The following is a 288358-nucleotide window of genomic DNA, read 5'->3' on the forward strand; positions in this document are numbered from 1 at the left end:
TCGACGAGACACCGGGGTGATACTGGCACAGAGGAGCTGGGTCCTCATCGCTGACAGAGCCGGTTTCCTCAGTAGTTTGAAAGCCCTGTGCCAGGCTAGCCTGAGGAGTGAATGTAATGGAGAAGGCAGACAATCAATGCTTGGTGGGCCCAGCAGGCACTGGGAACGAAGTGCTTGGGATATTGCTAGGCAAAGAATATGAAGTGATGTGTGACAGTCCCCATGGGCTGCAGATGCCTTGTTAACAGCGTGTCCCCCTGGCACGCGGCTCAGGTTGGTGAGATTCCCCAAAATTAACTTTAATTGTTTACTTGTTGGAAGTGATAAGAAATAAATTCCTGCCCCACTGTTTAATTTCAAGCTAGTGGGTTTTGATCCCAGTTGCTATCACTAAGTTTGATGGAAACGGCCAGATATGATCTGGTGCTCTCCCCTGTCTTGAAATGGCTTTGAAACAGGGTAATAGTTTTTCAGTGATCATTCAAATGGCACCATCCCTGAGTTCTTAGAGAAGCACTTTATATAAAAGAACCCTTCCACAGCATTTTCTTGTGTACTTCAAGTCTGTTAAAAAAGCATCAAAAAGAACTTTTTTTTTTTTCCTTTCTTTAAGTTCTAGGTCTAGTTGCTTGAGATTATTGGGGGGGGGGGGGGGGGGGGGAGGGAATGACTTGCATAGAAACAGGAATGTTTTCCAGTGAGAAATGTCCATTTTAATTTTGAACATGTATGAGAGAATAATCTCTTTTTCTCCACTTTGAAATGTCTTGAGATATTTACTACAGCTCAGCCAGTATAGTTCTGTGTGTATTTATAAACCTACATCCAGCTTTCAGCTTTTCAAGAAATGCAACAAAAGTCTGGAAGTAAGAAGTGGCTTATCGCCTCACCTTGAGCAGAGAAATGAACATCTCAGACACACTTGCAGTATCAAATATGTGACTGTGTAACTTGTTCTGTTACATGGAATAGCTACACAAACCTTGGTAAATAATGAGGTGTGTTTATGGCTGAAGCCAATACTGTCGAGAAAACTGAAATAACTGTTTTGCTGAACCCACCTGGAAACATTCGGTGTCATCTATTCTTGCTATTTAGGAATTGTGCTTTCAGCACCATGTTCCAATTCATTGCTGGTTCTTTAAAGGTGGGAAGATAACAGCCCCCAATTACAGTTCCTAGTAAGGACATGTTATGTTTGCACGTATATAACTTGCAAACTGCTGGAGATGCAGGAGAGGTAGGTAGCCTCTGACTGCAAAGAGTTGACCCAGACCTGGGCCCAGTACAATAGGGAGGAGGAACTATTGTTTATCAGCGCATGTAGAGCAAGCAGCCACCATTTCTCCTGGTCACATCCCTTATTGTTTTCAGGCAGCATTATGCTGATGATGTAATGTAACTGATCTGTGTCATGCTAAGTCAGTAGTAGAGGAATGAAGGCAGTGGGTTGATTAGCATTGATAACATGCAGCTGTGGCCTTGCCTCGAAGGCAGTGGGTTGATTGACATGGATGATGTGCAGCTGTAGCCCGTTCCTGCTAAGTGGTTAAATAGCCCTGAGGATTGTGGGAGAGGTGCTCAGTTGGAGGAGGAGTAGTGTGGTCTGACCTCTGGAGGAAGGGGAAATGCCATCAACAGTAGAATTTGACCAAAGGTAAAAAAAGCCTTGCTGCAGTCTACTAGTTTGTGCTGCAACAAGTAGAAATGTCTTTTTGCCAAGATTAATGCTCTGATTGCATTCTGGTGTCTGCAGGAAAAAAATTGGAACATCTTGTGGCAAAAAAAAAAAAAGTATTTTCTGGTTCTGTGTAGAAGTCTTGGGAGGTGTAACAGCTGCAATCTTGTTTTGAGGTAACATTATTTTAAAACATCTACTGTGTTACCTGAGCTTAGATGTATTGACTTACTGGGGGAGACTTCTTACAGTGCCTTGCAGTTTTATTTTGTTGCCTGGTATTTGGAGCAAACAAAGTTTGCTTTGATGCCTGTACCTTTATTTGTTTTGCTGGAATTACTTGTGTATGTTTTAGGCACACTGAGTGTAGGATGAGATGAGAATAAGTGCAGAAGGAGCTCTCTGCATCCTGCTATTTGGGGACATAGCAGCCAAAATCAGCACAAAAGGCAGCTGCAACTCTGCGCTTGGAGCCAAATCAGGGCCTGGATACAATGCAGAGTGCTGCCAACAGTGTCTTTGGTGTCTGTTGGCAAAGCATGAGAAGTTGGGAGTTTACCAGAACTGAATAAAAGAAAACCTATGCCCTTACCTGGTAGGTAAAGCCATGCTGTTTGTCCAGCTCTTTGACTGTGAGGTAGCTGGCACTGAGATAGGTGGTAGCGTGTGAAGAAGTGTCGAAGTAAAGGTCCAGAGACAGTACTCAGAAGTCTGGGCTGGTCTGTGAAAGAGCTCTATTGCTGCCGGCCGTGGCAGGGCACCTCGATGCTTTAGTTAGCTTGAAAATATTTGAACAGGTGTATCTTCATTAGGTGGTTTCTCTGCCTTACTTACCACTTAACTAGCAGCAGATGAGTTTTTGAGAAAGGAGTATTTTAAATTATGAAGGTGAAATTACTTTTACTTGTGTAGACTTCTAACAGTACCAGAAAAAGTCCAGGGGCCTGTACTGGGCCCTGGTATGCAAAACCAAGACTACTGAGGAAACTGCCTTGTATCTTTTATTTTTCCAAAAGAGAAGGAGAAGCTCTCTGAAGTTTCAGTCTTTCTAGTAGGAGAGTCACTCACAGCAGAGATTTGAAGCCGCCCTTGCTATGATCATGTGAAGATGAGGAACAGCCCACAGACACCCTTCTGTGCCAGGAGAATGATAGCCAGGAACAGCCTAGCATCTAAAAGGAGACCTCACCACATCAGGCTGAGGTTGTGCAGGTACATCTCTTCCTGTTTCAGCTGATGGGCTACCGGCCTGATGAAGGTTGCAAATGCGGGGTCTTGGTTGTAAATGCTACAGCTTCTAGCACTGAAAGTCTCACCTGTGCTTATTTTCTGGCTATGTTCAGGAGGCTCTGAAGCAGTCATGCAGCAGCTGTACTCTGCCCTGATCAGCCTGGCTTGTGTCTGGCTGGGGGAAAATAATAGAAGCAGTTGGAAGAAAGTTAAGTAACAGTAGAATAGACCAGTTCCAGCTATGATGACAGTATGTGAGGCTTACAGGGCATGAGTAGCCCACTCCAATTTAATGAAAGTACAAGCTGTGAAAAATACGGGGAGATAAGTGTGATGAGTCAGTGGCTGAAGGACCTGTTCTAGGCTGCCTGTGACAATCTTACTCCTCAGCAGACTGTACTGAAAAAAAACCCCAGGAAAACAGAACTTGTTCTTTAACAATGCTAAATTAATTAATCATTTTCCAGCAGTAGATTTAATTAGGGAAACTTACAGTTTTATTCTCTTAAGTCTATACAGGAAGATTTTCTAGGGGGAGGGAAGTTCTTACACTGTTAGAATACTTATTTTATCAGTCCCTAATACTGTATATATTATCTACCACAAACAATACCTTATAGAACAGGAGCTGAAACTCGACTGTTTCTTAAAAAGTGGCCACAAGTAAAATGATTCTTAAAACAGAGGGCCTCATGGCCACAGGAAAATAAAAAGATCAAACTAGGGATGACAACAGGGTAGTGTGTTGCCTGCAACAGGCTCGTTACTTGATACTGTTGCTCATGCTTCCATAAAAGCTGGAGATAATTGCTTCAAAAGGTTCCTCAAACCTCACTCTCTAGGTATTATTTCTGTCTCTGGAGTCTATAGTGATTCTTTCCAGATAAATGACTCTGATGTTTGCTTCATTGGTAAAAGCTATCATACCACTCTGCTATATTCTGTAAGATTACATAGTAAAAATTGCTATTTGCTGGAGCATCTCTGGTACAGGAGTATCCTGGTGTGGTTTTGGTTAGTAGTTCCATACAAATGGGCTGAACATGCTGAGCCATGCAAACACCAGCAGATGACAACCAAACATTTCTATAGCGGGAACCATGGATCACCAGCTGACAGGAGAACATTATTGCTGGAAAGGGGTAGCACCATCTCATGGATAGGCTGACCTGACAACATGCTGGTAGAGTAGCTTTTTGGTTTTTCTGTGTTCTGTGGGTCTCCCTGCAAATTGGTTCAGCTGTCTCTGCTAGTGAGTGAGGACTTGATTAGCAAGCTAGCAGTCGTAAAAATTCCCAGACTTATTGCTAAGAGGGGTCTGGCATTTGTATTAGGATTGGCCTTGGTACCAAGGCACTGAAGGAGGGTACCTTATGTGGCATGTGAAATGGGTCCTGCATAGATACCCTAATGCTGGTTTTCAAATATAGGTCCAGGACCTTGTTTCTAACTCTTGTATCCCAGCACTGGAGGCAAAACCTAGATGTTATTCACCAATTCCTTGAATGTAAGAGCATGCTGGAAGAACAGATCCAATGTCCTGCCAGACCATCACCTGGTCCATCCTCAAGCAGAGAGCGCCTCCCATACCAAGGAGTGGTGCTCACTCATGCAGCTAGCCACAACACTACTTTGAAGCCAAGCTACAAGCAGGTAGCAGCATGGGGGATTCATGCAAAAGGAAGAAGTTTGGCTAAAGGGCACAGCCCTGATTGACCCTCAGTGGTGCAGTGTGCTTTTCTGTGGCCTCAGGTGGGGCACTGATGGGCTGCAAGTAGAGCTAGGGGTTCAGGGGCTACCTGCAGCGCTGCTGTCGCTGCCAGATGGGGCTTCTGCAGGCTTGCTTGTTCCTCTGCCACGTGTAATCGAGGAAGTCCATGGGTGCAGCCTTCTGTTGGTGACTGTACTGATGTCAGAAAAAAACTGGAGCTGTAAATAATTGACCCATGGATGCTACATTTGTTGTTCTGGTATTCTTTCCTTGTAGAGCCTGTTTATTGTCTGGTTTGACTTGCAGATAGGTGATGTGCACTAGGTAGAAGACAAAGTGCAAGTAGTGACCAATGGAAACAGTGCTTTGTGCATATCAGCTGTTATACCAGTATCCAGGGAGGATGGCGCAACTGGTTATCCCAGTGGGCTGCGGAAAGGAGTGAGAATGTAGAAGCAGTGCCGTGACGGTGATAGCAAATGGCGCTGCGTGTGCTGCTCAATGGCTATCCCAAAGCAATGCCTCAAGTACCATTTAAGGTTTCAGCAGCCAAACCTCCTATTGGGTACTACATGGGAAGAAACGGTTACACCCAGAGTGACTGAATTTTAACTAGCAGTAGACAGCCTACACGAAACCTTGTGGCAAGAGCACAGAGCGCCATCTCGGGTGCCTCCTCTGTCCCAACAGACTGTGGATGTTGCCATTACTTGGGAAAACTCATTGGCGAGCTGGCAGGGGACATCTTTGGGTGATTATCAATGACTCATTGATGCTCCATAGTGCCTGATTGTTGTGCTGTTGATTGTAATCAGTTTGTTGTTTTGTATTTGGTTGCATCTATTTAGGTATCTCTGGTGAAGAGTCTGCCACCAGGCATGCTTGGTAGTGCAAGTTCTTCACTACTAGACCTCAGCATTGAGAGCAGGGGGCGTGACAACGCAGCCCTTCTAGTATCCCTTATGCTGAGGGACATGGGGCACCTGTGGTACAGCTACTACAGTCTGTCACCTGCAGTGTTTGGCATGGGGTAAGGAAGGGGCTGTGGCAAAAACCTACAAAGTCTGTTATATCCTGATTGACCAGGTGGTCCTAAAGCTTCCTAGCTAGCCTCTGTTTAGGTGAAATGATGAACTAACGCAGTATGATGTGATTAACAAAAAATGTTTTATAAGGACCAAGATTTTCAGGCCCTGGTGATGAGTGGTTAACTGTCTGTACCTTATTAACTTTTACTGTTCATTTTGTGCTCAGTGGGTGGATACACCTGTGAAAGTTTAGGCTATTTGTAAACTAATGATGTATGGTCTGAGTGGGAGTACTATGGCTTCGCCTTGGCCAGGAGCTGAGTTGGGTATGAATTAGCTGAGTGTGGCGAGCTGTGGCAAACAAGAACTGAGTATTTCCATTGCGTGGGCTGTGGATCAACAGCTGACAGAAAAGCATGTGAGACTGCTGGAAGGCATACAGCAATCTTATTGTGGGCTGATCTGATTAGTGCTCTGTGTTGGCATCTGGCTGTAATCAGCAGTAGGGATTGGTGCAGGGGAAGATGTGGTGACGTGGATGTCTGTCTGAGAGCATAGTAGCAGAGTGGCCAAGGTGTGACCTAATGGGTGGGCAGTGAGCTCTACTCAAGAGCCTGATGCTCACATTTGGCTGTGCCATCTCCCTGCAGTAGTAATCTGGGATGGTCAGTCGTGTGTGTGAGAAGTTTTTCCTGACACTGCCTATCCCTCACTCAGTCCGTTTAATAAACTGAATGTAACAGTGTCAAATCCTTTTCCAACTGTAAACTCAATTTCCTAAATTGATTTTTAGACTAGTAAAAGTATTAAAGGCTGGAAAATCAAAAAATTAATTTGTAACTATGGAGCTACACTCAGAAATTTTCCAAAAAGGATAGTGGGTCAGACACCTCAGATTTGTCTGCTCACTATAACTCATTTTTCTGCAATTTTAGACCCACAGGGACCTATGTCAAGAACCTATGCATAAAGATACAAACCACTTCAAATTACATGCGTTAATCTTCCACTGTAGTTAATTTGTCTTTCTCCAATATCCTTTTTAGGCAAAAATTTTCTTTTTGTATTTTCTTTTAATTTTTCCTCATCAAATCAGCTTACAATTAGAAAAATGACTTTTCTAAACCAAATGCCCTCTCAATGGAGTTTCAATTTACAGACATCTAATCCACGATATGGGGAATAGAGAAGTGTAAATGCAGCTCTATCTTTTATGTACTGGTTAATACCTGCATTATGAACAAGGTTCCTCTTTGTGTGATGCTTAACACAGGCAAAAAAAATAATTCTGCCTTTTTGTAACATCTTATATTGGCTTTAAAATGGTACAGCATATGCTGCAGAGTGTATTTGGCAGCTCCAGGTTCTGCTGTGTCTCCTTGGCTGTATGTGGTCAGCCAGGAAAAGCAGCAGTGTGGGCAGCCTGACGTGGGCACTGCTCCACCTGCTACCCCTCCATGTGGCAGCTCTGTTCCTGCACGCTGGGGTGCAGGAGGAGGCTCCTAAAATGGAGAAACAGTAGCCAGAAAGCAATGAAAGGAGAAAAGGGGTTTGTTGTCTGTGGTGGATTAGGATGGAAAACGGCACCTGAGAGTCCTAGTGAAGGGCAGGGGGGAAATGACATGAGGGTTTGAGTGTAGATGAGAAGTAGTGAATGAGGAGGGTACTGGGTTGTGGGAGACATCTGAATAGTGTGATAGGGAGATTCTTAATAAACACTCTGCTTTCTTCCACCTTCTGTCCTGCATACCACTGGTATAATCCAAATTTACTGCAGCACCTCCCAACTAATAGGCATATTAGTTCTGGTAATCCTACAGCACATTTCTTCTATGAGAAGTAGAAGAGTCCTTAGCACATCATTTTGCATTTTTTACTCTACATCTACCATTCTGAAGTGACTCAGGGTGCATTCAGTAGTTCACAGGTGTCAGATAAAAGATTATCGAGTATTGAGTAAGGAACTTTCAAATAAAGACACTGAATCTTTTTTAAGGTCCACAGTAGGTAGCTCTCCAGGAAGTATCTGGCAATGTGAAAACACCAGCTGTCCAATCTCGGGCCACAATGTTTACCCTTCACCTGCCAGAATGTGCTGAGTGCTGTGCCAGAAGAAAGCTTGATGATCTGTTCATGAAAAAAAAATAAAAAATAACCAGGGAACACAGAGCCACAAACGTGGAAGAACACTTCAGATTTTGACCTTTCACTCTTTGTATCTTGACATCTCTCTCAAAAAAAATAATCTGCCTTGGTGCTAAAGGCTGTGGTGTCATGGGTCCAAAACATTGCTTCTGCCTCAGGCTGCAGAGTAGGTTGTGGTAACTTAGCTTTAAAAATGCACATTGTAGTCAACTACATCTGAGCTATTCAGGTGGCTTCCACTTTATACTGAGATGAAATCAACCATATCCCAGCAGTACCTGCCCCTCCTGACTGAAGAGACTATGACTGAGTTAAACACTTATGGTATGGGCATAATTTGGACAAGTGACTTGTATTCTCTGATTATATATGAAGTTTAACGTAAGAAGAATCTTGACTCTTCAAGATGCTGAACAGAAACACCACCTTGACTTCCTCCTGATATTCAAATAGAGGGTTTAACATGGTTTGAAATTTAGTGACTTTTTTTTTATGGAATGAAGGGCTTCATCATTGCAGGTACAGGACCAATTTTTTTCTCTTGCCTACTTGTTATTCTTTATGTCAATTACAAATTCCGTTTTATCTTGTACGTTCCCCCCCTGCTATTTATCTGTAGCAATTTGATTTTATTTCCTTTTTTTTAAATATATAATTCCAGACTGGGCCAAGCTGACTGATTAGTACAAGTTATATCCTTTGTTTGCAGTAGGATAGCCCTGGCTGTGATCTTAGAACAACCAACTATACTAAAGAAAATGTCAACACTCCTAGATAACTTTTTCTTTACATTTGATTCCTACAAGATCTTACCTATGATTTCCATCAATTTACTGAATATATTTTATCATCTTTTCTCTCTCTTTTCAGAATAATGAATGTTGTTGCTTCATGATTGTTTTCCTCTAAACTGACTTTCAATCATAATCGAATCTAGTAAGGCCACCTTTTAGTTACTTTCTCTACTTCATATGACATTATTTTAAATATATTCCAAGAACTTACCAAGCAGCCTCTCTCCTATCACAAATTCAGTTGTTTGGACAACTTTGTTAAAAAAAAGTGGCATATTTCTTTGCAAGTCTAATGCAAGCCCTGTGTGTGACAATCTTTGTCTCTGTCTGCAACCACTCTCATCCCTCACATTCATTGCATCACAGAATCCTTTAGGTTGGAAAAGACCTTTGAGATCATTGAGTCCAACCATTAACCTTAGCACTGCCAAGTTTGCCACTAAACCATGTCCCTAAGTGCTATAGCTACAAGTCTTTTAAATACCCTCAGGGATGGTGACCCCGCCACTTCCCTGGGCAGCCTGTTCTAGTGCTCGATGACCTTTCCTGTGACTAAATTTTTTCTAACACCTATTTAAACTTCCTCTGGTACAAATTGAGGCAGTTTTCTCCCAAGTAAGCAATAGGACAAGAGGAGAAACTGACACCCACCTCGCTACAACCACCTTTCAGGTAGCTGTAGAGAGGGGTAAGATCTCCCCTGAGCCTCCCTTTTTCCCAGGCTAAACAATGCCAGTTCCCTCAGCTGCTCCTCATAAGACTTGTGCTCCAGACCCCTCACCAGCTTCGTTGCCCTTCTCTGGACACGCTCCAGCACCTCAACATCTCTCTTGTAGTGAGAGGCCCAAAACTGACCACAGTATTCAAGGTGTGCCCCCACCAGTGTGGACTGCAGAGGGATGATCACTGCTGTTGTCCTGCTGGCCGCACTGTTTCTGACACAAGCCAGGATGCTGTTGGCCTTCTTGGCTACCTGCATGCACTGCTGGCTCATGTTCAGCCATCTGTTGACCAGCACCCCCAGGCCCTCTTCTGCCAGGCAGCTTCCCAGCCGCTCTGCCCCAAGCCCGTAGTGCTGCATGGGGCTGTTGTGACACAAGCACAGGACCTGGCACTTTTGCTTATTGAACCTCATACAATTGCCCTCAGCCCATTAGTCCAGCCTGTCCCAATCCCTCTGCAGAGCTACTGTAAGATACATTGTACTTCAGAGGTGTGTGTTTTTTTCTCCAGGTATTCTAAATTACAGATGTCTGAAGTTAGGTTAGATTGATGTTGTTTGACATGGATGCCATCCACCAATATCTTCAATGTAAGAGCACTTGTTCATGTTCACCAGTAACACACATTTCATCAACTTCAAGACAGAAATACTAGAAAAGGTGTTGAACATATATAACAGAGAATCTGAAGAAAAAAACATACAGTAAAAAGCCTTTATGTGAAGTTATATTTTGTTTTCACTATAAAGGAGCAGAGGAATTGGAACTCCATTACATCAACATTTTGTGATTCATGGCAAAAAGCTATTTGTCCTAAAAGTAGGGGTAACTAAGACTTCAGTAAAACATAACTGATAAAAAAATCTTCTTCTGTGTTTTAAAACATTATTACAATACTTCATATGAATGCTAGCGCATTTATCCAGCTTTTCTGTTGGAAGATTTGAGCAGTGCTTTATATATCTTAAGTACTTCCATAACCACCAGTTCAACCAATAAACTTCCTTACTTTTTTAAAAAGCCTGCTCTATATGACGCTTCCCACCACCATTTAAAAAAAAATTCTGAAAATGGAGGCTTACACATTAATTAGACTTTCACTGTATAAAAATGTACAGTGGCTTTATTGACATGTACATTCCATTATGTTTACAGCTGCAAGATATGAGGCACACTCAGTATTGCACTTCATTAAAATTTCAGGCTCAAACATAACCCAGAAGTTTAAATGAAACTGCTGTTGTAATTTAATAATCCTTATACAGGACAAACATTGATACCTTTATATACAGCATGATACTTGTTACATTTATGCCTTCCTAACACAATTTTTTTTTATAACAGTCTAGGAAATAAACCAGAATATTCCTCTTTCCCATCCCCACTTGTGATGCGTTACAATTGTACAAGATTACAAAAAGTCAGTATACAATAATTAATATTTTTTCTTTCTCCTGAAAGCCAGCATCATTCATAGTCCACAGACACACAGATCCTTTAATAGCAATTATTTATTTGTAAATGTCCAATGTTTCCTAGCCAATGACTGTAATGGCCACATGCAAACACCTCACAAGTTTTGATGTCTCAGTTCAAAAAATGTCAATATCTCACAGCAAGAATTATATACATGGTATTTGGCATCCTTCTTGCACTGTAAATTGTTCCTTTTACCTGGGTTATGAAATGGTCCCGTCTTCATCCCAGCTGGACTTTATTTTCATGACATTTCAGGGATGAGGGCACCTGTTTTGCTCTGGTAAAAAAAAAAATGCTAGTCTAAAAAGTGTGAGCATTTCTGCAAACCCCGCAACCCAGAGCAAATTCTTCACCAGTGGGTGGATGGACAACATGAAGTGGACATTCTGTTCCTTCAAGTTGTTTACCTTTGGGACCTACAGCAAATTTAATTGTGAGGGGGAGGGAAGGGAAAAAAAGAAGAAGAAAAAAAAAAAGGTTAATGCTTGCAGACAGTATCAATAAACATCTATCACATTTTCTCAGAAACCATGCTAAGTGAAGGCAATACATCTATAATATGGATTTATAAGGCATCAAAAATAAAGGCTTAATAGGCCAAGAGAAAAAACATAAATTAGATCTGACAAAACAGGATGAAAAACTCTTAGCTCCTTAAAACAGTCAAATGTTGAATTGGTATTTGAAGAAAAAGAGTGATAAACCTTGGAATTTAAAATCAATCAAACTCAAAGTAAAAAAAGCAAAAAGATTTTAGAATCACTGAAGTTTTGTTTCATTAATACTGTAGAAGAAATTTCTACAATCTAAAAGCAAAATTGATAATTATGAACAAAAATTACACTCTGCAGTAAACAATAATTCTAAGGTTAAACAAAAAGAAATTGCAATTCCTGGCATGTTTACTTCTTCACTTAAATATCTTAAAGCCTCACTTTTTCAACAGCAAGGGAAATGATATGATTTATTGAGATCAGGGTTAATTTTTTTGATATAATTTTAACACATCATGTCACCATGAACTGGCGTAGGGAAATTGAAACGTCTTTCTGTATCAAAGCACCTAATGTTTAAAGGATCAGTGTGATGACATCACCTGTATTATTGCCAGAAAAAAAATAAATCAAAAGCACACATAGAACAAATCCATTCTAATATCATTCAAGACACTGAATTTAAAATTTGTGTGACTGACCCTGGGGTTTTCCTAAAAATTATCAGTAAGAAAATATAAGAATATCAATTAGTACTAATTACTTATCTGAGAATTCAGTGTGGTAAATTTGCTTTGCAAAAATACTACCTGCAGGACAGTGTGGGAGTTCTTCTTTAGGGATGCTTGTCATTCTTTGGAAATCGTCATGGCAAGCATTGCAAAAATGCGTCGTCCCAAAACAAAAAAAAACAGCAACTGAACAGCAGTAGCGGCATTTGTACTCTAAGAAATCTGTACCGTGTTTGGGACACATCTAAACAAAAGAAAACAAACACTGATAAATGAAGTACCCATGCTGTAACAATCTGAACAACAGATTTCTACATTCTGTAGTATATATTAATATATGCAATATTATACAACACATACAGTTACATATTACTGTGAATTATTGTACAGCTTAGGTACTTGGCGATTCAGAATGAACTAAGAACATGAATACAAGTTCTTTACTTACCTGAGCCCTTGAAACATCAGAGCATGCGCCACAGATTAGCTCTCTTGGATCATAGTCATCTCCTTGTCCAGCCTCAGCATCACAACGAGCTTCGCCACCAAAATATGCCTTAATTTTATATAGAAACAATTGGACATTAAACCAGAGTCAACTACTATTTTAACAGATTAACTTTGTAAGGGAAAACTGATGAGCAAAAGCAGTTCCAGTAGTCTCCACTGATCTGATCTCTCTTGACTGTCTCTATCTAGATGTTTTTGAGGCACTAAGACAATGTCTTTCAATCTCAGGATAAATGAGACCAAAAATTGTGCAACATACTGTGCTCTATGCAAGTGATTGGAAGGCTTTTGAAACAGTATTTGGATGCTCTATGACCTGTATGTAAGAAAGACAGCACTGAGGCTGAAGACAGCGGAGAAAGAGTCTACCAGGAGGGCTTTTTACTAGCTGAAGGGAGTATTGGTTTTTATGCTCATGTGGGATCCCTTATAATTAGAATTTTGCTATTTTCTACAAATTCATTCTACTTTCTCATCTTATTTTACCAGGACACACTAGGCACAAAAATGCACCAAAACCGTCAGCTCTGATGAATTTCCTCATATACTACAGCGTTTTCACATGGAGTAGCGAGATGCGGCAATGAGTAACTTCCTTTATCACCATCTTATTAACTAATTAGACAATGCACAAAATTCTTGCTCTCAGCAATTCTCGCCTTTTTGCTGTGATTGTGAAAGGATAGGGAAAGTAGTCTCAAAGCAACTATGAGGAAGGAAAAATTTAAGCAGCCCACCTTCCCCCAAACTCCGCAGACTAAAAGGAAAAGGGAGAGTCCTATGGAATGTCTGTCAGGGAATTCTGTAGTAGTTTGGGGTGAAGAGGTGCTGAAGGAAGGAGAGAAGTCAGAAATTAGATAGTTGAATTAGCTGCTCAGACATATGGACATAGTGCAAAAGGGAGTAACGAGGTACAAGGGACAGAAAAAGAGGGCAATAAAACCCCCTGAATCACTGAGTATTAAATGCTGGGAAAAGTGTAATGAAAAATGGGGACTGGACTAAAAACTGGAGAAAGTAAGATTAAAAGAAGAATTATTTTTGTAGGGAACAAAAAAGGCAGTAGGCAAGTTGCTAAAGGATGAGGAGTGAAAATTGATTGTGAGAGGCAGGAACAAAAGTGAACTGAGTAACTGCATGGTAATGAGTTAAAGGGATTCATTACTGCTCTTCTCTAGCAAATGGATGTTAATTCTTTCTCCTCTTATTTCAAAATTTTGCATTTCCATTTAACAAAAAAGTTATTAGAGTGTCCCCTGAAAATGTTGTTATGAAATTGTCTTATTTCATTCATTCCTAAGGGAAAAAGGAAGAAGATGAGATCAAGATGGGCACTAAAACTGGCTTCAGATGAAAGAATCCATGGGAGGGGGGCCAGTGCTTATGGGGAAACTATGGCTGTTTGTATATGATTTTTGTCTTCTGGATAAATTTCATATTCTCTACTTGAAGAAAACTGTACTTATATGTACTTATATGACCAGTCCATCAGGCTAGACCACATATTTCCTTTTCCTACTTTTTTTTCATTCTTCTAATACTTCTGCCCCGAAGTCAGTTTCCTGCAGTTGCAATGAACTTCAACTTGGGTAAAAGTAGTATTTAGGTTGAATCTTAGTGGGGAGCTTTCCATATCGAAGAGTTAGAATGAAACCTATGTTTCTACTGTTTTAACGTTCACATGAAGTATGAGCTGGAAGTGGGACAAAGGGATTGCTGGTGGTTTAACCACAGTATCATCTCCACATTCTTCTAAGAAGGGCATCACTTCAACATGTGTTTGGTTTCTGAACTGCTTTGTATATACTTTCAAGCTTTACAAGATAAGACACTATGTACATCTAATTTACTCAACACTTTATGATTTAACAATGATTTATTTTTCTGCTTTCCTATTCCATATACAATATATTAAATATGTTCCATTCTTTAAGAAATTACTTTTGAAACTATAACGTATATTTAATTTGAGAAAATACTAGTTGTCATACCTTTTTGCACTTGTAGCAAACATAATAAGCATATCTGTTCATAGCATAGCCAGCTGGGTCATTATAAAATCTAACACCTGGTGTTGTGATGGCCTCACTCTTGTGCAACCCTTCATACTCCAATCTCATTAGAGCTTTTCTCCTTACATCTTCATAGAGTTCTTTGATTGGATCAAGCAAGTCTTTTAATACTGTATGATTGATTTTGTTCTGAAATAAAAAAACTGATTAAAATATCTTGCATCTTTATAACAACAGCTGTGATTATTTGTATTATGGTCAAACACAAATAGTGTAATGGATGTCATAAAACCCTAAAAGCTCAGGCAACGGACATTTCAAAAAATGGCTGCTACTTTATTTGCTGCAAAAGCAGTAACCAGGAATTCTTTTTGTATGGTCTTTTGTTATAAGAAGCCACCAGCCCTTACAACAGACTGTAACAACCAGAGGGATGGTAAAGGGTACATGAAATACTCATCACAGCACCGGAATATTCTGATTGTATGTCTTCTCTAATTTTGGTCCCTTTTGACTTACTGCTCAGCAATCAAGAATGACTGACAGCCTTCTTTGCCAGCTCTTCATCATTTAATGATCACAAGCTATTGCCATAAGTTACCAAAACATGGCATGCAGAATGGCTGGCTATTCATAAGTTTCATGTTCCTAGGGTGTTAATGTGCTCTCCTTCCCAGCAGCTATCATATGCTTTTCCTTACAGCAATTATGAGTTTGTAGAGTACAAGAGGATTTTTTAGTAATTTAAGCTGAACTTTGTACATACATTCTTCAGCTCTGTCCTCATACTGAAAAGCAAAGCAGCTTTAAAAGGGGTTAGTAAAATAAGAGAAGCCAAGTTTCCTGCTTCAGATAATGTGCATTAAGATTACTTTTTCCTCTCCCTGCTGTCCCCAAACTGGGAATTCACAAGCAGACGGCGCTAAGAATAAACTAGCATTAAGATGTCTGCATTATGCTTTTTTTTTTTTAAGAGGACTCTTCGGGGAACAGTAGGGGAAGGTAAAAAGATGCATCAATGATACCCTTTTCTTTAGTGACATGAGAAAATAAGGGAAGTGACATATAACTAATTTATATTGTAAGAGAAGTATTATTAAAAAAAAAAAAAGGAAGAGCAAAGACAGTATTCGGTAACCTGTTTGATCTAGGCAGTAAACACGTAGTTCATTTACCTTGCAAATAGGACAGGACATAAACCCAAAAGTTATCCTTGGCCCAAGCCATCTGTTTTCTAGTACTCGTTGACAGCATTGCAAATGGAAAACGTGGCTGCAGTCCAGCTTTGGAAAAGAATACATGTATGTGAACACTGAGGTTACATTGACCACTAAAACAGAAGTAGTTATTTGCTTTTAAGAGGCAATATATATCAATTCCAAAATTAATTTATTAAAAATCCTAGAAGATCCCTGTTTTCTTAACAAAGAGAAAGAAAAAAGTTGGGTTTTTTTTTTGTTAAAATCATAACCTTTCCATTCCAAAATGACCAGTGGATATATGAAATATATTCTTTAATTACTTCAGCTGTTTTTCTCATTTATAAAATACCATATATTTTAATAAAGTAGACACAGCAAACTCAACTGATACAATCTGCTTTGTTGAACTAGCAGTAATGCCAGACAAAAAGAAAGCTTTTTAAATAGCTTCCGTGTTGTTATGGTGCCTATTTTGGAATTTTTAAGAGTGTCATCTGAAGGATTTTTCTGGGAAAAAAAATCAATCAAGGATAAACCTGGATAGCTGGTGCTGCTGAAAGTGCTTCAGTAAAGCAGATCATGCACATGTCATCAGCATCTTGTTTCAGAGTTGTAGCATTCTTATCACAGCCATGCAAGCATGGCAAGCAGTGCTCTTCATTCTTAACGCCTCCACAGGGATGTCCGCAGGGGTGTGTCTTGCTGCAGGCAATTTTAGCATACTCCTATGAAAAGTAAATAAATAATCTCTTTTCCCCCGCCACTGAATGGTTTGATGTAGTCTTGCTTTTTGAAGGACTGCTGGTTCAGGCAATAAACTAAGATGAAAGAATCGTGATTCATTTGTCTACTGCTACAGCAGGTACTTGGGAAAAACTGCCCATTTTGTGTACTTGAAGTAAAAGTGATACTTTCATTTACTTATGTTACTCCCGAATAGCAATGGCATAATGAAACCATTAATATAAAGTGAAATATTCTTTAATCCTCCATGTGTATTTTGTATATTAAGTGCTTCCTGCATAAACATTGCTTGCCCTGTATTAATAGCTTTTACGATATCTACAGATTTTGGTGTTTCAGGAAGGATAGGAAGTAACCCACTCTTCAGAACACAGTATGAGCTAATCATTAATCAGCATAAAAGCACTTTTGTATGGAAATGGCATTTCAATCACCTCTAACAGAAAACTATAAAAGTTACCCAGAAGCTAACAACAGACTGAATGGAATTAATATAACAATAATATATTATTATAGGCTGAGAGAGAAAAAAAGACGACAAATTTGCTACATGTAAAGAGAAGTATATAGGGCGGGATAAGAAATTAGTTAGGATTTGGCCCTCTGCCAATTGTACCTGTACCGTAGGGCACAAAAACGCTCAGGATATGTGGATACAGCTAACAAACCTGGCCAAGTCCTGCATGTTCCACGCTCACACAGCAAACAGGCTGTTACACAAACTACTTTTATCAAGCTTTCCAGTACACTACACTTTATGCTGACAGTGGATATTTTACTTTGTAATTGGAACGCTTTTGTGAAAACTTGAGATACTTTTGAAGATAATGATGAAACTGCCCTGTATTTTGGTTGACTGTTGGTGTTTGTAGCCTGTAATTAAACGGAACATTTACAAACTCGGAAGTATTTGAATTATAATAATCAGTCTTCAGACATTTTCATAGAAGAGATCTGATTTACTATCAACCACAAAGATGAGAGCAAGGTTTACACAAAATAAGAAATCAATTTAATCCTACAGTCCTTTCTATTTACATAATTAACAATGACTGACGTGTTAATACGTACCTGGCAATCTGTATCAGAACAAACGCTTCCCACTGCTGATAATTCTGTTCCACTCCTACATCCACAGAAACGACATGCTTCAGAACTGCTGGTGGTCGGCTTGCCTGGGTCCACAAGAGTAAAGAAAACCAAAAATTGTTGTAATGAAACATAAGGGACTGATATTCTAACAGACATCTAAACAACAATCACAGAAAACAACCAGAAAAACAGCAATACTTACGTTATTGTATTTTTATTAACAAACAATTAAAAGCATTGCCACAAAGCAGGTGAAAACCTCAACTGCTCGTTATTTTTTTCCCCTCAACAAATGCTCGTTTAAAAGGTAAAAATAATCAGGATAAAGAGCAAGTAATAACAGTTGTGTTTTACCTGTCTGTTCTCTAAACTCCACCATCGCTTTCATAGTTTTAGAATCTGCTAATGCCATCAGCCAGAAAAGTTTGGTCCTACCACAACCCTCGTGGAGATCAACTTTGATAGCTTCTTCTTCTTCTTTGAAAACCTGTCAGATTAACCAAACAGATATTAAATAGCATGTCTATGTTATTTTTGTCACTGTCTCTCAGGATTTTCATCAGATGTTTTATAGATTCTGAGGAGTTTGTCTACTGCAAGCTATTTTTCTTTTATGCATTCCATAATTTGTATATATTGCAGAATGGATAAAGGATTTGTGTTTCTAGAAGTAAAAATACGTAACGTTAATGCTTGAGCTAACATGGCTGGGAAAGAATAGCGCAGCAATGCTAAGAAGAAAGCTGCACACCATTTTTCTAATTTAAAAAATATGGAGCTTGGACTTACACAGCTCATCCAGTAGGCCACAGTATATTAAAAGCACAAGATAACATTAGAAATAGCTTCACATAACCCTGCTGGCAGTTTATTAAAGCAACATTGGTAATTATGGTCTTAATAATATGTACTATACAATACCAATTATATAAGCATGGAATAGTAATATTTTTTGACTTTCACATAAATACACAATTGATACTTTTGGCTACAATGAGGAAAATACAAAATTTTTGCAAAATCAAAAAACTGCATGAGATTCTTAGTGAACTTTATACAGTCTCTTCTTTTTCTCCTTTCCTAAGTTTTGAAGGCAGTTCTGTTTTCATTCATTTCACCTGCAGGGCAATAAAAGTTAGAGTTTTCCTGGGTATAGATATATGCACTCAATTTGAACTTTTAAAAAAATCTTATTAGTATCAGGGAAAAAAAACCCCAAACTAACTGTTTCACAAAGGAATCAGATAAGCAGGTCATAGTAACTTACAGACTGTCCTTTCTTGCAGGGAGAAAAAATACATTAAAGAGGTACGTATGACAGAAGGTGGACAAAGAACAGGAAGCCAAGAGAAACAGGACACAGGGAACACGAAAGAATTTAAAATTTAAATTGAGGGGCTTAACATGAGAGATGTAAAGGTGAAGTTGGTGAATAAAGAGTAACAGTTTCAACATGCTTTCAGAAGTAAATAGGAAAATCTGATAAGTAGCCATTTTGGACAGATTAAAGGAGAGATGAGAGGACTTCTATGAGATAAGAACTTACTTTTTATCAACTGTAATCTGAACAGGCTATATAGGAGAAATGAGAAAAGTAAATGAGACTAGACTGTGCTGTGCCATGACAGGAGAGTAGACATACAAAATCACCTTCTTAGGATGACAAACCAGGAAAATTTCAAAGGGGATTGCAAAGATTCTGGCTAAGAAAAACAGAAGTTAACAGATCCGCATGGAACTCCCAGGCTGAGTCTGAACTGTGAATACTGAGGCACCAAGGAGGTCTGTGGAGCAAAACTCAGTGCCAATGATCTGATGTTTACATCACACATGCTCTAGACCAGCCGATGCTTTGCATGAATGGCCACTAGCAGTGTGTCCCTGCATCCATCTTTTTTTGTTGTTTTTAGTTCCAGCTGAAAGGAATCGAGTTCATGCCCTCCAAGGCTACTCTACAGCACAAATCAAAATGCGTTGAGGGGAAATGATCGTATCTGTTTCAAAAGCCTATTCCTGACCTTAACTAAAAAGCTAATGTAGGTGCACTCTAGGAAAGGAAGAAGAGAAATTACTTCCACTGAATTAACTTATTAATGAGGTTTATTACTTTAAGCTTTATGCAAATATAAGTAGTCAGAGGGAAAGGGGGAATAAAGGACCACAAAAAACACAAACGAGAAATAATGTCAAGAAAGAGGAAAGGTTCAGTAGTTTCAGAAGTAAAGGCATCTTCAACATCAGTTTCCATGAGAAAAATAAATATTCCAAGGAGAATGTAGTTTCAAGTTTAGTAATGAAAAGGATAAAAGAATAACACAAAACACTAATTAGCAGAGTACACAGCAATTTGTAAAAAAACCTCATTAAGTCAAAGAAGAAAGATGTTTCAATCCTAAAAACAAAAGTAAAAGAAGCTGGGAAATTTTCAGGCTTATGGATTTGACAACATATTTATCTGTGAAAGTGAGAGCTGGAGGAATGCTGAAAAATAAGAGAAGACTGACATAAGAAAACCAGCAGGAATATTTGCTGTCAAGTGGTTTTCTTGGATATTAAAAAATGTATATACATTAAAAACGAAGGGATTGACAAGCATTGAATCACATGATAGAAGTAGTACAGGAGATACGATTAAGAAAATCTATGCAGTTCCTAGGTTCTCCTAAAAAATGTTCTAATCAATGTTAGAATGAGAGAGAAAAAAGCTGATGTAGCATGAGAGTTAGAATTAGGGACTGCTACACGATTTTCTAATGTTCTTCGAAAGATAAAGGACAAAAGAATTTAACTAAAACCAACTAAAAAGTGTTAAACGGAAACTTATCTATCTCATCTCCAAAATAAAAGAAAACACCACTTTCAGCTTTGATACTTACTACTGCCTTTTTCTTATGTATTAATTGGGGAAATGCACACAATGTATGCAGTGCATACAACGCGATGTCACGTATACTCTACCTGTCTCTGATGAGTCTTTGTTCGCCGATGGAGATGAAGGAATCTGTCACAATCTGTACATAAATTCCCACAGACATTACATAAAATGATTGCAGCAGTTTCACCATCATCATGGTTATCACACATTGGCTGGAAAAAAAATAATAATTCTTTCTTTCTTAAATCCCTCATTTCCTTTCAGCATTTCTCCCCCCAGTCCTTCACCTCAAATGAATAAAGGGGGATAAAGTGCTTGTTTATATCATTAATTGTATCTTTAGAATAATCAGTATCTAAACAATTACTCCTGGACACAAAAAGTCCCCATTTACTACATCAGCTCTTCGGCTATTCTTCATCTCATATTTTGCGTGATGTAGCAAAAATGTGTTTTTCAACAACATAGCTGACACATCGTTTTCAACTAGTCTGGGAAAAGATTTATGTGGCTGCAATGGCTTGTGGGCGCGTTAACAGAAAAGTTCAGAGATAAGAATGCTCAGGTCAGTCAATAGGCACGATGTTTACCCTTCATTCCTTTGATATGGTATGTTTACTCTGTTCAAACAACTAATCAAGGCTGTAGTCATCTATAACTCAGAATACAGCTGGAGCAACAAACTTCAAAACTCCATCATAAAATTAAGTTGCTCTATTGATACAATTTTTTGAAATTTAACACAGTTCTGCTTTGCAGTTCAAAAGACCTGTACAAATAAAGTTCACCGACTGACTTTGATTATGCCTATGCATATGTCAGAAAAAGTTTCCATTGTACTCCCAGACCATGTTGTTTCCATGCGACTTAGAACAGAATCCTTTCGACAGAAGTCCTGTTGGAGGGACACACAGCTCACCTCAACATTTAAATATTCTGGTATAAAATAGGACCGGGGAATTTGGGGCTGGGTTTAGCAGCTTGTATTCCTGCTTGACGGTGTCTTGGCTGCTCCTCTGACATTTCCAAAGCTCTGCAGAAGTCCTTTGACTTTCTTAATCACCTCAGAAACCTTTGTGTCTGGTTCCTTCTCAGCAGTTTTAGTCTTTGCTGCTGCTGCAGCCCTGCGTCTACTGTATTCCTTCCTACCTGTGCTAAACTGCTTTGGAGGCTTTGCTCTAAGCATCCTCAGTCTCTAGCGGGAAGGCACAATCTTCCCTTGCCTCCCACTGGGATCCACCTAACCAAGTTATAAAGAAAGCAGCTTCATTATTTAGCTCTTTCCAGGTTGGTGTTAAAGAAATCATAAGCGTTTTATGATACTGAAAAATACAAACTCCATAAATCCATCACATTCCATATTAAATTTATAAATCCTCTGGGTAAATGGTGGCTTTGCTAAATTCAGTTAGAAAGAGTTTCTTTCTCTTTGGGGTAATCATTCTCTGCTGAGATGGGGAAGAGGAAGCTAAATTACAGAGAAGAAGTTACTGAGGAACACAAAATAATTGACTTTATTTTATAACAGAGATCCAGACAGAAAGAAAAAAAGCTCTGATAGAGGGTGTCATACTAACTGAGTCAATCTACCTTCGAAAAGCTGTTCTACAGGTGTTAGGAAGGCCTTGCTCCATCCCAAATACCAGCAGATTTGCTACCTTATTGTTTAAAGTTGGAATTTTTGTTTTCTGAGCAGTGCTTGTCTAGAACACAGATACTACAAACACGTACATACAATATCCACTGGGGACAAAAGGGAGGAATAAGGTTAGGCCAAGTCTGCCTTCCCCTACCATTATTCTAAATTCTTTGACTACTGCATAAATCACAATAAACACAAAAAGATACCATTTTCTGTCTCACCATCTGTTTCTGTTGTCCGTCCTTTCCCATCCACCTTCCTGAGGACAGTCTATCAACATGGTCCTGATCAAGTACACAGAGGGATGCTAAGGCCAGCCATAACTATTGAAAGGCAAGGTAGAATTAAATGTTTTAGATGAAAAATATTTTTTTAAAAAAATAATCACAAATACTAGAAATATAAACTTTGGCAGATAAGACTGCCACCTAGAAACCGTGTCATCATTCGCTGAAGCCTGCTTATACAAAGCAAGTTTTTATTTTCCAGAAGAAGTCAAGCACACAATAAAACTTATTGAACTTTGGCTTCTGTCAGGTATGTCACTTTATGATCATCAATACAAGTAGTTAGCACACAAGAGAGAAACAGTAAAGAAAGGTCAACCAGCGTACATTTTAGAGAAATATGGCAAATACAGACTTGCATATCACTCCCAAACATTGCAGGCTTTGGGGGAGAAGAAGAAATTCAAGGACACAGACTAATGAAAAAAACCTAAAAACCCAACAAAAAAGCCACCACCCAAACCAACAAAACTTTAGCTCAATGAGATTGGTTTCCCAATGTTCTCTCCTCACTGCAGGGGGCATTTGAGATTACCTAGAAAAGGGTTCTGAGCTAACTGTTCTTCTGAGGAAGCTTTTCTCTCTTCCTCTCCATTGACTACAGTGAAATCCTGAAGAGATGAGCTACATGAGGAGAATTTGTCAGTGAGCCTGCAAGCCAAACTGAATCGCACTTGGCAGCTGCATTTTGCAATAGTTTTTGATCAGAGGTTTGGTTTGAACAGAATGGCTTTTGTTGAAAAAACTCTATTGGACTCCCCCCAGAAGAGCACAGCTCCCTGACAGAGCTAGGTGCGTTCACGAGGAGAGCTAGGCTGACCGTCAGCGCTCCCGCAGGACCTGATTAAACTAACACAGGGACAGCAGGAGCTGGTGGTGCTCTGAGACCATGTCTTCCAAACAGCAGAGAGTATGTAAGTGACAGGATGAAAAGGACAACTGGCACAGCCTTCTAGGATGCAAAACAACGTGAGTGTCAACGGCTTGTAACCATTGCAAATCTCTTCTTTCACATGTAATTATTATGCTTCAAAGCCAAAATCTGAACTCCCTAAGCAACAGCAATGTCATTATTTACAAGTATGCCTTTTATGGTATTTCAAGCAATATATTAAGGTTAAGTTAGTTCCAGTTTCTATAAAAGATTCATGGAAGAAATAAAGACAAGATAAAAAACCCACCCCAGGTAATTAATGAAGGGTTCAGCAAATGACTTTTCATTTTGAGACTAAACCACAAGTGAAGCTTAGCTTAATTGTTCTACAGAATGCTTGTTACTGAGTGTTTTCATAATAGCCTTGAGATGTGGCAGCTGATGACCTAGAAGTCAAACCACTTAATCGTGTAGAGAGCTGGAAAAAGACAGCTGATACATATTGTGCCATTTTCCACACAGATGATTTCATAGATTTAGTAAAAGGCAAGTATCATAAACAAAGCAGAATCACCTGAAGGATAAAACCCCAAATGTATAAGCCTAACATGTATTCTTCATTATTTGGGAGGTGCCCAAGATGCATATTTAATCACAATTCAGCTTTTCCTGGTGTATTTCTGCCGCAAAGAAGAAAACTCAAACTGCTGTGACACAGAGATCCAAGACTTTTAATAGGACAGCGATTGCCTTAGTTAGGATACCTGTCCATTATGCACACAGCTAGATTTGGAGAATATAAACTGTGTACTGTAGGCATTGTTTCCTGAAGCAACCTGTACAAGGACGTTTCTTCTAAAATATAGGAAGGCTCTTGGATGGGCTCCTACTGCACATTTACAAAGAACTAATGTTAAGTTTAGTAAAGTTCTTACTCTGGTTGTTGCAATGCACCGCACTGGTGATCTGTATTCTTCTTCCATTTTGGTCAGAGCTATGATGGTTTCAGCAATAGCGTTCTTCGTCACACGGGACCAAGCTTCCGACAGATGACCCTGTTAAAGAGGAAACTCAGTTTATTACAGCTTTTATTAAGAACAACTAAAACTGTAATTTGAGCTGCTACAAGCTGTATCACGTTAGGATCTCAAGTTAGAATAGAAAAAGAGGAAGTCAGGGAAGACTTTGAGAAATCCAGTGTTTTTAAATCAGAGAGATCTGGTGAAAGTCAGCCCTCAAATACTCAGGTGACTGACTGAGGTAGTCTCTAAGCAGCTACTGGAATAACTAACTTGGAATAGGTAGAAGGAATATGATTTGAAGAATGAAAGAACATATTCCTGAAGCTCCCTCCGCCCGACTCTGAGAAAGAAGCTGGAGCACAAATAAGCGACTACGAACAACACAAAGATTACAGTGGATCCCTAGAGAAATCAGCTTCACTCGCCTCTAGCTTGGCCTTCCTGAATACTCTCCACAGTTTCTGTATTTGAAGGAAACATCAGCACCATAGCATACTTTCCAAACCAACCTCAATGATTCTGAGCCTGCAGCACTGACTCATACCCTAAATTCCTGACTCAGAGACTGCTGAATTCTTAAGTCCTTAATGTAATCTCCAGATTTCTGAACTTGATGCTAAAGGTGACAGAAATAATTGAGACTCACTGGACTCTAAAAAGGAAGGTATAGTGACTAGCCGGGATGCAGGTACCTACATACCGCAAATGTTGAAAAAGTGAATCACATCTGTAACTCTTAGGAAGTGGCTAGTATGACTGATGTCACCCTGCTGATAATTAGCAGCTCTAAAGAGCCTCAAAGAAAGGTTTTTAAACCAGGACCCCTCTGTTCCTCCATCCTCCTTTGGGTAACAGGGCTCAACCCCCGAAGAGGTTTTGAGCATGCCTAAAGCACAGAAGCTTCCTACAAAATGTATTCAAGAAAAACTCAAGAAACTACTCCTCTCTTGAATGGCCTCAGTCCAGTCTCCGTGATCTCGAATGAAAGGGAAAAAGTTCAGGTCTCTTCCTCATACAAGAGAGGGGGGTCCTTACTGTTTGCCTACTGAATACATTAGAGTAAAATCAGTCCCAATCATGCCTTTAGGAGCTGCTACAGTTCAAGTAAGCAATTCAGTATCTACTGAAAGAGGGATTTATGTCCACATTTGAGAGGACTACACTTTATCTGACTGACTTGATCCCTTTATTTTTTTTGTAATAAATAGTTATATATTCATTCCAAGTAGAATGGTTTAAACAAGAGAATTCAAGACCCCACCAGTGTGCCCAACAGCCAGCACTAGTGGAAAACTATCAGGTACGTGGGAGGTGGAGCCTAGCATACTCGGACGTACATGCAAGTTGACTTATCTAACGCCAGAGCTTTAAGAACTTTCCTACTGATTTCTGCAATGATTTTGGAGAACCAGATATTAGCAAATGCAAGTTTCATGGGCGAAGGTCTTGAATGGGTAGAGTTGCTGCTTAGACGAAAATATAAACATCTGATTCCAGTCAGCCAGCCATTTTCTATTTCTACTAATCTCTTTATTCCAGGCGAAGGTCTCTGATCAGCTTAGTTTTAATCAGCTGTCCATTTAGGGACAGGCTTTCCCATCATCATGGGAGCCACAATCTCATAAAACAAGGACCACCGAGTTGCTTCAAAAGGCTTGACCAGTACTATTTAAAAATGCTGCAGAAGAAAATCCACTATTTCCCTAATGTTTTCCCACTTACTCAAAGCATACCTACCAACAATGGCTACAAATGATACTGGCAACAACGGTTAAAAAAAAATATATCTTGAACAAATTACCCCCCACCTCTCCAATTCATTCCCAATATATGTTGCATCTTATACACTGAAAGAAGTGGGGTGCCCGAGGAAAACATACAGACATATACGTAACAAGGGGCACCATGTTAATCATTCTGGCATTTGCTATCTTGTGAGTACTTGTCTTTCCAACTGCTATTTTTTTTTGGTCCTAGTATTTATATGCAATTTCCTAAAACGTTGATAAAGTAAGCAAAACCAAAAATCCATCATGTGGAATCACAGACCTTTCCCTCTAGCCAGTGGAACAACGGAAGCAAAGACAAAGTGATCATTTTATGCATGGACCAGTACTGCTGAGGGACAAGACACACTTTAATTGTAACTCTTAGCTAAAGATAATTGTGAGATTCTGAAATCTTGTGCATAGAATTCCCATCCAGCTTCAGCCACTTTGAGAATGGATCTCCTTAATCTAAGTGTAGTGAATGGTTTAGAAAATAGGACTCCAAAGCTGAATATACTGAAACAGCTTTCAAAGGGTAATCACAGAGGAAAATCCATGTCATTTAGAGCATCTTGCTGAAATAGGTACAGAATTAAGGAAAACAAACAGAAACCTCCCAGCTGAACTCCTCTCCCCTAAAGATATACAAACCCTATTTATTTTTTGCCAATATTGTTTCTGGGAAATACCTGAATAACTTTTCATCAAATTCTTCTGCCAAAAAGCTTGCCTGAAGCAGATACAACTATGGAAAATTCCAGCCCAGATGTAATAAGTAATAAACAACTATAAATGTAGATTTCAGCAAAACTGAAAGAAGTCAGTCTTAACATGCAGTCTTAACCAGAAACTCCACATATAAGATCTACCTACAACACTATTATCTTACTCCACAGATACTTTTTACTTTTCAAGTGGAGTTCTGAGTGCTCAAGACTTTAAAAAATTAGGCCTCCATGTTAATAATGTAGAAAATGGCACACAATTATTGTTTACTACTTAAATTTCTGGTACAAGCGACTTATTTAAAAGCTCATTTCAAAACTGGATTTCTGTTTAGTGGAATCAGAACTCAGCTCCTCCGGCTCCTAGGCCTAGACTCTACCCAGAAGACTCTTATCTTTTTGTTCTTGAGACCAACTCACATTTAACAGCTCAACCCAATACTAACTGTAATAGAAAGTAATGAAAAAATGTACTTTTCATTATCAGAAATATTTGAATACCCTCCACACATATAAAGGATAGAAACTTACTGCTGCCATGTCTTTAATGAGTTTAATAATGATCTCTGAAATCTGTGTAGGTGTTGAACCCTTCATCCACCAGTGGCTTTCACCTCGCCGAATATAGCTGCCAAGGACATACGGTAATACGTGAAATAAAAATCAAGTAATTGAGAGAAATCACTATTTGTCAAAATCCAGCACAAAGAAACACTGCACATATTCAGCATATGGTAGGTTGTGGGTTTCTTTTATTTTATTTATTTTATTTTTTTTTAAATCAAACTCACTAATAACATGACTCATACTGTAAATGTTACACAATTTTTTCAATTCATAAACAAAGATTGTAAGAGACAACATGCTAACTTCAAAGACTGTAATTATTTTGTGCTTTTAGCTTGAGAATATATAGGTGGTTTTAAACAAACCTGGAATTGAAGATCATTGGAAGTGTGACTGTAGTAACTCCTTTGCCTGCAGTAGTGCCAGCTGTCCCTGTTATAGTAGTTCCTTTGGCTTTTAGCTGTACAGTGAGAGCTTTGGCAATGCATCCCAAAAACATGTCTAAGATACCTAGTTTATTCCAATCTCCTTTTTCTGTTGAGTGAATGATATCACTTATATCCGCTGGTGGAAGAGACTTCACTCCTATGATACTAGCCAGACGACTAGGGGTTACCTCGGGCAAAACACGTCTTAGTAATGATGTTACCTGGAGAAAAAATGAGAACATCACAATTCTTACCAAGACAGCTGGAGTTTTCAAGCAAAATCAAATAAAGTCTTTCTTCTTCTTCACAAGTTATTTCAGTAAGAAGGACTGAATCTACTTTCTGTACTTGAGTCACACCTAGAAGAAATTCTGTGAAGGTTTCTGTCTTGTTTTGAAGTGTTTATTAATATACCCAGTGAGACAAGGCTGAAGGGTCCAGAACCAATCTCACTCGAACAATACGTAGCCTTCATATCATAACAAAAATATACTTAGTGCTGGACTTACAATAATAGCGATAGAGATGTTTGTACAACTCTGATTTGGTTGCACGTTGCATGTTACAGACATGTTACCCACTTTGCATATAATCTTTAGATGCCAGAAACTCTATGGTAGAACTGTTAGAGACACTTTAGACTTTTGAAAATAAAGTACTTGAAATTACATGCTTCAACCTCAACACTTGGTGGAACTGGGGTTGAAATTGGCTCTGTCATGCAAAGTTTGGTCCAAATCAGGATGTTTGAAAGCTTAAGGAGTTAACATTTCATATCTGGTTTCTTAAGCCTTCAATGTTCTTTTGAAAAACCGTTTATATTTAAGAAAAAAAAGCAGTATTTTGCATATCTGCAATATATCGATACTACTATGAGGGGCATTGCCTGCCTCCAGGCAAGTTGAGATGTGATGTTGTAACAGTTTAGAAAACTGGAAAAAGGAAGAGTAGCGAGTATGAGACATTAAAAATTCTGAAACAGGAACTAAAAATCCACCTAGAGAAGGCATACCAGCTAGCAACAACAAGCTAGCACATTAACCGTACAAAACCAAATCTTTTATATCTATGTTTATGTTATATTATGTGCATATAACTACACATATACTCAGACAGACAACATTCAAGTTCAGAAAAAGAGGTATTAAAGCTCTACCTGAGGATAGCAAAAGTAGAAAGGAACTGTCTAGTTCCACACTACTTTTAGCCTGGAGTATGTGACAAACATGCTAAGGACTCATCAGATCAGTAACAGACACCGCTAATTTAAAAACCTCTCATCTTCCTTATACAGGCATTATATATGCAGAATATATATACCCCAAACAACACTGGATTTTACAGATCCTATTTGACAGACATTTCAACCATGCCCTACTCATTCAATGTCTTATCTCAACCAGAGAAACCTCTGCGTCATCTGTTACAATGTTTTCGCAAGACAGTCATTAGTTATCCCATAATTCTAGCTGTCACTATGCCTTGAGGTCAAATATGATACTAAAAGGGCAAGAATTAACTACAGCCTCCTGAAATTATACAAATATTTACCAACATTTGGAGCATATACAGCACATATAAATGGGGGTACCTGTAGCTCCCAAACCCCTTCCCCACAGTAAAGTGGCATGAGTTCTTACTAAAAAAATAAGCAGCAGTCACCTTGCTGGCTTCCTTCCACATGTGAGAACTTAACTGCTTTTTATACAAAATTCTTATTTTAATAAATAAACCAGCTTTCAAACTTCATACATTTGAGAAATGGGAAATTAAGGACAAGAAAGGTGAAGAACGGTATTACTCAAAGGCATTTCAGAACGGTTTAGGTCATGATGTCTTAAGCGTTAATTAAGCAATTTTGGGTTCCTACACCTGTTCTACCTCCTGGAGACAAAACATTACAAACATTCAAAAGTGAGTTTGTTCTAATTTTGCAACTCAAAAGCTGGGGGAAAAAAAACCCCCAAACCTAACACTTCAATTTCAAAAAGAGGTTCTGTAGTTGGTTTTTAAATGTTCGTATATTTCTATTTGCCCCTCCTCATGACTGCAATAACAAAATGAATTGCTTTATTTACAGTTATTCCCTAGGTGGAATATAGGGATGATCTGAGTAAGATTGAGAAAACAGTTTTGAAGAGAACACATGAAATTACATTTCACAAAAAAGTAAGTTAAAATACATATTCTATTATCATGCACACAATTATAGGATTCTAAAGACTTTTTTCTAGGAATACCAAGACAGAGGAGTAGTAACTAGTTAGCACTCACCTGTCTCTGCACTCTGGGCGAAGCAGTATGTAGTAATGAGAAGAGATCCTGCAGCAGAGTCAGCTGCTGAGCCAGGTACTGCCGGCCTACATTGGAACCGCTCAGCGCCAGCACCATTGAGAGCAGCTCAAAGCAATAAGCATCAGAAGAAGCATCTTCATCGTTCGGCTGCGAGTTGGCATTCTCTTTGCTAGAGATAGCATGCTCCCATTCTTCACGCACACGGGTTGCTTCCATTCGTATGGCCTGGACTATATGAGCACACACCTATCCAGAAAGAATACAAGTACATAACAGCTCTTCAAAACTTTTAGAAAATGAAGACGACTGTGGTTTATGTACCTTCACAACTATGACTAAAAAGGAAAGCCTGTGAAATTTGGCCTGTGCTTGACTTACTTTCCAACATAAATTCAAATGAAGAATAAAACTCGGATTTAAATCTAAGAGTAAAGATCAGATAAAATTCTTTAGAATGAAGATTTAGATTTAATACTGGATTTGTTTATCTCCATTCTGGAAAATTTCATTGGAATAAATCTTTTTTTTACTGTAGTTCCTGCCTTTTAATTTGCTTTTTATGTAGAATGCAGGTTTAAAAAACCACACACAAAATAACCCCCCAAAGAAATACATTTACTCAACACCCACAAAAGGACTTATTAACATACTTAGTCTCTTGTTTAGTTTACCATTCAGAAAGCTTAAAAATTTTTAGAACCATGTTTTTGTCTTACTGATAGCATGTTAAAAAGCATTTTTAGGAGATTTTAAAGTTTGCTGAGATGGGTGACAAAAAAGTAGATCCTGCATGATTTAGTATTCTAACAAACTTCAGAACTTATCTAATAGTTCTTGTATTACCGTGAAAATCTTTACAGCAATGTTTGTCTCATGATAGTTGTAATAAAGATAATATAAAGGATGCTTTAATTGGTCTATTTTTTAAAAAATAAGTATTCAAAACAAAAAGTAAAAACATACTCTACTGCTTTATGCTAAGAAAAACAAAGATAAGGAAGAAAACCACAAACCCAAACATTCATTGACTGCAGGAAAAAATAATTATAGAATCTATGCACTGATTACCTTTTTAGGATTAAATTTTGTTGAACCCAAATATTTTTTGATAACACAAATGGGGAAAAACTGTGCAAACTAAAATCTAAACTCTGTCGCTGAACCTCTCCTAGAAACTTGAGAGGCTCTACTATTACGCTATTATTACCATCAAACACGAATAAGTACCATTTAGAACTCAATTCTAAAACTTTTTAAATTGAGTCTAATAGGATAGAGGTTTTTATCCTATCAAAGTGAATCTTTTCAGTGTCAGTTTCAGCAGATTTTTCATATCACACACACACACACTATTTAAAATGTAAGCCAAAATTTGATTATACAGAACAACAGAAGAACTGCAAGTGTCAAATAAAAAGTTCTATAGTCACTGAAAATGAGCATATTTATTACAACACACAAATATTTATTCCTCAAAGCATTTCAGAATGAACAAACCTGCTTCTGCAAATTTGTCAGTTTGCTCCGGCTGAATATGATCCCTACCATGTGCTCCTTCAGGTCTGCATCTGATGTTGCCTTCGTAAAAAGCATATTAAATATTAGGTCAAGACTTTCAATTACATTTCCTAATTACTGTAGCAATTAACATGGAATATATCAATGAACTTTGTTTTAGAAGTTTGTAGCTTTTTGTTACAGAGAAATAAGATATATAGGCAAGATCAATTTAACTATGGTTAATGCCTCTTAGCTGGATTTACTTTTTCTTTATAAGAGGCAATTTGAGCATGAAACAAAATAACATAAGCAAACCAAAGTACAATTACCTGAGTCTGAGATTTAGCATCTTTTCGTAGCTTAATACAATGACTGATTTAAGTCTTTGTAAAGCAGTGCATGGAATATACTATTCAGTTTATATATTTCACAGTAGAAGAAACAGGGAACATACAATTGAGTTACCACACAGCAGGTGTGAGAAAAATACACTTCTATAAATGCATAATTCAGTCACGAAACTTATTGCCCTTAGGTACTGGGTAGAGCAGAACTATATATGTCACCTGAAAAATGAAATTACTTTCATTGAGGACAGTCCTATTTTGGCTATTAAACATGACAGTCCAGATACAGTGACCTTTTCAGGAAAACTTGAACAAATCCTTGCTAGAAAACAGGACAGTATACTAGGTAAAAGGATACTAGTGTAGTTTCTTAATGATATTATTTTAAAAATAACAATTGTGACATTTTACTTCTGTTTTGATCTGAAGATTACATATCATAAGACATAGGATAAATATTGAAAATCATCCTGGATCATTTTTTCAGCAAAGTATTATTGATAGAATACAAATAAATACATTGTGTACTTTTTCTTCTCCTTCTGGGGAAGACAACAGCGCTTTTTCTTCTTGTTCTGGGGTTGGCTCAGCATCTCCAGAGATGAGTTTTCCAAATACCTGGAAGGAAGAAAGTGACAATTATCTTATCTCAGAGATTTTGTGCAGATGTGACATTTCACGTTAAAAGATGAAGCACCAAAAGTCTACAACTTGTATTAACTTTCACTGTATAACACATTAAAATCCCACCTGGGATGTAATAAGTCGGAACACTCGCAGCGTCTCAGATTCACAGTTTCTTTGTTGAGCTACACTTGCAGAAATCTGGCCTGCTATCTTAATGCTTTCACCATCTTTCCATCCAAGAATTTTCACTTGTCGAACTCTTAGTGTGTTCTCTGGACCCTTCAATTCAATTTTGATGATGTGATTGTCACCCCCAGGAAGTTCACTGGTTACCCAGCCAATATGTCTTGAATCCAAGTCTACCTATTAAACAGGAATATAAAGAGAGGAACTGACATTATTACATCAAACAAAAAGTCACCTACTTCTAAACCAAACCTGTCATATACTGCAGGAACCAAAACACTGTTTGCTATGAAATTTTCATCCTGAGCAGTAAGACTAAGATGTTTAATTATAAAAACATTCAACATCATTAATTCTGATTAAAAAAATTCTCAAACTTAAAAAGAATTAAATATAGATATTTATTTTTGGTCTTTAAAGCCTATTAGAAATAGTGGCTTATCTATTCCTTTCATCCTCTAAGCAACAGTTCACATATTCAAAAAAACACTTTGATCTAATATTTGCTCACTACTTTTAACAAACAACAAAAAAAAGCAGCCTGAAAATTAACTGAAAACGTAACACACAATTATCAGTAGTTATTTCATCCCTATGCACATAAACACCTGTCAAAGAAATTGTAACTGTGTGGAAGTCAATGTCTGATAGTCTTATCAAGAGATGCAGGACTTAACAGTTGTAAAAAAGACAGATGAACTGTATCAAATGATTTTAAAACAAATATATATTTTTTTTAAAGAATGTGAATAATGTTTTAAGATTTAAACTGTGATGTCACTACTGGAAGCCAAAACCCGCTAGGGTGCCGTGCCTCACATCACAGCTCCGAGCAGCCCAAGCAGCCTAAACTGCACTTGGCCCTGAGCCAAGCCAGCCCTCTCTCATATCCATAGGCTCAATTATAACCAAGCTAATATTTGTTCTTTCCCATTTCTATGCTAATTCTCAGTGTCTGCATTGAACTGTGCTGCAGCAGACAAGACTGGCTTTTTTTTTGTTTTAATACCATGAGACAGGGTATGCATGAGTTAGGGTGTAGTATGTGCGTTTGAAGATGAAAAGCTGTTGATGAAGTGTCAGAGGACTGTTCAGCAGAGGGAGCAAAGCTGAATCAAGTCCTGCCTGTCTCCTGGGACTGAACCATCCCTGAAGAAATGCCAGGGCACTGTTTCAGCAGACACAAACAAGGCCAGGCACCAAGCTAACAAGCTGTGTCAATGATAGCAAGTCCAGCACCTGAGCTGTGCTGTAGCATTCTTTTATTTAGCTGGACAGCCAGGCATACCAAGTCAGTCTTCTCACAAAAAAAGAATTATCCAAGAGGGGTGCGTGTGTTTCCATCTATATTTTCTATCTACATATATAGACTCACAGAGGAATATACACACACACACACACTTTATATCTCTCTACATATATACACACGCTCACACTTCACCATTTAGTATGAGCCCACTGTACCAAAGTTTTTTTTCTTCAGGTTTGTAACAACTTTTGGAGCTGTATCTTTGCTGTAAATGCTCTCTGAGGATAACAGGTAGAGAAAAGCAAGCCATCTCTTTGCAGTAAGACAATGCTGCTTCTTGAAGAATTTTACCACTGATTGTCAATAATCCAAATAAAGTTTTGAGCCCAAAATGGTAACTGCCTGCTTGAAACCTTAAATATCTTTGTCGGGTCACACCAATGTCAAAATAAAAAACATTATTCTCTGTAAAAAACACACGTGTCTATCATTTGGCTTCGCAACAGAAGTATAAAGACTGAATACCATTCTGAACTCGAGTCTCTGGACAGAAGTCTTCAGCCACCTGAAGCTGAGAACTAAAATAGCAGGGTAAAATGCATGCTATAAATGTATATTAGACCATGTAACTAGAAAAACTTGTCTTAAGGGTAAACGATTTATTTTCTCCTTTCTCATGGTGTTCTACTTCTGCTAACTCTTAAGCTGCATTTCTTTAATGAAAAATGATTCCATGAAGCAGGTAAAGGTGCAACACCAAGAAGACAGGCATCGGAATATGTAACAATGTGTTATACTAATTAATGCAATTATTTCAGGTATATTCAGATGTAAGTACTGTAAAAGAAATCAATCAGCTTGTTGGACCTTATAAAACACAACCTAAACACTCTTTTTTGGAAACTTCCTACATGGACACTTACACTTTCAGCTTCAGCAATTAAAAACCAAAAAAAAAAAAATATCTAAGGAACATTTCATATTACCCTGTTCTGTTTCAGTAAAAGAGTAAAAGCTTGATCAATATTCAGTTTATATAACTGAATTCTGTCATTAATAATACAGTATTTTCCAATAATATTATGATACCTGATGTTTGTAAAATAATTTATCTACTATAAAAAATTGAAACTATTTGCTTAGAAAATCTCTGCTCTATGCAGGCAAAATGACATCAATTTTTCAATGTCAGCTGTTAAAATGTTTACCTGCTTTATTCTGCAGAGATCTTCTACCGCCTTGCCAGTTAGGAAGGTCATTGAAGTCACTTTATTCTGCAAAAGACAAGCAAAGTAAGAACACAACACTTCAACTGAGGACCATTCTATTCCTTCTCTGTTAAGAGAGAATGTACATAAAAGAGTGGCAATTTGTTTCATTAAAAAAAAAAAATTAAAAAGTGATCAAAACCAAGGACAAAGGATTCCAAAGCACAGCTCTCAAAAAAAAAAAAAGAAAAAAATTGCTCCTTGTATTAAAAGTTGGAGTTGAAATAAAGATATATTTCTAATATTACTGTACAGAATAAACCTGAATGCAGTAAGTCTAGAAGACAGTCTGGATTTTATGAAAACTCCTTACTTGAATGCTTCGACAGAAATCATGAGACGGAAAAGTAACTTAGGAAATAATCAAATGCTTCAAAATGCATCTGAAATTGAACACGTTAGTTCATGCAAACTGCACATTTAATTGGATTGGTCTGATCACATCAGCTACTGCTTTCAAAACCACAAGAATCAGAAACTTTACTTTGAAATGTGAGCTTCAGAATTAGAACTGAACTGGACAAAGAAAACTGTGTTCTTGACTGATAAATACAATCAACTTTGATATGCAACTGCAATGAGAGACATTTAATTTCGTTTTCCTCTTACCCCAAGATCTCTGGAATTGTCTACGTGAACACACACATAACGTGCATTGATTCCTTTTACACAGTTAATTGTGATGTTTTTAGTTTTGTTTTTATCTTCATCTCCTGACTCCCAGAACGTTTCTGTAGATCCATCTGTTAAACTACCAATCATAGCCGGTCGGCTTGATGTTTTAATGTCAACAATGCTGGTTAGGTCTTTTAGACAAACCACTATACACAGTTCCTGTGAAAACAAATGAGAATATTTAATAATATCTGAAAATAACCCCAAATACAGGCATTATTTACATTTTTTTAAACCATACAGGCTTTTTTGTTCTGAAGAATCTGCACTCTGAATTAAAGAAGAAATTTGTCATTTATTGGTTCAAATTACTTCTAGCTAACAGCTGAATATATTAGGAAATGCCTAAATTTATTAATAAATGGAAGAAAGCACTTTAAAGATATTCATCAGGAGTACTAATTTCTAATCCTCAGAATAACAGAAATAAAAAAAAGATATAAGCAAGTAATAACTGGAGTATAAAGCATTTAAAAAATGGACTAAATAAAGGAAATGAATTAACTGAATGAACTACAAGAGACCCCCAAACACTTTACTTGCAAAGAGGCACTTACAGGCACTGCTCCAAAATTTAGGATAGATGAGCTAAGGCTCAATACTTGTACCTTTGAAGTTAAATATGAGAACCTGAATATCAGCAACAAGATCCCAAACTGAGATATATTAAAGGAAATACGATATTGCAATAAAAAATGTTTTAATTCAAACAGAATGATCGTAGAAAGTACAGGCTGTTCACAATCAATCTCTGCTTCTGAGAGAGAAATGTAATACTTGCCTGATTCATCACTTCAAAACCAGACTGAACGCTGATACTAAAACTCTCTTCACTATCTCCATCATCAGATTTAGACAAAATATTGTTGATATGATGAAAAACATTGCTCTGGTGCAGGAACTGGTGATCAGATTGTTTGAATTTGAGACTCCAGCACCTGAAAACACATTTAGTGGACTTCGAAATTTTGAATATTGTTTAAAAGACATAACCTATCAGTGAAACTTAATTACATTTTTGCTTCTCAAAGTATTTTCTATAAAACTTTAACTTCAAATTATTGCAGGATCTTAAGTGTTTCTATGCATCATTTTGAGGAAGGCAAGAATAAACGTTTCTTAGAATTTTAACAGTGAGTAGTATCATTATTATTCAAATTGTATATTTGAGACAGATACACAGGAAAAATTTCAAACCGTTTAAGGACACTATTCAGATGATGGATTTCTGAGTAAAAGGTATCATGCTACCATGCACATACACACACAGATACCACCGTATTATTTGATGATATGGTTTTTTTCCATAGTGGATATAGTACAGAATTTACAAGCAAATATATTTTTCTCTATAAAGTCTTTTATACTGTTATTTATATGTAGAAACACATAAATGCATCTTTTACATGTATCTTTCCTATGCATAAGGATAGATATGTTCCTTTTCACATGGGCACATAAAGTCATTTCAGACTTCCTATCTACGTTGCAAAATCTTTTCATGTATAATGTTACAACATTTCCAGCCTTTTAAGAATTGTCTTAATTTGTGCTTACCTTAAGGCCATTTGCTGTAATGCACTACCACTGGGAAGAGACATCATGAGATCAGAGATTGTCTGGAGAAGGCGATGAAAAGTGTGGGGTAATGGGTGAGCTGCTTCACCAGCAATCACTATATCTGACAGAGGATGTTCGCACACTCTTGTGTCTTTTTCCTAAGATGCAAAGCAATTTGTATGTTGTTAACAGACTTTCAGAGAAAAAAAAAAATAAATAGAAACAAAAACATTAATGATACTTGGTTTAAGAATAACTACAACAATCCTGTAATGAATGTGAACTTCAAAGCAGTTACTTCCAGAGAATTTTTACAGTAACAAGTTATACATGAACACTAAACAAGGAATTTGGGAAGTATACTGTATACTACCACATGTTTCTCATGATTTACATAGGCAAAAGATAACATTGCAATAATTTGAAAACAAAGAAACAAACTAGGAAAAATGACATATTCTAGCTGTTAATAACAACTTTTATGAGCAGCAAAAACCAGCCATAACAAACTTGCTAATTAAGCTAGGGTTATCAGCTGCTTTATTTCATTAGAGCTGTGAAAATAATGATTCTTAGTAATGGTGTGCTAGTATCGGAATGGCTGTGCATTGGGAGCCACGTTCCACTGGGCAGTGGGTATGAAGACAGCAGCAGAGGGCCAAAGAGGGTGGGGGCCAGCAAGGTTTGTTATGGGGAGGAGTAGCAGAGAAAGAGAAGGAGGTTCTGATCATGATACCCTATGTCAGAAGGCAGAGAAAGACTCATTTACGAAGGATACAGACTCTTTGCTTCTTAAGAGAGAATCTGATACTGCTTGAACCATGGAACCCAGCTGCATGCCCCCAACCTACTGACATCCAAATCCAGATTAAAACTTACTATTTTAAAACCCATTAAATTGTCTATGTATATTCTTGCAAGTACATTTCCCACACATCTCAATTGCTTGAATGCCTAGAAATGCTATGGTATTACTCGAAATAAATTTTAGGCACATGCTTACCTAGCCAAGAACCATCAAACCAGACATTTCTCTCTGTTTTCCTGGAGGGCCTAATGTGGTAAAGTGTGCTCAGCGTACCAAGTAAGAAGCATGAGATTGAACTCTACACTAAATAAAACCAATTATTCAGAAAAAGTTCAAAGCCTAAGCATTCACCTTATAACATCTTGCTCCCCCTGCCTCCTCTGGAGCTTGGTAATTCTGGCATTTTGTTTTGCTTTAGGAAGGACATTGACCTTGAACCTACATTTTATGTGTTAAATCATTTATGGTTTTAGATCTCCATCTCCTATTTTTACAGAATTCATCCCTGGGCTTTCTCACCCTCTCCCTGTATGTTAAAAGAATAAGTAAAAATATTTCACATAAGGAAGTGAATCCCATTTGTGGAAAAGCACCAAACTGCCTTGGATTAATTACATTAGGTACATAGATTACATGGGTATTTTTTATCATATGATCAGACTACTAAAGGAAGATCTGATTTGAATATACATCACCTGAACAATATTTAACAATTAGCTGAAAACTGTTGCCAGTTTCTGTATGCCATTAAATTATTCATCCTACCCAAGTGATCAAGGAGAATTTTTTAAGTCCCCCCTCTTCATTGTATCAAGGAGAAGCAGCATTCCCACCAGAGCAGAAATGGCATATTTTAACATTCCTTTCTAATGTCCTTTAACTTTCAATTATTAATTATCCAAACTACAGCTAAGACAATATTTGTTTATTCTTTTATATAGTAAAGGTTCTTATTCTGTAGGCTGACCAGCAAGAACACATTTCCCTCACTCTAGCAGTGCTTTTGATGTGCAGTTACTATTGGAAGGCAGAAAGTTGGAGCCGTGCACAGAAACAATATTCACAATATAATGCAGAGAGCTACTGCCTACCTTTTGGAAGAGTGCTATGTTAGACTATACCATTTTACATGCTACATTTTCAGAACTGTAAATTTTTTTAAAATCACTAAATTAACTACATTTAGTGTACATATAATTTGTTTTAATATATACTTCTCTCTATACTTAGAATTACTTAAATTAACTACAGATTTTCAGAATTATCTACAGACTTTTCTTAAAGCACTGAAAGACACAGCAGACCAAACAACAAAGCTTCTCTAAAAAATATTTTCTCTTTTCTTTCTTCTTATTGGGGGGCAAAGGAAGAATAAAAAGCAAACAGTTCATTTTTTTTGTTACTAGATTAGCAATGTGCTTATGCTTTTTTTTTTCTCCTTCCTTCCTCTGAATACTCACAAAAATAATGCATCAGCACACAAAATCTGGTGATTTGAGAAGAAAAAATAATTTATCTATGACTACCAAAGGAGATCAAATACAATTTAAGACTAAGAATTTTTATTCCATCATTAAGATACTGTTTTTACTGAGAGGATTAAGGGTCTATTTATTTTTGTTCTGTTTTGTTTTTTACATACAATAAAAATATTTCTAAACTGACTACTAAATCAACAGAGATGCTGCATTTATGAAGGGAACACTAAACCTTACCTACCTGTTCTGCATTTTCTTTATTTGATTTATTTTCTTCATCCTCCTCTTCTTCAGGCTCTACAGGTGCAGGGGTCAGGGAAGCCACAAAATGCCACAAAATATCATGAAGAGAAGTTGTTTGAATGACATTACAAAGCAGCCAGTTGAAAGCCTAAAATAACACACACGCATGGAGTTACTATAATTGCTTAATCAAACCTGCAGTAAAAACCATTCCTTAAACCATGTATTTAAGGAGGTGCACTGATGCTTTTGGACAGACAAACAATAATGCAAAGGTCTTCAAGTAAGACACATTGTTCTGTAGCTACAACAGTTTATTAAAATGACAACTATATTACACAGGATATAGCAAAGTAATTCACAAACACCGTACACCAAAATAAGTTCTTTGAAAAAAGCTTTTAGGATGAAAAAGCAAAGTTCTGAAGTATATTCAGAGATTATTACAGGATAAGGTGGCAGCACTCCTTACTATTTAAATCGGTTAAACAAGTAAAGATCCTTCTTAATTTAGAACTCTGTAGGCTGAGATGTGGTTTCCCTGTTTGGTCTCTGCCATTGACTGAATTAATCAAAACAATTAAGCCACTTCCAAAAAGTCAACATAATGGGGAAAAAAAGTTTTTTAAAACTATAATATTCTTAAATTCTTCTAAAAGCTGCAACACTTTTCACACTGATGTTTGGAAATTTGACAGTTGCTTAACAGTAGAGGTGTGGTTTTTACTTCATCTGAGAAAATCCATCTATATTTTCACACATTAAAAATATTTGGAAAATACCCATGCTGTATACAAGTTCAGAAGAAACATTATTAAAGCTTAGCTAAAATAAATACAAAACAACAACAAAAAAAGCCCTCAATGAGGCTGTCTCTTGTAGCTTTTATTGAAGCAACTGATCTTTAATGGATCTTTTGGTCGCTCATTCATTATCTACATAACAGGGGTAGCATTCGTCCATCTCAGAAGGAAGTTGTGAAATATCTAGCTATTACCAGCACCAAAACAATTCTAAAGAAAGAATACTCAGTCTCAGATTTGAAAAAGGAATGGCAAATAAGACCTGGAAGATGCTGGGCAAATGAGGAGAAAGCAGTCTTTTTATAGTTGATTTTTGCAGCCTTAATAATATTCTTTTGTCAGAGATTTTCTACACAACAGATATAATATTGAGGAAGGTTTACAAACAATACTTCTGTATTCATAACTTTTAGAGTTAATAATACAGGTAACTGAACTTTTAATATAGGTTTACTGCACATCGCTTTTTTGTAAAAAAAATATTTAAAAATTCTGAAAGAAAAATTAAGATAGAATTTAAAAATGTCTTATTTTAATCATACAAGATCTATTAGTACATTAATACCTCCATGGCAAAGACTCGGCAAGCAGATTTCCGTAAGGCTTGTTTCATTGCTATTTCAAGTCCTTCCAGATCATGATGCTGGATTACAAATGCCAATACTGGCCACTGGAAATTTCTCTCTCCTTTGGAAAGAGAGCTGTGGGCGGAGATTAACCGAGAAAGTTCAGGAGATGGATGTCTCAGGAGGGAGGACCCCACTTCTATTCAAAAGCATAAAAATATGCATACATCAGGTTATTTGTGCATTTTAATTTTATAGCCACAGTAAAAATAAAAAGCAATGGAGCCATTTTAGAATTAATATTTTTTTTCATTTCTTCTACACGAAAAATGCATTTAAAAAAAGCACTATGGAAAAATGATGCTTCAACAGAGAAAGAAAATACCACTTTAACTTTGAAATCAAGCACAAAAGATGCATCACAAATTTCAGAACCTCAGTAATTCCTGAGCTGTTCTTAGACTAACCCTGTGCAGATTAAGAAACAGCTAATGTTTATTAAAAACCAGAAATGAAAGCCATTACATCTATTTATACATAATTATATTTGTCTACAGTTTCCAAGAACTGCAAACCCAGTGCCATATATCTTTGAATACTTTTTCCACTGCTTCTCATGTCTGTGCTCTTACCTGCATCTCCACTGTTGACTCGTCTCCTAGGGATTGCCTTTACACGGGCTGGCAAAATCGAGTGCTGCTTGTCATATTCTGATGCAACAACTGAATATGACCTTTGAAAGACTGTACGCTTTGCAAGATCTGTATCTGTTATTGGACTGGTTTCCAAACTACAAAGAAAACAGTGAAGTTACAGACTCATTAATGAATATATAGAATATACTTGAATTATACATAAATATTAAATAAAGACACATGCGTTTCGTAATAATGAAAATGCTGCTACTGCATGAAACTTTGTCTTATGTACCTAATAACTGTTTAAAGGCTGGAAAAGAAGGAACATGTTTTAGAATTACACATGGTGAAAAAGCATGCAAGTGCTTTATAAACAAGTGTAATGGTGTACATGGCAAGTCCCAAGAATTTAGGTATTTTTTTAGAGAGACTACAAACGTTCAGATTGTGCCTGAATTGAAGTTTCAGACCAAATTTTCCCTGAGAATGCTCGTGAAAACACCTATGGAGTGAACTTTTAATTGCAAGCAAACTGAAATTTAGAACTTTACATGAAGTAAAAGTTTCTAGTATCATTAGCTTTAAAGCCAATTTTCAATTGCTATGGCTACGCCTCTGACATGTTTTACCCCTTACCTTCAGTGGACTTCTTACAGTCTGCAGAAGAATTCCCAGTTTATGCTGTCCCTATAGGCCTCAGGAGACCATGGTGTCCACAGTTTTAATAAAGGAATATAGCAATACGATGCACTCCTAAGGAGTTTTGTTACAAAAGTTCTATTTCTGAAAAGACTACATTGTAGATTGCAGTATTGCAATGAGCTGTTTTTGCTGTCAGTATAAAATATAACAGATTGAAATAAATACAGACTAAAAGCAAGTTTTGTCTTCATTACATCCTCATTGTAATATGAGGAATCACTGTTTAACATCTCAAAATACCAAGCATCTAAGTTGATTCTGGACTATTATTAAGTAACAGTAAAAGCCTTTTTTTTCCCTGGCAAAACAAAAAATTCTGTTATTGCCTGAATTAGATCACAGTAAACTTAATAAGGTAAGAAACTGGCTTAACTTGACAGAAACCATCTAGCACTCTTGGTCTTAGATAGCATTAAGCTGTCATTCAGTGACATTCTAACTTTCCACAGAAAGAAGCAGCAACACTTGCTTTGAAAAATGTAAGGCAATGAAATTCCCTCCTGTTCAAACTTCCCTTCAGAATGAAATCCTGAAAGGAGAATAATAGGCACTGCCTTTCAAAAAGGCCACTAATCTGCGCTATAGTCAGAGGCGTTAAAGAATAGAAATACAGGGGAAAAAGACCTGCTACATTTTCAAGGAGTTCGCAACAGCTGGTTGATTGGTCCTTGGACCCTTTCTTCAGTTCTGGAGATTCTTGAGAAATTGTATTTGTCTCTATGGGGAAATAAAAATTTCCCTGAGGTATACTAAGAGTCATTATCAATTACTGAAGAACATTTTTTCATATTTATGTTGTAAACCCAAGATCTTTCTAGAGGGAAGCAACTGGTTTGCATTACAGGTAAAAGTTTCAAATCCAATTTGCAAACTTGCATTGCTAATGGTTGAAAATATACCTGATATGCTATGATTCACTGAAGATCCTTTTCTAACTACAGCTTCATATGTTTTTGGCGTTTTTGCTAACATTCCAGAGACTGATCTGGGCTGATCTGATCCTTTAGTTACTTAACTACAGCAATGTTTTCCTCTTTTTTTTTTTTTTTTTTTTCCCCTTAATTGGTGTTATGCTAATGCTTTACTATTTGTATGTAGTACCTAGAATTACAAGGAAGTACCTTGGGGGCATAGATTTCATGTTACTCTCTGGCTCTTCAAAGACATTAGGACTTGCATCAGGAGTAACTGAGATGTACGGTGCAGGTACTGAAGTTGAGCGCAGGTATCTCATCTCATCCTGGAAAAGGTTGTCATCCTGGTACCCAACAAAATTTTCATGATGATGCCTACATCAAAATAGATTTTAAAATTAGGATTAAGGATTACAAATTCCTGAAACACACACACACATACACAAAAGTCGTTTGCCAATCTATTTAGCCAGCCAGTGCTATTCATTTACCCCTCACCTAATGCATTTATGCTGGTTGTGACTTACAAGTGTTAGTGGAAAATATAATGGCATTTTCAACATACAGGGAGAGGGGATCACCCTTTGCTATCTTTCAGTATTTTCACTAGGTATTTCCATTATGTACTTTAGGTCCAAATGTCTATCCTTCATAAACATGAGACACTACAGTGAAATCTACATAGCAATACCAAGTAAACACAAATCTTCTGGTTTCCTTCCTAGTATTTTTAACTGTGAAGAGAGGGAAGTAGCACATATGTCTGCTACTAACATATTAAGTTAAATTCTTCAGGAAATTCTAGATTTTTTGGACAGAAACTAAGCTGTCATTAAAAAATATTTAGCATCCAAAAGCTACTCAGGGTATATTTAACTCTTGGAGCAAATACAATCTAAGAAATTGAGCAAGATCATTGAAATGTAAAAGAAGAACAAAAAATAATTAAGAACTAGGAAAATATGTATTTTTCTATGGATGTTCTACATTTGTGTTTCTACACAAATATTTATCCAACTCCATAAATAGATATGAGTGTTGAAATCAATATTCATAAACTTCCTTTAATTACCTTGCTAAAGTCTGTAGATAGAGACATGGCATTTTAATGGGAAAGTCTTCAGAAATTCCTTCTTTGAGACTGGGAAGTTGAGATTGGAATGCTTTTGCAGGGTGGTAGCAGAGGATACTGGGCTCAGCAGCACTACTCAGTGACAGTAAATACAGTGCATTGGCTTTAATCACTTGATGAGCTTCCATAGTTGGCAAGGCACGAGGAGTCTTAACTTGCATTGGTTTTCTCCTAGATTGTTTAATCTAGAGAAATTTAAAACTGGTATGTTTATACTTCATCACAGGAAAAGCTGACAATGTCAGTTATAATAAAGTTGCTTGATCCTTCCTGTTCTAAAATGTTTCTATTACTTCATATATATATTTCTATTACTATATTTCTATTACTATTATGTATTTCTATTATTCTATTAATGACACTTTATCATTTTCATAACTGTGCAAACTTTTAATAAACAGCTGAAAATTTTGATGTTTTCCTTAAGACGAATTTTGTGTGCAAAAAGTTTCAACAAATTTAGTTTAAAAAGAAAGTTAAATTAGCATTGTTCTGCTTATCTTAAAACCTCAAAGTATATTTGTATACTTTAAGCAAGAATTTGAAATTGGTTGTGGAAAACCATGTAAGAACAACAGTTTTTGTACTTTTCCCATTAAAAATTGCTCAGTATTTGGCATCTGTATCCAATGATTTGGATGAATAAGATCATTAAAGAAACTACAAACATAAAGTTAAAACAGTACTCATTTCAGTTAACAAATAAAACAGAATTCAAAGTTAAGTAACATGACACGTACTTTTAAAAAATTAGGCACTACATTCAGTGCTGTAGTTCTATTGGGATAAAAAAATAAAATTACAAATTTGAAAGCACTACTATCTGAAGGGAAGAAATTTGGTCACAAGTAACCAACAAAGGTTCTACCTTATTATTTTAAGCCATCAATGACATAAGTGAATATTCTAAAACCTTCCAGAATTCTGAATTACCTTTTTTTTTTAAATGGCCCTACCTTATTTTCAAGTTGTGAACAAGTACTATTAAACAGATAGAGAGCTAAACATGTAAGAAACAGATGCAAATACCTTCTCTCTTGCTGCTGCTTGCTTTTCACGGAGATATTTTTCTCTGCATCGATCACAAACCAAATACCAAGTGCTTCCTCCAATACCACCATCACCACAATTACCAGCCCATCCTCCACAAAAGTGCCCAATGCTATTATAACCTTGGCCACCTGCATAACGGCCACAACCTACATTGGAGAAAAAGATTTAAAAACCCCATTATATCAAAAGAATGATTATTATTACATTATTTATTACTGTAAAAGAGGAACGGAGAGAGGGAAAGAAGACACTTGTCTTCTCTTGGCCTAATTTTCTCCTTTTCCATATATCTGAAGTAACTGACAAACAAGGTGCATGACCATGTGTCCCACTGGTATCCAAAGAATCCAAACCCATTGTAGTTTTCCAGTTGTTATTACGAACTTGTCCAAAGCATCGACAGATCCCTAATTCAGACAGCTGAGTGATGGTAAGGTCAGTACTGTATGTTAGCCAACATTATTTATGATTTAACAAACATAAAACCCCTACCCCCTGTCTAAGAAAGCTTAAAAGGAAACAAAGTGCATTCCTTTGCCAATTACTGTTTCTTGGAAAGATTCAAGGCACCGATAATTGCTGAATAATAAGGCTCCTTAATTTTGCTTTAACTTTGCATACAGTGCTAAAATAAGCACATACATCAGCCTGAACTTCTCTTAACTGCCAAAATAATTAGTGATATTTACAAGCTAGAAAAGACAGAAGTATTTTTGTCTTTAATAAGGCTACTTTTTACTAGCTAAATTGTAGAAAATGATTTAGAAGGGATTAGCTAACAAAAGTACAACTTACGTACCTTTTGAGCTCAGTTGACTAGCTAAGGTAATGCTTAGCTAGCACTGATTTACCTTGTTTTCCTAAAATAAACTAACTCCTGAAAAAAATTCAGACACCCATAGAAAGAGACAAAATAGCAGACTCAGGTTGTATTTTGCAAGTACATATTGACTAGAGACTTGAACTGGATTGTACGGTTTCTTTTAAAAGATACATTTTAAACCAAAAAAAAATAAGTCACTGATACCCAGTGCTGACACAGTGGATACATGAAAGTTTTCTACTATTCACAGTAGAATACTAACAGAAAACTTTTGGCAACATTGAAACTCAAATTAACCAATCTCATATTTTTTATTTTATTTCCAGTTTTCTCAGCACACTTTCCAGTCGTAAAGCGTAACAAATGGCATGCTTCTGAAGGTCTACTGTAAAGTCAGCTCATTATTTTGGCCTTCTTTCAAACAACTTTATTCAGCATCTTTGAAAGCCTAGACCGTAAGTACCTAAAATTACATACAAAACCATGTAATTTATAAGTTAGCATGTATAAGTTTTGATTTATCTTACATACTGAACCGTGTTAAAATGTTAGACAAGACAGCCTGACACACTTTCATAACAATAATTAGTACCAAAACGTGTGTGTGCAATATATTTTACAGATAGACATGGGAATTACGTAGGTAAATGTGTAATCTTACCTGGATGAGCTTGTCTCATGTGGTAAGTCACTGGATATGGATGGGATTCTCCACACAACTCACAGATGGTATCTTTTTCAGGTCCTCCCACTGCAAGCTGGGCCATCTCACCGAAAAGATTTCCCCTTGGCCTAGTTTCAACCTTTTCTTTTTTCTTTTTCTCTTTTTTGGTTTTCTTGTTATCTTTGTCACTTTCCTTCTTCTTTAACACTGCACAAGAACCAGGACTTGGAAAAATCATGTTTTGGGAAGCTGCTTTAATAGTCGCTAAAGAAATATCTTCCCAAAAAGCTACCAAGTGCTGCAGTGTTAATGGAAGAGGAGACTTGGATTTCGTTGTGTGATGACTTGACGTTTCAAAGGAGGTAGTTTCAGTTTTTCCATCCTCACACTTTTCATGCAGAGGTGGTTCTTTTAACATTGAGAGGACTTTGTTTTTATTTATGCTACCCATTTTAGATATATCTGGTCCATGAGGTGAGATGTTGAACATGTTAAGAGCAGATGATATTTCCAACGAATGTCTATTTTTCAACTTGTTTTCTTTTTCCTCTGCAGGTTGTTGAGTAAGACTGCTTCGTATTGGTGCGTGCTCTTTGGACAGTTCTGGATTGAACTTCAAAAAAGATGAACAAGCCATAGCATCATGAACTATTCCTTCATGCCAGAGAAACGCAGCAAATACAGCTCTAGCACATTCTGCAACGGAAGGTGACATTGCTTGCTTGGCAGGCTCTACGGGCTTGGAGCCATCGCCTTTGAAAAGAAAGCTGGATTTTTCCTTTTTGGGTCTTGTGTGCCTACCAGCACATTTACGGCTCACTTTTGGAGATGCTCTCATGTCTTGCTCATCTTTCAGCGGTGCTTTTCCTATGCTGAAATGAACTTTATTAGAACCATCATCCAGACTTCTGAATTCTGTGTTGTCTTCACAGGTGCTATCTGTAATGCTGTCAGTCTTTAAAGTACTTGAAGTACATACTTCAACTACCTCACTGTGAAGATTTTCTTGTACCACATGAGGGGAAGGAGCTCTATTTTCAGTTTCTGTAACAGGTTTTCCATCTTTTGCAATGATTTTTGGTTTGGGTGAAGTGGACCTCCCCCTTAAGGGTTCTGTTAGTGGTACTTTCTTTTTACGAAGGGTGTCTGGATCTAATGTGTAAGAATCTGATTTGGAGCGTTCTCGAGGAGGATCAAGCTTTGTTTTTACAGGGGAAGGAGCTTTCTGAGGTAGAGTTTTGTCATGGGGTGATGAGGATCGTGGAGAACTAGCACCAGATCTAACAGCTGTAAGTGTCTTTGTCTTTGGAGAAGATGACCGGTTTCCTGGCCCTGGTGATTCAGCTCTCAGACCAGTAGTTGTTCTTCCATCAGATTTTAGTGTTTGCAAAGTGTTATGATTTGGAGACAAAGATCTGCTGTGAGAGTCTGACCGCAATTTTGCAGCATCTGATTTCAGCATAAGAGACTCACTGGCAGACAAGCCTTCTGTATTCCTAGGTTTCTTCTGGTCAGCAGCAGCTCTATTCATTCGCACATCGAGCTTGGGTGACCTGCTGTCAGCTCTGTGTTTTGATGACATGTCTGATTTTCCTGCTGGAGAAATCGGTCTAGCAGCTCCTGTGAAATTCATTCGGTCACCTGTTTAGTGTATTTTATAATTAAATTACTATATTTTGACAGTGATACCTTTAATAGTACAAAACAAGGATTAAAGACCCGAACACAAGACAAAAATCAAACACATGCTTCTGTTCACATCAAAATGAATGGAAATATAATGGGATTTTTTTCCCCCTAGATTATTTTCAACACATTTCTTCTCCCAAAGGTACATACAAACAAGTGTTAGGAAATATTCACAGAGAAAACACTACTGTGGCGGTACCAAAAGGCACAGTTAACTATTTCCACAAAACACTAGTAAAGGAAGCACAATTTACATCCTTGGGCAAAATGCCAGGAGTTAACTAAGTTTACCACAGTTGCAACAGAAACCAGGGATTACTTATTTATTATCTCTATGTGTGTCAGTCTGAGTGCAAAAAAAGACTTGCAGAAAGATCAAGCCTGTTACCGGATCTATTTTCATTAATGCTCAACAGTCAGGAAACGTAGGAAGTAAATACAGCTATAAGACAAATTGGGTAAGAGGCTTACAAACATGCTTAAAATGATTCATGTTAATATTCTGAGGTATCTACCTTTTTAAAACCACAGACTGTCAATGTTCTCCTACCAGAACACAACCTACTAAAAAAAACATCCACCTTTTTCAGTCACTAAGACCAGAGTTGATGATTTAGCTATGATGTCCTTTTATTTTGATGCACTAATTTATTGTTCCTGTGCACAGTGACTTTGTACATATATTAATCTACAGAACTATAAAAACTATGGGTAGTTTAATATAAATGCATACAAAACAAGTATATGCAAATAAGTAGCTTAGTAAAGCAATCTGATCCTAACAATTCTGTGAACGCTCATTCTCTCTTGAAGAATTCTATTTTGAAAAATAAGATAAGCAATGCAGCCGTTGTTGCAAATTAAATATAACTCTCTCCACAAAGCATTGCAAAGCACTGCAAAGTCTTGAACGTATTAGTTACGTCCTGATATGAATGGGTGTTCATTAGTGAAACATGGTAGAGTTTCTCTAGTAAAGCTTGTAGAATTAGGTCACAGTACTTTGGATTATTTTACTTTTCTAGATACGAAAAGGTTATTTTTACTATCTGGGCACATTTTTTGGGAAACACTTATTTGTTAAAAAATAAGGTTTAGGTTAATCAAAGAATATCTTCAAATTTGGACCTTGATGTCTAATGGGAACAGAGAGGACAGGCAGTCATCTTTTATTCAAGACCTTCTGTATTTACTTAGAAGGTAGGAAATCTGTGTTTACTTCCTCCTGCATGAATGGATCTGAACCAATTTCTTCCAGTTCTCAATCATAAAGCCTTATCCCTATGCTAGAAAATATATACAAGCACTTTTTCCTACTGTTACCTCTCACAACACACAGACAAATAAAAAATTAAGCAAAGTCTAGCAACCCAGATGCTTCTTCAGGTTACAAACAATTCTTACTTTTTTGCTACCTCCATATTTAAGTAGCTTATAATAAAACAAACAGGAAAAAGTGAAGGGTACCTATATCAGAATATTTAACAAGCTTGAAGTTTAGGGTACTCTCCTGGCTTCCCAGGACATAAAACATGGTAGGAGTTCATACCTCTCCAGGCAGAGAAATATTTTGTCTTTATTCAGGAACAGTATGCCAAATGTAAACAGCAGAATATAATGAGAACATCTCAAACATCATTATAGTAAATTCTGACAGTCTAATCTGTCTTTATTTTTTCTTGTAAGTTCTATAGTAATTTTTTGGGGGGGGAAGAGTGGGGGAAGAGGAAAGTTAAGAAATAGCATGGTACATCATGGTTTATAAAATGATTGTTCTTGCTGAAAGAAAAAACCAAACATTTTCTTAAATATCAGACCAAGCATTTTGCTCATGCCCGCTCAGTTATTCACCAGTTCTACTGATGATCTATTTTGAGATCTCTAATTTGTGATATATGAATTCAGAAATGTAAATCATGATTACTTTATACACACTTTTCCCAGAAACAAATAAAAAGATGAATTTAAGGTCTGCCAGATGAGAAAATGCTCTAGATAGAACCTTTTCCAGAATTACTCATAATGGAAAAAAAAGCAAAAAGACAACAATAGTCTGCTTAGAGGACAGAAGATGCTGCAAGCCGTTCAGCAATGTATCAAATTCAAGTATATGCGTGAATATCAAACAGGAAAACATTCTAGGACAAAACTGCTTATGAAAGGCATGGCTTAACAGTAGCTTCCAGCAATAAAAGATATTTTATATTTTTTAAAAACAAAGGTTTGGATTTGTACGTATACAGGTAAACAATCCTAATTAGCATTCTAGACTATATCAGCACAAAAACATTTCCCCAAAATTAAAAACTGCATAATCATATAGCAAACTGCTTTATTTTTAAAACCACACCCCCCTGCATTTTTTCTCCTTTCTTCTATATTTCATTTGCCTAGTTGGTTGAAAACAAGGGTTATGAGATTAGATTAAGTCACCTTTGTCTTTACGAAGCAGAAAGAGATAGCTAGATCGCATACCATGAAGTTGCTGCAACTCAGGAAGGCAACACTGAATTGGCTATATTAAGCTCCCAACAAATACCAAACTTGAATGTTTAATTTCAAAACATTATTTTATTAAGCGAATGAAATGAAAATGAATGGAAGGAGGAAAAAAAGCCCCCCCCACATTTTGAATGTAAAAATCTGAATAACCTTGCTATGTTGGCATGCATACCCACCCTTCAGTTTGTGAGAGAGAGATGAAATAGCAGAGGCAGGCCCAGCTACATCACTAGTTTTGTAAATACGCTCACGAGAAGCAAGGCAGCAGGATGGAGTTTCTACAGTGGAAAACAGTTGCACAGAAGCAGCACAGATTCAATGGAAAAAGCAGCAGAAATAAAAACAAGCATTTCAAATGATAGGTTATCTCCTTTGTTAAGTATTCTGAATTAATTGTTTAGACTCCTACATTAGTTTTAAATGAGAAAGTTACTTCCAAATGTTTTCCCTGATCTAAATTTTAAAAGAATAAAAAAGTTCTGTGATTTCAGTATTAGTTTCTAGGATCTAAGAATGTAATATGTGTAGACTAGCCAATGAGATTTATGGTATAAACCTCAGCAGTATCTAGTTTTGAACTGAAATGTTCAAATGTTAACTTTTAATCTGTAAATTCAGAGATGAATTATTTAAACCTGCAATATGGTCTTCTAGATGACCAATTTTCACGTTCTTTTGACAAAAATAGAGAACATCTAGATGTTTGTGTTGGAAAGTCTCACTGATCACTGGGAAGAATGAAGAAAAATGTATTAAACACATCAAAATATCTATTTTCAAATCTGAATGCAGCTCAACAATGAAATGTTTCGAAAGACTTATATATGTAATGTGAACTGTAGTTTCTCAATATTATCAAGAGACATAACCAGCAGTAGAAGAGTTTCTATCAAACAGTATAGACATGAAAACAAATGTGTATCAACCCTTCAAAAAATTTTGCCTTAAGAAAAAAACCACAAGAAGTTAAATTCTGATGTAATCCAAGATAGTTTCAGTAGAGTCTAATGAGATAAAATCTGTTAGAGGTACAGCTCCAAATGAAACTTGGAGTGATGTAACAGCAGAGACTTTAAGTTTCAAATCTATCATTTTCCTTTCCTGTAATGTTGCTTTTACTTCTAATTCAATTTCCTATTCCTTCCTTTAGAAGAAAACCCAAACAAACCTCAAATTAGTACTGCATTAACAATTTAAAAGAGAATTTTTATGTTAGAAGATACTCTGTTTTAGAGAGATGCTTTCACACAAATGGGATAAGGTAAGTGTATGGAAAATAAGTGATTTCAATTCCTACACTTTTAAAGACATCTTTTTGTCTGGTACTACATTTACTAACTTGTAGACATAAATATACTAAACCCCCAACCTTATGCAATGACCTACAGTTCTATAGACTGTACAATGAAAAGGCGTTCACATGTTTGAATTAATTCTTGAAAACAAGAAAATAAGCTATTATTTTCTCAATCCAGTATTAGCACAGATTTAAGAACAGTATTACCTACTCTGATGCCTACAAATGTAGAGATCCAATACTAACTATACAGCTTCTGAGTAACAGGATGTCACTTCACTGATTTTCAAATGTAAAATGCAGAAAGACATGTCAGGAGCACAAAGTAGCAGTAGAGGCAATACTAAAAACATCAATTTGATACACTAGCATTCCACTCTATGAATAATTAATTAAAATATTTTCTAAGCTCACTTTCATGAATGCACGTTTACACTTCATTCTTTCATTCTATGTCTAAGAATACTTATATTTTATAATGTTGTAATATAGTTTATGTTGAACAATTTACTACTACTCAATCATTCCAAGGGGACTGTGGGTCGAAGAGAATACATTTCCCACATAATCTCCTTGCTGCCTTGGAAAACAGTGTATGCCTATCCAGGATAACTGGTCAGCCATAGGGACCAGCTTTTTTGTCAGGATTCCTTCTCTTTGAATCACCCTCAAAGGCTACAAAGACCTGAAATACAAGGTAGGCAAGGTCTGTCTCACATAACATTCGAATGTGACAGCGTATCTTTAGTCACACTCTTTCCTTCAATAGCTCCAGCTTGAAAAGCTACACAATATGGAGACATAAGAAGTGGTTCAATTCTTATGGCAGGATGTAGTCTTCTAACAGCTATGCCTGCTTCCTCTGCGGAAACCCTGGTAAACTGATCCAGGAGGCATGACATGCCACCAACTGGTCCACATCAGTCTTTTTTAAACAAACTCTACAACAAACTGGTAAAATGTCTCTGGAGAGTGGAGATAAGTTGACGTTTCTTCTGAAATGCCACTGCTTTTTTGCATGATGATGAAGGAAATCACTGCCCTGCTTTTGCCCCTTCACCTAAGCAATGGATGACTCTTCAAAAATTTAGCTCCCTGTTACTGACGTGGAAGCTATGATATGGCTGTTAGCCGAATTTCCTGAAACACTGCAATCAATGTATCTTTTTTCAATCCTGAAAATGCCAAATGTCATAGTGACAGTTGGACAAGGACTCTTTCTTTTTTCATGAGTAAAAGAATATACTGAAGTCAACAAATGTTTGAATATTAAATATAAAAAAGGGAGAAAAGTACTAGGTACTGTTATAGGAGGGGAATGAGTCAGCAAATGGAAGTAAAAGCTGGAACACAGTATCATTAGAAAAATATTAGCAGTGTACTTGACCAACAGGTAGCGTTTGGAGCACTAACACTTGAGCCACTAAGTTTATTAACTGAAAAAAGCATTCCTGTGCTAGAAAGGTGAATAAAAATGAATCTATAATCTTATAATCTGTAACTATGATTTTTGAAGATATGATACACTGAATATATTTCTTAAATAAAGCTTGACACTACTTGTGCTCTACCTCCAAACTTTACTATACCAGTCCCCCAGGGATGGCTTTAGATTGATCTAGACAAATGTATGCTTCATATAGCTCTTTGATTAACAAATCTGTAAAGCCTAGGGTATGAAACTGTTTAACTTATTAGCTCAGGTTTTCAGGAACAAAGCTTTGGCAATACTCAGCATCTGAAAAAGCAGTTAAACCAAACTCTCTGGCTGCTTCACATGAAAATTAAGTCATTTCAGCATGATACAGAAAAGATCAGTGTGCTTGGCTCATTTTACTCAAACACTACCAAGACGAGTTATGTGCTCCATATGTGTGCTGGTCTTTTGCATCCCCTCTACAGTTTAGGAAACATGGACAGAAGCACTGCAGGCAAAGCCAGTGGTTCTAAATGCATTGTAACTAGCACCTAGAAAGGAAGAGACCAAAACCAAAAAGGAAGTGGTAGCACAGCACTGAAGGGATGTATCAAGAAACTCCTAACATGAATGGTAGGGGTTGATCAGATATGGTGGGACCACATGCTGGACTGGCGAGGAAGCTGCCCGTCAGGACACTGTGAAGGTACGGAGCAGCAGCCCACCACTGCAGCTTCTGCTGGACTGAGATGAGTCAGGAAGCAGTAGCCGTGCTGCGCAGCAGCTCAGTGAGCTGCCGGGGCTGCCGTGGAAGAGGAAGAATGTGACAGATGAGGCAGGGTCCACAGCCTCTTCAGCCTATAAATCCACTCCTCATTTGCAGTAACAACTCAGATGTGAGGAGACATGGCATAAAGGTCTAACACTGGTGACCGCAAGGTCTCACATTTCCTTCCCCAAGTTGAGAGTTCAACAGCCAATTGAAATTCTGATAATTGATGCTGGACAGCATGGCAAAATCCTATTTCCCTGACTTGTCGCCTCTGAGGAGTTTTATGACCCCATACACACTGCTGAAGGAAACAAGATCTTCCTTGACCCTCTAGGCCTCCACACTTCACCTATAGCCAGATTTCCAGAAGGAATCTGAGTCACTGGTGCTCTTCACAAAGTTCAGAGCCAAATCAATCCAGTAACCACTAATAATCTTGCAGCTATGGGAGGTTGCAGTCCTGAGCAAATTGTTACTGATGATTTTGCAAACTTCTCAGAAGCTGGCATAGACAGGCTGGAGCAATTACAGATTGATTTGTTGAAATAATCAAAGAAGAAATATATATAAACTTGTGCTCTTTCTGGAAAAAAATCCTTGCTAAGATTCCAGGTCAATACAGCTGTTCCTGAACTCCAGTTAGGTTATGCCATATCTTCTAGTTTTTTTGACTTTTAGCTGCATAAAGAACTGACAAGGAATTAAAACACATCACAAGAGCATCTTAAGCTTGTTTGTTTTTTTCCCTTGTGTGACCATGTGTGTAAATTAGCAAAGGAATGAAGCAGAACAGAACAAGCAGCCCTTCATGGAGTTCTACCAAATAACACAAAACTGAATAACACAGTTCCTCTCTCTTTATAATAACCCTTCTATAAAAACTTCTTTGACAAAACACACAAGACTCTTGTTAGTTTACCTGTTTATGATGTGAAAAGAAAAACAGAGACATTACTTATTATTTCATGCACTGTATCTGAGGAAGTGGTTGTCCAAAACTGTAGTATTTCCACAAAAAAAATAACCAGACACTGTACTGGAAGATAAAAGGTTGTGACAAGCCCTTTACCTCTTCCTTAAATGTATTGGGAAACCAAACCAAACCCCAAGCACAGAAACCATTCTTCAGAAAGAACAGCAAGCTACAAACTCTTCTAAAGGAAAACTACAAACGGTCACTGGCACAGAGTATGTTTTATACTCAGACCAACATTTTTCTTTCTACTGTAAAAATCTGAATTAAGGAAATAATTCTAGAGGACATTCAAATGATCCTAACTTTCCTCACAATCATGCTTACAAATAAAATTTCTCCTCAGGAGGAAAGGTATCTGTCCTTAGGAAGAACAGAAAATTTAAGTGGTAGGCTAAACTATGCAGGCAGACTTTCAGTCAAGACCAGTATTTGGTATATAACTTCTGAGGCCATGGAAATCTAGGCTGGCACAACTTCTTTCAACTATTAGACTATCATTAGTCCCTTTAATATAGCAGTTATTGACTATAAACATTTATTTTAATATTTAGATCTAACTTCAAGAAGCACTTAAGGACAGAACACAATTTGAAACTAAAAGTAAACTTGCCTAGGGCAAAAAATCCAAGTGACTTCACACAAAGCCTTGGGATATGTTGTTTAAAATGTTTAACTTTGAATTACATGTTTGATAACAGAAGGCTATGAAGTTCTTTGGAAATAACAAATGAAAATCGCACACTTAAAAAGCATTTCTGTTACAGTTCTATTATAGCTGCATCAGTATTGAACGCATTAAAAGTCACACAGCAGAATCTGACCCAAATAAAACTTTTCTGTCTAAATAATTTTATTGCATATATGCTCGCTATTCTAATTATTATTATATTGCAAAGTCATCCATTACTTTCTAATATTTAAAGTTTCAAGAAATACAGTAATAATAGAATAACTGCTCAAAACAAAATGTTTAATCTAAAGTCATATATCCTTCATAATTTCCTTGACTATTAAATGAACAAGTATGTGAATATAGTCTTACAGGCCTCCCTGACAATATTTGGAATTTGGATGAACTTGTAAATGGAGAATTAACAAATTTGCAAAAAACTAAGGAAGTTCAAACAGGAAACTTTCCTCCATATTATTCTAAAACTTTGGCAGTGAAAACAAAAATCTTATTATTTCTATCCTTTATGCATAATTTATATTATCTGCATCAAATCCTGTATTAGATAATAAACAATTTGGAAGAAAGTCTTTGTATCAAACCACAGTTAGTGCAACAGTTCTGGCTGATGATTTTTGCCCTGCTGGAAGGCCAAAAGAACATATCGTTTGAGATCTTGTACTAAGCTAAGATCCCAAATGAGACACAAACTTAAAAAATTTTCCTAGTTTCATTATTACTTTATTTGGTAGACTACTCATGCCCCCCCCTATCTGACAAAAAAGGCTTGCTATTAAATCAGGGATATATATCAGGTTTGTGTTATAAAACACAAACTATGGATGCAGCTTACTGAATACAGTTATCTATATCCATTGGATAGGCAAATCCATTGAGCAACATCTTCCTGGGCAGCCAACAAAAAATGCTGACAGCTTTTCTTTTCATACAATATACGTCTAAACACTAAAAGACAAATAATCTGAAATTTGAAATAAAACAATTAGCGTTATTTTTGATGCAAAATTGGATAAGAAACTGACTTTACTGCTCTGAACAAGAGAAGAAAACTGAAAGCGATGGGAAAGGATATACAATTGACAAGTTCTCACTGACAGTCCACTGATACCACTGGCAATCACCTCTCTTCTGAGTAGGTTTTAGAATATTCTGCATTCAGGGTGTTGTTTTAAATCCAGCATAAGTACAGAAGATCACTGTCAGAATATTTCTGATAGTCTTTACAAAAGTGAATTAGAGATTTTAATCTAGTTCTCACATGAAGCATTGCAATGTCACGTCAATAAGCTGAGCTGGATAGATCCAGGACTGCACAGACATAGAGGCTGAACTGACTGACAGGGTCCCAACAAGAAAGAACTGAGGCACTTCTGAAGGACAGTATGGGAGACAAAAGAAGACTATTCCTGTGACCCATGCCATACCTGTTCTGTATATAAGGAAGAATTTACTGCAATATCTGCTATCCATCATAAATACTGAGCTTTGATTTCTCACTAGTGAAAAACAGTTTCCTGTCCTCCCATCAGTAACCAGGTTAACTGCTATTCACCTCAAGGTGCAAACATTCACATCCATGCCAAACCTACGAGTACCCAACAAAACACTGGTACCAAAGCCTTTCTTATGAGCAGTGCCAAGTTGTTCCCACCTTCCAGCTACATCCCTGAAGTTAGGAGAGATGAACCAGGAATTCAGGAGGTCAGAAATTGTAATACCTATGAATTTACTGCAGTCTATTTTTGATGTTAAAAGAATTATCAACATTTTGTACCATACAAAATATTTATCTTAATTATAAACCTAGAGTTGCACACAGTATTGGAAATGCACTTTAATAACTTCTCTACACTGCAGAACACATACGAAAGCAAAATATTTTCAATATAGCAATTAAAGTTGAACAAGTATACTTCTTGAGGACCATTATCTCACATGCTTCTGAATCATGGAAAACTTAAAAAAAACAAAACCAGTGAGGTGCACTGAGGGATGATTAGTAGCTGGTAAGCAACTGAGAACAGCAATGTTGAAGCTGGAAAAATGGACTGATGAGGCAGGTAAGGCTGACAAACTTACTCTGAAGCTGTGGCTGAGGCTGCTGGAAGGAAAGGGGCTGTCCGAACACAAATGGACTGTGGACTAGGGAAGAGGGAGGTTTTGCAGCTTGATCAAAGATGGAAGGAGCTGGGAGATTTGGCCGTGACTGAATGGAATTCAGTATGGCACTCAGTTGGTCACCTGTAGTGGGCAAAACAGTCAAAACTACAACCTGTCATTCTCCAGAAAGGCAGAGTAAAATGGTGCTCAAAGTTTAAATGGTGGTAACAGAAAAAGGTCATAAATCTTATTTAGCCACATACAACCCTGGTTGTGGCTAAACATAAAAATCTCACTGCATGCATGGCAATAAAATCACTAAAAAGTACAAGCAGGGTTTTTAAGGATCATGGATATTTTATTGCAATTTTTAAAAACATTTCAAAACAGAGATTTATATTCGCCTTGCTAAAAAATGAAGAGCAGCCAAAGAAAACAGAAATCCCTAGCATTTACAATAATCCACACATGCAACAGAACATGCAAAAAAAGACTAGAAAAACTGATGAGAAGGGAAAGATAACATGTAATTAGGCTTTGGCAAGTGTATTTCTGTGCCAAGGCTTTGGTAAATATTTGCTCGTTTTTGCAAATATCTTCAAAAATATTCTGTCATGCTGTTTTTAAAGATCAGATTTAAGTTAATTTTTTTAAAAAATAAGTACCACTTTGGAACTGGAACTGGTTTTCTGAAGAACTACATTAATTTGTTGTGAGGCAAACGAAGGCCTTCAAAAAACTAGCAAGTTAAAAATAATTTTAATTTCTCAATGCCAATTCTCAAAAAATTCTGTGTGAGCATTAGAAATACATGAAGCCTACAGGAAGAAGGCAGTTTATCACACCATGTCATAATTTGAAGTATACTTAGTAATATCAGCTGGGAGACACAAAGAGTTTGAGTCTCAGATTTGAACCATCACCACACAAATCCTACAGCAACACTTTATTCTGCAAATTCGTATCATTGACAGCGTTCTAGAAACCCTCAGAAACTAATATGGTATTTACAACTCACTGAATTTACAACATTTTTGGATGATTATCAATCATCTTTTCATGGAATTACAGAAAGACTAGTGGGTGTATGGAACCCTGTATTACCTAAGAATTCTAAAATTTAAATTTGCACCTATTTTCTTGATATTTTGATTTCAAAATTCAGAAAACAAAAATACCTAAAACCACCTGGAACACCTTTCTAAATAATCATCTACACATATCAAAAAGACCAATTTTATTCCACTGTTTTGGAAGTAGTATAACTAAAAAATACTAGAATCAGTACTTGGACAGCAATCATTCCTACCTTAATAACCCAGAAGTGATTGACATGTTTGACAACAACTATTATTCTCAAATATGACAGGCCTATTTCCTAAACCAAATAATTATTTTAAATGGAAGAACATCCGAGAAGAGGTTGAAAGTCATCTGCCCACAATAATTAAATATGGAGGTGGGTAGGGTTATTCATGAGGAATATTAAAGACTTGCCTGCAACGCAGACAGCTGGAATAGAAAAGACATAGATAAATCAAACAGAAGGATTGTGGGAGTTATGTCTTCTTCCTCACAGGTCATACTGTAAACACAGACCTATTACATAGAGGTCTTTATATTTGACCAGCAGTTTGAAACATTCATATACAGTGACTGAATTTTCATTGAAGCTAGTGCATCTCTACAGAATTTCTTTTAACAAACAAGCACCTCCAAAAGAACTGCTTCATTCAGAAATTTCCCTAAGAGATCATGGTTATGCCTTCAGTTTTTTATTTTCCACAAAACTCAATGTTTCTTAGACCTGAGAATGCAAAAAGACTACATATGAAGTAACGATACAGCTGAAGAATTCTGTTTTTGGGAAAGTAATATCATTATTATTTCAGTATAGTTGCCAACAACTCTACTCTTGGGCAGTTCTGAAGGAATTACAGTACACACAAGGAATAAAGTCAGCTAGATGAGCTGCTCGCTCACACTAAACATCACAGTTTGAGGGTATTGTCAAGACAATAATGGATATAAAATGATACAGAATTCAATGCCAGGACTAGCTTCCAAACTTTCTGTAACTGTAATATACAAAATAACACCTCAGAAAATATTTAAGATAGAATACAGTAAAAAGAATCACAATATCTTCGAAAAATTAGAATGCTTGTTAATATAGCATACTGAACTCCAAGATTTTATCTTTGGACAACACAGGAAAAAAATAAATCCTTTCCTAATATGCTTCTGCAGAAAAAAAAAAGATAATACTTTTGCACTATTACACAGTTGACAAGAGACAAGCTTTAATACTGCCTCAGACACCAAACATCTTAAACACTTCCACTTTTGTAATTCAACCATTACTTTGAAATGAGTATGACTAAACTGGGAAAAACAGTTCTGTATAAAAGGCCCTATTAAAACAAAAGGAAAACACTTCAACTTTTCCAGTCTTTGTCCAAAAAAAGGGTTTCCCGTAGCAATGCACGGACAAGTATGAACTGCTTCTTTCTGCAGTAAAACACTATGAAATGATATAAAACTATTTCATGTTATGAAAATAACAGAGTAGAACATTTAGGAATATTTTTTCCCCCTATGTCTTCTCCTGTAAAACAAGATATTTTATTTAGGAGACCACTAAGAATATATGCTGGTGTCAAAAACACACAGCACACCTTAGACCCAAGTTTATAGTGACATGGACACAGTATAGTGATGTCAGAGCAGAATCACAGAGCTCCTTGCTTCAGTAATATTTCTCAAGGACATCTGCCTCAGCAAAAGTCCCTTCTTTATTATTAAATCTTCTAGATCTATTCAACCCAGTTTGAGTTTATTGTGATGGCTTATATATATTTACATCTGGCCAATGAAATAAACCATGGTTGTAATTATTATGTCAGTAAAATTAAACAGATTTTATTTATTTCCCAGCATTTGTAACTGGTATCTATGTGATTTAAAGGTAACTTCAGTTTTACACCTTAAAAATCTCAAATGGTATCTTTTACCTTGTTATTCCATTGAAGGCACTTTAAAAATGTCAAGATAGGTCAGAAGTGTTTACAAATGTTTCTGATAATTTTGAAGCACATGCTTTCTAAATCCAGTAATTTTCATACCTTATTTTACAAGTACGTATTTTTCATTCCTGCGTTATAATTTTGTGCCTACCGCTATAGAAAGCCTCAGCTGTAATTTACAAAACTCTAATGATCCTTTTTATACAGTGTACTTAGACTGAGTGAAATTAAAGTTATAACATTAACTACATGTAAAACACCTTGCAATTCATTGCACTACTGCTTATACCTTTTGGAGAACGTCTGATGGTGCCTGAAAGAGTAGGAAATGAGTAATAAAAATTTAAGCAAAGTTAAGAAAAATATCAGTTTCTAAAACGTGAGTGTAAAAACATACCTTTGTTATTTCCAAGGCCATAATCAAACCCTTGTCCGTTACTACAGCTTGACCCCTTACTGAAAGCTTGTATTGAAAAAGGACTTGGAGGAGGAGTCTGAACGTTTTGATCTAGAAGGACTTGCTCTGTAAAAAAGACACATCACTTCAGAATTAGACCACCTCAGTAACCAATTTACATTGGAAAGATGAGTCACATGGCAAAAGAACGATATTCTTTTTCCAGAGAGCACTCTTCCACTCCACTCAATTCTCTTCAAAAAGAAAAGCACGTCTCTCTTCTTTAGACCTCATGCTCTAAAAATATAAAGATGGAGGACTTAATACCATGCAGACTGTTTTTATGTCTGACTGAGTTGCTGCCTGCTTTGCCGTCATATGCCACTTAGGAACAGGCTTAACATTTCATTTTTCAGTTAGCATCGCACCATTCAGTATTTATTCTTTGGACAGCTATTGTTACATTCATTTGACAAAGCGTGGTAGAGAAAGGATAGTTTTCTGTGGCAAACTCAGACCCAATAAACTTTTAACCCTGGCTACCCGCTAATAGTTCACAGGACATAAGATATTTTTTCACCTGACAGATTTATTCATATCTGTTACTGAGTACTACAGTTTTGCTTTCTGTATGATACTAAAAAAATCTCCAACAAAACTCAACCTGGGGTCTTTCAGAACATCCATAGCAACACAAGAGCCAAGACAAATGAGAGACAGACTTAATGTGGTCAGAAATAGTTTGAAGTGATTATCTATAACAAAATATTCACAAGAAATCTCCCAAATGCAGGTTAAACGCTCAAGTTGGCACCTCAGACAACTTTTTGTCCTGTAAACATGCTAAACTTAATGTGGATTCAAGTAAAAAAAACAAAACCCCCAACTGTTCTAAGAGACATTTTTTTAAAAAATTGCATTTCAGACCAAAACCACATAGTACAAACTTTTACATAACACACATATTCAACTTTAAAAAAAATATATATATCGGGGAGAAGGCTGGTAATTTAAACTTGGTTTAAAAAAGGAAGGATCTAGAATTTTCTCAATTAGAGGCAATTCTAGATCTTGCTATAGCGTTTCAGCTAAAGTATCTGGATACCTGTCTACAGACTTGAGCATTCAGTATGACTTTTGTCTCTGACAGAAATCCTACTTCTTTTTTAAAATTTCATTATCATTTTATTAAATAATGAAATTACAAAAGTAATCTGGAAGATGGTATTATTTATGGATAAAAACCTATTATTTCAGCGAAATTATTTTCTACTGAAAAAGCAAATAGCCTCATATTAGGATAGAAAATGATGAAGTTAACAACCCTATTATCAAATCCGCCTGTTTTTAAAAGTAAGGTACTGTTCCAAAGCACAAATACTTGGTTTCTAGAAGCTACTTGGGCTCTTCAAGCACCTCAGAATTTGACATTATCAGAAATAACTAAAAATGGAGGATCTATGACAAAAAAAAATATTAATACTGTGCTAAGTATTAAATAAACTTTTCTTCCCCCACAATTTATGCATTTTATGAAAAACCATTAGTTATTCCCATTCTTCACAGAACGTTTTATACCTCAAAGCCAAAAACCAACAGGCTGTAAGAGATACTTATGTATTAGCAAGGAATTACTTTGTTTTAATATGGTAACATGATGCTAATTATGTGTGTCTAGGTGTGGAACAGTTTTCAGAAATAAAATGCCAAAACCAGAAAAAGGGCAAAGAGTCTGTTATGATGAGCAAATAAGAGGCTGCCAATAAGTATCACCTAAGAACACAAGCAGAATTTGACTGCTGAGGCAGAAGTTTTTCATGAAGAGATCTTTGGAAGATGGAAGCATTAGATCCCATAAATGGAGTGGGAAGATTATAAATTGAAAATGTCCCGTTTTATTCAGAAAACAGAGATATATATGTTGGGGAAAAAAAAAAAAAAAAAAAAAAAAAAGAAGGCTTGAAGAAACTAAATCTTCAAGTGAGTTAACCACCCTCTAGGAAAGTCTACCAAAATGTTACTATCAACAGATGGACCTTAAATGTTTCTCTCTGAGCACACTCGTAACAAAATCATGCTAATGAAGATCCATAGTAATTTTTACTGAACATTGGAAAGACAAGAGGGACACACTGGACAGCTGGGATGCTGAGTCTACTTTCAGACTCCCCCCACCAGAAGACAGACTGAAATGAGTTCAGCAGAGGCCACCATGACTGTCAGGGCAGCAGGGCACACATCATCTAAAGAGAGGCTGAGAGATCTGGGTTTGTTTAGTATTAAAAAGAGAACGCTGAAACCTTATTGCTCCCTTTGACTACTTAATTGAAGGGTTCAGGAAAGAGGCAACAAACAAGTTGCAGCATCGGAAACTGTGATTAGGTATTAGGAAAATTTTTCACCATGAAGGTGAGTCAAATACTGGTACAGGTTGTCCAGAAAGGCTGGAGATAGAAGACAAAGGGCCTGAGCAACCTGATCTAGCTGAATCTGCACCGACAGGGAGGCTGGGTAGATGATCCCCTCCAGAAATATAAATACCGACAGATTATTCCCTGCCTCATCTTTTAAGGAAATATAAGTAGCCCATAATCATGCATAGGAGAATTCATCTAGATTGGCTGTGACTGTTAAGGAAAAAACAATTAGTAGACCAAAGAAAGTTAACAAAACCACACAATTTCTTATTTAAAAATGATCCCCATAGCTAAAAGGAGGATGGTTAAAATTGTGATCTGTAACTGGTACAAAAGCAAACACAAGGAAATATTTCAATTGTTCTTCTAAAAACCTCTGAAGTCCAACTGTGTAAAGAAACTCAAATGAAAAAGCATAAATTAATGTTACACCTGTTTAAAACTCAGTTTCTTCTTTATTTGTCTTGCTCAGATTGCTTAATTTTTTCTAAGTTAATTTGAAAAACAAACAAAACAACAACTTGCCATCTTCATGTCGGAGGTACTGGTTTCCACCTCTGTCTCTAGCTAATGACCATGCCTCGCCTTCATCACTTTCACAGAACTCTACCATGCTGTTCTTATCCATCTGCACCCACGTACCTTCTGAATTAGTCACCTGATGCACACACACAAAAAAGCACAATTTGTTAACTCTTCAGATAATTCAGTAGCATGATTCAGCAACTTATTATAGTACCTGAAAAACACACTCATTCCAATCTCTACATATCGCAAAGCAAATGTGAAAAAAACCCAGTTTCTTAAATTAAGGCCACAGGCTGAGGCAGACTGAAGTACCAAATCTATTTATGGCACATTTTCAGTTAGGACTGTTTCCAAAAATTTTACACCTGTTTATGTTTAGAAGAAGCAAAACACCGACACCACAACTTTAGAACATCCAAACAAGCCTAGATAAAAATGTGGAGATATTCACCAAAATATGCCTTTTTATTGATGGCTGCAACAGTAGATTTATAATACCATGTTATATGTGAAAAGTTTGTATGAATACTAATTTTGTTCCTGTCATTATATTTAGGAAATAGCATGACACACTTCATCCTTAAGCCCTTCTTAACCATAAAACACCACAGCTGGACAAGTGGGAACAGTAACAACAGTTCAGCAACTAAACAAATGAATACAATCAATACAGAGAAACAGAATAATTCGTTAATTGGTTAGGTCCTAGAAAAACATTTTTTCAATGAAACCATTTTTTTTTCAAAGAATATGACAAAAATGTAAAACAAGAAACAATTTCCTAAGGAAGTAAGGAATACTGTAACAGAAACATATAAGCAAGCATAGGTAACTGCAGTACAATTTTAACATTATTTCAATCAATGCACACATCTAAAAGGCAAAAGACATAATTGCATTGGTATTTATAACATAAACCATGTTCAAATGTTAGTATTTATCATGAGGGTTGGAAAAGCAAACCTGTAAAGGGGCAGATTCTTTTGCTGTGTTTACTACTGTTATATACTGGTATCTATGAAGACATTAACTGAAGCTACAAGGATCCATACCTCGCCCACTGCCTTGACTTTGTTTCCCAGAACTAACATTCCAATTGGGATACCTCTAAGGTTAGGGCAGCTTCTGATGTTGTGACCTGACGGGCCAGTCTTCACTACCTTGTACACTCCAGGTCCACCTCGAAGGAATGGCATATCTTGTTCTTGCATCACTGCTTCCTGTGGGCAGTGTGAATTTAGGTCTTTGAAAAAATCATCAGTATTAGACCTAGATTCCTGAGAAATTAAAAAAAAAAAAAAAAAGGCAAAACAAAACAGAACAGAATAAAACCTATTAATAATACCTTTGAACTTTTAGATAAGAAATACTTATTTCAAGACAATAGCTAAATTTCAAAGCTAAAAGAGACACTAGTTACATTGCTAATTTTAGTGTGCAATGATAAACCACTATTAGTAAATTGCACATTAATTGAAAAGTCACCATATTACTCTTGAAACAACAGTGGTATAAATGAAACCATTTATGTAAAAGGAGTATCTCATATCTACCATTGGAGACAAATTATCTACTCTAACCGCTTTCACTAAACCTTGCTTCATGCTGACATTTAGCAGGAGACACACTCATTCCTCCTGCTGTACTTGTGAAATTTTCTGAAAAGCCTGGGGCTATGTAAAGGGATTTTGAATATTCTCTCTTTCCAAATGATAAGCTGCTTTTTTGATTTCATATTTAGAATACTTGTTAATTTAAAGGTAAAGTTCTGACTAAGTAAAAGCAACACCATACATTCCAAAACGCACATGTAAGTGAAAATAATAAATGTGCACTAATACTATGACAATAAAAATGGCCCGCAAATTTATTTCCCCTGGCACCAATTACAGATGATATATATACTTGAATCTGACATGAGAAAACACTTTTTGAATCTCCTAACAAGAAAAATTGGTAACTACTAAAAGAAGAGAAATATTAGCATAGATTTTTCAGCTAGCCATAGCTTAATAAAAAGGCTATTGTACAGAAAAATATGAGGGACGGGAGTAACGTAATGCATATTTATATCAGAAGAAAGCAAGTGAGAAGCAGGAACAAGCTCTATTATGCTTATGGTGCAAGTCATAGGTGCTTTTAAAAGAACACCTGAAAGTAAAGAACTAAGCAATGCCCTACGGGATGAAGCCAATGGTTCACCTAATCCGGTATACTGTTTTCAGCAATGGCAACAAGAGATGCTCTTTTAGAAGTAGCATACAAGTCTTTGTTAGTGGTCTGTCCCTTATATAGCAACAGCATTTAAAATATTTTTATTATGAATGTTAGAGAGTATACCCATTTTCTTTAGTGTTTATTTATGAATCTGATTTCTGTAAATATGTTTAATTTCATCTGAATGTGCTGATAGTTTCTGCCACCACGATCTCCTGTAACAACACCTTCTAGGAGTTCACTTCTTGCTGTGTAAAAGAATACTTCCTTTTATCAGTTTTAAACCAAACTTCTCCTTATGTTATTTCCTTTTTAATTAATATAATTTCCTCTGATCTCTTTAATTATCATATTTTCAGCTTTTTGGTATGGAAGTCTGTGCACTATGTCCAGACTAATTCAAAGAAGCCCTTATACAAAAATGAATCCTGTTCTGTAAACACAACTTTAGAAGCAGGTTTATGCAACCTGAGGTAAACTGGTTCAAGGAAAAAAATAATCATATGTTTTAAAGACAGTTTAAACAGTGCCTAGATCTTGATATAATAATAAAAAGGGTTGCTATTTAGGGGAAAAAGATTCAATGGAAAACCAAGTCTTTAAAACTCTAAACCAGTATGTACAACACTGAGTATCATCTTCATTACAAAGTTCCTATGAAAAAACCTCAATCTCAAAATCACTACAGGGCTGTAAAGAGATTTAGACAAGCACTTCTATAGATAACTTAAACTGCTTAACTGTACATAACATGTTGTTCCAGTAGTTGTATAATTAAAAAAAATTCGATTAAGAATGGGCTGAGTATTGATTAAATATTTGTGTCTTTACTCATACAAATACCATTTTATTAGATGCTGCAACTTCATGTGTATCCTCCAATAACACAAAAAAATTACTAGTACATTCTGCATCAAAAGAGAATGAAAGCCTTTATTATGTTACTAGGCCATCTCTGAATTTCTAATGCAGTTCATAAAAAAAGGAGAGTGCTGCTTATGAATTAATGAAAATTCAATAATCTGCTCTGGTATTTTTTTTCCTCATCCTAAAGGAAGAGACACAGATACAGCATTCTGTGCGAATTTGCTATTTCCTGTAAAAATCAAAGAATATTTAGCATAAAGTTGAGTCACAAGGTACAATCTGAAAACATGAGATACACAGCATGACTGCACCTGTCATTTAACTCACCTTAGGGGGTAAAGCTTTGGAAGTCCATGAAAAAAAGTCCAAATCCCTTACTCCTTGGCTAGCATTAAAGACATTCTGAGCAACAAAGTTTAAAAAAAAAAGACATATATCAACAAAGAAATGGGAACAAAGAAACATTGGAGGAAGAAGCTCAAGGTTCTGTTAATGCAAACTTTCCCCACAAGTAAATTTACTGGTAGAATGTTTTGCAAAAGGGAAAGTTTTGTTTTCCTAATCAAGTCACCTGAGTCCATTGCTCACCATGGCAAATCATCCATTAAACAAGAACAGTTTAGTATGTCAAAAGCTCAAAATGGATGTAGTGTGTCATGCCATTTACTGAAATTAAGAGCCAGACATTTCTCATAAAGCTTGAGACTTTCGTGCACAGAAAATCCCACACTTTGTTACAACGAAACAGTAGCTGGTCCTACCACAAATCACAGTTTTACAGCAAGACAGTCTGCTGTTCTGAAAGATAATTTCAACTATTGCAAGACAAGTGCAATATGGACTTCTAGTCACCAAGTCAGAACTAAAAAGATGCAGGAAGGCTAAACTCACTGTTGAAAGCAATTCACTTGCACAGAATGATTTCACCAGTTTGCACACCAAAATCGCACTCTTTACCAGTGCCAAAAATTTCACAGAGTGCTGCAGGAAAAACAATTGCTATGATTTAATTAGTTTTATAAAATATACAATGCATTTACTAGTTTATTATGAATTATCATCAACCAAATAGAGCTGCCAGAGAGACTTCACTAATTTTATAACCAATTGCCTGTACTACATAAATAAGCACTGCTGTTCTGCATACTTTTTTCTCCCACAGAACAGCTAGGATAGTGTTTTTTAATCACTGAAAAATATGAAAAAGAAGTTATCCTTTCACCATTAATTGGTTTCTACTAATTTCTTTGAAAATTTTCACTGTTCCTGTCAAATGAAAGAATTAATAGTATATATATCAGTACTAATAATTGGTATTTATGACAAAATCTTTTTGGCAAAGCAATCATTTTATCTATATGAACAGAGGTGTGAAAATCTTATTTACCATCCCCATCCTGATTAGGGGAACCAAGCGAAATCCCTGGACAGCAGTCACATTAAAATTTAATAGTAAAGGCAATGAATCCCTTTAAGCAGAAACAAGTACAATAAACTCTTAGCATGCCTTCTCTCCATTCCTTGAAAAAACATTGACACATTAAAAGTAACTAAACCCATGCTTTTGTCTCATGGTAATAGCTATATACTGTTGACAAAACTGCTTACATCAAGTTTCAGTAATACAAACAATTTGCAATTTTTACAAAAACAGTGAAAGTACCTCTATCTACTCAAAAGTGAAAGAGGTACCAATGCACTAGTGAGATAAATTTTGGAGCATTAGGGAAGGTGGGGAGGGTTTCAGACAGGGTGATTAGCAGAATATAGTCTTATCAATTTGGCATAAAACTATGGCAACTATAAAAAGCCTATATTAGTCTAGTGAGACTGTACTTCATAGGCATCCAACACAGTTTAACTGACTCATTGTGCTACTTGGCAGAGTATCTCAGTTTGTGATGGACCTCTACTGTAAGAGAAACATGGAATAATTATACCTAAAATATGCAAGTGTAATTTCAAAGATATGTTTTGTACATTATAAAGCTACATGTGTAAAACATACAAAAGAAATGAACAGCAGTGAAGTGGGACCATGTTGGCTTAGCAACAATGAGACAATGAAACCAGAAGCTGCCCTTCGCTGTGGGAGCTTCAGGGCTTCCAGGCTGTTAGCATAGTCTATGCTAGTTTAGGTTAACTGGCATGTATTTCAGAATTAAGTTTTCATTCTGAAGAAACTACTAGCTAGAAGCTTTATTTTTAGTCCTTATGCTACTTTCTGTAGATTTTGTTCATTTTTTCCTTACAAGCTTTCCCCTACTAAAACTACAAATAATTTGAGGAATTCATTCTTTTTTCCAATGAAGTGTAAGTTTCAGAAATAAAAAAAATTAAATATAAATGACTTTGTTTCACCACCAAAAATTAGATCTTTTAAAAATATTTAAAATGTCAATTGATATTACTTTTCAAAGCTAAGGGTTTATCTTAAACAACCATTTTGTTATTTTACCCAACATAGTCCTACTCCCCAGTTGCCTTCCATTGTGCCTAGAACAACAGCAGTTGTCTCTTGTGAAAGTCCTTCAACATTTCCACAGAACATTCAGCTTTCTGAGGTCCTGTGATTCAACACTGCAGCCTACATACTAATTTTGGTTCTTCGCTTCCACTGCGATAATGGTTTCAAAAACTTGCAGTTTCTCAATCCTGCTTGTCTATGGTGGTTGGGGAATGTAATAATATAACTGGGCAGCAGGGTACAATATTCCTAATAATAAATTTTTACATGTAATAAATACATATTTAGAATAAGATTTTTAAAATAAAGTTCCAAAGCTTAACCAAGGTAAAATTCTATTTCTTCCTAGTGTGTACTGTTTTACATTGTATGCACCTTTCTTCTAAGTACTGTGCATAAGCATATATAATAAATCACTGTCCGTGTAAGGAACTTAAGTATTTTCTCAAAAACAGTTAACTGGATGTCAAACAAACAGAAGGAAAAACAACTACTGGGATTGGATTCAGCTTCTCCAAAATTGCAATCAGTTAAGACTTATACTCCTATCCAAAATCACCTCTATTAAATTCATAGTCTTATAATCATATTACCTACAATGGATTGCATGTGCAGTTTTAAATCAATGGCTACATAGCAGTTCCTTGTGAAAGGACATGAGCAACATAAGGAAGATTTGACGACACAGATTTTCTAAGAAGGTAAATGACCACAGCTCCAATAAATAAGTCTCATAACTACAATGGATCTCTGCCTTCCTATGATCATTTACCTTTAAATATAGTAATTTTGATCAAAATATATAGAAACAGTCTGTTTAGGAGTTCTAAGATATTCAGTGTTTGCTTTCTCATAAATATCTAGTTAATGTCCATAAAAAACTTAAAATGTAGATACAATATAGATGTCAAGATGATAAAAGGCCAAAATTAGCACTGCTGAAAAACTCTACTGCTTTTTCTTTGTTCACTGTTCAATTAATACAGTGATGAAACAGAATAACTAAAGCTTTTTTTTTAAATTATATTTTTTACATATTTTACAAAAGGTAGTAAGAGATTTTATTTACATATGAGATGATTACAAAAAGCCTGTATATTTAAATGTGACAAAGTAACGTAACTGGAGTTACAAGTCTGCATAAACTCCTGAGCTGAATAAAAATGGAGCCTAATAAAAGTAATGTGACATTAATTTGAACAGGGAATACAATGACTAATTCAGCCACTTGATATTCCAGTTGTATATTTAGTCACAAGAGACTTTTTCCAGTCTATTTCCTTCTTCTGAAACCAATACTGGTAGAACAGCTTTGGATTCCAAACCCCTTGTATAAACCAGGATAAGCAGATATGGATTATTTCAAAATTTAATCTAAAGAACCTTTAGCATGTATTACTTAATTGAATATCTTTTGTCATGAGCCATTCACCTCTAGAGGACTGCACTGATCAAGTTTGACAACTTACAAATACAGTTCTTTTCTTGGACAATTCAGAGAAATAAAGATTTTTGAATATTCTCAACTTAGTAATCACTAATAAAAAGAGATTTTAAAACTTCCTATCAAGAAAGCATTATCACTTAATGTGATCAAGATTTAGCAGGAAAAAAAAAGGTTTTAAGCTGAGCTACAAAATCAGGAGCTTACAAAAGAGTTTATTGAATTTCATCAAGTTATGTGGTGCATAATGCTAAAATGGCATGCACTGAAGACTAAAGCATTCAAAAGCAAGTCACTGAATCGTGACTTCTGTTTCGTGGCCTTTAAGAAAGAAAGAGAAAATGTTAGGTAATATTTTTTCCTTCTTCCTCTTATTATTATGAATCAAACCAACAAATCTTTATGCCTAAATACTGTCATAATGAAATTAAATAGTTTCAGGACACACTGACTCCTTTTAAAATTTGAAAATATGAGAGAGATGCAAAGAAACCTTCCATTTGAAACTAGTTCAAAAGACATTTCTTATTATACATAACTACATTGCTATAATAGTTGCTTTTGTAAGACTTCTGCTATGTTGGCCAGGGCCTGCTTACTGATCAGAAGCCAAGAAAGCATGTGGCTTTAACCTCACGACATTAAAAATGCAACGTAACTGGTTACATAAAAGATAATTAGACATATCTACCAGCTTCTAACAGTCTAAATGGTATCAGAACCGATACTGTTTAAAAAAAATAGACAGTATTTTATCTGAACTTTACAGAAGCAGAGTGAAACGTATGATAATAAAATGCCGTTTTTCACATGTGATTGTGCCTGACCTACTTATTCAAATGTCATTTGAATTCTCAAGATTAGATTGTCAAGATTGAATGTTCAGTTATTTATTAATGACAGCCATTTCCTTTCAGGCTTTTCTCAGGAAGCGCAGGTTATGTTCTAGAGCCATCTGAAATACACCAGCCAGTAAGTTCTTGCTAATCACCTATGTGACTGCTGAGCTCAAAACTATTCCCTTCAGCAAGTAAAAAAGTATTAGAAATAGTTAAACTTAAAAACCAAAAGAAACAAAACCCCCAAACACCTCCCCCCCCCCCCCCATAACAGACTATAATACCCATTCAGAAAATATTTCCTGAAGTTAACTAGTTAGTCAAGGTCAATTCACTTTTATCACGTGTGAACAAGTAAAATTCAACTGCTGTATACAAATTTTAATATTTTGTAAAAGTATAATATAGCAATTTTCTAATGAGTATCCATTTATAAGGCCAAAAATACAAGCAAGATTTTAAGCAACGCTTAAATTTTTCCCATGTTTTCACGTATCTCACATAAACTAGTCTATCATCACAGTGTTTCAATGACTGATGTTTGAATACAGAAATTATTCCCATTACAGAAATGTTTCCCAAAGGCAATATTAATTTCCAAAATAAGAATTTTATTGAGAGAAATCTCCAATAGAATTATATCAACAAATAGTTTATAAACAAGAAGGTGAACAGAAAGATCTACTCACATCATGTAACAGTGCTTGTCAAAACACAGGCTGCAGGGGTTTATTAATTGCCAGATGTGGCTACTAGCAAACAGCCCAGTTTCACTGAAACTGGGAATAACTCCGTTCTTCCATGATTGGAAAACATGACCAGGATGACATTGCTGGCTGCAGGTATTTAATGTGGCCAGATATTTGTTAACTATCTTCAACTGCAGCAGCAGCTCACTCATATAAGATGACAAATAAAATCTAAATAACAGTATTTATGATTAGATCTGGTTCTTACATTCTGCACTGAAGAAACCAAGGTACTGCCCACTCTGGGGAATGCACAAAACCAGATGAGCCAGAATGGCCTGCACTTTCATAATTTTTTTGAGAAACATTGGTTTGGCTAAAATACGTTCTTGCCTTTTACATTTTTTTTCAAACTGTATCTTGTTCCAGAAAAGGTGTAACCTTTGAACTCCAGTGATGACCACCATTAAAGTTATGCAGATAAATCATGCTTACTCTTACTGTAAATTCAATTTTGTACTCAGTCTTGAAGCTCTGCGATTCTATGATTAGCTAATAAATTGATAACTCAAGGATTGAGGTGTAGAACTCACAAAAAATATACACAAAACCCAACAGAGCCTAAAGAACTTTCAGGTTTTTTTCAAAAAGCCTCAATTACATTGCTTCACTGCAGGCTGCAAGCCTCTTCTGAAATCGTAACGTCAGTGGATCACTTTATACACATCTTGCAACAGAAACACCTGGTGCAGACCACAACCTAGTATGAGTATACTTTTGTACCCTGTTACAACAGTCCTTGCACTTTTGTTTCTCTTCTAGGGGAAGAGGATTTAACATAAAAAGCCTTGTACCTTTCTACACTCCACCCTCATTACACAATAGCCCTCAAAAATGCACACACATATAAGATAGCATTTGGTAATTAAAATATTGTTTACCTCAGGACTCATTTGCAGCCTTAATTAAAGAAAGTCTTGTAATGAGGATAGAGTGTACTTTTGGATATTTTTCAAAGGCACCTTTTACTTACGTCAACAGGTACCAGAAGGCTCTTGCCAAGATGTTGGTTAAAAGAGAGACACCAGGCTTCAGTGTAACCATTCATGTTAGGAACATACTTCTTTATTGTCTCATCATTCAGCCTCAGCCAAACACCATCATCATTGTGGATCTATGGGAAACAAGCAACAAAAACGAGCCATGCCCTCCTGTAACTGTTCCATACCTTGGTAGGATTAACAGACTTCAGACAAACAGACAATAGTAGCAAGAAAGTAATGATCTTCACTAAGCTGATAGAATGTAAGAAGAGGTGAAGAGGAATATCAACAAAATCAGAATTTCAAAGGAGTGGGAGGCGTATCTTTTTAGAAGGCAAGGTACGAAGATTAAATTTAAATTGGATCATGCAATAATAAGAGTTGCTCTGAGAAAAAAAGAGGAAAGCAAGCCAAGCCTTCATAAGCTTCATAAATTCCCCACTTTCCATTTTTACACTGCGGATATAACTTAGTAAATTGCAAAAATATTCCTTGTATATGAAGTTTATTGTAAGAATTATACGTGCATAGTAGTCTAACACACTAATGATCTTTAAGAAGTGTAAGTGAAAGATGTAATGAAAATTACACCTACATCTGAATTTTTGTGTAGAGTTGAAATAATAAGTCATGAACAGCTAATTCCTTAGAGATATTATTGTGAGATGAAGTCTAGGAATTTTGTTTCCACATACCAGTCTCAAAAGTTTGTTACACAGTTTTTCAATTAAGCAAATTAAAAGGAAATGACAGCTTGAAAAACTAAATTAGTAAATATTTAGATTTTTGCAATTTATACTTTTACGTTCTTAAGCTGTATATGTCAACATCTAAACATAAAAAACCCATTATTTGCATGAATTAACTTTACATCTTAGCCCAATTTTCAACAGAAATGTCTTATGAATTACCTCGTCAATGAAAGTGATGGATCCATTGACTTTCACTATGCCTATTTGCTCACTCTGAAGGGAAGGGTGGCTACGGATACGAAGCCCTGCACTGTCCTTGGCCACAAATTTGCGAACCTAAGAGAAGCAAAGGAAGACAGTAAGGAAGAAAAAATCAGAACAGAGTTCTCAAGAGTAAAAAGAAATAGGCTTAACAGATTCTGAAATGCTAGTGATGAGATGGCAGTCTTAGAGTTACAGTTTGTTGCTAGTTTCCCATGGCTGCTGTGTATAAGTTTTTTTACTACAACCAATCGTAACGTTCAAAAAGACCTAAAAGTACATTGACTCAGTCTTGGAAAGATCTGTTGTACCACACAATATCCAATATTCAATACAAGCTTCCAGGTCTTTCAACTGCCCTGCTACTCCCCATTTTATTAATTCTTGCAAGTTTCAAGGCTTTTGCCCTTTCAAACTTAGTATTTCCAGTAACTGATCAACCTGGGATTACCAGTTCTCATTCGTGCTACTGTAAGATACTGTTTAGTCAACTTTTTGGCCAAAATTTGGATATTTTCCTTAGCTAAAGAGTTGAAATAGCCATTTAAAATAGAAAAAGAACAGATCTTTCTACTTCTTTATTTTATCTTTCAATAATAGCTATTTCAATAGTTTCTCCCTTTTTCACAGGAAGATCAGATGCTCCTTGTTACAATTTTGATTTACTACGGTCCCCAAAATCTCACAGTTGTTATTCACTATCATTATTTCACCATTCAAAGACCTTATCAGGCACCTGTCCCATAAAAAACAAATGTAAGCCATCCTTTTGGTCTCTGGTTTTGAGAAGTGCATGTATTCTATGCATGTGGTATAAAACCTTTATTTTCAAACTCCACATGTAAAGCAAAAAAAACCCTATCAACTGAAGTATGGACTCAATCTTTAACTTAACATAAAGCACAGAATGATATGGAAAAAGTAAACTCAGGAAAAGGTAATGAAAGGTAACAACTAAGTGCATTAATTCATTTCTTCCCCCCTAAAGAAATTGTTTTAAGAAATGGTATTTATTTAAGGCTAATTAAAAAAAACCCAACAACAACCCAGAAGCATGTGAAGAATTTCAAATATAGCTTACTCCAAATTGTGCAAGGTTTTGTTTACTAACAATCCTGTACTCCAAGGATTTAGATTTCTCTCAACAGACAAGACTAAGACTTCCAAGGTCCTTATGAAAATGTAAGGCTGAATCACTGCTGACAGCGTTCTCAACAGAGACAAGCCTATAAACAAAGCCGTGCAAATTAAAGGTCGCTGCATTGTTATGCCAAAATGTTACTTTAGAAAACCATATGATGGGTTGGCTAGAAATTGGATTTAAAAACCTTGAATTTAGAGGAAGAAAACTCACAAAAATCACAAGATTTGGATATGCACAGGCCTGGAAAGAGCATTTTTCCCCTTTGCAGGAGCTAACTAAGTTGAAGAAAGTTCAAGCTGTAACTGCAAACTGTTCAGGGATCAGATCCACTGACAGACAATACAACAAAAAACAGACTAGAAGTTCTCTTATGCTCATTTCTGACCATCATGAAAAACTTAATTGTCTGAGTCTTCTTTCTGACTTAGCCCCTCTTTACTTGGAATATTTCTCTATGGCACAATGGTTCAGTATCTGTCCTGTAACACCCCAATAGTCAGTTCTTCCATGGAGTACACACAAACTGATTCTTACTGAAAGAAGGGGCTAATGCAGAAAGGCTTAGCAATTAAGATGAACTTGTCCCTTACAGTGGACAGCAGTTTTTAAGAGCTTTGTTGCTGTGTCTTCTTATTTAGTTAATCTGAAAATGTGGTACACCTTGCAGCACAGACAGGTGTGTTGCATAGGATAAAGCAAACTTAACAAGGGACTTAACATTCTATGAAGGGATGCAAAACACCACCTCTTGCCCAGAGTTTTTGGGTTTGGTAGTTTTTTTGCAATTGATGCTAGCTACTTGTTCAGTCATGTGAGGACAGTCAAAACAGTCAAAACATATTAGTGACCAATCATTCTGACACCAGTCTTGCCCATTCCAACTCAGCTAAATTCAGACTGCTTTCTTCTAGTTGGTTCCAACTACCCTGAATTACATTACATAGCTTGAAAAATGATGTTTCCCTCAATAGGATGTAGAATGGAATTTCCTGCAAATTAGTTAATCTAAGGTTCACAGTCAATGAATGAGGAGGCAGCAGTTCTTATGGGTCATATACTCCAGGCTAAATACAGATCGCTGGGATAATCTTTACCAACTTGGATGGACAGGAAAACCAGATCTTCATTTGATTTCAAATAACAGAGCATGAAGACATCAATAATAAAATCATAATATAGTATCCATTTTCAACTTGTGATTCAAGTAAGGTATGACTACTAAACTGGAATGTTTCACTGCCTCGATGAAAATAATTTGGTGATTCTACCTGAGAACAGATCACCACTGAGAATGCAGTGTTAGTGTCCTCTGGTTATAACTATCTGAAATTTCAGGCTGACAAAGAAGAGGAAGAAGCTTCTAGAGCTCAGCTAAGCCCTTTTTCTCAGGGAAACATGATTTGGTAGATTGGACTGTCTCTGACTGACACATATCTAATCTGCATTCTTGACTTCAGAAGCTTGGAGTACAGTGCAATAATTACCTTTCTGTATCATTTATAATACTGCTGTTCATACACAAAGAATTATTCTAACCTGGTTTGTTGTGTGATTTGTTACAACACAGAAGAAAGAAGACTGACAAAATTATTTACCATAAAAGGTAGTGTATTTTTGCAGCAGGCTCTACTGACACTATATACAGGACAGAAAGTCTTCTCTTTCAAAGAGACTACAAATTGGAACAACAAACAAGACATGCAAACAGAACACCCCAGGGAGATGATTAAACACTAGGCAATGCCTCAGAACACCAGAGGCCTAACTTCTGTATAGTATTTTTAACCATGAAAAAAATGTAGCTGTTACATATGAACCAGTCAACTCCATTTCCACTGCAATAACTAAAAAGACAGACATCACTTTCATTCAGCAATTTATCTCGTCTTAGATCAGATGTCTTTAGTGATAACAAACAACACGTATGATGATCAGCTTGGATGGAGATAATTAAGTTCTGTGAGATGAATCTCACCCAGTAGGAATTGGGAATTTTAATTAAGATAATGAAGTAACCAGGAAGTCTTCCTTCCAAGAGGAAGGAGAAAGCCTAGAAGTATTTCTCAGGGCAAAAAAAATATTACGCAATGAAAGATAAAAAATTGTGTGGAAACGAAAGCTAATTTATTATTTCTATTTTGAAGTGTGGGTGCAGGGAAAAGAATCTTGTTAGTGACGCTGGATGCATTTACAGACTGGGAAACTACACAATAAAGTTACTGTCTCTAGATTATTCAGAAAGTTGGAAAACAACTAGGTCAGGACACACTGTATAGGTAAGAAGCTGGCTAACACTTGATTATTTTTGTAACCACCTATTTCTTAGCCACCTTTGCAGTTGTAATAAGACAGGAAAGGATAACGTTGTAGTAGTTCAGAATTCTGCATCTTTTAATACATGTTTATTTCATGAAAAAAAATATTCAGTGGCTCATTTAATATCCCTTCGTTTGCATATAAGGGGAAGTGGAAGATGATTCCTTCATCTGGGCATATTCCTTATATCACTGCCACACCAGCTTTCAGAGGAAAGCTCTGTTATTTGCATCTACTTTAGTCCTTCAGGGTGGAAAGGTAAGGTGAAATGGGGAAGTCAAAAGCTTCAGAAAGGATAACTTTTAAAAATAAAATAATGATATTCTAAGGAAGATATTAATAAACTAATTTTGGTTTTTATATTGACTGAAGAAGATCCTTTTCACAAAAAAAACCACCATAACCTTTTTGAAGACCTTTGCACAATTAATTTCATAGTACAATATCAAAGAAAAAGAAATAATAGTGCAGAATGCAGTCTGTGGCTTTCACAATAGTCCCACAACGTTTGTGTGACAAGCCAAGACTAAGGCCATTTCTGCAGAGCTTCTAACTGTTTTATTAATGGATAGACTGAAAGGAAACAGACTTTCATCCTTCATTTTACCCCATATATTAATTTCATTGCATTCAGCACACTAAAGACATTTGCAAATATCCTTAAGTCCTGCACCAATATAACATGATAAAGTACGTATTAAAGAACACTAGAATCCCACCCAAATATTACTGTATGGTTGGGGTTTTTCTCCCATTCTCCAAACCTTGTTTGGCTGAGGCTCTGCTTTTGGTTTAATAAGTTGTGTTCCTGGAGGTATCATTCCTTTTGGAGGATCTTTTACTTTCACTTCTAGCCCAGCATCTGTAAGCAAACAAGACTAAGTTTTAAAAAAAACAATAAAATATTACAGGATATATCAGTCAAACAGGAATTACAGTTTATCTGTGCTACAATTCAGAGTAGGCAAAATAACCATTTGCTTATCTGTCTGCCATAAACAACACTTGCAGTTGCTTCATGGTGCAAAGTATTACTTTCTCAATACCTGTATCTTCATATGTGGAAATTTACAGGTCTATAATTTCATACTATTATTAGGTACCTGTCACACCTCGTGCACACAACACTATTAGGAATTTTGTATCATAATAGTGGCTTAAGGGGTATGTTTCAAGGACTAGCAAACACAGAAGAGATTAATGTTTGAAGGGTGCAAGTGAAAGCTTCTGGAGAAGCAATAGCTTATGCATGCTGTACTGCTGCAGATGTTAATTGCAAAATGTGAAAAACAGATAAGCGCCTTAAAATCCAAGTTGCACAACCAGAAAAGGCCAGTAATGTAAACTGCCAGCATCTTTAATTACCAACATTGTTGTAAGACCAGAAGGTACTGGAAAATATCTCAACACAGTAACATTCTCAGATTGTGAAGAAAAATAAATGTAAAGAAACAGTTCAAACTTAAGTAACCTTGAGTAATAATCTTAAAAGAAATTGTCTCAGCAATCACTGTTAAAGCCAAACTGCAAATTAATGGCCTCAGTAGATCTTTCCAGGGTTTTTTTGTTGTTTCATTGTAGAAGGTGATCCTTTGAAGAGCAACAACTTGAAAAGAAGCAGCCAGACCTAGCAATAAAACTGTTAGTTTCAGTAATTCTTTTAACCAAGCATGGAAGTAACGGAGGGAATCCAGAAGTATCAAGAACACTGAAGTTTGAGACAGAGAAGAAACTAAGTGCTACCTTAAGAGACTTAACTAAAGCAGTGAAAAATTGACAGAACTATGGGGTCAAGCATGAGTACATGAAAACTTGAGAGGGGATAGTAAGATACTATGATTGAACCAAGACTGAAGTTACACTGAAGAAAAATGGCATAGGTATAGAAGTATACTCACACCTGTTTAATAACCAAGGTTAACAACTGTATTCTAGCATTTCTAAAAATTAACACTACACAAATTGAGGATGGTAGAATACACGAAAAAGTGTAACAACAGCTGATTTAAACTACAGTATAAAGTTTGTCTCCAGGAATAGCAGACTGGAAAAATACAATTGAGTGCACTGGAGACTCCTATGAAGGAAAATGTTCCTGTTTGAGGAACAAAGATAAACATTAATAATGATAGCGTACAAATCTTATCTTCTCTAGTTAACATATCCCATTCCAATTCTATGTGAATTATGTGCATTCATATTTATGAGTATCACTGTATGTATTTACAAAAGCTGCTGCGCAGCATTAGGAAAAAGGAATTGCTGGTGCTGGTGAACTCACGGAAACCCTATCAGATCTGGGCCTAACTACAATGCCTTCAATATCCATCTTCACCATAGCACCAGTAAGACTAACAAGAGAGTATTCAAGATACCAACTTTTTTTTGGAGCGGCAATCTTTCCACTGCATGCTATAGTATCACATAGTGTAGTCCCTAGGCCTAACAAGAGAACTAAAAGATTTTCAGCAAGGAAGAAACCTAAGGCATTTAAAAATTACTACAAATGATTGAGACTTAAGGTGGAGTCTCAGTTAAGACCAAGACCACACTTTCTCAATTTTCCACAGAAGAAATGGCATTATTTACTCCTACATGGTCAGAAACAATTTCCCCTTTCCTTAGGTTCTTCAGTGTTGGTTTTTGGTTGTTGTTTTTTATTTTTCTCCTTTAAGTGTACATGTCTGTCATTCTCAGCTGAAACAAGACATTTCTCTTGGAACATTGAGACTGTAAAGTAAGATACTCTATTAATCTGGCAGTTATATAACCACATTATAAATACATGATATGCCACATACATCCCTTTTCTATGAGAGAATAGCTGTGGTATTTTTTTCCTTTTCAGAAGGAAGAAGGAATTAGATAGAACACTTCTAAACAAAAACTTGGGTGCTACGTTTTGCTGTCAACTGTAATAATAAATCTTGTGAGCAAGCACCAAGACATACATTTATCGGTATACAAAACGGATAGAATATAAATTTATGCTGAAGTATAGTGAAAATTGAGTACCTATTTCAATGCCATCTATAGTAACATGAATGGTATAGAGACCAACAGCTCCTGGAGTCCAGTTTGCACAGTATGTACCATCATTATTGACTCTGATCAACATGTTTTCACTGGGTCTAGGCATAAACAAAACAATGGAAATCATTAAACAATTACTGTCTTCTTGGAATTAACCTGTAACAGTTTGAAACTATTCTACTTTTTTTCTAACAGATCATCTAAATACCGTTTTTCCCTGTCCAATGTATTAACCTCATATTATTTATTATCAACATATAACCCTCTATGCCACATTTAATAGCAAATGATGAAACAACACATTCAGAGAGTAGATAACACAAATAAGGAATCAACATTAGAACAATTAAGAATTAAGGAGCAAAATCTCTAAATCTAAGAAAAAAATATAATAATACATGATTTTTGTGTTTCTACCCTTAGACAAAGATTACCTGGCAGTCAAAGCTTGTGAGTCTGGGTGTAAGCAGAAGTGACAAGACATGTTAATTTAAGCCCCTACTAAAAAGTAATTTTTTATGTTTACCTCTTTGGTGTTGGTGAAGCAAAGCGTAGTTCTTCAAAAGAATAATTTTCATATGCCTATAAACAGGTTAAATTCAACAAACATAAAATCAACAGTTATCAGTTATACTATGGTCAAGAATAAATAAAAGCAAGGGTATGTTCTCAAAGATCACACTAATCTAACTTTACACTCACCACAAGTATGGATCAGGAAACCAGAAACAAATTCCAAAACACAGAAACACAGCTATATTATAAATACATACGTGAAAAAAGTATCTTCACTTTAAATAACCATTATTTAGGTAACAAAGATACCTATTGCTAACAAAAACATTTGTTCACAGTCAAGTCTTCTAATCTCACTTGTACAAAAAGCCATTGAACACAGGTAGTGCATTGAAGACCATGTGAAGATAAGAAAGCAAGCATGCTGCAGGTCAAAAACTGCAAACCAGACCAGTGGGTTTATCAATGGAATTTCGGATCCTCTCTCTTTCTACTCACAGTGAAGAAATTCCCTCTATACTGAGGTGATATTTCCACTGATTCTCACTACAAAAAAGAGCTGATTCACTTTCACAGTTTCTTGTGAAACAACTGCACTGAAAAGCCCCATAATAAGTAAATAATGGTAGTCCCAGAACTGCACAAAGTCCCTCAGCAAGAATCTCTAGGCTGCAGTGGTTGCCAAGTTATCAGATTCCCATGTTAAATCAAAAACAACAGGCAGGGAAGAGGTAGATAAGAATGTTTGAAAACACATGCAGATCAGCCATTTCAGATCTCTATACAAGGAGAGTTTAGGCTATCAGTCCCCCAAACATGTAATAATTTATTGTCATGAAGTAAGAAGTTAGAGTTTCTAATCATATTTGGATGTTTCTATTGAGTACTGATATAACATGCAGGCTGGTATAAAATTAAAAAGTCAGGGGACATTGGCATTCTGCACCGAAATGAGTGTACTCAGTAACATGGGGAGGAAAGTAGAAGACAATTATTTACACTTTCTTGAATCAGTAAAGTTGTTAATAAGCTAATCAAGTACAGCAGGCAACATATTTGCATTTCCCAGTATGTCAAGACAGTCCTTAATTTAAGCAGCAAAATATCAGCTCTCTTCTGAACAAAACAAAAAAATGTTAAGGTGTTGGACAGAAAAGACTTAACCTAAAAGGAATTTCTGGAAGATTCCCCAGCAAGGTGTTAAATATGGAAGTCAAGCATGTTTCAACAAGAAGAGAGAAACACTTTTTGTATTTTACCTTGGTGTGTACTTGTACTGTTTTACTTTTATCTTTACCAAGACTTCTACTGCTATTATCTACTAAGATAACTTTAACCAAATACTTTTATTTTCATTTTATCTTAGCCTGACTCAGTTAAAAAAAGACGACAAGTTAACAAGCTAACATCAAGCATTCCTCACTCAAAGGGTCCATCAGATCTAGAAATTAATTTCTAGACACCCTACACTCATTCCACTATCATTTACTCCACAGTATCTAACACATTGCTAGATGTGCCACCATAACAGTTGTGGGACCAGATTTGCCACCTGGTACTGGAAAAGAAGCAGCAGGTACCTGTGGAAAATGGCTATCAGAAATCCCATCTGGGTTCCAACATTGAATAAATAATGTATTTTTTTCCCCACCTCAAGTCACTGATAAAATTACCAAGTAGCATCAAGCCAAGAAGTGATCTTTGCAGTACTCCAAATAAAAAAACCCAAACAAGCCAAACACACTTGTCTCCTTGATATACACTCCCTGATGCAAATATCTTTTCAGACATTTGATTTAACAAGTTTTTAAAACATTTGTTGTACTCCATATTGATTTTTTAGTCCTTTCACTGATCCATTAAGACATGATTTAGTAGCCAGTTGCACTATTTACACATAGCAACTGTAGCGCTATGCAGAAAACAACTTGTGCCCTCTAAAAGATGCTACTTTGCTGATTTTTCCCCTCCATAAATCCATACTGATTATACTAAGTATTATCCTTCTCTGATTCCTGATTAATCATGTCTTGTAAAGATGTCCAACTGCTAATTATACTCATCATGTCACATCTCTTAACTGAGTCAATGTGACTTACATGTAAATTTATCGCAGGTGTTAAAATACACTTATTCAATACTAACTCTTCCATTTGTACCTTTTTAAAAACTGTTCCTGGCAAAGTCTCTGAGCTGATCCATTTGACAATGGCTAATTTCAACAAATTGTGTTTAATATTTATGAATCATTTGCATAATTGAACTCAATTTAAATTTTTTTGCTTTTTTTGCAAACTTTTTTTGCGATTTTGTAATTTTGCAAAAATTTGAATTATTTATGTGACCTTTCTATTATGCTGAGCTCAGATTTTTTTCCTATGTTCACCACTTACAGTTTTAATACAGATCCACTGCAACACTCCAACTCTATACGGATACATTGGTTTGACTTCCCCTCCACCATTTCAATAGCTGTTTTAATTTCTCCTGAGTAACTCGGACTAGTTTGTTAATAAGTGTAATCACAATGAAACAGAACTTTTCTTTTTAAATGCTAATCCAGTCTGTAACTGCTTTACAGTTCAGGAAATTGGCCTTTTTGATGCATCTAGTTTTACACTGACCAAAATGAAATACAGTTTTTTCCTTCTCTTTTGCATACTTTAAGCACTTTGAATACTGAATTTTATAGTTATATTGCTTAAATGACAGTCATTTACCTTCATCATTGTAATTGCAATATATCGAGCTTCTTTTACTATCATTGGCTCATAGGAAGAATCAAGCTTTGGTGAAGGAAGTCCTCCAAAGGTCATATCACTGCTAGGGGAAGCAGCTGTTGCAGGACTCCCTGGTATTCGTTGCACCTTTTTAACTTGTTCTTGTTGCAAAGATGTTTTTTTCTGAGAAACAGGAATAGCTTTGACTTCTACCTACAATAAGACATGGGAAACATAAGATGATTTAGAGAGAGAAAACACACACACACACACATAATCTTTTAGATGTGGTAAGGTACAGTGACAAAGTGCTTAGAGTGCTTACTATGAATCCAGCTGTAGCAAAAACCTGTGTCTACACTTAGCAACAATTTGGAAAGCCAAGCACTGCATCTCTGAAAAATGTAAATGTACAGGAGAGACGCACCCAACTGACTTGGCACATGATCAGTAAGGGCCAGTGTCGACTCTGCCAGTCCCAGAGCACTCACTGGGGAGCAGCACATAGCCCGGTATGCCTAGCTAAGTTTTCCCACAACAGAAAATGCTACGAAGTAGGAAGAGAGCCTTCCAAATGAGCACACAGGTTTCAGAGTGAATCATCAGGGCTTGCTAGATCTGCATCAGTGGTGGCCAGATTGGATCCTGGCTGGCTCTGCCATCCTACTACATCAGTACTGTTACGTTTATACTGTGTTCTTTAATGCATATTTTAATTGACTTTTTTTTTTCCCCAGAGGTACCACATCTCCATCAATGCAGGCAATATAGTCAGCAGTACAGTTTTCTGAGGCAGAACAGACAATCTGGAAAATAAGTTTATACATTATTCATCCTAAATCTGCAATAAAGTACATTAAATATTGCAGATTTCACACAACATTTTATCAAAATTTGACTTAATTTATGGAAGTTGTACCACTGCATTGCACACTGAATGAATCCAACAGAATGATTAAATTGAATCAAGATTTATTACTTTAATACATATGTGGAAAAAAATATCCAGCCATAATTTGTAATTTTGATGATATTTTGACATACCCTTTTCCTGATTGATAGATAAAATCACTACCTTCAAGACTTTTCCACTTCCTCTGTCACAGATTTAAGTCAGTAACCACATGTATAAATGTCACTCAAGCTGTGTTTGTGACTAAGCTGATTCTTGTGTTACTGTTGTAGACTCACTGTTCATTAATGAGTTTACAGCTCACTGTAAGGTAACTTTCAATTATTACATCCTAGACAAAGAATAGATATGAGAGCTCTTATCGCAGGAACCATGCCTCTGTAAAAGGTATTTCATCTACTTTTGGGTTTGAACAAAACCAACTACCCCACAATAACAGTGGGATTTAAAACATCGATATAACCTGATTTATTAGAGCTACATGAAAACCATTTTGTGTTCAATTTGTTTTGTTTGTGTTCTTCGCCACTTCAAGCAGCCAACTTTTACACATATCACATAGGTTTTCTCTGAAGTGTGCAAAGATTTTCTAATTCTACCTGAGGCTGTCATAAACACTTCCTTTCCAGTACTTCAACAACTGAAAAAAGAACCATTAAAAAAAATGAACAGTGATTAACTGAAGAGGCTGAAGCAAAACCCAAGAATCTCAGACCTTGCCACTTATTTTATTAATTTCAATAGCTACAGAACTTCCAGATATTAGAAACAGAAAAGGGGGAAGTGCTGTTCTGGTCTAAAATAAAGTGACTATAAAATGGTCCATCAATGTGCTTCTGATTCTTTTTTTCCATCACATTTATTCAGTCTATGATTTATACTGTTTCCTGGCTTACAAGTTAAAAAAAATGGATTCTGTCACCATACAGATCATTACTATCAAACATCACCTACAACTGGTTATTTCCAGAACTATGCATGTGTAGCTCATTACAGAAAAAATATAAACTGCATGAAATGGTGTTTGCGTAATACAGATTCTGATAATTTTGTGGATTTATAGGTAAGAAAGTGTGACTACATTGAACTTATGAATGCCACTTTCTGTCCAATAAAAGAGTATTCTGTGGAACATTTAAAACAAATACTAAGAGATGACACAACGAATTATAGGAACAACCAAGATTCAAATAATTACCTTCATATTAGGAACATGAACAACATCCCCATACTGGTCTTTTGTTTGTACTGTAATAACAGTTGGCCAGCCACACCGAATGTCATCCTTATTCAAAATCAATGAAGTTTTTTGAGGATCAGCATATGAATCTGGCTGAAGCCACCTACAAAAAAGAAAAAACCCTACCATTAATATCTTTTATAGCCCCCCAAATATAAATCCTTACTCTGTATAAACATGACTTCCAGATAAGAAAGGGTGCAGAAGCTCTATAATACACAATACTTTGAACTAATATATTAACAGAAACAATACGGCCAAGTAATTTTATTTAACTAATATTTGATATAACTATTAAAGATCTATAGCTATTTGTATAGACAAGCAACAGCGCACAGGTGTTAAAGTTTAGCAGATAACTAAACATTTTCTACTTTGCCTCAAAACTTAGACATTAAACTATGAAGTAATGGGTTTATTCATGCAGCATACAAACTTTTACCTTGCAAGTCGTCCACCACTGGATCCTGGTACACAAGCAATGAAATCCTCCAGAAATGACTGCTCATTGCTCTGTACCTGCAGTGGAAGATTTCCTTCGAGAGCTTCCAAAATGGTTGGTGAGTGAGATAGTGCCAAGCCTTTCCCAAGAATGCCGGAGTGAGATTTGCAGACCTTTTTTTTTTGGCAGAGGTTGAGGTGAAAGGTTGGAGACATAAAAGTGCTTTTCAGTATCTTACATGCAGACACTTTCCCATGATATGACACAATTGGTATAGGCAGTTTGGGTACTGAAAACCATTCATGGAGGAGAATAAATGGAATAAAAACTGGATAAACTTTACTTTGATTAAAGTTTAAGAAAAAGTCAGCTCAGTCTATAAAACAACAATGTATGTCAAAAGAAATTAAATGAGCTTGAGTTGAGGGAGAATTTCTGGAGGAAAGAATAAGGTAACATGGACTTTCATGTTAGAGTATTCTAAACTGCTGACAGGAGAAGAAAGAAAATGCATTCTTAAAATTCTGAAAAACTGAAAAATCTGAAAATCCATTCTGAAAATGTGATCAATGAGCATGTTCCAAAAGAAAATAAAAGGCTAGAGGTACAACTTGTAGAAAGGCAGATCTCTTAAGAAAGATATTTTTGGGGTGAGACAAAGTAAAAGAAATCCCTTCTTTGCAAGGAAGGAAGATGGAAAGATGCATAAACCACTGAAGAGACAGGACTAAAAGCAAAGGGGAATCCATAACTTGCATGCACACTCCTAGCTCACATTTTGAATTAGAACACAGTGGGTCCAAGAACAGATTGCTGAAAAAATATTTCTTCCAAGGAACATCTGATTCCTCCTAGACGGTTTCTGTTTACTGTTCTGTCACCTAAGACCTATGCATTGGTGTCATACTGTAGCACTGATGAGTTTTTTCAGCAAGTACTGTGACAACTGAATTTCAAAACAGTTGCCCTTAAGATAATTAGGAAAGAGAAAGAACATTGAAAATTTTTCCACTGTTCATCATCAGCTAGGGGCTATAAATAGGGACTTACTGACCACCGTTAGCTACCATCACAACAAACAACATAGCACCATCAAACCAGAACAACTGCAATCATATTATTTAGGACTTGATAAATGTTAGTGCTCAACTGAAAAGATTATTTTATTTCTGCAATTACAAAGACATGTAAGGATTAATTTTGGTAACTTTTAAAATTTGCTGAATAGTACAACTTAAGCCAAACAGATATTTTGAATTATACTTGGTCATCTAACCTTCTATGTGATATTTTATGCATTTTTAATAAGATTTATTATTAGAAGATATAATATAAATACTAAACTTCCACAATACTTTCTTAAACTGTTTTATAACAAGCCGGATTCCCTTCTACTATAAAAACCTTACATGTGATTTTCTTCTGTAGCAGTCAAAAAGTTGAAATGCAATTATGTGCTTAAGTACGCTGATATGGATAAAAAGCCACAGTATACCTGTAAGGCAGCCTCTTCAAGTATCTCAAGATCTTCTTCAAATTCATTACCTGCTGTAAAAATATAATCATATATTTCTCATAACAATAGTATTGACATTTATCTACATATTATAGAATGTGAAATTCAATTCTGTTTAGTGAAGCTTTGTATATTACAAAATTACAAAATGATGTGTAATATTGTTTAACCAGCAGTTGAAAGATTAGTATTCTCAAGTAACGTAGTAAACATGCAGTATAGTGTAGTTCAGTGCACAAGCAAATACACAATATCCATTACACAAAACAAAATTTGGTACTTTTCTTATCTCCAAGACAGTATGTATGGCAAATCTTTGGATGTGACTAGGTATTTTCAGAAAAACATTTTAGGAGGTCAAGATGGTTTCTGGGAAGCAGTACTTGTGAGTATGCACCAGCTGCTCCCTTTCAAGAGCTTACTACCCTAGTACCAGTATTCAAAAACCTGATAAACTCTGCACAATTTTGCAAATTACCATTCCCCCTAAAACATAAAACTTGAATACATTCTATTACACAATATTTCTTTCTTACAAATACAACTCAAAAAAGTCTGATTTCCAGGGTGACCAGAATTGCCAAACACAGTCTTTTAACAGAAAAGTAAAACAGGTAAGGTTACCATATTTCTACCTTCTCTCAAAAACATGTCAGGCAATTCTACTAGTCAGAAGAGAGAAAGAGAAGTGAGAAGAATGAAGTCCTAAGGCATTTTTAAAATCCAAAGAAATAAAGATATATAAAAAATCTGCTCTCAGAAATAACTTCTATCAAATCAAACAAGTAAGTAACAATGTTAAAAACATCAATCAATTCCACATTGCTGTATAAGTTAGTCCTTGTCACAGACCAGATCTCTCTCTTGGGAGGAAGTATCTTAAAGTCTTGGAGAACTGGCAAGGAGGAATTGTGACCTTTTGAACACGGGAACTCAAATAGTATTTGCATGTATCTCAAAGATAAAGTTTTCCTAATACAGGAAGGAATCACTGTCTGGTTCATCTTCCTCTAGAGCGAGGATGCTAGACCTTCTTAATGTTCTTTCAAAACACTTTTTTCCCTAATGGTTCTAGAGGAATACTTGACAGGTATTTGGTTACTTGTATACAGAATATAGCCACTTACAGCAATTACTAAAAAGCCAAGTACGTCTTTGTGAAGGACAACCTCCTTAAAGTCAATACATCAAGATAAATCATGCAAATAAAGCTGAAGATAGAAAGGTCCTACAAGGATACCAGTAAAAACTGATTTCAAGTCAGTTCAATCATCCTATTTTCACTGAGAGAAAGTTCATGAAGTTTCTTATTGTCTTCATTAATATTACCAGGTTTTAAGAACACTTAGTTTCCGGGAAATGGAACAGGATTACTTTACCTAGTTTTGGGCAGCGAAGCATGAAATAAGCTCAGACTTAGGTATAGATACAGGCTTGAAAGATACCTTTAAAATAAATGAAGGAGAAACAGGCTCCTCCTTTGGGTGATTAGTTTAATTTTTCTTACATCTTCATCTAAGGATGACATGAACCATCCTCTGAAGATATCTAAATTAAGTCTAATAGAAGGTCAGAGCTACTACCTTAGATATAGATGCCTAACTTCTAAATCCCAAAGTTCAGGAATTTTAAGTTAAGTTGCTAATTACTTTGTGGAGTAAGCCTTTTAGGTTACTTCGTTTAGCCTATACATCCACACACAAAACAGAGGTAAAATTGTAGAAATTATAAAGTATGGGAAGTCTAACAAAAAGGGCTTTCCTGTATGTATGCATTACAAGACAGTCTTTTATATGATTATATAGGTTTTTCTTAAAGGACACTTCATTCCACAAATACAACACTGCTCTGCCGGTGAGCAATGGCACTAATACAGTATTTTTAAAAACACTATTTCACTTGCAGCCAAAGGTAGAAGATACATAATTTAGAACACAGAAAAAGAAAAAAACTACCAGTCTAATACTAAGACATTTAAATGTTGCTCTAGAAAATCCCATTTTAACCTCTTTTTCTGCCATAGTGTTTTTCTGAGACACCAAGCAAAACACTTAGAGCAAAATTACAGACAACTGAAAACATCTTAAAAAGGTTGCACAGTAGTTTCCATTCACAAGTTACTACCACTGCTGCGTATACTTCATCAGTTTTGTTTATTTTGTTTATCACAGGGTACAGTGATCTTGTAGAGAAATAATACAACCGTGTGTAATTTGCATTGTAATATTGTCAGCAACACTAACAGACTTGGCTAAAGTCCTTAAGTTGGTGTTAGGTAAAGAGTGAGCTGATTAAATTGCAATTACATCAGTAATCAGGAGGCCTCTTTACAGGCAATGCACTTATCCCTCCTCTCTTGCAGATCATAGACAACCACTTTTATAGGTGGCTGAGACTGCATACGTATCATAAAAGCATGTTTTATTTCAAATTGCTTCTCTCTGAAAGCATTTAAAGCTGGTCTATGTACCACCTACTCTCCCTTCTTGTTTAGACATTCAAAATCAGAACAAAACAAAAAAAAAATTATGGAGAAGTAGAAAATATTAGAAAACCTAGGAAATTAAGTTAGAAGCTTTCAATGTTAGCTTTTTTTTTTTTTTTTTGCATAGGACAACAACAGGATAAATGAGTGCTAGGGAAGTCAATACAACTAAGGATTTAATGAGGCTGTTTGAAGGATAAGAGGGCACTATTTAAACTATAGAATTGCCTGTACTTTTGAGAGAGAAGTGAGATCTACCAGTGCAATTGAGGTGCCTATTTAAAACAAAGTAAGAAATTTGAACATCTAATACTCAAGCAAAATACCAGGTTAAAAATTCCAAATTAGGTTTTGTGGTTATAACTGCACACTATTCAATGCCCTCCTGCTCATTAATACACATTTCCAGTCTCATTAACAATATTTGAGCTCTCATTTTTGCTCCTAAATTAAAATGATCAAAAAGATATCCTATTATATATTATAAGTCTGTTTTTCCTATACACTAATGTTAATTAGGAGAAATTCTATTACACAGAACATGGTTGCATCATTAGAAGTTCTAATTCAATCTCCATATCCATTGATTTTCATAAACTCATAGTTTTCCTTACATTATAAATTGCAACATTTTAAATTGCATTTGGGTTACTGTAAACTTTTATGTACTTCATCTGCTCTAAAAGTATGTAGCTATTTTTGCAATTGTAAAAAACCCCAAACCCTACAGTAGATATTTTAGGGTATAAGGTCTACATACGTAATAGTCATTTTCAATTTTGAACAACTAATTTTACATTTCGCAATTCAAAGCTGCAGGTATTTTTCATTCAGAAAGGTGTGGAGTGCAGGGAGAAGAAACAGTGAAAGAGAAACACAAATAAGATACCTGCACATTTGTGAAGTACCACGAGGAAACTGTAGGACATAGCTCATACACTGATACACTACCTGTGGATGGGGTGAGTTCATTCAGATTTAAATGACCACATTTCCCTCCCCCCATACACACATGAAGGGAACAGTGTAGGCAGAAAACTTCACTACTTTATTATCTTGTTTGATTAATTCAGTTTTAAGAATCAGTTTGGTGTGATTATCTCTAAGAGTAACATTAAGATTTAAAGATAGTATTAATTCAGAAAACCTCAAATGATGAAATAACAAAGTATGTTCTTTGAGTAGGACTTACCAATAGGAAGAGCTAGATCTTTCTTCATCAAAGCTGCTGCACATGATCCTCCTAAATTTGCCAGTTCTTTCTCCAGCTGAATAATACCCTTAAAATTGAAACCAATTTAGAAACAAAAATAGTGTCTCAGAAAATAGGACAATGAGTATTTTTCCCTGACACTGCTTTATTCTAAAAGATACTAATTTTATGTTCCATTTCAAGTTTCTGTGAAACGCTTCTTGCCATACATCTACTGTCATGTTTTGCTGTGACATGGGCTAGCGTACCAAAAATTCTGGAACAATTTCAACTAGGTAAGAGTATTAATAAATGGGTTACCATGCTTCTGGTAGCCTAGTAAAAACATCTGAAGAAGATAATTGTCTTTTGTCTGTAATGTTAAAAAGAAAGGAAACTTCCTAATAAAAAAAACCCAACAAAACAAACCCCAAAATAACACCTTACCAATACATATACAGATTGCAAAGCAATGCATCTTCTACGTTGTACATATATACATTCCACAGAAGCTCACCTTGCCACCTTGCTTAAAGGTAGTACTGTTCATAACTTTTTTCCTCTTCCCCTTCTCTAGTTGAAAGGCAAGGATGGGAAAAAGATTCCATTATTTCCCTTTCTCCATTATAGATCGTGGGAGACGCCCTTGGCAGTTTTTCCCTTCTGTTTGCACTGGGAACATTTCTTCCCATTGACACTGCTGTTCTAGGGAATGAGAAGACTCCCTGCCTCCCCCCCGACTTGTCACTGAAAACATGAGAGCTTCTCAATCAGTACCTTTCAACCTTGTTCGCAAAAAAAAAAGAACAGACCATGCACATGGGTTTCAAATACATGGAGGGAAGGAGGTTGGATGCAAGGAATGGGGGGAGACTAGTACGGCTAAGAAGGCTGCTGCTACTTTTTAAAACATAAAGAAATGTATCTGATAGTTTCCCTTCAACTTGTCTCAGTTACATGCAGGCACAAACTCTTTAACTGCTCACAAAAAAAGATATTGACACTAACACCAATTTTAAATTTTAAAGAAATGCATGAGTGATTCAGTACACCTCTGACAAATACCTCTCATGGAAGAAAAAACCCCCACCGACCCACCACCAAAAACTAGCAGGGGAGATGGAAACCTCCATCTGATGGATCTTCTTGCAGACTTAGAGAAAGCAGCAATATAAAAAGTAGATTAAAAAATCCTTTTGGAAAGAGTCTTCAAAATCAGTAACCCTAGACTTGCCTTGTATTCTCCAGACTCCCAAGCAGACCAAAAAAATCTCCAAAATGCATTTTAGACTAAATCCTTGATAAACTGCATCTTTAGGACTCAAAACAGCAGGTTATGAAATAGAAAGCAAGTGAAGATCTGAAACGTCGATCCACTCACTGCAAGGTCTCTGCTTATGTGAACACCCTTTATGCAAAAGGCAGATTTTGCATATATATTTGTAGATTCAATATTGACCAGCAAAAAGTCTTCCTTTTCATTTATCAAAGCATAAATCTACAATTTTTGCAAAAATCCTAGGTTTAAATTAATAGTTCAACTACAGCCGATTCCTTTGATGCACTTGCTCACACTCAATGACATGTCAGTTTTTGCAAAGACTTCCCTAACAATGAAATGTCATTCGATGTACCATAGTTATGTAATGGTACCAGAAGCTTGTCCTTTAGGAGGAGAAAGAATCAGATGGTGCAAAAATTAATCCCACTGACTTGAGTTAGGTCTGACTGATACTTTGTTACTTTAAGCTAGAGAAAACAGTGGTCACCAGAACATAGGATTCTTTTTCTACCACTGGTAACACTTCAGAAAATTGTAATCACAAAGTTCCCAAAAGAAGGAGAAACTTACATTGTGTGTCCAGTTACTTAAAGTTACTTATAGATGCTTTAGTCCTGAGATGCATGGTAGCTTAAACACTGAAAAACTTGATTTTCTATTCCTAGAATTTAAATTAGAGTGTTCAGTCTATAAAAATGTATGCTTGAAAACAACTATTTGCAACTTTTCCTTAGATGATACAGTTAACATTGGCTAGCAAGTTTCAGCATGGAGTGTTAAAAGCATGCCAGCAGCTTTGTTTGCCACTGCTTCTAAAAAATTCATGACATATACAAATCTGCATCTTTTTTTCTGCTTAAGCAAAAATCATTATTATTACTCAAACACAAACTAGTTAGATTATCTATAGGATTTATAAACCTGATTTGCAGCAAGCCAATGAGACTATCATAGCTAATAATCTTATGGTATGTTTTCTTATCTGGCATGTTTGGAATTCCAAACAATCTCATGTTCTGAAAACCTGAAGACATTATTTAGCTTGAGCAGAATCCAGGAATAAGATCAGGTAAATCTTCTGGAAGGTTTTGGTGTAAAGCAAGATGCAAACCTTGTGAAGTTCACATGAAGCAATAGGCCCAAAGACTCCCAAGATCAGGGAAGGGCCATTTTTCTGGAATTATTATAAAGCACATTAACTATTTTCAGTAATCGCTTAAAAAGACAAAATAAAGCATTGGCTCAAGGACATGAAGAAATTTTATCTTCCCTTTGCAGCAAGGAAACAGTGGTAGAAGTGATTCAACCTTAAAGGCAAGATGAGGTGACCGCTGTGCAAAATCTCAGGTAGCCTAACTGAGCACAGCATTTCCAGGGAGTCTGAAAGTTCTGGTATGGGTGAACACTGGAAAAATAATGTAAGTTTCATCCCATAATTGGCAGTGACAGCAGAACACTAATCACTGTATATCTGAAACGCCCAATCCTTTGGATTTCTGATGGAAAACTAGGTCAGAATTTTAGGAAATTTAATATCCCATTGACATACTAGACAAAAATCATGGTACGTATTTGCAGACTGTCAGAGTTATTAAAAAATCCAAACCATACAAAAAGCCACTCCAACAATATTCAAAGAATTCCAAACAAATAGTATGAAATTAATTTAAAAGTATTTTGCTAATGTTATTTAGTCAGAAGTGGAAATGCAAATATTTTCACTAAAAAACCCTGGCCTTACAGAAAACAATTAATAGGTGCAGCAATTTTAGCCATTTCACTTTTTCCTTACCTCATCAGATCCTGGACTAAATTCATATCCAATTGCATAACATTTGAAACCATAAAAACAAGCCTTTTCATCCTTCACATAGTCTGATGCAGTCTCCAGAGAAAAAAGAGCTTCATTTCCTTATAGGAAGTAAAAGGATACATAAAATACATTATAAAGATACTAATATTTCTCCTCTTTTTGATGTTTTTTCTACATGACCATATATGAAACCCAGGCTTTAAATGTAAAGTAAAACCATGAATAACACACAGATCACCACTTGAAACAAGAAACCTAATATCAAATGACTAGAAATTACTGCAGTATCTATTTATTACCTGGCAATACTAATACCATGGTGGGCCATCCTGAAGATCCAGAGAATTTTTTCAGTTCTATCCATGAATTAAGGTTTTCGTGAACAGAAGCATGCTTTGGTCCAAATCCCAGACTCTGTGCAATTCTGACAGGAATTAGTAAACGAAGAACATCCTCTGATTGAGCAGTGCCACACTGAATGTCAAACTCTATTGTTATCCACCTGACACATTCAGGAAAAGTCACCTACAACAAAACAGTAGCCTAATTATGTACAAGTTTTGGGGCCAGGGGGAGAGGATAAGTGGGCTTGGGGGGTGGTTGTTTTTTACATTTTTTCATTTCGATTTAGTTTTAACTCTTTAGACTATGAAAGTGATTCAGTTATGTAATTCTGTACAGTTGTTTTGACATGCTTTTGATTAACATTAACCTGATTTATTCTTTGAAATTCAGATATACCTGAAATGCCTTACTGAATTACAATCATGTATTATAACTTCTGTTCAGATTAAGTATTTGCACTTATGATACTATTCATGATTGTTTTTAAGAACTCTGCACAGGATCATTAAACAAAACAACCACAAACTACTATAAACATGTAGCTCTCAAATACCTTTTTAAATGTAAACTTCAAAAAACATATTCAATATTTCTTTTGGGCAATCCTAGAAAAGTACACAGCAGCTGAATCACACTTGTGAACATGGCCTGCAGTATGACAGCATATAGCTACAGAAAATCAAATGCAGTAGCAACTAAGTTTAAGTCTTCAGATGAGCTCCATAAACGTTTAGAACAACAATTAGCATCATTGCATCAGGAAGATCATATAACAACTACATTTTCTGCAGTGGATGTCTTGCTGCCTCACAGGACAAGCAAGCAGAATAGTAGAATAATAATTAATGACCTCCTCCAGCTCTTACTCAATTCCAGGTTTGCAGCCTCTGTATTTACAGTCATGGAATCAATGCAACTGCAGAACTCACTATTTCAAGAACTGAAACATGGGATTTAACTCTCAGGCATGTAATTTATACCTCAGCCCTTTACTGAACTAGAAAAAACACCCTTTATTGACATAGAGGAAAATGTAGTTTTATTGTAATAGTCATGCATGTAAGGCAGAATGAATCCCATGCAGAGTGATTTAACCCATTTAAAGAGGACTTCAGAGACTTCTGCAATGTTAAATAATGCCCCAAGTGGAAGTAATTAATGAAGAATTTAAATTGTCAGACAGTGACAGCCACCATAGGGACATCTTTACTATAATGCATATTAATTTGACTAAAATTGGCATTTGGTATCTTTACAAAACATTGCTTTAGCATTAGGTAAGAAAGTCTGAGATCTGAATAGAAAATGTATGGATAAAGACTTCCAACTTCTACAATCAAGACAGTTCGAGCAGAGAAACTGCGCGTGACAGTAGGAAAATCTATGACAGAGCAAATTTAGGACTTACAGCAGATAACTGTATATACAGTAGATAACTGGGGTTAAAACCACACTAGTTTCCACTATAGCTTCCACTATACTTACTGGACAAACAGAGTTTTGTCCAGAAAGCACTACAGTAATAAGATAGGAAAATGTCTCCTATATTAGACAATATGAATTATCACCCATGGCAACAATTTTTCAGACAGTAAATGTTAACGAAACGAAAGCCCTGTGTCAAAAGCTTTGAAGAAACTGCGTATGCACTTAGAAATGGTGCTTACCTTATAGTGCGTAACACAGGCAGGTTTATAGGGATGCTCACTTTCTACAACAGCATAGTGATTGGAGGTAGTACAAGCTGAAAGCCCTTGCTCCGGTTGGTTTCCAGTGGTGCTGTCTGTAGACTGATTTGGGTTAAAAGCTGGAGGGGCATATTTCTGATTCAGAACTGCCACAGAAGGAAGTAACTGTTGTACTAGGCCAAAGACCTCAACAGCAACCTGTAACATAACACCACATGCAATAAAGTATTACCTATGACTGAGTGAAAACAATACTCACAAACTTACATTTCTCTACAGAGATGGTTTGGATGTTTTCAGAATATCACTACTACAATTCATCCAGTCACTTTCCAATTCTGCATCTACACAATCTTGATAAAAAAAGAACCACTACATTCATCTCAAACACTTCCCTTGCAGACTTGTCAAAGCTGAAACAAAAATCTGTACACAACTGCAAGATACTTTCACTAAACCGGCTCCTACTAAAAAGCTGTAATATTTACAAATATGCATGAGTTGACAGAAAGCAAATACCATACTGAAGTCCTAGTCCAGTTATATTTTGTTCTATAACAACACTGTTTTTTCAAATATTTAATATCTTTTAATGCATTTAGTGTTAAGCATCGCACTTATCTCTGTAATTTTTGACACCTTCCAAGGAGAATACTTCTAAAGCAAAACACTTTGTTCTAAACCACCAGTTCATCACAGTAACAAGTTAATTAAAATTTGAAACTATTTTTGATGAAATTAACCTGCTAGATTTTTAGTGGCCAGATGTCTTTCCTCCCCACTTTAATGAGAAGACAGAAAAGAGTTTAACCTGTTCATGTTCATTGTTCATGACAAAGCAATAAAAGGCAATCGTGTCTACTAGTGAAGGATTAATGACATTTGTAAATCTAATAACCAATTTCAAGAGTGTTTCAACCCAGGGACATGGAAGAATGCTATGTGACTGAAAAGTAAGATTATTTTTATTTACAGCTGACATCTTCCCATCTCTAAATTTGCTATAAATAATCTTAATTTAATGAGCAGGTACCGCTGCTTTGGATTTTCACTGTAAAAGTAGAATTTACATAATATCTTTTAAAAATTCTTCCAACTAATATTCATCAATGACTCTGAAATGAAGAGTATTCTAACTTATTGTCTTTTCCTACTGTTAAAGCCTTTCATACCATGAGGGTGGTGAAGCACTGGCACAGGCTGCCCAGAGAAGCTGTGGCTGCCCCATCCCTGGCAGTGCTCAAGATCAGGCTGGATGGGGCTTTGAGCAACCTGGTCTGGTGGAAGGTGTCCTGTCCATGGCAGGGGGTTGGAACTAGGTGATCTTTAACGCCCCTTACAACCCAAACCATTTTAAGATTCTATGATTTTTCTCTCTGCTTCTTTAAGGTATTTTTTTCATAATGTCTTCAATTTAAGTTAAAAAGAAAACGGGCATCTTGAAAAGGTGATTTGTTTTTAAAATTCCTGACTCTTGGAAAATTCATAATGAGTCACATGGTCAAATACAAACCATTATATTCACAAAAACTTAAGAAATCAAGATGTTTACATTTCCAAAGTAAACCTTTTAATGTATAACACAAATTTCTTCAATAATTTCTGTTGAGGAGCATACCTTGGGAATAGCTGCTGCTACTGGTCCTATGTAGGCTATTATGAGGGGAAGCAGCATTGAAAACAGACTGGAAGAGCTGAGTAGTTCTGGAATGTCTTCAGCTAAACAAAGATAAATACAATACAGGTATTATTAATAAATGTACCATAGTTCAAAACACATCTTATTTTTCTAGTTTGCTTGTTACAAGTTAAACTTCTAGTTTCTACACTAGGTTTTACTTCACATTAGTTTCATTATCTAAATATTGTCAAATTCTAAACCCGCAAAGTTCAACCAAGATAAACAAGCCATTATACACAGATCTCTGTTAAAAAATTTCCTCCTCTTAGAGCATAATTTTATTACATTCTTTGCCAAATTGTGAAGCTGTGTTCATACTTTCTATGCCACAAAAGCCAGGAAAACAAACTCCTCCTGGCCCTCCAAATCAATTTCTACAGCACTATGTAATATTCTAGATATGAAGATGGTAGCTTAAAACCATTCAGTTTTAAGGCTAATGTTTACATTTCTCAAAAATGGATGTTTAAGTCCTTTTAACTGCATTTTACATTCACCAGTCTTCCTGATCATCACTGTGCAAAATGTGCAATAAATTTTGGAACTGACCTATCACCGTGTATTTTTTAGAAATAAAGAATCTTACCAGCTTTAGTACGATACCTACTAAATTGATGAGCAAATTTATACAAGGTATCTGCCTACAATACCTCAAGTGCAACTCCAATGACTTAGAAAGTTACTCACAGTTTGATACCTACAGGAATGAAAGATTAGAAGAGTACTCTTTGGAAAGCAAAAGAGAAATATCACAATTTTTCTATTACTGATGTTCTACTATTATCTCTTGCTATCAAGGAAAGAAGTTTTGAGAAGTGAATTTTTAAAGTCAGTTTTCAAAAGCCTTACCATCTACAGCAAGAGCCCTGTGCAACAGGTCTTTGGCTGCCCGTACAACAGCACTCACGACAGAAAGAGCCCTGCTACAATTTTTATCTTCTTCATTAGCTTTGTTCAAAAGCTGTGATTGCAGATCTCCATCATACTCACTCCTGGATGGTGGATTAAGTTAAAGTAAGTTCACAAAATACAAAATTATATTAAAAAAAGAACATGACTGACTGACTTTTGGCACAGAATAAATAAAATTATTAATTTATGATAAAACAATAAAGGAAACAATCAAAGAAACCACAGAGGATATTTTGGAGGCAATGCCTCAGTGTTAGCCCTTTGCAATAATTTTATTTTTATTTGGCAGAAAATATGAAAAGCATTTTTCTGAAACGTTTCTTTTGACTAGATGCCTTTCAAACCACAAAAATGTATTAATAGCTATGCTCTTCCAAGCCCAACCATCTATCTTGATAAAAACAGAATAATACTAAATGCATCACAAAAATGAGTAAAACTCAGTGGATATTTCTGCAATATTGTAAAACAGGGGAAAAAGATTCTCCCTTCCTATTCTAAAGATTAATTTTGGTTTTGAAATACAATTTGATGGCTACCCTTAAAAAATAGTTTTTTCCTTGAAATCCACCCTGTATGTAAAACTAGGTTCTCTTAAACAACGTTATGCATCAAACTATGTCAAATTAGGTATATAAAAGATTTGGTTTGATTCACTTTTTCAAAGCAGCTGAATGATAATTCAAAGCCCTCAAAATGACAGTGGTCAAGCCTTGGCATAGACAACAAAAATCACTTAACATGTAAAAACTTCCCATTCTCTTTCAGCTATCTTATGTTTGTCCAAAAAGACTTGATTTTTCAAAATATCATTTGAGAACTTTAAGATTCCAGGCCTGGCACCTGAGAATGCTCAAAAACTTTACTTGGAGCAGTTCAGTGTGCAACAAGGATACCTAGCCTTCTCTATGACTTGACTTAACCACTCTTTCAAAAAAATGCTGATTTGGTGGGTTTTTTTTTTTTGTCAATGTGTCCTCCTAGAACAGTAGTTTTGCTGTCAGCCTCAAGCATTTTTAATTTTATTTTATTAGTGACTGACAGTGGGTTTGATTCCAACTGGGTACTTTTCCAATAAAACCTTCCACAGCATTTCTGCCATTATCAGAAGTACATTAACATATTACTTTTGGTATGACCTTTCCTGGCATTTGCATAAGCAACAATTTTATTTGTATTTGCCCATCCTTCAAACAAAATCGAATGTGAACCTTACGAGTTCTGTTCTATAATAGTTCACTGAACATTTGTTCCTTTGCTGTAGACAATTCAACACCTCGAGTCATTATTAAACTGGAATCCTCAAGCTAAGTCTGTAACTAGCCATCCATCAGATAACATTTAAGTTTGTGTTGTCCAAGCAAACTTCAACAGACATTGTGATTACAGGCAGCAGTCTTCAAATTTTCCAAACAAAACTTAATTTATCCTGTAATAGTTCTGAGTTGTGACATTACAGTTCTTCAAAAGCTTCCTAGAATTTTATCACAGCTGAAAAAAAAAAAAACCAAAGATTGCTCTGATCAGAAGACAGCACTTTGCCATATGCTAACTTAAGTTAAAATGCCTTGAAGCTTCCTTTTACTGGTTTTATGTCCTTAGCTTTTCTGAAATCAAAGAAATGGTTATTTCTTCTTTATTCCTGCTTTTGCTTATATAAAAGTGGAAAATCCAGGACAAGGAATAAATATTGTCTTTGTCTTCTTTCCTGTTTCTTATGTAATATACTTCATAATTATGATACTTCAAAATAAGATTCCTCCAAATGCTGGAGGAATTGCCTAAACACAGATGTCCAAGATTCCAGGAGACTAAATCAATGAAAGTATCATGATGTGCACCACTTATTTTCATTCTTTAATAAGCAATTTCTGTCATTACTGACAAGCTGGATTTGTGAGTCTCTGCGAACATCTAATGTCATGTTTTAAAAGAGTTCAGAATTACTCTACATTAAAATATACTGTTACTATAATTTTGCTGGCAACTTTATTTCTTTGTATTTTAGCTCCTTCAAAACTTTCTTAAGAGCAACATGTTCTTGTGATTGTTAGTCCAAAATATGTCACTTGTAGCGCTACTTATTTTATCCTCCTCATCTTTTAGTAGGTAGGTACACCTCACACATAATTAAATATTGAAGTAAATTACTATTCCTTGCTCCTTTTATTCCTTTGACCTCCTGTTGATTGGCCTTTTACGACAAAAATTGAGAACTGAGTAAAAGGCACGACACATTTATTTGCTATACAGACTATGGTAGTAATTCATATAGTCAGGTGCTGACACTTTTTGAAAAATCATGTCTTCGTACATATCAGGGCAAGTACCTCAAAAATTAAATCAATGCCTTCTGCAAAAGCATAACCTTAAGTGTATTCCTACTATCATCCTGAAAGGCTAAAATAAAGCTTCCCTGCAGGACAGTCAGATGTTTCAGTTCATTTTCTTCAGGCAGTTGCAATTTCTCTTTTTATACCTTTGAACTCTACAGAAGAGAGAATACAGTTCCTATAGAAACAGACTTTGTTTCGCTACATAATGCAATCCTTTCCAGCAACAGAGGAAGGAACTGAATGAAGTCAGAGAGATAAGCATTCCAGTGAGCAGTGTCTCAAAAATCTCTTAAGTTAAAGAAAAAAAAAAGGGATTGAAGTAGTGCATCTTACCAGTCCCCCATATTATAGCTTTAAAGCAACAGACAACAGACCTTGTAAAAGAGGTCAACCATCAAATTAGTTGCCAAGTCAAAAAAAAGAGAACCTAAAACAAGACTGGAAGAGGCACCAGTACAACTGGTGTGTTCACTAAATAACTGAAGTCTGAAACTACACTGGAAGAACAGAGTAATACTGTTAAAGAGGCTCTTTCCTCAAACACACTCCAGATATATTTATTTCTGTTACTTCTCAAAAATAGATGGGGTATAATAGCAATACAATGGTTTTACTGTTTTTTCTTAGAAATGGATCATGACAACACACAAACCTGTAATAAAGAATCTGTGGAATTTGTCCTCGTGTTTGGTTTGTGCCATTACTGCTCAGACTACATGTACTAAATGTAAACGTTACACCATCTGGACACTGAACTGTGGTCATTCCTCCATCTCCATTGGCAGTCCGGCTTCCATAATTCCTCAAACGAACTGCGTATTTCACATTTTCCTTAAAAACAAGAGCCAAATATAGTACACAGTAGAAAACAAGTATATAAGTTAGGGTTCACAGTAGTATGAAAGCTATTATATACGAAGATGATCAGAGGGCTGGAGCACCTCTCCTATGAAGACAGGCTGAGAGAGTTGGAGCTGTTCAGCATGAAGAAGAAAGGGCTCCAGGGAGACCTTATAGTAACCTTACAATACCTAAAGGGGCCTTATAAGAAAGATGAGGACACTTTGTAGTAGGGCCTGTAGTGATAGAAGAGGTAGCGGTTTTAAACTGAAATTGGGTAGATTCAGATTAGATATTAGAAAGAAATTTTTTGCTGTGAGGGTGGTGAGACACTGGCACAGACTGTCCAGAGAAGCTGTGGCTGCCCCATCCCTGGAATTGTTCAAAGCCAGGCTGGATGGGGCTTTGAGCAACCTGGTCTGGTGGAAGGTGTCCTGTCCATGGCAGGGGGGTTGGAACTAGGTGATCTTTAAGGCCCCTTTGAATCCAAATCATTCTATGATTCTATGATTGTATCTTAATACTGGAGAGCCTGGAAAGTCCTTCAAAGCACTCCACAAATTAAACTAAATGAAAAAGATCCAGCATTTAACAAAAGTCAAAGCTGTTCTGTGTTCTCAAAATTTGGAACATAACTTACAGAAAATATTACTAAGTACTTGAAGAGTAACCAGGTACCCAATGAAATCAGCTACCAAATTGCATGCAAAAGTTCCACATTGGAGAATGTTCTGAAATGACTAAGCAATTACAATTTACCTTATGCTATTATAAAAATTAAGATTTAATTTCTTTTTGCTGCCAGGGTTTGAACTTTTCAGTTACAGGGTTGCATTGGGACTTTATAAAGCAAACATGTAAACATCTAGTTGCAAATATGTACACAAACCAATTTACATTGAACATTCTGATTTTATTGTCTAAAGTCATATGAAACCTACAGATGCATACATCTTTTATTTACCTTCAGTGGCACAATTTTGTCAAGTCTGATTTCAGCTATGTCACTGGGAGAATCATCTGTGGTGTAAGTTCCTTTAACCAACTCTAAAGATGTCCATCTATGAGAATGAGTTGAATCTCCAGTATGATCACTCTGATTCAAAGAAACAAAGTCATCTAAATACATTTATAATGTAAATACATGACATTCATTCATGCAATTGTGCAAGTTATGTTTCCCTGCATAAATTATTATACACAGCATTACCAAAAAAAAAAAAAAAAGGCTGGAAAACCGGTTCAGGAGTCAACAGTGAAGCCTTTCTGCTAAAAAGGCAATTACTGAGCAGAGAGGTTGATTTCCCATAGCCACCTATGCTTGTCCTATACAAGAGATTAGAACAGTCAAAGTGGACAACCGGCTGTAAAAGAACAGGTTTTTCTTCATTACAAGTACACAATACAGTTTTATGCTTCTTCTAAGGGACTACAACAATACATGAAACATTTGTACCTACAGTCTGAGCATGCTGGTAGGCCACCCCTTTCTTTAAGTTTTGGTTTAAAACATTTTAACTTTGTGTCCTTTATTTCTTATTTTCCTTCACAGTCTGAAAAAAGATAACTAGTACTATTTAAAATTTAGCTCCAGGAAGTGAAAAGCCCACTATACTTGAAATATTATTTTTAATAAAGTAAGATTTCAAGACCACAGCCAAAGTAAGGACACCACTGAATATGGTATGTAGTTTGCAATACCATAAAGATCACCATCAGAAGCACAAACCCCCCTACTGCCAGTGCACTGTTTTACTAGTAGCCCAGACCGTATAAGAATATTACAATATTACTTTGTAAAACATATTATAAAGAACTCTGAGGTTACTTTTGGTCAAATATGTTTTTTCAAATGCAGCACTTACATCATCAACTAATACCTCCAACTCATACTCATGAATTCCTCCTCCACCATAAACAGAAAATCCTACTACAACTACACCAGGTTTGTCAACAGAGAAACATATTGCATCAGGGGATCCATTCCCAGTATTCCAGCTTCTTCCCTGACTTGTTTTAGTGAATCGGTTTGGAGTGGATTTGACAGAATGGAGAGAGTTCAGCCCATCAACCTGTAGAAAATGAAATACAAGCACCAGAAAAAATGAATCACTAAACGCTAGACAACTCTAATAAAGCAAATTGAAGTGAATTAAATAACCAGATTTTCAACTAGGCAAATTTTAAAAGTCAACTGATGAAACACAAAAGATGGCACTACTGCAGCTTCTATTCAATATCAACTAAAAAGAAAAAATAAAATATAATTTATGGTAATTGGAAATTAACTAGGAGTAATTAGGAATCTGATTCTTATTTTTTTCAAGTATTTAAAAATATATTTTATAGGATGAATTAGCACAAAATACAGCTTAACTGTGCTTCAAGAAAAGGTGGGTATTTTTGCCTTAGGTCAATATTAAGAGAGGACATATACAGATTGTATATAATAGTAAATACATCTTTAATCAAGATGTTATCAAAGGCTTGGTTCTTTCTGTGAAAAGTCTGCTGACTGTACAGAGACAGTGACATCCCTTTAATAAAATCAAGTAAGATTCCATCATTTAATGACTTTATAGCTTCATGAAAAGGAACTTCCGTGTGTAATTATAAATCTCTGGATTTTAAGAAGTTGAAATCAGTACCACTCTCAATTTTGAATACAAAGCAAATAAACTGGAAAAAGTCTAATGATATAGACAAATATAATATGCATAATACATAATATTGAATATATAAAGGAAGATACGTGTAAGGAGTATCTTGTATATAAAGGAGGAAGACACAATGCATAAACAAAACACATTATAAATTCTGACCCATAATTAAAAGCAGATAGGATTAGAACTTGAGGCACCCATGATACCATGAAGGGAACAAAGATGCTCAGGTATGTGGCACTGGCTCTAGTGAGTACTGAACAAAATATATTTTGAGTGTATACATGCAGAGATATGCATGTAAAAAGAGAAGTACTCAAAAAATTTGCTGTTGTATAAACAATCTGCAGTATTCTGCAGTTATAATGCAGTAGCTAATTATCACCAGTACTTCCTTAGTACACCAAATACAGGCTTTTAAATTTATGTTAAATATCTGAAAGCTACCAAGAACTGAGAATTCCACCATCTGTGAAACATCTGCACACCTATCAAGTTCTTACCACAGCCTGAATCACACATTCATAATATACTTGTTCTGAAAGTCTTCTACTAATGATTTTATAGAAGCTTTACCTCAGATCCTAATGCTGATGCTGTAAGCTCACTCACAATACTAGCAAGCAACCCACAAGTATTAGAAACCAGATGTGAAGAGAAAAGTTCATTCTCTCTTCTAAGGCTGTTCCGTACTGGTAAAACAACAATGACCAACATCTTTTCCAGAACTTCCCGAAAGCTTGTCATCCCTGAAACATTTTCTTCACTCTGCATTATGAAGAGAAAAATGACAAATGATATTGCTCTTACTTTAAAAAAAAACACACGGATTTTCACATATTATAAGCACTATGTAACTAAAAAGCCTGTGACTTCTTAATAAGAAATGTCTAGAGAGTAAAAAAAAATAATTCTCAAAGCTATCATAGTATGTAGTCCTTTGTCAAAAAAAAGATTAATATTCTTAAACTTTCAGAATGAGGCGGTCTCAACCTTTTCTTATTGCATTGGAAAGATATAGGTGTCCTTTTCAGGAGAGAGCTTTTCTTACAGCCCTCTTTGCCATACTATCTATAAGCATACACTAGAATACGACACATATACAGCTACCTATGGAATTCTTCATATCATTGTCTTCCCCATTGTCTAAAAAGAAACTCAGAAGCTTTTTGGCTTTGATATTGGCAAAGAGAATCTTCTATGCAAATAGGTAAGATAAAACCAGTAGTGGGATGCTTATAAAAACAATTGTTGTTTACTGAATGAAGACTATGAAACAAATCTAGGCTTAGGGATCTGCTGTATCTTCTACCTAGCAGTGACTTCCAAAGTTTTTCAAAAACATTTATCCATACTGAAAATCATTTCCAATAAGGAAAATTAAAATCAGCTGTACTGATAGAAGTCAAAGGTTTGTCTCTCTCAACACTGCGTCTCCCAAAGACACCCAAGTAGTGAACAGACAGGGAAGACAATCAGGTCAAGCAAACTTGCACAGATACATGCACACAACTCTTTCTACCTTTAACTTTTAAAGAGGCAACTGTACCCAAGACAGAAATATTATCTTTGCATTTAATAGCTTTTGGTGATTTTCTTCTTCATTAATTTATGCAGGTACTTTCTAAGTCTGTGAAAACTTTTAATATAATAATGGCCTACGGGAATATGTTCCACAACTTAGCTGTGTATTTTATGAAGAACTTACCTTTTGCTAAAGTCTCTGGTGGCTCAAAACTTTTGGTATTGCAAGACTCAACAATTATCCTGTATTTACCTTTCATGCATGATTCATAATTTCATAAGATCCTACCTCTCGTCTTCTAAAGTGAAGAATACTATTTAGTAGTCCTATATCTTTGTTTATCATCTTTACCTTTTTAATTCCCATAAATATATTCTGGAATAACAGAACTGCAAAAATACAGCATTTGAGAGCCCTTGAATACAAAATTGTCTAGCAGCCTTTGATAGAACTAGATGAACTGGGCTTCCCCTGTCCACTGCGTGTTGAGTCCTTTAAAAACTCCAGCTTGAGACGTGACTTTTTATTACCGAAACTGTGTTGACTCTTGCTCAAAACACTGAATCTATGCACATGTTCATTCTTGTGATCATGTGGAAAAGCGAAAGACTGTTCCAGAAAACACTATGCAATGGAAGACAACTCCAAACTATATTTCTGCAGATTTAATATTCCAAACTATATAAGAATAATTTTTGCTCATTGTCTGAAAAAGAGATAATTGGAATATTTCAGACCAAAAGATGAAAACTGGACAAAACAGTAAGTTTCTGAAACAAGTGTTCTAGAAAGAAAACACTCAGGCAAATTCAGCTACATCCTTATAAAGCTAAAACTTGAACTTACATGGAGTGTTTTTTGTTGCAAAGTAAAACAAACACATTGTTAACTTTTTAGAATACATCCTAACCTGACTAAGTTTTTCCATGTGTGCAACCAAAAGAGGAAAACGATGGGCCAGAGCAGAGTCATTCTCAGTGCTGACTTGTTTAACCATTGATCGCAACAACGCCTCTCCATCATAAGCAATTGGAAAGATAGAGGTCAGTTTTACTGATGTATGGCAGAGAGCTGACATAACAGCAGCAAGAAGCCGGCTACTGGAGGTTTTGAAGTTTGCTTCTTGAATGTCCTAAAAACACAGAAAGAAATTAATAGAATTGGCACCATTCATTCAAAGTAAATGAGGGAGAAACTGCTTTTGAAAGGAAATTTCCAGTTTTATAGCAATTATAAAAATAATTTAGAGAAAGAATTTCATATATTGTTAGCTTTCCTGTGAATTTTACGTTATTTTCTCTCATGAGCTTCCATTTAGATCTTTCAAACTGGAGTAATTAAAATGAGTTGGTTGGTATGTTTTAAAATAATAAACCCATTTAAATTTAGTTTTGAAATTATGGCACCCTTGGAAGACAAAGCACTTATTATAATTGATAAATTTAATACGAATAATATATTAAAGAACTGATTCTTCCTCAAATTTTATATGCTAAATACATTTTTATGCAACACATCAAATTGTTTAGAGCTCACTGTTGTAAGCAAACGACTACACTGTTTCGATGTGGGATGCTCAATTCACAATAAGCAAGATAGAAGAAAGCTGTTGATTATAGAATAATATTGCCATCTTCTCATATACTTTGCTGGATCACAACAGTGTTGTAACATTTATTAATAAGAAATTACTCAAGTACTAATGATGACTATTAAAAACGCCACATGTATGCTCCTGAACAACATGCAGCACGAGTAATCACTATAAGGCATGGCCTCAACACTGAAGAAGCAGGTGTTGAGTTATCAGCGCCACAAATTTTCTTCAGAAAAAGCAGTAAGAGAATCTTACTGCTAAGAGAGAGAGAAGTTCCTAGGCTCTTGTTGAACTTGGACACTTTAAAAACCAAAACAAACCCCCAGTATCAAAACAAACCCCAATTATTAAAAAAACCCAAACAAACCACAGCAGAATTCAAGTTGCAAACGAGGATAAATACTGCTTGGCTTCTCTTTGAGAAAAAGGGCAAGCTCAGTTCTAATATTTGCTTGTGCCATTTTAATGTACCTGGTCCAAACAATTCAGCAAGTCACAAAGACATGCCCACTGGAGAGCTGGTGTTGGATAAAATGAATGAAAGCAAGCTGTGAATGTATTATGGCATTCCTGAAGAACAGCTTCTAAAAGACTGAGAGGCTGACTTAGATATCCTTGTGGATCATTGTCCAGCTTCACCATGCAATGGTCAACACCTTCAGATAAAATTTTTCTCAGCAAGGTCCTAGTTTTTCCAATGCAATCTGCCAGTTTGCTGGTTTCTTCTACAACTGCCTTAGCCGTAGCTAGAAGGTTACACAAAGAGGAGTGTTAAATGTACAATAAACAAAACATTTTCATATTAGATGCACATTTTACATGCAAATAAACCAACAAGAATTTAGCAAAATTAATGAATCTACATTCAGAGAAGTTAATTTCAAAAGGAAAACAGTGAAAGTGGTTAAACTACATCAACAAAAACTGAACATTAGAAACTTCCAGTTTTCCAGTCTTTCATAATATACACTGAATTTTAATATGAGTGTTGTTAAACTACAGGCATGAAAAACAGAAACTGTCTTTCAAATTTAAATTGTGCTCACCACCAAAGCAACTACTATGTACAGAAATGGCAAAAAAGAATGTATAGCCCAAATGAACTTAACTGTCAAGACCAACAGAAGATTAACTTTACACACTAGTAAATAATACACACAAGTTACAGTGTAAACATGTGCTGTTGGATGCTTGGTTATACAGATAATCGCAAATATCCAGTCTCTTAACTATTCCAATAAAACCATCTGTGTAGGCCACCTTCATCTTCTAGCAAATCCTACATGCATACTTAGATGAAATATTGAATGTCCTGTGGATTATTATTTGCTGATAAATATCAAACAAGTGATTAAAAGCAATACCCGATATTGGATATATTTCACAGGTGTAGACCCTCAGCAACCTCAGGCAGCAAGTGCCCACAAAACGCAACCTTTCTAAATCCAAAAGAGTAGCAGTGTATTGGAATCCTTTAAGTCCACGCAGTTCTTCAACTCCCAGCACCAGTGTTGTCCAGCTCCAGTGAAGGATGCTCAATAAAGATTCAAAGCATTCCTATGTCAGGGTTATGAAAGACACACAAGACAGATTTTGTGTTAAAAAAAAGTGAACTTTCAGCATCAGTATAAGATGAAAAGTAAACAACATCTGTGTCCATTCTTGTTATAAAAATGTATTTATGTCTATACATACCTACCACACAACACACAAATCCCATTGTCCTTGAGAACAAAAGAGCACTGAGAATGTAGGAACACTTCACTATAATAACATGTTAAAAGCAATTTATAACACATATTATTATGTGTGTGGAAGTCTCTTAGTTATTTAAGAACTAACAACTGTTTGTATTCATCTGTAATACAGAATTTTCTGGAAATTATACGTGTTTCATCTGTGTATGAATAGTCTAATACCTACTTTTAACAGAATACATTCTTGTCATAACAGTAAAGGCTTATCAGGGCTGTCTTCACTTTGTTTTTAAACAGTTATGATCTGCAGGAGCATGGGAACTATATCACATTTACAGTACTTGAACATTCAACAGAAGCACATGATAGGACACGAGAAATCTGAGGAATTAAAAAGTTTTATTTGTCCAAAACTTTGTTCCTACTATTATTACATGTGGTTGATAGTTTCATAAAGTTGTGCCTCAGAAGGCAAACTACAAGTATTTGGTATGGAATACCTTCAAGCTGCAACAATTGAACTGATTGTTCAAAGTTAGTTATGACTAATGATTCAGAAAGTCAAAACTTTAGTCTTATCCCAGTTCACCTCTGTGGTGAGGGATAACAGCAGCAAGATAATGAAGAGGGATGATACAATGTGAAGTATTAAAAGCCACAGGAGACCATAACTTAATGCAAATATTTTTAAGCAAACATACAGTAAGAGTAACTATCAATATGTTGATAATATGATTACTAAACATGCATATTGTGTAGAAGAAACCTGAGCAGATGATCATCCTAATTATTAAGAAATACTGAAGAAATAGAGAATACATAAATGAGAGAAAGCAAACCAGTTAAGAAAACTGGACTGCAAGTGTTTGTATGGTGGCAGTAACTTCAATGTAACAATCAGCTGAGAATACTAAGAGTACTTGCTATGCAGTATAAAACATAGAATAGGATGGAACTAAAAATAAAATAATCACTGCTTGTAACATATAAGGAAGGGACTGTAGTTCAAAAACATGAAGACAGAATTGGCCTTACCTGCACGACAATACTGCTTTTCAACTTCATGCAGTATTCCTCAAAATTCGACTAACCTCCTTGTATGTGAATAACTGCAGACTCTCTTCTATTAATAGTTGCAGTTCACTGTGCCTATTAAATACTCCTTACCTCAATTTATCAAAGTTTAATTAAAAGCCATCTGATTCTCAATGTATATTGGAATGCATCCAAAAGGAAGATGAATCTCACCAACAACTAATTAATGACAGTTATTTAAAAGCCATGGAAGAGAGCATGTATTAAAGATCCCTCAAAACTCTAAAGAGCCTGCTAAAATTAATTCCTTGGCAGGGAGTAAGGGTTCTACATTCAGTACAACCAGTAAGTATGAACTCAACCCCACACCCCCAAAAAACCCCCCCAAAACTAAGTAACTCAACCTTGTAAACATATACATTTCTAGGCTCTCATCCTTAGGTCAATACCAAGCTTAGCTTAGATTTAAGTTTACATCTGAAATCTTCACAAAAAGTAAATCATTACAATGTTTTATACATCAGTGTACATAACTTCTGCTTGATAAAGCAGACACTAAAAAAATCATTAGTTATTTCCACATATACATCTCTGTTTTCTAAGTATGAATGAGCCTACAGGAAACACACAAGATTCTTGATAATACTCACCACTGAGACAGTTCTGGCAAAAGATCTCTTTAAAATATGCACAGGTTCACTCGTTTGCTGTTTTCCTTTGGATGCACTGCCATCACTTGTTGGCAGCCTGGAAGAACAAATTAAGAACTAACTTGAAATCAGCACTTTTTACTTTTAGCAGTTTTGACAGCTTGTATTATTCAAGTGGAACAAAAGTGCAAGAAAAGTTTAAGGTAATTATCCAAAAAACGTTAAATTTCAGCAGAACTTTCTCTAGTTCCTAATTGTTCTAGGCCAGTAATCAAATATCTTGAATTCTGTTCAGCTGGCAGAATTGTGACAATTGATAATAAAGTTGAGATTTAATTACATATTAAATTCTTACAAGTGTTTACTGTATTTCTTCAGATGACATTTTTAAGACTAGAAGTGTTAATCCTTAAAGAACACTAGTTTTGTGGAGATAAAACATAATGGAGGTAAAAAATACAGGCAGAACCTGTCACTGCAGCACCTTTCCTTTTGGGCTACTCATGGCTTTTCAGCCATATCCCTCCCTCAGAGGTCCCCAAGGCTTGTTTGTCTTTGGCTGCAGCCATCTCTCCACAGAAACCACCCAAGCAATTAATAGGTTATGCCAGGATTTTAATGTGAATCAGTCAAAACAAAACCTTCCTCTGGAGAGATATGGGTCTATGGACACAAAGCTTACTGGCATCAGTCAGCTGTTCTGACAAGGGACCCTGGAAAGGACGTGCTTAGAAAGGACACAGCAAGAGAACTGGTATGAAGAAATTCCAAGTTTCAGAATCAATGTGAAGGCAGAGGGGAATAATTATTTATGTATTTATACACACAATATATAACGATTAGGTCTTGCATATATCTGAGGAAATCTGAAATATATTAGCAATACAGTGAAAGGGTTCTTGCTTTTAAAAGTTACATACCATTTATCGTGAAAATAATAAATTTATGGTAACTTACTCTAAAGCACAATTCCTTGGGGTTTGTTTCTTTTTTTCCTTAAAATCACCTGTTTGACAGTGTACTGCTCCTAAACTGAGGCCTACTACACAGACTACTTCCCAACTAGTAAAAAACTGAAGTATTTTAGATGAAATTATGAGACTGTACAGAAGAAATACATTTTAGTATAATGGATTTATTGCTTTTTTCCAAGACACTAAGCATTCCCTAAATTTTTCAGATACTGATCTCCTTAGCTTAATACAATAATGATTTCATGAAACATACGCTTACTTTAACAGGGCTTCTTTTTAAAAACTTGTTAATAAATTGTTCTAAATAGAGATCAAAATATTACCTGTACAGTAACTGTGGGATCTGCCCCGCATTAACATCTGTACCATTATTTGATTTCTTGGAACTTTTAAACTGAAATACAACACTGAAAGAGAAATAATCCAATAATTATTCAAGTAATATTAGATCCCTTATGTTTTTTATTTGGCATTAAAATATATAGAAAAAAAACATGTACCCATCATCTGTAGTAATAGAGGCCTGTCCATGAGATCCACAGTCACTGCTAGGTCCTGACACTCTTGCCCAAGCTACATACCACCAGCCAGCTTGCAGGAGTACTGGTTCATCAAACATCATTGCGTACTTCTCTCTGGTAAAAGTAAATTTTAAAAAAGATGTATGTCAATTAGGTTTTAGATTAATCTTTGACGAATTACACCCTGCTTAGAAAACAGAAAATTAATGGCATTAAATTATTAATTTCAGGTATTTATTTATATTCAACATTTAAAAATATTTCATTGAAAAATAAGGTAGCAATAAAAAAAAATAATTCAGAAGTACCTACAGATGCCTAAGCCTAGCCTGATCTTGCATTTTGAAACAGATACCAAATGCCAAATAGAGTAAGGAGAGATTAAGTTAAATTAACAGAGAAACCCCAATTACATCTCAAACATAATATTGCAAGTAGAGTATTAATTATAAAGTATTAATTATATCATTTTAATTCAATTCCAGAAAATTTTTGTAAATGAGAAGAGCTTATAGGCAAATTCTTAGGAATTACACATGAATATTTCAGAAAGTAATAGAATATATAGTTAGGAGTAGTGATACATAAGAATTAAACTTAAAATAATTATTCATGGATTATTTGAATGTTAAATTATTTCATAACAGGGAATGAAAAAGCAGCTAAAACATGGCTAACTCCATCCATATGCACAATATCTTTCAAGCAGTAACTGCTTGTATTCTAATGAGCTGAAGCACAATAACCCTTCTTTTGGCTATGATAATTTTATACTGCAATAAGTTTAATGATGAGTTGTTTAATGCAAATACCCATTTGTGCTTGAAAGCGTCCTTTTGATAGAAGTATTCAAAAGAGCTGCTGCAACATTTTGTTTTGTCTTACCACAGGAATATGGGATTTGACTTTGATCTATACAACGGGAAGCGTGTGATAATTTTTCCTTCTTTTAATTTAGCAGCATAATGTTTAGGAGTTTTACTACTTTACCCAATGCACTTTGAGTGTAAGTTTTACATAACTTGCTACAAACTGCTACTGATGTAGGTCATCTCTGTTGATATTTAAAGTGAGTTTCAAAAGTGTATGAATAAAATAAAAATAAACATCAAGAAGTAGGTAGAAGTGGGTAAGGAAAACATCTTACCTAGCAGCACAATCGTATGCTAAGACATCTGTTTCAGCAAGAAGGTCTCCATCAGTCTCATGGTCTCCCCCATCTGGACCCAATTCAAACAACTGGTGGAGCAAGAAAAAAGGAAAAAAATAAGTCTTACGTGTTAGAAACCTCACAATACCACTTCTTCCTGTCTGGCATTCTGGAAACTGTCTACTACTAACCTCTCCCCTTCCCAAAAGTAATTGCTAGTTACTATCACTGACAGGCAAATTCCCATCTGGAAATCAGGATTTTGTAATATCATTAACTGTTAAAAAATAGCAGCTGACAGTGACCTCCCAGCCTTATACACAGATATATTCTTAAGTGGAGAAACTCCCTAAATCTTGCAGCAAGACAAATGCGGAGCATCTGAAGTTGGGCAGAAGACACAGGCTTTCCGTCATAGACTGAAAATGCAGTGAAGATGCACTCAGTTTCTCTGGAAAGGAACAGTTTGACTGTTTAGCAGAGCTAGTCAATAGTGTCATAAACAGTTGGTGACTAGGACAGAAGACGATAAAGAACTTTTTCAAAAGAACGTGGGTTTCTTAGTCAAAAATAATCTCTACAGTTTGACGAGTTTCAAAAAAGACCACAATACATGTGGTCTTCTGTTGAAATGTCTATTTAATACACAGTTTATCTATGTATGATAGGACTGGCAAATCTTTTCTTGGCTATAAGATAACCAGACACAACAGGAAACAAATTGAAAAAATTAGTAATACTAGAGTCCTCTCATAGTGTTACTACCTTTAGTATTTGAACATTAGTTTTGTTTGTTTGTGTTTTTTTTTTTTAGTTTCTTGGCTTTCCTTAATTATTTGCAATCCTTGATCACTGTGGTCAACTAGAATAAAGTACAACTACTTTATTTTGGATCTCCTGTTGTTTTATGCAAATGTTACTGTTAAGCACAGTCCACCCATTTCCCTAAATGAAACCTTAATATCTATTCCTCTGAAACAGAAGAAAACTCAATAAAACCCACTAAATGACAAGTAACAACACATTCTGAACATACACATCTAATATAAATCTCAGACAGATCCTTCCTTTACAACATCTTCAGGGGAGTTTCTGAAATCCTTATTAAATGCAGGAACAGAAGCTAATTATCTGAAAGCAGAGCTCTGTTACCACACTATGTGTTTACGTGAGCTTTTTTAGGCAAAGCGAGGTTATTTTTTTATTTATTCTAAATCAGCACATAAGCTCCAGCCCTAATCATCCTCACGTTTGGCATAAACATATGTTTGATGCCATTCACTCTCAGTTGAAGAATCCCAGCTGAGAAGCTATGAGAGCAGTCTGAGAAAGAAGTGGTACGGTCAGTGGGAAGCAATGACTCAGCTGGTACCAAAGGAATTCCAGCTACTGATAAGCATTCTTTTTCTGGTTTTGAGCAGCAGTGCCTCATGTATCCTGACACAGGACACGATTCCAACTTGAAGCCTACAACACCAATTTTCTGCAGGTGGACCTCTGAGCTTTGTGTAAATGGGTCACAGAACAATTTGACCCACTACCATATCTGTTCAAGACACCTTTCAGATGGCATTGCATTTAGTGAAGGTAAGAATGGGCCAATTTTTGACAAGAATAGTAATTCTCAGATCTCTACTTCACCTACCTTACCTTCACCTGCTTTCTCACTGAGAATTATTTTTCTAGTTCTATTACTAATGCATTTAATCTATAGTAAACCACTCATTCATCAAGAAAAAATAAACATGGGTTTAGACGGCATTTCTAAAGTTCTGATTTTGAGTCATAATATTGTTTAAAACAAACCCAAAAAACTTACCTTTATTTTAGCAGTGTATTCACCCCTACCTCCAAAAAGACCAAGACCACCTAACAAAATATCTGTATCAGCACAGAAGCGGATTGCTTCTACTGAGTGGGCTGAATAACCCCAGCCTCCTCCATGACCTGCAAAAAAAAAACCCAACCCCAACAAAAATACAGTTAATCTATTTTAGTCTTTTATTCTGCAAGCTGGAAAAACCTGTCCTATAAAATTTTACTAGGTACATACTTTCAAATCTGTTAACAACACTGTAGTCTTCTTTAGAATAAACTTTCATTACTGCTTGAGTCTCTTCTTCTGTATTTGCAACACCCATTTTTAAGTCCTGCATAGCAGCCAAAGTATCAAGACAACCTAAAAGAAAGCAAAACCAAGAAGAATTCAAAATTTCTTACTGTTGATTATAATCAATGAAATGGAAATGAATACTAGTTTAAAAGATCAAAGCAACCTGTTTTGTCCCTAAACGACACATATGTTACCCGATATCATTATAGCTTTGATTAGGTCAAGGGTCACTGCTGTAGAATCTCAAGGGTCAGCACTGAAGATGAATTTAATTTAATTTATTAATTTTACAGAATAACCAAGAAAAGAGATTGAAACGGTTTTGCAACTTTTCCAACGGTAACTAAATTGCGAGCAACATCTTCATTTTGACTTTTTTTTTTTCCTTTTTACATTTCCCATATTACCAAAAAAGAGTTGAAGCAGTAACTGAATTATGGATAGATTTGAGAGCATTCGTAAAAGGCATTTTGTTTCATGTACATGGGTACCTGACATGCCTTATTCTGACTCAGACACAAAAAAGTGCTGTTCAAGTTAAAATTTATCACATCTCTAACACACAGTGAAGGGAGCAGGACAAGGAACTCATCATAATCAGTGAGCAAGTGAGCTAAAATAACTTCCAAATCTGTGTTTTGGGGTATTGGGTATGTTGCATGTGGTCAGTTTATACATGAACGCAGTGGGATTATTTTTTGTTTTGGTAGGCTTTTTAGACTACAAAAGGAAATCACATTATTCTTAGTGCCCCATTATACAAAACTGAAAAGAGTAAATTCTAATTTTAGATACTGCATTTACATTAAAATAAAAATAGCTTATTCAAGATTGCTTTTTTTTGGAGACTCGAGATTAATTTTAACAGTACTGACTTTATTCTGCAGACTGTCCAAAAAGATCATCTAAGGTGCTCTCTTATGTTATTATGCTAACCTCTAGTAGCAGGTTCCATCAGAACTCTAAAATCCTCTAGCATCATTAAGATAACAGAAGAAAACTATTTTGATTAAAATTAATGCATATCAGCCAGATCATAAGCGTTAAGAGCAAGGGTGAAAGATTACAAAGTAAAATTTTAACTCAAAAAATTCAGAAAGCTGTTAGATTACAATTCATTTATAATTAAGTAATGTTTCTTTATTTCACTTAAGCTTCTGACTTATCAGCTACAAGTGTATACCTAGAATGTGCAAAGCTGCATGAGATCTGGTGGTTAGAGCTTTGGAACCTGTTGGTAGAGCAAGTTCTGGACTCAAAATACTACACCGGGATTGCATGTCTGGAGCTGAGGGAAGTCTGGAATCAGCAACTACTGCATTGTAACTCCACAGTTCCCTAGCGTTTGGTCGAAACCTAGAGCAAGACAAAACAGAGTAAAAACCCAAACATTTCACCTACTAAAAAATATAAAAATCTAACTGATAATTAAATTTTATGAGCTACTTAATGTATAATGTAGGTCTGCAAGCACAAACTCTTAAAATCGAACATCATTACACCGAATCCATACAAACTTTACTAGCTTAACACACTAGCAAATGGAAAGACACAAAAACATTCTTATCATACTTGCCAAACAGTCATAATATGGGTTTAAAAATTCAGAAAATGTTGATACTTTTCAAAGCTAATAAATAGTAAAACTGGTATAAACTACTAAGAAGCATGAAGTAACTAGAAAAGTACTAGATATAATGGCAGATGTGCTCTAAAATGATAAAGATACCAAGTGAAAGTAAAAGGGTTACTCACCTTCAAATAAGAGTAAAAAGATCTTGAGAAATCCAACATAATTTGTTTGGGCTTTTTAAAATGGGTAAAACCACCTTATGAATTTTTAAGGGATTATAGAAAAGGGCAGCATAAACAAGGGAATACAAAGACTTTCTATACTACAGGTTAACATGGAGAACAAGAAAAGTAAAAAAATGTGCTCTTTGATATCACTATGTAGAAAGAAGAAACAGAAGACAAAGTAAGCACGAAAGGAATTTTCACTTGGTACACTGTTCTAAAAATCCATATGGGGCAAAGATGGCCTAACCAACAGAGAAATAGTTTTAACTAAAAATATTATAGAACACCATATGTATTCAGGATTTCAATGAGTTAGCAATGTGCAAGTTTATACACACACATACATACAACACTATTTAACCACTTGAATTTCACTACTACTCAAAAAAGTCAAAGCTGTGAAGAAAATCCTTAAGCTCTATGTAATCAAGAATGCTGTCACCCTGTACAGAGAAACTGCTCCTTCATTTAAACAGGCATGAATAAAAATGCCCAGAAATAATACTTGATATACAAAATATTTCACTACTAATAGACATATTCATTAACATGTCTCTTCTTTAGACTTTTAAAAATATTTTCTATTAAACAATGTGGGATATAACACGGAAATAAAACTGCACAGATTCCAATAATCCATTCTTCAGTTAAGTATTTAAGCTCTAGATATAATTTTACAGTCCCCAAATTTTTGCAATACAACAAAACACCTCAACCCATATTCACCCATGATAATATTTTTAACATGAGACTTTGAACTTCCTCAAACTGAATAAACATTTCAGTGTGCTACATCAAGTTGAGCGTCCTCACCTTTTCTCCCCTGAAACTCACTGCTATTCTGTGGCCACTCACAACTGCATTTTTCATAAATTGAGTGTTTCAGTGTGTTTCATCAAGCTGATAATATAACGACTGAGAGAGTTAAGGGATGTAGGTGCTACTCTTCCTTATTTCAAATCTCGGCATAATTTAAGTAAGAACTGGTACCTAGCTAAGGAGATTCAAACAATCCCAGGGATGTGCACAGTGCAGAACTACAACCATACGAGGGACTTCAGATGTCATAAGAGAGCACGCCTAGCAGATACACATGCTTCAATGTTAAGTGGCTATTAAGTTCTTGCATCTTGATTTTGGATGAAGACACCCAAAGCAGGACGCAAGTAGCCTCTGGACACAATGATCTTTTAAAGATACGATCCTACATAATACTGTCTCTTCCAGATGAACACAGACTAGCTGGTTCCCTGCTTTATTCTACCTTAAGTGATTATTCTTGTTCTAGGTCTTCAAACAGTTTAAACATCATCCATCCCTTGCACTCAGATGACAGTCCAAATTTATCTCCCAAATCCTGGCTAACATAGCTTTTACATCATTATAGAAGAACTGAATGTAATGATTCTATTTTGGAACAAGTGTTTTATGATCAAAGCTTGCTCTAAGACTCCACTGAAAGCAACCACCCCAAAGACTGTGAAATAAATACAATTGTAATTTGAACGTCTATATCATCTAAATAAGCATCTTTATTTTGACCTCCCAAAATGTCCGAACTGAAAAGAATACTATTACTTCATCCATTCTAATCAAGTCTTAACCACTAATTCCTGAGAGAAGGATGAAGATTTAAGACAAAAGGTTGTGGAAGCTGGGTATGGCAAGAAAATTATTCAGTGAAGTGTTAAGTAGATGGAGGAAAGTAAGGAAAGAATAAAACCAGTAAATAAGCAGAATAGATTGGGGTACCTCAAACCATCATGAGATGTAATAAGAATGATGCAAAAAAGAAAAGAAATTAAAAAAAAAAATCAGGGAAAAGAAGATGTTTGTTTGGGGCTTACTTGAACAAATAAAAAAAATGTGAAAAAAGGTACAAAGAATACTAAGAATTGTTTCTAGGGAAATGAGCATAATCAAATCTCCAGCCTCCCAAAATATTTTTAAAAGATTTCCATACTATGAGTTTAATAGCTATAATCCACACTTGCCTCCAAATAACATCATAGACAGGATCCAGACACACACCAGAACCTTGAAGGTCTTCCTGCTCAGAATCATTGAATGTTTTGCAACTGCCATCTACTTTGTTTATCAGAAGACATTTAAAAGGAGGAGGTTCTGATATTGAAGCTGGTACCAAACCTAGATCGGGAAGCAAAAGGAGCAGAAAGACATGAAGACTCCACTCATTACGTGGCTTTTTCTATGCATGAGGCATTAATGTAGTAGGGAAGCACAGATACACTCCTATGGCAAAAAAATAAACTGTAGGAAGATTTAAGTGCGAGAACAGTTTAGACTTTTACATTCTTATTTTTAATAAAATTAATTTCTTAAGGAGCTAGTATCACCATCTGCAGTATAATTAGAAAGTCAAAATATTTTCATTCCCTCCATTGACATTTTTGACTTGTTCCTATTCTGTTTGCATGACCAAAGCTATTTTTTCTCCAATAGTTCTATAAGCATTTAAAATATTATAGAAGAGTTCTTGCCTATTATATGCCTGCTTGCAAATATCTCTGATGTAGCAAGCACATGAGAATTAATGAGAGCTTCATCAATCCGGAGAAAAGTCTGGTCTCCACTTGCTCCAATCCATGTTGCTTTGCGTCCATATTTAGAGCCTATGTTAGGCATAGGTGCTGGTTTTGCATTCCAGTAGGGCATATCCAGAATTGGTCTACCAAGCTGACCTTTCTATAGAGAGATTGTAAGAATTATTAAAGTAACAGGAAGTTGCAAAGATGAATAAATTACTTTGATAGTTTCAACATACAAAATTAGTAATCTGGAAGAGCTAGTTTACTACAAAATTACCGTCAAAAGGCAATGGCTACTCTAAGTGAAGTGTTACACATTTAAATACAAGTAACAAGTTACTGGCAGATATTTTCCTCTCTATTCAGTTAGGTTTTTGAGTGAATATTTTTTTTTTTTACTGTAACTAACTCTCCATGATGGATAACCCTCCTTCCCATCTTCAGAACCAAATACAAAAGCATTACTTTCCTTCAATATTTAATACCTGAATAACTTCAGTGCCAAACTGCATGAATTAATGGGGGGCGGGGGTGGGAATCTACATTCAGATTCAGTCTATATCCCACTCAATTCTGAACTTATATGGACTGTAAATCTTACTGAACAAATACCTCTTAGAGGTCTCTAGAAATCAATTATCACATTAAATGAGCGAAAAAGAGCATAAAATGCTTAAGCAAACCCTTTTGCATATGCTCTTTAACATCCTGACCTGGAGATCTAGGGCCTTGTCTTCTATGTACAACTAGTTACTGAGAGGTGGACCAACAGTTCTTGTGCTGTACTTAAGCATGTAGTAAGAGATGCGGCAATAAATCTGTTGAGACTCCATCTACCTCCCTGAGGCAAAGGAAATTCATTGCAGGCTAATGAAGTCAAGGTAACTTTTTATTTAAAATGGTAAGGGAGAAGAAGCACGCATGTACAGCAAATACCCTCTGTCCAGCATGTTACTCATCTTTCTACAAAACACTGTATGTAAGTAAACTAGTGAAGGCATTTTCAAGAAACATGCTTGCTTTTGAGCTAGTCTTGACTTTATGAAGTCTTCAAGAAACTTTCAAGCATTACAATATTAAAACCAGATGCACAGAACAGGTGGTTTAAATGTAGTCTAAATTTATTTTTTCTTTCAGAAAAAGAAAACAACCCTCAGTCAACAGACAGGCTTTTAAATCCCATTTCTGAAAATTAATTTGGTTTTTCAGGGGCCAAGTTTCACTGCAAGTCAACAAAGCTTAAACTTTTATGTGTCCAAGTGCCTTTTCAAAAAAACATGGACACGAAAGCTCTTACTTAAAAAGTCTGAAAAACAACAAAACATTACCTAATCAAAGAGCCATCTTGTGGTACACTTTTAGTTCAAAACATGATTTTCCACTTTGAAAAATTTCAGTCTTCACTTTGTTTATTTTTTGTAAAAAGGCAGATTTCAGAGGTGCAGTTTCTCTTCTGTTGTGTTTGACAGTACATAGTTTTTAAACACATAAATATAGCTCAGTACCTACACTCTAGCTTTTGGCAAAAGGACATTAGTGGGAAAGCACAAACAACAAATGACTCTAGAAAGATTGCAGTAAGGGAGGTTTTGCAAAGACAAGGAAGCACAAAGGCCTAAAATCAGGATGAAGGAGAACTAAATGATGTTGAAGTGCTCATTCAGTGAATATAAGAACAGATTCCACGTGGACTCAGGAGCATATACACCATGCGGAAAGAAGAGTACCCGAGTTATGCTGTTTTATACTGAGAAATAATCTCCCCTCAAGTGTAAGCATAACTTCTTCAACTTACTGCCATTTCTATGAAAGAAAACAGAACACTTGTTTTTTCTAATGAATGCAGACAGGCAGGTAACAGAATATGCAATAGATACTTATTTGCAACCAAGGTTGCAACAGTAAGGGTTTGAGAAAACTAGTGCACCTTATAAAATAAGCCAGTTCTAAATCACCACTTTCATTAAAATATGAAAACCAACAGGAATTTCTGGCATCATAACTTTCTAACCACAACAATATTAGATGCCACATTTCTAGACATAACAGACACAAAAGACATGCAGAAGTCATGAGTAGTTCTATAAGAGCAAGTATAAGCAGTTTTGAAAGGTCTCTGAACAATACATTAGTTACTAGCTTATTCCCATAAGTAAATATTACTGTTTCCTTACTGAGAAACTTCCAAATGTGAAAACCTGGCCATCCATTAAGAGAATAGCTGTATGGTTGCTCCCAGCGGTAACTTGTGTACTAGGACCTGGTAATGCCTGCACCAATGTGGGACATCCCCTATATCAAAATAAATTAATTTTGTATCAATATATGCTTATGAAAAATTTAACACATACATTAGTAACATAAGGATTTCAGTAACTGTAAAATACATTCACAATGTTCACACACTATACGGAAGCAGACTCAAGCAACATCTCACATATAAAATTAACAGAGGTTCGAAAGACTGTACCAGATATTTAAGTTTATGCCCTCTTGTTACAGGCAACCAGATTAAGTACCCTTTCTTCAGTTAAACTCAGAAATCAGCATAGAACAAAAATGGTTAATTTAATATAATTGTAGGATTCATTAATGTGACTGTAGTTACACTAATATATATCAGTGTGTATACATGTATGCATATAAAACGTGTCACAATGAACTGCAGCAGTAAAAAACCTCCACCGTGAGGATGCTGGTTAAGCACTTAAAAACCCCTCTTTGCATTATGAAGCAACTAAAGCCTTATGTGGTTGATACCCTAATACAATTACCTGGAGCAATATTGATAAGGCCATCCTGAGATCACTGTCTAGAGAATTATTACAGAAAGAGGTCTACCCACCTCAATCAGCTTCCTAACGGAGAATAAGGCATTAAAAAACCACTCTCCATCAAAGTTCTAGACTCAACACAGAACAAACCTCTCCTAACTGTCTTCCAGAAAGACCTGAAAAAAAGTCTAATCCATGTGCCTCCCAAATATGGACAGGTGTAAGAAATTAAATTTCCCATTCCAATAAAAAATATGGAAAAAATCCAAACCAATAGCATGATCAAGAAGCAAAGAAAGAAAACTTGAAGTGATGATTTAGAATAGAAATAGCAGAAAAGATAAAAAGAACAAGTATGAGATACTAAAAAAACCCTAAAGTTTTTATCTCAATCCCAACAAAGTGAACAGGAACCTAAAAGAACTATACCAGACTTTAAACCCCATAATGAATGTCTACCTAGACTTCAAATTTATTGTGGACTTAGAAAGACTGTGAAGTTGAAGAATTTATTCCCAAATAACTCTGTTTGAGAATGTTGACCCAGAGAACAGCAGCACTATTCAAACTTACTTTTTAACACGCAATTTCAAAAGTAGGTAAATGTAAAAGAAGAACAGGTTGTCTTAGACGGGAACAAAAGTGTCAACCCACGGTTACTTAGGGATTGTTTAGCAGCTGATGTGCAAAAAGATGGGTTATATACATGTTCTGATTTTGGCTGAATTGCAGGTAAAACAGAAGTCAAGAAAGCAGGAGGAAGAAGAGGCGTCATGTATTCAGCAGGGAAAGGGTAGATGAGAAGGTGTGAACACACGTAAATGTGGAACAGAAGAATGCAGCATGAAGATAGTTTAATGACCTGAAGGAGAGGGAACACAGGTATACAGAAAGAAATTACTGCTTTGTGGCGAATGTAGCTTCCAGTAGGTGATGCTAGTGGAGATGGAGAGACTGAAGGGCAGCATAAAATTTGGTAGAGCATGCACAACATAGCATTCATAAATTTAGAAGCCTTTGTTGGTCTATAGGCACACAGGTTTGGACATCAGTAAGATTATACATAGACACACAGAGCAAAGTTCAGCTGTACCAATGATGAAATATTTTAAAAACAAGAGAAATATTACATTTGCCTCTCATTAACTTTAAGGAAGCTCAAAAAGGCACCAAAGCAGAAACAGAACATAGTTAAGAACTAATCCAAAAGCATTCCTGTTAAAGGGAAATATTGTTATTACATTTTTTTCTCTCTCTCAAAATTATGATAGCTGCAGGCATGAAATTATCAATCCTATGCTTGTAAAAAAAGGTGAATGTTTCATCTCTTTGATGCATAAATGCAAGCTATTATCACCAAAACTATCTATCTTTCTGTTTTGGCAATTGAATCTGTCGGCAATGTTATCTGAATGCTGTACATGATATTCCCTTGGCAGCATCAAAGCAAAAATGGACAGGCAACTTATGTAGAGAGAGGTAATATCCCCTTAAATAGCTCTTTTATTCAGATCATCCAGCTTTTGGAATGGCCAACTACAGTGTATCAGCTAAAAATATGAAGAGGAAAAAGCTTAATACATTTAACTAAATCAAAAGATTAAAGTAAAATTACAGAAAAATAGTTTTCATTTCATAAAAGGAAGAGGGATTTGGAAAAATACAGTAAGCCAGTTTGACTGATGTAAATGGAATCTAAAACCTCTTTAAGTATTTCCCTATCCCTCTGAAGCTCAACACAGAAAAGCTCAGCATAGACACTTGAGAGTCTGAGAGATTCTTTGGACAAAGTTTTGATAACCAGGGTTTCTCCATTTGAATGGCAGAAAGCAAGAAGTATTCTTTTGGGATGGAACTGAAGGACACATTGGCCTCAAACTCACAGATTCTTTGGCTTCGGGATATGACACAGGTACCTGACACAGGCCAATCGCAAAAGACCAACCTCAACTATACAGAAAGTAACCTGAGATCCCTTGGGAAAATGTATGATTGCTGAACGAAAAGCAGCAGATACACATGCATCAGCTAACTCAGGATCCTGCAGGGGGTCCAAATGCATTTTTGGCTGGCCAATCCGAAACCCTTTTCCATCCTGAAGGATAAGCATTTCTGGAATCAGGTGTGGGCTTCCAGAGCTCGCCCTGCAGTAAGGGTTGGCACGGTCGCTGTCCATGGTCCTTGCCCAGCCCACCCGGGCTGCCGGGTCCCGCACGATGTCACTGGGGGTAGCTGACCGCGGTGCTGTACAGTCCGGGTGCCAGGGGCTGTTACTGTGTAGTGGGTAAAAGGAAACCGGTAGTAACTTCTATCAGTTGCAGGCAGAGAAGGCCAGTATGGACTTAAAAAAAAGATGGCGATTTTTAGATTTTAGACGTAACTGGAAGTTTGGTGAAAAGATGTAAACAAGAACTGCACTCCACCACTGAAGTAAAATAGGCTGGCGATGCACCTAGAAACACAACCCTATCAGAGACAATGGAACATTTTTTTTTTTTTTTTTCCCCTCCTAGTGATATTAATAGGATACAGCCTCTACATGTTGTCTTCAAATAGAACAGCTGACTGTCCACGGAAGGTCTGCTCAATTTTCTTCAATGTTATTGTTGAACCTTCGGAAGCAAAATCACACCAGGATTGTCTTACTTCACTTGTTCCACTTTTGGAGCTTGACTGCCAGACCAGGTCCTTGCTAACACTGTGCTGAAGTCAACAGTTTGTACAAGAAATGTAGACAAATTTTGAACAAAACCAGAAGGATCCTGCAGTTTTAAGTCCCAGCTGCTTGAGAGCACCAGTATCAAACAGACCTTTGCTTACCTGAATACAAGACATGCTATTTTTCACCAAGACTAGATACTGCAAAACATTTCTTGCTTCCACGGAATTTCTATCCACCAGCATCTAATCTGAGAATGTAAGCAGAGACTGACAACATCCTTCACGTAATGAATAGCTCATCAGCATCTGCCACTGTGGATTTTACAACAGAAAGCCTATACAGATTAGCTTAATGCCTCCAGCATACTGATATGGAAAAAACAGCCTTCCAGGAACCAGATCACTTGCATTTTTAAGTGATCCTTCTGTGAATGGCTGAAGTCTTTGCTGAAGGATAAAATAATACCACCTTGTGCATATTCCTTGTTCCTCCAGACCATTTCAGTTCTGTTAACTGATTGAGAACCACATCATCCCGCTCAACTGCTGAGGTTTTTTTGCTTGTTTGCATAAAAAATAGCCCGAAGTTCATCTAGTGCATGTAATAAGCCTCACTCCTACTGAAGTAGGAGGAAGAATTTGTGGTGTTTACCATACTGTAATAGAGGAGTCCAGAATCCCCTTAATCAAGGAGAAAGACATGTCTGGTCAGGTGTGCAGAATTCAAAGTAGTTCAGCATTTTCAAGATGTTTTAAAATATAGTCTCACTACTAAAGCTTTACACTGCAACACAGAAGTCTCTGAAAGCGTAAGTCATCAATTGCTGCCCAGGAACTTCCATCATTGCTTCATCTGGCAATGAAGATGGCTCCCTCAGATGAAAATGAGAGTTCCTGCATTTTCCCTGACAGTTTTTGTTTTCATGGGCTCCCATACTAGCTAGGCTGCCTAAATATTACTTCCTTTTTTTTTTTTTTTTTTTTTTTCCTTCTCTACTTTCTCTCCCAGAAACACAGTAAAGCATCCGTTACTGGATTCGGAAGATGATGGTCTTCCTGAAGTCAATACAGGCAATGTGACACACTGCATGACTGACATACCACTGACCTGGCTGGAGCTGGCCATCTGAGCACCACTGCGTCCCAACTGAGGTGGAACTCTGCATAAGGATTCCCTGTTTCCTTCTCTGAATCCCTTACTGTGAGGACAGAGGAGAGATCTCTACTTAAAGCTGGAAAAAGAAGTACATCAATGAGGAAATTATAATTTGAATGATGGTGCTAAACAGCAATATAGTACTATAGCCAGTTCTCATGCACAGGACATAGTCCAAATTTCTTCAAGGCTTTTTTCAGATACTCTAGGGTCTGTTGCAGAATGATACAAAGGTCAGTGCCAATTTGCTTGTACCTCCTCAGCTTCTAGGCCCGGTCAAGCATTATCCTTTGGCACAGGATGTTTCATGTTCTCTTCTAGGATCTCACTTGGAACTACATTTGGTCTCCATCCAGTTTCTGTCCAAATAAGCAACAGATGTGGGGTTTACTGACTGAAATTCTGAGAGATACAGCGGACAGCTCCGATGCCTTCAGAAAAGCCAAGTAACTTCATCAAAGTTGAAAATAGGAGACAGTAAGTTACCAGTACAAATGCCACTGCTGTTTGTACCTCTTCAGCCTTTAAGACAGAAATTTGCTTTATTCTAGTAGTGATTGAATTGCCAGCTAAAGCAGCTGTAGCTTGGAACAAGTATCCAAGAACTTCAAGGAATGAAAAACAGAGTACTCATCCGTGATATGGCTCCACCATAGGCAGAAACGCAGACTGCATTCACTAGTCCAATGCAAACTGACTACAGGTAATCTCCAGTTTAGAGACTACCATTAGGCACAAATATTTTCAATACAAAGTAAAACTTCCAGTAAATTTTCTTCCTTCCTTCCTTCCCTCTCCCCGTTTTGTTTAGTGAATCCAATGAAAGTTTTAAGATGATGAAGATTTCTTCAGAAACTTGACAAAAGAAATGATTTGGAAGTCTCCAAAGGGATTAGAAGGATTGAGGTTCAGTAATTTTGATCTACTGCTACAAGAGAAATGACAGAACTGAAGACAGGTCACGGATGCTTCACACTGTGTGCCTTTTATAAGGATAATGGGCATTACTGAACATACACAAAGCCTCAACGATTCCTACTATTCAATATCCTGTCTTACATGTTATATGGTATATGTATGTGCCCAAAGAATAACATTTCCTTTTATGGCAGGACACCCATTTTTTACTTTAGTGAGTATGTAAGATACTAAGAATGAGACACTAAGGGTGAGATTGAGCTTCACATTAAAGACACCTATATTTAATTATCTATGCTTTCACTGTAGTCAGTGGAGATCGAGCCCATGAAGTTTACACAGTTACTGAGAATACCTAAAGTAAATAAGGAGTGGGTGGTTAGTTAAATAGCTTTCCACACTGTTGACTTCTCTATTTCCATTGACCGCAAGGAAAGCACATATCTCTCATGCTGACACCCAAAATAAATGTCTACAAAATGCAGTTGAGACCCAAATTTAAAGACTTAATTTTGGAGATTAATAATAAACAAAAATGAGATTTTATTGTAACTGAACTACTGTCAATTATGTAACAGAAACAGGTTAACCTAGGTTTAAACATCGTACTATTTGCATTACTGCTTATGTAGTATATTACAGAAATAATGAAATCTTAATGAGATTTCAATGTCATTCTCTCATATATGTAGGGAGAATTGAAGAAACGAAACCTTCTCAAAGCTACGCTAATAACTATGCACAGAAGCCTTCATGTATTAAACAAATTACTTAAAAAGTACAACAGTATTGTTACTGTATCTATATACATGGGTTATGGGGGATAAGAGCTTATCAACTTTATTTGGACAATATCCAAGTTTTCACACTTGCTAGCTACAGAGAAACAGAAATTTAGCCACTTTTTATGCAGCAGTACAGCAATACACAATCACATCCTTTAATTACCAGCTCACCTGGAATTAACATCACCATGTCCAAGTTGCCCATGCTGCCCATATCCAAATGTGTAAACATCACCATTCTCCATCAAAACCACTGAAAAACAAATGAAAAATGTTTCTGACGTATGCACATGTTAACATGGTACTGCACCAGTACTGGTTAGCCTTTCTGACCAGCACAGTTAACTATCCCTATTGAAACACTAAGAGATTTGTGTGGGATTCCACAACCCATCACAGCCAGCATCTCTACGCAGGGCTATGCCATGCCATGCAGATGTTTTCAAATGACAAAAATTGCTTAAAAGCTCTATTGTAACTCAATATGATACTTGATGATACTTTATGAATACATGATAATCCTTTTCACTATTGAAGGACAGTGTAGTAGGCTACAAAAATAATACCACACTCTTTTCAACCTTGAACACTCCCATCTACATCCTTAAAGAAAATTAAATAAAAAGCAGGGAAAACACATATGACAACATTAAAATAACCCCCCAAAATCATCAACAAAAATTCTATGCTATAATTAACATTGATTTATTTGTTTTTACCTGAATGGTGAAATCCACAACTGACTTGTACAGCCCGCAGTTCACAGTCAAACCGGACAGCCCCTGGTGGATAGGTTGTGATTTTGCTGGCATCCTTCTCACCTCTTTCTCCACTTCCATCTATAAACAAAACTTACAATTACATCCCATGTTTTCTAGAAGAGTTATATTAGAAGAATGAATAGAACAAGAATAGTAAATAACTCCCCACCCCACCATCTGTAAGGCAACAGAAAGAACTCACAGAATAGTATGACAGACAGCTCAAAACGTGGCATCAAAGTAGATGTGAAAGATGACAGAAACTCTGTTTCTAAAGCACCTACTACAAAGTTACACACTGGAAAATATCACATCCTTTAAAGCAGAGTCTCTCAAAGGGCAGACAAAAATGACTAGCAAGACAGGAAATTCAAATATCTGCAGAATTTAGCTTAATAACCATCACTTGTGTTCTTTATTAAGTAGCATTATGAAGTAGACAGAAAGCACTGTAGTTAAACTCAATAGGCATAGCCTGGTCTGTTTTTTCCAATTACTACTTGTTAAGGATTTTACTTTACTCCAACTTGGCCATATAGCCCTTGTTTTACATAACTTACAATTAGTTATGCAGCTCATTTCTATCAATGCCAACATATTCACTACGAGGATGTCTGTTTTCTCTCTGTTTAAGATGAATTTTGAGACATTTTTTCTGTCATTTCTTTTAGTATGACATGCACTGTTGGTTCCTAAAGTCAAACTGCCCTCACATCAGAGAAAAGCACTGAAGTGTCAAATAAGTGCATTATTAGTAAACTTCTTGAAAGCCACTGTCTTCTCCAGAAATTAGAACGTTTATGTCATCTAACAATTTCACTGTAATTAAACTATGTGGTCACAGGGTTGCAAAGGAAGGTGGTTTCTTTAGCAGGAAACCAACATGACAGAGAAAAAGACAATATGCTCATCACCGTTAAAGCACCTATACTTGTGTAGAAAGGGGGCAATGAAAGCTCTAAAGAAAGTGCATCTTCACAATGAAAAATTTCATATATAACTTCAGTCACACTGTCCCTTGCATAAAGAAGTGAAAATACATGACGTGAAAAATAACTGCACAAAGTAGATTCCACATTAATTTTGTGCTAATTCTGACCACTTACTGTTTATTAACAAAATTGATACAGGGAAACAATTGCTGCTCAAAGCATTCAAGGTGCTGTTAATTTAGATCTATATTTATAATTTCTACACGTTTCCCTGTAGTGTAATGGTGAATAATCATTAGTGGAAGTCTGAACTCTGAGCACTCATTATTCACTATCTGCAGCATAGCACTTAAGAGACTTAAAAAACTTTAAAAATATAATTCTGGCTTTATACATATTACTCAAACTTCCTTTCCTTTTTAATGCATGGAAACTGCTGATAAAGTCATTTCAATATTTTTATTATAAACCAGTTTTAAAAAAATCTTCCTGTTTTGGAAATAAAGCTGTTTTCTAGTGATGACTGAGTACAGTAATTATATGAATCTCCATGTAGTTTCCATCTGTAAAGGAACATTGTGTATTAAGTAATGCTTTTGAAGAATTAGGTTTAATAGCATAGGTAGAGTATCCCTTTCAAACTGTAGGTGCCCTTCATCAAAAAGAATTACACTTGCACTACATGTTGGATATGCGTGAAATGGAGACATGGTAAAGGAATTGTCTGGCTCTCAGAACTGCCATGGGATTTTTGAGGGTTTTCCGACATTAGGTTTTCTAATGTGTGTGTACTACGAGACCACACACACATTAGAAGAAATGTTTCTGAAGGTCTGTCTGCAGCTTTTTTTGTACTAACAACAAAATCAAAGCAACAGAACCACTATTTAACAACAACAAAACCCCTTGAAAATACAGTTCTGCCTTAACAGGCTTCTAGTATTTTAGTTAACAATTTGGCTATTTCTCAAATGCAGTACCTTTGAACTTTTTATGCCTACATTTGCATTGATCTCTACAAGCGAAAGGAATCAAGAGATAGTTCTAAGGGCTAATACTGCCACTAGAATTATTTACTCAGCAAGCAGCCTATTCACTGCTTCCCTCTTTCACATAAGCTTTTTGGACAGAAGCAGAAAAAAGCTAATTGTTCTGGAAGTCTACCTGTGGTCCCTTGTCACCCTTCCTGCCTCAGTCATTGAGAACTGTAATGAAAAATGTAAGCTCTCCCACTGTGCAAACACACTTGAACAGTCATCTGCCAGGAATGCACACATCTGCTAAGTATGTCTTGTGGCTGCATGCACTTCCTAGAATGAAATGAACTCAACACACAGCAACCACGTCACCTATGCACCATCATATTAACAAAATACAGCAGAAGTTGTATTCTGGTCACGTAATGGCATCATATCAAGTGATCTGCAGGTACCTGAACAGGTACATGTGCATTCCCTGCTTCATCATAAGAAAAACATACTGGTCATAAGTGCTTCAACAACTACTAGTAAATAGTTGAGGACTGCTGTTTTCACAAATGATAAATATGTGATACTGTTTTTTTAAAAAAAGATTATTCTAGATATATCCCCTTTTTTTCTGAAGTTGCAAATGAAAGCATAGCATCATATTACCCTTAAGGAAACACAAAATACTATTGTGCAAGATGTAAAGACAAGTACACTCACATGAAATACATTTTGCAATTCCTTATCTGAGAAATAAATCTATTTTAAATGAAAAAGATTTACAGAGTTGGCATTTTCAAATTTCAAAGTAACTTCTCAAGCTTTTAAGAATGCAGGAATGGAAGCAACTGTCTTTCATACATATCCTTGCTTAAGTGTGAAATTTGCAAACAAAATGGAACTCCTCTCAGCCTTCTTTCATGGTTAGTAATGGTCTCATGAGTTTTGAATCAGCTGGATCTTCAACTTGATAAACACTCTAAATTAATTTATGTGTGCGAAGTGTAAAACCCTCGTCACTAAAAAAAGTAAGATTCAGCTAGCATTGTTTAGGGGGAAAAAAATTCTTTTGACTAAAATATACAAAGCTAAATAGAATATCACTACTTCCTTTTACAGCAATACCAATGGGCTATACTGCTTATCTGTATACTCCATCACATGGCCAATGCATACCACATTTTTCTAGCAGCACTGGCCAGGAGAACAAAGCTCTACAAGCTCTTACAATTAGAGATAAGGCTGCAAATAAACTGGGTCATCCCCTTTCCTTTCCCTACTTTCCCAGAGTCAAAATTTTTTTAGGTACGAGGGTGAAAGGTAGATGCAGAAAGCTTATTTGCACGTGTCTCAAGGAACAATTGCAGAACTATGGAGATACATGCTTTTTTTTCTTACAAACAATTGTGAACGTATTCATTTCATTAAAAGTAGTGTCAAAACAGCTGTTCCTAAAACGGAAGCATAAAAAGACTACTGAAGCAGAAACTCTTCTGGCTGAATGAATGGAATCTTGTAAGCAGAGCAAGTTAATACTTCAAATGTTACCCAACTGGACTCCCACTGATCAAAAAGTTTGACTCTTCCATCTCTCTGAGATAGAAGACAGCACCAAGCAAAAACTTCAAAATGTTTCCTGCTGTCAACACTGGGGGTTGGTCTCCATGAACCACTTCACAATCATGGGTTTTCATCTTGGTTATCTAGTACAGTTGGGGAAGGAAAGTGGAATAATTTGAAATACAACAATTAACCGCTCCCCACCACTCCACTTTCCTTAGAAAATTCTTTAACTCCTGAAGACAATTTTTTCCTTCTGTGGAACATGGTCAAAAGTTCTCTTGGCTGATATTACTAGCACAAAAAAAGCCGCTTTCCAGAAATGAAGAAAAAAGCTCCTTCAATCCTAACAGCAAAGGAAATCATAAGCTACAAATGAGAGTTCTGCTGGCAAAAAACGCAAATCCAAACCAACACTGTTACAGAATTGCATCTCGGACCCTTGGTGCAGACTTGAGGAAAACCCTTTTATTAGTGTTCCTCAGCTGGTGATGAACTTCTTTTTCTGTGATGAGATTTTTTTTTTTTTTTTTTGTCACTGACCATCTCTGCAGGAGGGAAAGGTGTTTCTAAAGATATTAAATGCATTTCTTCTCCCCACAGATGAAAAGCCTAATGCAGTATGACCGTAGACAAAAATTCTTAGAATAATTGTCTTTTTAGACCACATCATTTGCCAACAAATCTTCGTTCAGTTCAGCAGTGATTACCCAAATAAAGCATATCAGACAAGTTACTGGTTAGTATTTGTGACGTTCAACCCTCACAGGATTTTCTGAATGCCTTTAGTATCATCTATAGGCTTTATAAACATTTTATAAACATTTATAAACCAGTTTATTACTTGAACAAATCAGCCTATGGCTGCAGAAACCTACTTCTGGCTGTGAAAATCATCTGTCATATGAGGGCAGAAAAAAAAGTAAGCCTGTTGGATGACTGAGAGGTTAATAAAGAGTTTACTTGACATATAGGTGACATTCGATATGCTGAATCACAAGTGTGTAACACTTAGGATAATGTGACCAAAAACTTGTATTCTTATTACAAACAGTAATAACTGTGTCCTGAATTTCTGTACCAGTATTGGCTTACCTGTTCAGCTCAGCCAAAAAGTAAATGCAAACAGGAATTTTCCAGCCAAGTAAATTATTCCATAATCTGACCTGAATGCAAGTAAAACTGCAATACTGAGCAATGGCAAAACACATCCATGTTCTCCATGTACTTATTTTTCTATGCTATATGAATACAACAAAAAGAGAAGCGTATTTGACTGAATGTGAGTTCTTGGCTATTTTCTGTGATCCAGATAGCTGCCAAATAGAAATGTATGTTTTGGAGGAGTAGAAAGATCTGCCTGTATCCTTTTTCCAGCAGAGGACAGAAACCAGGAAAGCTGCTTTCAATGTTGTCTTCCCAGATTAGGTATTCAGCTTTAATTCACAGGCGGACGAAAAGGCATACATTTATGAGTTACCTTATTCTGGTATGGTATGACAGATGATAAGGCAGTCTGAATGGAGAGACATAACTAATAGTAGCAGAAAAGTTACAAAGAAAGTAAAGTTTTTCATTAATAATTGTTATTAACAAATAAATATTTCTTGTCATGATAACATATGACTCAAATTCCAAGAAAGTTCTCATCTAAATTTCTCCTTATTGATGGCAGCATGTAAAAACCTTGCAAAGAAAAAGTGGCTCTGAAACATTTTTGGTGCAACTTTTATCTTCTTAAGCAAAGTGCAAAAAGTCTTAAGCAACACGTGTTTTGAACTTCTTTAGGAACACTTAGCACACAAAAACAAGTCTACCAGGTTATAGAAATGTCAATATGGAGCATATAAAGACTCCAGTATCATTCATTTCTATTATGTCTTAGATGTAGATTTTTCAGTCAGCTGTTTTTCTCCAATGAGTGCTTTAAACTACTTTATCCTTCAGACAACTATTTTACAGTTAAAAAATAAGTTACAAGTAAATTCTCTTGAACACCTGATAATTTTGTATTAGAATTTGAAAAACGGTTGTTATATAGCTTGTTCCATCTTCAGCTCCATCTAGCCTTTGACCTTTTGAGGATATTTGGTTTCATACAGTTTGGAATATTTTTTTCGTTGCCACTATTCACAAATACAGGAAACAAGTGGCATTTGCTTGCAGAATCTTAAGTGACTCAATTAACTTACTTTGTTTTTATTGCTACTCAGTTAATTTCTAGAGTTGTGAAAATTCTAGACTTTCAATAATCTTTTTTTTTTCTCAGATTCCCAGTGACGAAGTCCACAGGGACTGGAGATGCAGATTGGGAACTCAGTACCTCATTAAAGAATGAGGATGAAGCACAGGCTCATTTTTCTTCTTAGTGTCAAAGCATTCCATGAATGCCAAGAAGGTGGTACCTACTCTTTTCTATTTATACTTGCGATAGAGACACATAGACCAAAAAGATTATGATTATGCTTAATATGCATTTTTTGTAATAACAAGGATCTTGATACACAGACCCTATAAATGTGAAATGAATAGGTTACAATGGCAAGCTTTGCAGAAAACGAGCATTTTGATGAAGGAGTTTTCAATTGGACAATTCAACAGAAGAATTCCACAAGTGGAAAACAATGTAGATTTGATAATATCTACAAGTACATATCAAATACACTTTTAAAATTAGGTCATAATTGTGAGTTCTGAAGAAGCTGTTCACATTCAAGCTTAAATATCATTATCAAGAGAGGTTCTTCAGCTGCAAATGGAGAAGCAGGAACAGGTACCAGCAAGTTTAGTACTGGCCTCATCAATACGACCACTTGATATAAAGTTTTCTTGCCTGAAGATCTTGAAGGTCTGGTTGGCGTGAAGAGTTACAAGACTACTTGAGCAGAAAGATCTGAAGTAAGAATGCCAGTTTGGAAAGCATCATATTCAAAGGTAAACCAAAAGAATGTGCTGATCTCAATGTTACTGTCCTTCTACTGAAGTCAACATCCCTGCCTCAGATTGCCTGATTGTTGCTTTTACATTCTATGCATAGTAAAAGAGGCATGCCTTTTAAGGTGAGGTATACTACTTATCTTTTTCAAGATTCCCACCTTTCCTACTACTTTGATAACAGCCCACTTCACCAGTTTTCCTTTTTCCCTTGGAAGCTCTTCCAGAAGTTAAGGGGCATTTCTAGTTTCTAGTGGAATGTATGGTTGTCTTTTGAGAAACAATCTTCTGAGGCAGAGACAGGCCTCAAAGTTTACTGTAAAGATGTTACAACCTTCCTTAGCTATTTAGCATGAGCCACAAAAGAACTAAAATAAACTGAATGTTTCTTCACATATACCCTTCCTCAAGGAAAAATAAATATTCAGTTCTACAGGGCATATCTGACAAAATCTTTCAGCAAAATACAGACCTTCGCACTGTTCTTACAACTCTGAGAAGCCATGTAAACCTCAAACTGACACTAATGAGTATACCTCTTGTAAGGAGATACTTGAGCTGAAGTGAGCTCCAACTACTACCACATGCTGGAAAAGTACAGATGTAGGCAGGATGATCATACTCCTTTATGCACTCGCCCATGAGGTCAAGGCTTGCAAGCAGTACAACTAGCAGTAGTATCCAGCTCAAGAATACTGGTCACCAATGAGTATTGTCGTTGACAGCATTCAGGTTCTGTATGTTTTGTCTTTCAGCATGCAATCTCTCCCAGGGAGATTATGATAGGTTATTCTATTTAATCTATCATGATTTAAAGCACAGATAATATCTTTTCCAAACAGATTGAATATATGTTACGCAAATACAAAGGACCAGATTCTGCTTTCATTTCCATAAAATACTTAAGATGATTTCATGATCCAGCATGTTCGTAACTAGGTAGGCCTATCACTCACACACTGATATTGCATCCATAAAGGCTTCAAACTGTCATACCATTTGTTTGCACACATGCCAAATACTATCACTAACTTCCATTAATTCAACCTAAATGCCATTTTAACAATTCATATTTAGCTATTCATTAGAAAATAGGTGAAATGTTCCGGGCCCTCACCATTTTATGAGCTTTCTACTTACTTTGATCAGGTCTGTAATCTACATTCTATATATTTTTATAGGTAAATACATATGTACAGACACATTTATATAAAGATATATATAGAATCTATGATCAGATTTGATACAGCTCAATTTTAATAAATTTAGCTGAAATTTTTAGTAATACCCTATCTCTTCCTAGAAAAAAGAAATCACTTATATCTGAACAAATTACACATTTAGAAATTCAAGGTATAATGAATTGGCTTTCCAGACATACAAAACCATCAGAAATATCAAAGATACCTCCTAACTTACATTCTGCAAAAAATGTTTAACTCAAGAATATTGCAGCATAAAACCTGTACTTTTGATTTGTATTTCCCCTATTCAAAGCTAGTAAAAAAGGAGGTGTTGATTACATTGGTTTAAATATTTCATTTCTAAAAAAGCCTTGTTAAAAGATAACATACCTATGAAAATTTTTATGCTAGAATTAACAAGTCTGGAATTGATATGTTAAAGCAATCACCCCAGATATACAACACAAAGGTTCAAAAAAAACCCACAAATGCAATGCAACAGTCTGAGTTGCTGGAAGGTGTTAAAGTTTCCTAGGGTAAAATTAAAGAGCCTTAGGAAGGAGACAGTGTTAGAAATGAGAAAAGACATACAGAAAGACAATGCATGTTTCATAAAAAAAAAACCCAAAAAACCACAAAGATGATGCAGACTACCAAACGTTTACACTGTAAAAAAAAGGTTAACATTTAAATGTGTTTTCTTTCTCCTCAGGTAACAAGATACTAACAAGAAGAAAGGCAGAACCCATTTTGTGCAGTTCTTTGAAAAGACAGATTCAGTGCATGGAAGAAGTGACTGGGAAGATGGGCTTATTTCCACCCTAGCCAATAACGAAGACCAAATACCTTTGTGCTTGTCCCGTTTATGCTTTAGCTGTGCTGGATGGGGTCTGATTCTGGCTAGAGCCTGTTCTCGATGGTTCATAAAAATAGGACCAGGAAATACAAGGGGGCCTGAGGAGAAACATTTTGCACATGCATAGGAAAGCTCACAAAAAAGGAAACAGTGTGTTAAACAAAATTCAAATTAAAAACAATGAAAAAAATAATAATAATTATATAATTTTGTTTTCCTAAATTCAAAAGACCCTAAATAAGAAAGTTGCCATTTCTTGATAATAAGACCAAAATATTATGCAAAGAAACAATAAATATCCCATAGTGACAGTTTTACCTAAAATTGTAAGTATGCAACTACACTCCAAGCAATGGAAACAGAACAGGCTTGCACTGGAGTAAAATTTGATTGTCAGTATCCATTACTGTCTTTAATAGTTAAAAAGATTAATTATCAAGCTTTACATCCTACAATATTACATTCAAAATACTAATTTGAAACAGTATCATCATATCAATGCTGAATTTAAAAAACATAACGATCCAACTGTTTGTAATTACCATAATTAAAATGCCGAGTTCTCACAAAGAAAACAGCTACCCAAAACCACTTGTTCCATGGAAAATTATGCAAATCATATGACTTTTTTGAAATCTATTTTTAAAATATTTCCCATCTATGTAAAGATCTTCAAGAGAAGATTTGTATTTGAAGAAAGCAATGATTTATGTATTTAAAATTTTCTCCAGGCTACCTTTTCTATTTAAAATCTAGAACCAAGCAGTGCTGTATCAAGTTTAATTAAGGCTGATTATATGTAGATCATGGACCAGCAATTTGTTCCTTGAATCTGTATTTTTCCTCCATTTTCAAGGTTAAGCATGCCACCAAGAATTTCTTCGGAGGCATCTTTCTTCAAGAAGTCTCACTTTCAATGGAAACTATGAACCAGGAGCAGCTACTTCTGCCAAGTGCTATTCCATGGGTTCCCAGACCCAGTCCTTTCATGGATTAAAACAAAAAACAAACAGACAAACAAAAAAGCCCAAACCAACCAGAAAACCCAATATAAAACCCCAAAAAACTCCCACAACCCAAAACCCCAAATTAGGCTTTATGTCATGTTATAAACAGCTTTGAAACCTTGAAAACAAGTATCCCTCCTCTTTCCCCAAAATCATTATTGATACTCCATTTCCTCAGCTGAACTTTATTAACAAATTCATGTAGGCTACTTCTCATAAATGCCCATTCTCTTAGGTTTCCTGCTGTCAGCTTTAGACCACTAGTTCCTTCAACTTATAGTAGACAGTATGGAAAGAAATTTAAGTGGAAGTCAGGCCAATTCTGCCTAGCTTTAGAGCCTTCAGATGAAGAAACTTGCCTTCACACACAGAAGTTCACAAATTTTAGCATTAACTTAAAAAACAAAATTAAAAATGGCCCCAAAAACTCATTAATCATGTATGTTTCTACACACAGCATAGATATTTTGTTTGGTTCTGTTGTATTTCTCTGGACTCTCTTAATCCCATATAGGTCCCCTTGTTAATTAAGAACTCCTGGCAATCAAGGATCATCATTTGCTTTTTCTTTATCTTCATCTTTCAGGTTTTCCCTTTAGCTGTTTTACTATTGCTCCCAGTTTTCAGTCTCCTCTCAGCTGAAGCTTCCATTTAATAGATACATTTTTGGTAAAGACTACTTTCTGCCTGTCCACTTGCTGTTTTTAATATCCTACTTCCCAGAGTTTAGACTTACACAAAAAATTATACCACACTTTCCCTCTTTCCAAGTTGGAGGAGAGATACTAAGGAGTATACTGAGGCAGACCAGGAAAAGGCAAGAAAGGAGAGAGACACAAATAACAAGCAGATTATGAAAGCTAAAGATGTTTGAAGGACAAAAGATATAGAGGGAAGCTGGATGAAGAACAGGAGAAAATAATAAAAATAAATAATAATAAAAAAAAAAACCACGAAAAAACTTGCTTACTGAGAAGTTCCTGTTGAAATTAAAAGCCTGAGAAATAGAGAATGGACAGGATAATATGACAAAAGCAAAAGTGAAACTCAGATTAGAAAAGTTGTAAAGACAGATGCAAGGACTGCAAAGAGTACAGCATGAAGTGTGTAGATCTAAGATATTTGTGGGAGATCAAACATAAGAAGTGATCTCTAGATAACTTAGGCAAACAATTCAGAAGTTATAGAAAATGCCTGCACAACAAACAGATCAGGGGATGAGAGACAGCTCTGAAAGCAGCCTTTGGCATTTTAGCGCTCAGAGCAAAGATGGCAAAAGCATAAGAGAATTTCAGGAGGACAGAAGGAAATTAAGTACGTCAGGGTGAGGAAAAGAAATACAGGATATCTGGAAGACAGAGAATATCTAGGAAGCAGGAAATGCTGTCAGCTGCCAGCTCCAGCATTGTGCTCGCACACAGATGCCTTTAGTTGCCAAGCCACTCATGAATTACACTCCCCTGGTCTAGATGACATTTCTGTAGCAGTATCTAACTTTCTGACCAAAGCAGGATTTATCTTTGTCTCTGGATATTCCTATATACGCTACATTCCCACCTATTATGGAAAGAACCTGAATCCAAAAGAAAGCTTAATGCAATATATATCAATTTCATAGTAATTTATATCCAATCCATGTAACACAAGTCTGTCATTCTCTTTGGCTTTTTATACATGCTAAATCTGTAACATGATCATAATGTAATAAATATCTACAATTCAACTACATTGCAATGCATGTTTAGTCATGCACTGGGAAAATGTAAAGTACCTCCTCTCTCTCCAAAATACCACCACAGGAAACAACACATTAGAACAACTCATATAGATCATATCTGCTCTCTGCTTACATCTGAGGTTGCCTATATAAAGGGAGCAGAGTTTAAGTACTATGAATTATTCTGGTGGAACAACTCAGCCATGCTTTGGACATTTCCTTTATTTTGTTAAAAAATGCCTAAAGAGCATAATTTGAAAAACTCTTCTAGAAGCCTCTAACATAGATCTACATGGGGAATAACAACCTATCGCTATTCTTAGTTATTTTAGTAGCTCAAGTTAAAGAGATAAGCAAAGGAGAGTCACTGTTAGACTGTAGTGCTGTTATTTTAAAGGAATTGCTATATAATGTAAAATGACATTCACTCTCTCCCTTTATTCTTTATAGAATGCTTTCCCATAGTTAACCTGAGAGGTTAAACATCCATAGCCTAGGAAATGTCAAGATTAGCTTTTTTTTCTCGGTCCTGCAGGATCCAGGCCTTTTAAAATGGACTTTGTCTGGCAGTGAATTAAGAGCATGAAGGAAAAAAATGCTTACCTACAAAAATAATTTAATATTCTAGAAAATTACAATGGATTTATTAAATAATGCAGTGGACTACAGGAAAATGTACACAATTACTATCATCCTGCATGCATTGCTTTTGCATTCTTGGCTGTCTAAGCACTTAGGCAAAACTATCTAAGAGCTTACTGTTTGATTTGACATTTTGATTTTTTCTAGTAACTTTCCCTAAATAAACACTATTCAGCAAGCTGTGATTACAGAATACTGAAATCTATGATCTCAAATGGTGACTTCTACATCAGTGCACTGAATTTAGCAGGCTACCTGAAAAAATAGTACACGACCACAAAACTGAAGATCATATCATGAAGAAGAACACACATGAGCAGCGTAACTTAAGGTTGCACAGGGAAGTCCTAGGTTGGATGGTACTTTCTGTTGTAAAAACCTACTTTTTGGCTTCTGGAATACTTGTAAGAAATATTCACAGACAATGTCACTGTGCTGTGCAGGCACTAAGGTTAATTGCAGTTTGCTTAATTTGTTCAAAACAATGAAAATAAAACCAGGACACATGCCTCTTCCTGTGTTTTTAAAACTCTTTTCTATTGACACTTAAAAATTGTACAAATCAGACATGAAACAAAAATTTTTAGGGCTTCTTATAGGGGGAAAAGGAGATGCAGGCTAGCCAAAGGGCAATTTGGGGATGATAGAGAATGGGATGGAAATAATGATTTATGATAATCTTAACTTTGACACCTCTTGCCTTCTGAATACTTGACTTTCTCTATATTGTTAAATAAATGTGAAAGATGTATTTCTGTATATAAACACATAAGGTAACTTAAAACAGTAACTATAAACCAGAACTGTTCTCATTGAGTCTACTGCAAATCTGAGTTCTGAAACTATAATATAAATACCTCTACTTTAAAAATCAATTTTATTAACAATAATCACCTCTTTCAGACAATAATCACAAACTCAAGTACAACAATGTAATTTCACAGAACCATACCTACTGGTCATTAAGGACAAAAACCTACAGCCTTCTCTTGAAAGCATTCTTAAACAGAAAGTCATGTATGGGTCTGAGATTGTTTTGTTTCAAGTAGAAAGATTTGATTTTTTTTGGTTTGTTTAAAGAACTTTGAAACAAATATAACCTCCAGGTCCTGAAAGCAACAAAATAAATATGTAACTAAACTATAAAAAGAAGCTGTGCTAATATTTAATGAAAAATACTGTATTTGAATAGATAGTTCTGCTGTATATTTAGGTATATGTTCAGCAACGAACAAAGAATAGTGTTACTGACAAACTGATTCCAAGCCCATAGTGGCTTGGACAGATGTTAAACACTTTTATATATTACTCAACCTACTATGGTAAAACTGAACTAACCGAATCAGTTACACTTCAGAAAAATCAAAAATTGCCCAAATATACGCAGACTCAGATAACATTGTCTCAAAACACAGCAGCTTTCACTAAAATCAATCAATCTCCTGTGGGTTCTTTTGTTGTTCAAAATAGAATAAGATTGATGGAAAATAATTTTCCTGTTCTCTAAGGGCATCAAAAGCTAAAACTTGGTTAATTACACACCAAATCTCTATCTCTGTAATGATCATCTAAAAGTAGGTTTTTACATCATAGGCTGAGAAAGAGAAGTAGTGAAATACCAGTGAAGCACAAGACCATTTATTATCACCATAGTAAGAGCTATGTCTGTGGTTTTTTAGCTTATTAGGTAAATGTATTTTGTTTAAAAAGCTATTTTCAAATTCTTGCAGCTTTCTGAAAAAAAAATTTACCTTTAAGCAGTAAGTTAAAATATTTGACTACTTCTAAATTCTAAAGTGAAACATCCATCAATAATTATGTAGAGGTATTATGATATAGCATAGATGCTGTGATGAATACAGCTGGCTTTATTTCTCAAAAGGTCATACACCACACTGAAAAATGTGGAATTGATTTTGAGCCTTCTTCACTGCTCTTGTCAAGCCATTAAGCTAGAAGCAGAAAGGAGCAGCTGGAAGAAGTAGTTCTACCACTACCACAGAAAAGAAGCAAAACTGGTCACCTGAACACACTGTACTTTATGAACTGGAAAGAGTAAAGAAATATAACCAATATCAAGAAACTCTTAAGTTCTTTGAAATAATAGATTTATTATCCCAAACTGAAAAATATTTTCCACAGTTAATTTTAAGAATCTAATATTGATCCTAATATGGATCTAACTAAGGATCAAATATTTAAGGATCAAACCATTCTATGATTCTTGACTCTCAAAAACTATACATGCTTTGTTTCTTACTGATCTGGCATAAAAGAACAAAAGCCGCACATTAAAACACTACAACCCAGAAATCATAAACCTGACAAAAAACCCACTGTGTACCTGAAGGAAAGACCCTAACAGAGCTAGTCTGGCCTTTAACTGACTGAGCAATGCTTTCAGAGAAGTAAAAGGTTGGAATCTTTCTTTGGATCTCTAAATAGCTATTTCATTAATAAGGATTTGTTCAGTTACATATGCACAAATACTAGAACTTTTTGAATAAACTAAGCAGTCTGCCTATTCTTTTTAACATTAATATAATTAATTATTTTTCAGGTTGCAAAACATTTTGCACAGCAATACAAAAATCTAGTTGATTACTTAAATATTCTTGGTCTCTCTCATGAAAAGAGGATTATAAGGGTTCTCAAGAATGGTGCTGTTCTTTCCACCAGCTCACGGAAAATTGTAGCATTTGGATGGAGAGGCAATAAAACAACTTTTTCATATAATTGTGTAAATCAAGATCGATTATCAAATCAAATTTTCATACTTGACTATGTAAATCAGGATCTTTAAGTATTTGTCGAAACACTATTCCTAGCTTTATCACATAAGTCATTCCAAACTGGAAGAGGAGACTAATCTCCAAGCCTTCCAGCTAGACATACCCACTACCTCCAGCAGCCACGTAGGTATAGCATTTCAATGTTATTTTGATAGAGAATACAACATGATGTGTGCCACAAGCTGTCCAGCAACATCTTTTTAGCTACAGTCCCTATACACCTATCAACCCAACAATAGCAACACATTCCTGATATTGATCACCCGAGACTTAATTAAATCCAAAATATGATTTATTTTCTTTAGAGACAGATAGCATACAAAAGGGATAAACTGCTCTGGTTCTACTTCTAACCACAGAAATGGAAGCAAACTGAAATGTTTCTCTGCTGCTCTTTTATTGTCTTCCTTTCTTTTCTTTTTCTAACTGAAATTTACCTCCCAGCTCTGTCATCATTACCTGTCTGGGCTGAACAGCAGCAGGTTTCAATAATACCTGGGTAATTCAATGAAGATTTAACAAAAAATAATTGTTAGCTGTACCTAGTATTTGCCAGCAGTATGCAATGCAGCTCTAACATGACCTAGATTAAGGAAGACAAAAGGCTTCCCCTCTCCATGTCACAGCTAAAATTAACCATAAAGATTCAAAGAAAAACAAATATTCCATCCTCTTCCACATGTATAGCAAACTATAAGCCTTCTCTTCCTTGTTGCTCCTTATTTGTGTTAAAACCAGTGATTTCTTACTTGCAAGTGAAATAAAGCCACAATTTGCCCCACAAGGCTCACTGGCATGGAGTCTAGGAACTAAGTTTCATCATGGTGTGCAATTTGTATCTGAGTAAAACCAGTATCTAATTCCTAAAAGAAGAATCAAAATGGTATTTATGGTATTATATATTTATTATTCATACATATATGAAGAGCATAGCATTCCAACAGAGCTGTTCCTCTTCACAACACACAATAATCTTACCAATGACATCATCATGCTTCATAAAATATTATAATTTATGTCAGTTTAAATCTCTCAACTTTAAATATTTACCAGATTAAGACACTGAGGTATTTTAAAACAAGAACAGTACTAAAAATTTGTTAAAGTACATATTGTTTATGTAGAAAATCAGCAATACTTCCTGAGGTAGATAATACACAAGGAAAGAAAATTTTGAAATTACGCAGCGTTTTGTTTTTTAATTCAGTCAGTGTGTCAATTTTTTCATGCTATTCAAATGTAGAAAAGTTCATTGTATGAAACAAGAAATTCTGATTACATATTGTACAACATAGATTCATTCATTTAAAATAATAATTAAACAATTCATATTAGAGGTAACTAGCACTGGACAGGTTTGCAGTCATTTCTATTCTTCATATAAAAAAGCATATAAAAATATGCTTTAGCATCTACATTTTTAAAAACTATTATTGAACTAGGAAACAACAGAAAATGAAAACTGACTATATGAAAGTAATAAAAAATGCTACTGTTCACCATTAAAATGCTGATTCTTATGAGCAGACTTTGTTAAACATACAGATTTTTTACAATTTTCCAGAAGCATGCTAAATAACATAAGCTATCCATTTAGGTTCTGATTCTTGTTTCATTACTGTATTGGCTCACTGGAGGAAAACTAATTAATTTTCATTAGAAAACAGACTAAGAAGTTTGCTTGAAGTATTCAAGCCTCTTATCAATAGGAAAGTCACTTACCTCTTCCTTCTTCCAATCTATGTCTCCTATTTACACGTTGCCGCTTTTCTTCTTGCCGTAACTGAAGGTGTTCTTCAATATTAACTCCAGGAACAGGTACAGCTACATAGATTAAGAAAATAAAATATGTAAAACTATCTGTAAAAATTTTTATGATGGTAATAAACCCTAGAAGAAGTTAAGTAAAGGAAAACTGAAGCCTACTTACTACCTGCATCTTACACTGCTCTCACACAGTATTTAAAAATAAAGAAAGGAGTTGAGTAAATTTGGAAAAGAGTTTTAGGCCTTATCTCTGAATTTCCTGGTTTTCATGAATCTGCCACAATTCCAGCATCACTGAACAGTATTTAGCACATACTATAAATCTGTATGTGCCTAATAGAAGGAAATACTCAGTTACGTGTTGTCATTGTTATCTCAATTTTCCCAAAAAAAGTTTCAGAAAGGTTTATTACTAAAACAAGCATAAAATAGCTTATATTTTAAAAACGTTTTAGATAGATTAGATATTTTTTAAGAATGGTTTACCACTGTATGCTCTGTGCTTACTAAGAGTCTGTATGTAAATCTTATTTAGCAAAATAGGTAATTTAATAGAAAATTGAAACAAAGTGAAAAGCACTTTTTAAAACAGAAAGCATGACTTGAATGAACACAACAACAAAATTACTAGAAGCACTACCTTTTTCCAACGTTTCTTCAGCAAACTGCAAGAACCTAAATAAAATACACCTTGCCCCCACAATCAAACAAAAACTCCAGCTGGAAGTACTGTCACTTTTCTACAGAAAAATGTGGTCAAGTCCTCACCTCAAACTATGCCAAGCCCAACACAGCACCAAAGAGCTGTTGCCTATCCTGCTGGGAGGGCAGTTATCAAAGTGGAGGTTTGCACAAAAACTGTAACTTCTTCCTGGTCATGCATGAGAACAGGGCTGTGAATCAAAGCTGCAATTCACCATCAATATAAACCTACTTCTGTGATAGCCATATAAAAGAAAATTATATTTAGAAATATCTGTTTGGAGGAATCGGGAGTGCACAGTGAGGTTGTTTGGGGTTCTTACTGTTAATTTATCAAGAGGACCACTTCTAGTTTCTATTTAACTTTTGCTTGGGGAAAAAAACCTCCCACACTCCAAGTACAGCATAAATTTTCTATTGTTACTATTCCACCCCCACTCCCTACCCCCAATAAAATATTTATACATCTCATCAATTTAAGTCATGCATTTGATTTTTTTTTGTATTCCTTCTCTATAGCAAATACTATATCCATATATCCATGCAGGACTAAGGGCTCTACATAAATCTAAGCATTAACAAGAAGGAAGGAAAACCTGACCTCCAAAAACCTGTAATTGCCCAGTAGAGAGAATATAATATTAAAAATGCTGGGATAACAGATCTTAGAAGGAAAGACTCCAAACTGTATTTTCCAATAATCATACTAGTTGGCTTTTTTTCCCCTAAGGTGGGTATTTTTGGGGAGGAGGGCTGGGGTGGGAGGTGTTTGGGGTTTTTGAAAAGTAAATTCCACATTCCTGGCAGCTCTTTTTCTCTGAAAATTTATAAGAGAAAAAATAAAAAAGTTTTCAAGAAACAATATTCCCCATCTTCTATGTAACTACAAAAAACCCTGACAAAAAGATTATAGAAAAAGTTTCAGGCTATCAAAAAAGAACAAGAACAACTTTCTAGTATCAGTATCATAACCACACAAGACAAAATGGACACAGGTCTATAGTAAGGGCAAGTTTAAAATATTTCACTTACCAATGTGATTCCACTTTTCTATTTCACCAATTAAATCTACATGATAAACCACATTTTACCCATTTTAAAAATATAATGCTAAAACTATTCTGTAAATCTAAAAATTCAGTAATTTGATTGGAAAGAAAGAACTGCATTATTTAAGATACAAAGTTTTATCATACAGAAGAATGAAAATACTAACTGAAATATTAACTGAAAAGAACAAACCCATTTCTAAACTAACCTATTATTCCAATTCAAGTTTCAAAAGTCATCAGTGGGACTGAGTTTATTAAAGAGCGTAAACAGATCTACTGAGGAAAAAAAAGGTGCAGCAAGAAAGAAAATTAAAAGCCATCTTGCTAATTTCATGTCACTTACCCAACAAGAGATCTAAAGGTATCATCTCTTTTACAGCATCAAGGATTCCTCTTTGCCTTGCTTCCTGGCCATCCAGTTCTCTAGCACATGCCTTGCAGCAGCCACATACAGCACAGCCTGACTCACCTGAGCCACAGCCACAGATTCTGCAGCAAATAAAGAGTTCCTTTATCACTATCTTCTATTTCTGTGCTTTACTGATGCCTTGGTAATTAAAGCATACATTATTTATTTGTTCTACCTCTGGATATGTAATTTTTCCTGAGATAAACAGAAAATATAGCTAATTTAAATCCTAGCTGCTGTTCCATGGTGCCAGAGAGCACACACTAACCATGCATATCTGAACTGACTTCTCAGCATTAACTTTTCTTCATTTAATTAAACATACACAACATGAAAACATGAACAAGTTAAAAACAAGCACAGGCCATGCTGGATAAACAGTAATGGCAATATGTAAAGCAGTGGCCCTTTATGCAGCTCAACCCCAAAGTAACAGATAAAAGCAACTGGAAGAGCAAGATAAAAAAAACTTCCATCATAGGATGAAGAAATGTTATGCCAAAGCCAGCAGCTCTATCAAGAAACAGATTACATTGGTGCTCACATACAACAGCTTCTAGTAAAGAACTATATGCTAAAGAAATGTTAAAAAATGAATTTAAACCTAAATCACTTGAAACTATCACAAGCCATACACAAAAATTTTAGCCTACTTCTGATTTTAAAAGCAGACTATTTTTAGATATAATGTTACCTTAAATGGAAGTTTAAAACCACATCGACTCAGTTTGTATTCAACACATGCTTTAGCCATTCAACACACTATAGCAAGTGTATTTCCATATGTTTGCTTACCCTCCAGGCACCCTGTCAGGACGCCCACTACTAACACAGCTAGCTCCATAGCCTGTGCAATCTCCACATACAGTGCACACCATACACTGTTCCAGCTTCCATTTATGCATGCCTGGAGGACACATCATGGACTTCTCATCTTTTTCATCCAGTTCCTCTTCTAGGTCTTCATCCATTGCTGTTGCCATGTTCTCCACACCAAAACCTAGTCAAGATATTGAAACAAGAAAGAGCTGTTTTCTGAGGCCAACAGTGGCTGCTGCAGAAGCTCTGAAGAACACACGCAGATCAGGTTTTAAAAGGAGTGACTAGGCATGCCTGCTTTGCATGCTCAGCCAGCACAACGCCTGTAAAACCCCTCTGAGCACAGGCTGGGGTACATAGCTATGGTTTCACAATGAAAATGGAAATGAAACATTTATATTCAGTATACGAGTAACAGGTCATTTACTCATCACATATAACATATGCTAATCCAGCAAAGATGAACAGGTATGACTTTTCATACCTATATTTAGGAGTAACGGAAATGCTCGGTTTTCTGGAGAAAGATATAGACTTACAGTCATGCCCTGTTTGGGCAAACAACAGCCTCAAGACTGATTGAAAACAAGGAAAGGTAGAAATTTTTTTCTTACTAAGACAATGGCACATAGTAAGACAAGGAGTGATGAGGTTTGATTTTACTCATTTGTTTTAAAGAAAAGCTTTTTCACTGACAAAAGTAATTGAGATTTAATTTTTTTTTTTAACATAACTAAGTTTATTAGTATGTGCAGAATACCAAATACCTGACATTCAAGTGAAAGTATCCATACCTGTGTGTTTCTTTAAGCATGTTGCAGGTACTTTAGCTTTAGTATTGGAGTTATATTTTATAATAAAATGCTTAGCTATGTTTTCACTTGTAATATTTTCCAGCACACAAAACAAAAGGAAAAATCTAGGTCCTTCACCTTTTCCTCCCTGGCTCATGGAGCCTGTGTCTCGCCCACACTGTCCTTTATTATTTACACCAAATGTCCAAACTTCTCCATTCTTCATTAACACACAGGTGTGAGCTTTGCCCATGGCTACTTGAGTCACAAAATGGCCTTTCAAATCTGTTACTAAACCTATAAGATATAAAACAGTTGAGTGGTAAATTGTACTTTCTACCCAAGAAGGAACTTTCAGAGACATAACAAAACTGCTAATGGATACTGACAATTTTTGAATTAACAGCAAAGGAGAAAAGCAGATATAAAAACCAAGTTCTAGAATAAGAAGTGAAAGGAGAATTAGGTCTAGGCCATTTATCCTGCAAGGAAAGGAAAGCCAAAACCAAACCAAACCCTGCTGCAAATCACTTGTTCTGAAAAACAATTCTAAAGGAGTTGTAATGCCACTGGAGTTTATTTCTTCAATATTTTATTTAAATTGAGATGCACTGGATCACCTGCAAATTCAAAACAGGCTGTCTTTTGAGCAAAGGAACATATAAGGCCTGGTTTTCTGCAGCCTTTGCTCCTGACAAAACATGTCTCATTTCTGTTGACTTTTCCCTGTGTGGCCTTCTAGTGTCAGATTAATACAACAAATAATTTATTTTTTCTTCTCCTTAGTGGAAGCATTTGTTTGGGCATTTGTCACCAGTGCTGCTATACATTTTTACAGAACTTAAGGAAATTGTCTTCTCTTTCTATCCTTCTGCCATATTTGGCTGAATCAGCAGAAATTCAGAAATTTAGTAGGAGAGTAGGAAACACACAAACATCATTTACACATGTTAAAAGCTTCCAGACTCATTTCAATTACTCTAGTTGAAAAATCACTTAAAAGAAAAATATTAACTTACTTGTACTATCGGAGTAAATGGCATCTTTTCCAAACATGTAGAGTTCTCCATCTTTCGAAATTACAGAACTGCTTCCATTATTGCATGCTGTAGATATGACAATCTTTCCCTCCATTTTAATAATTTTTTTAGGCTTATATGGTTTTGACTGCCGTCTGCTTTTAGCTTTAAATAAATAAATAAGTTGCAAGTCATTCTACCAAAATCATTTTCAAAGGCACAATAACATTTGTTTTATAATTAGGGGTTAGTTTTCAGACTGCTACTGTCATCTGTATGATTTTTAATGGATTACACCGGTTTCTTTCAAAAAATTCAACGGCAAAGTCATGATGAGATAGGTATCTTCCAGGAATGATTCTTTAAGTTTTTCTTTTATATATAGACTGAACTAACTTTGTGAACTTTACAAAGCAGTGCATAGTAAAAAAAGAGTCCTCATTGCCATGTGAGAAGAATATATATGACAATATATGCATAAGTTTACAGGGAAATGTTGCACAAGTTCTTTACAAGAAAAATATTAAACTCTATTAAAATCATTGTCCCAGTTTCAGCTGGGATAGAACGAATTTTCTTCCTAGTAGCTGGTACAGTGCTATGTTTTGAATTTAGCATGACAATAATGTTGAGGACACACTGAGGTTTTAGTTGTTGCTAAGTAGTGCTTACTGTTAGTCAAGGCCTTTACAGTTCCCCATCTGCGCCAATAAGGGAGGTACACTAGAAGCTGGGAGAGAGCATAAAAAGGACAGCTGACCTGAACTAGTCCAAGGGATATTCCATACCTTAGAACATCACGCTGAGTATATGAACTGGGGGGGGAGTTGGCCAGGGCAGACCGATCGCTGCTTGGGGACTGGCTGGGCACCCATCAGTGAGTGATGAGCAACTCTGTCGTGCCTCACTTGGTTTTCTTGGGTTTTATTCCTCTCTTTTTAATATCTCCATTGTCATTACTATTATGACAATTTTTTACATTACTTCAATTATTATAGTGTTCTTATCTCAACCCACAGGTTTTACCTTTTCCTGACTCTTCTCCCCATCCCACTGGGGGGGGGGCAGGGAGGGAGTGAGCGAGCAGCTGCATAGTACTTAGTTGCAGGCTGGGGTTAAACCCTGACAACAATGTTTAGAAAACCTCTGAGTCACAACAGATTCCCACAGGAAGAAAAAGGGAATAAAAAGTGCTAAAAAAGCCCTACCCCAAAATCACTATTTCCAATCTGGTCTCAAACAAATCAGTAACAGCGTAGCTAAAGACTGGATAAAAGAACTAATAGCTATCATTACTGTCGGTGATTCCTCACCCAAGTCAAAGAACTGCCAGTTACTTTCAGTTGCTGACAGTTACCAACTTCCTACAAAGAACACGTACACATACTGTTGACAAAAACCCAGTCTCCCTGCCCAGGTTTAAAAGAAATAAGGGGACTAAAAAATAAAACCTGTGCATATCCACTCTGAGCCAAATTAAAGAGGCGAAGAGAACCAGATGAGTCAGAAGAGAGCTGAATTTATAAAAGAACATAGAAAGACCATCATCAGGTCCTTGAGCAGATTCTTCAGTAAGAAGATCTGGTAAGCACTGAATCTTCTCATTTAATTTTTGCTACTTAAAAAAAAAAAAAAGTAGCAGCAGCAGTTTACTTCACAGTGCTAAACTTCTGTGTCATCTGAAATTGTAGATTAATTATACAACAAAAACAGTCAGTTTAATTGTATTCTGGATAACTTCCCAATAACCGTGCAAAGAAATCTTGAAATTTATGCTTTTAAATATATTTCCTGAAATATTTTTGCTTGAATCTCTTAAATTTACTTTACATTTACTGGAGAAAGTAGTATGATTTTGTCCAACACAATTTTAATTAGATTTGCATTTAGGAAGACTCTAAAAAGTTACTACAGCACATACTAAGCACATACCAAAGTACTACTAGTAAATTCCCCTCACTCTGAATACATTCAAAAATCCACACCATATGCATTATCAAACCTTAAAATATGTTCTTGACTGCATTTTAGTTATATTACATGAGAAAACACAGTCTTGGAGAATACTGTCAGTGTAGTTAATCTTTTACAGGAACAGTAAGCTAACTATGCTTTCTTTCTGCATGAGCTATGCCATACGTCACATATGCAGCCTGCTGAGTTTTTGTTAACAGCTTTCTTGAAAGGTAAAATGCCTACACAGTTGATTGAAACAAAGCTGGACTCTACCATTGCTGTTTATCAAGACTTTAAATCTATTTTTACATTCTATTTTAAATAAATTTTAAAATTCTAACCATCTACTAGTATCCAAAGACTTAAACAGTACTCAAATGTTGGTATAAAATTCATAATATTTCTAATTGACTGCACTGAGGCACAAATATTTCAGTCTTATTAAATCTGTGTTTAAAATCTATGGCTAGCAGATTGAAGTTTTCCACAAACTCACCTTCTGAAAAATATATTAATTTCAATGGTAACATTAAGTTACATTATTAAAGAAGGACATTATGGAGAGATTCATTTGAAATTGAGTTAGGCTTGTATAGAAATATACATATTATCCTATTAAAATGTACACGTGAGGCTGACAACTCAAATATCAGCTTTGTTTTAAGATCTTCAGGAGCTAGACATTTTTCAAAACTTTTTTTTAAAAAAAAAATATTAATCTAACACAACATAACAGAATAGTCTGTTTTCTAAAGCGAAGTATTTAACATCAGAGCAGATCAGAGCTTTAGGTCATCTAAAGGTAACTTTCATTGTCTTATAAAGTGTATTTCAACCTAAACACACAGCTTCAGAGATCAAAACTAGGAAGTCTGATAATTCTATATTGAAGAGGCGTTTGTTAGTCTGAAGACCAAATTAATCTGTCTTCTCTAATGTCTGAAGAGTTCTGCTCGATCAAGCACAGAAGACCATGCTTCTACAATTCCTAATCAATGTACCTCTGCATCATGGAGAGGCATTAGCTGGCAAAACATCGATTTCCAAAGTTCTCTAAAACAACAGTGAAAAGGCTAAAGTTTGGCTCTTCAGTTTTTGAGACAAAGTTCCACGCAGACAGCATGGCCTCTTGACCAAACTTATGACTGCCTTTCCTCAGGACAACTCTAAAATAGCACTCCCATGATACAATCCAAACTGTGGTAAAAGATCATAAACATCTCTAGCTGCGAGAGGTGGTGGAATTGGTTGTCAGGGTGCAAAACTCAAACTCAATGGCATGCTTACATGGTCTTGGAAAACATTTAAACTCTTCAAATTAAAAGGTGGTTAACAGGCTTTTATCAACCATTGGTCAAGCAAGTGTAAATACATACTTGATTCGCCATCCTCTCCCTTACTAGCAGAACCTGTGAAGAATATGCTTCCATCCTCAGCAACAAGTAAGGCGTGTGAGCCATCATGTCCAACAGAGAACTGAATAATCTTTGGAGATTTTGTGATTGGGAGTTCAACCCATTTTCCTGCTGAAGGACCACCTTGTTTGATTCCAAGGCTCTGATATTTGCCTGTATAATAAATCTAGGAGAAAACAGTTCACAATTTTTAGTTATGCCACAGCACTTTAAACATGCATAATTTTTGAAGTTGCATTATTTTTAAATCCCATCACTTCAAACCATACAGAACTTTCCCTGAAATTGTTTACAGTATTTCAATATCTCTATTCTAAATTCATGAATTTTGACTTAATGGGGGAAACATTCTGATTAGATACTGTTTTGAATTGTGCTTTCTACTGTGCCACAGAGTTAGTTTTCATATATAATTGTTTGGCTAAATGAGTTGAACACACAAGAAAGAACTGTACAGAAGAAACTACTCAGAGGAAACCAAGCATTGAAAACACTTAAAAGTTAACTCAGTGTAAAACCAAGATGGGACTATAACAATAAAAATAGTTTAAAATACCAAATTACTACAAATTTTCATATGCTTTGACACATTTTTAGAACTTCTTTTCAGTAAATGCACAGTGGCCATTGAGTACATAAATAACACAGAATAAAATATTTCACATGAACAAACACAAAACTACTGGTTTGGACTAAAAAGTTTCCTCTAGAACCATGCTACTCAATAGTAATATAAAATAGGTGTGTTAACCTACGTGGGCACCTAAAGCCATTTGTCATTGTCTTATAAAGTGTATTTCCTACCTAAACACACAAATTTAGAGATCAAAATTAGGAAATTTGTTAATGTCATACTGAAGAGGCATTTGTTAGTCTCAAGTTCAAATTAACCTGTGTCCTCTAATGTCTGAAGAGTATTGCTTGATCAAATTCTGTTTCATAACATTAAATTTTTTTAGGAAAACATAGTTAAGTTTATTTGTGAACATTTTCACCAGTCTCACTGTTTTGATAGCAGCAGAGCAAGGCCTTCATTCCAAAAAAGCAACACAATTCTGAACAGAGAAAAACAAGGAACTATGCTTATACAAGTAAAATAACATCAGTTTCCCAAACCAAAACAGAACCACAGTAAATAATGTAAAAAAGTCATAGTCACAGTAAGCAAAATTATTTCTAAATGTCAATGAATATGCAAATGTCTCAGAAAAACAGCCTCCACCGAGCAGAACCAACATATCAAATCATTAAGAACAGGTTTAAAGAAATTAATTGAAAACTTTGCCTAGGGAAGATAGTAATTTTCAAAAGGATTGGAAAAATCAGGCTGGGATTTAAATAAATGACTATGGTCAGAGTGCTTACGTAAAGTTATGAGGCAAAAAATTTTGCAAATGTGCTATGTGCTAATACATCATTTTAGACAAAAGGTAATTTTGTCCCCCAAATCTAAAACAAAGCCTCACACCGTCTTTAAGTAAGACTGACCGTAGAAATTCCTGTAAATTTCAAGCCACAGATTTCTCAATGGTTCCAACACCATCTGTGGTTTTAAATAACCATTTTCCTTTTTCTCTTTAAAGTAGGCTCTGAAAATGTATTTAAATAGTGTCATATAAAGTCTTTCTAACATACTAAAAAGGCAAGAAGCTATTTTGGAAAACAGTAATTAAATTAAAAGACGTGTAGATATACATTGGTGTAGTTCGTTATTTACTACAGAACATGTTCAGTACCTTTCCACTAGCAGTTTTCATTAGTGCAAACTCTCTTCCAGCACCAAGGACAGCTGATTCCTCATCAAACCCTGTACCTGAGTGAGTAAGATTGTGTTAACCAGACAGTTTAACCAGTCGGTTTCACAGACAAGTTTACAAACGTAACTCTGCCCGGGACAGTTTGTCATAACAATAAGTTCTAAGAAAGTTACAAGTGAAACAAAGTCTTGCTGCCACAAGAAGGCTTACAGGGCTAGACTTGACAGAGTTGTTCAAAGAGGTAAAAAGCACTAGCATAAGAGCTACTGCGCTTGGTCAGAGAAAAGGTCCGTGTAGCCTTTTTGTTCTGATAGCACCAAAAGCAGAAACCTAATGGAGAAAAAAAGACCCACAACAAAGGCCAAGTCATATCTCTCCAAAATGCCTTTGTAGGAACCAACATTATTGCATCTCAGACTCTAATGCAAAGGTGTTTTTCATGTAATTTAATATCTTTCAATACATTTCTGTTCCATTAATCCAGCCAACAGTCCTTTTAAATTTTGTAGATTTGACCCAAAACAACAAGGAGTTCTATAGTTTATCTATGTGTTATATGAGCACCATTATGAAGTCCAAGCTTCAAACAATTATATATTTATTGCACAACTAGAGGAAAATACCGGAAAACCATTGATCATGCTACAGATAGAAATGTGGTTTCAAAATGTGTATGTGGATTACTATGAGTCAAATAACGCTTAAGCAGTTTCAAAACCCTTGTACTTCTCCACCTGTTTATAATGGACCTATACCTTCTTGCACGTAATAAAGGCAAACAACAGGAAGGGCAGTGTTTTGGTTTCATTATTTGAATTACTAGGGTTTTATTAACCTTCACAGAAGAGAACTTACTTCACAGAAGAGAACTTACTGATAATGTGCAAGTCTTTCTCCAAATCAAACAATGAGATGCCACAGGCATGTAGGCATTTTCTTGCAAGCTTAAGCTGCAGCTCTTGTTGCAGTACTGGCTCAGTACTTGTTGCAAATATTCGCACTACAAAGCCATCCTGCAATAAATAAATAAAAAACAACCTACTTTATACTGTATAATAAATGCATTAATTTACTTTTTAAGGCCTAGGTGCCTCAGGATAATACTGCTTCAGAGCAAGTTATCAGAGGACACATTGATAAATGTAACATTATTATACAGGAGAACAGAAGAAAGTGTCAAACAGGACGAGCTGAAGATAAGCATCTGACTGACCTTAAACATACTTTGAATTCTATGAAAACACTATGAACACTATGAAAATGGTGAATTACTATAATTAACTCTGAATCTCACCACAGAAATATTTATAACTATTCACATTTATCTTTTATGCCCTCCTGATCCAGAACCCAAAATTCTGCATCGCAGTTAAAAGTAACTGCTTTAAAGAGTAGCTAAAACAGGTTTTTGTTTACAAGTGTAGATCAAGCATCTTCATCTGGCCATGTTAAACGTTGTTTTATTAGCAGGGAAAGGGATTAATCCTGGTTCTCTTATAGGTGCAAGTTTGGCACTTCTTGCCAAGCCTGTATCACCCCATCCCTGCCCTATCCCTGTTTTACAGCTTTCTCACTGTCAAAACACAGTGATCCATCCAGATCTAAAAATGTAATAACTGTCTGCCAAACACAACACAGAACAGCTAGAACTATTTTGCCCTTAGTAGAAGCACTTACTTGCATTTCCATAACTTTGGCCAATAGGCAATTTTCATATAAAAATCTATCCGAATGTAGTATCTTTCATACCTCTTCTATTAAATCTCGCTGAAATTCCCTAACATGTACCAAAGCAATTACAAGAAACTAAATTAGAAAAATAAAAATATATAATTAAGCTCTAAGAAGCTTATGCCACAGAGATCCTGGAGAACAACAGGTTAAAAAAAAATTATTCCACGTATAAGATTTTTTTTCCTCAGAAAGAGCAACAACATTTTCCTTAAAATTTATCTGAAAAATAAAAAAACCCTGAAAAATCCATCACAAATTAAAATTGTGTGGGTAAATACCAAAATATTGCTCCTTTATGCACAAATATGGTAGTTTCCCCATTATCTCTAGTTACATGGATTTCTTCCTTAGCAAAGAAAAAGCCAAACATTAAGCAAAAAGGACGCTATAAGTATTGTAAAATAAAACAATTCAGTTGAAAGAAGTTTACCCATCATATGTAACACTTACATCTCTAGATGCTGCTATTTGATTAATATATTCTCCATCAGTGAAAAGGATATTCTGCCCTTCAGTATGACAATCTGTGAGAAAGATGAAATGCACTGCATCAGTTTATTTTAACATACATAACACACACTGTTAATCACACTATGAGAATTCTAGTTTGCCTGAAGAGAGATTAGACTGTTCTGATAACATGTTATTTTATGCTATGATCTCCTCTCTCACCCAAAGTATATAATACTCCTTTGTTCCTTTAAGAGTTATTAAAGCACTTTCCATTGTATGAAACATAAGGGATTACCTCAACATTTAACTGTAAGAGCATTTAGTATTCACCTGTGAGGGGTATTCTAAACTATAACACAAATTCTAATTTTCTGGGAGTGTTTGTCTTTCTCCTTCCCCAAAGATCTTCCACCCCCCCCCCTTTTTTTTTAAAAAAAAGGGCCATTATCTTTAAAGAAATTTCCTCAGTCCAGCATATAAAACTTAAGAGAAATAAATGAAACAGAATTCATTATTCATCTCATTTTCCCATTGTTTATAAAGTTTGCCAAATTATTAACTGAAAATTAGGGGTTTTTTGAAAACTACAAAGTATATACTTGAATGCATCACATATTTATTGAAAATGGGTCAGCTATTTCCAAGAAAAAATGGTAAGGAAAGAATTCTGCCCATATTAGGGTAAAAATAAAAAGACCACTTCCTCTGCAAGTTTAAGAGTATGTCCCTAACACCATCTCTTTTTCCCTTCCTGCTCTGCTCTAGGAGCTGCTAACAAAGATATTGATATTATATGGCTTGTAAGATGTTTGTTTCACTGATTGCACACAGGAAATACACCTCTTCTAAAAATATTCTGGGACAGCTACTTTACACTCTAAATATCTGCTTCATAACCTGAACAAAGATCCCGTATCAGTAATTTTATCTAATAAATTTAATGCTAAATGAAGCACATAATAACCTTCTGTCATAACTAGCAAGTTTGCTATTTTTTGCTAGCTAGTTGGAATATTTTGTAAAAATATTACACCTGAAAAAAACACCACAGTATGCACAAACCAATAAGCTTGTTTAGTTTTTCCTGCTGTACTGCCCAGTCTAATACACTATCTTATCCGGAACAGAATATGCATTAGGTGGCCTTCTCTAATTTTCACATCTTGAAGTAACAGTCCTAAAGTAGACAACCTCCCCCGTAGAGCACATACAGGTATGAATCACAAAGAGGGTAAGCAGCAAGCAGGATGGAGAATCACAGATACACTGAAGTCTGAAATACTGCTCTCTCAAATATAATCTTGATTTGATGACCAAGGTCAGTTCACGTTACTAATTCTCTATGTTGCAAAGTGATATTAGTGATAAAACAAGAGTCATCAATAACTTGAAGAAAAGTTCCAAAAAGAATCTAAATGACATTTCTGAAAGGTTACAGGAAGTTGGTAAGTATTAAGATCCTCTGAATGGTTGAAAATTACGTGTTCACATAAGTGTAACCGTCAAGGAAACAAGATATTCTGGCCACCAGTTGGTCCATATTACTCTTTGGCCTACTTCTTGAGTCATTTCAAGAAGAGGAAAGCCCCCAGGTAAATGTTTTTGGAGGTTGTTTATATGTTTATATCTGGGATGTTGGGGTGTTTTTTTTCTTAATATATGTTCTTCAGAAGACTTCCTAAAAATTAGCACATGATTAGATAACACCCAGGCCCAGCATTAAATATCTAATCAATGGGGAGATTAGAAACTGGAAAACAAATGGAGTATCTGCAAAAAGTAGGGTAGTGTAGTGTCTCAGCTAGCAAAGAGCTCTTATCTACAATTGTGGTCTTACTCAATCTGACTGGAAATTACTCTGGGGATGAAGATATCAAAGGTTTCTGTCTGGAGATTACTATAACAGAAAGTGCTTATGTTTTATTTAAAGGTCATAACTACCAACATCTGTTAAGCACAGCCTCTGCAGAGGCTTCCCGAGAAGATAACTGTCAACCATCACCTTCCATATTTACACAGTGCATCCTGTGCCTGCTGTTTAAGTACTCTTGAGCTTGTCTAGGCTACCCTCAGCAGTACTTTTCTGACTAAGTGAATAGTCCTGAGCTCCAAGATATTCATGTGTAAATTCAAAGAACAATGAAACCATATACCATGTAACTTCAATTTCTTCAGATGAACACAGCAATCTTTCTCTCAGGTATGTAGTAAGCATTACTGTTAAAGAAACAATCTAGAAAAAAAACCCTGTAAATTCCGGTCCAATCACCTAGAAAATCTTATAGAATTCAGAGATTCTTTTATGATATTTGGACTGGGAAGACAGCACCACATCTCAACTACATTGTATGAAGCTTAGCAAAGGTGTTAGATACAAGAATGTTGACACAGCCTGGCAGTTCCAGATACATTGTCAGATTTGCTAGATCATCTATCAGAGTGGAAAGACTGCCCTTTGAAATAGAAGTTTACGGTTTCAAGAAACTGGTGGATCCTGCTGTCTGAAAAAGGAGAAGATAATATTCTATAGTTCACTGAGCTTTCTAAGGTCATGTGACTTCTAGCTGGGATCAACTCCTAATCACATGTCCTAATGAACTCCTAATCTCCTCCCATCCCTGTACAAATAAATGCAAATACCTTATTTAAATGCATAATCACCAACCCAGGCATTTGAAAGAGATTAACTCCAAACAGCCATGTCTGAATACCATACCAATTAGGAACAAATAGTTGGGAGTCAGATCAGTGTTCAGCTGTTAGCAAGGTTACTGTCTTCTAGTTCTTTCCAGTATGGTTTTTCAGAACTACAACATGCCACAGGTTATTATTGAGGTTACAGTGGGGCAGCCACTACTGCTTGGAGTTACTTATCAGGTATCCTCATATAGGTCACATACTCCGCCCCAACCCCCCCCCCCTCTTAATTTCTTTTGTCCTAATGGGAAACTGAAATAACCAGAAGTGAACCCCTTTGACTTTGTGCTAGCCAAAAGACTAGGTCATATCTGCTCACATTATAACATTAAGATAAACGTGTAGAAGTGTAGAAAGTAAAACAGCAAAGTTCAAGGCCTGAAATACAAACGGTAGGAGTTACAAAGAACACCTGGCATCCACTTTCACACCATCACAAACCATACGAAAAGCAACTGTGTGAAATAGTTTCAGGGATTTCTGACTGGGTATTCCCACAGTTGTAAGACTTACTTTTGCACTGAAAGATTACTACAGTTTTGTTTAGAAGGCACACTCATTTAATTTGCACCTTTTTATAGTATAAACACAAGGCTGTCTTGCAGAATGACACCTGTCACTCAGATTTGCAAAAGAAAGCTAAAAGCTTAGAGGTACAGACTTTACATGTTCTCAAGTGTCCCTCGAGACTTGCATGAGGAGCACCGATTTGTTTATCAATGGTAACATAATTGAGGACCTCAATGAACCCTACTGTTTGAAGAAGGTGCCTTGAGGTGAAGACAGTGTAAAAACAGCCCTACAAGGCAATTTGTCAGGTCCTTGGAATGTGCTCTCACTCAAGACTTTTCATACAGCCCCACAAGGACCAAGCAGCTTAAACATACATCCACATTCTAAGGACTTGCAGAAAGCTGCATAAACTAGATTCTACACTCATAGTTTGTCTTAAAAATGATTGCTTGTGTTTGAAGTACAAAAAGCCTAGAGAATTTTTCTGAGGTTTCAGTCAGTGTCTTCTTATTTATGTCAGGATGCAACATAAAATCTTTCTTCTGATCTACAGAATAAGCCTGTCATTGCTCGATCAAAAGATATTCTTGTGCCCTTCTACTGTTTACGTGAGTGGTTAGGAAGAGATGTTTCACCAGGAAGCTAATTAAAGCGTGTTCCAGGAACATCCTCATTTTCTAAACAGAGACCTAAACCCCAACAACAACACCACCACCCCAAAACAAACAAACAAAACCTACAAAACAAATAAACAAAAACCCACCACCAACTTAAACATCAGAAGCATAGCCCATCAGTGTTCATTAGCCTCCTTTGTTCTTTAGATACATTTCTATGATATTAAAAACTTAAAAATTATTTTGGTCAGAGTTTGTAACTACCTACATGTAAGAGATACTGGAAACAAAGTCACATCCAAGCCAAATGCTCAAACTTCAAATGAGGAAGAAATAAAAATTCTCTAAGAAGGAAGTTAAGCTCTTGGAGTCTTTAAATTAAGATGACCATACATTCTAAAATGTGGCAGCATTCTTCCAGTAGTTGGAGTAAGAATGAAACACTGCAGCTGGTCTAATGAGGCAAATCAGTCATAAAAAAAGCAGTGTCTCTGTGATCTCAAAACCTGTCTCAATTTCTCTTCCGCTTACCTGAAAATACATATCATATAAACAGTAAACTATAACCATCTTACATCCAGAGGATCTTACCTGGCAAAGCAACTGTACCATCTTGTTCCAGAGTTTCAGGGTTTATTCTTATGGCTGTCATACTGTGATTATTTGCATCTCTATATAATAAATAACCCTGGTAAGAGTAAAAATACATATATTGGTACGAAAATATTCTTAAATACATCAAAGGATATTGTCAAAAAGTTTAAAAGTGCAATAGTCATTTTAGGTATTGTTTAAACATTTTTGAAACCTTTTACCACAAATCTGCTTAATTTTGATAATCAACTTTTTTCCATTAATCAAATTCTGTAATAAAAAATGGAAATTTGATCCCCTTCCTCCACACTTTCTACATTCTGTAGACCAGTGTGCTAAAGCTTGTATACAGCTTTTGGAGTCACACGTAGTAATGCTGTTCTTCATGTGTATGCAATTACAGTTAAAACCTACAGCCACAGTAAAAACCAATGTTCCTGTCCCCGCTATCCAAATCAACAAAGGACTCACAGGAATTCCAGGAAGAAAATACATATATAGCCCTATATAGAGAGCGATCATTAATAAATATTAATATAAACATTAAAAACTAGATAAATTTTCAAATATGTTAATTAACTACTTTGACTCCCACACTAACAAGATACCATGTATTTATTCTTTCTGAGCTCTGCGTCAAAGAAATTCCTGCAAAGTACAGCGTGATTTTGGTGACAGTAGCCATGACACAAGGTTACATACAATGAGTTCTTATACTTCTTACGTTCCAGCTCCTAACCAGACCTAGGGGAAGGGATACTCAGGACTAAAGATTTCCTCTTTCTGTTTCTCCACATGCAGAATACCTTCATTTCTGAAAAATTACTTACTCTGGTCAGCAACCCATGTCAAGAAGTCTCCTTTGGTATACCAAAACAGTGTCTTCCCTCTGTTCATATGTATACTTTTTTAAAGGTTTGATTCAGTCACCATTTTAGAAGGTTTCTCAGTAAAAATATTTGCCTATCTGAAATTCACATTTGAGGTTTGTTGTTTGTACCTCTAACTCTGAGTGCACTTTTAAACAAACACTTGAACTAGATAGATTGCATAAGCCCCCATGTTTGCATAATGTGCATAGATCCACAGTAGTAACATGGCAACTTTGCTCTTGCATCTTTTAAGATCCTACAACGCCTGTGAACCTTTCAAAGGCTTTGAGAGAGCAGGGTAGAAACACACGTGTGGAATTTACACTTACAAAGCACTTCTGCTATAAAAGCAGCTAAAGGAAAGGAACAAACGTTCTCACTCAAGCAAGGTAGTATTCACCTACAGGAAAGCTGTAGAGGCCAATGTGAACCAAGTAATGATTCTGACAACAGTAGTGTCATAGCAGGAGATATGACAATGGCTTGTACTTGCTTGAAGCATGACTGGCCTCAGGTGGGGATTCTACACATCTACATATGGACCCATTTCACATGGAGGTCACTAAGGCTTAACCTCTGGATATCTTCATTTGTCAAGGAGTCACAGACCCTAATTACAATCATCTAACAACAACAGAAAAATCCAACCAATCCTTTTCCTTCCATCTAAACTACTTGAATTTTTCTGGATAAATCTTTGTGAAACGAGGAAAAACAAACCCACAAAAGCTATGAAAAGTAAGTTAAGAGCATTAAAGTAGACAGAAAAGAATCAGTCTAAAATAACATATGATGAAGCAAGAAAAATCACTTGAATTTGAGCTGACTTAACCTAGCACCTGAAGGGAAATGAGACTGAGGGTTTATCTTACCTCTTTTACGGACACATACTTAGCAATAAGTGCAACTTACACATCTTCCTATAAATATAGCCCCAGAGTGACATTTTTCCAACTAGCAATGTCTTTGGGTACAGTCACTGTGTGAGTGCATACACCTGTACAAGCACTCAAAGAACATCAAATATATTTATAGCTATGTACAGATGTGTAACTCTATATAGTGAAACTGTATGGATCCTATTCCCTTCCAAACTGATAAAACAGGCTCCTGAATGAATGCATCCACACACATTTGTATTGCACCAATATACCTTTCCGTGATCTGTTTTAACACTAAACAAAACCACGTCATGTGTGTGTGTGTATATAACTGTAATAATAGAATATATATTCATAATAAGCCATTTCACTTCAAAAACGTGAAAGGAGTACAGTTAATTTCACACTGGGACAATGAGATCACTCAGTTGATAGTAAATATACAATAAAAATTGCTCTAGGTAAAAAAAAATTAGGTAAATTCATTGTTCTCTGAAATTTAATTTTTGGTTTGCTCTAGGTTTTTTTGTTTGGGAGCAGGGAGAGAGAGCATGAGAGTGTGCACACTCAGTGGTAATAATAGGATTCTAAAAAAATCCACTATTTTTATGATGAATGGCAAAGGTATAAAAAAAGGTGGTTGATATTCCAGAAACCGACTAATTCTAAAAACACAAAACATCCACCAAATATAGTTAACTCTGCAGTAGTCATTTACTACAAATATTTTAAAATTAATTTTCATAATTAGATATTTTGCGTATATTTTTAAACTATTTTGTTGCAACAGCACAGTTTGCATCCATTGACTTCTTTATTGAAGAAGCATACATCAATTGATTGTACAAGTCATTAATTTATGTGTTAAACCATTGTATTTTGAGAAAGTATTTACAGTGACAGCACAAATCAATGACAAATTTCATTACTCCTTTCTACATGCCAATACCATCAGATGTTCCTAATTTTCCACAATTTAAAAGTCAGTATCAAAAAATTTATTTTTATAACTAAAGCCAAAGGAACAATACAATACCCATGCATCTTACTCTAAGCCAAGATCTATTTAAATTACTCATGGGGGACTGGGGATGGGGCACACATTTTATGTTTTAAATATTCACCTACCTGAGCATAGCCTAACCAAGACTTTTTTTCCTTTCTGTTTTTGATGCGGGATGTAGAATTGTATATATGGCCCTGAAAAGCAAAAAGCTCCAATCATTTAACAAGTATCAGAGCAACAATTTTACACAAAATAATTTACCATCTAAATAACAATGTATTCAACCATATTGAAGAGTGAAAATTTTAGGAAAATGCTGTAAAATTTTCATAGAAATCATCACAAAAAGGTTAGACAAATTTAAAAGAACTGATCATTAGTAAGCTACAAAAGATTCTCAATGGAAACAGGACATCATAAAAGTTATGTTAAAATATTAACTATCATTTGTCAGACAAGAAGAAATCACATTACCCTCACTGTGCCGCTATATCCAGAGCCAATTTTGTAAAGTCCATCTTTACACAAAAGATACAGGAAAAAGCCATCACTCTGAAGGAGACACTGGTCGTCTTCATCTACCGATATTTCTTTCAATGGCCATTTGTGCATCAAGGCTGCCTTCTTTATCCCATTACTGAACCAGTCCTGGATTTGGATTTTGCCTACCAAAACTGCCTGTACACTCCGCTGAAGAGAGTTTAAAATGGTTGGCACCTAAACAGTAGAAGAAATAGTGAATGAATGAAAAACATTACTATTTTTTAAGTGTTGTATTTTTTGTTCTTCCATGTCTAACTCAAGATAGATGAAGAAGTACCTATTCTTATCTCAAAAATAGTGAGGGGGAAAAAAGTTAACTGAATTTACAAAATAGATCTTCTCAGAACTCATGTATGTATCATTTACATTAATTCCCAGATACAGAGAAGTTTTAGTGAAAGACCTGAATAGTCTGACAAGCATGGCTGCCATTATTGGTGAGGATAGCAGAGATTGCTTGCAATGTTCTTCCTGTCTCTCCCCATGCTGCTACCAAACTGAAGAGGCAAGCGCAGGAAAGTGCTGTCAAGGACTGTCCTGTACTGTCATTCATTCCTGTGCTACGGACAGTTATCTCCAGAAGAAGCTGGAACAGGGATTCTGCAAATAAAACACAGCAATTACACAGATGAGTCACCAAATCGTATCAAGCAATTTGCCAGTCAATGGGAAATTAAACTTACAAAATACATGGTACATCTTTCCTCAGCTGTTAAATTTAGCTCTATTTCCAGACAGAAAAGAAAGCATCCCATTTAAACAGGCCTAAAACATCCTTTTCACTCTTTTTTAGCCAGAAAATGTTAAGTCTCGACAACCACAATGGCCAGAGAAGAAAAACCAAGTCCTTCTGTTACAGTGGAACACATTTATAAAAAACGGGTGAGAAGGAATTACTTTATCTGCCTATTCAGTCTGCCTCATCACTGAGATGATATGTAGGTCTTGACCAAACTTGTCTAATCTTTATGACAATTACCCATGTTGAAGCACATCCCATTTCTCAGAAACAAGCATTTCAAATCAAAGCTTGAAAATTACTCTGATCCTATCCCTCTTTATAAGCACTGTTTAGCAGCTGAACATCTTTAACAATCAAGGTGTGAACAGAAATCCACCTCATTTTTTTTTGGTAGTATATACAAATAACCACTGAGGCAGTAATCGAAACAAAGCCTTCTTTGTAGCTTTTTAATAATCTATGCATCAATACAAAATAAAACTTTCTGTAGCAAATTATTATACTCTTTGGAAATGGAGTACAGTTGAGCCATAACACAGAAAAACATATATAGAAAGTCTGAAAATACATATTTTTGTTCGATTTTAAACTACAGATGCTATAGCTTAGTCTTCTTTGCAGTTCTACAAATAAGTAAAAACTATAAATTAATAAAAGATAACTAGATTTTAATTTCAAGGACATAATCAATCACACACTTAAAGCCTTCAGTTCAACTTTTAGTTTCAATATCATTAAAAGCAAAATTAATTTTCAGGGAAGCTTTTGGATGGCCAGAGGAAATAAAAGCAGCAATTCTGACATTTTGTTTAGCAGCTTTATATAAATTTTAATTAAATAGCTAAGCTACAGATTACAACAGCAAATCACAAGAGAAGTTCACCGTAGAACTTTCTTCCTTCTAATAAGACCAAGCATTTTATAATTTGGTAAGACAAGCAAATCTCAATTTATAAGGTTTACTATGTGCTTCAGTGAAGCTCTGCATTACACAGCAACAAAACATGATACTTTTTTTATAAGTATATATATACATCTTTACATGCCAATATTTCTGTTCTACAAAAGATTAATGCTGAGAAAGCACTGGTTACAACACCACAAGGAGTTTACACTCCAGAATAAAGTCAATCAGTTGAGAACAAACAAGTTACCATCTCATAAATACTTCCTAGGAATCATTTTCTTCTCTCCAACACAATAATAGATATATATTAATACAAATACAGTAACAGATGAGGTATTACCTAGGACTTCAGGAGGCTCTGATTGCAGTCCTTCTGGTTGCTGGCCCTGGAGCACATTAAGCAAGGCTTGTAGGCTCCTGAGACACAAGGATGGATGAGAAAATCTCGTCTCCTTTATCAGTTCAAAGACTTCACATAATCCAACTTCAATGATCTAAAGAAGTACAGATATTTCAGAATATCTGTTAATATTTTTGGATCTTCATCAATAAAAGTATATCCTAATGTTCACAGTACAAGACAATTATTTGAAGAACAAAAATGTAAACAGTAATTCAAAAGAGAATCAAAAGTACCCACCTACACAACTGTACTCGCAAATATTACTCAGAAGTAATGTCATTATATGAAAGTGTGTATCTAAGCAGAGTAATAGTTCCATGAAAAAATAAGGAAACTTAAAATTTTTTGGACAATATAAGACAAACTGTGCCTCCTGAGTCCTTCTAATTTCGATCAAGCTCACACTTTATTTGACAGACTTCTTTCCTTTCTCCTTGCTCATTAATGTGAAACAGCAAGGTAGAATTGGCTTGCATCTTTACTTCCCAACTTGAGTAACGATATACTTGACAGCTGATACGGGTAGCGCTAGTACTTTCCCCTCCAAAGCCTCTGAGATTGTTTTTGTGACAATATAAAAACCAAAGATGAATGGCTTATTGCTAAAACTCTTTATGTAACTCGTCACAGACATGCATTATGCCAACTAATACATCATCTGTTAAAGCGCTGTTACAGCCACTCCTAACTTTCCCTTTTAGGATTTCTGAATGTTCTGAGATTACAATTATGCTTCTCTCCACTGACTGTTCCCTTTCACTTCCTTCTCAAACATGGTATGTAATGGTGAGGAGGGTGAAAAAAAACATGTGGGGTTAACTCATAACAAATAAGCAACCATATCTTCAAAACTTCATTGTGTGTTTCTGTCAGAAGCAGAGACGCAATGTTTATAGTGTTTAATATAGATTCACCCCTGAGTGAAATCTGAGAAAGACTGAAATCTGAAAATAAATAAAATTGTTAATGGAACTGACAGTCATGCTTAAAAGAGAGCTGACTGTCAGAATAGATCTAAGTTCTACTAGATGCCTTGCAACTGTCTTTGCTGTCATTCAATTTATTTTGGTTCCTGTCTTTCAGAAGTTTTTTTACCACCTGTTTGTTTTTTGAAGGAAAAATAGAAACATAATCAAATCAAGTTTTCAAAGTGCAACAGCAATTTTCCTGCAAATTGCACCTTACATTTCCCCCACTCCAATGAAGATATGAAAACACATGCATGGAATCTATAAGGCAAAAAAACAACCACCTGTCAACAAAATAACAGCACAGATGTTTTTTTCAAGATCCAAAACTCAGCATCATCTTGCAGGCTAATGAATAAAATACACTATAGTACATTTTTTTAAATACCCTTTTTTTCAGTGATAGTATCTTTGAGAGAAAATGAGAAGTTTAACGTATTCTTCTCAGTCTTCAAACAGAACACCTCATCTACCAGCTGACAAAGGCAGCTGGAGAAAGCAGAGAACCTAACACAGTGAAGGAAACAATTTGGTGAACTTCCACTACAGTAGAAATCAACCATGGATAGCTGTGCTGGGGTTTTGCCTTATCTTCACAGGTTTCGGGTTGGTTTTTTTTAGTATCTGAGATAAAAAGACCAGGTAGGCATCTTAAAATAGTTCTCTTCACCATATACATACACACACACATACATATATATATATAAAAAATACTTATGAAAGAATTATATGCATATATAAGAATTTTAATTAAAAAAAGAACCCAAAAACCCCACACAATACCAAAAAATCCACACCAAGGACTAACTTCACCAGTTTAACTCTGGAGAATCTGAGAAGAAATAATCTTGGCTAAACTTTTTTTTTAATCTTTCACCTCACCTTGAAACTCAAAATACATCAGTATTCTTTTTAATAAGCTAACAATTACTTTCAGAAATGTGTCTTTACATTTAGCAAATTAAGCCCTACCCAATATTGTTCATTATACGTAAGAATGAGACCACACTATCCTCAAAGCATAAGACAGACACCTATATTCAGCATACAAAGACATTTACATACTTAGCCTCCAAAAGTTTTACTACCTCTGAGACAGCTCCAAGTTGATGCTTTTTCCAAGTGTTTGGATGCAAGTGAAATTAGTATTAAAAAGTGTCTTATTTCAGAGTGACCTAAACAACCAAGTATTAGCTAGATATGTTATTAAAAGCACTGAGGTTGTACCAAGCATCTAAGACATCGTTCAATCAGTAAAAATTCTTGAATTCTTTGATATTTTGTAGATTCTTTGCTAAAAATCAACAGTTTGAAGGCATACCGATTTTAATCAATTTAAATTTTCTGTATTAAATGTAACAAAATATCTCACTGATTTTCTGTTTTGATAAAAGCTTCCTACCTACAGCTTCCCTATCATTTTTTCTAAGCCACCATCTTTTTAAAACTGCACCATTTTTCCAAGTCTCTTTTTGATAAACTCTACAACATCTTTAACAATACCAATGTTTTCATTTCTATATACAAGTGTTCTGTCCATACCACTGGTAAATCTTACCCTTCTTGGAACCTCTTTTAATTTCAAAATCTCTTTAAAACTCCATTACGTTCTTTATAAATGCTAATAGCTATATTGCTTTTTACTTAAAATTCCAAATCCAGCATCTACAAGCACTTGCTGATTCATTCAATATAATCCACAAGGAGTCAGATGCAGTTCATAAATTATGCTAACTATTTCTACTGACCACACATAACTTTGCAACTACCAACTGTGAAATTTCAGTTACCAAATTGCAGTTACCTGACTTGGTTATATTCCTCTGCAATTCTCCAGTACTTCCCAGAGTGCCAAACTTGCCCTTCAGATAATACTACCTAAACACAATCATCTATAAACTTCTATAAACTTCTAATTTTCTAAACAACTAGAACATTGCTGCAACACCATTTTTAGTTCATTATTTTTATTGTTTTTAGAGCAAATACAAACAAGGAAATTGACTCTGAACGTGCTTTTTAGACTCAGAATACAAAAAGGAAGCAGGATTTATAGCATTAATAAGCTAGCAATGAACAAAACTGAATGCACAGAAGTTACATAGTACAAAATGAATCATTAAATCAAAAAAATTAAGGAAAAAAACAGTAGCTTGTATACAGATTTCTGACTTTCCACCATTAATGCTACTATAAGCACAGAACTAGTAAATAGTAAAAAACCTACCCTAACTGTTGAACTATAGCGTCCAAAATCTTAAGGTGTATTACTATCTATATTTATAGTGCCAAAAGTCACTAAAGGCAAGAAAGTGGAAAATTAAAAAACTAAGGTATTAAGAATAATTGACAGTTATTGCAATTACACATAAACCTGGCAAACGGCTTTAGGAAACACTCCACCAACTGAATTCTAATAGTAGAAAGATTTATTCCTTTTTGGGGATAAAGCAAGAGAAAGCACATTTTATCACTAGTGGCTAGTAGCCTGACAGATTAAGAGCTACCATATTTGCACTTTGTTTATGAAGATTTTTGAGGCTGTAGGTTAGTTTCAAGTACCAGTACTTCTAAAGGAGTGCAAGTTGAATGTTCACCTGACATTTAATTGACTTGAAGATAATTACTGGGCAGGTACACAGATCTTCCTAATTCATCAGATCAGATGATTCTGGACTAAATGGACCACAACTAAAACTATAGCTATTTTCTGAGCAGCTAGCTTAGAATGCTGTTCTTTATTGACCACAAAGAACATACCAACTTCAGATGACATACATGGCACACTTTAAACAGTATCCAGTTACTTGCCTTTGGAAGTTTGATAGGTGGCTCTTTGGATTCCTCTTCTTCATCACTGTCTGAATCCCCACTCTGTACACTGTTCTTTGAAGCCAAAGATACAGATGCTTCCTTTTTTTGCCACTCCAACACACAATGGCGGACATTGCAGTAAACATTAAAAGCTGAAGGGTTGCTATGTAATCTGATATCTGGTATAGTTATTGTACTTTCTAGGTTTTCAGTCTGAAAAACAAGATCAATTTTAAGTTTATTAGAAGTTTCAAGCTTTGCTAAATAAAAGTAATCTCAACCATCTCAATAATTTTGGCTAAGCAAAATGATTCTCAAACTCGAGACTGAACTTTCTTGCTGAAGTAGCAATTATATTTCAGGCAGGAAAGAAAGGAGGAAAAGGAAGAAATTTCAATATATTCCATCTGGGTTTAGTCTCTACCTCTCATAACTTGATGAGGACACTGGGACAGAAAATGAAAGCAGCTCAGGCTACAGAATGGTTCAAACCTGTGTCACAGGCAAGGTTCAAACCTGTGTCACAGGCAAAAGACTAGTAGAATTCAGGATTTATCTAACAGGAGTCAGTTATTATTTTTTATTTATTATTGAATTTTAAAATGCATCATTTTTTATTCTAGTTGTTAATTTTAATCTAATGGTAAATAATAAATTCAAGCTGTTTACTAAATGTATATTAGAAATTAAAAATGCCATTAGATGTCTCGTCATTAAATGAAAACAGATGGCAATTCAAAAACTCCCACGGCAGGATGCTGTGGCTAATGAAAACCTAATGGACAAACTACTGAATACAAAAATGTATCAACACCTATGACATAACAGGACACCATCCTGTTTTCAACAGCCCTGAACCACAAAGTTTGGAAACTGTTCTGAGAAACTACTGCTATCCACACCCTTACTCTACCCACTACCCTGCCCTACCCTTTCCTTGGTACCTATTATAAGTGCATTACTGTCAGCCACTGCCAAGGCACAGAAAAGCCTCCAGAAGGCTGTCATCAGACTTGAAAAAATATTAAGAAAAAACATTTTTTTACAAAACCTCTTTTAAACTCTGCCCCATACTCCCCCTTTCTGCAACAGTACGATAAGACAGGAGGAATGATAAACTTAAACTAAAAAAACCTCCAAACCCCACAACAACAAAATAATCCCTAAGCAGGGTTATACTTTCTCTTCGGTTGTGTACTACCAAAGACTAGGCTGGTTTGAGCCCAGGCTATGAAAAACTGGACTTCAGGAATATGGGAGGAAGGAATTCCCTATAATACTTCAGTGTAGACAGAGGGCACAGGGCCTACGTAAGGAGAGAAGACCTAGGTTAAGAGTGCAAGACAGATTTCCTTGAACTTGCAAGGCAAAATTTGGAAGAGCATTAGGCCACACTGATTCAGGGTCATGACTAACTTCACAAGGTTATTTTGGTTTGTTTCTTTTATCTTGGGGGGCAGTGAGGATGGAGGCTTTTTTTCTTTTTATTTAAGGGGGATAGATATTGTGAATGACCATGTTCATCTGGCAGAATACATAGTGAATTATATTACAGTGATCTGGAACAGCTCAGAGTGGAAATACACATCTGTGAGAGCACTGATGGGAAAGAGGACTTAAGCAGAGAAGAGAACCAGTGAACTGGATAATGTTTTAATGGAGGGATTTATTTTTCTACACTATGGTAGACACAAGTTTGTACATCAAAACACAGCAATGGTTCACAACAGGTTTTTGTCTCCACTTATCTTTTTATTATTACCAGAAATAATACAGGCTTCTAAGTTAGACCATTTAACACCATATGTCACAAAAAAAAAATAATGAGAAGAACTTAAAAATATTTCATAGTTTACATATTTCCCTTTATTTTTGACTATAGTATTATTCTAACCGTACTGGTACATATTTGCATATCCTTCCTTTCCATTATTACTACAAAATTATTGCAAGCTGAAACATTAAGAAGCCATGTTTACTCTGTAGCCTATTTTATCCAACACAGACACTGCGTTAATTTTTCTTACCCATATTGGTGCTAGCAGTAAGCGCAAAAAAATAAAGACAATGAAGAACAAAAAAGTTTGGGGTTTTTTTTCTATTTTGGCACAACAGAAGTTCTTCCATTAGGAACTGAAATGCAACAGAAGTTTAGTCCTTGTTCAACATGACTATCTTTGAAATAATAAAGCTACTGCTAAAAAAACACAATTATTAATCCGTGCAAGAACTCAAGATACAATGTCATGTTATTCCAGTATCAAACTGCATCAAAATAGATTTGGACTAATACCAATGATAATGATCTGCTACATACTTTAAAATGTATCTGGCACCAGAAAACTAAACTGTTTGATGATATGACTCTTCTGTATGTCAAATATCCATACACATACCCCAACAGTTTTTGCAGCTGTTGTTAAGGCAAACACACAATATAAGCTTTCAGCTTTAAAGCTAATTGAGTTGAACTGCACAGATTAAAAAAAATATTTAGTAAATTTACTATGCATTTCCCAGTTTAATGACAGTTACAGGAAGAGAAAAATATCTGAATCCTCCGAAATATCTCTATCTCACATTTCACTTATCTAATTATTGTCATGTACTGTAATCGTAACTTCTGTGAAGAGCTCCCATTCCAGTTCTTTCCTGTCAGGGGTTCAGCTCAGTCTCTGTTCCACAACAGCTTAAGTTCTGTAGCTCATATTGCCTCTTTTGAAATAAGTTGGCCAAATTGTTTAACCAGCACCGATAATTTTAGACATTACAGTGCTAGATAAATTTCAATGTATGTTTTCTTGCTTATTAATAGTAAGTTGACTAGTTTTCAGAAATAAACCCCTTCCTTATTCTCAATACTCTACAACTACTAAAAAGTCCCTTAGCTAATGCTTTAACTTTTAAACAGTAAGCATTTTAAATAGTCTATATTTCTATTTAGTGTCTCAATCTTATACAACAGTGCAAACTATATGTGTATACAATAATCTGCTATCCAGACTTCAATACAGCACATTCTCCAGAAAACCCTGCTCTATCTGAACAGTGTAGCACTAGAATACATGACTTAGAACTAGAGTTTAATTCCTAGCTGTGATGTTAACCCACTGTTTACATTTCTTAGTTCATACCTCTGCCTTCCCTTCACAACACCTTATCTCTGAGAACTGTAAAATTTTGAAACTATCTTATACTCTATCCTGTTATACACTTGACAAATATAGTAGAAAAGCTAACAATGTCCCTTAAGAATATTTTTTAAATTCACTACCTGGTTTTGTCAGTTTAAAAACACTGGTCTTATGACTGTACTAAATAAATCCTCCTTTGAACAGTAGTAAATTGTCACAAAACCAGGTTAAAACTCAAGGATAATTACAACTTTCACTGCTTACTGTCTTTCACTCGAGGGGAAAAAAATTTAACTGAATTAACATTACATGTATAAGCACAAAAATGCTTAACATGCCTCAAGGCAGAAGAAAGGTGCTGAATGACAGGGCACATTGTTTCTGGTTGGAGAGTAGGAAGGGAATATCCAATTATCATGTCGTTCTTTCTCTCTCTTCCCCCCACAAACTTCACTACAAGGTGGAAGCCACTGACTTTTCATGATTTATTTGCTCAAGTCTCTGTGGGAGTTTAACTATAATATTTATAGTTTCCAGGTCTTCAAACAAACATCTGTTCAGAAGTGGAGGTATATGAGTAGTTTGTATAAACTTTATTTTAGATTTCTTTTACAGAAGGCAGAGATGGATCTGATAAAACAAACAAAACCCACAACCAAACAGGAGAATGTTCTGTCTCTTTCAGTGAGCAGCTTCCCACACCCCTTTTCTTTTTGTCAACAGTGGTAGTGGAAAGTATTCAAAACAGACATCAGAAGTTTTTTCCATCTAAGGTAAGATTTTTCCTTTCCAGATTATAACAGATTCTTAACTTCACTGAGGTCATCAGATGCACCAATCAAGTTAGGAAACTGGGATGTAAGTTCATCCCATCATGCACTGGAAGTTTCATTTTCTGCTTCTAATGACAGCCATCGCATTGGGTCACTTCTACACAGCCATACAAACCTCCCCAGCAGTATGAGATTTGTGCTAGTATCTGTACAATCTTGCTACTGGCTCATAGATTTTGAGGTAGAACAGATCACTGTGAAAATCTAACCACTAACTATGCCTACAAAACCCCACTTTGTAATTCTTATATCAAACCAATAAAGTCTAATTTAAGTTACATTAATGATGCTGCGTTTCATGTTGACACAAAATACTTGTACGCTGTTAAGGAAAACACTGGAACATTAAATGAAAATGTTAACCAACTTCTAACAACTCAGTGAAGCAATTTACCAATTTTGCACAGACCTAGGATTATTAATAATCCAATCAGACTGCTCTTGAGCTATGGGATACATTATTTCAAGAAAAAACCCACCCTATAGCTTGTTTTCTTGGTGTTAAGTGTATTCATATCCACAGATGCATGAAACTTTTTGCGACGCTGTGGATAAGGTGAAGAGCAACAATTGCTTTTTCTGCACCTCTAAATGTCCTTTTCTTAATGGTTACTGGAATATTGCAATCCAAAGCATTCCCTAAATATAAGAATGACTAGAACCCAGCTTCTAGGATGTCTGAGTAGAAGACAAGGTGATAGGCCTCACATTTCTCCCAAAGCATTTGGTTCCTCAGAATATGAAATCACTATCACTTTCAAAAAGAATGGAGCTTCAGGACTGGAAAAAAGAATGACCCTTTTTGATTCAGTGGTTTTCATAGGAACTGTAAGAAAGTGGGACATTCTGAAATCTTTACCTTTGTTGTTTCACTTGGTATCCTCATAAATAGAAAATGCACCTTCATAAAACAAGATACATGATGAAACATACATCGTAAAAGTTAGGTGTGATGAATACTGGGTATGTGCTATCTTGAGAGTTGGAAAAATTTGTGCTAGACAGAACATCTAAAATTAAATTTTGGTGGAAAGGAAAACCAATTTTTAAATATGATGTCATTCTTAAAAAATGTGCAATATTAAACTTCAAAAAGGAGATTCTCAACAGAAACCATACAAGGTGAGGTAACAGTGATGAAAGGTCATTTCAATGGTCAGTAGGACTATGGCATCTTTTCCAGAAGAAAAGATAGAGAATCTGTAAAGGTGATAAACCTAATTAAAACCCTCACAAAAGTTTTCTGTATTTTAGGTAGACAAAATAGAAGCTGATTATGTTCTCCAAGCATTCAAGATAAAATTAGAAATGTCTTTCTCTTGAAGTTCTAGAAGACACTGAAGAAAGAACAATTCAGTCCAGAACCACTGAATACTGAAGTCTAAATGCAAGCCTGAGAAACTGCAATGCCAATGTAAATGAAGAATCATGAACACAGTTTTAATATATGAAGGTAAAGTTTTATTTCTTGGGTGTTACTTGCTTTCTAAAAGATACGAAGCTATCTTATGAGAGAGAATGAAGCATAGATGCCTGTAATCTGATGTGTGACTTGTCCTTGTAAACATGTAGACCCTGGTAAATGGAAGGACGCATTATGTAGGAAAGGTTAAATGGCACAGGTTTGGTTCATAAAATAAATCAAATCAACCAGACTCACAAATGCTCTCCTCAGTTAGCCTATGTAATGTTCCAGTACGACGCTCAAGGAAAGAAGTGGGAAAAACAAAACCCTCTGGTCTCCTTTACGCTTGTCTCACACCTAAGGAAACTGTTTTCTCAAAAGATGAAATCCATACATAGCTTATTTTCTGACCAATTTATTTCCTTCCTCTTGAACCAGATGACTGCAGTAATCGTTTATTCACAGATGTGATGGAAATAGACTATAATCTAGGAGAGGAAAGTTAATCTGTTGTTAAAAATAGGTAAGGCTATAATAACCATCTGATCTAACCTGTGCATAACACAGACCCATAGAGCCTCACAGAATTCTCTGAACAGTTAAAACATGTCTTAGAAAGGGATGCCCTCTTGAGGTTGAAACACCAAATAATACAAAAGCCATTAAAAACACTGCTAAATTATTTAAGAAGCTCCATGTGGTTTTATTGAGACAAATATTTCTCCCAGTTGATCCACGTTATACATCTAATCATTGGCTTACAATAAATTTGTCTGCTACGTGAACTATCCTTTCCTCCTCCTATTTTTTTTACTCCTTCTATTTGTATAAAGCTAAACAAGACATAGTTGCATAATTTAAGCAGGTGGATGCCAATCACTGGAATTACGTTCTTTGTCTATGGCAGACTCCAATTCTTCAGTATTCTTCAAATAACATTATGAGAACAGCTTTCCATCCAGTCTCTCAGCTAGTTGTTCTAAACAGCAGTTTTGAGTTAACAGTTATGTGGGAAAACTCCAAGGGGTGAAAGGAGGCAGGGGGGAGGGGTGGGGGAAGTAAGCAGCAGTATTCATAGGGTTAACATAAGTTACACAGCCTACAATTTTCTAGTGATAATTGTTGCCAAAAACAAAAAAGAAAAGAAAAAGGAGGCAGCAGCAAGAATCCAAGGTGCTACACCGATGGCTAGTAATGGCATATTTGTTGTCTATTTAAAAGTCAACATATTCAGCCCTGAATTTCTAAAGCCAAAACACACTGTATCCACATGTTAAAATTTTATACCACTGTTTAAAATAAAGATACTAAACCACAAAACCAAAAGTTAACAGGAGCTCAAAATGATCATAACATGACCCCAGCTTAGAGACAGAATAAGGCTCAAACTACTGGGCTGCATTAAATATAAAATAATGTTTTATACTTAAAATGTTATAACACTTAATACATAAATGGTGGAAATTATTTTCCTCCAGTTGCTCAAAGGCTTTTTTTTTTTAAGTGTGCCCTCCTCTTCAATTACTCAATTATTTTTAGTAAGCACATGATATAAAGAACAAATTTTTGGGTTCCTTCAGCTTATTCTTAATTTAAGGCCCTCTGTGCCTCTACCAAGCATATCAAGAGAAAGCTCCCATTGTTCAGACTAAAAGACCCTGGCTCTTAAGAAATTAACAGATGCACACAAGTCTGCTCAAAATGTCCAGTAGAGATGGGCTTTTCAATCTGCCCTATTACAAGGCTTCAAATGAAAACTCACATTTTCCTGACAATACACAAATCTGTTTTCAGACATTCCAGTGCAAAAATTATCATTGTGCTTATCCTGCACTGCAAAGCATGGGAATGCATTGAAAAACATAGGGCAAAAAACCCCCACCCAAACCAACAAAAAAAACCCCAAGGAAACAACCAAAACCAAAAAACAAATCCACCCCACTTTGCCAGTAAATGAAGTTTGTAAAGCTATGGATCTGATTTTACCTCTCCCTTTTCATCTACATTTTTCAGGAAATACAGAAGTTATTGCTGTCATGCAAGAATAAGCTGGAGTGCCTTTCTGTACCTCAGTGAATCAGAACAAACATCAATGCTCTACTGGTCAACCCTGGCCTGCCTCAAAGACTTCCTAGAATAGAGGCATCAGTAAAAGGCATGCAAAAAACCATTATACCTTTCAAAGGCAGATACATCTTATTTAATGCTTAAAGTAGAAGCTGTTTCAAATCAAAGAAAAATCTTGGAAACAACCCTCCATAGGCATGAGGTGTAGAGATGATCAATCAGTGCCAAATCTATAACTACTGACAAGAACCAGCCCTTAATATGTTCATGTCTTTGGCCATTCAGAAGGGATCCTGCCAATCCAGTTATCCAGTGTCGCTAAATCCAAGAAGCACATTTAACTGTCAAGCTTGTGGAGAACAGTGGTTCTGCATTCAGCTTCCTACTCAAATGTTCAGCTAGGGCACCACTACTCAGAAAGACAAGGTTCCCTTTCAGTGATCAAAGGTGAAGAGTTATCTTACTTTAAAACACAAATTTCCGTCACCAGACAGAACACACAAAGACTAACTAGATTTTTGCAAAATTTCTTCAAATTTCTAACCTGGTTTTGTGTGTTGACAGTTCATCTGAAAAAAATCACGAAGGGAACAGGGCTAAAACTTCTGTTATCATAGCAACTGAAGGAAGGGCTGAAAAAAACAGTTTGGACCAGAAACATTTCACTGTACAGTACTGAAAACAGAAGTGAAGATAAGCCCGTTCTATACCAAAGACTGGAGCTGCACTACTTGAGATAAGCAGAACAATCTGGTAAGCATCCAAAAAAAGGCAATACCAAATGAAGAGATACAGGGCCTGCTTCACCCTCCCAAAGTCATCTGTCTTGAGATAGAGTAACTACACAAGGTTTGGCAAACAGGGATAAGACAGCAAATTTGATCTACAGTGTATTTGTATTGTAAGAGCATTCAACTGACTAGAAAGTGTTTTCACTGGATATTTCTGTGGCTCTGTCCTTCAGAACCAGTCCAGAATCATCTGCTTTTTCTTTACTGACTACAGTGAGAACCCAGGAAGAAGCCTCCATGCCTGCAATGAGCCTTCACGAAAATCCCTCCAACGCTCTAGCTTGAACATAAAATTAATACATCTCCAATACAGAATGCAGCAGAGCAGTATTTTAAAATACTGTTGCTTCTGCCTAGATTTCTTCTCTGCAACAAGTAAACTTGTAAACATTTTTAAGAAGTTCACTGTACTGCTCCTATGCATTTAAAGTGATGGAGGCAGGGGTTACATGGGGCAAAAATATTAATAGAAACAGGTAAGTATCATCTATTCCATTATGGAGGAATTTTCAGAGGTAACTTTGGATTCCTTAGATATTGAACACGTCCTTTCTCCTTTAGGAAATGTATACAGAACTCCTCGCAGGAGCAGTCTCTAACTGTTGGCTAGACATGCATCTCTAAATTTAACTATAAGACCACTATGTTTAGCTACATTTACAGTTTAGGAACTGGAGAATCAAAAATGCTGCTCATAGTATTTCATGCTGAACATTAGTAGCAAACAGTTGAATAAGATTAACATCATTATCATAGTCATATAAAACACAGTAAACAAAGAAACAATACTGGCCTATTTTTATTTTTCTAAAGAATTAAATTGCTGGTTACACTTTTATATATATATTTTTTTTCTCAGTTGAAATTACTTGCATTTTTTAGTTAGAAATTTGTCAGTTACAGACTTACCTTGTTGCGTGTTTTTACTTTCAATTTAGTCTTCTGTTTCCTTTTCAATTTTTTCTTGCTAAAAAGTTTCTTACTTCTGAAAAAGAGCAGAAATGAGAACAAAAGAATCAAACTCCCTTCCACACCCAATGGTAAACAGCAGCACCAGCAGAGGATAAAAAAAGTCAGAACTCCTCTTTATTTATTTTTTTCTCCTAAGCAAAGGGAACGAACAGAGGCAGAATTTCCGAGTATAGAAGAGAATATAAAGCACTTAAAATTATGCTTTCTTAATGCTCCACTGAATTAAGTTTCTTTACTTTCAGCGATTTAAGCAGAATATATGCTAGGACAGAAAAAAAAATTCCTATATTTTATACTGTTTTACTCTACCGTTTCTATTACAAGTCCATTAGTGCTACACCAATGTTAGAAGCAGTAATTATTGACAATTCTCAATAATATATTCAGTTAGTAAAGAACATGTATGTTTTCTGAAGTCTTTACCAGATAAGAATTCAAGCCTTCCGAGTAAAAAAGGAAGCTTAAAAAATTTATCATTTGGCAGAAAATTCAGTTGGTTGAAGAAACTGCAACTTCTCAAACAGCTTTTTCAACTTTTGTGTGGACTTTTCCCACCCTCATCTTACAGACTTTTCATTTCCATCCCTTTACTTTACAGCTCTGGCTAACACACAGTATTCTAACCCTCTTCTGCCTACACCTCATTCCTATCACAATCTTTTTCTCCTCCATATTACTACCCAGTTGAGGGGGGAAAAAAAAAAAAAAAAAAAGAGAGTCCATACATATGCAGACAACTATTTTGTTATCATCAGATCAGTGAGGTTACTTTGTTCCAGACGCATGCTTTTTAACATACTCTACATTTCTCTGGTCTGTTCAATTACAAACCCTCTGGCAAAAAAAAAAAAAAAAAAGGCAGATGTTATCTGTGCAGCATACAGCTCATCCTATACAGGACTTAAAGCAACTGCAACTAACATTCCTCTGTGCCACTTAAACATTACTCAAACAGTTTATAGTTCAGACTAGTTGGAAAAATAAAACTATGGAATCTGAAAATCACAGGCAGTAAGAAGTTACACTTTCAGGTAACAAACTGGAAAGAGATTGAGAATCAGGAGAATCTCAGCATTTTTTTCAAAAAATTTTGTTCTAAATAAAAATTCTGAGGGACTACAAACGTATTGCTTACAATTCTGTCACGTACAGCATTCAGACTGCACGAGTATAGAAGTCTCATGGACCAACAGTCAAAAGCTGCAAACTAAAGTCTGACTGGCCACCAGTCAGAAAACAAGCTCAAACAAAGAGCCCCCACAGAGTATCCCAAGAAAGCTGTCTGCTAGTAATTTCATCACCTTTTCCATCTTCACCTGTTAACAAAGAAGAAGGTACGTTCCTTATCAAGACACTACCTGCAGAAACAAATCAGCTCACCACTTTTCTTATAAGGAATGACCACCATTACCCTGGAATTAAAAGAAGTGATTCAGTGAGGGGAAACACCCCCACTCACCCACCTAGTGAACTAAAGCTTATAAAGAGAACCTAAATGACCTCCTAAGGTTCCTTCAACAGTAAAGTTTCAATATATGACAGTATACAACCTACTTAAGAAGCAGGGAGAAGAAATTTCATACAACCTTTAACATCCAAATTTATATAATCAAACTCTATAGTCAGTTTCACTGTTTAGTTATTCTCACATTAGATAAGGTTTTTTTCCCTTATTAGAATTTACTGAAGTTAATTCTTATTCTGCTGTCAAACATGAACAGTGCAGTCCTTTCCATTCTATAGCCACTCAATCTTCCTCTCTGAACCAAATAACCTATTACGAAACTTTCACCCTAACTTTAAGCGTAAAAGTCCTGATTTATTTTGGGTGGCTTCAGGGCTCTCTCAGTCCACACCACAAGTAAACCACCCTGACCAAAACTGAAAACACTACTTAACATTTGCTATTGAGAAGAGGAAGAAGTACTGCCTCATATTCCTCCAAAGTATGTATTCCAGGCATTATCTGCCAGCTTCACAGCAATATGACATGGCAGACCTACGTAACCCAGACTGACTTGAAAACATTTTCCTGCAAACCTCCAAACTGGGTTTCCAATACTTTTTCATCTAGTTGCCCTATTAATTACATCTTTTAAACACACGACAATTTGCGCTTTCCAGAGACTCAATAAGCATTGCTTTTTGGTTTTCCTTTTGAAAAAAGGACATTAACTCAACTTGCCAAGACACTTCAAATTTAATTCTGCCTGCCAAAATTCTTGCAAACTCTCCAAATTTGTTACAGTGTGCAAATATTAGACATACTTTTTCGTCTTGTAAATATATCAAAGGACCAGCCCCTGTATTTTTGTATGTATTTCTCTGTGTGTACATATATAACTAGAAACCCCCAAAATCAAGCCTTTTTTTCCCCCCCTTGCTAAGATTGGGCTCATTTCCAAAGTGAAAAAACCCCCACTGTTTTGCACACTAACTTCATTTGTCAATGATACCTAGACAATGTCTTCTTCAATTAGCAAGCAGGAAAGATCAGCAATGGGCTTACTTCCTCTTTCAGATTCCAAGTGGTGGTGCTATGATCTCCCTCATTCATTCATCAGCCATTAAAGATGCTACAAGTATAAACTTTCCTAGTCGCTCCACTGTAGCAGTCATTATCTTCACCAGCTTTCAGGCTTGAACAGTTTTTTACATGGAAACAACTTGGTATAGAAATGCCATGTTGAGAACCCACACTTATTTCCCTATTTTTTCTTAAAACAAAACATCAAGGATACTGAAATCCCCGTGGGTTTGTTAGAAAGCATATTTTTCCCCATATCCAAATGAAACTTTGGAACTAGTAAGTGATTAATCAAAAAAATTAAAGAAAATTTTCATCAACACTAATTTTATAAACAGTTCTAAGCAACCTATCATTATTTTGTGTAATACTAATGTGTTTATAAAGTATCTGTATATAACATATAAAGATATATATGATTGTCCACAGTTCTACTGTTATATACCATTATGCCAAGAGGTTCTAATATTCAGGTAGAAAGGATAAAATATAGGCAAGTATATTCATGAAAAAAAATGTTAAGCAGATTATGAGTAATTTCCTGTTGAAAACCACATGTGTTAATTATAAGCCTGACTCTTCCACTACCTGAAGATTAACAAGACCTGATATGGCTCGGTTGGATTCTTTAGCTAAATTATTAATTATGGTTTTGGTTAACAATTGTAAAACGCTGTAAACTGTTATTTGTGAAAGCGCTGAAACTCTATGCTGACAATCTGCTTCCAGTGGCAGGTGGTCTTTAGCCTTTAACATTTAACTCAGCTGTTGATACCATTCAGTTCACACAAACCAAACACTGATTATCAGCCAATCTTAGGCAGGTTTTCTGCAGACTACTTCAAACCGTTGTAACATCTGAGACTAAGTTAGCAATTTTGAATTAGACCACAAAGGAAGTGCAAGTCAAATGAGTGCAGAACATGAAGATACATTGACAAGAAAATACTTGTGGCAAATGGACCCAAAGAAAGAGTGAATGGTGCTATTATAGCCTTCACAGAAAAATCTGTTGAGAATAAAAGCAAAGACCTAAAATGTTAAACCATGGAATATGGAACAACCATCTCAAACCAAAGGGAAAAGAAAAAAAAAGGTGAGGGTGGGCAACAAGTGATCGGTGGACAGTTTAAAGTAGGTAACATAGCTGTTACATGACATGTTTGCAACTTCTATTGGGCTTCATGGCACCTACTGTATAAGGAAGTAAAAGCATGCTTAGTTTATTTGTTTTCCAACCAGAAGCAGCATTAGCTAGAACTTGCAATATCTGCTGCAATATTAGGAGGGTGCTCTTCAGTTGTCTCAACACCATTGCTCTTACTCTGTTCAAAAGAGCTGAGGAAATGCAAACAGAGCATCTTACCTCAAAGTCTCAATAGTCCTGAATTGCAAATCATAAGTTGAAATTTGAGAAGGAAGCTTTATGTGTTTAGCGCTGCCCCCCCCCCCGCAAGTTGTTACTGAATTACTCAATATGGGTTAACATTATGTTAACCTTATGTTAATACTATCACACCTGCATAAGCTCTCCTAGGCTGTATGTTACACTAAAGGTGTCACTGACAAGTAGAAAAAAAAATTATTATTCTGTCTCTGCTGTTGAGGCAGAATAGGAACAACAAAAGTGTTATTCAACTGCTGCCTGACCTAAAACCTTTGCTTCTATCTGAGATGTGCTACCAAAGGTCGCGGTAGCTAGAACAACATTAAAACCCAGTCGTTCTCCTGTTAATTAAATCTTTGAGTACACTTTTGAAAAATGAGTGAATTCAGTAAGCCACATGCTAACACATGCTAAAAATTTTTACACTTCTAACTGACTTTGACTCACTGTATTTGTCTAAACTTGCTTGCTCTGATTTGATGGCTAAGCATCTTTGGTAAGAAGTATACTGTTGACAGGAGAGGTCTATCAAAGTCATGCTGTGTCCAGACAAATAGACTGTATTGTTTTGTTTCCATAGCTGCTTACTCTGCACAGTTAGCTTAAGCATTCAAGGGCTAGTGGAAATATTCTTAAGAGGCAGCAAACACTCAGCAACACTGAAATGGAAACAGATTTGTGATATCAAAGAATTCTTTTGTTCCATGCTCTTGGTGAATTATTGCTGCTGGTGGTCGATTTGGTTGGACAAGAAGCAGCAAGTGTTTGCTTCTGAATAGCCTGAAGTGAAATCCCAAGCTGAAACTATCAAGTAGGCCACATCTGCAAGCTATTATCACTCATGTAGTCACCATCATGTCTCAGGGTCTTTCATTACAGCACTGAGTTCCTTAAAATGCTCTGAACCTACCAATGCACTCCACGCAAAGTCAGTGAAATACAAGTACTGACATGTGGACATTGGTTGAAAAGTAACGAACTGATGTTTCCTCCACTTTTCCTCAGCTGCCCCATACTGAGTAACAGCGCAAGATCAGCAATACTCATCTCTATGTGCAGAAATCACATAATAACTAGTGCCATTTGGCAGCTTTGTTTGTATAGATTTATTACTGCCATAAAGGATCTAAAGATTACAAATCAGGTTATCCAGTGGTTGTCACTACACCATGAAGTATCATGTTTGCCATAAAAGCAGTGGGACTACAGGAAGACTAACTGGTCCAAAGCAGTTAGATGTCAGAGCCCTATCTCATCCACCTTAAGTTCTGCCCAACAAACTGTCAGAAGACTGACTTGCAAAAGTCTATATACCTTTGTGATTTTCTTTTTTAATAAGCACATTATAACATCTGATAGACACAATTTTTCAAAGACTTTTCTTTATTATCACCTAATTGCACACAGAAGCACCACTACTCCTAAGTCACCACTAGAGAACTGAAGTACTGCAAACTTACAGAAGAGAGGTGGGGAATAAAAGAATATTTTGAGTAAAAAAAAGTATCAACACAGAATGACTGCCCAGAAAATGCAATGACTTCATTACTCTCTGCTTAGTCTCTGGAGGTACAAAATACACTTCAAAGAAAGTAGCAAACACAGTACTTTTCACTTTCTACTATTCAGTTTGATGGTTTTCCTTTACCTTCCCACATCCAAACTTTAGAAGAACTTTATTATAGTTGTTGCAGAACACCAACTGGATTGTCCTTGTCCTTTTTGTGATTCAAACAGAATATGAAAGAGTTGATGGTGAACCAGTTGAGATGACTAGGATTAGAAAGCAGACAGATATTGTTTTGGGTGTCTGCTACACACAGTCTGGTCAAAAAGAAGTATATAAGGCCTGCAAGAAACCTCACATTAACAGGCCCTGGTCCTTATAGGGGAAGTTAACTATCCCCATATCTGCTAGAAAGGAACACGGCAGGGCATAACAATACAGAAGGTTTGCATAGCACATGAATGATAACTTCATGACACAGGTGATTGAGGAGTCAAGGAAGGCAGACACTTTGCTGGACTTGACACTTGAAACAAGGAAGAACAAGTCAGGTGAATGAAGGCTAGGGGCAGTCACGGATGCAGTGACAATGCAGGTGAAGTTCAGGACCTGAAAGAAGGGAGCAAGGCAAAAGCAGGATCACAACCCTAGACTTCAGAACAGACTTTGGCCTGCTCAGCAACCTACTTTGAAGAACCTGATGGCATACAGTCCCCTGGAGAGAAAAAGGTGCAGAAGAGCTAGATGATTTTCAAGAATAACTTCCAAGCTCAAGAATGGTTTGTTCACACATGCAGGAATTCAAACATAGGAGACAGGAGACCTGCATGGACGAACAAGGAGCTCCTGACAACACTCAGGCATAAAAAGGAAGTACACAAGTGGTGGCAGCAGGGTCACATCACCCAGGGGAAACATAAAGACACTGTCTGAGTGTCCAGGGATGGGGTTCTAAAAGCCAAAGCCAACTTGAGTTCAATCTGGCAAGGGATGTGAAAGACAAGGTTGGCTTCTATGGGTGTATCAGTAGCAAAATGAAGACTAGGGAAAAATGTGAGCACAATGCTGAATGAGTAAGAGCCTAGTCACAAAGGACACTGGTCATCTACATGTTTACTAGTAAAACTAGTCCTCAGATATGCCATGTCCCTGAGACCAGAGGAAAAGTCCAAGTAATGATGTCTTACCTTCAAATTCAGGTTAGCAAACATTTAAGTAAGTCAACAGGACCTGACAGAATGCACCCACAAGTGCTGAGGAACGTGGCCAATGACATGCAAGGTCACCTTCCGTCTTTGAAAAGTCACAGTCCTGAGAACTGGAAGAAAATAAATGTGTACTCCTATCACGAAGAGCAAGAGGGAAGACCTAGGGATCCAAACATACAAAGAATAAGATTGTGACAGCAAATAGCCAGCTTGGATTTATAAAGAGGAAATCATGCTTGACCAACCTGGTAGCCTCCTACAATGAGAAAGCTGCCTTACTGGGTAACTGGAGAGCAATGGATTATTTATTTCAAATTTAGTAAGGCTTTTGACACTGTCAGTCACAACATCCCCATACACAAACCAATGAAATACAAGCTAGAAAAACATGGACTGAAAACAGGCCAAGTTGCTACGGTCAAAGGGTTGCAAATGATGGGACAGAGTGCATCTTCAAACCAGTTTGCAGAGGCACCCGGAGGAGTCGTCGATAAACCAGAGGGTTGTGCTGCCATTCAAAGGGACCTCAACAGACTGAAAAAGAGGGCCACCAGTTATCTCAAGTTTAACATGGGGAAATGCGAAGTCCTACATCTGGAGAGGAACAACCCCAGGAAAACTGACTGCACAATAAATGTGGTTGTACATTGGAGAAAGAGTACATTTTTTTCTTATTCGGAGTTTAGCATTTTTCCTGGTGTCAAGCCATGTTTCTGATTACGCTTCCAAGTAGAGACATACTGAGCTTTTCAGCTGTAGACACTGTCAGCCAACTGGCTGGAAAGTAGCTTTACAGAGAAAGACCTACGGGTGCTCATGGTGGACATACTGAACATCAGTCAGTAACATGCCCCTGAAGCAAAGGCTGCACACAGCCTCCTGGGCTGGGATTGGAAAAGTGTTGCCAGCAGGTTGACAACATTGGCTTTTATGCTCTACACAGTACTGGCAAGACCACATCTGGAGTACCATGACCAGTTTGGGGCTCCCCAATACAAGAGAGACTCGCTTACTGGAGCAACTCCTGAGAAGTACCACTACAATGCTTAGGGGACCACACAGTGTCTGTCATATGAGGAGAAACCGAGGAAGCAGAGATTGTTTAACTGGGAAAAGAGAAAATCTGGGCCAGCAAGGGTGGAATTTTCTCAATGTGGATATACACCTGATGGGAGACAGTAAAGATGGTGGAGCCAGACTCTTCTGAACAACATCCAGTGACAGGCTGAGAGACAAGGGGGGAAAAAGTGAAATACAGGAAGTTCCATTTAAAAATAAGAACTGTAAGAGTGGCCAAACACTGGAACTGATTGCCCCTGGGAGGCTATAGATTCTCCATCCTTGAATATATCCAAAATTCAACTGGACAAAATGCAGAGCAACCTGCTCTGAATGATCCTGCTCTGAGCGGGAAGGTTGGACTAGACAGTCCCCAGAGATCCCTTATAATCTCAACTACCCTGTGATCCTCACTGTTTGTTTACATAGTAAAGGAAAATTTGACTGCACAATAAATGTGGTTGTACATTGGAGAAAGAGTACATTTTTTTCTTATTCGGAGTTTAGCATTTTTCCTGGTGTCAAGCCATGTTTCTGATTACGCTTCCAAGTAGAGACATACTGAGCTTTTCAGCTGTTCACCATCTGGATAAGCAAACATACAACAAATTCAGGCATAAGAGCAGACTTCTATGGGAATTAGTCAGCATAATCAAACCTAGAATACTATGCAAAGCTATGAAGAGAACAAGGGATGAAAACCACTCTACCACACTTAAAATATATGCCTGTATTAAGACAGGCCAGCCACTTGAATCAATCCACACTTTCTTGGATATAACTGATGCCCAAGGGTATACTAGAGAAGTGCATGACAAAGAATACGCTTACATGCAACAATCAAGAGTTTCCTGTGCAGATGAATTAATGTGGACACTGTGTACAGGATTTTTAACAAGACTTTCCCAAACTTCAGTGGTACAGAAAACTTGTGCATGCCCCCAGGCAATCTAAAATACAGACAAGTGAAAGGTACTCTATAATTGTTAAAAACAGTGTCTGGAAAGAACTCTGAAAGGTCAGTCTTTCTATTCCCTGGTCCAGGGGATAGTAAAATTTCAATTAATTCCTAACACATGTTTTCTCTGTGGAGATACTAAACACTGCCAATGATCATACTTCCACCATGTCGTAAGTAATCCTACTAGAAAGCTCTTTGTGAGGTCTTTTCTAAATCACCCTTACAGCAATTAAATGCTACTTTTTTATGTTTTTATTGTAGAAAAATCACTTTATTTTCCTCTTTTTCCACAGTTACTTTGAATTTATTTTGAGTATAAGGAGAAATAAATCTTGTCAATTAAGCAGTCTCAGTTCCTTTAGCCTAAACCACAAATCATTTAGATCGCTAACACCTAATTTCATTATTCTGTCATACTCTGTACTAGCCCTTCTTGTTGAGAAAACAAAACAAGAGAGCAGGCTGGGGGGTGGGGTGGAGGGAGAATAAGCCCCACAATCCTAAAGTGCAAAGAAAAGGTCAAGAATTACTTCAGGTTTCCTACACAAAATAATCTCACACATTTTGAAAAAAAAATCTGAAAAAACTCCAACAGCATGACACTCCTGAATCATATTCACTTTATAATTCTATACAATGTGTAGAACCTGTCACTAGAAGCTTCTACCTTACTGTTTATTCGCTGTTGGTTTTACATTTGTGCTTACTGATTGAGGTTTTCTGAAGCTAAGTATTTGCTGAGGTTATTATCTTCAGTATACCTGTAATCATTCCCCGTTTTGCATCCACTGAATTTTTTAATCTACAATCTCAACCCTAACGTTGAAACTGTCAATGATGAGACTGAAGTGTTCAGGACCTAGGACAGATCCAGGTGTAGAACAAGAGCTACTACACCTTTTCGCATGCACCCCCCTTGAGCAGGACAGCTAGTCTCTCAAGGGTGGTCTTCTGTGTAGTTTTAAATCCACCTTACAGTAGTTCCAGCTAGAGCACGGGTAGCCAAATTGACAGGTGAAAGGCAACACACCCAAAAGTGCCACCTGCAGAAGGATACAGTCCAGCCAATGAGACAAGAGGGGCAACATCAGCTTTTCTCACTTGCATCTACTTGAAGATCATCCCATGCTTCTTGGCGCAGACCCAAGGTTAGAAGCAGAGCCCTGGCATACTCCTAGCTGACCTGCTATAACAAGATATTCTAAGGTTTAGTTCAGTTCGGAGCAAGCTCTGGGTTGAAGTACAGACTAAGCGGCACTGGGTCCAAACTCAATCATCATCTGATTTTAGAACAAACTTAGCACTTAAAACTAAGATTTCTTTTGGTGAAATGCTAATTATTTCCCATAATCTTTGAAAAATTAGTTTTAGACAACTGTTAATAGCCGAGTATTACACTTCCTAGAGCTCATCATAAATCCATTTTGTGTCTAATTTACCATCCTCATTTATAGAACATGTAATTTCCCAGTATTTTCAGAAATGTAGTCAACAGAAACCATACTAGACTACCCTGAGTCCTTTACCTGTTTTAGTCAGTCACTGTTTATCAGTTTGCTTTATATTAGTCTTCTAGAAGCTTACATATCTTCTATGAATTCTCCAAGATAGTTCCTAATAGCTCTGAAATTGCCTCAGCCAGTTTTTCCAACCACTCTAAAGGGGGAATTTCATCATAATTGTGAAAATGCCTAACTACTTTCTAGCCTGTTCTTTCTCTGTTCTTGCCTTCATCACTGATTGCAACTGTTTTAACTTACTATAAGGCAGAGCTACTTTTTCTCTCAGATCTGCATCAGACTTTTCAGCAATGCAGAAAACCAGGAGGTACTTTTCTCGTAAACCACAACAATGTGCATTTTGAGGTTTTTTCCTTATCTTCTGTAAGCCGGTAATCTATCTGACCCATGATCACAGAGATGAAGGGCAGAGCCATTACGGAGAGACAATAAAACAGTCACAGCCTCTGCTGGGCTTCCCTATCTCCCACACCATTTACTCCATCCTCCAAAGCGCACCAAAACAGCTGTTAATTTATAATCTAGCTTCAAGGCATCTTAATATCAAATACAATAAAGGAGAACCACAGCTGATAATTACCAGTGCACTTGTCAGCAAAAAACTTAACTACAAACTCTTTCATTGCTACAGAAGTCCAACTATAAGGGCTTGAAAATACAGGAAAGGGAATATTAAAGAAAAAATGGTTATCAAGGCTGATCAGAAGATGTGATCTAAAAATTGTAGGCTGCTTTTTTTAGTCTTGTTTTACAGGGCATCCAGACTTGCTGTTAACTGAAAAGCATCTGGAAAACATAAAGCCAAAGGAAAAACAAAAGAAAGAAAGATGAAGTTCAACAAAAGTTTGGGACAAACAAGCAGTGACTCACATGAGGAAGTTAACAATGACAAGAAATGAAACAAAGGAAATGGGCAAAGCTTTAATGGCCTGATCGATAGCTAAAGAAGTTGTTTTATGACCAGAGAACTTAATAGCAACAAAAATATTGTGGAGTCTGGATGTTGGCAAGGAGATGAAGAGGTATCAGTGACAAAATGCAAACACTGAATATTGTAAAATGCATCAAAGTTGCTGCTTGTCTTACACACTCCCTGTTTTGGTACCTCTCTGGATTTACAAAAACTACAATGTTCAGCAGCCTTACTTTTATGAACTGGAGGAACACTGTTTCTTGCAAGCAACTACTTCTCTTAAAGAGTCCCCATGAACAAAACCTCTCATATTTAGCTACACATTACATGACCTTCCAAAAGAAATCCTCTGATTTCTCCAACCTCAGTGTGATCTCTGCACTACTGTTATTTCAGCTGCCAAGAATCCTAAATATCTACAATTAGAAAATACCTTACAACACACCCCATAAAGCAACTCTTAAGTAAACAACTTGCATAACCAAAACGTTGTCTATCTTCTACAAAGTTGGCACGCTGACTGTCACTGAAGAGTAGGTGCTTTAAGATTGCATCTGTACTGTAAAATGAGAGATGCTCAGGAAATGGCTCAAGTACTAGGTCCAGTCTATACCACTTAACTCCTAATTCTGTCCTCAGCTCACTTGAGGTTTAGTCCATCTAACTCCCATTAACACAAATATGCCAATTAGTAAGAAAGTAGTTCAAGTCAACTGGACCCAGCAAATGTTCCATCACGTTTAGATGTTGCCATAAAGTACCCTACAACTCAACTTTCGTAAGGCTTTCCTTGCTCTACTTTTTTCCTTTGCAGATACCTCCCTTTGACTAAGTAGCCACAGGTAATCATTCCTTCTGCTACTGAAATATCTAACGTGTCTTCAACCACAGTGTCAGTAGACTGCAAGACTTAAGAAGGAAAATAAATACCACTCAAAACCCCCAATCTGACCTTGTCTCAATAAACAAAATTGCTTACAAACAACCGTTCAAAAAACTTTTTAATGCTTCATTTTTTTGTACCACCTACAATAATACCCATCAAGATTCCAAAATAATCTTGCCATAATATAGCTGACAGGGAATAAAATACACATATACAAACCAAAACCTAGTGCATACCATACCATACAAATACACATAAACTCCCCCAGTGTAACACAATTATTAGCAAGCTTTATGAAATACACATGCACATATAGAATATATATTATGCCATATACTCTCATCATAAACTGACCCAAAATTGCACCTTACAAAGCACAAACAGAAAAAAAAAATAAATCCCAAAATGTACATTTCTGAAGAAATAAATACACTCATCTAAATCCTTTCACTGTAACTGGGCAACAAAATCTACAGAACTCTTCAGAAAAAATGCCTTTGCTAACACTAGTTAGTATCCCTGGGCTTTTGAATATCTCTGACAAGGGAACAACTGCTCTATGAAATACTTCACGAAAAATACCTCTGTAAAGCTGTCATTTGACCTTCCCTTCCTCTTTACACTGTTGCAGTCAGGGTAGGAAAAATAAGTTAACTGCTTCTGCCAAAATCAGAGCCAAAGTAGTCGGTTGCATAGCAGTTAGCTCACAATACGTATTTTCCCTGTTGTGATACATTAGAAGTTTGAATATTATATTTGCTAGCAAAACAAAAACCAACCAACCAAACAAGTGGAAGACAGGTTGCAGAAGAAGAAAGTAGGATTTTTTGAGTAATACCCCAAACACTGAACACTAACTGTCACTAGACACCCACCCATTACCTCAGCAAGACTAATCTTCATCCATAAGGCCAAAAGACTTAAAACAGCTTACAAATACAGTAAGTAATAAATTAATTACATTTGAATGCTGTTACCATGCAGCTCTTCTAACAAGAATGTTAGGACAAATACGTAGCATTAACTTATCTAAAACTGCAATTTTGGCTACCTTTTCAGTTCCTCTCATATTCCTTTCATTTCTATCGGCCCACAGAATGGAGGTCCAACGCGTTTCTATAAATATATTAACAACAAAAGGAGGGCTAAGGAGAATCTCCATCCTTTATTGGATGTGGGAAGAAACATAGTGACAAAGAATGAGGAAAAGGCTAAGGTATGTACTGCCTGAATCTTCAATAGTAAGACCAGTTGTTGTCCACGTACCTAGCTCTCTGAGCTGGAAGACAAGGGCAGGGAGCAGAATGAAGCCCCCACAGTCCAGGAGGAAATGGTTAGTCACCTGCTGCTCCACTTAAGACACACACAAGTCTATGGGGCCAGATGGGATCCACCCGAGGGTACTGAGGGAGCTGGCAGAAGAGCTCACTGAGCCACTCTCCACCATTTATCAGCAGCCCTGGCTAACCAGGGAGGACCCAGACTGGAGATTAGCAAATGTGCCACCCATCTACAAGAAGGGCCTGATGGAGGGTCTGGGGAACTAGAGGCCTGCCAGTCTGACCTGAGTGCCAGGGAAGGTTATGGAGCAGATCACCCTGAGTGCCATCATGCAGCACATACAGGACAGCCAGGTGATCAGGCCCAGCCAGCATGGCTTTATGACAGGTCCTTCTTGATTAACCAGATCTCCTTCAATGACAAGCTGACATGCTTAGAGGGTAAGGGAGAGGCTGTGGATATTGTCTACCTGGACATTAGTAAAGCCTTTGACACAGTTTCACACAGCATTCTCCTGGAGAAACTGGCTGCTCATGGCTTCGACAGGTGTATTCTATGCTGGGTTAAAAGCTGGCTGAACGGTTGAACCCAAAGTGAATGGAGTTGGTGGCCAGTCACAAGTGGTGTTCTCCAGGGCTCTGTATTGGGACCAGTTCTGTTCAACATCTTTATCAATGATATGGATAAGGGGATTGAGTGCAACCTGAGGAAGTATGCACATGACTTCAAGCTGGGGAGGAGTGATGATCCGCTTGAAGGTAGGAAAGCTCTGCAGAGGGACTGGGACAGGCTGGATCAATGGGCCAGTTGTATGAGGTTCTACAGGGAGAAGTGCCAGGTCCTGCACTTGGGTCACAACACCCCCCCCACAATGCTACAGGCTGGGGCAGAGCGGCTAGGAAGCTGCCCGGCAGAAAAGGACCTGGGGGTGTTGGTGGACAGCCAGCTGAACATGAGCCAGCAGTGTGCCCAGGTGGCCAAGAAGGCCAACAGCATCCTGGCTTGTATCAGAAACTGTGTGGCCAGCAGGACTGGGGAAGTGATTGTCCCCCTGGACTCAGCACTGCTGAGGCTGAACCTTTGGGCCCCTCATTACAAGACAGACATTGAAGCACTGGACCATGTCCAAAGAATGGTCTAGAGCACAAGTCTTATGAGGAAACAGAGAACTGGGGTTGTTTAACCTGGGAAAAAAGGAGTCTCAGAGGACCTTATCACTCTCTACAACTACCTGAAGCGAGGTTGTAGCGAGGTAGGTGTTGGTCTCTTATCCCAAGTAACAAGTGATAGGATGAGAGGAAATGGCCTCAAGTTGCACATGGGGAGGTTTAGGTTGGATATTAGGAAAAAATTCTTCACTGAAAGGATTATCAAGCATTGGAACAAGTTGCCCAGGGAAGTGGTGGAGTCACCATCCCTGGAGGTACTTAAAAGCTTAAAAGGTATGTAGATGTGGCACTTTGCAGAGATGGTTTAGTGAAAGACTTGGCAGTGTTTGGTTTACAGTTGGGCTCAATGATCTTAAAGGTGTTTTCAAACCTAAATGATTCCATGATTCTGTTTCCAGCAACATGAGGACCACGTCTTGCAACACAGCTTTGCTGTAAGAACTGATTTTTCAGCACTCTGTGTTTGTTCCCACACAGGTAAACCTCAATCCTTTCTCCTTGTGGTCTATTCCTAAGAATTACAGAATCACAGACTCATTCAGGTCAGAAAGGACCTCTTGAGGTAACACTGTTTTTACTGTGAGGGTGACTGAGCACTGGCACAGGTTGCCCAGCAAGGTTGTGGAGTCTCTATCCTTGGCAATATTCAAAACCGTCTGGATGTGGTCCTGGACAACTGGCTCCAGGTAGCCCTGCTTTAGCAGGGTGCGGTGGACAAGACGAACTCCAGAGGTCCCTTCCAACCTCAACCATTCTGTGACTGATTCTATGAAACCTCCTGCTCAAACAGGGTCAGAGTAGGTTGCCCAGTACCATGTACAGTTGGATTTTTAGTATCTCCAAGAAGATACTATAATTCTCTGGACAACTTGTGCCAGTGCATTCTTGAAATGCACTGAAATTTCATTTTTTTTAATTTTTGCTCATTACCTTTTGTCCTGGCAGTGGGCACTACTGAGAAAAGTCTGGCTCCCTCTTCTTCATACCCTCCATACACTGGTAGGATCCCCCTGAGCCTCCTCTTCTCAAAGCTGCACAGTCCCAGTTCGCTCAGCTTCCCTTGTAAGAGAAATGCTCCAGACCCTTAATCACCTTTGTGGCCCTGCACTGGACTCTCTCCAGTACGTGCCTCTCTCCTGTACTGGAAAGTCTAGAACTGGACACTCCAGATGCAGCCTTAGCAGTGCTGAGCGGAGAGCACCTCCTTCAGCCAGCTGACAACACTCTTCCTAACCCAGCTCAGGAAGCCGCCTGCCGCCTTTGTCATGGCGGTGTATTATGGCACATGGTCAGATTGTTGTCCACCAGTATGCCAAGCTACTTCTCTGCAGAGCTGTCTTACAGCTGCTCAGCCAGCCCCCCCAAGGTTACTCCTCCCCTGATGCAGGATTCTTCATTTCCCCTTGTTGCATTCATGAGATTCCTCTCAGCCCAATTCTCCAGCCTGTCCAGAGTCCTCTGAATGGAAACACAACCATGTGATATATGAGCAACTCCTCCCAGTTTTGTACCATCGATGAACTTGCTGGGAGTGCACTCTGTCCCAGCCTCTAGGTCATTAATGAAGTTGCTAAACAGTATTGGCCCTAGTGTCAGCTCCTAAGGTACGCTACTGATGACTTGTCTCCAGCTGAACTTTGTTTCACTGGTTGGAAACCTCTAGGTCCAGTTATTCAACCAGTTCTCAATCTACTTCACTGTCCACATATCTAACCTGTACTTTGTCAGCCTGGGGATGCTATGGGAGACAGTATGAAAAGCTTTACTCAAGTTGAGGTAAAGAACATCCACTGCCCTTCCTTCCCTGAAGGTATCTGTAGATTACCTACTGTTACTGAAAACTACTGGGAGTACTATTACTTTTCATCAAGGGCTACAGATTTTTTAAGGAACACAGCAGTGAGAATCACTGAAGAGCAAAACTGCTCAGCTTGACAGGCAGATCTCAAAACAATGCCAGAGAGCACAATCAATTTTCCCCCCAAATAATATAAACTCAGTATTTTTTGATTGTCAACAATGAGAATATTATCCTTGGATGACCTCAAATATTTAAAATTATTGATATAATCATTTATTAAGCCTAAGATCTAACACTTGAGGAACTCAAATTTTTACTAAAAGTGGGCAATAGCTCAACTGTCATTCTAACAGCCATATGCATGCACTCCAAACCATTACCAGCTTATATGCTATCTTCTTTGAATAATTACTCAAGCATCCTGACATGAATTTTCATCCATGCCAATATAAAAGTAAAGTCAGGGCTTAAGCAGTACATCTACAAATGGAAAAATTATTAAAATCCTTGCCAACGAAATCCATAAATCAAGGTAAGGAACATCAACTGCAATCCAATTAAGACAGGCTTAGAGGAAGAGGTAGACTAGTAGGACTGGCTATATCTGGCTTCTAAGGCATCTGAAAAAGTTAAAAAAACTCAGAACAAAAGGAGACTGACGGATTTGAAAGAACACTGCCCGAGGAGGAACACAGAGGTACATAAACATCTGGAAGATGGGGAAGACTAACAGCCATATTAGCTATTGCCTGGAACTCCTCCCTGCACACTCTGATCCAGAAGAAAAAGGTCATTTTACTATCCGATTGTTCAGTTGGGACTTTAATGTGCTACTGTTTGTGAGCTGAAATTGCACATTTTTTAATCATGACTTTAATTTCACAACCCAGAACTATTTTACCATCACATTAACTTTTTTAAACAACTAGCTTTTTTTGAAAAACCGAAATTATGGAGGCTTAAAAATGAAAGGGGTTATCCCAGCTGCTGGAGTATCTTTTCTTTCTCCAATACAGTCTGAAACATAAACACTGCAGGTTCTATAAATGAAATAAAAAACCAGCCACACAAGTAAAATGTATCTGATTCTCATTTAACCATTACAAAGGTGCAGAAATACAAAACAGTATCTAGATCCCTTTTTTATCTATAACCTTTTATAATCTGAAAAAGCATCAATCTCATAGAAACAAAGAGAACCACAAGAAAGCACCCCCGCAAAGTGTTATCCACACAAAGAGAATGGTCTCTCAGTACAACAATTGACAGTTGTAGTTTCTTTTCTGTAATTATCTGATTTTTCTTTATATGCTGCAATGTCATCTATGAAATTAGATCTGTAAGAAAACATACAGGGAAAATATCTCAAGTTTTTCAGTGCAGAGGAAAGTATTTCTATATCTCTTACCCTTAATAAATACTTTTAGGACACTTATTTTTTTAATATATAAAAAAGTCATTCAACCATAGAAAAGATGACAATATCTGCACCTTTGGCCACCTTCTCATCTAAATGCAGCCACCAAAACCAAAGTGCATACAAAACTATCTTACACAGAATCATACCAGCATAATTTTAATTTACGGAAGATGTGCCATGAAGTTTAGGAAGAACTGTACTTACTAAGAAGCAGCACATTACCACTGGGTAATGACAGTACAACATCCTTAGAGTGATTACTATTACAAGTAAACCAAATAAATTTTACATTGTCTTCAATGAATAACAGAAGGCACAACCACCTAATGCAAGCAACTGAAAACTCACCAGTTCACAGCTGTCAACGGTCTACCCTGTATAACTGTATTCTAGAAATAAAATGGAATAGAGAATTGATTTGTTTGCAGACAAATGGAATAGAGATATGACTGCTCTGAAAACATACAAGCATAATGAAGACGAATGAGCATGTATGTTAGAAAGAAAGGAAAGGCAAAACCAGATAAGAGGTGAGCCATAAGTAACAATACACATAAGTCAAGATGAAGCAATCAAAATAAGAAGAGGCTGAAATAATAAAAACAAGAGAATAAGGCATTTATTTAAGAACAAGCTCAACTCGATGTAATGTAAATGACTGGCTGCAGATAAAGACAGTCGTTGGCTTAAAGGCTCAGCAATAGAAGAGATGAGTGATGTTATCAACTGCAACAATGAGAACAGTGGAGAAGTAAAATGAAGAATTCAGGGTTTGACCCCTTTAAGGTTAAAACTTTTACCTAGACATTTTTCCAAACTGACAGAGATCATGACCAAAATAATCAAATACTACGGCACCTAAGAATTTAAACCACAAACAACAGACTTGAACTTTTTTTACCTTATTTTACATTCTCCTTTCTTGGCTTTGGCTAGGGTAGTTATTTTTCTTCAGAGTAGCTTGTATAGTGCTTGTATGTTTCAGATTTTTGATGGAAACAGTGCTGGTAACACACCTATGCTTTAGCTGAACAGTACTTGCACAGCATCAAAGCCTCTTCTGTTCTCACGATGCCTCACCAGCAGGCAGGCTGGGGGTGCACAAGAAGCTGGGAGGGGACACAGCCAGGACAGCTGACCCCAACTGACCGAAGGGATATTCTCTACCATATAATGTCATGCTCAACAATAAGAGCCAGGGGGGAACTTTCCTTCCTGAAAAGAGGAAGGGGGGAACATTCACAGTAGTTAAGGGGCTTGTCTTCCCAAGTAACTATTACATGTGATGGAGCCCTGCTTTCCTGGAGATGGCTGAACACCTGCCTGCTGATAGAAAGTAGTGAATTAATTCCTTATTTTGCTTTGCTTGTGCACACAGCTTTTGCTTTACCTGTTAAACTGTCTTTACTTCAGCCCACAAGTTTTTGGACTTTTATCCCTCCAACTATATCCCCCATCCCACTGCAGGGGGTGTGACTGAGAAGCTGTGCAGTTCTTAGCTGCCTACTGGGGTTAAACCACAACACCCTTTCACAGAATCAATATTTTCTAAGAGTTTAAAAACCTCAGTTCAAAAACCATTACCTTGGACAATGATACTTAGGAACACAAACCAAGGAAAGTTAAAGGAAGAAAATAAAATAAAGGAATGGCACTAACCTAACCATTGGGCTTCAGTTTTATGAGGGGACAAGGAAGTAAAATGTTTATTTCTTTTTTAAGGTGTAAAAACGGTATAGATTTAGGTTTATTAAATGAGTTACAAAAGAAAAATCCTCACAGTATTCTCAGGCTAACATAGTCACAGACATACTAGATGAAAAGAAAGAACTATCATTCAGTTTAAGAATAAAAACTAAATCCATCAACACCTTCATCAGTCTGAAGAGAAGCAGGGAGCAATAACATGCTATCTACTATGAAATACTTGCTACTGAGAAAAAAGCATATTAATACACTCTGTAACATATGAAACATTAAATCTAGATGTACAGAAACCATATACCTTAATACTGCCACTTATGGCACAAGGAGCCCATTCTCATGTGCCAGTTTCTAGTATTCAACCTTTGGAGATGCACAATGGTAGAACTGGCTGTGAAAGCCCACTAGGAAAGATTAGCTGTGAAAGAGTATACATACAATACAAAAACTTTAGTTAATTATAAGACTGTTATTCCAACCAGCACCTCAACCTGAAACAATGTTTGTAGCAAGCAAGGTAAGGAAGAAAAAGACAAAAATGCAACCATGTATTTAAGAGGTGCTGCAATGGAGCAAGTTTTCAAAGTAAACTAAGGATGTGGAAGACAGTTTGCACAAAAGGATGTCAGTACCAAAGACAATATTACTGATATATCACATGTATTTTCCTTAAAGACATAGTCTTTAAATTACAGGTTTGGTGAAACATACATACTCATATGTCAGGAGAATTTACTAAGGAAACATTAAAATATTTTGACCAGGAGGAAAATCCTAATATGTGAGGAAAACAAAATGACCCCCCCATAACTGATGGTTAACATAGCAGAAACACAAATTCAACACAATTTTTTTAAGTATGCAGGAAGCACATTTACTACATTTAACACAGCTAGCAGCGAGGAATGGTAACTTCTTAAATTGCTCCAGCTCCAGCCTAACTTTAACTGCTCATATTTGCCACCTAAGAGACATGCCAGAGCAGACAGTGTAACTGAAACTTTAACTGGCATTTCCTGTCAGTTTAAAAACAAAAAAAAAAAGAACACCCAAAACCCCCACCACAAACCAACAACATAAAAGGAAAGAAAAATATAGAAGTTACACACAGATGGCTTCATATCAGTAAGTGTAAGAATCCCAGGGACATACAGATTAGGAATTCTGAAGATTATGGAGCACAGTAAATCATATTTTACCTGAAAATTTCCAACAGAATGCATCTTTAAAAATTGAAAGTCCAATTCCAATTTAGCAAAAATAACTTTTTGATTATTTCTCTAATTGCTAGCTGTAGCCACTTTGAAATAAATTAGAGAAAAAAATAATCAGTCACTGGTTAAAATATTAAGCAGAATAAACCACGATCATTGCAAATCTAATATGCTGATTCCTCTCCTGTTCCACTTAGGACTTACTCACTTATGTTTGCATATTAAAATTTCAAATTCTTGTGAACTTCAGCAGACTATTCAGACAATGTTTGCTGGTTTAAAGTGGAAGAGATTTCATTATCCGCAGAAAAAAACCCCACACAAAATTAATGCAATGACCACACATGGATTTAATTCCTAAAAGTATAACACTTAATACTTGAGCCAGACATATTGCTGCTGCTAAGAACTTTGCCGCTGTATAGATACCAACACCTATAATCACATTCCCACAAATACTCTCTTCGTTAATCCCCAAGCTGACATTCAGAAAGGACAGATTATTTTAAAAGTTTACAGCACATTAAATACAGTATTTTGGATCATGGATAAGCAGCCAAGATCCTTAAAGGTGGCAACGCTATCAAGTGACCACCAACCATCAAGGACTAACCTAACAATAAAGGAAAATGATGTAAACTCTTGCCTATGCTTCAGAAGTATCTACAAGAATGCCAAAATAGGAATTGAGAAAGAGGCAATAACCTGCTGTCATTATTATTTACCTCAGCAAAAAGACACTTCCTGAGACAATTACCATACGAACACTAAAACAGGCTTAACCAATAATGACCAAAGTATTACAGCTAGATAGTTAGGTACCCCATACAAACAATTTAGTAACGAATTGATTATGCTGAGAATACGTCAATCTTCTCCACAGCTGAACATTCAGAATGTCACTATTTAACAGTACAAACACCATAAGCTGCTGATACTTGGCACACAGTCACACAAGCACACTCTCATAGCTAAAAAAAAATAAAGTAGCTTAACAGTTTTTTGTAACTTCTATTCAATTCTGGTTTGGCCAATAACTGAACTTTTAACTGAAGAGCAAAAGGTTCCACATAGTATTATTATGTAATCCAAAACAATTCATAGGAGAACCCACACACACACAACACAATACTATCACATTCACTAACTCCTTTTCAAACTACAGCCTTTCCGTCTAAATGAAGGAGCAGGACACACACAAATGCAAAAGACAAAGGTCACTTTTAGCATCACTAGAGTTCTAAGGCTGCTTCAGCCTCTATTTTTGTGAAAAGGAAATGTTTTTCTAATATTTCACAAAACCTAAATATTCTTATGGATTACAGGGTTGGGTTTTTTTACATTTTCAAATTGTTTATATCAATTATGATATATTATTTATATATATACACACAAATAAAACAATCATCTTAAGTCTCTCAACATAATATTGTTAGTTTCTTTCCAGCTTCTATTATGTTTTCTACACTAACATTCATGTCAGACTAAACTACTACAGATTTTTAAAAGAACTACTATGTAAAAACCATTTTCCTTATCAGAACATAAGGTGAAGAAGGTAAGTAAAAATACACAGGTTTAGTTGTTAGTTAATCCCCATTAACCAATAGCACAATATAGTACTAAAACATTACTGTATTGCAGCTAAAAAACCTACATCAGACAGCAACTCTTACCAGCTTTGCTAGCGCACATTAGCTTAATGTAAGACTCAGCACATCAGTTTTCCAATGAAATAAAACTAAGTTTATGTAAGAACTTAAACTTTTTTTTTTTTTTAATGACATTTACAAAATTTAAGAATTGAAAAACAGAGGAGCGGAAAATAGAACAGAATATTTCAGTTGGAAGGGACCTACGGAGCAAACTTTTCCCCAAGAATAAACAGGAAAATGTAATATGTAATGCATAATACCTCACAAGAAACACTGCTATCATTTTGTTAGTCTTTCCGTACATAACCTTTATTTTTTCAATCAAAGGAATACTTCCAAACTTTCTACAATTATGATTTCATTTTTAAAAAGCATCAAGTCCCAAAGAACAGCCTACAGCTTTTGTGAAAGCTTTAGAACTTCAGAAATTCAGGCTTTCTGATGTGCAGCAATCAAAATTAACACATTTCACATATCTAATTTTACTACACGTTTTCTATAAATACTTTATAAATAACTTGGCATTGCAAAAGTGTTTCAGTAGTGCTTCCCCAATACATTTTGAAAAAATACATACTTAAAAATTCCCAGGGCCAAATAAGCATTGCATTACTGAGCATAAGAAGGGGCATAAGGGAAGACTTTGTGTCAACTTCAAAAAGTCTAAAGACTAACATAATGATCAATTTTCTCCAAAGGATATATAATTTACAACTATGAGTGTGGATGAGCTAGCCTACCTCCAAAAATTTATCATCCAGTAGAAAGAATCACTGTAAAATGAAAGAAAGTTGGCTGCCTCTTCTTCATCCAAAACAGCTGGAAAACCAGCCATCTGATTTCTGGTTAATAACAGAAATCTTACATTCCAGTCATCACTGACATTTTCCTTGATCTCAATCAAGCCACTTCACAACACTGTATTTGTTTGGTATTTTTGTCCCCACAATACAAATAGAAGCTTTTCTACTCTGAAGGATCTAAGTTAAAAGAAACAACTTGAGCAATAAAGTAACGAACAAAAAAAGTAACTCCCCAAAAGCATTTGTATTTTCAAATGGTTAATGCTTTTAAAATAGTTAAAAGAATGTTTCTACTAAGCTTTATGCAGCAAACAAATTAAACACCTGACAAGCTCAGTAGGATATCTTCCTTTAGTAAGGAACATACAAAATTTTCAATATTAAATATTATTCAATAAATACTGCTGCAATTCTGATACCTAATGTTACCACAGAAATCCAGATACAGTCCTCGCAAGTAATTTAAAGTGCAAATGGAACCAAAGAAGAACATATTCAGAAATGATTCTTGGATCTGCATGATACTACTCTTAGAGTTACTAATTGTTGTCCTACAGACAAAAAGAAAATTATCTTTTTAGTAAAAATCAGTTGATAAGCTGTAACAGACGAGAAAAAAAATCTTTGAGTATGAAATTACTGTCATTTTAGAGTACATTGTCATTTTTATTTTAAAATCTCAAGTTAGTAGAAATTATGTAGAGAACACTTGCATTACAAAAACAGGTCACACTAGCGCCATTACAGATTTGTATACCTATCCATATTTGACAAAAAGTTTCACAGAACACACTGAGCCTAACTGATGCTTCTGGTATTAAGTACCTACATAGGTAAAAGAAGACTAAAGGGACTGACAGTTCAGGGAAAACCCGGAGATGCACAAGAGCTAACAGCAGCAGTTCAGCTGGATAGGGATGTTTGTCAGGATTAAGTTATACAATAGAAAAAAATGTATATTTGAAGACAACAAAAATCTGAAAATCAGAAATACCTCACTTTGCAAACACAAAGCTTCAGGATTGAAACCTGTTAACAACTTACATGACTACAGTAACAGAGAGCAGACTTCCAGTTTCGTCCACTCAGAACCCAGCCTATGAGACAACACTGCAACATGAAGTTTGTATTTGCCCTCTTGAAGAAGCTCACGCTTCCTATTGGTGTTTTACAGACTTTCATGGCTACACCAGCCATTATGCCATTACTAGTAATTTTCATATATTTCAGCCACAAAGCAGAGACTACAAACTAGGCACACTCAGAGTAGATTCATCTTCCAAACCAATCTCGACTTGATGAGTAAATTTCCCACTGCTAGTAGTACTGTAACAGAGTCTTAATAGTTATCTGAGCAAAGATGGTTGTATGTTAAATTCCAGGATTAGATAGCTTTCATAAAAATATCAGGCTGGTGTTAGCGACCAAAACAGCAGTGCTTCGCTACCTCTGTACACAGATCTTTGCACAACCCTTCACCTCACGCTGTCACAAGCACAATCACAAGGTGAGCCAGATCAGGGAATTAGTCTGGATTACAACAAATCATTTTTGCCAAGTTAATTTTAACCCAGAGCAAGTCTCTAATCTGTTACTGCAAGAGGCTATATAAATAAATATGTCAACGTGGCAGGGGGAACAAGCACACTTGACCGAACCGCCTCTTTTGGAGAACGAAGCGTTCATGACACCGCAGCCAGTATCACATGAGCAAATGCAAAGCGCTGCTAGTTCTGTTTCAAAGCCAATTACTGCATCCTACACAACACATGATATTCATCACTTTCAGATAACAGCCAGCACAAACACCTTGCAAATGTGATCTTAATCTTACTTGTGACTTTCAGATAGTCTTCACAAGTTTAGTTTCCTTGTCTATGCACAAGCATTTTCATGCTGCTTTTTAATTCTTCATAAACATTACAGTCAGGTTTTGAATAAAAGCATTCACTGAGGCAGTCACTGGTCACACCATGTGCAGTGCAGAGGACAATTTTGCAGACTTGAAGCAAAAATTCTGTGTCGACATACTGCAAATAATTCTTCAAATTAGTCTTCTTGGAGCACAAGAAGAATTTTATTAATGCTCATAAGCCAATTTGTTTAGGTGTTTAAGCTACTTGAAGACATTTTTCTAGCGACAAACACTCACTGATGGATTGAGAGGCTTCAGATTTTCCATACATATAAAAATCAAGTTAAGACCCTTGTTATAAACTATATTACCTTAACCTCCAATTATTTTAGCTGGCACTGTTATCTACCGCAGCAACCAGATGCAATCAGAAATCACTTCAAAGCATCTCTTTAGAAAATGTTTGGAATTTTCATCCTTCTTGTAAAAAAGCATTTCTGACCATTTCTACTTAAGACTACCAGGTAACTGAAATTCTCAAACCTTAGATTGCAACAGCGTGACACCAATACAAAGAAACAGTGGAGATCATGAGCTTTACCTTGGCTGCCATCAGTCTGATACGTAAGATGCTGGGGGTAAGTACCAAGAGGTAACAGACAACTATCTGATTATTAAATATTCCTTCACTGCTAAGTCCTACAGCACACATTGGCTGTATTCACCAGCATTAACTAGCTGTCATTTACTTGCTAACAGCTTAAGATAACTCCTTTCCTCTGTACAAGGAGTCTGGCTTCTTTGATTTGCTCGAAGATGACATAACATAGCCAAGATATATGATTAAATCTAGCCTTCCAGAATAAAGACATACACTAACTGCAAATGTCACTGTTCTTTTTAACTGGCATTCTCATAAGAATCTGCTAATAAGAAACAGAACCCCAAAGAATGCAACCTATGGTATCTTAAAAGTAATTATTGTAAGAACATCAACTAAAAGAAACATTAACATTTACACCCACCTAGAGCTAATATTTTCTACAATTTTAAGTACAAGAGATACCAATTGAATTATCCTGAAACCAAAAAACACAGAGGACACAACGAATTCAAAACTACAGACACATTAAGGCAAAGTTCAGACAAATAGCTGAACACCATGGGGCAATCGCGGGGCTGATTTCCTTACATTTAGTGGTTTCCTTACACTTTGCACTTGCAGTCCCAGGATTAAGTAATAGAAAGCTCAAAAGTAGAAAGAGAAGCTTTGAAGGAAAAAGGCACGAGCACTGAACCAAGGACTATATGGGGTAAGAAAACACAGTTCTACACAGGGAAAGAAAGAACTGCCATTTCCCTATCATACACTGAAATCGCTCGGTATTTGCAAAGATACCAAACGCCAATGTTAACAGGCCACGCTTCCCGCATTTGCGGGAACAAATTGGGAAAGTTATGTTATTCTTTTAGCTTCTCCTGTTAATTGCAGTCCTGGGCACAGCCTTTGGGGCGGGGGGCGGGCGGAATTCAGCCCTGCCGCTGCAGTCCGACTGACAATCCCCGCCCAGACCGAAGAGGCCACCCACCCAGCGCTTCACAACCGCTCACAAACTTAAACCCAGGGTGCCCCAAAGCTCTCCTCGCGAGCCGGCCACCCACACCCCAGCTGAAGGCCAGCGGAGGCCGAGAACACAGGAACGTGCCGGTTTCGTGCCATCCGCATCCCCTGCGGCCTCCGGTGGGAAACAATGGGGAGCGCCCGGGCACCGCGGGGGGACCCGCCCCTCGCCCCCCTCACGCAGAGCGGCCACCAGGCCGGGGCTCCGGGCCCCGGCCCCGGCGTTCGGCCCCGCCGGCGGGAGGGGCGGCCCGGCCCGGGGCGGGGGGTGCGGGTAACGGCCGCGGCGGCCACGCGCGCCGCCCGCCGCCCCTCCCTCCCCCGCCGGCACCGCGCGGCGCCCCCGCCCCGCCTGTCACACGGCCAGGTTGAGGGGAGGGCGGCGACGCGTCCCGGGCGAAAAGCGGCAGGAGCAACAGGCACCCTGCTGCGGCCCCGGGACTGGAGCCCGAGGGCCGGCCGGCGGGAAAGGAAGCCCCCGAGGGGCACCGTCCGCCGTGGGGGGCTCAGGAGCCGGGTGGGGGCGGCACACCCCTCGCACACACCCCCGCCTCCCCCTGGGAAGCGCTGCTTAGGGGACGCAGCCTCCCTCCCGACACGAGGCCGCCTGCAAGGCGGCAGGTTACCGAGAGAGGAAAAATAAGGCATGGCAGCCAACGGCTGCTCCGCACGCGGCAAAGCCCCGGGGCCCCTCGCTCGGGCGACCTCGCCAGCGAGGTCCGCGGGTGCCTTGCGCAGCAGGCAGCGGCGTGTCTCGCTACAGACCGCGGGCTCCGGCCCGGTTCAGTGGCACGACAGGCCCCGGCCAGAGCGAGCTCTACCCGAGGTCTCAACATGGACACCGTGAGGAAACGCTCCATCCCCCCAGGCGGCCGCGGAAGGACGCGCGGAGCGGGGCTTCACACCGATACGGTCCGCCACAAGGGCGTGACGGAGCCCCCGGCCTCCGCGCTGGGGGAGGGGAGCGTGCACAGGTAACTCCCCCCGGGCCCGGGGAAAGCGTGGTGGCAGCGCCATCTGCACGGTAGCGCCGGCCAAGCTAGCGGCAGGGCCCGGGCGGCGGGGCGGGGGTGGCACCTGGGCAGCCGCCGGGTTACATCGCCGCCCTCTCGGTCCCCGGAGGCGGCCACATGGCAGAGGCAGCGGGGCAACCGCGCTGCCTGACAAGGGGGCCGGGAGGGCGGCGGCCGGGAGAGGGGCGGCATACGGCTGCCAGGAGGAGGGTGCACGCAGGGGGCCGGGGGAAGGGCCGCTCCCAGCCGGCGGCTGCCCGTCTCTCCTGGGAGAGAGCTCGGCGCGCGTTACCTGCCCGGGTGGCTTCCCAGCTCCCGGTCGCTCAGCGCCGCCGTGTAAATCTTCCGGTATCTGTCGGCTAGGGCCTTCCCGGAGAGCAGCAGCTGGTAGCGGCTCCGGCAGCCCAGCGGCTGCGCCGCCAGGGCGCCGGGCAGGGCTCCCAGCCCGCCGCCTGAGCCCTCTTCGGGCCCCATGGGCCCCGCCGGACCGGAGCCGCTGGAAAAGAAGAAGAAGCCGCCCTCGGCCCCGGTACAGGCAGCGACGGCGGCTCCCGCAGAGGCGGCGGCGGCTGCGGCGCTCATCCCCCTCCCCGCCCGCCCCCTGGTGGCTGCGCTGCCTCCCGGCGCGACGCGGACACAGGCGGCTCCCGCTGCCTTCACCGCCGGGGCCCAGCCATGGAGAGGCCGCAAAAGCCGCCGCCGCCGCCCTGGAGGCCGCTCATCCACCCGGGCCGGGGCCGGAGGTGCGGGAACACCGCTCTCCTCCTCTCAAGCGGCGGCTCTGGGGCCGCGGCTACCGGCCCTCTCGCCTTCCGCCCCGGCCGCAGCGACGGCCGCCGCTCCCTCCCTCCGGCGGGCACGCCGAGCTCCGGGCAGGACCGTGTGCCTCCGGGACGGGGGGTGGGGGGGGAGAGAGGGGGGCGGCCGCTCGCTTCCCCCTTCCCGCTACGGGGGGTGGGGGAGAGGGGGGGCGGAGGCCGGCGGCTGCCGCTTCCCCGCTGGAGTTTCTCCTCGGCGGCGCCGCCGCCCTCTCTCCGCACAGCCGCCCCAGCTCCCTCCGGCGGCCAGCCCGGCCGGCGGGCGCATGCGCCGCCCGGCCCCGCCCCCCGCGCGGCCCCCGGGAAATCCGGGGCCGAGCGGCCGCCCGCACCTGCCGCGCCGGGCGAGGGGCCGGCGGTCGCCCCGGGGCCCGCCGATGCCAGCGAGGGGCTCCGCGGTCCTGGCCGCCCGGGGTCGAGCTCCGCCGGCCCCGCGAGGTTTCGCTCGGGGCGCGCTCTGCGCCCTGCCGGGAGCGCGCGCCCGCCTGCCTCAGCGCGTGCCGGCGTCCCGCCCCGCTCGGACGAGGCGCCGGAGCCGCCGGTTTCGGCCAGGAGAAGCCGCGGCCGCCCCGCCGCGTCGCGTCAGGCCCCGCACCCGCGCTCCGGCCTGCGGCGGGGGCGCCAGGGGTCTGCTGCGACCCACCGCGGCGGCTGAGCCCGCATGCCCTGTGCCTGCGCTGTGTAATGCTGGCTGGGCAGGATCCTTCCAGGAGCGATAGCCTCTCGCTTGCTTAAGGCAGAGGTCACTAACTCCAGCTGCCAAGCTGGGCCGGGATTTCCTGAGGCTGGCCTGGTTTGCTGCGGGATGCCTTACCGGCTCGCAGAGGGCAGGGGAGGCGGCAGCAGGTGCTAGTACAGTTCATCTTGTTATGTTGTTACATTACTGCCTTTCAACCAATTTACTTTCTTTACATCTGTTACATTGTTACCTTTTATCAGTGGAATTGCAGCCCTGCGGTTTTGCCACATTTTCTAATACTTTTCCCAGCTGGGAGCTGCAGGTGTACAGGCCAGAGTACTTGTTACTAAAAAAACCAAACCAACAAACAACCGAACAAACAAAAACACAAACATAAAACCCCAACAAACCCAAACAAGCATACCAAATGTGGCCTGGGTTGCAGTCTGCAGAAAACCGTCATCCAAAGAAGGTGCATGCTGTCATATTTTTTTTTTTTTTTTCTTCTCCCCTCCAAAAGAGGGCCTAAAGAAAGCTTGGGATTCCACTGACTGTGAATACAGATACATTATTTTTGCAAACAATTCTGCATAACAGCAAATATAAGAGAACCATCTTTCTTAAGCTTGTGTGTTGCCCACCAATAATTAAGCATTCAAGCCAAATTTCAAGTACTTTTGTTTTTTTACAGAGAACTGGGGATGTCAAACCCAGTAAATTCATACAGGTTTTCTCAAAGGTAGCTGTCCAGGTTGCACAATGACAGCTGGATTACTGCCATCACTGAAGAAAAAGCTACACCCTGAATGAAGTCAGAGACACCAGAGACCATCCAAGAAGTATTTAAAATAGTAACTACATAAAAAGCTTTCAACTATAATTCTTAAGGGGGGGGGGGGGGGGGATAATCCATCACTGATAAAAGGAGCCACAAAAAAACTAGGACCATGTCTTGTGGTGCTAACCACCACCAAATCACATTCCCTCTGAGAATCAGAGTAATATGTCTTTGTAGCTCCTTTTTTAGGGATTACCTAAAATCATTCCTACAGGAAAGAACCAGAAAAAAAACCCCACCAAACCAAACAAATAAAAAGAAAAACAATAACTCCCCCCACCTTTTAGCTCATTTTTGTGTTAGGCTGTAAACTGCTACTCTATATGCAAACAGTAATTTTTCCTTCACCAAACACACACAGCCTGACAAATGGTGTAACACTGTCACATTTCAAAATTTTTCTTCTTCACTAATGCTGTTTAACCATCTTAATGTATGTGCAATAAATGCTAAGTGCTGGCAAACTTTTATGAAAGTGATGCAATTTATTGCAATTCTTGCATATTGCTCCAAACTCTGGAATTTGTCTGGGCTTGTGTTGTACCCAACACAGTGTGGTAAGCATTATTCTTTGCAAGCTGCAGCTGCTACTCCACATCCCTCTTCTTCTGAAATCTTTTTGCTTTTGGGCGGAATCTTGCAAAGTGTACACAGTACAGAGTCCACCTTCCATACACTTTAGCCTGTGACGAGCAACAGTGTTTGACAACGTAACTAGGATTTGCACAGCAAAAATAATTATGGACCTTCAGATAGTCTACCTCCAAGTTCTCTTCACTCAAAATATGAAGTAGTGTCCAACTTGTGAGGCTGTTAATGGCACCAGCTGGGTGGGAGCTGGATGTTCAGTCCTCATTCACAGCCATATTTTAGCTTGTGGTTTGGTCCTCAGAGGAAGTCACCTTTTCTTTTTCATCCTTTTAAAAATACGATTGTGATACTCATATTTCATATTCTTTCTCTGAGACTGATTCTGAGCAATAAATACCAGTACTGTGCTATGTAAGAACATTCAGGAGTACACATTTGTCCAGAGCAGCCTTATGCTAGATCTGGTATTGACTATACTCCTGTAGTTAGCATAAAATTATTACAGGTTCAAATTTTTTTGTCTTCTGTGGTGTTTTTTGGGTTTGGTTTTTTTTTTTTTGGGGGGGGGGGTTGTTTGTTTGTTTTTTTAAAAGTGGTAGTTATAGTTTTGGGGACTCTGTTTGCACCAGATTAGCCCTTTGCTTTATGTAGCTGGAGTTTTGGATCTAGCAGTATATTTGAAAGATGATTTTTTTATACCATTAAAACAAATTCAGTCAACTGAAAGCTACTATTAAGTGCTTTGCAACCAGAGTGTGTCTTACATCTGATAATACTGAACTCTTTTTCCCGTTTGCTAACATCTGCTTGCTGTTACAGAACGAAGCACTTTGTCAGTCAGCCTCTCCCTTTTCCGTTAAGGTGGGGTTTTCAGCAGTTGCATTCATTTACTTGGCACCTTTATAAATGAGTGTCAGCAGGACAAATGGTTCAGAAGTCATCCAGAATCAGAATCTGACAGTCTGTCCTGCTATCACTGCTCACATGGACCAGGATTATACAAACGTGAGTTTCAACACAGTAGAACAAGAATTCCCACCAGGTAATTGGAAAGCTCCCATACCCTGCATGATGGAACATAAAGGAAAAAGTTCCATGGTTTCATAAACTAACGATTTTACTTTCAATTATATTTCCAGGCCTTTTTTTAAAAAACTTTAAAAATATGATACAACCCAATACAGTAATTTCTTCACAAGCAGGCAGGGAGTCTGGAATAAGATAACTTCAAAAATACGTGAACTAGACAGTTCACATATCAAATTGCAGCCAGTTAGTTGTAAACCACAGAATTCAGTACTTCTGCAATAAAACTTGAAATTTACAAATTTACTAACCAGGTGATTTAGAGTTCTTTGTTCACTTGAAGCTCTTACCATCGAATTTTCTCCACAAATAGGACTTAAACCAGTAATAAGGGGGGGGGGGGGGGGGCATGTGTGTAATCTCTTGGTCACTAAGCTTCTGTCACTGTCAAGGTATGTTGTGAGGCTGTTGATATGATTAGTTAAAGGGACAGTTTTTCATCACGTAGATAACTATTTTGGAACATAGTTTCAACAGTCCAGGCTGGATGGGGCTTTGTGCAACCAGGTGTAGTGGAAGATGTCCCTGCCCATGGCAGGGAGTTGGAACTAGGTGATCTTTAAGGTCCCTTCTAACCAAAACCATTCTATGATTCTATGAACAAAGCTAAAGTCTGGTTTCTCATTCTCACTCTGTAATGTACATCTATCTTTGAGTTGTCAGCATTTATTTTGAGACTTCGTTACTGTTGAGGGGGGAGACATAAGACATGACAGACCACAAAGCTTTACAACATAATTCTTGTCCTGTGCTTTTCTAATGTAAGGAATTCGTTAATGATAAAAAGCACAGGGCAGGTACTATACCACCTCCATATTAGAGACAAGAGCTTCTTCTCCATTCCTGTAATGGAGATGCTTGTTCCTCCTTATCCAATTGCTTTCCAGGTCAGATAATGGCACCAACTTCCATTTATTCACATTTCATTTCTATATACAGCAGAAATGAAGGAAAACAAAGCTGATGTATTTAAATAATAAATATTTTTACAAAATTAAAAAATTTAACTCTCCAAATGTATTCACTTTGTTGTGTTTTTTTCAAGTCAAGTTTTCCCTATCTTATTTATAGAGACACTCTAAAGGAAAACAAATGAACAAACAAAACCCACCCCATTTTTAATAACTGGAAGTTACTTAAAACAATTTTCTTGAACAGCTGTAAATTAAATAAAGCTCTTTCAGGCTTCGGGCTGGTCTTAAAATGCAGAGTCCTGGGATTCAGTTAAATTAATAGCTCAGTGAACTTTTTCAGCTATAAGTTCAAACACAAAGAGACTTTCTACACATGAATTATCACAATGAATTTTACTGAACTCCAAGGTCTATGCATACACCTGTTGATACACTAGCCACATTATTCCCTGTGGGATTTTATTTTTTTTCCCCCTGTAGACTTATAGTTATGAAGGACTACTACATTAGTCACTTGACTGATGATTTTCTTACTAATATGTATCAGTAGGGCAGCCAGAAGAAACTTCCCATTTCAACTGGTTCTGAGAACAGGCACTGTTCCTCATATTTATAGGAGCGTATTGTAAACAGTTAAACCAAGAGGCAAGCATGCAACCCACAATTTATTTAGATTCTGCTTAGATTTTGATATCTTTCAAAGCATTTGGACAAAACCTACTTGGCCATTATTTGTGGGACATTCTCCGTCTGCTTCCATGCTAGACTCTACACCTGAAGGCATGGATTTTGCCAGTTCTGCTATAAGGTACTGCAGTTTCTCATACAGTTTAATAATGTGCTTATAGTACATTGGGAACTAAGTCTTTGTTCCAGAGGCTTGTGACTGGCCTGGTAAGGCAGCGAATGGATCTTACCCAACTGGCTTCCTCAATCCTTGCTCTCCGTTCCATTCCCAATCCCCTAACTCAGAATTAGGAGTCCATTTAATTCTTTTCTTTTCTCCCCGAAATTCTTGTGCTAGCAGTGGCTTTGATCACCTGTAGAAGCACTAGAAGCTGTGCCTACAACAGTTTGGAAGGCTTGTTTTGGAAGAATTTCCCTCAGATCAGCATCTGCCGCAGATTAATCCAAGTCCTATTGCTGTTGTATGTTTTACCTTCTTTCCTTTTATGTGCTTTTTCTTAAAACTTCAGCATGTTTTACATAGAGGCATCACTTTTGGATACTCTGTAGTCTCATATCTTACAGTTCAGCATAATTTGATATCTGCAGATGCAGGATCCATGATCCATGAACTGTTTATAACATGTAGCATTTGCTGTGGACAGATTATTAGGATCACTGGATCACTTCCTTTAGTTGGAAAACTGGGGGGGGGGGGGGGGTGGGGGGGGGGGGAGAAATGTGGGTATTTTCCTAGCCAGTGTGGCACATGATGTCTCAGAGGACATCAGGAAAGCCTCTGCAAAGTCACCTTCTGTCTGCAAGAGGTGCATTTCAAAGCTAGTAGTCTGAGTGCATGACAACATGCTACTTTCTGTCATCTTTGTTTCATTGAGTCAATTTCCTTCTATTTCTTTGTCTTTGATATGGAACATAGTTCCAGCATTCGTTATTCATCTTCTTTGCTAACCTTTTTATAAAAAAAAAACCAGGGCACAGATCCTCCCCACTAAGACTTCTGTCACATTTAATAACACATAAACTTTAAAGCCCACACTGCTGAAGTGTCTTCTCTCTCTTTACTACCAGCTTAGGCCCACTGAGGAAAAACTCCTCTCCATTGGGAAGTAAGTCCTAGGTAATATAACCAAATTGACCTGTGTGACTTGTTAGGCCTGATCAAGGGACCAAGTACTGAGTGAAATATAGGATCTTTCACTTCCCTCCGTCATGTGCATGCACGACACAGGTCAAAGCGGAGCTATGTGGCTCTGTAGTTCAGAAGCTGTGCAAGAGTAAAGTCCACTCCCATTAGGTGGGGGTGATTTTCGAAGACCTCTCACCTCTGGGGGTGGCGTGGGGGGAGGTGGCCAGGAAGTATGTTCTCAACTCAGAAAGAATGTTCTGTTATCCAATCATTGTAGCAGCATACAAAGAACTGACTGGTACAGCTTCACCAGGTTAGTTTAATGCTCATGCTCCCTGTGGATGACCTTGAGAACAAATCATCTGCATCCCATACAACATCTTACACTTCCCAGTAAGTTGTTCTGGTCACCTTAAATGAAAAGTTATCTTCATGTTTGTATGGTTTTTCCTCTGATATCTTGCTCATTTTTTTTCCTGTTTCTCACGGACTATTTAAATGTATAGCCATACCTGAGATACAAGAGGGCAGCAGATTAAAAAAATAATTTGTAAAAAAAAAAAAACCACAACCAAAATCAAACCTCCACAGCCTCTTTATTCACTTATTTGAAGAAATACAAGAAATATAAACTCTTTATTAAAATTGAGGACTTGAATCAGAGTCCTTCAGTATTTCATATTTGGAAGAAGACTATAATCACTAGGATAGTGGATCCCTAATGAAGGAACATCCACTGAGCTAATTCCAGGCATACCGTATATCAGCCTGTTTTAGTGTGACTAGTGAAAATATTTGCAGAGGTAAACTTAACAGACCAAGATGTGTTTGTCTCCATCCAACCCCCACAGGACTTTAGAACAACAGATGAGTAAAGAAACTACCTCCCCTTTCCCACTCACAAAAACCTGCCAAACATCTCTCTCATCAATTCCTTCAAAAAAAGTTCTCTATGGTGATATAAGAAAAGGAAGAAACACAAGGATATGAAGGATATATACTGCAATGCTGGAGAAAAAATATTTAAAGAGTGGGGAGGGATGAGAAGACAGCAGTTTAGGAGCCCTCTCTAGCTAGAATTCTTGAAGGTATTACAACAGGAGAGATTCAAACAATAATCTAGTTCCATTCACCTGCATACACACTAATAAAACAAAAAGAAACAAACACTAAAAACATCCAACCCAAACAAAAAAAAGCCCAAATCCCAAGGATCAAAAGAACAGTTGGATTATTATTTTTTTTTAATGTCAAATTGTATGATCTGAAGCATTCAACTTCAATTGCTCATGAAGAAGAACAGGGTAACCTGTTTGAACAGTGTCATGTTTTCAAGAAAGCTGCTTTTGAAAGTTACGAGATTCATATGATTAGCCTAACGGAGATTTTTTTAGAGCGTTTACTAAATAAATGAGAGTTCAGTCAGAGATATGCTTTTGGAAGACCGTGAAATCTCTAATTTGGGAACAGGTTGTAATATGAATCAGAAATTAATAAACAGAAGAAAATTGTCAGGTTTCTCCATCAGACTTAGGGAAAGTGTGGACTTCAGTTACCCAAGCACATCTGTATCTTAGATTATAAGCTCTGACAAGAAAATAAAATGATGTCACAGCAAACTGAGCTAGCAAAGTACAAAGATACATGCAGGGATTAAATGAAATTCATACACCAAGAGTCAAAAACAGAAACAGAAACACCTTTGCAAGAAGTAGAGCATATAGTGTGAGAAGAAGCAGACCTAAGCAACATTCTGCATTTGAACAGAGCTGCTTTGTTTGGGGGAACCAAAAACCACATTGAAGAAATCTAGGCAATATCCTAAAAAACCAATTTGTCTTATTAGAACATAATAAAACCCTCTTTGGACCAGAGTCGTAGCTATAGCAAAATTTAAGTGACTTGCTCAAGAACAGCTATAGCAAGTGACTGAAATGTTACTCTGAGTATGAATGGAACACATGCTCAGTTCTAATGTATATATTCATGTGTTTTTCAAGTGTCATTAAGAGGTTTAAGATAAAGAATAATTATGAAAGGAGAGAGGTAATATGATCATTCTTTGGAAAGATTCATACTGATTTGGATGTCTTTGAACTAAATATGACTTCTTGAGAAAGTGCCCAAACACCAGTTACAACCTACTAAACAGCCCTCGATTTTGCTATTTCTTTTAAAATAGCTTCTGTTTTAGAGGGAGGAGCACCCAAAGACAGAATAAACAAGAACCTTTGCAAGAGAGGGGTGGCTCAGGAAGGTAAAAACTAGAATTCCTGCAAATGGATAAAAATCACAAGGAATAAATGACAGTACAGTAAAAGGAGCTATGACAAACAAGAAAAGTAAGCTCACACCAAAGCACGATGGTACACACATACATACACTCAAAAAAATGTCTGCATCCATCAACATTTCTTACTTAAGACTCAAATGCCACAGACCCACCTACATAAAGTTATTTTCTTGAAGTACTTACATTACCTTGAAGCAGCCAGACGCTTTTCATTCCAGAACTTATGACAGATGTTAGGAAGAACTACAGGACTAAACATTTTAAAACTAACTGACCGTAAAGACAAATCCCAATAAGAACTCTAAAAGCCCTGGCTCAAGATTCAAAGATTTTTATTATTTCCGCACCCCACCCCCCCCCCAACTGTCTTGGTACTTAGAGAGCTTTTAAAAGAAAAGAACTAGAATGCTAAATTTGTGCTAGTATCAGAAGTACAAACACAATGAAAACAATAATTACTCTGCAATTTTTTTAATGTCACTCCTTAGGTAACAGAAAGGACTGCAACCAAAGATCAAGTAGATTAGCTATGCTCTTATATAAAAGTAGGTCGCATTAAATAAATATTATTTCTCTAAGTTATTAACTAGCTGATTAACAAGTACTTCTTAAGATGTATCCGTATATGTGTTTTATCCTTTAATAGAATTTACTTCTACCACAAGGAATGCTTCTACCATTGACCAGATTGCAATTCCATTCGTATACTACATAGTAACTCAAAAACTAGTTCTGTACAAAAAACCCCCCAAACAACAAAAACACCCCCAGAAAGCTACCTGTTTTCATTTTTACAATCAAGTTACTTAGTAGTTATTTTCCTTAAAAGAATATGCTTTCTAATACCAATATTAAAAACCTAATAATTACTTCTGTTACACTTTTTTTTAATGAGAAACACAGCCACAAAAGTATATATGTGTTATATATATATACTTTTATATATATATATGTGTAAGTGTATATATGTGTATATATGTATATATGTGATAGCTTGCAGCCCTGTACAACTACTGCAATTCAACAGATAGGCTTTGTTTTGGAAACAAACAAAAAAAGAAAGTATTCAGTTCATCAAGCAGAAAAAATACTATTTCTATATATTTTTTAAACTAACTTCTTAATTTATGATTTATTGACTACTGAGCAGCTATAGAGCAGATGGATTATTAGCCGATTAGTTTAATTTTGAATTTTGGATGCTCTCCTTTTTAAAAAATGCTATAGCACCATTACTAACTAAAAAAACCCCCAAAGAACAGAAATACAAGAACGACACTCAGTGAAGTTTTACCAGAAATGAATCATCAGCTTTGTGAATGCTATGTCCTTTTGTCTGTGTAAAGCCATACAGACACAGGTATTTGAAGCCCCATACAAAATAAGTAGTCATATACAGATGGACTATCTCCACTTCTTTCTTTCAGAGCCACTTACAGGTGGTGTGAGACTAGAACTGTTTGCAACCTAGCGCTCAGAAATAATCTCGAAGTGCCATGTGTAACTGTTGAATTTGGGATGACCTGACAAGCCTCTTAGCACCTCCCTCTATTCAAAACAGTTACGGGAATAATGATTTTAAAGTAATGAAGTATAATGTAAATTTAGTCAGCTACATTTTGACGAAATTTTCAAGTAGTTCCTGCTCACAACATTCACGCTTGGAGTAAGCTAGAAGATTACTTACAACCCCTTTTTGTAAAAAGGGAAAGCTTATTTTATCTAATATTAGTCATCTAAAGGTTAGGCATCTCAGACTAATCTGGCTTGAAGTTTAACCAAATACATACCATATCTCAGTCTATCACTAGCAGCTAATAATCAATATCCTTCAGGCAGGACTCACTCATTTCAACCACCAATGTATGTATTGGCTGTGTTGCCTACACTAGACAAGCTCTTTCCATAGGAAATGAAAAGAGACAAGTATCTCCAAAGAGTAATTCATCACACCTGTCTTGAGCGTCTGTTCTTATGGTGGAATGAATTGCCCTCCAGAGGTGCCCACCATATTTTAATTAGAGCTTGAAATGGATAAATAGTATATAAAAGCTTTAGACATCTTTTAATCAGGCAGTTACGATGTTTTTCCAGTTTCTTTACTCATCCTGATGCAATGCAAAGTAGTGAAATATGAAAGTAGACATAGCTTATGGTGTTAAGTCTGTCTACAGTGGGGTGATGGAGCCATGCTTTTGATTTCTGCTGTTAGAAGGCCATTTACTTCTATTATGGGTGAACAAAGAGCAAGTAAAATCAAATATACTCATTCTCCTTAGCCCTTAAACTCTCACACAGTCATTTTCACTGAAGGTCTTCCAGCAACTCTTACCAACCATATTCCTTGACCTCCACAATAGAAAAAGTTGTATTTCAAAGTTAAAGAATCTTGCTAACCAGCCTCTGTTATTTTCACCAGTTCACCTTTAGCTGAAGCTATATCCTAGTGTAGTCCTCAGACCTTAATAGAAAGCTCCTAGTTGCAGCTTATCTTACTAATTTTCCATTGCACTTACACCAGGATTTATATATATATATATATATATATACACATATATGTAGGAACTACTTTTGGCTGCTGTTTTAAGTTGCTGGGTCAGCTGATCCCATAACTTGTCCCAGTTTTAGGAAGTTATGCCACAGATTTCCTTTGCTTCTAAAATTTATACTTTTGTATATACTTTTTGACTTCATGAATTTCTAGAATTTTACTTCTGCTATGTTCTGAGAAAAATAGAAAACTGGGACTTACTTATTCTTTTCTGAACATTAGTTAACATGTTTATGCTTAGGCTGTAGGCCATATAGCCCCATGCAATTTTTAGATATATGTGAAGACAGGGTGATCCATCTCATGGAGCAGACTTTCCCCTAATATTAAAGAACAGCCTGGGAATAGCTGTTAAAAATTCAAGACCTTCAGAATTTTTTTACTTAGCAACAGCTCTATAAAAATTCTGATGAAGCTACTAAGGTTATTTTGCTTTGCAGAAATGCAGTGAGGGAAAATTTAGGTTTAAGAAGTTTGCTTTATTTGGGTAAAATGAACTGAATTATGGACATGCTCATAAATAGATGTTAACTTACTAGCAGAAGGACTCTAGTTACTATTTTAAAAACTTAGTTAAAGTCTAGCAAGGAAAGGAAAACTATATGAATTTGGAGTGTCTTGGATGCTTAGTAATTTGTTTCTGAAAGCATAATTTCAAAGTTATATTAGTAACTTAGCTATGGTGGTTTGGTAATAGACGCTAATATAAATTCAGGTTAAATGAGTGTAGCTAACAGTAGATAATCTAATGTTTTAGTATACTTTTGAAACTAATATGTTGGGTAATTTACAAAGTCTAAAAGGTATGAAGAGAATAGTAACCTATTTATTTGAAGAAATATGTTTCCCCATAAACTGGTTATTAACATGAAGCTGTACTTTTGCCAGGTCATTTTAGAGGTAAAGAAGCAACCAGGCTGGATCTTTGATTCTAGCATTTAAATAAATTTAAACTTGCTCTTGATTTCTACCAGATTAAACTTGCAACTTCCTTTAATAATCTTAAAGTGAGTAGTCTAGGATGAATGCAGCAAAAGAAACAAGTGCTGACTGAGTCCTATCTAGGCAAAATTTGAACTGACAGCCAAAATTTTAGAGATTTAAACATTAGTTCTGGAAAAAGATGGATCAGCCATTGCTACGCTTTGGAAAGGCAGGTTACAGAAAGCCTCACAAGAACAACAAATTTAAACTGTTTTCTTATTGGACTTCCTTTCTGCTATACTAAATAGCATATAAGGCAACATAAGCTGTGGAATGTGAGGGTATGTCCCAAAGTCTGGGTCCAGCTACAAACTCCAGCTGCATTCTAGCTTCATGTCAGATGGAAAGCAAGCCTTCATCACCCTCCCTTTCCCCCTCTTGCTTGTTTATGAAATCTTAGGGAACACAAAGTGACGTATTTGTGTATCAACCATACAACTAGTGATCACAAACATTGACATGCAGGCATTTTTTTAGAAACCATGAAAACATGCCTTGCAACATAACTGATCAAGAGATAATAAGAAACAAGGATACTCAACAAGAAACAATTATTAAGAACAGAGAGAGAAACGGATTACTAAAATGTTAAAAAGTATTAACAAATCAAAGAGAGATCAGCCAGTCAGTCTGATAAAATTAACCAAAGAGATATAATTGCAAACCAGATTAGCTCAACTGCTTTGGGCAATACCCAAAGCAATTTAGTTAAAAAAAAATATTTTGAGATTCTAATTAAGGTACTCCTTTTAAGATTGATTTTGATTACAAGAAAGGAAAACTCTTTTACGACTGCTGAACTTGACACAGTGCTTCATCTGACTATTTCCTTTACTTATACAGAAGAAATAGAGATATTTCGGTTTTTTCCAGCTCTGCTTTCTGGTCTGCAGATTGCAGTTCATTCTGTAAGAGTCAACAGTAGTTTAGCCAGCCAGCATGTTGAAACATTTTAGAGTCCAGAATTTTCTAAACTAATTTTAGGCAAATAACTGAAGATCCAGTATTGGGAATGTAATTGCCTTTGACTCTCAAGTCAGTGGATGACTCAGATAATAGGTGGGCTAGTTTGCCAGCTGAAGGTGCTATGGAGAGTACATGAGGACATGCATGAATTTTCTGTTTCTTCTCCCATGCCTTTAAATGAAGGCTATGATGACCTAAATTACAAGTCTGGTATTAGATAGGGTCAATCCACAGACCTTTTCTGGTGTCATTCAGAATACACAAACTTCTAAAAGTATGATAAGGTTTCTGAGGTTTCAGTGGTAGGAAGATAAAATCTTAGTCTGATAAGAGAGGTCTTTCAATTCATATCACAACAAAAATCATCTTGCTGGACTATTTCCCATGAAAGAAGTCTTTTTCCTGTCTTTCCAATCAGAGTTTGAGTTGATAAGGAAATCCGCATGATGATTTTCTTTTCCAAAACAGGATATACATATGGGGAATTCTTGATGAAACAATAACTGTTGCAACTGGATACAGCTTCTCACACCTTGTATAAACTGGACTCATCTACAGCACTGAAAAGTCTTGTGATCTGGACTCTGTAGTCCCACAAAGAGGTGTAAAGACCAGATTCTCCCCAGCACTACCTTTTGTGCCCAATGCTCCATTTGGAGGGGAGGGTATGAGTTCATCTAACTGTGCCCCCTCTGTAAAGAAACATGAAAGGACACAGCAAAATCATAAAACAATGGATGTGTTTGGCTCCATATATTCTCCTGTATCCTTTTTGTAACATATTCTCCAGGATTTTGTCATGGTTTCATCTTTAATATTAATTTAGATATTTTAATAGCTGATAGCCTGAAATGCTATGGGCTCAAGATCTGACGGGAGACCAGCTCTTCTGTTGCAAAAGTGCTGAAAGAACTGACAGCATTTGCTAGAAGTGAAATTAGCTATGGTCTCATGGCAGAAACACAGAGCTGTTGGCCAAACATAACTGATAAGTCTCATTTGAGATGCACTAGAGAATTCAGGATGCCTTTGGTATCCTATACAGAGGACGGGCAGGTACGACACACATCCCATGAGAGACCTGCACCTTTCTTCTGTGGCAGCTGGAGGCAAGGAGGTACCTTTGGTGCCTTTGTTTAGGCAGCTGAATCAGACTCATGTTGACCATTGCAATGAATAAACGTTCAGGATGGATCTCAAATCAGCGGGCTGCCACAGCAGATTTCTGTCATAAGCAGAAATGTCTCTTGAAATGTTTTCTGGAGCCAGCAGACCAGGGAAGCTGAAGTCTGGCTGAGTGGCTGGCATCGGAATAACTACGCTTCAGGTGATTCTCCCTGCAACCGTCATCCCAAAGGTGATAGCAGACTGTGAGTTAAGAGGCCTTAATATTGTAAGGGGATCTATGAGCCTGTATACTGTGCAGGTTGCTCTGTAGCTGAGAGAAAAACACAACTTGCCTATGAAGTCCCAGAGCAGATTGTTTTAATGGATTTTGTTCAGGTAAAAATTGAAAGGTTAAACTATTTTTATACTATTGATCTCATGACAGTCCTCTGGAAGGAATCTCTGTCTAGTCCCATGCAAATTTAACACAGAGTTTCTGAGTCTCTGCCTGGGGCTGTCTGAAACCAGCCATCTCAGCATTGCTCAGTGGTGGGATTTAGTAGTCTGACAGCAGTTTACTCAAGGTCTTCATTCCACTTAGCGGGCTGAAAAGGTCAATCTGATAATTTCACCACAGCTCAAATTGTGCAACAGTTGTCCAGGAATGCAAAGAAAGGGAATCATTGACTTCTCACTCTACATCCCCACAAAACCCTAGGTTGAGTTTGGTCGTGTAGATGCATGTCCCACGACTACTTTGCCTGCTGAGTCAGGGCGCTCAGTGGCACGTCATGCACCTTGCAACTGCTGCAAGCCAACTGTTGCTGGCTTGGCCACCATCTGCATTGCTCTCTAACCCAGATAAACCCCATGGAGCTCGGCTCAGGGGTAAAGTTCAAACCATCCCACTGGACTTTTTTAATTCTACTCATATCTTAAGGGACATCCTGAAAGACTTGAAAAGTACGTAACTAACCTCTTAAGAGAAATTATTATACTTACATCCTTGCTTCTTTGAATGACCTTGATGGCTACAGGAAAGTAATACAGAAGGCAGTCTGCAACAAAGCCTTAGAAACCTTTGAAATGCTGTTCTGTCCACAGCTGTATATAGCTTTCCAGATGAGTTTGTCTTACGGATAGTCACTTCAGAGATAGGGAACAGAGCATGTTAACCCAGATGGCTAATGGAGAAGGGCACCTGGACTTTTTGTGAGTCAAAGGCTGTTCCCATGGGAGAATATTTGCTGGAGTGCTTAGGCATTAAATGGGAACAAAACTGATAAAATATTTTTTACTGAAGAAGATGTAAATTCTCACCCAAAATCACCTCTCCCTTTCCTGAAATGACCACATGCAATTAGGACATTAATGACCAGATCAATAGGTGGTATTAGGACTGCTTCTGGAAGCATACCAAGTTTTGGGCATACAATTGCACATACAATTAGAGACAGCTGTCAGACTGTGGGCTTTTCAAACAGGAGGGCAAGGAATGGTTTGGGCTCCACATGTAACATTAAGAGCAGAGACACTATAGGAAACCACTAAAACTACTGTGCAATGCCCTTATTCTGTGTGCCCCACTTGGAAGGCAGAATTAACACCAGATAGCTGAAAGCTATCTGGGAGCAAATAGCTATTTCTTCATAAGAAGTCAATAGGAATCAATAGGATGGTTATGTCAATGTCTATGAAAGCAAGCATCTTTTGCGTCCAGTCTGTGGTTCTAGCTTGGCCTCAGCTCTATTCAGGAGCCGATCCTAAACTTGGATATTTAATTTAGAGGGTATGTGCAGGTTATGAGTTGAAGACTGGTAGGTGGGTCTTCTTTCTGTAGTGAGGAGTCAAATGTTGACTCTGTACTTCTGATATTGTCTAAAATCCAGAAATCAAATAACTTTGCAAGGACTTTTACAACTTAATACTTTGTAATAAATGTATATATATAAAAAAGTCTGTGTGTGATCAAAAAGGACAACAAAAATGTCCTATGTGTACAGGTTAAGAGGAAGTCTCTAAAAAAAGTTTCCCTTATCCTTTGGGAGATAAACTTACTTAGGACAAATTTCTCAGGATGGTAGGTTCTTTGGAGTTTGTCTGTCTCCTGTTTCCCTGTGGGATTCATTAACTCACTGCTGCTGAGTGTATCTTCCTTTTGACTGGATTCCCTGGTATTACCTCCTAGAAAGACAAATAAGCAACCTCTCTCTCTCTCTCTCTCTCTTTTAGAACAGGTCATACTTTTAATATTTCTCGACAACTTTGTTCCCTAAAAGAACAGTCAGGTAAATTTCATGCTCTATTATGCCTATTACTTTTTTTTCCTGTGAAAGTAACATTCCTTAGCCATAGAAAAATCTCAGGTTTTGCTCTTAAAAGAAGGCTGGGAAGAGATTGTTGTGCTGAAGACTGTATTAGATTTAAAACTAGAGAAAAACATGGAATAAATGTCATGGGGCAGTTCAGTCTAGTTCACTGACTCATTGTTCATTTGCTTTTCAGGATAAATGTAATTGTAATTTTATGTTACCTTGAGAGTAAATCAAAAGCAAAACAGAATATTTTGAAGGTGGAGTGAACCTAGGTGAATATATGTTCCTGTATAATTTTGATTTGCTATGTTTGTGAGAGGAGAATGCTTTTACACGCATCTGTCAGTAGGCTTTCCTGTTCCAGACTTTAGGGAAGTATTTGCCTTGGAAAGAAGAGACGAATTCAGCCACTCTCTGGAAACAAGCTGTGAGCAAGCACCTTCTCCAATTAAAAAAAAAAAATAGGAAACAGGAGGTCAACTGAATCCAAAAACCACATCAAGCAGAACTCTCATTTACATCAGAAAGGCAAGTGAAAATTGTGCACGGGAAAGGACTGAAGGATGATGTAGAGATGTTTGCCTACCATAATGGGTTTTAACCTTGGACTTCTAGGGACTGTAAATTCCTTCTTAAGAATAAAAAAGCAGGTAATTAAGAAAAGCAGGATGATTATTTGTCAGTGAGCTTAAATTTTTCTCTATGGTACTGAAAAATGGCTAAGCTGCCAAAAGTAGGAAAGGTTGAAGCTCACATCTCTAGTACGTCAGCTTGTCATTGTGGGAACATTTGAACTGATACTGTCTTTGGTGTAGCTGTATACAGTTACAAGGTCATCCTTTGACTGGGAACCACAATGCTCTGAGTTTATTCCAGGTAGGACTGCTGGTTTCAAAATAAAAAAGGACAAAGGTTAAAGTAAAATCTAAGAAATTTCTAACTTTAACTCTTAACCAAATATTTTTTGAAACTTTTATAAGATTTTGAAAAATTTGAGAAAACGTAAGAACTAACTTATCTGTGTTCTTGTACCTCTGTGGTGAAATAAAAGAGGGCCACAGAGTGATCTTCAGCACGCTGCTTAAATGTTAGCTCGGTCACTGTCTCTGTGTTGGATTAGCTCCATCCAAGACATATCTGTTCATCAAGCTCCATCCAAGAAATATCTGTTCATCAAGCTCCATCCAAGACATATCTGTTCATCAAGGGGCAAGCAACAAGCAGTGCAGATTCGAGGTGGTTAGTGTCTTTTGCCCTTGTCTTCCTGGTCCTTTATATAGGTTAACAGTATGGGCCAAGTTATTGTTTAAATAGATATATTTAAATGTTTTTAACAGCAGTGTTAAATGCTCTTCTGTTAGTGACCAGGCCAAATACATTATATATATATATATAATGGCTTCTTTTATGGTTTCCATTATCTTAGCATCTTATCCTTTTGCAGCAAAATGTATTTAGCAGACTGAAAGCTTACAGAGCAGCACAGAGGGCCTGAGAAAGCTTTTATTTGAAAGTAAGCACCAACAGCCTCTTAGAGAACTCAGCTGGGCTCACACTTTTCTTTCATAGAATAACCTAACGGTTGGCCACAGTTGCCAAGGAAATGAGAGACTTATATCCTATTACCTCCTCTAGCTGAAAGGGCAGTAAACCAAAACTTCATGGGAGAGTGTATCAAAAGACTGGATATGGAGATACTCTTCAAAATTACAGAGAAAAATCTTCCTTTTTCTGAAGACCCGTATAAAAATAGTAGAAGGATATTTAATTTTGAAGCCTAAAGTGTAAGGCATCCACTTGTATGGCGGAAGACCACAGTGCAAGTCACAGAATTATTTCCTGTTTTCTTTAATGAGTGTTTCACTGATGCTGTATGTCTCTCTTTTAATAGAAGTAGCAGTTTATGAATTTTTTTTTCAAATCAATCCTAGAATATATTGAACTTCCTGAAACAGTTTAGCTAACTAAAAAATTATGCTTTGAGTTCTGCATATATTGCATAAGCATCAAAATCCTATGATGTATCATTTCCCTTGGCATGATAGTCTCTTGATTTCTTTCTCTTTGTCTCATGTCTTGGGTGGAAAATGAGGAGAACTTTGATGGATCCAAGTCCCTATGGGAAGTAAACACACAGTCTCAGAGACGCAAAACTTCTGGGCTTCCTGCACATAAAATTCACCTTTACAGTGAAAAGTTACATAATGTTGCCTAATATCACAACTTTTTCAACCTTTGTATTTGGTTTGAAGCTGTAGACTGTGTCCAAAACTCAGTAAGTTGGGTCCAAAACAGCTGAAGAGACTGGGTTTATCATTGAGTAATATCTATCCTATACTACTTGCCAATAGTTATGAAGAAAATTTTTGTTTGATAACTAGAAAAGACAACACTGACAATGCTACAATGTTAAAGTTAACAGGAACATGTTTTCAGAGTATTTTTGTAATCCATGTAATCATTAACAATGGGAGTGGAGTGTTTGTTGCAAACATTGATTAATTACAGTCAGATTTTATTCACACACATTATATGCCCTAGATTCCAGTGAGTTTTAGCTAAACTGAACATCTGAAGATTGCAGGGAGTGTTTTTTCAGAAAATTTTATGGAATGCTGCATTTAGGAAGGGTTTTTGCTTTCTGTAGTTCCAAGAGCACAAAATGCAGACTTGTTCTTAGGTAAAATGGCAGGTCTTTGCCCTTTTGGAACTGGAGGGTGGTAGAAGAATGAAGGAAATGGCTGTTTTCGCTAAAATAACCTTCATGTCATTCCCATTCAGTACAAAAGAACACAGAAATTCCTAAAGAATAGGTTCTATAATGAATTCATTTTCTGGGGAATATTTTTCTTCCATCTGTGTTAAAGGAGAAAATAAATATGAACAGAAAAAGAAAAAGTTATCGCTTGTAGTACTTAGATACTTAAATAATACAAAAGGTTTCAGTAAATTTTAGCACCCTGGCAAACATCAGCAATCTGCTTTTCTCTTGTCAATATCATGAAGAACAAGGAACGATGTAGCATTAGGTGCTATATTTCTTAGGGGACCCATTTCATAGAATCACTGTAGAATCATAGAATCGTTTGGGTTGGAAAGGACCTTAAAGATCACCTAGTTCCAACCCCCCTGCCATGGACAGGACACCTTCCACCAGACCAGGTTGCTGAAAGCCCCATCCAGTCTGGCATTGAACATCTCCAGGGATGGGGCACCCACAGATTCTCTTGGCAACCTGTGCCAGTGCTTCACCACCCTCACAGTAAAGAACGTCTTCCTAATAGCTAATGTAAATCTACTGTCTTTCAGTTTAAAATTTGAAACAATTTTTTATCCATAACAAACAACTGCATGTATTTCCTCTCCTCACAGAAACTGTTAAGCTCAGAGTAAGCATTGCTATGGTGATAACGTATTGACTGTTTCTCACAGAGCAGGGATGGAATTCTTCCTATGTCTGAAAAAGATGCATTTCTATTGCTTAACTGTGACTGGTGCCTTCATTCCCTGCCAGGAAAGGCTTCCAGTAATAGTAATACATTTATTTTCAATACAGCAAAAGTTACGTTACAAGTTAAGAAAACAACATTATTCTAAATATTAAGGCTAAGCATAACTATGAATAATGAAGCAATACAATATATCAATTTTTCAAGTTCCACTGTGACTCATTGTTTAGAAATAATACAAATCACAGAGAATAAATCAGTTTATGATAAAGATAGTTCATTTGAAACTCAGGAGAAAATTACTTTAAGAAAGACCATTGTGTATCCACAAAGCGTCCATTGTGTAAATGGGAACTCAGCTGCTTTCCACTTTCTTCAGGCATGTTTCCGTGTCATATCACAGTAACGAAACAACACTATGACACAGAGAGGGCTAGGGTATGTGTGTATGCCACAAATATGTTCTTGGCAGCAGCACAGCAATAATTTGGAGTGGTTTTCTTTAATTATTTCTCAGCTTTGGCGAAGCTAGAGAAGCACTTCTGTGCTGTGCATGAGAGGGGATGTGTAAATTGTCAACTCAGTGGCTATAGGTCTGGGTGTTTCTGCCTCTGAATCTTCCCACTGCAAACCTATAGCTGAAAAATGTTTGAGTATAAATGAACAACCTACAAAAGATAAAGATAAAAACAAAACCCAGCCCGAAACAACAACAAAACCCAGCAAGAAAAAGTTGTTAATTATCTTACTTGATCTAAGTTGCCTCAGAAACTGATTTACCTGTAGTTTAGAGATTCCAGTCTTATACTATGGATACATAAAGGGATTTGCCAATTTGCTTTTGAATAGTGAAAGAAAAGAACTGTTCCTGTTTTTTGCTGATTTCTATAAGATGATACTACAGGTCTTTTTGATGTTACCAAGACAGATAAAGCGGCGTACAATTGGTGAGACTGTTTAGAATTAAAGTTTGAGATTTTTCAAAGCATTTTAACTATTTAGACCATTTTGAAAATTCTAGATAGGCTTTTATATGTTTATGGAGGATATAGACCCAAGATGATCCAAATATGCAGACAATCCTTCAGATGGTGGTTCTTTATCAAGTTTATCTCACCTGCAAATGGGAGAATAGATAAAAAGTGGTGATCTCATATCAGTCTATTTCAATATTTTACAAAATATGATAGAGATTATTTCTTATATGACTGCCTTACAGACTGTGTAAGAGTAGAATGCTGGAGGAATAAAACACTGTAGAGTTTGCATCTACATCTTGGAGAGGTTTTCTAAGGAACACAATATGAAGATCTGTTTGAATTTAATTTTCATTTGCAACCAGCAGTACATTTATAAGTTCATTATTTAAAAATAAACATTAAAGTAGTAATATCTGACAATAGCATGAAACTCATTACAGTACAATGTACATCATACTAAAAATAACTGTCAAAACACTGAAATTTCTTTGTAAATGCTCATGAAAAAATTTCTAACTAATAAACACAGTCAGAACCTAATTCCCCAAATTTAACTTTTGAGTCAGGTAAGGAGAGAAGAATTCGATGAAAAAGTGCTTATCAGTAGCCAGAATTGGGGAAGATTCAATATATTAACAAGTGGAAGATAAATTAAACTATTTTATTTGTCAATATAAGCTGATTTTAGTGTAAGCGTTTTAAAATGCATTGTTACACCTATCTACAAGAAGGGCCCAAGAGAATACCCAGGAAACCACAGACCCACTGGTCTTTCTTCAGTCCCTGGGAAAATAATGGAATTGGTCCTCCTAGCAACTGTCCAACGAAGCAGGTGATTGAGAAAAGTCAGCACAGATTTACCAAAGGTGAATCAAGCCAGACTAACCTCATCACCTTCTACAGCAAAATAACATCTTCAGTCAACATGGGGAGAGGAGTGGGAGTTGTTTACCTGGAAATCACCAGAGCATTTCACACTGTTTCCCACAACCTTCTCTGAAACAGACTGGCAAGGTACAGATTGGATGGGTGGTCTGTGAGATGGTTAGGAAACTGGCTAACAGGCTGCACTCAGAGGGTGGTGACCAATGGTTTCTACTCAAGCTGGCAGCCTGTCACAAGTGGGGTCCTTTAGGGATTGATAGTGGGCCCCATGCTGTTCAACATCTTCATAGATGATCTGGATGGTGGAATTGAAAGCACCTTCACCAAGCACGCTGATGACACCAAACTGGGTGGTAAGGTGGACATGTCAGAAAGGAGAGCTTTCTGACAGAGACACATGGACAAACTGGAAGAGTAGGCTAGCAAGACTTATATGAAATTTCATAAAGACAAGTGCTAAGTCCTGCATCTGAGATGACATAACAAAAAGCCCAGTACAGGGTAGGATCTGTGTGGCTGGGGAGCAGCCTTGCTGAAAAGGGGCTGGGGCTTCTGGTGGACAACGAGCTGAACGTAACACTGTACTGCCAGCAACAAAGGCAAATCAGCTCCTGGGCTGCATCTGCAGAGGTACTACCAGCAGACATAGAGATGTGATCATCCCACTGTATTCAGCATGTGTTAGGCTGCACCAGGTGTACTGTGTCCAGATCTGGTCCTCACAATTCAAGAAAGATGCAGACAGACTGGGGAAGGTCCAAAGTAAGGCCACAAAGAGGATCAAAGGTCTGAAGAACCTGCCCTGTGAGGAAAGACTGAAGGAGTTAGGTCTTTTCACCCTAGAGGAAAGAAGACTCAGGAGGGACCTCATCATTGTATTCCGGTACCTAAAGGGTGGCTACAAAGAGGATGGAGGATGTCTCTTCACTAGAAGCCACACAGAAAAGACAAGGGAAAATGGGTACAAGTTGCACCAGAAGAGGTTTCATGTTGATATACGAAAGAAATTTTCTACAGTGAGAACAATCATTCACTGGAACAACCTCCCCAGGGATGTTGTAAAGTCCTCACCACTGGAGGTTTTCAAGATGCAATTGGACAGGGTGCTAGACAATTTCGTTTGGGCTCCCTTTCCCATGAAATGCTGGACCAGATGACCTTTCAAGGTCTCTTCCTGAAAATTATGACAGCCTGCTTGTTTAGTTGTCTTGTACAAAGACTGTGTCAATTTCTTGATTATATTGTCATTGACAGTATGTTTCTAGGGGAAATTGAAAGGCTGTTTAAACTAGATGGTCAACCGAAGTAGCCATCTGCTGAGTGATAGGACAGGGTTACATGCTCCTTCTAACTGCATACAAGTTTGTGTTGGGTGTCCATGGCAAGGTATCAGCAGCGGGTGATCACAGGACCCTGTGAGGAGAAGCCCCATCTCAGGCACAGCCAGTTCCAGCCAACTCCAACAGACACAACACAGGGCACAGCTGAGCCTATCAGCCAAGGTTGTGGTGCCTCAAGGAAAATATGTTTAAGAAAAGGCAAAAAACCACAAGACAGAATGTGGACAAGGCAACAAAAAGAGTAAGAAACAACACAGGAAACACCAAGGTCAGAGGAGAGGTGCCCCAGGCACCAGAGCAGAGGTTCCCCTTTAACCATGGCGGGGACCTTGGTGGAGTAGGTGGATATTTCTGAAGACTGCAGCCCACAGAGAGCCCACATTGGATCAGGGAAAATGTGTGAGTGAGGAAGCAGCAAAGAGAAACCACCATGTACTGACCACCCCGCTATACTCCCTGCACTGCTTGGGTGGGGGCAGGTGGAGGTGTTGGAAGTGAAGTTGGGCCTCAGAAAGAGAGCAGGAAGGACTTAGCTTTAATGTTTATTTTTGTTTCTCACTACCTGAATCTATCTTAATTGTCAAGAAATTAAAGTAACTTTCCCTAGGTCAAGCCCAGTTTATCCATGATAGTAATTCGTAAGTGACATCACTGTCTCTGTCTCCACCCATGAGTTCTCACATCCCACTTTCTCCCCCTGTCCCACTGAGGAGGGGGAGTGAGAGCAGCTGAGAGTGTTTGGTCCTTAGCCAAGGTTAACCCACCACAATGTTTTGAATCAAAATAAATTATTTTAAAATGCATATATTTTAGCAGTCATTGTGCTGGTTAATACTAGTTGTGTTCTCTGTGTTATTTTCCAGGGGTCATTATTATTAATTGGTATGGGTTTGTTTTGAGCATTTAAAATTATTATTCAACAAAAGGAGAGACTTTGAAGTTCAGAGTGTTTAACATTAGATTCAAAATTAATAAAACCAGAGCTGCTAAACCACTTTTGTGATGTAATTTTGGAAAGAAATAGAATATTTTCATTTTTTATGGCAGACATATAATGAGTCTAATATAACAAGTGAATTATTTTTATTAGCTCATCTGTAGTAATTCTGTGTCACAAAATTCTTGGTCAAGGACACAGAATCTTATAATTCTGATCATGATGGATGCTATAAATCATCAGATCTTACTGAACTCAATATCTAAAAAACCTGAATCTCTCCTGTGAAATAGACATTACCCGGTAATCTGAGCTCTGTATTATGAATCAGAAATATCTTTGTTTTACCTTACCAGACCAGTGCAGTCTCCAATTAGCTAGTATGGGAGCTATCATGAATCAAAAATAGAGCATTTGTCAACAATGCTATGTTGCTTTTCATTTTAGAGTGTACTGGTATGTAGTAGTAGGAACACTATGTCCTGCTTTAGTCACTACGTTTTTCTAAAGCTTTAGATGAACTGAAAGGAATTCAGGAGAAATCAAAAGAATGATAAGAGGGTTAGAAAAGCTTATCTATGAGGGAAGGCTGAAGAGCTTACCAAATACCATGGTGAGGCCACTCTTTATTATCTTTGAATAGTCACGGTGGTTGAAGGAGGTCCCTGATAACTGGGAAAAATCAGATGTTATATCCATTTCAAAAAGGCAGAAAGAGTGATACAGCAAACTCTAGGTCAGTCAGCCTCCCTTCACTCTCTCAGAAGATTATGGGGAAAGCTTCATGGAAGCCATTTTCAAGCATGTGAAGGACAAGAATTTGTTTGGAAACAGGCAGCATGGACTTACCAAGGCAAAAGTATGCTTGACTGATTGCCTTCTATGACATTACTGACTCTTCGTATTGGGTGAAGGGACCAGCATATGTCATTTGCCTTGAACAAAGCAAAGCTTTTGACGTATTCTCACATAACAAACATTTAGCCTAGAAGAGGAAATACAGACTGGATGGACTACAAACTGGATGAAAAAGTGGAACATCAGGCTTAATGAAGAGTGGTCAACAGATCAAAGTATAACTAGTAGTGATATTCCTCAGGGGCCCGTGTTGGGATTGATTCTACTTAATACTTTCATCAATGACCTGGAAAATGAAACCTTTAACAGTGCAGACTTGTGAATGACACCAAAATGGCAGAGGACAGGGAGGACAGAGAGGGATTAGAGCAACATTCATCAATGCACCGGAGGGAAAGGTTTGCCATTTGGAACAACCTTGACATCCTGGAGAAATGGACTGGCAGAAACCTTGTGGAGCTGAGCAAAGGCAACTGCAAACCCCTGAATCTGAAACAGAACAACCACATGTAGCAATACAGGCTGCTGAGATAGCAGCAGTGCAGAAAGAACCTTGGGGTGCTGGTAGATAAGAAATGGAATGTGAATCACCGATGTGACCTGGTGGTCATGAAGACCAATCTCATACCAAGGCACATTAATAAAAGTATAGCCAGCAGGTCAAAGAAAGTCTTTATTCCCCTTTGCGTGGCACTCTGAAGGTCACATGTGGTGCATTGTGCCCGGGTTTGCACATCCCAGTAGTAAAGTCCAGCAAAGCGTCCTTAAGAGGATTCAGTGGCTGAAGCATATAACGTATGAGGCTGAGCGAACTGAATTAGCTTAATCTGGAGAAAAGAAAGTCAAAAGGGGATCAAATTGCTGTCTTGAGTGACCTAAAAGGGCCTTATAGACCCAAAATCTTGTAGGAGGTACACAGCAAAAGGACAAGAGGCATTGGTCACAGGTTGCATTAATGAAAATTGTAACTGAATGTAAGAAAGAAAATTTCAGAGTTAAAATTATTAAGCGCTGGAACAGATTGCCAAGAGAAGTAATGAAATTTCCATCCTTGGAAATTTCCCTGAACAATGTGATCTAACTATGAGGTTCACTCTGCTGTTAACACCTCTAGAAGGGCAAATTAGACAATATGGTTTTGGTTTAAAACATAACATCTGATCTTCCCTAGAGGCACAAGAGAGATCTTTGAGGTTCTTTCCAGAGCTTCACATCTATGAATCTTCTAAAGCTATCGCTATAAAAAATAAATTGTGTTTTGCAGCATCCAGCTGTTGGGTTCTTTGGTAACTACTGGAATTTATGCCTGTGAATAAGGTGCCTGTGCATTGTCTGGAGTTCTGAAGTATTCAGCCACTGAAGAAAGGGAGTCACAAAACAATGTGTGGATGCACGCTGAAATGTAAACACAACATAAATTTGTACATGACAGGTGTTTCAATTTTTAAGTTTAGGGAATTTATCCACGATTGTCTGAACTTCCAATGTGGACAGTTTTTGTTCACAGTAGGAACCTATTCCAGGAGCTGTGTGGCTATCTAAAAATTACAGAGTGCAGGTAGAAGCTTGAGATTGAGGTGTTCTTGCTCCTTAGTTTTTGTTTTTGGTTTTTTGGGGGTTTTTTGTTGGTTTTGGGGGGTTTTTTGTTTGTTTTTTGGTTTTTGGGTTTTTTTTTGTTTTTAATCAGCAGCTCAATTATTAGTATACTCAGCATGGTTAGAGATGTGAGATTTAATGCCAAGTCAGCATTTCTTAAGTGCTTTGAAGATAAAAGGCACTATAAAGCACTAATTATCATTACTAATTAGCATCACACTAGACTTGACTCACTGACTGGTTTTTCAAGTCTTAAAAGAGTTGCCAGCAATCTGGAAAACTTGAAAAGCTTTTTCTCACAGACAGAAGGTGAGAGCTGGAAAGCATTGATGTAAAGCCAGTGAACAGCTCTGGATTTACCTGACTCCAATCAGAGTAAATTCAGCTCCAGGTGAATCAGAGGTTGGCTTTTAATTTAGGACCATCCTTCAAGCCAAGAGATAATCGATAAACAAATGTAATGGGGCCAGGCTCATAACTTGGACAATTCTGTGAAATCAAAGATTTTTCTTTCCAGGATCCATACCTAGTGAGTCTGCTCAATAGGTACGATTGATTCTCTGGTTTCTGTACTCTGCTTCTATGGTTATAGACATATGCACCTGCTGAGGATATTTTTCAGCTGGAAATATTGAACTTGTTCTTGTGCGACTCCAGTCACATGGATATGGTGTTCTCTTGTCCATCATATTTTTTTATGTGGATAGCGTAGGATACTAGCTATCTTAATTTTAGGGCTGTTGTCTATGTGTGAACTAGGTGTCTTAGATCTAATTATATCCAGAGCTAGATATAATAGATAACTATCCAGAGCTGGGGAGATATTCAGATGATGAAATGTCATTGCCCACCCCAGGATGAGATTAATAGCTTTCTACAGTCCATTGACTGGACCAATTATCTCTCTATTAAAGTAACAGAAGCCCTCAAATTTCTCTTACATGTAGACCACCTTCTACATTATAGAAACTTGGACTTGGGCAGGTTGAGTCCCACCTGTGTATATCAGGCATGTTTGTGTTAAATGTCCCCATTGGTCTAATCAATTAAGATTGCACTGACTAAGGCTAAAACACATGAGCATAATTAACCCCTTCTCAAAGTGTGATATAAGGACCTTAATGAGACAGAGAGTGGTTAGTGATGCCTCTCCTTACTGTTCTGGCAGAGTATGCTGTGCAACATTACCCTTTCATGCACTACTGTAGATGTTGGAGCATTTGGGAAAGAAATAGGTGGTTGGGGTGAATGCCATCCTTCCCCTGAGTAATTCAGATCTTTATCTCTAGAGTGTCAGTCTAAGCAGCGAATGGTCTGTTTTGAGAGCAGATGCTCTCCATCTCATTTCCCAAAGAAGTGCCCGCTATTGCAGCAAGAACTTCAAAGTTTATTGCACCATAAAAAAAGGTTATTGAGTTTCTTCCTGATACAACGATATGACCATTATATTGTTTTACAAGAAATGTAATTCCATTCTGTGAGGAAACAGTTCTCATCATTTATTACTGGGCAAATATTTTTAGCAATTAGCTACTCTCTGATGTAACATTTGATGGCCTGCCACTTCCACTGACCTATATCAAAAGACAGTAATTGCCACACCTGCATTTTGTGCCAGGAGCTTTCACCTATGAGTCTAAGCCTGTCATGGACAAAAGCAGACTACTGATCAATTGCTGGCCACAGTCAGGCTTGGGCCAAATTACTTCGCTGTTTAAGACTGTTGCACTTCTAGGCATGCATTAAAACTCAAAACACATGAGGAACCTGCAGAGCTTAAACAATTATGCAGAAAAGAAGAGAAGATTTTGAGAATCACAGTTTTGGATTTACATATGCAAGTATATATGTAAGTGCTTTTTAGGCCTCTGCTGAGGATGTTATCATAACTACTAAAAATAGTTCGTGGCCTCTGCATGCACAGTTTTAAATTAGAGCTGTTTCTCATTCATAAGCTTTCACGTGTGTCTTCAGGGTAAATGTGTTCTTCAAACCCGTATTGATTTCTGGGATGAACAGATCTGACAGTAACAGGAGGCAGAGCTGTTAACTTCTGCAAGATTTAATGTACTTTGTATAATACATGAGAGTGTGAAAGGACCAGCCATAGCCTATTAATTACCAATGTTAACACATAAGGTATAAATCAAAAATGAAAAGCATAAGATATATACCAAAACATGTATTTCCTTAGGCAAGTGGGTTTCCAGAAAAGTGAGCATTTTGGCACTGTTCCTGAAGGAGCAAATGGAAAAAAACGGGATTACTGTAATACGTGAAGCTCACAAAACAGCTTACAATGTTAAGGCTTTACGGGTTTTGAAAGGAAATAATGTTACAGGCGAAGGCTGTAGGCAATAAACAACGTAGCTGTTTAAAGTTTGAGGTCTTAGACGCTTTTAGGCATCTGTGCCTATGAGTGGTGTACAAGAAAGCTGGGCTAGTGACCTGTGCCTCCTGTGCTGTGGAAGGAAGTAAGCTGGAGCTTTGGCATAGGAACCAGTGTATCTGACTTCATGGAGCATGCTGCTATGGGGTAAAAGGCATTTAGAAATTACAGTTCAGAAATGGACTTGAATTTTGCTGTTCTCTGAAGCTTTGGTGCCTTGCATAGGCTGCATAGAAATGTCTTCTTGTTAGAAGTGTATAGGCTTGAATTCCATGTAAAAGACAATGTTTATACGTTTTTCTTTTCTAACAATCAAGTAATAGTCATTTTCTACTTAAAAATAGGTGTATGCTGAATTATTTTACTCTATTGCCATTTAAATCATGATTTTGGTTGATATCCAAGGCCAGCTGAAACAGGAAAATTTAAGTCAGGTGGATTTATCTCCATAGTTGAATTAGTGACTTTTTATATATGGGAAAGCTGCATGGGTTTTGAAATGACCACCAAAATGAAAACCAACTGTCTAGTTTTTTTGTCACAGTTGCACAATTTCTATAATCCATGCACAATCATTTATGTTCTTGCTTACAAAACGCTGTTTTTTTATTTTTTTGTTTGCAATTTATGATACTATTTTACTGTAGTTTTGAGTATACTTGTCATATCCAAGAGGCTAATCAAGGAAGGAGGAGTGAGTATATACCTTTTCAGATGAGTGCAGAAGACATTTAATTTATACAACTTCTGAAGGTCCTAGTGTTAATCCAGATTCCTGATAGGCTTTTCTGGGAGCTGTCTGGATCTGCAGTCATATTCCAATTTGGGATGCTGTTGGAACTTGAATAAGGGTAAAATATCTATTGAGAAAGCTGAAACATAAATAAACTACTTGCAAATACAAACCATAAAGTGTTGCAAAGAAGAGATGGGTGGCAGGACCCTCCCATTATCAGTGAGGCTGTAAAAGCTCATTTTTAAGTATATGTTACCATTTAGAGGGACAAATAATGGTGTTAAAGGATTGTTCATTAGTCACTCATTTTGAAATAAGTGCTGCATACTATGAATGGCTGCAGTCATCAGAAATGTTCTCTTAGTTTATCTATCTGGAAGTGAACAACGACTGACCTTACAGCAAAACAAAGCTGCTTTGGAGTCATATGGGAGTGAACTGCTAAAGAATCAGTCAAACCCCATCTATGTTATAAGCTAAAAGCCATGCTAATTGAGATGAGAAATCTAAGATTAATTTTAGATGGCGAATGGGTAACTCATTTACTTTGATTAAAGATAGGTGAAATTTTAAATGGGGCTGAATCTTACTACAAAGGCCTTATAGTACATATAGTGTACTGTCATAAAGAGAGAATTATCATGTTTCTCTGTGGAATATTACCTTGATATTTTTCAGTTTTCTACTTATAAATTTCTTCACCAAGAAATACACTAAATATGTTATACTGCAAATACATGTTTATGTCATTAGAGAGAGACACATGTATCTACCACCAGATAGGACAGTGAGTCATTCAGGAGCTAGTATCGCATCTGAGCAAAAGTTATAGGCATGTGTGTCTTAAAGAATCATCATCAGATTTCACTATCTTAGCTGGTGCTGGTGGCTCAGATTTCATGTTCACTGACTCACTGATTCAAACCAAGAGCTCCTATTTCTGAAGAGTGACCTCACTGTCAGGATGCAAGAAGAATGGTGGCAAAAAGCGTTTCTTTCAAGGCTGCAATATTTCCTTGGCAGAAAATAATTCTGCTGCTGAGAAATAAATGGCTACGACCTCGGAGAGCAGAGACTGGTGTTCCAGTTACTGAATTGCTTACGGGTGTTAAGTAGGTATGGGCTAGTTCCTGGTGTTTATGTGTGTCTAACAGTCTTCTGAGATGAGAGATGGTACTGCTTAAGAGAAAGCATTATTTTATTCACCTTTTCAGACTAAAGACAGAAGTATGGAGAGACAGCATATTGTTAATTAAACTCAAGCAGTTAAGTTAGCATTGAGCTCTGGTAGCAGCAATGTATTCTCCTAAGGTTTCTTAAAGTGATCTAACGTAGGCTAGCTTGAGTAATCAAGAAACTTTAATTCAAATGTATTTTCATATACCCTTAAACCAACAGCTGAAGGTAGTAACTTCTTAAACCACTGGATTTTTTTCCTGTAGGATTGCATCTGACAATCAATGAAAGTTTATTGCATCATTATTATCAAATAATCATTCATAACAAACAATATCAGAGTTATTCAAAACATCTCTTCTCATCCAGATGTTGGAAAGTGATAATTTTCTTTTGTTGTACAGACACCTTTGTACTGGGAAAATTAAGTTTTTTCATTTGCAAAAATTGCTGCCTTCAATATTCATTCAATGTGATTAATTAATTCATTACAGCTAGCTTGGCTGCCTTTGTGACACTGTGTACTAATACCAATATACTTTCCAGAATAAAACTATTAATTCCTTTGTAAGTTCTTCATAGGTCACAAAAAGATTAGTAATATGCATGACAAAACAAAACAAAACAAAATACAGAAAATTGTAGATTCCGTATGATAAGAAACTTCACCTTCATTATAAAGTATGTTTAAAAGACAGTATTAAATCTAGTGATACTAAGTGATACTAAATTTCGCATTCTGAACATTATCAAACCAGAACATTGCATACAAACAATATAAATATTTCAGATTTTTAAAAAAGGGGAAACAAAAAATTTCTTTCTCAAAATTCCTTCGTTAGACAGAAGAGATCAAGGCTGCTGGTTTAAGATTCCTATATTTGAATTAAACAATGTATGTAAAAAAATGTAATAATTCAAAATGCATTATTTATGAATAGAAAAGCTTGCTTATTTTTAGTGTTAATTCATTTAATAGAACACTTTATATGCATTCTTCCCCTCCCTGCATTTTTTCCCTTCCCCTTCCCCTTCCCCTTCCCCTTCCCCTTCCCCTTCCCTTTGATTATTTTCTTTTTACTTTCCATCACTGTTTCTGACTTGTCCCATTTCCCCATCCAGAGTTTATTTTTGACTATGCGTGACTTTCTGCCAACCCCTCAACTCCAAATGGGTTAATGAGAGCACCTTTTAGTGACATTTCAAACCTTTAATGCAAGATCATTGCTCAGTTTTCTAAGTCCTGATTCCATTGTTACTCAGTTCAGTTTGAAACTCCTAATGGCCTTGGTATGTGCAAGATCAGTTCCTACAATTAAAAATATAAACAATAGCACAGGCAAGCTAGGACACCGGGGAAGTGCAGAATAAAACTTCTGGCTGGGAACAGCAATGAATGAATGTGGTCAGCAGCACTGGTAGGGAAAGGTGGAATTAAAAAAAAAACAAGGTCAAAACAAAACAGAAGGTGAAATACATATTTCTCATTCTTTAAGTCAGTAGAAAGGTATATTAAAAAAAAAAAAGTTGTTTAGTGCAACAGGAAAAATCAGAAAAAAGTGTGCGTGTGAGAACCAGAGAACAGTAATTTTGATACAGAAAAGAAATATTGTTCATCACTTTTTAAATTATTTTGTTACATTTTTATAATGTCTAGACATACTTATAGACATGAACATTTTGTTTATTTAATGCACAGTGATAAAATTAATTTGAAAGTTTGTCAAGCTAGACAAAATTATGACCTGCTTGAGTTTGTATTTGTGAGAATTATAAGAAACCTTATATCACTTTAATTTTATGTAAAAAATTATTTTTCCTCTCTTTAATACTTTTTAATTATGTGTTTCTGATAACTGGTATTCTACAAGATGCTAGTTCCATTTGGAATATCACCTAAAATGGATATTTTATTATTAGCGTATATTTTTAAACTTTCATATGGAAGTTAATTTTTCATTTCTGGTGCCTCTCTTTTCATCAGTGTCATCTTATTCTTTATATTTTCTGGCATTCAAAGTAAGCCTCACCGAATCTTGTTGCACACATTGATGAATTCAATTTAAATGCTACAATTTTATGTATGGAATACAATAGATGTTCCCACTTATTTTTCACTCGCTTACCCATGTTCTGAGTGGAACTAGGAACTATGTTATCATAAGTAAGGCTGAGCTATCTGTGTCCTGCAACTTCAAAAATTTGATTCATTTTAAAATTATTACTTTTGTTTCCTCAGAATTTGTGGGAAGTTAACATTCTACTGTATTTTGGTTATTTTCATGGATAATAGAAAAATGAAGTTGTGCAGATCTTAAGCAGAACTCTAAAGAAGAACCCTAAAGAACCCCTAAACTACATAAATATGTTAGATTAGATAAAATTATGAGCAACTAAAGTGCCTGAAAAACACATTCAATATTTTAATTTTTTTACTACAAATTCTTTTTTTACTTTCAAATTCTAAGCTATGGTATATGCAGCTATAAAGCCCCTTCACAGGAACGTGCCGCATTTAACCACTGGTAGTTAATGTCTTCCCTAGATTTTGCTAATAATGCAACAGAAGACATTTGGGTTTGTGTCATATAATTATCTGATAGAATGGCATCAGGCCTGTAATCTCATACTAGGTTAGGATGAGAACATAAACTAATAAATCTATATTGACTTTAAATTCTATTTTTATTTCTACAAACAAACATGGTAATTGATTTTAGCATCTTTTTACTTAGATAAAATTACATGCAAATCAGTGTTTTTCAGAAAATGTTATATGCCTTGGTAACATTAGAATAAAAAATCTGCATTTTAATTACAGATAAGTAGCAAAATGTCACTGGTGTCTTGATTAGTCACTTTGTTTTTGCAGTGATAATAGAAATCACTTGTGAAAGAAATGGGGGTGACAGCCCCTTGGAAATTAACCATTGTTATAGATTCTAGACTGATAGAAATTAGAGATGGGAAAGACCTTTCATGGTGAATCATCTAGTACAGTTTGCTGCCCATTAGAATGTTTTCTTAGTATTTTATGTTGCAGCATTTTAGTGTGTTAAGCGAAGGAGCTTATACCTGGCTTCCCTGGGAGATTATTTCATAGTCTACAAGATTTCATTTGGCCTAATACTGCTTGTTTTATTTACACATACAACACCAATGAAATTAGTAAGACCACATGTATTTACTACCAAAGGGGGTTTCCACTACATTCACTGTCATTGCTACTCTTCAGTTAAAGCTGATTTTCTTCACACTTGTAAATGGAAATGTGCTCAATTTGTTACCACTTAGTGGGCTTTTTCCTTAATACAAAAAATTATTTAAGCACCTTTTTGGTTTCCATGACCTTCTGGGGGTGGGCCTTACTGTCATTTCCCAGGGTGAATACAAAAGTTACTTGCTTTGAAAATATTCACTCCATTTCTATACTGTCTTAATTTTTTTCTACTTTTCCTTTTCTTAACATTCCTTAGCAAGTTATCAAGAAGTATCTGATTGCTCTTTGGTGTCAATATTGCTCGTGTGTGCACAACTTAGAAGCTGTGACTGGATAGGTTTCTTAGTGTGGATGTACTCCATAGGAGTAGGGCCATGCGAGAAAAGGAATGTGTCTCTTGAAAATTTTCATTTTTCACACATTAGTTCTTAATTTTCTACCTTGGGTGGGGTTTTGTGTCTCCCCTAGAACTACTGCTGGTTTATATCTTCCGTTTTGCTCTCTTCCTCAACAAAATTTTCAGATGACAGTGTACTGTAGCTGCAGAGAGACAAGAATAATATTGTAATAAGGCTACTGGTCTGCTCTTTATGGTCAATACCTACATTGACCTCAACAGCTTTGGGAACATGTACCTGGATAATATAGTAAGAAGTGTAAACCCAAGTAAAATAGTTATGGAATACTGCAAAATAATTTCAAAGAGTGACTAGAATTTGTGAAAAGATCATGGATGATTGTGGCCATAAGAGAAATGAGGTATTTTAAAAATACAGCAGGAAAAAAACCTGTACTTTTAAATTGCTAACAGAGAAAGCTAATGAAAGGCATTGGACAAATATACTCTAAAAACATGTTTCCAGTCTTATAACCAAGAAACTTATTTGTTTAAATGTGTGTATGTGGGGGGTGTGTGTGTGTGTCATTAATTTCTATTAGCATTATATGAATGGATATAGTACCTCAGAAATGCATTTGGAAAGGAAAATGCCACAGACATACATCATGCAAAAATCTAACCATGACAGTCTTTAGACTGAGTATTTCTGTGGTCATCCTGAGAGCTTTTTGTGGGTTTGCTAATGATAATTAACAAGATAGTTCTCTAAAAATAGAAATTTAAAGAAATTGGATTGATGGATGTCAGCTGAAAATCTGAATGAGTATATGTTGCTCCAGTAGTTCTGAGGGGAAGAAGTCACAAAAAATCAAGGGCTAGTTTTCATCAGCTGGGTAAAAGAGGCACAATCATAACAGAATGGAGAAGTTAGATCCCATTTGGGATGTCGAGTATATGTACGTGCATTAGATAAAATAAAGAGTATAAATGTGATTAAGAGTGGGATGGAGCAGTCAGATAGGTAGATCTTTTCAAATTAAGTAGGAAATAGTGCTTTTGCAAGGGAGAAGGGAGAAAATAATGCACAGGAACAACAGAATAATAGTGGTGGGAAAGCAGATCAATTCATTTACCCAAGGTACTGGCCTTAATTTGCAGGACTTGCAGCCAGGGTGGAGGCATCTGCTTGCAGACCCTCTTAGGAAGCAGATGAAGGTGCACCCACTATTGTGGAGCACTTGATCAATGGGATAAACACAGAAACATCCAGTGGTGGAGATTACAGAAAGCAATAGAAGGGACAGAACAGTGCTGACCAAGGTAGATGGACTGGGATGACTTTGAGATGGAAACTGGATGCTGCTTCTCTCTGTATTGCCCTGCAACCAATTAGACATTTTCCTAGATCAAAACCTCATCCACTGCCCTGTGAATGAGTGAGGAATTAGCCTCAGTCATGACTGCTGAGGAACTGCATGTCCAAAAGGTTTGGAAGAGAACAATTACCACTTTCAAGAGGAAAAATATTGGGAGTATTCAGTGACACACTTTTGAAGATGCTGAGGGTATGCATTCACTCAGTTGACTTAACAGCTATGAAGTGTGTTGCCTTCCAGGAGACAGAACCTGTGAAGTTAAGAAAAAGGTTATGACACCCATGTGACTGTGGTTACCATGGGCCATAGGCTGTAAGTATGTTTCCAGGAATGATCTTAGGCAGGTAAGTGGCTACATAGCTCTGGGAGCAAAAGTGAAAGCTCAGGTGGGGTTCCCTTCAATGCCCTCAGCTTTGATAATGTCCCTGATAACAGTCCAGATAGGTATAGATAAATTAAATAAAAACATATGGCTGCAGACTTATAAGCAGGGTGACTTTGTCTTCATTGTACATGGTGGTGTTCTAAAGGAGGACAACCCAACAGGGGTAGGGTTCATTTCTTCCACCAGATTTTCAGTCAGGTAATACTGAAGGTGAAGGAACATCCTCTACACAGTGGAAGAATATATTATATCATATCGTATCATATCATATCATATCGTATCATATCATACCGTATCATATATCATATCATATCATATCATGTTACATGATGCTATGTCATATTATATTACATTAAATTACCATATATTATATCATATTAGATTAGATTAGATCAGATTAGATTAGGAAATGATGGCAGCATAAATTTACAGGTCAGCATTAAAGGCGTAAAATTGAGAACAGCAAAATTTCTGCTCCACAATAGTGATACAAAGAATAAAACTGTATACTAAACATTTTAGGTGTATATTCTAGCAGTAGATTAGATTTAGATGAGTAATACAAATGATGGGCTTGATGTCTTAGTACACAAGTGAAATAATGATTTAACTTTCATTACAGAAACTTAGTTCACAGGATTAGAATATTGATATAAGAAAGTACAATTGTGAATAGAAAAAAAAGATATTGCCTTTCATATAAAAATATATAGAAAGGCATTCAAGCCTCCAAAATGTTCATAAATAGCCATGTTGAACTTACTTGGCTGATGTCAAAAGATTGTTTGTTGTTGTGGTCAGGGTATTCTGTAGAAAATAAACCCATAAGTGTCAGATATTGTGCCTTTTTAAGAGGAACTAACAATTGGAAACAGGAGTTTGTGTTAGTGGAAAACCTCTAGCTCTTCAGTCATCATCTTGCAAAGAAATAGAGCAGGTGGAAGGTCAGGTGATGGAGAGTAACACTCTTTTGGATTTGGTTATGACCAATTGGGAAGACCTTACTGAGGAAGTGAAAGTAGATGGATGAGGGCTAATATGAAACAATGAGGTTTACAGTTCTTTACACTTAGGATGGAGGAAAAAAACTAATATGAATTGATTTCAAGAAAGCAGACTTCAATGAACTTGGAGAACTGATATTTAAGAACCCGTGGAAAGTGGATTTAAAGGAAGAAAGACCACGAAGTCTGATAGATTCTTAAAAGCCAGATTTGGGTCACAAATGTAAAACACAGTGCAAAAAAAAGGCTAGAAAGTATGCTAAACAATGAGTTTAATTGGGATATGAACTCTTCAACAACCTCAAACACGAGAAGGCCTTTCTCAGATTAAGGATGACTATAAAAGAATAGCATGAACTTGTAGGGACAAAATCACAAAAGTATAAAATAAGAAGCAGTTATTAGGAGGAATAAAATATTCTGTAAGCATACTGGTATTTAGAAGAGTAAAGAAAGGTCTCTACGCAGAAGGAAAGTATATCCAGTGGTTGAATACCCTGAGAACTCTGCAGTGTTTCATTGGTGGTTTGTGGTATTTTTTTTAATTCTTCACTAAGAAGCCTAATTGGTTAAGAATATTAATACACACGGAAATAGAGGTAAGAATCATTGTAGTATAACAAAAAGAAGAAAGAGGTTCAGGATTCATTTTCAAATCTGCTCAAGTCAAGTAAAATCCACAGTAGGAGATTCAGCAGAGTAAGACCATCTCAAAGCTGTTAACATTTATGTCTGAGAACTCATGCAGAATGGATGAAGTTCCAAGACTGTTAAAGGGCAAAAACCACACTAATCCTTGAAAACCAGGGGGATAGAACTAGACCAGTAAACTATATACAATTTACCCTAACTTAAATGCCTGTAAAAGTACTGTAACAAATGAATTCGTTGAAAGCAAGATGAAAAATAACAGCCCTCATCAATTTGTCCATTGCAGATCATGTCAAACAAATAATTTCTCTTTATAGCAAGGTAACAGGCTGATGGATAAAGAAGAAGCAGTAGATATGACCTATTTTGACCACTGAAAGTCTTCAGGCACCATTTCATGTGACAGTTTCATGCAGAAGCTAGGGATCTAGGTGATCCCACTGTAAGGTGGTTATGCAGCTAGAAAAATAAAGCTCAGAAGAATGGTTTCAATGGCTTGATGTCAAACTATAAGGATATATCAAGAAGGGGTGTACAAAAGCCTGTCTTAGGCTGGACACTACTTAGTGCTACCATTCATGTCTTGTATCAAGGACAGAGAGGATGCTTGCTATATTTGCAAGTAATATAAATGTGGATACAAGCACTAATGATGGCAGAATTTGAATTCAAAGTGATCTAGACTGACAGGAGTCAGTCAGACTGCAATAGTCATGTTTTAATTATATAATGACAAGTGAAAGGTTTTACACACGGATTAAAAAATCAAGTGCAGTAGATGGAGAAGGCTGTCTCAGCCTTAGTTTTTTTTATGAAGGAACTAGCTTCCTGATTAGAAACCAAATGTGACTTAAAATCATGTTTTATCTGTTCATTAATTTTTAGGGCAATCATGTTAGATGGATAATATCCATGTTGGAGAATGGCATCTTCCTGTGCCCAGGCTTTTAGTCAGCTGTACCTCTTCTCCTTGCACTTTTCTTCTCATTTAGCAATGGATGGTCCATCTCTGCTTTTTTCATCTGATGGGTACCATAAGCTTCAGCTATCTCTTCTCCAAAACTATGAAGCGAAGTCTTGGATGTCCCTTCTTCAGCAGCCAAGAAAGGCAGCATGTGTCAGAAATTCAGCTCCCTGTTTCATTTCCAGTTGACAGCTACTGTGTCTGCTTGACCCTCAAGCTGCTTAACTGATCATACTACTGAGATACTGCTGTGAATATTACCACTTTCTGTCTCCAGGATAGTGGGGTCACTCCCTTGTCAGAGATGTAGTAGAATGAATGAGGCTTAGATGATCATTTCTTGGGACACAGGAGGTGCTTAAGGTCAGGTCCAGGGCCCACTCCTATATCAAGTTCCAGACCACTCCCCTTAAAAATATATTTGTATAAATAAATAATTACCTGTATATATAAGTAATAATTCATACAATTTATAAATTTGTACAATTTCTAGACATACATGTATTTACATTTTTATATACGTGGCATATGCAATGATCAGAATGAATGAATTGGGTATGTCTAAATATCTGAACTGATTTAAATCTATGTAGAGAGTTACTTAGCAACAATAAGTAAATTAATGACATTTAAGAAGATTATCTGGAAAAATACTTAGGGATTGAGATGTTGCACTGTAGAGATAGCGGACATTATTAATTAGACTAGGCAGAGTATTAATAAAAACTTCAGCAGTGTTGAAAGTATCAGTGTTAAGTCCATAACATATAAAGATGGAAGGCAAAACTCTTTAGTGAGAGGGTATGAGGGACCTATGAATTTACTCAGCTATCATTAAAGGACTGCAAGTGGTTTTGTACTATAGATGAGCTTTCACAGAAGAAAACTGAGTGCCTATGATCTCAGATGAGCAGACAAAATTAAGCTGGATTTTTACCTATTTCTGAAATTAAAAGCCTGGACCTACAAATGTTCTCATTTATTTAAATGTGAGGTTTCTGCTATCATAAGCATTTTCACTCCTTGAATTGACGTTCTAGTGAGATTTCTTCCTGGAAAAATTAGATTACTCCACTGTGAGTCACACAAGAGCCTGGGGAGTGTGAAATATTTAGGGTGAGTATGATTAGCTCTGTATACAATGACATAAATATGAAGGTGCATTGCACACATTATTTAAATTGTTTTAAAGCAGGTATGAGGAATTCACATTTTATTAATTAGAGCAGAGATTGTATTTACATAATTCATCTTGATTACAAATGTTCATACAAGGCTCTGGAAAATGTACTGAACCCTCTTTAGAAATGTTTGCACTGCCTTAATATTGGGACATATAGTAGACAGTGTGGGATATTTTTGAGGCTTTTAGATTATAAAGATTTATAAAGATTGGCTTATCTAAATAATGAACTTTATTTTATTTCGTATTAATGGTTAATCCAAATGTAACAATACTGAATTGTGATTGTATAAAATATTTGCATTTGTAACTATAATTGAATGGCATGCATGAAAACTGCTTTGTCCCCCTGATTTTCTTTTTAAACTTGTCTTAGCTGAATTACCAATGGCAGATTTTTAAATGAACAGGACCTTTGCTTAAATAATGGCATCATAAGTGGGATCATGTGCACAACATGGTAATTTCTTAATTCTGCTGTAAATTTTTTTTTAATACCTAACTTCTATGTATAGCTACTAACATTATTTTTCTGTGTTGTTTGACTCTTAACTATAAATTTGAAACTAGTAAAATAAAATAAGAAAACTGAAAAATTATCTGCTGGCTACTTTCATTAGTAAAGTCTCTGAAGCACATGTTCAGCATTTGACAGATCAATGACTCTTCTGATTTTTATAATATGACATGCATAGAAAATGACAGTTATGAACTTTCTGCCACTGCATTTTGTGAAAGGTCTGAAGAGAAAATAAACTTGGTTCCTTACAAGGAAAATATTCTAAATATAAACATCACTATTATGTGTATAGACATATTACTTCTAAGTAATAATCAGTGCCAAAGACAACTGGGACTGTGTGTTGTCCCATGATTTGCCCAGCTCCTAATAGGAATTGGGTGAAATTTGTGCTCAAGAGATGATCCAAGAGCTCGCTATAGGTCATGCTGCCTTGATCTTACAAGATATCTCTGCCTTTAAGCTCACTATTTAACCAAGATACCAGATGGTGAGATGGCTAAACTCAACCAAAGTCCCTTAGAGGGACCTAATCATCCAAGTATTTTAGTCAGACTTAACCCATGCAAATTGCACTGAGGTGTGCACAAAGGTCAGTGGTTTCATTCTCAAAAACAGGATGGGCATAACAATGCATATTTTTTTTCATCTTAGCCTCATCACTGCAACACGTATGAAAGAAAGGGGAAACGTGAAGTCATATATTCTGCAGCCTGAGGTGGTTCAGATGTACAGATCTCCCTTCATAAAAACATCTTCACCACTGTCAGAGTATCTTAGTTTTTCTGGGGAGTGGTGTCTCCATTCTTATTGAAATCAGGATACATTTGCAGCCAAAAATGTGAAATGGAGGTATAGAGGATGACAAGTCAGTAATCCAGTGACTGGGGGTTTTGGCTTTTTGGTCTTGGGGTTTTCAGGTTTTGTGCAGTCTTTTAATCAAAGACCTATCTGAAGGCAACTGTATCGAGTATTAAGTTCTTATGAAAAAGAGGCTATATCTATATAACCTGCAGTGTGAAAGAGATCTTTCTTGTGTGTTTTACAAGTGTCTTTTCAGTCTGGTTCCAGGCTATGTACTTATTCAGCCTGTAGGTTGCTCTCAAGACACCTAGACCTCCCCAGTGGCTGCATGGCACCCATCACACCTCTGGCACCCTGAGTAATTCCAGTAGATCAAGGTGTTTAATTATTAGACATTGTCATGCCAAAGCACCTGTGATCTCAGGCAAACTAGAGAAGTAAACATGCATCTTCCATACCTTAGTCAAAGGCTCCGTATGCAAGGCTGATATATAGAGTGGAGACACACACTGTTTAGCGTAAAGGTCTGGACTGTGAATCCCAAGTAGATGCATGGGATTTCATGCACAAAACCCCAGAGTTCAAAATATGCAGCTTTCTTTAGAACAGCCTATTCACTGCTATAAATTCAGGCAGGTCTTCATGAACTCTATATGTTCTACTTAATGGTGCCTTGCTGCATCAAAGTCCTTTCTCTGAATCTAGCCTTAATCTCCCTTTGCTGATATAATATAATAATCCATTAAAAAGAGATAGTAAAACCACAGAATTAGCAAGGCCTCTCCACTGCCTTAAACTATTTTTAACTGCCTTTTAAAAGTCGACAAGAATTTATATTGGCAGTTACCAATTGCTCCGATGTTACTATTTAAAAAAAAACAACAACAAACAGATGAGTTACAAAAGAGGCAAAGGATGTTAAAACATTTCCTAGAAATTACAAATGAAAGTGGTTTTAGGTCTCTTGGAGTAGACATTAGGCATAATTGGGACTGAACACTGGGAAAACTGCAAAGAAAAAAATTTCCGCACAGTTGAGTAAATGGAATTTAACAAGTATATTGCTATTTGTAGTAATACTATTTCTATTTATAATGCAGTATGTATGCACTATATTTGTGAGGTATGAAATAAGATACATTAATAAGTTAAAACTATTTCCTAGGAAATAAATTTGTGCCACACTAAAGATAACTTTTAAATTAAGCAGTAAAATGCAGAAGTCTTTTATCTCTGTGTATTTTAATCTATTGGTCCACTGTTTTCAACATATTCATAAGCAATTTGATGTGCTAGAAGATAATAAGTGTACAGCAAAGTACAGAATATTTTTATCTCTGTGACTTAGAACTGCATGTTAGTATGGGGCACATAGTAGTTGGATATCACAGTTTCAGTCTAGTGCTGGTGCCTCTCTCAACGCAGACAATTCTGTTCCTGTTCCTTTGATTGAAAGAAGTGGTTGATTCTGTTATCCGTATGAGCAGCAGGCTGAATAACAAAGATTAAAGGGCACATGATTGTGTTCTTGCCAATGACAACAAAAGAATAATGGCACATTGCCACCTTCTATCATTATAAGCCTTCCTTTGAGTCTCCCTTCTAGTTTCGAAAGAGGAATTTTAGCTTTAGTTAATACAAGATAACTTTCCGTGGAATCATTCAGTAATACTAAATAACCATGGTTAATGCATTCTAGAAGTTGCATTATTTGCTCTCCTTTAAAATTAATGATATTTTCTTATGGTTTTTAATCAGTTTAAATGAAAAAATCTGTTGATAAGAGATTGAGTTACTCTATCTGGAATGTAGTGCGAAGGAGGCGATTGGCTCTTGTAATCTGATCAAAGCAGGTGGAATTTTTTAAGATCCTGTGGAGACTACAGCAGGTAAAAGGCTGTAGGACTGTATGGATAAAAATATGTTGATACTTGCAATCAGTCTGCCCCTTTCCAGACTGAATTCCTTTGAATTCTCCTATGCAGTATGCACAGAATGATTTCCATAAATGTTTTACGAGATGAGACATAGCAGATTAGGGTGTTCTTGGCATGAAATGATTTACACATTCCTGGTGTGATATGTGCCTTGTAAATTTCGTTAGAAGAAAGGTGCCATGTTGATATCAGATTAACATCTGATGATGATCCAAGTATCACACTGTGAAATGAGTTGATATTTCTGTTTCCTATAAATAAAAGGTTGTGTGTTTAGTTAAACATTTTTTGTTGCATAACAGAAGAACTTTTTATTTCTAATGGTTTTGTTTTATTAAGATATTCTTGATTGTTATTGATTAGGATGAGATTTATCTAAATTCTCATTTAACAATTAAATTTTAGATGAACAGAGTAATTTTTTCTGTTACTTATTCTATTACTATCATAATTTGCATATGTGTATCGGTCAAGGTTAGCCAAGCTACTGCCAAATTTTCTGATTTGTTATTCATGAATGTCTGTGATATTGGCAACTCAAATCATGAGATGTCATTTTTGTTTCCTAATCTAATGTCTCAGGCATCTATAAATCAGAAGTAACAAGTAGCTGCTGCCCACAAATTAGTTTGCTCACACAAGCTTTACTGCGCTTGTGATTAGAGGACATGTTATACATACAAATATCCATTCTAATAAGAAATCCTTTATGGAAAACATCATGAACATTGAACCACAAGATGCAGGGCTAACTCAGCAAAACATCTGTTGATGAGTGCCTTCTAGGTTCTTGAAAAATATCTGACGGAACCAAGCATCCATTGCTAGACCTAATTTGCAAGAAATATTGTAAAATGTAAATAAGGCAACAGTTTAATAAGGAGCTCACAGGAAGACAGTTCTTCAAAAACTGATTAGAGTGAATGGACTAGATAGGCCTACCTTTGGGGATTTGAGCAAAGTAAAAACTTTGATTCATTTTTTTTAAATATATGATTTTTTGCATGAGTTACTGTTCACCTATGAAAGCCTCAGACTGTAAAATGTGTGTCTATCCAGCTAGATGTGTGCTTTTTCTCTGCTCTTTTCTGATTAGATATGGGATTGGTGCTTAAGACCTAAAAATCTGTTGTGCTAAATATTGCTAAATAACTCCTTTTCAGCTTTTATTTATCTAACTCCTAGCTACAAGGAGGTTTTAAAGAAAACTAGAATAAAAAAATGTTTAGAGAAATTATTTCCTATAACACATTGTGATTGACTAGACAAAAGAATATAGTTATTCAGTATCACTCCTCAACGTTTGTGTTTTTCGTTATTCCATTCACATGGTATGTTCCTACTGGGCCAGGAACTTCAGCAGTTAAGTAACAACATCAAGTGTTCTCCTGGAATAATCACTGTATCAGCAGTTAGAAGCGGAAAGTGTGGGAGGCAGCTCTTAGGTAGCCAACTGGGGTGAGAAAGTGTTGAATTGCTGAGGTATGAGGCTTGCAGAGTCTCAGAGAGTTCAAACCCGCATCTCCCCTGTAAGGATAAGACTCATAACACCCATCTAGAAGATGTGAGCAGACCTATGTCCTATCATAGCCACGTAACCCCTGGCACTGGGTCAGAATTATGTGACTGGTTAATGGCTTGCACTTGAGTTAGGAGTTTCATGCCAACACCAAAGTTCAGGAACAGAACATGTTTCAGAGTATACCCTTATAGCTTCACAAGACACCATTCCCACAGCTACTTCCTCTAATTAGAGAGCAGAACTTCATTAATGACTTAGCAGCAGGGTAGCTTGTACCTTCCTCTAGGAAACAGATTAATAATGCAGAAAATACAGAAATTGCATATGTAAAATGGTACATATTTACATTTTATGTTTCAAATATCTGGAAATCTGATGCTAATTTTCAACAGAGAAGCTGAATCATGTTATTGAAATAAGACTTCTTTCATGTGGCATCCTCTGATCCAATGAAAAAAAAAGGAAAGGAAACAAGTAGTGACTTATGTTCATGAATGTTATTTCTGTTCATTTATTTTTAGTGATAATTTTGTATAAAGTGCAGCTAAAAGCTGGTCTTCTTTAATGAAAATCATTGAATTAGTCCCTACAGAGAGGAAAAAGAGGAAGGAGTATCTTTCAAAGTGACAGCTGATTTCTGCAATCTGTTAATGATTCCCTTGGAGATTCCTGAAAGCATCCTGGAGACAAATGAATAAAAATTGCAGCACCAACAATTTTCTCTGGTAAGGCACCATTGCTGCAAAATTCCTTATTCCAGCCAGAGTCAGAAGTATAATTTGCAAGCACCATTACTCCTTGCTATTTGAGACCACGTAGTGTGGACCACATTAGCTGAGAGAGCATGCCCCCATCCTTATATGCTGAGCTCATTTGTCAGCAATTACTTCATTGCCAGTCCGTTCAAGTTTAGAACATAATAAGCATATGCTATGTCTGTGCTTTATTCAAGCTTGCAACTAGAGGCCACGCTGCTAAGCATCTTAGAGCTGAGAGAACAAGCGTGATGGTAAAAAAATATGTAATTCTGATATAATGAAAAAGTAACATGCTTTTTCACTCAGATTTATTACAACCATTTCTAAGAGGTTTCAAAGGCCCCCGCTAAATTCTAATTAATCAAAAACTGTATGAACAGAAAGAGTAAAATAAAAGGGCATATCTTTGTTGAATCCATCCTGGGATATTTACCTTCTGGAAGGTCTAAATATGCAGACATTTTTGTTTTCTGAAAAAGCAAAACAACTTTTGACTTGGTGTAAGAAGACAGTTCTTTGCAAGCAAGTTGTCCTTCAAAGCTGCCGGTTCCTACAGCAGCAGGCTTCCTGTAACAAAATTACAGCATTAAGCAAGGGATAGACTCGAATTTTTCAGAGACTCAACTGAGGGGAAGGCGCAATTATCCCTGCATTGCTGAAGGGCGTGGGAAATGATGACAGGAGCAATAGGAGCAGAGGCTGACCACATTGCAACTGTTGTGGAGAAAGTAAAAGTGAAGTGCAGCTGGTTATAACTCCATCACCTTCCCTCTTCTTGACCTTCATTGCCACATTGGGTTTGCAAGGCTTTACTTTAGGACCACATCTATGCTGCCAAATGCATCCAACTCTGATTTGAAGTGTCTGAGATAATGGGAGGGCTGTGATGGGGGCCAACAGCATGATGTTTTAATGGAATGAAGTTAAGGTAGGCATGGTGAGTCCTAAAGGTCAGTGGAGGGTAAGAAAAGGGTTCAAAACCTGCTGGAATAGCATTGGAGGATGGTTAGGGCAAAGGGTGCCAAACCTGATGCTGTCTCACTACACTGCATACTATTTTTGAACCTGGGACAGCAATGCCCAGAACAGCATGCAGGTGTGCTCATAAAAAATATTTATTAACTTTTTTACTTGTCCTTAGCATTTCTGTAACTGTGGGTGGAAGTCAGCAAAACTATAGTGTATTCCACTTTAACCTTTTAGTCTCACAGCAAATAGCTGTAGAACTATGGTATAAACTGCAAAAAGCTGAAACAAATTTCAGAAGTCACAGATATGCATATTTTCTAAGTTTAATAAATAGATGATTGCCACATCTTGTTCTTATCTATCTTCATGAAAGGTATTGCAGCCTAAAACCCCATCTGCCCATCACTCAGGGAGATTAATTGTCACCTTAATCTCATCTATTTGTCAGAATTTGCCCTGTGGCCTTGTTACAAAGTTTTCCAGCATTAGCAACAAAACAAATGCTGCACACTAGATTTTTCTGGGAAGTTTTTGACATGATGTCTATAAACAAAATCACCTGGAATTATGATGACCTATGAGTAAGCCCCACATAAATAATTTCCATATTATTTTCAGCATCTTTTTCAAAACTTGCAGCTGCCTTTCTGTCAGTGCTCTGCACTCTGTCCTACAGCAAAAGTTTGAGGCATTTCAGTGCACAATTAAAAATATTTTTGTGCTGAGATTGCCAAAACTAGTTTTGAACCTAAGCCGATACAGTCTGTATAGAACTAAAAATCTGCTTGGGCTGTGAGATTATGTGGAACTGCGCAGCTGAAGTAGGCATTCTTACAAAAGTGGTCTGTTGTGCACTTGTATTTGGTACCATAACTGGTCCATGTAGCTCGACCTGTCTTTCCTGTTTTCAGGTGGCCTTGATGAAGCCTACATAGTGATTCCTTCTCACTTTCAGCTAGGAAAATGAATTCAAAACTTATGTAGAATACAAGAAATATTTTCCTTTTTTTTTAATTGAATGCAGAGAATAAATAAGATAAATGCAGAACTTCTTTGTGATTTTAACTGGGAGAGAAGGACATTCATAGGATTAATTTATAAGCCAACCAACCATCAATCCATTTTTTTCTTTTTGCTAAAATACAGGTCATATTACTAAACAGTTTGTTTATGTTTAAAGTTCCAAGCTCTAACTCAACAGATTATCATACTTTTAAGATGTTATCATTAAATTTAAAACAAATTAAATATGCAAGTTCTCAGTTGCCTTGGGATTTTAATATTCATATTAAGACTTGAAATGGAAATTATTTCAAATACTTAATTTAGATCTATGAATATTTTAAAAGACCAATTTAATGTGTAGGATGTAACACAGTGCCTAAAGACTTTGCAAATCAGTGAAGTTAAATGGGATGGTCTCTGTATTTTCATTTTAAGTTATTTTAAAATATGGATGATTTCTAGGGAGTATCACATGAAGCTCTTTGCTTACGTTTTGTTAATTATAGCATATATGTTTTTAGAGAAATACAAATTACTTAGCCTTTATACTTTTCTTAACAGATTAAACTGATGAATCATAGCAGGTGTCTACATTAAGTACCAGCATGCTGTTTCAAACAAAAATAAGCACAAAAGCACAGAAAATGCCCATATAAAATATTATAAATAATAATCCATATAAAAATGTTTTAATAGTTATTGGCATTAGCATGTTGGGAACATACACAGGAACTGGGGAATTTATTTTAGAGTTTAACTATGAAAGCCTCAGTCATTCTCCCAGGTTGCTACTCATGCTGTCAATAGAAATTAATCTTTATCTATAACAACAGAATTTGTTGTAAATGATAATTTTTATAGATGCTAATAATTTTAAAGTCCTAAGACTTTCTTCCAGAAGAGTGGTATATAAATACTATGATCAACAGTCTTATTTCATGTCATAAGAAACAAATCTGGAGCAAGAGTTCTAAACTGCAAATATTACAGAAATCATTACGAAGTACAATTATAATGATCCAGATATTTGCCTCCCCCTCCCACCCCTTCAGGTGGTAAATGCTGACAGTCACGATAGTGTCCATGTACTGCTGTGAACAAATAACCACCAGCCACATCAGCTCTTCCACCTGTGCACAGAGAAATTGCTGTATGGTATTTCTGGAAACTTGTCCCTGCACATGACAGCACTGTGCTGAATACAGCTCCAGTGCTGCCTGGCTTTCCTCCCTTGGTCCTGCAAATGCTCCCCCAGAAAACACATGGGCATAAAGTGTGCCAACCTGTGGTTGCGGTGATGAAAACTGTTCCCACCCACATCAACCAGGAGGATGTCCGCAGTTACCTAGCCCAACCTAGCACCTCCCTTTGGTCATAACACAAAAATGACAATTTTCCATGCTGTTTATTTTGTTCTTAGCTAAAAAGATCTGAAACCATAGGAGGAGTGCATTTTTAAAGTATGAAACAGGGTATGCAGTCGGGCTGTCCTCCAGCAGGCATTTCAAAATGAAGCATCCTCCCAAAAGTGTTGTGTCATACCTACCAACCCAACATGGATGTAGCATAAGTCATGAAGCATCTAAAACTGTACGACATGCTGGTGGTTATATATTAAATGTCAACTTCTCTTTTTCTGAGGGAAAGCATGTCTTCAAAATTGTGTTCTTAAACCTGGAAATGCTGCATACGTATATACTTGCCGCAATTGAAAAAAAAAGAGGGTGTGGGGGGAGGATAGGCAGTAAAGTTTGTCTTTTAAAATAACAATGCTAAAATATATATTGTCACTTGTTTAATTAGCTTTGAGATACAGGAAAGAGAGGACTAATAGTTACAACAAAAATTTTACTTTTAGAAAATCATTCTGATGACTATCCCATTTTCAAATTCTGACTAACTCTCAGCCCATTTTGTGACCAAAACTCAGGCATATAGTATGTTAAAAGTTGTTAAAAGCCTTTCAAAGCGACAAACGATTTCAAACAAAAGCACTTTAAGCCATCTGACCTTGATAGTCTCATATCAAATTGATTTCTTCTGCCTTTGTATTTGTTCTGTGAGAAAACATGAAGTGCAGAAAAACTAACTGAACGACCATTGAATATTTTCTTGGTATGAACTGGAGAAGTATATATAAATACAAATTACATTTATATTCTTTTACTCTAACTAATTTAGACAAATATTAGGGTAGTGTAATTACTAGTAAGCCTATACAGAATAAATCTTACATTATGAGCACATTTGTGTGCTTGCCTTTTTCTTCTTTTCATTTGCATGAAGTTTTTGTGTATCACATCACATTCATGATGTCCTGTTCTGAAATAACTACAAATAAAACCTGGTTAATTGTTTTGGTGATAGATATGTATCACACCCCTCCACCATAAAATAATTTCAGGGAAAATCTTTCAAATTTTGTTCTTTTAAATGTAAGCATGCTATCACATATAACTGAACACCCACAGCTATTTTTCTTTATTTCCTAGACTTTCCTCAAACCGGCTGATTAGAAATGGTTTCAATTTAACTCAGGCATGCATTACACCAAACAGAATTTATTACCTTACCTAGGGGTCTAAAAAAATGGGGCGTCTTGCCTTTTGAATATCCAGTAACACAAAACTTTGTAGATTTCTGGTGTCTTTCTCTGTTACCTGTTTCTCCAAAAATTTGCTTCCTTTCTTTGTCACATTTGTAACTTATAGTGTTCAAAAATTTTTAGCCAAAAAGTTTTTCCGACACTCAAAGAAAGAAACCTTTTGCCCAAAAGAACATGACATGCTATAACTGAAATGTCTGTGCCTGTGATCTATGATTGTTTGTTGCAATATACCACATGTTCTGGTGGGATTTAAGCTTAAGGACCACAATTCCATCCACTGGTGAGAACTGCCCTTTCTGAGCATCTCAGCATCTTCCCTCTATGGAGGACTGACTGGGAACCAGAAAGCAGACATTCCTCCCAGCATCTAAGCCCTCTGAGGAACTCAAATCCCAAAGGAGCTTTCAGAGCAGTTCCAACAAACATAATGAATCAGGCTTCTTGGAAAACTTAGTTGAAAATTGCTCTTACTCTAGAAAAGTGATTCTTTCTGCAATAACCCAGAAGGGATGCCATCCACCTAGCCTGGGTGGCCCTGATTCCATACTGCACCTGAAGGAGTTAAAACATACGATTTTCAGGGCAGTGTCTTAACAGCAGGCTCTGTCCTGCCCCCTATCAAACCTGAAAGCAGTCCAAAGCATCCACAAGCAAGAAAACAACAGAGAAAGGAATGTTACAACAAATAAATGGTCAGAAGAATTACTGGAGATGCAAAATCTGACTGCTGTGCTCTAAGACTGATTGTTTTTACTTTTTTTGCAGTCAGGTAAGTATGAGTCTTCTTGAGTAGTGACATCACCTACTAGCTTTTAAAAAGTCACATTCGGTCCTACTAAATTCCTTGAAGGAAAGCATGTGAACCTGTATTTTCAAGAGAACATTATGCAGATCAAAAAGCCCTGAGCTCTAGAGAGAGATGGGAGGGATTTCAGATGTCATTTGGTTAAGTCTAGACATTTGCCTCCTTAGCACGATGGCTGATTTGAATTCCATCCTGAGATATATCCCTCTGCAGTGACAATGCAGATCATCCTCAGGAGATATTTTATTATTCATATAACTTTTATGCATCTAACTCCTACCTCTGGATTATTCTTAAATTGATCTTCTCTGACCTTTTTATGTGAATGATTTTATGCAAAATGGTAGCTAAGCATCATTCTGAAAGGAACAATATTGCTTTTTGCCATTATATTTCAAGTATATTTTGCCATTATATTTGACGAAGTTAAAGCAACAAAATCCCAGTTCTTTCTAAAAACATACACATACACTTTGTTATAAGGCAACACACCCTGTGCTGGACAGAGGTGCAGTCCCACTGCTGTCAGAGGTGGTGAGCTGTGGGCTAAATGAAGCATCACTGAAGGACCTTGGTAATTAATGCTATTGCCATTCTATTACTGAAAAGGCATTTGTGAGCATGGGAAGCTCTGTCCCATTATTTACAAGTATTTGGTTTCTGAGCTTTTGATACTTATTAAGGGTTTGAGAACATGGCCATCATGTCCTCCACAACTCTGTCAGATGTGCTTTATGTTGGTCACTCAACAACCAATAAAGACAACTTTAGTTACTATCAAATGCAGTGCAGGCTGGTAATAGATTTGCAAAAGCAATTGCGTGAGCCTATACTGAATACCATTTAAGCCCAGCATCTTTTTTAATCCTCTGAGCCATGCCAGGTCTTTAGCAATCCTACAATTAAAAGACTAATGCATTTAATTTACAATGCATTTTACCTGTAAATTGTTTATTGCAATACGGTAAAGACTTGCTTGGGTGTCTTACAGAGTTACTAGGAAGGATATTATTGTTTTAGCAAGCATTTTGTGACATTGTGATATTCCTGGTGAAATATCAACAGGATGATAATTTATTTTTCACTGAACTGTATTACCCCATTTGCAAGCCTTTGTCTGCACCATGACCATGGTTAACTGCTGTCTGTCCTCAGTCCAAACAGTTCTTTGAAAAGTAAAAGCAAGTATATAATTTGTACCTGAGTATTAATCTGCTGTATTACTTTGTCAAACATCTTTCTAAAGGTGGCTAGGTTAAACACATCACAACTCCAGTTTCATCATTTTTGTTATGTCTTCTTACAGGATTTTCTAACTTTAAGCCAGGTCTTACAGGAGTTTCTAACTTTAAGCCAGATCATATTTTTGACTGTGTAATTGACCCATACATTTTTCCAGGATCTTCCTGGAAAAGTTGAAGTTGCCAGATAATTTGTTGGTTCTTTCCTATTCTTTTATTAGGCTTGATGGGGATTTGCCATCCCAGATTCCTGTCTTCCAAGGGGTGCACTGGCTCCGTTCCCTCAAAGGAGTCTTACTGCCAAATCAGGACAATGCAACGGTAAACCCAAAACCAGGGGGTTTGTACTGACAAGGTGTTACAAAACCCCAGCAATACTAAAGCTTCAAGAAAGAAACCCTGAAATATTGATCCAGGCAAGCAAGCCAACTTTTGGGCTCTTATTCTTCAATTAGAATTTTAGAGGTATAGATGGCACATACCTATGGCTACTGACTTTTGGAGGACCAGAGTAGGCAAACACAGCTGTAAACCTGACATCAAAACACTCAATAGAGCATTTACAGTTTCTGAGGATTACGCAAAATATGCTGCTTCCAATAAGCTCCATTTTTCAAATAATTTCTAGACTCAGAAGGCTGAACATTTTTATATGGGGAGTAGACACTCCTCCAGAGATCCTAGCTACAAAGCCAGAAGTACTTAAAATAGAGCATGTTATTTAAAAAAATAATTATGAGACTCTCTAAATGACAATGAACAGATTGTATTTTTTTAAAACAGTTTCAACATTTATTTGTGCTCTACTAAGTTACATTTTTTCCTGGTTTTCCTGATTTTTTTAAATTTCTGTTTGGAACTTAACCCTTTGGTATGATATATAACATCACAACATAACACTGCTTTCATTTCACAGTAATTTTCAGTGATATATAAAGTCAATTTGAAATATTTAAAAAAAATTAAGGAAGTGATAACACTGACTTAGTAAGAATTCTTAATGGTCTTTCTTTCAGTAGAAAGGTAAAACCACTTCAGTGGCAGATCAGACAGATAATCGAAGAGAAGCTCTGGAAATATTCAACATGGCTGTAAAGTAAAGAAAAGATGCATCATACAATTAGGAATAATTTGGCAGAGTTTCAAGATGCTATCAGACTTCTGATCAACACAGTAACAGTCTCTTACTGTTTTTTTCAAATAATTTAAATTAAAAAACCCATAAATGGCAAGTGTTGTCCTCACCCAACAAAACTATTAAATATATTAAAATGATAGGTTACAAATTAAAATGACATTTCAGATCAACGTATGTTCTTGGTTACAGCTGGGTTAACGTTGAGTAATTTATTTAACTCAGTGAAGACATTCTAATGAAAGCAGCTATAAAGTGGTTGCACAAGATAGTTACATCAGTTGTAAAATAACGTGACTTTCCATGCTGCATATCTAATACCAGTCTCTCCCTCAGCATCACAGTGGGGGAGAGAGGGGAGCAAAATCTTGTCTACGTAAAAGGGAAAATAGGTATAAAACCACATTACAAATCGGAAGATCAGAGATACAACTCATGGAACAAATTCCCTATGAGGAAGTTTTTGTCTTCTTTGAGAGTGAGAGATTTGAGATATATTTTTATTTTTATATATTTATACATAAAATTGTTAGAGCACCTATTATTCCACCTTTATTCCAATTACTCTGTGGAGGCTGAGTATGTTTTTGGTACACAGCAGCCTACAAGACACCATCAGGGAGCAGAATCAGGATCTTATTGTGCTAAACAACTAACAGAGGAATCAAGCTGACAATTGAGAGACGACTATTTGCATTTGAAAAAGAGTGAAATGAATTTGCTACACTGAGGTCTTAATCCTTCTACTTCTAATCCTGCAGGTAGCTTAGTTCAAGTCAATGGGATCACTTGCTTGAGTAAAACAAACAGGATTTAGCTCCTCCTCAGTGCTATCCATTAATTAAAATGAGGGGCAGAGAGCACTAAAGCACTCATAGAACAGGCTTGCCTTCAGGTCCTTTGTGTCTGCCTGAGAGGAAGAGGGACACTCAGCACTGCTGTTTTTCCTTTCAAAGGGCAGAATGCACATGCTGTTCTTTTTACATTTCAGTCTTTCATCAGGAAACAATAAAAGATACTGCACTTCCCTCTATAAGGTTTGTTTACAAGGGGAAATTCACTAGTGCATTTATAGTAGCGTATAATCAGACCAGTGTAACAACCCATTGCTAATACTGTTATGCCAGAATAGTTACAACATACATTTCTCCATTTTGGGCAGCACCTTTGTTCTGAAAGTGTGATCATATCACAGGTGGCTGCACTGCTATGCCTACAAAAGTCCTCACAGCCCAAGATTATTTCCTGTGTAGTTTAAGTGTCCTCCTGCATACTGCTTGATGCTCTCGTTGAAAACGTACTCAATTTTATATTTACACAAAGAGCTCCAACAATCTCCATGAGATGTCCTCTAGATGGGCTTATCACAAGCACCCACAATACCTCCTCTCAATAGAATACAAGGTATAATCCCTATCCAACACAGAATTTGGAATCACATATGCCCACCACATAATCTGGGCAATTATATGGTCAGCCTTGACCTCTCTCCACTGTGAGGCTTGTTAGCCTTTTGCTCCCTTATCTCCAACGCCACCGCTTCCCTTCTGGCTAAGGGCCAGAACTAACTCAAATCTTTTTGGCAGTGCAGACAATTTTTACTGAGAAGCAGGTTTCTAGGAAACTGGTGGGATCCCATGGGTGTAAGAGAGGGTGGGGGAATATCTGTAGAGCTCTAAGGAAACTACAGATAGGGCAAATAGATGCCAAGAAAAAAGGGAAGTGAGATGCTTTGAAAAGGCCGAACTCTCTCATTCCTCTCTAAGACCATTGCTCCCTTTTTCATTCCTGTGATGATCTGGACAATAATTTTGTTTACTGCTTTTCAGCCTCCAGAGTTTCTCAAATTGTAGAAAAGAGCAAAAGAGGCAAGGCTACACCACTGAAGAAGGGGGTAAAGCACATCAAACCCAGAGCTATACCATATAGCTGTACACGGTCCTCTACATGTTTCCTCCTCAGGAGGAATGGAAGATTGCATGCACAGAGACACTTTTTCAGGCTAAAAAAGCTCCACTGCCAGCTCAGGATCAGGCAAAACAGTCCATCTTGGCTTAAAATAGCAGCAGGATAACATATAGGTGAGCCAGTCTCAGAACCTGACTCAAACCAGAGAGCAAGAACTCGAAATAAAATGGTAAAAGGGGCATTTTACCTGACCCTTATTTAGCTTCTTCATTCAACCACTTCCCCCACAGTATTTTTCCCCTTTAATGTGCAACATTAACAAAGTATCTCCAAACCAAACTTCACACCTGCCATGCCCACAACATTCCCCTCTACCAGCTGCTTTTAATTGTCAGGTTTGGCCTAGGTGGAAGAGGAAACTAGAACCATCATTAACCATTTCTGGGCTGTTTCGCTATCAGACATGTATATCTCATCTTATGAGTCTACCTGTGAAATTTATTATTAATTTTCAATGTTATAGTAACTAGGTTGAGAACAATAAGCCAGCATACCCAGTACTGATTTCCAACATGATGTCCCAGCCCTGTGATTCCAACCAAAGGCGGAGTGAGGGGTGTAAGGAGTTCGTTTACATTCTCCTTAAATGGGGGAGGACATAAAACTAACCATTTTTTGTCTTGCCTTTTTTGTAGTAAACAACAGAGCAAATGTTCTTATAACCTAAATGGGAATATAAAATGAGTGCAGTATCATAGCAACAGACAGAGGTTTGTATCAATATTTGAATGAACATCCTTGTTAAGTGTGTTGTATATTGATATTTTATAATGAAAACCAGTAAATTAATGCTATAAAAGTACGCTGTCAAAACTCAGGATCTTAGATTCCTTATTGTTGGTATTTATTTAGCACTGCAAAAGAGAGTTCTTATTTCCAGACATCCCTTTTAATGACAGAAGATAGATCACAAGAAAAGGAAGAGTAAGTCCTGTGACACTGGGAGCAAAAATCCTCAGATGTTTTTGGAGAGGGCTTTGTGCTTCAAAATTTTTGAATCAATGTGCAAATAAACCTTTTTCAGAAATGTGTGTTCATGCTTCCGTTTAGATTGGGTGTATTGTCAATAAGGGTGTAACATGAAAAGCTTATTTTATTGAAGTTAATGGCAAAAATACCACCTTCTGTAGATATTAGTCTGTATTGGTCCAGAACAGGGGTTCTGTGGTAGGCAGGGCTGAATTTTCTTCTTTAGATTATGTCTTGCACCAAGTTACTTAAGTCTATCATGTCCAAGTTCTTAAATATTGTGTGTTGTAACCAAGCAACATGACTAACATTTTGGAAGCACCTAACTAGCTTCCTACACCAAGGCTAGATTCACAGAAAAACGTGCTCTTACAGTACGTGCCTTGCAAGGACTTTGCTGCCTAGTGAAATCCCTCCATAACGCCACGGGATGAGACAGCCATGTACACAAGGAGAGGTATTTATGCGTGTATGTGTTTGTGTGTGCATATACATGTGCAAGTGTGTGTAGAATTAGGGCTTATGAATGGGGAGCATAAAACCCCAGCGAGCCAAATAAAGAACTACTACAGGTAGTCAGTAAGAAATATGGGGGGGGGGGGGGGGGGGGAAAGCATCTTAAAAATGACAGTAATTTAACCCTGGGTTACATGAAGCACTTGCATTAAACTAGGATCCAGAGTAATTAATGTAACTGGAGACCAAGATTCATCTGTGTGCTGTTTGCCACCCCCTGTCACATTCTAATAGTTTTATTCAAGGTAGAAAATATTTAGTAGAAAGGATTGAGGGTATTCCCTCTTTCCAGGACAACCTTCTTAGTGTCTGAAAAATGGAAATGTTTTTGAGGAACGTGGAGAATGTAGTTGTAATCACCTAACATGGCTTCATTACCCTCCAGCTATGTTTTGAGAAACAGGATTTACTTTTGAGACATCCTTTTCATTTGTAGGAATGAGTAAATGCTTCCTAGTGATGAATTTTGACTGGAGAAGGGCACTTGCTCCAGCTGTGACTGAGCCTTTCCTTATCTGGCTGGAAGAACAGCCAAACAAGGGTATCATTCTCCTTCAACAAGCAGTTTGGAGGAAAGAAAAACATCCCCATTCTTCTGCCTCAGTAGCTTCATCAGTTTTTCCTAAAATGCCGTGAAAACTTGTAGTCTGGCCACATCACACTAGTTAGGGCTTGACAGCATGCCCACGGTTATCCCATGAGTGCTTGTGTAGGAAGGGGAATAGTAGCACGTCGTGCTGTTTTGGGGTTGAGTCCCATTCTCCAAGTTCTAGTCTCTCTGAATATGTCTGCTCTGTGAAGTAGGGATTGATGGCTTTGGGGATGTATTGCTGGCCTTGGGATCCAATGGCACAGACTGGCAGAAATCCATGCTGCTTAGGGTTAGCTCTTCCCATGGCAAAGTGATTTTGGCTAAATCCATCCAAAACAGAGTCAGGAAGTAGGCACTCTAGTGGTTAGCAGTATGGCTTTAATAGGATTTTAGTTCTTCAGTCTTTTCAAAATATAGTACTGAGGCTTCTAAAACGCTTTGAAAACTGTATAATTTCCCTTAACAGAGAAAAGGTTTTAAATAAGGCTTTACAGTTCTGATTTTTTTTGAGCCACAGTGTTTTGATCTGATTCTAAATGAAAACATATTGATATTTCTAATGATGTGAGTCAAAGTCATCTAATATGCTTCTTCATAGAATTTCTCACAAGTAAAGAGAAAACCTAGAGAAAGATAATAGAAAGCTTAAATAGGATATGCATGAAACATCTTAATTTCACTACAAGCTGTGCTAATTAACTCTAATTCCTTTTAATGAGAGGGATGATAAATAAAGCGATATTCAAGCTCTTGTCTCTTATTCTGTCCTTGCTTTAATGTTGCCATTACTCTATTGTCTTTCTCTCCCGATTTCCATAGATGTAAGAGAAGAATCAGGTCCTTTCATTTTAAGGAGGAAATGCTCGAAACCAGAATTCTCCTCTGGCACTGAAAATCAGTGCAGCACAAGAAAGACAACCGCTTCCCTGAACCGTGTTCTGGAGGTACTGGGGGGTGTTATCAGAAACAGCTTGCCTGGAATACAATGCTACTTCTTTTGGAGAAATGGACACGTTTGTTTTCACTGAACATAAAAACTTGACATGTTTTAGTAATTTTTTAAAATTTTTTTTTTTTATTATTCTGTAACTACCCACTCCCTCCAAATTGCTGTTGTGGAGGTAGTTTTTCCTTTAAATGAAAATGAGAATTTCAGAGTACCCTGCTATTGTGTAATAGCAATGGAATATGGCCTGTAGTCCTTTGTCATTGAAAAGTATATGCTTTCAGTTGAAAAGATGCGTTTTTCTTATCCTTGATCTCTCTTCCCAGACACTTTGAAGTCTGAGAAATGATACAGCAGATGCTGAGCTGAAAACTAGAAGATATATATGATTTAAGTGTCAGCTGTCTAGTATTTACTGTTCTTTTACTTCACTATGATAGAAGACTGCAGCTGTGCAAATTAAAAAAGGTATCTTAAAAAGGTCATATTTTCTATTACATATTTTTTTCCTGCTAGTTTTGTCTGTTTTCAAAATTATATATACTTTGTCAATTAAAATAATAGATATTTTGTTGGGGTTTTTTTTACATGTTAATTTTGTTGTTGCCAGTGGCAACTACGAAAGGTGTAAACACAAACAGCCGGTGTATTGCATGCTTGTTTTCTAGTTGTTACTGTCATGGGCAAAGCACTTGGGAGGATTAACTCATTGTCATAGTTTTGCTCTGCTGAATGAGGGGATTATTGTTTCTGTTCATGACAGCCTCAATAGACCCCAGGAAAACATAAGGGCTGATGGGCTATATTCTAGCTTGTGTCCACATGGGAGTTTTGGTATAAGGTGGGGTTTTGTAGATGACTACATCATCTATATACCAATCCAGCAATCACCTGTATTGTTAATCACTGGCCATTAGCTGTTGCTTAGGAATGTTTTAAAAATAAAAATTCTGAACACCATTAGTATGTGGGTTTTCTTAAAACTCACGTTTCCTTGTAAGGAGTCATATATAAAGGAGACAAAATAAATATTTTGGCTGGACTGTAGTTACACTGTCTGTATGTTGTATAAGGGGAGCTTCCTGCATCGTTATGTAATTTGATGTTTGCATTTTCTTTTAATCTGTTCTCCTAAAACTGCTAGAATCTATAGATCAGTCTAACTTCAGTGTCACAACTCAGTCCTATAGCTCAAGAGAGTCCCAGGAATGATGACTTAAAAAGTACATGACTGTTCACCAAAAAAAAAAAAAATCTTTCTAGCATTTGTACTTACTGGTTTCTGGTTTAGGGTACAATCTAACCTGGATGCAATAAAGACAGATTATTTTTCCCTTTCAATCTACCTTTTCAAATCTTACACAAAAACTTCACTCCTGAAATGAGCAGCCCAACAGTATTTGCTGCTGATATCAGAAAAGGCAATGCCTGAAGCGGTTACAAAGATCAACAAGGGAGTTTTGGAGACATGACTAACTAACATAAAAATTACATGCTATGAAAAGGACTGAAGGTATTCAAGGGAGGAATACTCACATTAAAGAACCACGGGCAAAAGGTTCAGCTCCAATTCTATTGAAAATACATGAAAGTCATTGTGATTTTTCTGTAGGCTACAAAGGCGGCTTAAGTTTCAGTCTGTTATTTGTAGATGAAAATCACCCCTCTAAGTATAAGTAATTAAACGTTTTTAGAAAGGTGAAATGTTTCATAATATTTTGATGCTCTCTTGAGGCACTCTCACATCGTCCAAGTGCAGACTGATATTTCCGTCCTTTTTTTTTACCCATCACCCAATACTATGATGTTTTATCCATTGGATGGATAAGAGATTATGTTGCTGTGATGGTTAATCGCTTGTAGTCAAGGATACAAATGTCACAGTGGAGCTGGACGAGTTAAATGTAATGGGTGTGTAACTGACAGGCATGTACAGGATAAGCACTTTTTATTACGTACTTCTCAGTGCCACTCACTTTACAGTGTGCTCCACAAATATTGGCAAGGAGATAAGTCATGTGCCAGGGAATGAGTAATAGAGATTTGTGTGAATTATGGATGCCAGAGAACGTCTAATTATAGCTTATGAAAGACCAAACAATAGGAGTGAAAAACAACAGAAACATTCCCTGAAACCAAAGGTGGATTAATGAGTCTTGGAGGCAATCGACAATATTAATAGTCACTGAAATTTCTACTTGGCCAAGAACCCATGGGTAAAGAACTGGCCTAGATCTGTGGAAAAGAGGGCCTGAGCATAACAGAGTGCGGGATGAAATGAACTTTACTTCTGCAAAAGGCATTCCAGCATCTTAAATATAAAACTGTATGTTAAGCTAGGCTAGAAACAGAGAAGGAGCAGCTTTTCTCTAACTAAAAAAAAATAAATCTGACTTGTTCTTCCGACATATAAAATAAGGCAGCAGATGGAGTTGCTAGGAGACAGAAGGCAAAGAACAAGAGCATGAATATGCTCTACTGTCTCTACACAATAGCAAAGAATATATGAAACAAGCCAGATCTACAGATCTCACCATCAGCTACTACTATTGCAAATGATGAAATTTAGGTTTTGTGCTAACCAGGTAAATGGTAAATGTGAACTATTTTAATAAGAGGATCTATGAGAGTGATATTATATGATATTTAATGCTGCTCTGTGGTTGATCTTTATAACGATAGAATTACAGATGGTAATGACCTCGGAAAGTCTCTAGTCCAACCTCCTGCTCAAAGCATGACCAACTCTGAAGTCAGACTAGGATGCTCAGGGCTTTATCCAGTCATCTTCTTCATGAATGGAGATGGCATAACCTCTCTGGACAACCCAATCTGCTGCATGAATGCCCTCATGGGGAGAAATGGTTTTCTTCAGATCCTGCCTGACCCACCCTCATACCAATTTATGCCTACTGCCTCTCATCCTCCCACCACACAACACTGTGAAACACCTGGCTCCACTTCCTTGATGACATCCCTGCAGGTACTGAGGGATGCTGCCAGGTCCCCCAGAGCCATCTTTTCTCCCAGCTGAAGAAGCTGCAGTCCCTCAGCCTCTCTTTATGGGGCAAGTGGTCCAGCCCCAACCATCCTGGTGGCCCTTGCTGAACTTGTTCCAGTTTATTGATGCCTCCTGTACTGAGGGCCCAAAACTGGACACGGTATTATTCATATGGTATAACAAGTGCTGGCTGTTCTCCTTTTAATAGAGCTCAGGATGCCTTTGGACATCTTTGCATCTTTTGCCAAGGTGCACTGCTGGCTTATGGGTAGCTCACAACTATAACTCTAATGTTTAGTTTTGAATCCACCAATACAGAAGGTCATTAATAGCTTGCTGTCACTCCAGGGCTTTTACATTTTATTATAGTTGGCTGAACGATGTAAGACAAAGGAGATGGGGCAAGATGGAAAAAATAGCAGGGTCATGTGCAATACTGATGAATTGTGAAGTGAAAGCAAATCCTGGCTGGGAAGTTTTCTTGGGAAAGGTGAAATGAATGAGAAATGAGAGAAGTTTCAGTAGACTGACCATAGCACACTAGGAGTAAGAACAATGTAGTAACAGAATAACTTTCTTGTGGGAGAATCTTAAGTAATCTGGCCACCACTGGGTAATAAACCATCATTGATGGGCTTTATAAGATAGATTAGAAAACAATTTTAGAATATAGATATTAAAATATCCATTGAATACTTAAGATCTTCATCTGCTTCTTTGTGATACTACTGAGTGAAAAAAATGGAAAAAAAAGTTGTATCCAGTTATAGCAAAAGATTTATATTTAATAATATAGGAATAAAAGAGTTTACCAACTATAATGTTAGAAGGCCATCAAATTTTGAGACAGAACAAATTTTGTCTGCAGAACAAAGAAATATGATGAGCCATATGTAAGTCAGAGACTTAATTAGTTCTATGAGTGGAGAAAAATACTGCCAATTAAAAAGAAAAACACAAGCAATTCCTCTGGAAGATAAGGCATGTGATTGGAAGAGTTCATTAAATCCAAGATTTGGGACTACAATGTAAAATGTCAAGGACAAGTGAAAAAGTTTAGTGAGAGCTGCTCAGAGTTTTGAGGCAGAGGCAAGGACTGCCTCAAAGCCTGCAAATAACCCCCCCCCAAATTCACAAATACTGTAAAAACAGGAAGGGCTTATAAATTTGGGTTAAATTAAAAGGCCAAAAGGAGGGTAAGCCGTCTCATTAACAAAATCAGAAAAAAAATTCTTTTCAGTAAAAAATAAAGTTGTAAGACATTTTGAAAATAATTTCAATTAATTGTTTTAACTTCCTTTACTAATGGAACTAGTATATAGAAAAATATAGGTAAAAGAAAGTAAAAGGAAATTATTGCACACGGTAAGTTTACGTTATGCTGATTCAAGAAAAAGTTTGCTGGAACAAAATACAGGTGAAAGGAAGAGAGTGGCATAGTTCTTATGTGAATTTTAATAAACTATTTGAATAATTATCCATTATTATTTTAAATACTTATTCCAAATGCAGTTCAGAATAAATACTGTCACATAGGTCGAAAAATATGTAATGAAAGTACAAACAGTACCAGTTTTTAGCAATGTATTGAATTTAAATGATGTCTACTAGTCTCCTGTAGAGTTCGGTGTTATTATCTAATCATGGTTGTTAATGATGCAAAAAAAAACCCAACCCAACGCTTAAACAACATGTTTGTGTTCTTATGAGATAGGGTGTTGCAGGTAATCACAGAGTTGACACAAAAAAAAGAGCAAAACAGAATTAGGTATAAGAGTAGATAAAAGTAACAGAATTGTTTTCAGATCCTCGAAAACAGAGGTAATAAGGCATTTGGACAAAACCACAAAAAGCACAGAAAATACGAACGGGCATTGGGGTGAAAGTGGACAACGAATTAGGGAGGAGTCACCAAACAAGAAGAAGTAGGCTGTGCAGCGCAGGAATCCGTACACAGCATGAGGCCCTGGAGCAATGCTGGTTAAACAAACCCGATCTACAGCATTCAGCACAGGTGATCTTTGTGATTAAAAGAAACACAAAACCAAAAAGCAAGTAAGCAAAGTTAGCAGGGCATTCAGTACATGGTCAGCTGATACTAGTTCTCAAGCTAAGACTAAGGAGGAAATGAGCTTTAAATAAGCTTCAGTAGTTGGTATCATCAGACTTCTCTTAGCCGCAGGTTCTCTGGGGTTGGCTTGTGCACAACCTCTGTCTGCAAGGCTTCAGTGAGGAAAGGATGACTGTGCCTGTGCTGGTACTGCCACCCTTCCAGGGATGCATTCCCAGTTATCCAACCAGTGAATCGTGTGGTACAGCTTGCTGCGCTCCCCATTGAGCAGCTTGGCCCTATCTGTAGCACTTGGGTAGCACAGGCACAGCAGCTATCCATTGCAGCCACTTGCTCACAGGCATCTCTAACGCTGGTGTGTTTGTGTGTGATGCCAGGGGCACATTTGTGTAAGGAGTTATGTATTCTGACAGCTCACCGCCTGGTAAGATGGTGTTCGAAGGCCAGGCCAGGTGGAGGTGGTGAGAGCTGGCTCGCTTCCACCCGTAATGCTCATTGAAACAGGCCGTGAGATGTTTTTTTTCATTGAGTCAGCTCCAGGTTTTAGCTGGGTGGATACCAAATTGTTCCACCCCATGAAGGATCCAGCATGTGCATACGGGCAATAGGAGCAAGCCCAACTGACAGCTCAGATGTACCCAGAACTTGTGCTTGCCAGGCGCTTTAACCCACCCTTGCCACCTGGCAGCCCTTCAAAGTGAAAACAGGCACATTTCATGCAGGGAAGCAAGCGTTCACAGTCTTCGCTGCAATACTGGAAACCTTCTTTCTGCTAATTTTCAGGTCTTCTCATCCAAAGAACTGTAAATATTTACAACATTTTGCCCCGTGTGCCTATGGAATGTAAATATGTAAACAACAAACTTGTAACAAAGTAGTTTGATAAGATTCAGGCCCAGGACGTGCCTGTTTAATATTAGTATAAAAATAAATAACCATGAATTTTCCTTCTTATTATCCAGTGGCATTGTAAGTATGCTTTAAAAGGCAGAATTTCTAGGATGAAAGTAGATAAGGGAAAAAAAAAAACTGAACTGACTGGTGACCACGGTTTGCCGGGTCAGCATGCATTGTGGCTGGGACAAGTTCTGCATGTACTCACTAGAAGGTTCATCAAGGTAGATGTGAGGGGCAGAACACCTTCTTTGTGCCTTGGCTGGTGGAAATCTAGGAGGGAGCAGAGAGCAAAGAATTGACTAAAAACATCCCTCTGTGCACCACAGTTCAAGAGTTCCTTGATACCTTTGCAGCTATGCAATGGTCTCTCTGCCTAGACAACTGAGGTGGTGTAGATTTCACATTACTTTCCTAAGGGTAATAGAGGTCCTGCACTGAGCAAGCATTTAAAGCAAGACTGACTAGTACATCATGATATTACACCACCAGGCCGAGCACATTATCTGATTTGGCACTGCAAGTGGTCTATGAGTTTTTCTGCCTTGCTTCTTTTTGCAAAGCCTTTTTATTATTTTTTTTTCTCTGCACAATCACAAGTCTCAACAATACTCCCATGAAATTAAAAGGAAAAAAAAAAAAAGTGCAAGGCCTTTCATGTCACTGTGTTCTTATTTGTGTTAATGTATATTTCAACAACCTCATTAGTGTACCTGATTACAATTCTGAAATTCACACTAGCTCCACTGTGGGATATCTGACAATTTATTTAGGCTTCGTCATTCTGAACTTTAAAAGTGAATTGTTCTTCAGGAATGTCATTTAATTTGCAGGCTTGGGTCATCTGACTGGTCAGAGTTTACATCTTTGAACAAGCCCTTACAATTCCTTTTTATAAGATGGAGTCTTGCTGATGACCTCTTTAATTTTTCCAAAACTTTGGCCAAAATGTAGCTCTCTGTTAGTAAGGCAATAACTTTTCAAATAACAATTCAAAACTGGTAATACACCAAGAAGATAATGATTCAACCATTGAGAAACTATTTTCTAAGGAAGTCCTCTTCCCACCCATAATAATTTAATGAGTAACAAAAAATGAGCTAAGTTATCAGCATATTTCTGTAACCTTGATTGCAACTTATTATTTTTAACATCACGTATAAACTGTGAATCTTTTTCTTATTAATTCTTTCTTTGTCTTTCAGCTCAAGAATATAATAACAATAAAGAAATTAACACATTTTTTAAAATTGCATTGTAGGTTGTAAGCAGAAGATGAGTTCCTGACTCACATCTGTGTATATATGTAAATTAATATATTTAAATAAGCAAATGAACAAAACACAAGTTATTCCAGCAGCTTGAAATGTTTGTTCACGTACCAGGCAGGGAAATACACAAAATTCTGCAATGATACACAACGGAGTGTTAGAATCCAGCGGAGGACTAGATCTGGTAAAAACTAAGGCATCTAGTCATCGTATCCCTTTGGCCTCTTATGAGTACCTAAATTAAGAACCAAGTGGGGTCAGCAACCTAATCAGTAGCGGGAGATAAGTTAGCATGCCCTTCAGTCCTGTATCCCTAATTGCCCAAACAGGGGAGAGCTGCTGGAGCACATGGTGGTTCCCTTCTGGCTTCTGCACCTGTATCTTGCTCATCTGCAAACCAAGGCAGACAGGCTTAGAGATGAGGTATGAGAGGTTGGGCATGTACCTAAGTCTGGGAACATTAATGGATTCCCAGGGGCATCTCCCAGTAATAATTCAGATTTGAGATGCTCCCTAGAGCTGAGTCTCTTAACAGACTATGAAAAACCTCTAGGCACATCAAATAAATGCCCAGAGACACAAAGTGAATCCAGGTCTTAGGAACCCAGACACAAAGACAGCAGAATACCTGCGTTTCAGGCATGCTGCTGCATCTAATAGTAGGTGTGTAGTCTATCTAAGCAGTGTAATGCCCTGGTATGGGATCCAGAGTACTTAGTGGTCTGAGCAGGGAGCAGACAGCAGAGACACTGCTGGCATAGAAGTAAATCTGAAGTCCTCCCATGTGGGGTATTGGGATATACCACTAAAGAAGAAGGTTCACCTCTTGGAAGACAGAGTTTTTTTCCCTCAGAGGGGACATACTCTTCATTTTGAAGGTTGAAATCATAACATGGGGGTGTTCCCTCGACTTTTTTATCATTTCAGCACATGCCCAGGCACTGGGAAACTGAGATTCAGATCCCTCCTCTTCTTTAGGTCTGAGGGAGTCAGAGATCAAACCCACCTTCTCCACCATCTGGATAAATCCTTTCACTACCAGGCTGCTCTGGGTTCAGATGCTCTTTCCTCCTGTTTTTGGAGCTGTGCCACTATGCAGCACTGCCAGTTGTTCATTTCTCTGCATGACTCATAGCCCAATGGTTAGGTTACGTTTTCAGAGATGGGAGATGTGGATTTGAGCCTCCATCAGGCTCAGGAGGGAGGTGGAACTATGTCCCAGGTCCTGGTGAGTGCCCTAATTTGTATGGAATTTGACATAGAATGGATAACTCCATCATCATTTTTGCCTTTCTAGAGTATATGAGGAAAAATTACAAGGTTCAATGCTATTTTTATGGAACCTTGCTTTGTTGCAGTTAGTCTTATTTTCAGGTCAAGTACTGGCTTAGGACCTTTGAGGAGGTGAAGCAATTGAAAATTATCAGGTTATAGTTGGTGTGACACTTGGGATATGTGTGGAAGGTCAATCCATGTAAAGGACATCAAAACCAAACAAGAAGGTGACTGGTAAGTCTACGTAACTTTGGGGGTAGAGGGCAGTCAAGCAGAAGATTTGGTGTTGCAGTGTTGCGTACAGGGCACACACTCTGTCACAATACTGTTTCCACCTCAGCCCTTTCTAGATAGAAGTAAAACTGATTAATTCTGAAGGATGTCTCTTTGTTCATCTTTCGCTTCACATAGACAACTCTGGTGTATCTGTGGTACCTGGCGTCTTGTAGCCTGCCATCGTTCCACACCTTGGCTTCCTGTGGTATGAAATCATTAGTTGATTCAAACCTGTCAGGATTAGCTCTGCTCTGGGGTGCAGTGGGAAGGTGTCCCTGTAAAGCCGAATTCAAAAGCAGTGCAGGCACCAAGACAGCATGTGCCACATGAAGTGGCACCAGCAAATTAGGATATAGATTTTTCTCTCCTCTGACCATCTTAAACCCACATTCAGAATATCTCTATCAGATTGACCATTTCTTGTGACTCCTGCTGGAAACAAAAATTGCTTAGGGGCACATACATTCCCTAAATATGTCTATTTTATATAATATTGTTATGAGTTGTTATATGGGTGTGGCATTTTAATCAAGTTGCGGTGGGGAGGTAATGGCTGAAACAATTGTTTTGTATGGCAGTAAGAAATGCTTCAAGATCTTTTATCTTTCATTAGCATCTAGTGTGTTATTTATTAGTGAAAATGCCATTGCAGAACAGGTTTGTACAGGAAATGAAGAAACTTCAGTGGAAGTGGATGAGGATAAAATCAGCATCCGATTTAGCTCACTCTATTTAAAAGAGAAATATCCACACCAGTTTTGGCTCAGGGACATGCAAAATGTTGTCTGTTTTGGGGCTTAAATTAACACCTAGCTGAAGTAGCTGTCAATGTGCTTTAGTGGTTCACTGTGTTCCAAACCTAAATTTATCTTCTAATTAAATTAAAGAAACAGTCAAAACTTAGCATTTAATCTATTTTAATGAATCCCTAAAGAAGGGGCAGTGTTTAATAACCTCTTTTGACTTACTTGTGGTAAGAATGATCAAGGGAAGGAATTTAAAACTAATGAGTCTAAATATGTATTTTTTTTTACTTTACAAGTGCAGTTGAAATAATCCTTATTTGTTTCAAAGTAATTTTGAAGGGAATGGAAACAGGTTTTTAACCTGGCCAATTAGATAATCTTGAAAAGGTGTAATGTTTTAAAATTGGCACTCCCTCAGAGAAAAAAAAACAGCTTGACTGCTTGAGATTTTATTTGCTTACTCCAGCTTCAGAGAACGTGAACATTTCCAGCAAATTCAAGTTATTAAAGAGGGTTTATTTTTGCTACTGAACTTGATGGTCAATTTTGTCTACAGCTTGTAAGTCCATTTTAAAGGACTTTACAGAGTGGTGGTATAGTTAAGTGTGCATTTGCTCTTTTCCATTCTGCTTCAGTAGCCCTTGATACATCACAACTGTTTGTCTAAAAAATTGGCCTATCTGGGGGACTTTACTCAGTGTTTTGGATTTATAACAAAAGCCCATGGCTTGGAAAGCCCACCTCAGCTTGCTATAATACAAACTTCTCCCAAAGCCATGGAAAATATTTAACTAAAATACAAAGGAACACAAAAAAATCTTGAATTTTGAAAATTTTGGAGACGTCCACAAACACTGTAGGATAAAACCCACCCTTTGACTTTTAAATGTCCAAAATTATCTGGGGGGCCTGTTATCACTATCTCCTCAGAACAGAACATCCATTCACTCCACCTGCTTTCATCCCTATTCCAATTAACATCGGTCCTTACTGACCTACAGGGTATAAGCTGTTTTTTCACATCTCTAAGTCTCTTGTCCCTTCCATAAGTGTCATTAATATTAGGAGTTATACTAATTTCATCCCATTCCTAGCAGGAAGCATAACAGCTTTTGTCTCATCGACACACGAGACACAAGGGCTACCCCTATACATGGTAATTCAGCAGTGCCAGGATCCATGCTCTGGCCAGCTGGCACGACTAGCCTTGTTCATACTGCTGAAGTCATAAACAATCTTGCTAAATTCAAGCTCTTCTGGGGCCTGTTTTAGCTGTTTAATGGAAAGATGGCAAAATATCAGTGTCAAGGTCTGCCTGGCAGTTTGCCAATATAGGCATAACCAGGCAGATTGCTTTTTAAGTGTATTCCTGGATTTTCTTCCAGATTCAGTCTCCTCTGGAGCTGGTGAGGCACTTCCAAGTAGGGAAACTTCACCTTTCCCTTCCCAGCCCAGGCAGTGGCAGTACAAGTGAGGTGGTGACCCCTCAGAAAGTACTTCTTTGGTATCCTTGTCTTCCCTGTGGAAAAGGGAGAGGAGTCTGTTTTTTGCTGTATAGGGAGACAGTGGAGCTTCTTTTTCACAGACAGTGGTTGCATTGTCTGGCCTTTCTGGGAAATAAAAAATTTCTCAGGGGCCCGAGTTTTATGGAGGAGAGTCTGAAAAATTTTATATAGCAAGGAAAACAGTACTGCAGAAAGGTTCATTTTCAGAAATTAATTTCAACTAACACATTTGAATATCTGGCAAAATCTTATGTCTTTACAAATAAAAAAATTATTTCAGAAACAAAATAATTTCAGAAAAAACCAGCTTAACAGCCCTATCTTTCCAACCTGATACAAAGAGGTCCTGAAGCGAGCTGAGGCAGCAATTTATCTCAGCCCCACACAAACCCGACTCTCCTTTGTGATTTATTTCTGTAAACTAACAGCCAAAAGCTCCAAACCATCAAGCTGAAAAAATCTTTTTACTGTATTAAGGAATAGCTTGTATAATACTAAGCTTCCAAGATTTCTATTTCTAATTTTATTGTGGCTTTTTAAAAAAAGTTTTTGTCATGTAGTAAGAAGGGCAGAGTCACATCCTTGCATCTTGTGATGAGGTATGTAAGTCAGCTGAGTCCTAGTGTGAAAAGGGAAAACAAAGCGTTTCTAGTTCACCCCAAACACTTCTTTTAATTGTAGTTCATCTAATTCATCATGGGCCTGTCAGATTTGAGGCAACAGAATAAACAGACTTTCAGAAATGTTGTTGGCTCCAAGTTTAGTTCTGTTTGTTTGCTACAGAATATCTTCTAGATGTTGTTTTGATGTTGAACTGAAACTTGGCAATGTTTTCCATTGGAATGTAGCACTGTTGTGTCAGGTCAAAAGGGAAAATGCCAGTCGGTGTTTCCCAGTGGTTGTACACACGTAATGTTATGTCCTTTCATTGAACTCAGCCTTTTTTCCTGAGAAAGAAGTTGTTTTAGCTTGCATCACTGGAGATATTATCAGTCATAAACATATGCAGCTTTTTATAAGCCTTATGATCAATAGGCAAAGAAAAATACCTATTAATCCCACCATAAAATACATAAAAACTTCTCAGAACCAATCTTCTTTTTAATCCCTTCCTCCCTTCCTTCTGTCCACCTGTCCTCTCATACTGGATGAAATTTCTTAAGGGTATGGGCAGAGGGGGAGGACAGTAATAGCAAGGCCTAGGCCTTGGACCATTTTTATACTAAGCTTTGGCAGCGATTGCCTGTATAACTGGTTCAAGTAAAGCCCTCTCGTCTTTGTTTCTAAAACAGAGTAATTCTTACCTTTTTTCGGTAAACTCTTTAAAGAGTATCTGTATAAAAATCTTATACTACCTCTTCTAGAATCCCTTCAAGTAGTGATTAGAAGCTTTTAGAGAATGAGATAGGATTAATTCATTATTTGATTTATTTTGAATCTCAGCCTTTTGAGTGACAGAAATCCAATGCTCATTACCTTGGAGATGGACACATCTGCAAATCTGTTAGAGTTAAGTAACAGAGTACTGCTTGCACAAGCTGTAATTTAAAGGTTGAAAAATCTTGCATCATCTCTGAAATATAAAACCACAGATGCTCAGTTTCCCAGCAGTGCATTTTACAGAGCTCTGGGCCAACTCCTTAAGTAAGTCCTTACACAGTCCTGTTTAGTCCTTTTGAAGGGAAATTATCTAATTCAATGTATCTCTTTTATTTCAATATGAATTGGTCTGAATAAAGACAAAAACTAAGAATGAATCTCTCTTGTTCTGTTTAATTACTGAAATGCCAGTGGGAAATTAATCTTTTTTATTACTAAATAATTTCCCTTTCATACATGTCTATGTCTAAGCATATTTTTAAGCACTTTGCTCTTTCCTGGTGATCTAGTACCACAGATTTCTGCTTGCAATAGTTTGGGAGTTTATACCACAAGTAGATGGTTTAGTAGTTTAAACCCCTGCAATAATTGTGAGGTTTTTAATTCTTTCTGAATTTACCTTTAAATCCTATTAGAGACAGAGGTTCAGCTATGACATTGAGTTACACATCTCAATTCTTGATACATGATCTTAATGTGATTACACTTGGAGTTCAAACTCCTGTGTAATTTTTCTTGGGAGTGAAACAAATTTACTGTAGCAATTCCATTAACCACAAATAGAGCAGGGTTGATTGTTGTTTTCATCATGTTACAATAATATGTATATACCAAGCAAACTCACAAGCAAGTTTCAGTGAAGTGCAATGAATGCACTTGGAGAGAGCAGGTATGGTTCAGCAAGTAGCCCTTTATACATGTTAGCTCAAGTCCTACAAGCAATAGATCTGTATCAGCATGGCAATGGCCCAGACTAATTATTCCTACCTCTGAGGAAGGGCTAATTGCCGTAAATGTAGTGTTACATTGACACTGTTATGTAGCATTTAGTCTAATTCAAGCTGAAATATCTTTACACAGTGATGCATTTCAGATATACACGTACCTAGATACATCCAGCCAGATAGAAACCAATTGCTTATCTCCAAAAGTGCATTTACACCAGGATGTTGGTTAACCTCTGTGTTGATCCCAGGTTCCAGCTCCTTGTATTGCAGACATGTTATTTCAGCCTGATCTGGAGCAGAGTGGTTCCTTCAGGGGGATGGGGGGTACAGCTGAGAAGCAGTTCATGCTGGAGTCCATGTTATATGGAAGGGACACAGGCCTGTCTGCACCCCCATCCCCACAAGCCAGTGGCCTGCACTCTCTGTGAGGGGTAAGGAAGGCAGATAAACCATGTCCACTCAGCTTTACAAAAAAGCTGTCCTTGGTTTGGAAAGTTCCTGGATCAAACACAAATTTTGCCATGACCTGGCCATTTTAATTTTCCCTCCTCTGCCCAAGGTAAAGAATCCATTTTTTATTTAGGTATCAGAGTGAGGTGGGTGGTTAGAAAACCTTGACTGCTGAGCAACTTGCAAATAAAATGCAAATAACTTTCATTTGGATGGCAAAGGTTACGCTTCTGCTTCTGAAATTTCACTTACAGCTGGAGATCAGCTTCTCCTTTGCCACATTTTGCAGTGAAGTCATAACTGTCTGTTTGGCACTAGTCTGTTGCCATGGATAGCAGGAATCGGGGTAGGATGTGATGACATTAAAAGGTCACTTCAATCTCTAATGGCTAAGGTTCTGGGAATGACTAATGACATTGTACTGCTACAAATGTAGAGCTGGAACAACATGATGAACTGTAACTGACTCTTGTTTAAGCATAAATATCTCTGAGATTTAGAAGAAAGGATGATGAAACCATATTAAAAAGTGAATGGTTTTATTCTTCCTTTTGTTCTTTATTTTGAGTGAGATTGCATGCATGGTCATTGGATGGAGTCATTTCACTTATAGAAAGATATAACTTAGCATAGTGGGTGTATTTCCAGTATAAATCTATGATTGTATTTAAATTTTCATCCCTAGATAATACTGTACAGGGGAATAACTTTGACCAATAATCATCACTATTTTTGTTTTTCTATAAATATTTCAAGACTGTCTTTAAGATGTGACTCTTCTTGTCTGGTCATAGGAAATAAGGGATAAAGTTTATTTTCAGAAATACATACTTGAAATGTCTCACTGAAACCCCAGAGTTCATGCTTGGTTTGGGACAGTTGGGTTTGATCTGGCAGAAGAGCATGACCGAGTCATTATGAATTGTTAACACAGCCCTGACGGTTATGTCAGAAACTCTTGAGGGGATGGAAAGGAGATGGAGCAGAGATTCCTACTGCAGTAAAACCTGTAAAAACAAAAAGAAGCCCAAACTATGTCAATTGTGAAGGCTGTTTTGTAGAATTTCTGTGTAGCTCTAATACATGTATTTAGTCATGGAGTTTGACAGGGAAGTAAAGAAAAATCTGAAGTCTTCCTACCATCCCTCTCCCTTTTTTTCATCTTCCTCCCCCCTCCCCTCCCATTCCCTTGCCTTCCCTTTCCTTTCTTTCCCTCCATCATACACTGAATTTTAGAAGTGAATGCATTCCATAGTCTGTCTTTCAATTAAGCTGGCTATTTTAGCCCATTTTTAAGTTGTGGTACATTTATTCATCAACCAGTGTTGACACATACATGTTGTTCTATATTTCACTTCTACATGTAGAGGAGTTCATTGCACACTCTTTATTCTTGAGAACTGTCTGTACAAGATTTCCTTTGTTTGCAAATTGACATCTAGGCCAAGCTGCTATTCACCTATGCCATGAAATGATGGTGTCTCCAACCCCCTTTAAATAATACTCACGGCTTCACAATAGGTCTAAACAGCTCTTTGCTTTAATGCCATCTGTCAGTTATGTCATTTCACATTCGCAGTTCCCACCACTTGTACTCCAGATGAAAATTCCCTCTTGTCCCTCAACCACCATTTCCCAGGAATATCATAGGAAGTGTCCAGAGAAGAGAAGAGCTTCTATTAAAACCTGGCTAACCCACAGTGCTCTTCTCACTGTCAATAAAGACTCTGCTTTCAGCAACTGACTCATCCCATAGCAATGCACTTCATTTGGGCAACCCAAAAGCTCAAGTGTCTTCCAAGTTTTTCCTTGTGCTGAAGCAATCTGGTGCTGATCATGAAGCTGCTGTTAGAGTGTGCTGCCCAGCCTGTGCTAAATACAATACCTTTGGGCACAGTTTGACACATAACCCTTGGCTACATTTACGCTGCTAAAAGGAGAGGACAAGGGGCCAACTCCCAGCCTCATGGTCAGCTGCCACAGTCTGACTCATGTCCCCACTGCCTGTGGCTTGTTGCTTCTCTAACAGATTCAGATTTACCTTGGATACACCTAGTTGGTGTGGTCCACAGAGGATCCATGTAGAGAGGAAAAGTTGGGCAATACGGGCGGTGGCAGATGCTGAGCAGCAACCCACAGCCTATCCCTATTTATTTAGCAGTGGGGAGCTACCTTTTGGGAGTAATTCAGTGCCTGGTCTTAAGCTAGCAAGAGAATCAATGATAAATAAATAAATGAAACACAAATCCCCACTGATAAAAAGCCCTCCCAAAATGGTATCAGGATGCATTGACTGGCATGTTAGTGTAAGGTTGCCCTGTGAAAACCCCTTGGCAGTGAGAGCAGATTTTGCAGTATGGTAACAGCTCTAATGGGACTTTCTTCCTGACAACTGGGAAGAAGGTGACATTGCCTTTATTTTCCCAGTTCTGCAAACAGTGGAAAATCTTCAGTCCCTTTTCCACCTCCCCGGCCATCACCCAGTAGCTTGACACCTGCTATGTGCACTGCCTCCTGAGAAGAAGTTCAGGTAGGTTACTCCTGTGTACCCTCACAGCTTCTTCTTTATAAAGTTTTATTTCTAAAGAAGGACTGCAAGTTACTTGAGAATGTCCCTTGAAAACAGTAAATGATGAAACATGGATTTGCATTTCATTTCTAAATCTTCTGTTTACATTCATTCATGAATGGAGATTTGCCATCATCAGCTCCACTAGAGTGGAAGTAATGCATTTCCCAGTTACAAGACTTGTCCAGGTAACGATGGAAGATAGGAATAAAAATCTGTATATTCTCTTGCCCAATCCTTTATATTAATCACACATCTCCCCTCCTGATTATGAGTATGTGGCCACTCACAGAGGTAGCTGCACTTTGCCTGCAGCAGGAGAATAAAGAAAGGAAGAATAAATCCCTTCTTTAATCTCAAGTGCAGAGATAATTTTTTTCCAGTAACGATAAGATTTCTTCTGAGGGTGCACAACTGCAGTATTGGAGCATCTGTCTTGTGTCTTGGCACATGCTACAGATGATCAAAGCAGCAGCTTTTGTTTAAAGCAATAGAAAAACAGGGTGGCAGAACATCCAGGGTTGGATGTAGCACCACAAAGCAAGGAAGAATCACGAGAGCCAACTGTATAAAATGTTTTTTCAGCAGTTTGCCAGTGTGCAAAATAACAAGGTAGATCAAGTGACACAGTTCTGAAATAGTTTATCCAACAGACATTCTACCCATTTTTGTTTTCCCATAAATTCCTTATATAGATTTTCTGCATGCAGATGTTTTTCAGCATCCATTTCTCAGTTCTGTAGATAATCAGTCCAACCTTCAAAATAATGTTGCTATTTTTCATGACAGTCAGAACCAGGGTTTTTTTTACCATCATTTGTCTTTGCTTGCTGGGTAAATTTAAATTAATTTTAAATGATAAATTAATAAACCTAGGTACTCTGTTCATAAGTGACAATTTTCAAAATGAAGCAGATTCCATTCATACTAGTTCTACTTTTATACAAACATAACATTGAATCAAGCAATAACTTTTTAATAGTATTTCTATAAGTGATTAATTCATTTCATACCATCAAACAGTACAGAGGAGGTAAACATTCTCAGTCCACAACAAATCATTGAAATACATATTCTTAGGCACCTGGTTCTTTTCAGGAACTTGAGGTCTAAAGTATTGCTTGTGAGCAATCCTCATTATCAGTAATCTTCACATGATTTATTAATGCCTTGCTAAAAAGCTCTGATGTAACTGTCCAGCGCTGTTTTCTTTTTTCTATAGGGAGAAGAAAATCCCAAACACTGTCATCATCAGCTGGCTTGTGTCCAATAATTCCAAATTAATTTAAGCGGCCAAGAGCTGAGCGTTAACTTCTCTCATATGTCAGGAGAGTAGGTAATAAAATAAAACAAATCAGTCAAACTGTAGCAGCTCTTCACTCCATAATAGTGGGAACAGAGGGTGAGATCACCAGTTCTCAAAGCTGAAGTGACCAGCTGACTTCTTTGTTTGCTAGCCTGCGTGCTCTCCGCTAGCAACACAAGAAAGGAGACATTTCTCCCTGCTACTTTGTGAATAAGCAGCTTTCACATATAGCCACTCTGCATGATGAAGCTAAGTGACCTGCTGACAGTCCTCCTGAAGACAGTTTATGCCTCCACAATTTTATTTCTTCTTACATCGCACCTGTGGAAAGAAACAGCTTAGTTAATGAGAAGAGTGATGCATAGCTTTAATTCTCATGGTTATGAATATGAGCAAGGTCCCTGAGAACACTGGAAGTAATTACGTTGTATTCCCTTCTGGTTTAGCTACTGGGGCTGGCTTTGTTCACAGCAGATGTTACAAGAATTTCTTGCCATCTTTAAGGCTGCCACTTGCCCTTTTTGGCTTGGAAAGGTTTAGGATGTGTCATTTCAATTCTGAAGAATGGATGCAGGCATTTATTGCTGGCTACCTTCTATGAAAGAAACAATCCTACCTCCTGAAGTCAAATTTTCCATTTTTTCTATTAATGTATTGAAGCACCACATGTCCATACTGCATTGTAATGGACTACTTGATTTTGTGATTTCTTTATTCAAGACCAAAAGCAGTCTATTTCCATTTATATACAGTATGCATGCCTACAATTTGAGTTTAGTCTTCTTTAGACTCATAGAAGACACAGTACAGTGCTTTCTTAAGATACAAGTCATACACTTCTGTATATTGTGCTTTGGAAAACAAGATTTCACTTTCCATGTGCCAAACAGGCTTCTGTTTAAAATATAGCTATAAGAATATGCATTATCAGTCAAAATCCAACTTGGTTTTAGGTTGTTGTTTTATACAATGGAAGAAAAGTTGTGCCTGCTTGTAACTAAAAGTCTGTTGCGATTTCCTCAGTACTCAGTACTTTGGGGAAACACCAGTTGGTAACAGTTCTTCAATAGTTCCCTTCATTCCAGCTGGAAAGGAACATATTTTAAAGTATCTCCAGTTAGAAACTGCAGAGGGGGACTTAATATACTGTAGTTATTCTGAATTAAGATTAAAATGTTGCTTAAAAAAAAAAAAAAAAGAGCTGCTGGCTTTTTTTAGTAACAATTATTCTGAATGCCTGATAATACTTGTTAGTGACTGTGTGTGCTTTAAACTCTCTGTTCCTTGATATGTTCTTGAACTTCTGTCATTTTTCAAGGGGCACTGAAACAAAGGTTTTGATGGGGTGACAGAGGACCCACATTACAAAATTAATGTCTTGAATTACTGTCCAAGAATCACAGACTTGCAGGCCATATACATTTTGTAGAATCACTCCGTAATAGACTTAAATAGACACTGTTGTCTTATTAAAATGCTGTTAAAAGTGCTACTTAATCATTCAGCATGATTTTATGATCAAGTATGCCAAATATTCTAAGATATTGTTAGTTATGAACTAGTTTAATAGGAAATTATTGTATCAACCTAATATATTAATAAGTGGTATTTTCAATACTGTCCACCGAGTATTGGCAATATGGTTGTATAATATAGTTTACAATATCCAAGACTCACTTATATAATAATATCACTCAGTACAACAGTCTGTTTAAACAACCTAAAAGATACTTGATGTGGAGACCAAAACACCAGTAGTTAGCATGTTCATACATATGTACATCTGTATATACAAAGTTCATAAATTACTTTCAGTATCTTTTAGTTATGAAGATGAGGATCGACATCCA

At 36.9% G+C, this 288358-nt stretch overlaps 1 protein-coding gene across 30 annotated transcripts; it reads right to left on the reverse strand.

Annotated features, from left to right (window-relative positions):
- Positions 1 to 10397: 10397 nt before the first annotated feature.
- Positions 10398 to 211021, reverse strand: MYCBP2 (MYC binding protein 2). 30 transcript variants are annotated; one of them, XM_055703023.1, is made up of 85 exons: positions 210391 to 211020; positions 182532 to 182607; positions 173390 to 173605; positions 169548 to 169701; positions 167962 to 168158; positions 167490 to 167732; positions 167138 to 167209; positions 164254 to 164350; positions 159833 to 159906; positions 158523 to 158661; positions 157628 to 157704; positions 155853 to 156057; positions 152521 to 152685; positions 151640 to 151798; positions 150684 to 150888; positions 149823 to 149968; positions 147681 to 147782; positions 139791 to 139898; positions 131325 to 131444; positions 130777 to 130858; positions 124486 to 124603; positions 122264 to 122468; positions 121757 to 121910; positions 119146 to 119318; positions 117903 to 118028; positions 117669 to 117796; positions 115847 to 115938; positions 114679 to 114813; positions 114502 to 114585; positions 113205 to 113301; positions 111187 to 111379; positions 110294 to 110568; positions 109136 to 109357; positions 107277 to 107468; positions 105903 to 106109; positions 105002 to 105133; positions 103850 to 104028; positions 100799 to 100941; positions 99887 to 99987; positions 98248 to 98466; positions 96535 to 96760; positions 96215 to 96333; positions 93141 to 93228; positions 89443 to 89492; positions 87948 to 88120; positions 87464 to 87608; positions 85353 to 85565; positions 82643 to 82698; positions 82099 to 82214; positions 79848 to 79945; positions 75582 to 75698; positions 74661 to 74801; positions 68516 to 68590; positions 66157 to 66381; positions 65102 to 65234; positions 62160 to 62285; positions 58716 to 58877; positions 47290 to 48933; positions 45782 to 45951; positions 44693 to 44937; positions 43828 to 43995; positions 41999 to 42156; positions 41366 to 41565; positions 39996 to 40145; positions 37466 to 37626; positions 36690 to 36846; positions 35843 to 36067; positions 35174 to 35239; positions 32654 to 32893; positions 32432 to 32521; positions 31554 to 31634; positions 30036 to 30302; positions 27699 to 27982; positions 27298 to 27394; positions 24186 to 24305; positions 22311 to 22412; positions 20531 to 20659; positions 17927 to 18059; positions 17552 to 17655; positions 16273 to 16461; positions 15710 to 15817; positions 14514 to 14723; positions 12461 to 12568; positions 12091 to 12256; positions 10398 to 11203 (listed from the first exon to the last, which is right to left on the reverse strand). In XM_055703023.1, exons 1-85 carry the CDS (start codon positions 210678 to 210680, stop codon positions 11088 to 11090), a joined length of 14253 nt encoding a protein of 4750 aa, XP_055558998.1. In that variant the 5' UTR covers positions 210681 to 211020; the 3' UTR covers positions 10398 to 11087. The 30 variants fall into 30 exon arrangements, with proteins under 30 accessions (XP_055558998.1, XP_055558973.1, XP_055558967.1 ...); XM_055702998.1 differs by having other exon boundaries at positions 32423 to 32521; XM_055702992.1 differs by having other exon boundaries at positions 32423 to 32521; positions 58716 to 58901; positions 79803 to 79945.
- Between the last annotated feature and the right edge of the window lie 77337 nt (positions 211022 to 288358).

Source organism: Falco cherrug, chromosome 2 (genome assembly GCF_023634085.1).
Source record: "Falco cherrug isolate bFalChe1 chromosome 2, bFalChe1.pri, whole genome shotgun sequence".
In the NCBI taxonomy this organism is placed as follows: Eukaryota; Metazoa; Chordata; class Aves; order Falconiformes; family Falconidae; genus Falco; species Falco cherrug.

Coding starts and splice junctions, on each gene's coding strand:
- MYCBP2 (XM_055702991.1), bottom strand. CDS start 210,680: ATGAGCGCCGCAGCCGCCGCCGCCTCTGCGGGAGCCGCCGTCGCTGCC. Junction 62,286..65,101: donor GTACCTCCGACATGAAGATG/GCAAGTTGTTGT, acceptor TCTTTTTTACAG/AGCAAGTCCTTCTAGATCAA. Junction 58,902..62,159: donor TGGCCTTGGAAATAACAAAG/GTATGTTTTTAC, acceptor GACAGGTTGTAG/TTTTGACTGTTTTGCCCACT.